At 38.9% G+C, this 288,358-nt stretch overlaps 12 protein-coding genes and 1 long non-coding RNA gene across 28 annotated transcripts; 5 read left to right on the forward strand and 8 right to left on the reverse strand.

Moving 5' to 3' along the window:
• Positions 1 to 7,700: 7,700 nt before the first annotated feature.
• Positions 7,701 to 8,479, reverse strand: LOC121629011 (mannose-specific lectin-like). The gene is made up of 3 exons (XM_041968477.1): positions 8,408 to 8,479; positions 8,194 to 8,287; positions 7,701 to 8,108 (listed from the first exon to the last, which is right to left on the reverse strand). Exons 2-3 carry the CDS (start codon positions 8,281 to 8,283, stop codon positions 7,845 to 7,847), a joined length of 354 nt encoding a protein of 117 aa, XP_041824411.1. The 5' UTR covers positions 8,284 to 8,287; positions 8,408 to 8,479; the 3' UTR covers positions 7,701 to 7,844.
• A 3,721-nt stretch (positions 8,480 to 12,200) lies between these two features.
• LOC121629008 (mannose-specific lectin-like) lies at positions 12,201 to 12,972 on the reverse strand. The gene is made up of 3 exons (XM_041968474.1): positions 12,912 to 12,972; positions 12,698 to 12,791; positions 12,201 to 12,612 (listed from the first exon to the last, which is right to left on the reverse strand). The coding sequence occupies exons 2-3, from the start codon at positions 12,785 to 12,787 to the stop codon at positions 12,349 to 12,351; spliced, it is 354 nt and encodes a 117-aa protein (XP_041824408.1). The 5' UTR covers positions 12,788 to 12,791; positions 12,912 to 12,972; the 3' UTR covers positions 12,201 to 12,348.
• Positions 12,973 to 18,556: 5,584 nt separating this feature from the next.
• On the reverse strand, positions 18,557 to 19,393 carry LOC121628940 (lectin-like). Its single transcript, XM_041968365.1, has 3 exons — positions 19,308 to 19,393; positions 19,005 to 19,098; positions 18,557 to 18,909 (listed from the first exon to the last, which is right to left on the reverse strand). Exons 2-3 carry the CDS (start codon positions 19,092 to 19,094, stop codon positions 18,667 to 18,669), a joined length of 333 nt encoding a protein of 110 aa, XP_041824299.1. The 5' UTR covers positions 19,095 to 19,098; positions 19,308 to 19,393; the 3' UTR covers positions 18,557 to 18,666.
• Positions 19,394 to 28,701: 9,308 nt separating this feature from the next.
• slc4a2b (solute carrier family 4 member 2b) lies at positions 28,702 to 72,487 on the reverse strand. 3 transcript variants are annotated; one of them, XM_041968707.1, is made up of 25 exons: positions 72,399 to 72,487; positions 59,247 to 59,313; positions 57,500 to 57,534; positions 54,870 to 55,042; positions 48,282 to 48,450; positions 47,953 to 48,173; positions 45,841 to 45,965; positions 44,943 to 45,163; positions 41,945 to 42,081; positions 40,343 to 40,523; positions 40,122 to 40,257; positions 38,737 to 38,938; positions 38,547 to 38,652; positions 38,279 to 38,463; positions 37,784 to 38,000; positions 37,500 to 37,706; positions 37,234 to 37,382; positions 36,947 to 37,141; positions 36,337 to 36,564; positions 35,246 to 35,335; positions 35,000 to 35,166; positions 33,743 to 33,996; positions 33,479 to 33,648; positions 33,186 to 33,359; positions 28,702 to 30,766 (listed from the first exon to the last, which is right to left on the reverse strand). In XM_041968707.1, exons 4-25 carry the CDS (start codon positions 54,927 to 54,929, stop codon positions 30,686 to 30,688), a joined length of 3,675 nt encoding a protein of 1,224 aa, XP_041824641.1. In that variant the 5' UTR covers positions 54,930 to 55,042; positions 57,500 to 57,534; positions 59,247 to 59,313; positions 72,399 to 72,487; the 3' UTR covers positions 28,702 to 30,685. The 3 variants fall into 3 exon arrangements, with proteins under 3 accessions (XP_041824641.1, XP_041824642.1, XP_041824643.1); XM_041968708.1 differs by lacking the exon at positions 72,399 to 72,487 and adding an exon at positions 59,459 to 59,518; XM_041968709.1 differs by lacking the exon at positions 57,500 to 57,534.
• On the forward strand, positions 41,698 to 43,677 carry LOC121629136. Its single transcript, XR_006008338.1, has 2 exons — positions 41,698 to 41,772; positions 42,732 to 43,677. It is a non-coding gene; the product is annotated as an uncharacterized LOC121629136 (long non-coding RNA).
• Positions 72,488 to 74,751: 2,264 nt separating the features above from the next.
• On the forward strand, positions 74,752 to 87,356 carry si:ch73-173p19.1. Its single transcript, XM_041968710.1, has 17 exons — positions 74,752 to 74,913; positions 78,903 to 79,009; positions 79,104 to 79,243; positions 79,317 to 79,477; positions 79,578 to 79,736; positions 79,823 to 80,270; positions 81,617 to 81,712; positions 82,364 to 82,454; positions 83,830 to 84,050; positions 84,155 to 84,397; positions 84,517 to 84,615; positions 84,705 to 84,898; positions 84,990 to 85,164; positions 85,261 to 85,417; positions 85,508 to 85,661; positions 85,897 to 86,008; positions 86,098 to 87,356. The coding sequence occupies exons 1-17, from the start codon at positions 74,893 to 74,895 to the stop codon at positions 86,271 to 86,273; spliced, it is 2,754 nt and encodes a 917-aa protein (XP_041824644.1). The 5' UTR covers positions 74,752 to 74,892; the 3' UTR covers positions 86,274 to 87,356.
• Positions 87,187 to 93,045, reverse strand: LOC121629135 (ATP-binding cassette sub-family F member 2). Of its 2 annotated transcripts, none has more exons than XM_041968711.1 (15): positions 92,939 to 93,045; positions 92,055 to 92,202; positions 91,738 to 91,950; positions 91,370 to 91,552; positions 91,025 to 91,196; positions 90,832 to 90,927; positions 90,636 to 90,738; positions 89,105 to 89,200; positions 88,874 to 88,993; positions 88,673 to 88,762; positions 88,473 to 88,583; positions 88,322 to 88,384; positions 88,110 to 88,238; positions 87,823 to 88,026; positions 87,187 to 87,736 (listed from the first exon to the last, which is right to left on the reverse strand). In XM_041968711.1, the coding sequence occupies exons 2-15, from the start codon at positions 92,188 to 92,190 to the stop codon at positions 87,617 to 87,619; spliced, it is 1,836 nt and encodes a 611-aa protein (XP_041824645.1). In that variant the 5' UTR covers positions 92,191 to 92,202; positions 92,939 to 93,045; the 3' UTR covers positions 87,187 to 87,616. The 2 variants fall into 2 exon arrangements, with proteins under 2 accessions (XP_041824645.1, XP_041824646.1); XM_041968712.1 differs by lacking the exon at positions 92,939 to 93,045 and adding an exon at positions 92,725 to 92,842.
• A 393-nt stretch (positions 93,046 to 93,438) lies between these two features.
• chpf2 (chondroitin polymerizing factor 2) lies at positions 93,439 to 98,114 on the forward strand. Of its 2 annotated transcripts, XM_041968696.1 has the most exons (5): positions 93,439 to 94,505; positions 94,545 to 94,639; positions 95,073 to 95,640; positions 95,761 to 95,943; positions 96,318 to 98,114. In XM_041968696.1, exons 1-5 carry the CDS (start codon positions 94,368 to 94,370, stop codon positions 97,587 to 97,589), a joined length of 2,256 nt encoding a protein of 751 aa, XP_041824630.1. In that variant the 5' UTR covers positions 93,439 to 94,367; the 3' UTR covers positions 97,590 to 98,114. The 2 variants fall into 2 exon arrangements, with proteins under 2 accessions (XP_041824630.1, XP_041824629.1); XM_041968695.1 differs by having other exon boundaries at positions 93,439 to 94,639.
• Positions 98,115 to 101,843: 3,729 nt separating this feature from the next.
• Positions 101,844 to 146,101, reverse strand: LOC121628925 (SWI/SNF-related matrix-associated actin-dependent regulator of chromatin subfamily D member 3). Of its 5 annotated transcripts, none has more exons than XM_041968343.1 (14): positions 145,845 to 146,101; positions 123,713 to 123,927; positions 117,837 to 117,926; positions 116,254 to 116,296; positions 114,422 to 114,544; positions 114,078 to 114,203; positions 113,296 to 113,391; positions 110,200 to 110,301; positions 109,758 to 109,919; positions 107,067 to 107,164; positions 106,631 to 106,766; positions 104,647 to 104,769; positions 104,140 to 104,241; positions 101,844 to 104,051 (listed from the first exon to the last, which is right to left on the reverse strand). In XM_041968343.1, exons 1-14 carry the CDS (start codon positions 145,854 to 145,856, stop codon positions 103,998 to 104,000), a joined length of 1,482 nt encoding a protein of 493 aa, XP_041824277.1. In that variant the 5' UTR covers positions 145,857 to 146,101; the 3' UTR covers positions 101,844 to 103,997. The 5 variants fall into 5 exon arrangements, with proteins under 5 accessions (XP_041824277.1, XP_041824276.1, XP_041824275.1 ...); XM_041968342.1 differs by lacking the exon at positions 145,845 to 146,101 and adding an exon at positions 133,784 to 134,118 and having other exon boundaries at positions 114,078 to 114,200; XM_041968341.1 differs by lacking the exon at positions 145,845 to 146,101 and adding an exon at positions 133,784 to 134,118.
• A 2,970-nt stretch (positions 146,102 to 149,071) lies between these two features.
• nfx1 (nuclear transcription factor, X-box binding 1) lies at positions 149,072 to 159,898 on the reverse strand. Its single transcript, XM_041968340.1, has 23 exons — positions 159,644 to 159,898; positions 157,786 to 158,715; positions 157,153 to 157,314; positions 156,796 to 156,873; positions 156,517 to 156,622; positions 155,886 to 155,957; positions 155,618 to 155,757; positions 155,415 to 155,514; positions 155,118 to 155,335; positions 154,420 to 154,517; positions 154,300 to 154,330; positions 154,119 to 154,201; positions 153,584 to 153,692; positions 153,274 to 153,393; positions 153,114 to 153,193; positions 152,804 to 153,034; positions 152,312 to 152,385; positions 152,128 to 152,229; positions 151,795 to 151,932; positions 151,647 to 151,713; positions 149,606 to 149,751; positions 149,408 to 149,512; positions 149,072 to 149,263 (listed from the first exon to the last, which is right to left on the reverse strand). Exons 1-23 carry the CDS (start codon positions 159,660 to 159,662, stop codon positions 149,188 to 149,190), a joined length of 3,285 nt encoding a protein of 1,094 aa, XP_041824274.1. The 5' UTR covers positions 159,663 to 159,898; the 3' UTR covers positions 149,072 to 149,187.
• A 3,610-nt stretch (positions 159,899 to 163,508) lies between these two features.
• asap1b (ArfGAP with SH3 domain, ankyrin repeat and PH domain 1b) lies at positions 163,509 to 232,991 on the forward strand. 8 transcript variants are annotated; one of them, XM_041968333.1, is made up of 31 exons: positions 163,509 to 163,973; positions 164,106 to 164,232; positions 190,375 to 190,447; positions 198,364 to 198,509; positions 201,322 to 201,396; positions 201,787 to 201,836; positions 202,015 to 202,144; positions 206,567 to 206,652; positions 208,080 to 208,155; positions 209,698 to 209,784; positions 210,372 to 210,380; positions 210,694 to 210,794; positions 210,906 to 210,975; positions 214,409 to 214,496; positions 214,750 to 214,798; positions 217,097 to 217,263; positions 218,790 to 218,923; positions 219,140 to 219,231; positions 219,312 to 219,498; positions 221,558 to 221,643; positions 222,292 to 222,407; positions 222,498 to 222,565; positions 223,141 to 223,248; positions 224,452 to 224,680; positions 226,920 to 226,988; positions 227,571 to 227,732; positions 229,619 to 229,697; positions 229,829 to 229,893; positions 229,977 to 230,512; positions 231,418 to 231,540; positions 231,649 to 232,991. In XM_041968333.1, the coding sequence occupies exons 2-31, from the start codon at positions 164,107 to 164,109 to the stop codon at positions 231,721 to 231,723; spliced, it is 3,462 nt and encodes a 1,153-aa protein (XP_041824267.1). In that variant the 5' UTR covers positions 163,509 to 163,973; position 164,106; the 3' UTR covers positions 231,724 to 232,991. The 8 variants fall into 8 exon arrangements, with proteins under 8 accessions (XP_041824267.1, XP_041824266.1, XP_041824271.1 ...); XM_041968332.1 differs by having other exon boundaries at positions 163,509 to 164,232; XM_041968337.1 differs by lacking the exon at positions 227,571 to 227,732 and having other exon boundaries at positions 163,509 to 164,232.
• A 1,250-nt stretch (positions 232,992 to 234,241) lies between these two features.
• si:dkey-37o8.1 (uncharacterized protein LOC407641 homolog) lies at positions 234,242 to 236,362 on the reverse strand. The gene is made up of 7 exons (XM_041968347.1): positions 236,103 to 236,362; positions 235,857 to 236,036; positions 235,468 to 235,764; positions 235,250 to 235,400; positions 234,921 to 235,177; positions 234,595 to 234,829; positions 234,242 to 234,521 (listed from the first exon to the last, which is right to left on the reverse strand). The coding sequence occupies exons 1-7, from the start codon at positions 236,244 to 236,246 to the stop codon at positions 234,412 to 234,414; spliced, it is 1,374 nt and encodes a 457-aa protein (XP_041824281.1). The 5' UTR covers positions 236,247 to 236,362; the 3' UTR covers positions 234,242 to 234,411.
• Positions 236,363 to 239,283: 2,921 nt separating this feature from the next.
• On the forward strand, positions 239,284 to 276,033 carry fam49bb (family with sequence similarity 49 member Bb). Its single transcript, XM_041968348.1, has 12 exons — positions 239,284 to 239,406; positions 249,484 to 249,575; positions 259,246 to 259,328; positions 260,344 to 260,465; positions 262,014 to 262,119; positions 267,436 to 267,575; positions 269,022 to 269,099; positions 272,692 to 272,808; positions 273,963 to 274,042; positions 274,117 to 274,243; positions 274,317 to 274,387; positions 275,234 to 276,033. The coding sequence occupies exons 3-12, from the start codon at positions 259,256 to 259,258 to the stop codon at positions 275,295 to 275,297; spliced, it is 978 nt and encodes a 325-aa protein (XP_041824282.1). The 5' UTR covers positions 239,284 to 239,406; positions 249,484 to 249,575; positions 259,246 to 259,255; the 3' UTR covers positions 275,298 to 276,033.
• The last annotated feature ends 12,325 nt before the right edge of the window (positions 276,034 to 288,358 follow it).

Here is a 288,358-nt window from a genome sequence, read left to right on the forward strand (position 1 = left end):
TTTTTTTTTTTTGATAATTTTAGTAAAATATCCATAGACTTGATGCTTTATAATAATAATAATAATAATAATAAAATAAGTAATAATAATTTCCAGTTCAGTCTTTGTACCTGACCATTTTCAGATGAATATTATTGTTTATTACTATTTTTATTATTACACTTTTACTTAACTCAGACCTATGCCTAAATCAAGCATAAATAAAGGCATTTAACTCACAGACAATTTAACAAAGAATCGGTTTTAAATTGTATTTTCTGGGACTTTGTTAATAACAGCATATTGCAATGACAAGTTTTCTATTATTATTATTATTATTATTTCATACCTTACGATTTATCCACGAAAAGTGCAAAAGCACATTATGATGGGTTCAAGATTTTTGGACCAGCAAGATAATTCACAGAAGCTAGTCCTCGCTGCATGTACAATGTGCTCCTAAAACATTTGAGGAAACTGGACAAGTGGGCTAAAAGGGTCAGGTCTAAAAATTCTCTAAAATAGATTAACAAAATCTTATCTTGGGGAATCCAGCTGACACAGGACCTGAGAGATGCATCCATACCTTCAAGTGATCTGTCTTTTGTTCACTCAAGCCTTATCAGAAATGGTCTCAGTGGAAGAGTGACTGTAAAGAAGCCAATTGTAAAGATGGAAACTGAGGGGGAAAAAGGTTGTGGTTTGCCAAATTGACACAAGAACAGGGTTGAAAATCAGTGGCAACAGGTTTTATGGAGAGATTAACCCTGCCTGGATCTAAACATTACTGAAGTAGTGTAGAATCATACTGACAGAAGAAAAGGCAGCGACATCCAAAGAAGAGCTTTAAAATGTCTTTCAAAATGTCTGAAGACTAATAACAGAAATTGAAAGAAACCTTGTCTAAGAAGTTTCAAAGTGTGTTGAAGAATAAGTGATTGTAACCAAATACTGCCTTTAAAACCTTCTACAATTGTAACTCTAACTTTGCCTTATCTTTATTTTTTCCATTTATAATGGCACATTTTAATAATCTGCACGGACTTCTTGTTTTGTCTGACAATGTATAGGGTGGCTCAAGACTTTTGCTCAGGATTATATAAAAGAGATTCTCAGTGAACTGCATGTTTCAATAAATTGCTGTTTTCATGGCAACATATAAAGGACCACGTTGACAAGATACTAAACAATGTCAGAGATTTATCAGCAGAAATTGTGTGTTTTTGTCTGTGTTTATGGTTATTCAGCATTTTTTCACCCTATGAAATAACAGTCTCTTTTATTCAGTGATTCTGTTTCAGAGGTGCTGGGCCTATTCATATTTGATGCCTTTCATCAATAAGTTTGGGATTTCCCTCTTTCACAGTACATTAAATGCAGCATTGTGACACAAACTCCCACCCCATTTCTTTTTCCTGTTTTAGCTTCACTGATTCACTGATTATTCCATCTAATTCAGCTTAGGGCACTTTATAGACAAATCAGTTTGAGCCAATTAATAATAAATAATAACATAGCTAAGGAAAAGTAACAGAAAGCATTGAATCTTGACTTTGATTCAATCCCCCATCCTGAGCATGCACAGGGCAGCGGGCGACAGTGGAAAGGAAAAACTCCCTTTTAACAGGAAGGAAAATCCTCCGGCAGAACCCATCTCAGGGAAACCATCAACCTCGACTGGTTGGGGTGGAGAGAACAGGAAAGAGAGACCAACAGACACTGCAACATTTAGCCAGGATAACCAGCTGAGAGAGGAGAAATACAAGTTAATGATGTCAATAAAGTCATATGTCTATAAATGGAAGATAAGGAGCAGAGAGATGAAAAGGAAGTGAACAATGCATCATTGGACGTCCTTCAGCAGTCTAAGCTTTTTCAGCATAACCAAGGGATGGGTAGACCACCCCTAACTATAAGATTTATCAAAAAGGAAGGTTTTAAGCCTAATCTTACAGATAAAGAGAGTGTCTGCCCCCCGAACCCAATCTGGGAGCTGGTTCCACTAGAGAGGGGCCTGCCTCCCAAATGGCCCTTTCCCACAAGTACCCAGTCCAACTCCACCCCTCTCGATTTGTAGATGTTCCCATTAGGATTTTCCCAGGGTGAGTGCATACATTTTTAGCAACTACTCCATCAGGGTTTTGAATGTGCGGAGCCGGGCTGAAAATTGTGACATGTTGAGATAGCAGGCCACTGTTGGCCAGAATTGGACGTCATGTTATGAGTCATGAGAGCGACTCCCGATCCCACCATCTTGAAAACACCAAAGCCTTGGCTATGGATAACAACACTGGCAGCAGCAGCAGTTGTCTGATTATGAACATTAACCCAAGCAGCACAAAAATCACAAGCTCAGCGTATTACATTTTTGTTTCATGTGTGTCGCAAACAAATGACTTCACGATACCTACTAGCCGCCTTGCTAAGACAACCCCACCCACACTGAGCACGGCCTCAACTGCCCTCTACTGTAATGGGAACAATAGAAACTGGGGTGGTGTGATGTTTGCAGAATTTAGGTAAGGCTAAGTGGGTACTCGCGGGAAAGGGCCATTATAGACTCTGGGAACCACAAGAAAATCTGCAGTCTGAAGGCAAAGTGTTCTTTAGGGGTATATGGAACTATGTGATCTTTGATATACAATGGAGTTTGGTCGTTGTCACACTCACCTGGTTCTGCCATGCACCACAGCAACCACTCTATAGATTGCTGATTGGACACAGCCTTGTACTGATCATCTGCACCTGTTGCCACTTGGCCCTTCCAGCTTTATATTCACCAGCTCCACACTCATTCCCAGTCGGACCTCTTTGCTTCATGGATGGACTACTCTTTCTTCCCTTTTTGCTCCAGTGGATCTGCTTACTCGTCCATGCTTGCCAGTCATAAGACCCCACTTCTGTTATCCATTTGTGTGTAATAAAGTTGTTAACTATCTCCTATCTCCAAGGGGTCCTTCCGTAACAGTCGAAAAGCTTTATGTGTGAGGAGAAGAATTTTAAATTCTATCCTAGATCTAACACGGAGCTGATGAAGAGAGGCTAAAATTGGAGAAATATTATCTTTTCTGCTTGTTCACACTACGTAGGTGGAAGAAGGCAGTTCTAGAAACCTGTTTTAAATGTGACCTAAATGACAAATCCTGGTCAAAAATAACTCCAAGGTTTCTCACTGTAGTACTGGAATCCAAATTTATGCAATCCAGATTGATTACATAGCTAGACAATTTTGTCTTGTGGTTTTAAAAACCACAACCTCAGTATTGTCTGAATTTAGAAAGAGAAAATTCAGAGTCCAGTCTAATGATATTACCCAAGGGAAGCATGTATAACATGAAAAGTATTGGTCCAAGTACAAAACCCTGAGGAACTCCATGACTTAATCTGGTGGGTGAGGAAGAATCACCATCTACATTAATAAACTAAAACTCTTCAAACAAATTTAAGTCATAAAGGGGAGGTTGGATATGGGTCTATAATATGCTAACACTCCTGGATCAAGGGCTTGATTACAGCAGTCTTATAAGATTGAGGTCCTATGCGGCGGCTGTCGGAAGAGCAGTCGTCTTTCGACCGGAAGGTAGGCGGATCGATTCCAGGCTTCCACTGACTACATGCCGAAGTGTCCTTGGGCAAGACACTTAACCCCATGTTGCCTCCCAATGTGCCTGTCGGGGTGTGAATGTGTGTGTGAATGGGTGAATGTGATAAGCAGTGTAAAGTGCTTTGAGTGGTCAAACTGACTGGAAAAGTGCTCTATAAGTACAAGTCCATTTATCATATCAACACAGATATGTTGATCAGAACAATACACATCCAATAATTAAGGGAAAAACTTCCTTAAGTTTATGGTTTCTTTACTTGTTTTTGAGTCAGGATGTCTTTGGTTTAAGTTTCTTATTTTTGGTTTTGTGAACGTTTGGATGTTGAGTGCAAGTTCTTTATAACAACATGAGCCACAAACCAATCCAATAACATCTGGATTCAACCTCAGAGCCTTCAGTTGCAAGGACTCGAAAACCTGAATCCCAACTAGATTAGTGGTTCCAAAGAGCTCCTGTGCTGTAAGATTAAAAACAAATGAAAGAGCTCTTTGTACCTTACAAAGAAGGGCCTCCATTCTAAAGCATGGCCGACCATCTGGATGAAGAGGGTCAAAGAGTCCAAACAACTCCAACCCAAAATCCAGGGCACAAGGTTAAATGTTGCCCAGAAACCAGATAATTCTATGAACTCATGTCAGAAAAGAATTTGTTTGGTAAGGCTGAGCTAAGTCGTCATTACCTGCTACAAAGTCTGCAACTATACTGAATAAAATCGGTAAGTTAAAAAGACTATGCTCCTTAATAAAAATGAATCATTACACATTTTTATTCCACCTGATTTAGAAAATTATCAGTATTGTAGATTAAACACTATACATTACTAGAAAAAAATGATGTCTCTCTGTAGTTTGTTTTTCATACATTGTTATAAATTTTATTTAATGTATTTCAGCTTTAAAAAATTATATAAAGTATTTTCTGCAATAAAAGGTCACTCAACAGCTATTACAGATCAGAGTATAAGTTTTTATTTTAACTCATTTACTTTACTTTCCTTTCCTGGCCCTGACTCAAAAGCAAAAATTTATCTTGTCAAAAATACTCTCACTCCTTTAAAAAGAAAAAACACAGGGCCACGGATCCAATAAAAAATAAATAAATATAAAGTGTCCTCTGTAATCTCCTGAGTAAACCACACCTGATATACAAACAGGTAGGGTCCTGACAGCAAATCAGAAGCAAAGTATTGTTATCGTTGCCAGTAAATAACCAAAATAATGAGGAATAACAGGAGCACAATGAATACGACAATCAAATAATAAGATTATCCCTAATGGATAATGTGTTTCTCCTCCTCTCAGAGCTCTGCTACCCAGTAATCAGCAACAGAGGAAGATAACATGAAATTAATTTAGTGATGACCAGGGGCATATCCAGGAAATCTTTAATGGAGCGGTCTAAATAAGAAAGAAGTTGGTGCGGTGGCCAATCAGTAGACATCACTAACTACAGTGTAATCATTGTTAAATTTGGTTAGAATCAGTGAGTAAAATACAAGGATTCTTGAGTGTCTGGAAACCCTTAAATAACAGCTTTGAGTCCATTTCAAAATAAAAACAAAACACATTTTTACAGATTTTAAAGAATATTAGACAAGATATGAACTTTGAACAAAGCTATTTGGTATCAATCACAAAAACCCTTTGTCTCGCAGAAGGAATAAAGCTTTAAACATTACTTAAATTGCAAACTAAACAAGTAGAAAGACACATGATCAACCAATTAATACAAGTTCACACAAGGTTAACAGCAGGTTACCTACCAAACTGCACTACTCTAGTCCCATTTCTGCCCATATTTCACACACTGGTATATAACACTGGATCTATATTATATAACATTTGTGTTCACTTTCTGTCATCAATTCAGAAAACACAGATATATATTTTATATATCTAATTTATAAAGCACTTTATGAAACGTGTAACAGCAACCCAGAGTGCTTTTACATAGCAAAAAAAAACAACATGAAAGAACACAACAGTTACAATTGAAACAAATCAATTAAAAAAATAAAGACTAAAAACAAATCATTATAAAAGCAAGTTGCAAATAATAAATAAATAAATAATAATACAAGAAGATAGGCTTTTATCTTGGTTCCCACATTAATAAACCTGAACAGCTATAGCAATCAGAACTGGTGTGGCCAATGAAATGTCAGGGGTGGCCTTGAAATTTACATTGGACTCAACTACTGAAGAGCATAAAGGAAACATTGCTGAAAGTTTTTCATTTAACTCAATAAGCCTGAATGTTTTTTCAGGGTCATTAAAATAAGGACCCCTCTTTTTTAGTCCTAAGGTTTTAACTATCAGGATATAGGAAATATAAAAAATATAGCATCTCGACATTAGCAGGTCTTTTAAGGAGCTGTGTGTAAAAAACAAAAAACAAAAGAAAAAACAAAAAGCAACCATCAATGATGTTTAATGATGTCTCCTTCCTTATTTAACGATGTTACAGGGAAGCTGTAGTAGATTTGAGCACTTTGAAAACCAAAGTAGAGTCAAATGTGATTTCCTCTGTCTGACAGCTAAAGCTTGACTAAAACTGGGTCATGCAGCAGAACAATTATTCTGGATACAAAAAATTTACGACAGAATGAAAGAAAACCAATAAGAAGAAGAAGAAGAAGAAGAAGAAGAAAAAAAAAGAAATCAATGTGTTGATTCAGTTTAGGCCTTAATCCCTTTTTTTGGCTTACTTAGTTTTTCCCACACTGCTTCGAAATTTCATCTTAGTTTTTATTGAAAAACAACTATGTAAAATCAACCTAATTTTCAGTAAAGACCAGATGATTTTTGTTATTTATCTCTAATAAATGAAATATTAGAATTAAAAGAAGTTTAGAAATGTAACAACAATCATGTCAAGTTTTTAAGAAAATCTGTGTTTTAGGAGATATATTTTAGTCCAGATTTTGATTTAGAAGACTTTTTTAGAGAATGCCTTATATCTGACTATGATTAGGTGTTTTTCTAAGCTAAAACCAGTCTTCCAAAATAAAACACACAACTTGGCTGCAGCTATATAGCCTTCATCCCTTTGAGTCTACTCAGAAAGAATACGGTACCAAGTCTTTATTTATGTATCAAGTTGTATTCATTATTTTAGCTGTTCAATATATACTGCTTGCCATCTGGTGGTTCTGGAGTGAAACACACCTGAATCAAGCACTGTGATATTAGTCATAGTGGAGAAATTTTAATTTTAATGGGTTTTTTAATTATAGCCCCATATCATTCTCCATCACTCGAATGCTGGTATCTACCTCATGACCCACAGTTTCACTATCAGTTCCTCAGTGGGAATGAAACATCACAGGTTAAAAGTTCAGATGTAATCACAGATCTAGTTTATAGTAATCACTCTCTTTCTCTATTTTTAGCCTTCGGTGCTCACAGTGAGCCCCTGTTCCACCAAAGCCTCTCACTCTTAATGAGATTTACTCTTGGCACAAGGAGCCAGGCTGAGCAAAGTAGACAATAGTGATGTCTAGACAATCCACATCTAGGACACCAGAAACGGGAATGAAAACAAGGAGGACCAGGACCAAAATACTCATGACCGATTTAACATTACAGTAGCTCAGCTTGTTCTTCAGGGACAGTTTAACACCAAGTGGGAAAATCAGTTTTAAATATAAACAGCTAAAAAGATGGTAAGGTTTGGTGTTCTTAGTGCTTTTATATTCACTTTTGAAATAATAAATTGATGACTGTATTTAACATGCAGATCTTACACAGATGATTGATTACTGTATATTTGAATTTGGCTAATATTTTCCCTCAAATAATAATAAGAAAATAACATTTTCTTAAAATCTACTACCATAGATTCACTTTGGAAGGAGCTCATGATTAGGCTGTAAAACAATAGACCACTGTGGGACAAGAGCGACATCTTGTGGTGTATTTTTTAAGATCTGGTTATTTGTGGTGTAAAGCCGTCGTTATTAAATAACTCATGCTTTCTCTTTGCGACATATACAGGTATAATACTCTAGTTAAGTTCTGGTTATTAACCCCAGTATGCTCTCCTGAGTGAGTAAATAACAATAAATAAAATATGTGTTACATTAAAGTAAAAAATAACTTGTACCATTTGACAGGAAGCCAAAAAGTTTTATTTATCTTCATTTTTGAGTTTGACAACATATTGAACTCTAATAAAAGCAGTGAGATAGTTAATCAGAAGGAGATCGAAAACATATTAAAGCATCGAGTTTAGACTCAATGATTACAGTTGAATAGGCCATCACTTCATTCCTCTGGATTTTGCAGAGCTCCAGATTTCTTCAGCTTCTCTGTACACCAGCAGTCTGCCATCATCAGTCAGTTGAAGGTGGCACATGTTACAGGAATTGGGTACGTAGGAGTTTGTGTGCCACCTGGGTGTGCTGCACTGGTTGTACATAACCAGGTTGCAGTCGGCCTGCATGCACAGACGGACAACATCTGATCCTGAAGTGTCTGAAGCCCACACAGGCTTCCAACCATAGATGACAAAGTTGCCATCATCCTGTAGACAGAGAAAGTCACATAGTGTCATAGCAACCTCATACATAAACTAGACTTAATTTGAAAACTTGTGCACTATTATTGACCTGGAAAATAGCTTTCCAGCCTCCATTGTTGGACAAGAGGCTGTCTCCTTTGCGGAGCTCGCTGTTTTTGGACAAGTAGTTGCTGCTCATTTTTCTAAAACAGAGAAAAGCTGTGAGGATATATCTGTCTATGATACAGAAAATGCATTTCACAGCATACAATAATAAAATGACTCTAGTCCAGTAAGGCATGGATCCATCAGAGAATACTTACATGTAGAATATTTACTTAGAGTCCTACTCCAGTCGATCTGCACGTCAAAGCGAAGGAAGTGGTGAAAGTCACACCTGAGCATCTTTATATAGTCCAAACAGGGGGTGGAGTTAATGTCAGACTCTTCCATTAAAGGAAACAGATTCAAATAGTTATCAGGACATAAGAGGAGGTTTCTATGTCTCATTTCCCCAGTAACTTATCAATTTAACTGTTATTTCACCATCATAAAATTGAACATATCTAAGATTGGCAAAAACTGCCAGGTATCCATAAAGCTACATAAAGATACAAGGTGCTGCAGCACAGTGTTGGTTTTGTTTAATTTTTATTCAAATGGATATCAACGTTATATTCCTCTCTCCAAAGTAACCCTTAAACGCATCTACAGTCAACATACTTATTCCAAGAGCACTGAATTTTATATTTGTAGGAACATAGTGGTTATAAGTTTGCATCTGATGTACAAGATATTACTGATATTTTCTATGTGGATCTATACTATTGGATTGTTTATCATTAAATGGAAGTTTTAATGAAGGCTAGTTTATTATTACACCTCTTGGATTTATCATTTCATCAAGCAAAGTAAGGCAGTTAATACTACAGGTTAATACTAAGAACAGATCACATATTTAAATGTGTTGAAGGGAGTTGAAATAAAAACTCATCAAACAAGGCAATGTTTTCCAACCCTCTATTGTCCAGTTCTGGTGCATCTATGTGACATGTAGCCTCAGTTTTGTTCTCAGCTGACAGGAGTGACACCTGGTGTGGTCTTTTGCTGCTTTTGTAGCACATCTGCTTCGATCTTCAAAACATTGTGCATCCAAAGATGGTATTCTGCATACCATGGATGGAATTAATAGTTCATTGATGTTCTGATGCCTTTCTATTGCCTCAAACCACCAACATGTCTGGCACCAACAACCATGTCACTTAAACCCTCTTTCTTCCTCATCCTGATGCTTGGTTTAAACTTCAGCAAGTCTTCTTGACCATGTCTACATGACTAAATGCGCTGAGTTGCTGCTGTGAATGGCTGATTAACTATTTGTGTAAAGAAGCAATTGAACAGGCATGGCATTGCAAAAGTCTTGACTGGTGTATGTGCTGCATTCAAGATTCAGAACAGTCAAACACCACTTCAGAACAGAACAAAATAACATTGCAATAGATCACACACACACACACACACACACACACACACACACACACACACACACACACACACATATATATATATATATATATATATATAAATCTCTTTAAATTGCAGTTCAGTCTGTTTCACTGTCAGCACGTTTATATGCACCTATCTATATTGATAGCACATAAACCACATATGCAGCCTATAAAACCCTGAATTTTATCTGGCTATTCAACCACAGAAACGTTTTACAGACTCAAAGATGGATACAGTCTCATTTGCATTGGTGATTATTATTGATGAAAGCTTTTATTCATATTCGCCATATCATTTCCTTATTACAGCCCAGGTTTGCGAAACATCCACCTGACATCAGCAGAGAGATCTTGTGTATATTGTTTACAAACATTAACTGTTGCTCTCATTTTTTTGTCATGTATGAAGATAATGCAGACATGCTTAGTCCATACAGAGGTTTGTGTGTTTTCCTTCGCTTAGCAATCCTATAAACACAGACAGCAAAATTACAATTCTTTTGCCTCCTTTGCACAGAGAAAACATTGTAAAAAATATTTCAAGCCAATTCACTTGCCAACATTGTGAAGGTTTGGTGTTTCTAAATTCCACACTCAAAATAAATAGTTATATTTTCTCATAAAACCAGGATTTCAACATTATGTCTTAAAGTCTCCACGAAATGGCAGATTTAATGTTATTTGCTTCTCCACAGTTACAGATTTATTGTTAAAACAGAAGTCAGTGAGGCCGGTTGGTCATCTCTGATGACTGTTCAGACTCTGTCCACCACTTTTAATCAGCTATGTTGAAATTTAAAATTCAAAGAATGCTTTGAAAATAATGTAAAGTTACTACTCGCCCCCAATGCACGATGAATACATGTCATTTTGTTTTCCAAGACTACTTCAGACATTTTCTAGTTGTACTGTCATTCAATTTGTTATTTAATATCCTAACTGAGGCATGTAAAATTTCTTGTCGTGTTATTGTTTTTGTTGTTTGTTTGCAAATTTTTCAGTTATTGCATGGTCAGTTATAAATTTCTGAGACAGTCCACTGCTGGGAAGACTGTCATCTGTGCTGAATGTTTCCTCTTTCACATGCACAATAATGGACTTTAAAATGTTTGAAAATTACCTTCTAACCCTTCGTATATTGATGAGCAGCAACAGCTACTTCTCTAAAAGGACGGATGACTTCTTTTCTCTCTGACATTTCTCTGCTATGACGGCGGGACGTGGAGAGGCACCATGTAAAAGATCAGCCAGCTGGTTCTATGGATGGCTTTGAGAATAAACACAGCATTAATGGAGGGACACATGGACATCATCTCCATGGAGAATGTGGGTATATTAACAAAAACTCTTTTCCCGGTGAGAGGGTTCCACACCCGCACTTTAGACCTTTTTTGGTGTAGATTTTATGAAATATTGAACTAATTATTATAACTAAAGTGACCATCTAATGAAAAAAAAAAAGGTGAAGAAAAAAATCCTAATGATGTATTTTATCAGCAGGTGTTTACTTTGGGTGATGCTGCTGTAGGACTTTTATCACTGCTGCACAGTGACACTTCAATGATAAAAGGAAAAACCTGTTTTTATCCAGATCACCAGTTTTATCAGAGTTTCTTCATTAATGTTGGCTGTTTAACTTCAGCCAAATCTGCTGGTTTATTTTTATAATTAATAAAAAAAAAGTTTTAATTCAGAATTATGATCTAGAACATGGTAGAGATGTTTTAGAACAGCATGTAGAAATACATTACATGCTGCATTTCCTGACTATTGGACATCTGAAGTTTACCCAAGTAAAGGTCAGTTAACAGTAAATATTTGTAAGCATTGGTTCTTTCTGTTGATACAATACAATAAAAACAGGCAAATGTCAGGCATAGTCACAAATGGTGATTAATGGTGATTAATTCATTTGAAAGCTGTGATTAATCTGATTAAAAATTTTAATTGTTTGACAGCCCTAGTATAAACTAAACAAAGTCACTTAACGTTACAAAAGTTTAATAAGCATTGAGTTTCAGTAGCATTGATATTTGCAGCCTGTCTGATATATAATGTTTCAGAGCATATTGTGCTACGAACTGGGTTTTAACCAGTAGACACAGTCAAACGTGTACATCAGTTTTTTGCAGTGCTCTATCCTTGTTGTCCTCATTTCCTGAACAAAAGGAGCACAAGTCAAGATGCCAGATCACATAAAATCACTTCACTAATATTTTAAGGAGTTTCTCTATATTCACTTTTGAAATAATAAATCGATATCTGTATTTAACGTGCAGATCTAACACAGATGACTTTGGTTGGTGTTTTCCCCCAAATAATAAGAAAATAACATTTTCTTAAAATCTACAACCACTTTGGAAAGAGCTCATAATTAGGCTGTAAAACAATAGACCACAGTGAGATAAGAGCGACATCTTGTGGTGTACTTTTGCAAATGCAAAGCTGTCTTTTTAAAAAAACTCATGCTTTCTCTTTGCGACATATACAGGTATAATACTCTAGTTAAGATCTGGTTATTAACCCCAGTCTGCTCTCCTGAGTGAGTAAATAACAATAAATAAAATATGTGTTACATTAAAGCCAAAAATAACTTGTACCATTTGACAGGAAGCCAAAAAGTTTTATTTATCTTCATTTTTGAGTTTCACAACATATTGAACTCCAATAAAAGCAGTGAGATAGTTAATCAGAAGGAGATCGAAAACATATTAAAGCATCGAGTTTAGACTCAATGATTACAGTAGAATAGGCCATCACTTCATTCCTCTGGATTTTGCAGAGCTCCAGATTTCTTCAGCCTCTCTGTACACCAGCAGTCTGCCATCATCAGTCAGTTGAAGGTGGCACATGTTACAGGAATTGGGTACGTAGGAGTTTGTGTGCCACCTGGGTGTGCTGCACTGGTTGTACATAACCAGGTTGCAGTCGGCCTGCATGCACAGACGGACAACATCTGATCCTGAAGTGTCTGAAGCCCACACAGGCTTCCAACCATAGATGACAAAGTTGCCATCATCCTGTAGACAGAGAAAGTCACATAGTGTCATAGCAACCACATACATAAACTAGACTTAATTTGAAAACTTGTGCACTATTATTGACCTGGAAAATAGCTTTCCAGCTTCCATTGTTGGACAAGAGGCTGTCTCCTTTGCGGAGCTCGCTGTTTTTGGACAAGTAGTTGCTGCTCATTTTTCTAAAACAGAGGAAAGCTGTGAGGATATATCTGTCTATGATACAGAAAATGCATTTCACAGCATACAATAATAAAATGACTCTAGCCCAGTAAGGCATGGATCCATCAGACAATACTTACATGTTGAATATTTACTTAGAGTCCTACTCCAGTCGATCTGCACGTCAAAGCGAAGGAAGTGGTGAAAGTCACACCTGAGCATCTTTATATAGTCCAAACAGGGGGTGGAGTTAATGTCAGACTCTTCCATTAAAGGAAACAGATTCAAATAGTTATCAGGACATAAGAGGAAGTTTCTATGTCTCATTTCCCCAGTAACTTATCAATTTAACTGTTATTTCACCATCATAAAATTGAACATATCTAAGATTGGCAAAACCTGCCAGGTATCCATAAAGCTACATAAAGATACAAGGTGCTGCAGCACAGTGTTGGTTTTGTTTAATTTTTATTCAAATGGATATCAAAGTTATATTCCTCTCTCCAAAGTAACCCTTAAACGCATCTACAGTCAACATACTTATTCCAAGAGCACTGAATTTTATATTTGTAGAAACATAGTGGTTATAAGTTTGCATCTGATGTACAAGATATTACTGATATTTTCTATGTGGATCTATACTATTGGATTATGTGTCATTAAATGGAAGTTTTAATGAAGGCCAATTTATTATTACACCTCTTGGATTTATCATTTCATCAAGCAAAGTAAGGCAGTTAATACTACAGGTTAATACTAAGAACAGATCACATATTTAAATGTGTTGAAGGGAGTTGAAATAAAAACTCATCAAACAAGGCAATGTTTTCCAACCCTCTATTGTCCAGTTCTGGTGCATCTATGTGACATGTAGCCTCGGTTTTGTTCCCAGCTGACAGGAGTGACACCTGGTGTGGTCTTTTGCTGCTTTTGTAGCTCATCTGCTTCAATGTTCAAAACATTGTGCATCCAAAGATGGTATTCTGCATACCATGGATGGAATTAATAGTTCATTGAGGTTCTGATGCCTTTCTATTGCCTCAAACCACCAACATGTCTGGCACCAACAACCATGTCACTTAAACCCTCTTTCTTTCTCATTCTGATGCTTGGTTTAAACTTCAGCAAGTCATCTTGACCATGTCTACATGACTAAATGCGTTGAGTTGCTGCTGTGAATGGCTGATTAACTATTTGTGTAAAGAAGCAATTGAACAGGTGTACCTAAAGTACACCTACCGAGTTGCTGGTGAGTTTACAGTACCTGTCAAAAGTTTGGATACATGTATTCATTCAAAATAAATGAATGAATCTGCATCCTCACAGGCCTTGACATGGCATTGCAAAAGTCTTTACTGGTGTATGTGCTGCATTCAAGATTCAAGATTCTTTCAATAGTCAAACACCACTCCAGAGCAGAACAAAATAACATTGCAATAGATCACACACACACACACACACACACACACACACACACACACACACACACACACACACACACACACACACACACACACACACACACAGACACACACACACACACATATATATATATATAAATCTCTTTAAATTGCAGTTCAGTCTGTTACACTGTCAGCACGTTTATATGCACCTATCTATATTGATAGCACATAAACCACATATGCAGCCTATAAAACCCTGAATTTTATCTGGCTATTCAACCACAGAAACGTTTTACAGACTCAAAGATGGATACAGTCTCATTTGCATTGGTGATTATTATTGATGAAAGCTTTTATTCATATTCGCCATATCATTCCCTTATTACAGCCCAGGTTTGCGAAACATCCACCTGACATCAGCAGAGAGATCTTGTGTATATTGTTTACAAACATTAACTGTTGCTCTCATTTTTTTTGTCATGTATGAAGATAATGCAGACATGCTTAGTCCATACGGAGGTTTGTGTGTTTTCATTCGTTTAGCAATCCTATAAACACAGACAGCAAAATTACAATTCTTTTGCCTCCTTTGCACAGAGAAAACATTGTAAAAAATATTTCAAGCCAATTCACTTGCCAACATTGTGAAGGTTTGCTGTTTCTAAATTCCACACTCAAAATAAATAGTTATATTTTCTCATGAAACCAGGATTTCAACATTATGTCTCTCCACGAAATGGCAGATTCAATGTTATTTGCTTCTCCACAGTTACAGATTTATTGTTAAAACAGAAGTCAGTGAGGCCGGTTGGTCATCTCTGATGACTGTTCAGACTCTGTCCACCACTTTTAATCAGCTATGTTGAAATTTAAAATTCAAAGAATGCTTTGAAAATAATGTAAAGTTACTACTCGCCCCCAATGCACGATGAATACATGTCATTTTGTTTCCCAAGACATTAGAAACTATAAAATACCTAGGAAAAAAAACAAGTTTAACTTCACATGGACTTCAAAACCCCCTTAAACAAAAAACATCCATTCAGACATTATCTCTATATTATCAAATTGCATTTTTATCCATTAAAAGAGAAGGTGACTGAACACCACCTGAAAAATAACAAAACAAAACAAAACAACTAACTGTTTTTTTCTACAGCAGTACCTTTATAACAATAAAAAAGATTACTGGACTTCTTGAATTATGTAATTTAATGAACAGCAAAAATCTGTTTTTGATAAATATGGGCTTTGCAAACAAATATATGTAAAGTTTGTGTCCAGTAATACAGCTGACTAGTAACTAAGTGCTCTTTGACTACTTTTAAAAGTACTGTAACTTATCTTTAATGCTAAATCTCTGTTTTCATTGAATAAAGAAGTTACTTTTTGTAAAAACATTTCTCAACAGTAGCATCCAGAGCTAGCATGTGATTGACCTGTTAGCTTACAATGCTATGTTGGTTAGCTAGCTTAAATGTTGAAGTTATGTCATCACCCTTAACCACAGTTGGTAAATTATTTGTTGCTGTTGTTTGTGGTGTTTTTTATTTTCATTTATTTATTTGTTTTCATTAAATTACACTGACGTTACTCTTACCTCTGTTTAGGACGTTGTAATTTAAAAAAGGACAAGTCCTTGAGCAAGTTTCAACTCAAACTGCAGACTAAATATAAAAAAGGATCTAATGAAAAGCTGTTAATGAGTGTTTCCTAAAAATTTAGCATTTTTTCCACACTGCAGAGCTCATCAGTTTGGCAAAGTTACTGAAAAACACATTTTTGCACTGTCAGTTAGAAAAGAATACTTTTGCTATGATTAGCAGTGAGCAGGCTATTTTTTCCAAATATGCATCTTTGCAAAGTGGATGCATGTTTATTTTCAGATGCCTAATTGTTTTAATTTTTTACGCAGGCTTTGTTTGTACAGCTCATAGTGAATTTGAAGTTTATTTCTCCACCATTTCCGCTCAGTTTTTCTGCATTCTCTTAATAGGCTGGTAACCACAGTGGTGTTTCTCCATGGTGTTTTCTGTTTGCTCAAAGTGCTCTTGATTCTTATCGGTGCAACAGCATCCATTACATTCAAGATTTTCAGACTGAAATGATCCAGGAGTCCATCAACTGACTCTGCACTGGTTGTTGGTAACATAGCTATGGCCTCCACAAATTTAGCACTTGTTCTTTCATTAATGTACCTCTTCCTAACCGAGGAGCAGGTTGGTTGGACATTCTGAGTGATCAGGAAATCAAACAAAATACAAAAATGGTCAGACAAGGCCAAGTCAGTGACCGCAACAGAAGAAATATCAACACCCTTTGAAATAACCAGGTCCAGAATGTGACCTCGAATGTGGGTCGGTTCTTTTACATGTTGCTACGAACCCAACATGTCCAGTATGGAAGAAAATTCCTTGACATTACCATCCGTCATGTTATCTATGTGAATGTTAAAATCCCCAGTTAAGATGAAATGGTTAAAATCAGTAGAGATAGCCAACAATAATTCAGAAAATTCATCAATAAAATTTGCAAAGTTACTGAAAAAACACATTTTTCTGTCAGTTAGAAAATAATACTTTTGATATGATTAACTGTGAGCAGGCTGTTTTTTTTCCAAACATGCATCTTTGCAAATAGGATGCATATTTAATATTCAGATATACAGTAAGTTATAGAAGAACTGAACTTACATTTATTGGGAATCAGAATAGCAGCTGCATATTATATTTAATTTTTGTTGTTTTTTTCATAAACATAAATGTGTCAGCATGTCAGCAAAAGTAAGGAAATTTACATGCATATAATCATCAGAGCCACAAAACTTTATATCTACAAAAATATAAACACACTCCCATATCCCCACATATAGATCTTAACAGCCCTTTATTAAAGGTTAAAATATTTACATTCCCTGCCCTGATGTTCCCACATAGCCTCCAGCAAGTTGACTACTTTTTATTTTTGGGTGCTAGAAAAATCTATCTGCTTCTATATGTATTTTGTTTGTAAAGTAATCTCTCAACTACAAGTATCTAAACCAAAATTTACTGTTAAGATCACACTTCCCTTCAAATCCTGAAAACTCATAAACTTTCCATCGCTTGAAGTTGCACTCATTGCTTTAATGTGTGCACTTGCTTCATAGTACCACAGGGAGTCACTGGTGTTATGTGGGTTGTGTGACCTCTGTGAATTAAAAAAGACTGTGTTAGTTTCAATGAATGCTTTCATGATTTTTTTTTTCATGGTAATGTTTGGTCAGACATCAGTTTAATTTAGTCCATAGGCATTGGATAACTTAATCAGCTGATAATCAAGTGCACAAAAAATCATACATCATAAAACCTGTGTTATTTAGCAACAGGTTTTCATACAGCAACAGGAGATATACAGATCTAACATCTGCATAGGGTATATATGTATTTTTTTACTTAGATTTGAAAGTTGAAAGTTCTGTCTCTGAACCAAATCCTCTTCTGCTGCAAAGCATTACTGCTGACACATCTAATCTTTACAGAAATAATTTTGTCTGTCTGGAAGGTAAATTGTGATGAGGAACAACACATGTGGAGGGCAAGATAAAGGTAAACACATCACTTTCTGTCCAGTCTGGTCTTTCACATGAACTCTCCAGTTCTTCTGAAGAAGAGGTTTTAATTATACCTAAAGTAAGAAGTAAAACCTGTGGGAAGCATCCTTTTCTTATTGTTGCCCATTGCATTCGCACTGCCTTTCACAAAGATCTGACAGCAGCAGAGAATATATACATCTGCTACTGCTACTAGTATTTCTTCTATTACTACTACTTCTACTACTACTACTACTAATGAAGACAAAAAAAATTCAGGTGTTTTTAATCATTTTTTTTAATTAATTTGACTTTTTTTTGGCATTTGCACTCTTTAAATCACTTCATGCTACACATTAGGTTTTGTATAATAGGTGTGATTTTATTCATTCAATACTTACATATTCAGATCTTCTTTTACTTTATATGCCATATCTTGTGATGTGTTTACAGTGAATTAGGGTGATTAATGGATGGATAAATGAAGTGTTTACAACACTTCATTTAACCATCTATTTCATTTTTCCAGCATACACTCAAGATTAATATAATCAATAAACACTGGATTTTTATGGATGTACTAATTTAAGATTTTTTAATGTAGGACTTTTATGTTTGTCAGTATTTTTATTTATTTATTTATTTATTTTTTGACAATACTACTTAATCAATTTATTTTAAACATCTCATACAAATACATGTTACAGTTTTATATTTTCATTATAATGTACCTACCACATAAAAAAAAATTCAAATTTATGAATTATATTCAGAGCTGTTAGAGGGAAAAACAAAAGCCAACATGTATGTATTGTCAAAAATGTATTTTAATTACCCATCAGCAATTAAAACTTGACATGGTTTCCAAAATTAATTTTCACATTTAATTAATTTCAGATGCATTAATCAATGTTTTTGGAATCAAGCAGAGGTCCAGATATCATCACCTTCTCTGTACACCACCAATTTGCCATTATTGGTCAATTGAAGACGACACATTTTGCACTGGCTTTTAGCAGAGTTTGTGTGCCACTTGGCTTCGTCAGCCTTGTTGTACATGACCAGGTTGCAGTCAGCCTGCATGCACAAGCGCATGGCATCTGTTCCTGCAGTGTTTGATGCCCACACAGGCTTCCAGCCATAGACGACAAAGTTCCCATCATCCTGCAAGCAGAAAAGAGGATGTTTAATCCTGTGTCAACCTATTATCAGAGTCTACATCTTCCGCTCACGTGTTATGCACCAAAGTTCTTGAGCACCTGAAAAACCGCCTTCCACTCCCTGTTGTTAGAGATCAGGTAGTCTCCCTTGTGGAGCTCATCATTTTTGGACAGGTAGTTTTTGCTCATGACTCTGCAACAAAGAACGAAGCTCATGAAATCTGCATTCGCATCTCAAACGGTGACAGTTCACCATGGAATGTTTTCCAAAGTTCTTTAGCCATTTTGTGCAAAAGAACAATATTTTTGATGCTAAATAGAAAACTATTCAGACGTCCTCGAATCAAAGAATTTTTTTTTAACAATACAGCATTAAATTAGTTTTAAAAAAAGAGTACTTACAGATTTGAATGTCACACCAGTGCGATCAAGCTGCAGCTAAAGAGACGAAGTGAAGCTCTATAGGAGAAACTTCATTTTTATTTTCTACGCCAGGGGGTGGAGAAAGAAGAGAGAGCAGATTGCCTCACCCCTTTTCTCTGTAAGAAGGAATTTGTGAGTTTTTATAAATTTTCCTGATTTCTTAAGCAGTACATTATGTTGCCTACAAAGAAAAGATCTGTCATCAAAACATTAGTTATTTTTTAAGATGTTGCAGAAGATTTACCCATCAGTGGTGCTCTGAAGATTCATTTTCATCTATATTCAAAAGGTCATTATGTCACTGAACCTGCTGTGACATTGTCATGAATCTTTCATGTTCTGTCAGGACAAGTTTACCAAACACTGAGCAACTTATTTGACATTAACATTTGAGCCATCAGTAAGCCATGTATGAATGGAGACAATGGGGGGGGGGGGACGATTATATTGGTGTAAGTACAATTTCCAGTTTGTTCTAGTAATTTAAAAATTACCCAGATCCTTTACACACAGTCATGTGAAAAAAGTCTCTTTCAGTTTTGTTTGTCAGGACATAATAAAAACCAGCTGATCCATACCAGGTGTCAAAATAAGTTAAATACAAACCCCAGATTAGAACAAATACATTACACATTACACTACGTCATTGTTTATTCAACAACAACTCAGCCAAAACGCAGAAGTATTTTTGGCTTTTGTGCATTATGGCCAAACATCACCACTTTAGCTTTTTCTGTCCAAAAGACTTTGTTCTGATAAAACTTTGCAAACCATGTAAAAGCTGTGCTGTATTGTTCTTTTTTATGTAGAAAAAGGCTGTCAGTAGCATACTCCTCTAAAAAGCCATACAGCTTCAGTCTTTTTCTGATTGTCATTAACTTTAATATTTAACATGCTAACTGAGACATGGAAAGCTTCTTGGTTTTTTTTTTGTTTGTTTGTTTGTTTTTTTTTATTTTTTTTTTATTTTTTTTATTTTTTTTTATTTGTTGTTGTTTTTTTTTTGGGGGGGGGGGGGGGGGGGGGTAAATTTTTCAGTTATGGCATGGTCAGACATAAATTACTGAGACGTCCACTGCTGGGAAGACCATCATCCTTGCTAAATGTTTTCTTTTTCACATGCACAATAATGAACTTTAAATTCTGAAAATGACCTTTTATCCCTTCATATTTTGATGAGCAGCAACAGCTACTTCTCTAAAAGGACGGATGATTTCTTTTCTCTCTGACATGATAACACACTATGAGAATCACACAAGGTCTATAAATGTGTCTTTAGCTCAAAGAGGGTCTTTATTCCTTACTATTTACTCTTGGCAATATTATTTTTGACACTACCAGGCTCCAAATTTCAAGTGAGATTTGCTGTGTGTGTTTTTTGTGCTGTCAGCAAACCAGTATTGGCGATGCAGATGTTGAGATGTGACTCAGAGTTTACTCAGGAGGACAGAATCAGTGTGGAGGAGTTCAGCCTGCATTGAACTCTGGATCCAAGCTTTCACATTAGGCATATTGAGGTCTTTTTAAAACAGTTTTGTGATAGAAAGAACCGCAATGTTGCAATGCAGATAAAATTTTAACAAAAGCAAATCTGACACTGCAGACTTTTTCTCTTTTTTTTATTATTCTCAGTTACATCTGGAATACAGTCATTTTAAAACAGAAGAAGGAACAAACAATTGCAGAGAGGAGTTGAACATGTTAACGCAGCATTTTTGTGGGAAATATTCTATAACAATCAAAGTGACAAAAGTTTAATAAGCATTGAGCTTAAGTAATATTGATATTTGCAAGCTGATATATAATGTTCCAAAGCATATTGTGCTATGAACTGGGTTTTAACCAGTAGACACAGCCAAAAGTGTAGGAGCTCCACTGTGGTACATCAGTTTTTTGCAGTGCTCCATCCTTGTCTTCTTCATTTCCTGAGTAAAGGGAACCCATGTCAAGATCACATAAAATCACTTCACTAAGACTTTAAACCAAGTATCAAAGATGGTAAAAAACAGTGAAAGAGGACATAAGTGACAATACCTCTGTGAGTCTCGGTTTCTGGATGCAGTGAACGTAGGGCTGGGGATTGGGTTCTATCTGGTCTGAAGCTGTTTTGTAGCAAATGGCGCAATCCATCAGTGGCTGTGGAGGGTTTGATAGAGATAGAGATCAGAAGGGTGCTGGTGATAAAATGAACACTTCTCATGTTGACATTTACTCACTCTGTCATTCCTGAAGGGGCAACTCTGAGGGTTGGACACAGTTGTTCCTTTGCCACACCTGGTGGGTTTCAGGTAAAAGTGATGATAGAGATATTTCACTCCAAACCCCCCCTAAAAAGAACAACGAGAGATTTTAATTATCTGCACCTTGCTGCTGCTTGATTTTAATGTAACTTTATGATCCATGTGCTTCTTTACATGCTGGGTTTATGTGATGTTTGAGCAAATGGGCTGTGATACATCCTGCTATTGAATCCATGTTGGCCAGTGTTGTAGAAAAATTACCAAGAGTCTGGAATGAGTGAAAGTATATAAGGTTTATTTACAGGAGAAGTATTGAAAAAAGAATGGTCGTCCCGATTCGCATGAAATCGGGAGAGACTCTGATGATTCATCAGAGAAAAACAGTTTTATTCAGCTGGTCCCCAGCTGAAGATCAAACAGCAAAATAATAATATGAGGAAAAGAAGACTTAGTGGCGCCACTTTCTTCCAGTTTTCAGACAAAGCCCACATACCACAACAAGCTGATATCCCAAACAACGACTGCTATCTAGCAGGTGCCATATCAGAGCTCTGGGAAGAAAGTACTCAGTATGACCTCACACACGTACACACAATGAAAAATATAACTTCAGTATTCTGTAAAATGAGAACACACAATATGAAAATGTAAAAGTGAATGGATTAACAATATTAAATTAATAAAGAAAACTGAATATACATGTGATTATTATTAGTATATGTGAGTCATTACCATATGCAGCTAAATTTCTTTCACACCAGCAGCTGTTCTTTGTGTATTTTCCTTTTGTCATTTTATTCTCTGTTTAATCAGTTAAACCATCTTAGTTGCATTTAACTAATTTGAGTCTTAACTGTAGAATCAAAGGTACATTAGACATGTAAAACACAAGATGCAACACATATGAAGTAGTTTGTTCCGACTATATGCTTATTTGCCTGAAGCAGCTGTTACATAACTCCTTAAAAACGTCTTTGTTTCTGATTACCTCTAATCTGTAACTTATTTGTTGTAAGTCCCTCAATAATCTGCCTGGTCACATATTTGTCATTGTTGAGTTAAGTCCTCCACATCTGCCTGCCTCCTGTTTGTGAGCCTGCATTTTGGGTACTTCGCTTCTTAACCACGTTTACAAAAGTCAGCACCTTCAGTTTAATAACTGATTTGAGCTGTGGTGTAAAGACCTGTTGATGATTTGATTTGTTTTCTTTTCAGTGGTACATATGCACAAAACAGCAAACTGAGACCAAACTGAAATCTCCTAATATAAATACTTCTAGTTGCCACTGATCCGTTCTATAATGTGGGTGGGAAAAGTGGCCTTCTAACAATGACACACCTTTTCAGAATTTTAATTTAGCTAAAACGAACAAACCAAAGCCAAACATCTGCTGACATGTGAAGTCAGTTGAACCAGAACAGATGGAAAACAAGAAACCAGATTCCCCTGAAGGCAGAAAGAAAGCAACAAGCCAAGACATAAAAAAAAACAATCTGAACCAGGAAGGTTATATATCCTTTTTAAAGATAATCTTTCTTTAGTTTTAATATAAAACTTTCTTTTTCTGAAGATATTTGAAAAAGTTCAGTCTGCCTTGTCAAAAGATCTTATAATATTTGCAGTTGTGTATTGATGATGACACTAATATATCTGAAATCTGAGACAACATTAAAAAAGAATTCATTCATGTTAAAAGTTTAAGATAAGAAGTTATCAAAACAGAAACTGATATTTACCTCAATCTCTGACTTTCCCACAGTTCTCAAGAAACGAAAATGATGGTGCACACCCTCATAGGAGTTAAGTTGTTCAAATGTCAAATCTACTCCTTTCTTGTAGGCCTCAGGCAGTTCATTGTAAGGCTCCTGAGCCTGAGCAAAATACAGTGCCGCTGAAGCACAAAGCACAAACAGCAACCCAGCAGCCATTTTCCTCCGACTGTGAGAAGAGATCTGCTTGACTCATGGGGTAAATACCCTCCTCTCTCAGCGGGTTCAATACACAGATCCAAAACAGCTCCTATTATGGCAGCAGTACCAACAACAGAAAACACACACACACATATACACACACACACTGGCCTGCTGCACTGACTGTTTACTTCACAAGCATCTGTTTCCTGCACTACCCCACGGGACACAGAATAAAACTTTTCCTAAGAAAACACACTGTCAGTGAAGAATTTTAACAGACGAGACCTGGTACCAAAGAAGAATAACATCACATCCTTACACATAATTAAACTGGAAGCTCGGTTAAATAATCCGTGTCTTGGAAAATAGCCCAACATGCCATAAAGCCTAAAAGTCAGCAGTGATTAGGGGGTGAATGAACCTTTCTGGTTCCTCTTCATGAGTTCACTCGCTGTTGCATTTACAAGACAAAGGTAATTAAAAAAAAAAAAAAACAACAAATAAAAAAAAATCTGTATTTAGAAAGGTTATTAATGAAACTTCTGTTAAATGCTTATCTTTAAGGAATCATGCACTATGATAGTGATTATGAAAACCAAGCCACTTTATTATGTATATTCACACACAAAGGAGAGAAGTAACATGAAACAAATGTAAAAGGTTTTACAGAGAAATGACCGTGCAGATGAGTTTGGTGGTAGAACTAGTTAAATTTTCATACAGTGGAATAATCTGTCATTTGTGAACTGATTTTTTCCTCCAAGCTGATCAGCATCCAAACTCCTAAATACATACATAATTAGACAAAGATGCTGCTTGACTGGAGGGATTAATGAGAGTGTCTGGCTTCCTCCGCACATGCCATCGCAACTTTGTTGAGGTGGTTTGATATTTCTCTCATGAGATTGGAAATTTTACTTTTAATAATCTGAACAATATTAAGGTGCCTTTTTGCAATTTTTTAACTAGCTACAATATTATGGGATGCCTCTCATCTGCCTGTCTTTAAAGGCCTAAAAAAGGCACATCAGTTGTTGTTCCTCTTTTAAATGTCTCCCATTTCCACCATAGATCTCTGAATCTTAAAGCCACATCTGGTTTTTGACGCCAGTTTAGGTGTCCAGATATAGAAAACCTGTTGGTGTCTTCTGGTGTTTGATGCTTTAGATGCTGCAGAAATGTTCTTGCATGTTCTATAATCTGTGCCTTAACACGAAGTGCACTGGACATGCAAGCATATCTGTGTTTTCAAAAAATGATTCCCTTACAAATGTAGTGAAGTGGAAGAGCACTGCTTTGGCCATTATTTTCCAATTTTATTTTTAAACAGCCCCTTGTTCACATGCTAATTCTGATGTATGGATTAATTGTTGTACAAAGAGGATCTATGACATCCTATTACCATGTACAACAAGACAGCAGCAAAACCTAAATTGAGCACAAGAAGGAAGGAAATTAGTGTTTGTTTAATTATTTCTTTGTTGTAACAATGCTTCTTGGCAATAAACCTGTTTATTTCCCTTTTAAATCGTGCCACATTTGTAAGGAAAATGCACTTGTAGGATGAGCATTAGAGTTGAGTATGTGGGTTGCCCTCACAACAAACCTTCTCTGCTAATGCCAAACAGTTTATCCTGCTCTTGGCTCTTGTTTGGTGTGGTTTAAGATGTTGAGGTCAGGACTGAAGAGAGGCCATTCATATTCTCCACTGCTAAATTATTGAAGTTATCTGTGATAAACTCTGTCCTGTGGGGGCGAAAGTTATCATCTTGGTAGCGTTTATGCCTGTTGTGGTTGTGGGTTCTTCTTCCACATGCTACTGAGGCTCTTGTTTGTTAAATTCATCAACTGTTAAATTACCAATATGTGTTGTTTCTTCAGATTTCAATCTAATCCAATAAACCACATCAAATAGGAGTCAGCATCAGAATATGCAGTTGGTAGAGAAGATTTGCAAAGTTTGTCATGAGCACAACCCACACACTCAATTCTCATTCTGCAAATATATTTTCATTGCAAATGCAAAATAATTTAAAAGTGAAATAAAGAGGCTTTCCAACCATATAAGATTTATTACCAAAAAGCATGGTTACAGCAAAGAAATACCTGACCAAACACTCATTTCCTTACTTTTTGTGTAATGTTTACATGAATGTTATCTGCATACTATGTCAGCATTGCTGAAAAATTACAAATTGGAAATTATTTTAGTAGCTGAAATGCAATAGGTGAGACTATATAAACAGTTTATAGGTCAGAAAAAGTTGTTGGACATGAACTGAGTGAAAATTAAATATCTGTTGTGTTTTAAGCTGCCTTGATGTAGCAGTAAGATTCCTTAATGAAGTCTTGTCTCCTCTATTCTATAATAATTCATCTTTCCAATCTAAGAATAGCTTCAGAGTAAGTGGATGAATTTCAAAGTTCATCACAGTCTGAGGAAATATTTTTGCATGTTCCAGGTATGACAGAAGCCAATGTTTAGATTAAAATGCACTAATTCAGTATTATTTCTTTTCAATGTGACTTCTAACAGCTCTTACAAACAGAAGGCAAAATTTGTAAATGATCTCACTGATGGATTACAATGTTTTAATATCTCAAAATAAAATATAACATTAACATAGTCATTTTAAATGTTTTTATATAGAAATGTTACATGTGATACCCTTAACTGATGAAAACAGGACAGTGATGAAAAAAAGTTAATGAGGAAAGTGACATTATAAACATTTCATGTGAGCTACAAATATTCATAAACATAGATGCACTTGTTCTCTTAAATGTGACCAAATGACCAGCTTGCGAGTTGAGGTGAAGGATAGATCTAATTAAAAAAGTAAAAGAAGCTAAATGAAGGTTTGCTTGACAACATTTTCACTTGGTTCCTGTTGATGCTAGAAGAGTTGGAGCCCCGCTGCTGTATCCCAGCGTATTGCAGTGCTGCACTCTGTTCGCCTTCATCTCCTGCCATTCAGAAATAAAAAGATGGAAAATCAAACCAAAAATTTACACGGGGAGATAATAATAAAAGTGTAAAGAGGAATAAAAGGGCTGACCTCTGTCAAATTCGGTTTGCGGATGCAGTGAACATACGGTGCAGGCTCTTGTTCAATCTCTCCCCTGAAGGTTTTGTAACAGACTGCACAGTCAATGAGCGGCTGCATCGGGGCACACAAACAAAACAAGACAAGTTACAGCAGGCGGTCACATTCCACATTTCTCAGCTCATGAAATCTGATAAAACTCACCCTGTCGTTTCTGAACTGACACGATGTGGAGTCAACCGTTCCTTTTGGGCATTTGGTGGCTTTAAGGTAGAAGTTGTGGTAGATGTAGCTCACACCAAAGCCAGGCTGAGGGGGAAAGAGACTTTTAATGACTTCAAGCAACCCAGAAAACCTTTTTGTGCATTCTTTAATAACTGGGGCTTTCCCCGGAGATTTTACTCACAATAACCTTAATTATTTTTTTTCAATAGCAGCAGCAAATAAATAGATGAAAACTGACTAATAAAATCAGGCATGGTGTACAGTACCTCAATATCTGACTGTGTGACACTTTTGAAAAAGAGAAAATGATGCTGGATGTTGGAGTGAGAGCTGAGGTTCTCCAGTGCTAAATCCACTCCCTTTTTGTAGGCTTCAGGAAGTTTATCGTAAGCCTCTTGTGCCGTAGAAAAAAATAACAAAACTCCAAAGTTGAGGAAGCACAGCAGCAAAGCAGCCATCTTTCTCTGTGAGTCTGTAACAGTGGGAGTGAAACAAAACAGCAGCAGCCCTCCCACTCCCTGCTGTTTTCCTGAACAGAGGGGAACATCCAGCCCTCCTTTTACAGGAAAACAGGTCACTACTGTTCAGATCAGACGAGTGGAGATCCGCAATTCCCACTTCTACAGATCTTTGGCAGCAAGAATAAAAGCAAATAACATAGTTTTCCATTTGAATGAAAGAATAAAAGTAAAATATGGTTCCATTTTTTGCTAAAAAAAGTAATTCTGTTTGAAATGATTAAATGTTATTCGCAATAATTTACTTGCAGATAAAGTCAGAGATCTGAAAATACAGAGTTAAAAATACCCTCCCACAGTTTAATTTATGTTTCAATTAATTTTACCCCTATTTTGAATTTTTTAAGAATTTATTTTCTACACAGATTATATCAATTATTAAAAAAATAAGGAATAATACTTGTTTGTAGACCCTTTGGTTACAGGAAGTCTTAGAAAGTGTCTTATAAGCATCTAAAAGTTTCTGACTCTTCCTTTGCTGTGGCTTTAAGCTGTTAAAGTTCTTTTTTTAAATGGTCATTTTCTGTTTTCGCCAATGTTTTTCAATCCAGTGTCAGACGGTCCCTTTCTGGCTTTTTATTATGTTTGCTGGAGTGTTGCTTTCTTAAACTGATTTTTAGAAAAGATACTTGATATATTTAAAGTCTTTGGCTCCAAATCATAATGTAACCACCATGTTTTATTGTATTTTTTATTTCCATCTTGGTTTTGTTCCTTAAACTATCCCCAAACTGATGCATTAAATTGCCAAATCTTTGCAAACAAAGTGTGGCCTTTGTGTTTTTAAGTTCAGTCCTTCTTAAACCTCCCCTTTAAAGCTCTCTCAGTTCAGTGAACAGTGTGTGAAATGAGCTAAAACCATCAGTCAAGACTGTTCCAGATCACCCCAAAGCTCTTTAACATGTCATATGCAATACGTCTTCCACAACAGCATACGTCAATCACTGAGCTTCTTCTTGGTGACAAATCTTAAAAGTGCATTTCCATTTCATGACTTTGAAACTTTAATGATCATCTTAGGACTTTAGCTGTCTGAGAGCTCTTCACAGTGATGAACTGTTTTACACTGTTTATTTTTTTTATCAAAGAGCAAAATTTAGAAATTAAATTAATCAAGACTGCCAAAGTGGTGTCCAAAGTTTTTTTTTTTTTAATTTCCATGATAGACTTACTTTTATTGCTGATTCAAACAATGTATGTTTGTTAGTTTAAAGCATGTCCAATGCAAACATGCTGAAAATGTTAACACAAAGCATCTGTATGGGATATAAATATTTTCATCTTTCTTTTGCTTGTCAGGTTGCTTTATGACCAACATGCACAAGGCATTTTTAACGGTTCATAATGTATTAACTGTGCTACACTAATACATCTGTCTTTACTTCTTCCAAGTAGCTGTACATGAAAAATATAACAAAACAAACAGGATAAATAGAAAATAACTTTTATTTTTCATCAATATCTGAGCCAGTAATGTGCATGGGAGCATCAGCAACAGCCTCGTGGACTTTGTATTGCTTCTGAAATGACTCTACGTACTTTAATCAGCATTTAATGACACTACATTGAGATACATAGGTTAACATCACTCATTCACAGGCACAATTATCAGAAACAAAACCCACACTGCACTGAACTGCCCACTACTCAAACTAATTTTCACTGTCATGATCAAAGTGCAGCTGAGTGTGTGAACATTTAACAAAAAAAAAACATCTGTTGTATTCTTCAAATACGTCATGACAAACAGCAGTGATGTCACATATTGCAACAGATAAATAAATCAGAGATGTTTGATTTATCAGGGTCAAAAGTGCTAACAACTGTAACATGTGCTATCCTAACACACACACAAGACACTTGTAGTGGATTCATTGCTTCGTGGTCCCACAGGCACTTGAAATTTTGTGCAGTTTTGACACCAAACAGGCACAAGATCACAACTTCAGTCAGGCTGAGACAGGTCAAAGGGAAAAGTAGTGTCTGAAAAACATTTTTGAGTGTAACAGTGGACAGAAAATTTCATTTTGACACAGTCAAAACTTGAACCAATCCATGTCACGCTGATGCAACATGATGCAAAACTAAAAAAAAACAAAACAAAACAAAAAAAAATATATATACTTTTAAAAGCTTTCCCTCTCAGCAATGCATTGAGATTGTCTAAACAATCTTTTTGGAAATTTGGTTGACCAAGTTGACATGATTGCAAGAGAAATGTTGCAACCACAGAAAGTGAAAGGTGGAATGTTGTATTATTAAAATATGTTCATCATCGCTTCTTCAAAAGCAGCTAAGACAAGAAAAGACGTGACTAAACTGCAGCTTATTGTTCTGACCACAATGTTATTTTTACAGGACATTTGGCACTTAGTCAAAGAAACTAACAAATTACAGCATTTCCCATAAACCAACCAACACCAAGTGAGGCCTACATTAGTACTGTAGTGCCAGAAACATGTGTGAGAGAACATTTAGGTGTATTTATTATGCCACTGTCTCATTTTCTACTTAAAGCAAGACAGCATGGGCAGAAAATAAAAATAATGATAATAATAAAGATGTCATGGCATTAGTGTACCAATAAAATTGCATTTGGTGCATTATCTTAACCTTTAAAAGTCTTCTCAAAACTCCCTCTGCTGGTAATCTTGCGTCACTGCAGGTTGAAGATCATTGAAACCATTGCATTACATATTACTATAAATACATGTATGATTAAGGAAGGGCAAGCTTAAAATCAATCAGTTCATTTAAGAATCTCATCTAAATGATTTGATTAAAAAAAAAGAGGTTCACAGGGACACTACAAGACTAAAACAATTACATATATTACAGTCATTGTTCAGATTTGGTGTTTTAAAAAAAAGTGTTATGAGCTACTGTTTAGATAAAGTGATCACCTGTCTAAAATAAGACAGGAGGAGAAAAAAAACAGCTCAGCATATCTGTTTCCTTCATAAGGCGCTTGGTGAGCATAAACAAAAGAAAAAGTAACAAATTCAACTACATGTTAATGTTGAGGAATGTATCCTATATGTTCTCCACATATTCAATGTGAATCATAGCAACATTTCAGGGCTAAAAACTAATTCTTGCAAGTCTGTCTACTGTTATGTTTAATTTTGAGCTCGAGATCGCATCATTTGATTTGGAATCTCTTGTCCCCTGAAATAAATGTTTTATTAAAAAAAATATTTCATGAATGAATAAATGCTAATCTCCTTGATTTATTCTTTGCAGCCACTAACAGCTGTTAACCAGCAGAAAAGCCATGTGAATATTTAGATGTTTGACCAGACCTCCAGCACTCTTTACTTTCATGTGTTCACCCAGATCTCATGGGTTTTAAAAGACAGATTTTGGTGTTTGCTGATAGGAGGTTCAGTGGTAACGAGAGGGTTTATTGTGGGTTACACAGGCATTTGCATCTCTGAGTACTCATCGTAGCCCTCGCGCTCGTCCAACTTCGGCTCTGCATCATCTGCATCCAGCTAAAAAGGACAGACAGATGTCAGTCAGCACCATATATAAACAGATTTAATACAAAACTGGAGGCAACTAACTATGGACTTCTACACTGACAGGGCCTCATCATGTTGAAGGGAATTTTGCTGGCATGGTTTGGGTTAAACTGGCCCCACAGAGGGAAGTATCACTGTTAGGAAAATGAAAAGTCCCAGTGCACAGAGCATGAGAGGTCATAATCTATGTTATGACCTTCAGAGTCACCAAATCCACTATTATCATTAAAATACAATAATAACTAGAAGCACTCAGAAAGTGCAGCCCTCCGCCAAGCTATTGTATTTTTTTGTTTTTTTTTTTGCCAATGATTGTGGTAATTATTATGGAGTTAGAAGCTTTATTGACAAAATTATCCCTATTGTCAAATTGTAAAGAATCCTGGATCTAAGATGATTTTTTAAACAAATTACATAATCCAACAATAGAAGCAAGTCAGAAGGCTAATCTGGAGGAGTCTTTTCTACCTGCTGATTTAATGGAAGCAATAAGACATATGCAAGGCTCCCAAAACCCCAGGCCCAGATGACTTTACCACAGAATTTTTTCAATTTTTTTAAAATTCATTTCACCCATGTTATTCGAAACCTTTGATGAGGCCTTTACTGCAAAAACTCTGCCTTCTGCCTTTTATCAGGCATCCATATCAGTATTGTTAAAGGAGGGAAAGGACCCTAAAGAACTGGGATCTTACCGACCCATTAGCCTTTTGAACATGGACAAATTATTAGCCAAGATGCTTGCCACTCGACTAGAATGAGTTCTCCTATCAGTGATATCGCCAGATCAGACTGGGTTGATTAAAGATTGCTTTTTGTTTTCTAATCTCTGCAGACTTTATAATGTCCTTTATTCCCCCAGCCCAGCCCCTCAGCATCCAGAGGTCCCTCTTTCTCTGGATGCTGACAAGGCCTTGGATTGGGTTGTACGGGATTTCCTTTTCGCTGTTCTCCCAAGGTTTGGGTTTGGTGACAAATTCATAACCTGAGTTGGGTTACTGTATCGGTCTCCCCTTGCTTCCATGTTAAACCAACTCTTTTAGGTCCTGCTACTAACCCCCTGCATCGGGGAAGAAGACAAGGTTGGTCCTTGTCCCCGCTTTTGTTTGCACTCTTTATCAAACCTTTAGCTTTGCTTTCTGTAGAGTTATAAAACAATATGGTTGGCATAATGGTTCCCTGCTCGCCAAGCCACCTTTTCTCCCCGTCTGTAATGGATGACTCTTTTGACATCAGGAGACTTAATGGCATAATCAATAAAAAGGCTCTATTAATTAATAAAATATTTCCCACATTTTTACAGTTGTGGGGGAAGTTTAATTTACCACAAGCACACCTTTTCAAATTCCTTCAGATTTGTAGTTATGTCTAAACAAACACACCCTCTTACCCCAATCTGCCTGAGGAGTCTCCTGTAGAATCTCTTTCCTTAAAGGGACCTCAGATGTAGTGGTTCTCTACAACTATGTACTGTATCCTTTTTCCTCTTAGCCCATCATAATCTATGAAAATAACCTTTTATTTCATGCATCTGCAACATGCAAATGTTTATTTTGTTGTCATGTCCATCATTGTACTTGCTCTTCCTATACTGCCTCTCTATGTTAAGCTGTTTATTTTTCTTGAAAATAAATAAAAATAATATTGGATAAAAAAAATAAATAAATAAAATGAAAAAAATCCTGGCTCTAGGTGGTGATCCAGATCACCTCAAAATCTAATCACTTGTTCCTTATTCTATTTCTGACATTTTCTGAAAATTAATCAAAATCTGTCCATAACTTTTTTAGGTATGTTGCTAACAGACAGACAGAAGGACGGACAGACATACTAACACCGCCGAAGACATTACCTCCACCTTGGTGGAGGTAATGATAAAATTAAAATAAATAGTTTAAATATATATATATATATATATATATATATATATAGACGAGTGAATATTTCTGAGTATGATGTTGCTCAATCATTCTAGTGAAATCCCACAGACTTGGAGGATAAATACCAAGGAATGTTGCAGCTGTTGTGGTTGATAGCTGTGGTCCACCAGAAGAGCTGCATCTCACATTTACTGCAGCATTCCTTGGTATTTATTCTCCAGGTCTGTAAAATTCCAGTGGAAGGATGCAGGAACAATATCTCTTAATGCTGTTGCATCCCTGCATTGATATTCTGACTTGGAGAATAAATGTCAAGAAATGCTGCAGCTGTTCTGGTGGATCAAGTGGGGTCAACACCTTGCTAAGACTGTTTTCACAAATTTTCTGTAGCCCTAAAAGTTTCCTGAGATTTAAAGGAGGACTTACATATAAAAAAGTATGAGGGAGATGGTGTCTGTGTTGGTGTAGCTGTATAAATGGCACATGGCGCCCTCCTGTGGTTAACTTACGCATGCCATCTCCCTGGCAGTGAAGATGCGTCGCAGCACAAACATCTTGATGGGGACTGTGAGGATAAGGACAAAGGGGAAAGCCAAAGACGCCTGGGTTGACATAACGGTCCACAGGACGGCCAAACACACAACCTGGATGGTGGTGAAGAGATGCATGCGCAGTGTACGAACCTGGAGGATGTAGAGGGGATTCATGAATATTTTTTCCCAATCTTACAGATGTAGTTGGGATTAGAAATGTGGGGAGATAACATGTGTCATGTGTGCCTGAATGATTCTATATTACTCACCTTGCGCACATAGGTATGGTCAGGGTGGTACTTTGGTGGCATGAGGAGCAACATCATTCGTTCTGTTAGCTGGATGCCATTGAGTGACATCACACCCATGTAGAGGAAGATGCCAAACAGCACTGCCAGGGGGATCTGACGCAGAAGGTCACCTATCACGATGGACAGGCCTAGAGACAACAAGGAACACCAGATCAATTTACCATGAAGAAAATATCGTTTGATTTAAACAAAAGGATTTAAATGTCAGCATTAGACACTCACCAACCATGACAGCGACAAGGAGCCCAGTTACCCTTTGTTCCTTCACTTCCTGGATGCGAGGTTTGTCTCCAGGGGCAACGGCCTTACTCATGACGGTGAGGGCGTTGACGTGGGTCACTGAACGAACGGTGGCAGCCGCCATCCATGGCAGGCCAAACAGCGCCATGCTGCCACCCACAACCACAATCAGAAGCAGGTCCAGGTGGAAACCCGAACCCTTGACCAACATCCGCTCCTTCTTACTGACTATGAGGCTGCAGGACATCAAACACAAATAGAAACAGAAGTTTTAGTTATTGAGCTCATGCAGCCAGAACAGACATCTATAAAACAGTCTGATTTTTTTTTATTCAATTTACTAAGAAAACAACGGCAGATGCATAAAAGCTATTAAAGACCGAGGCATCACAATTTTTTGCTGCGCCTTTGTCATAGATTTTCTTCACAGACTTTGTGGACAGTAGTTCTAGGCTCAGCCGAGAAAAAGACTGCATGTTTGCTTTTTACAGAAGTTGTGGTCTTTGTTGCCTCTCTGAAGACTGTGGCCCTCAGCTGGAAAAGGGTGGATTTCCCACTCCAGACTGGAATCGAGCTGCTATGTAATGAAGAGGATTTTATGTATTTCGGGGTCAGGATGGAGTGGGAAATTGACAGCTGGACTGGAGTAGGGTGATGTAGATGTTGTATGGTTTATTTTGTTAAAGAGCGCTAAGGCAAATAGCAAAGCTGTCAATTTACCAGCTGATCGATATTCTAACCCCCACACATTTCAGACATGTCCTACCTGGAGGAGGCCTCAAGGCAGAAACAGGACTCTTAGGAGAGATATTTCTAAGTTGGTTTGGGAAAAAAAAACCTTGGTGTCCCATTAGAAAAATAGGAGTAGGTGCCTGGAAAGAGTGTTCTGGACTATTGTCTCCGTATACCAATCTCAGATAAACAGCAGGAAAATGGATAAATGATTGATTGTGTCCCCTCTGGTGTGTACTTGATTTGTTCTTTTACATTCAGAGCGTTTTTTACACCTGTAGAACACCAAATTATCCTTTAAACTAACAAAGCATGAATCAAAAAGCATTTATTTATTTCTATAATGATGTTTTACAGTTTTTCTGCACTGAGACACTCAGAGGTACATGTGGTACATGACTGTTTCAGCATTTTAAGACCTTAACCTCATATCAGTATTTAGTCAATGATTCACTAACTTGGGTCAAAACAAATCCAAATGTGCTCTATGTTGACTGATTTACTCACGTTGTGATCTGAGTCTCCATGAAGATGAGGATGAAAACTAGCAGAGCTGGCAAACAACAGGCAAACATCATCCAGATGGGGAATTCTCCATCCGAACCCAGAGGATTGATAATCCAGCCACGTTTGTCTGGACTCGTCACAGAGAATCCTCTGGGAACACTCAGTTTCTGGACAGAAGACAAAGACGGTACTCAGCACGACTGTGTTTCAGATTACATGAGGGACATAAAATCCACTGGGACTCACCTGTGTGTATGTGTCTTCAATGCAGTAATCCACCAAAACCATAATAAGGATTGCAATAGGTACTCCAAAATCTCCAATAACCCTGCGTAACTAGACAATATGAGAAAGAAGTATTGAAACAATTTACAAAATTAGCACCTCAGCTAATTTGCCAGCTCACCATAAGGGTCATTGAGTAACTTGGTCACATAAAGACAGAAAAACTCCAGGATACCAAATGCTATGCATAAACTGGCATTAAGCAGAACACTACGTTTATGATCTGTTTATGTTTAATTTGTGTTAATTATTTGTCAAGGACCACGCATAAGAACACTGATCTCATCAGAGAAGAGATGCAATATACCAGATTTAGCAAGCAGCCAATTTCCATCATTCAATAAATATGAAGCAACAGTTAATTTGAGAAAAAACAGATGGTTTACTACGGTGGCTGGGATGTGTAAAACAATATAACATCGAGTGAAACAGTTTTAAAATTTCGCGATACAAATTTACATCTACTGCAACACTTTTATATTGTCATGATGCACATTTTCAGCATAGAAACCATATTTACATTTACAAAACAAAAGTACAATGCAAAAACACTTTTACAAGTTTACTGAAACACTATTACAATGATAGGTGTTTCACCAAAATCTGTGACCCATTAGAATCTGTGACCACAGGGGGCCAGAGAGTACATTTCTCTGCATGTACATAGAACACAAGCAAAGTCTTGAATGTGTTGCTTTACTGTACCTGTAATTATTATGAACTCCAACTTCAATAAAAGTGTTTTCAAGACTTTGCTCGTCCTCTAAGATGTAGTGAAGAGGGCTCCCCTGCAGTCACAGATTCTGAGGGGTCAAAGATTTTGGTGAAACACCTATCATTGTAATAGTGTTTCGGTAAACTTGTAAAAGTGTTTCACTTAAATGTAAAGTAGCTTTGTCTTTGAAAAAAGTGTTTCAGCAATATAAATGTGCATCGTGACAATGTATAAGTGTTCCAGTGGCTGTAAATTTGTGTCGCGATAATATAAAAGTGTTGCACTTCCCGGCCACCGTAGTTTACTGTAGTTTTTCAGACTGATTTTAGATCCTCACCCTTCCAGGGAAGAACGGGCTGTTCTTGAACTTGCGCAGGTAGTAAGCGATGAAAAATGTTCCGGTTGTGAGAACCAGAGAGAGTAGCGCAGTGTTGGGCTCCCCGGTGACACTCACTGCCACGGGCTCCGTGCTGTTGCTCAGCACTAGAGTGTTGTTGTCCATGGAGACGACATCTTCTGTGCTGCTGTTGAAGGAGCAGCGTTTCAGTGGGTGCTCCTTAAAAATCTGCACACAGAGCAATTCACTATTAAAAAGTACAATCAAATATACATAGTGGTGATAAATGGGCCTTTATACACCTTTATCTCAAACAAACTTGGAATTGAATTAGCCCGTAGCTTAAGAGCTTTCAAGTCTGTGCTCTAAAAATAACAAAATCTTCCAAAATTTTAAGCTTACATAGTAATTAAAAACTCAATCCATTAACTATCAAAGCAAATCAGTCACAAAAAAATGTAGGTGCTCCATTAGCAAAACATTTTATCCTTGATTTCTGAATACTGTCCAAAGATTAATCTGTTCAGATTAGCGTCAGCAACGCAAAGTTGCAGCATGCCAATGAAAACTTTTTGTAATCAGGACTGGTCATTTCAAGTCTCAGGCTTACCCTGCCAAGCTTGATAAAGGTCTCGCAGATGAAGATGAGGGAGATGAGGAAGGAGAAGATTTCCTGGGTAAATCGGGAGACAAAACGCACCAGGAAGCTGCCTTCAAAGGCAACCATGACCACCACGATGATGATAAGCCAAAACCCGATCCAGACCCGGCCTGTTAGGTACTCTATGCTGTTTGCTTTGCAGAACTGTGAGGACAAAGAGCCGTTAAATAAAGCTTGCACCAACATTAAAATGTATACAGCCAAATACTCAGGGAGTGCACTGAACATGAACTTACACTGAAGAAAGCTTCTTCAAAAACCAGTATGGGTCCAGAAAAGCCCACAACCAGGAGCGGCTGAGCTCCAAGCAAAGAGAAAAGGATACCCTGCACCGCTGTCGATATGATCAGCTCAGAGACGCCAATCAGACCGTCTGTCTTCTCGCCTAGTGACGGACACACACGGCTCATTGTTTTGCACAATCCAACACAATTAGGGGTTAACTTTACAAAAACCTGAATAGGATTTGATAATAAATGTGAAACCTCCTACAAAGACCCACCAAGCAACCCTCCAAATGTTATAGCTGGAGAGAGGGCAGCAAAGTAGATGAAGATAACCGCAGCCATGCACTGACTGTTCAGGGCGTCCTTGAAGTCGCTGAAGTATTTCGGGTAACGGCGTCGCGCATCTCGTATCAGCCCACCAAACGGGCGCCCAGTGCGCTGTAAGGGGTCATCTGACTTTTTCGAAGGTGTGAGGAGGGCCTCTGTGTGACAGACAGGACAGGTTGTCAGTAACAAGAAATCATTAAAGAAGCTAGAATTTCCTTAATGAGAAGCTCACCTTTTTCCTCAAAGCTTTTAGGCGTCTTGGCGAGCAGTTTGACCTCTTGTTCTTCTCTCTTTCGCAGCATCTCCCTCTGGAAGCGAGCAACGGAGCGCAGCAGCTCGTCATCTGCCATCTCGGAAGGTGGCAGCACGATGCTGCAATCCAAGAAGCTGTTGATGGCGTTCAGCAGGTCCTGCCTGTCATCTGCCAAGTAAGCTGCCTCGTGAAATTGCTGGATGGCAAAAGAGATATAAAATGGAACCAATAAAATAAACTCAACATGTAAAGTTTTTTCCTAATTGAAAGTTTTTGATGACTTCTTTGCAGGTCTGCTTGTTCAAGGGGATTTTTATTGACATCTGAGGACAACTTTAGGAGAAGAACAGGGACTTCAGAGTCTTGGTTATTATATTTTTTGTAATTCCTAGAATATATCTTAACATACCTTTTACATACTGTATGTAATTTTCTGTGCAACTGCCTAAAATCTACTAACTGATGCTTGCTTACCTTGTCAGACATGAGGGTAGAGATGGAACGTCCTATCTGATGGTAGTCCATGCTGCTGGTTGGAGGTCCAAGCAAAACAAAGAGGAACCTGACTGGCACAGGCACTTCCAGGACAGACTCCAGTTCCACCGCCTCCTGCAGCCTAACAAACGCCATGGTGGGCTGTTCCAGGAAGTCCACACTGCCTGGAGGACCGCAACACAAAGGCAGTGTCAGGTGTGATTTAAGTAGTAGCTGCTTCTCTTTCAGTAAAACATCAGGAACGTACCCACAAGGACCACCGTGGCCTCAGCATTCTCAGGAATCTTTTCCAGCAGTTTCAGCTCATGTTTGGACTTAGACCGATGCATGCCAGAGCCAAGCATCAGCTCCTTCTGCTCAAATAAGAAATGCACAATCAGGAGAACAAAGAATAGAACCACTGGGATTCTTGTAAAACACTTCAGACTCAAAGTTACCTGTAGATCATTCTTCTCCATGTCTATGTGTGTGTCACTGTCCCCTGTGGAGTTAGTGGTGCCCATGAGGGGGTCGGTCACCGAGGGTTCCTGCTGATGGATATGGTTGGTACTGTGGTGGTGTGCGAGCAGACTGCCGAGGCTGGCTGCAGAGATGTTTCTGGGGAAATGGCTACTGTGCTCCTTCTCATCGCTCGGGTGACTTGGGGAGGTAGGGAGATAGAGAGTGAGGGTGAGCAGAAGGAGGAGAGGCTGCGACAAAGCATAAAGCCATCTACTAGCAGGATGTTGGCAGCAGTGAAAGAAAAGACCATTTAAAAACTTAAAAGACCTTGTTATCATCATGGTTTGAGGTCAGAGTGTGTGCTGTTATCTTCTTTTTACACGTTAAAAGCAGTGGATAGTGTTGTTAACGTTGCTGAGAGGACATTTTACACATTTATACATAAATATGCAGTTAAAGAGATGACGAGGGAATGTCAGATGATCTCGTTGATATATAATCAGAGATGCAGCCTCAGGAGCTTACACTATTGTGGCTGTGTTTTGCATTTTCAAAGGACAGATGTTACTGAATCTATTCGGATCTATGGCATCTTTCAGTTGTTTATCAACATGTTAAAAAGAGCTGTTTAAACCAGACTGGGTTTGAGAATGAAGAAGTTTTCCAATTGAGTAGTCCCAAATGATGCCAAGTAGGATTAGATGGGGCTGTTTTTACTGCCTATACAAGTTTACCTTTGATGCCATTCTGTGACATGCGTAAGAATTCTGACATGTGAAAGATAATTAATAATTTAAATACGTGCTTCATCACAAATCACTGGAAAAAAAAAAGTTTTGCACAGTTCAACCACATACAGTGGCAAAATGTAACAGCTTGAAATCAAGTGGATTTTATTGATATGTCTTTTGATCCAAGTCAAATTTAATGAAAAGTTCAGCCTGACTGACTGATTAAACATTAACAGCTGCACTTTCCCACCTTATCAAAAACATTGATAATCACTTGCAAAACAGGCTGGAAAAAAGCATGAGAATAATTGAGCTAATGATATGTTCTAAATTTGGTGTTAAATGTTCCAGTTCACTGGGTGAGACTGTAAGTGTGGATAACAGAGAAACCCATCCTATTAAAACTAAAAGTATACTAAAAGGAACTCACAGGAACCAGATAGAAAAACACAATAGACGATAATGACTGGCCAAGGTAAAAAATTCTCTTATTCCTTTAAATATCTTGTAAAAGCTCATATTCATCTTCCGATGAAGGCGTTTAAGAACCAAAAGCTAAGTTGTGCATCAGTGTCAAAGAAATTATAAAATAGTGCTTCTGTAAATACAATCCTGGAGCTTGCTTGTTGCTATCAGCCATATCCCGTCACCTGTGTTTAAGCAGCAGAGCCCTCAGAACGTTGGCCCGGTCTTCAGCTTTAATCTGATCTGAAATTATCATCTTCTCCACCACTTGGTGGGCAATGCCAGGCAGTGTCTTCTGGTCCAGGTCCAGCAGCACCGCACCTATAAACACACACAGTTAGAGCTCAGTCATCTATGACATTCAAGAAATGCAGCAGCAATGTGCTTGTATTTTCCTTTCTTTTACCATGAGAGATTGTCTTTCTGAGCTCCAGCAAACTGCGGAAAGAGAGTGAAGCAACGTGAGGTTTCCCCCAACGATCTGTTTCCTCCTCTACATCTTCCTCAAACTTGATCCAACGGGCCGTCTCCTTCCACTGCATCTCCTGGTTCTTGTCCATAGTCAGCTCATTCAGCTCCACAAACACCTGAAGGCCACATCACACAGAAGCACACAGGTCCAGGTAAGGGACTGTAAACATCCATATGCTACTGTTTGCTTATCTACGGTATGCATGTGCTAAACAAGGAACCTCTTGGTGAGTTGGTCCAATCAAGCATTATTTAGTGGTGCTTTTTTTTGCTCAGAAACCAAGCTGCAAGAAAACAGACAGCATGCTTATAATTATATAACGTAAGCTTTTTAAAAATCACTAGAATAGCAAATAAATGTATATATAAATATATATTTTTTAGTTTTGTTTCTAAAGTTTGACTGCCCATTAACATTTTTAAAATAGTATATGAACATTGTATTACATGTATAATGCAGTTGTATTTGCCAACAATTGCATATATCAAGTTATGGTACAAGTCTCCATTCTGAGTCCAAATATAGTAAAATAGAGATGTAATAATATCAAACTATTTTATTTAGAGTCTATATCCATGTCCAAATATTCTTAAATCTATACACAACCACAACATTATGTGTAATGAACAAATAAACTCTGTGAATTGACTAAAAATTCTGCTGTGCCTCATCAGCCTTCCCTCAGCATCCATCATTTGTTAAAAGGATGTTAACTGAACACCATGCTGGTCAGTCACAGTCCTGTTTGCATCACAGCGAAAAACACAAGTCTTTAATCTGCCGTCCTGTGCTATTACACACCCTTTTGCAAGCCTGTGAAATCACACACACACAAGTCAAACCTCACTCTGGCTGGTAACCCAGCCTCACCTTCTGATACCGAGCCATTTGACCGCAGCCCATATTTAGCAGGATACCGTTTGGCCGTGAGGAAGAGCGGTACAGAACCACTGGTAATGGCTGGAGGAGCAAAACGGTGCAACAGAGAGCTTAAACACCAACTCAACCTACAGCACCACAAAGGATGAGACCCTCACTTTCACACACATACCCATGTAATTCTTCCTCATCACACACACCTGACAGGGGCTTGATGTGGACTGGACTGCATAAAAGTGTGAGTGTGTGTTAATAAAACATAGTTCCTCTCTTTCTCAGGAGCTCCCAGTGTCTGATTACCTCAGCTGCTCTCACCTCTGTTTTCCTTTCTGCATGTGAAAGGAAAGAACTCATTCATTCATTTTTAATTGTCTCCTTTTCTCCCCATCACATTAACAAAAGAGAAAGGATACGACTAGACTAGAGAGAGAGGAAGATGGGAAAACATTTTCAAGGATCTGTCATCATTCATAGCAACATTTGAGGTAAACAAGCACAACTCTAAAGCAAAGACCTGTAGAGAATATAGATTACAAGTGGAAGTCATTTCACAGAGAATTTTATACCTTAAAAACTTTTTTATGCAAATAAATGAAATTAGATTTTTCTTTTTAGGGTAGTGATAGATGATAGGTGAGTCTTGCTGTAGGGTCTCACCTCATGTGGGGTACGGTCCTGCTTTCGACTGCGAGTTGTCGGCTCTTTGTGGTCTTTGCCAGTGTGCACCACTTGTCCTTTAGTGCTCTTCCTGACGAGGTGTCTGCGTACGCCAGGAACATCCTCAAAACGATGGCCTGGGGGAGAAGACAAGGCAAGAGATTAGAGGAAATTTTAATCCTTCGAACAGTAACTCTGACAACAACCAAAAAGCGCACATGACTCTGTGAACATGATCCTGAAGTTGGAGAGATCCGAGTCAAATCTTAAAAAGTCACAGATTGCTCAATCCCAGACTTATTTTGTGCTTCTGTAGCCCAGGGCCTACACACACACTGACCTTACAACCCAGGTTCAAATCTCTGCCCACCTAGTCAGAAGCCTCTTTGCCTTTGTGTTTAAGGTCCCACAGCAGGGAGTAGTGTTACTCATGCTGGCAGTACACCAAGCATTGAAAATGATGTGGAGAAAGACACTGAATAGCACCGACACAACACCGAGTACATCTGTCAAGAGTTCAAAGATCAGTTTGCTAAAAAAAAACAAAAAACTTTACAGACGGAATGAACTTAATCAATGAAACAAACAACTTCCGTCTGATAACTAAAATGGAGAAAACTAAAAATAAAAATAAATTGCCTTACCATTAACAGAGCTTGGAAGTATGTAACAAAGACTAAGGCTTTTGAGGTTCTTCATCAAGACTTTAGATCCTTTCAAGGACAAAAAGAAATTTTGGCCGAATCTTTTATCTGCTGCCTTGTTTGAACTAATGTCACTTCCACAGGTTATACTGAGATGGAAAACTGGTGTCCATGGTGTCCGCCTGCCGGTGGGACAGACCTCCGAGGAAAAACAAAGGCCTGACAGGATCTTGAAGGAACAGGAGGGCTTGAGGTGAAGGCGGGGGGGTATGAGTTTGAGCTGGCACTGCCAGATGACTACGTGCCCCCCTCCTTATTCCCTTGTTGCTCAAACTGGAGTGCGCAACTTGTACTTCAGTTTTGACAAACTGGGAGAAGCTGCCGTTTCTGCCCGGGATCTGACCCGACATCATAATGCATCAGCGAGAAGTGGTGTTAACTGGCTCAGGTCAGACAAAAGTAGAGGAACAGTGATCTAATAATTCCGATTGTTGAGCAGCAGCCAGAGATGCAGACGCTTTCCCAGGATGATTTACAATGGCGGGAAGAAGATAAAAGAAGACAGCGAGAACAACGGGTGATGAACCTGTTCGCAAGCTCAACTCTTTGTCAGTAAGCCTTAGAATTACCAAATATCAATCCCACGCCTCCATCCTCATCATCCTTTATTAGGCCTTGAAGTCAGCTTCACTCTACCTCTTGTTTTACTCCTGCAGTGATTAAAAGGTTGAGAACTGGAGTCCAGGTTTCACAGTTGGTCACAAAGTTGACTTGGTCCTAAGTCCAGGGGCCTGAGCTGACAGCAGGAACTCCTAATTTAATAATGCAGGCCTGTCTGTCACACTTTCTAACAGTTGCTGCTCTCTGCTGAGGGGTCGACTTTTTGACATAAATCACCTCGGCCCCTGAACACGGGCCCACGATAACGTCACAGGACAGTAGGGCGCAAGCTGCAAGAAGCAGGGACTTGATAAGGTCCTGCCAAGCCTTAGTGCTCTTGGAGGAATCTGAGGACCTGTAAAGCTGAGACTTAATTACAACACTGATGAAGTGATAAAGGTGGATTAAAGTTGAAGTCTCAGACCACCAGCATGTGGTTGTTGGATCTTTTTTGTTGTTAAGAACTAAACTTTCCAGACTTAAAACTGAATACGTGGTGGTTATCATCAGCAGGTTTTCCACAACAAACAAATGTGATCTATTGTTACTGTCAATATACTAACAAAAACGTCATTATAAATTAATTAATTAGGTATAGTTTGGTGCAAAAGTCTTGATCCACCCATTATTTTTCTAAATTTTGTTTCCAAGCTATCAATATCAAAAGAGATCAATAGTCTCTCTGCTTTCTGAAAGTTTTCTTTTAAAAAATGTTTTCTTATAGCCAGCATTTTTACTTACTTTAAATCTAGTTCTTGTACCTGTACATTTTCAGGAGAATCTGCATTTGTTAAGCAACCTAACGTCGATCTATTAATCGATCATTCAACCATAAAAAAAACCACCAAACTGGTGTCATGTCTGCACATAACTTAGAACCCGTTTTAAATTGTATTTTGGATAACTTTGTTGTTGCGCGTCATTTGTTCCCATTTATTTAGCTGCATCTACGAACAGTGTCCGAGATTACACAGTTTGATGGGCACAAAGTCATATTTTTGCACCAACAAGGTGATTCCCAAAGAGCAGTTAGATGAAAACTTGGCATCAGAAATGGTTTCCATGGAAGAGAGGCTCTCAAGAAGCCATTCTTAAAGCGGGGATACCAAATAATACAAGAACTCTACTAAAAATAAGATTGTAATGATGAATCATCAGAGCTCAGACCTCAGTATTATTGAAGCAGTGTGGGATCATCTTGAAAGCAAGTAGAACTAAAGGCAGACAATATCCAAAGAAGACCTTTAAGAAGCCTAGAGAACTATTCCTAAAGACTATTTGAAGAAATGACAAGAAACCTTGATACTGTAAGTTCCTTTTGTGAAAAATTAGTAGCGCAGCTGAAGTAAGGCAAGAGATGGTGTTTCTGCTGGTTGTAGGTGTGGCAACAACATAAAAAGGCGTGGGAAAGGAGTATTATTATATGGCTATCAAGACAAGGTTAAGACTTCGTATTATGTTAAAATGTCATAACTACACTGTAAACTTTCAGTTTGCACAATTTGCATTATTACTATAAACTGTGCCCACAGTTAAGTTATCACATTCCCACACTGTGCACAGCCAATAGAAATAAAATTTGCTTTGCTGAATGGAAGATGTTCTGCACCATGAAAACATGCATGAACTGTAAAATGCTTTTTTATTATTTATTGTTGTGCAGTTAGATTTTGCAGGTCAGTTTAGGTACTCACTCTTGATGCCATCCAGGTCAGCAGAAGCCAGCGTCTGGGCTTCGCTCTCATCCGTGGGGATGCGCTGGTACTTTGCCTGTTCAGCACCCGTCATGTTGCCTGTGCGCCGGCGCTCTTGCAGGTCGTAGCTGCGGCCAGTGGAGGAGACCCGGGTCAGTGGTGGGTGTTCAGGTGGAGCTGACGGGGGAGCAGGGCTGGAAACGTCGGGTGAGTCTGGTTTACTGAAGAAAAGCAAGAAAGATTAGAAAAGACATAAGACTAAAAACATGGCTGTTCTCTTTTCTTCACAGACTAATCTCTACACTTGCTCTACTTATTACAGTCTTCAGCTGTAAAAATTCATGCAAAGTGGAAGTTAGATATGAAAATTCTCAGCCATAACAAATCCTCCCAAAACAGACTTAAGTGACTTACCGTCTCAAAGTCACACAGTATTTCAGGACTGTTGACTAACTCCTTCTTAACTCAGTCTTATATAAGGATGTTTCATAAAAGCTGCTCTCTGATCAACTAAAAAGAACCTAAAGATGTTACAGAGATTCATCCCAGCTCAGATTAAAACCTCATCAAGTAGAAACGTAAATGTCATAAGGAGGAGCCTGAGGCTGCTGAGGTCTATGGCTACAGGTGATATATAGCTTTGTGGGGAGAAGATTACTCTGGTTCATCAGATCAAGCCCAGCAGGGCTACTGGATGCCTGAGACATGGTTACGTACAGTGTGAACCTCACAGCTCAAACGGGAATGAACCTGAGCGCTTTCGTCCAGTCAAAACAACTGTGAGAGCATTCATGACAAATACATGCATTATGCAATCATCTCAGCAGGAAAGGCTCATTATAAACCAAACAATGTCCGGCATCCTTTTCTTCCTGTCAGAGGATTTGACAGCACTCACTCAGTGAAAGATGCTTCTTCAGTATCTGTCCCCTCAGCAGACTGTGGTACGATGTTCAGCTCTCGGGACGAGCGAAGGCTCTCTGTGCTACGTTTGGCCATTTGGTCTTCATCAGACAGGAAGAACTGTGGATGGAAAACAAAGTGCAAGGGCCCCATTTACAAGCAGGAAATCAGTGTTTAGACCTAGAAAATTCAGACAAAGGAACAACAAAGCTTGAAAAGCCTTGCAGAAAAACATCAGAGCCAATCAGATATCAAATATTAGTGAATATGAATAACACACCTTTAAATTCTGGAAAGCAATTAGAGGTGCTCTGTTCATACAAAGTACATATATGTACATATATGAGTAAATAAAAGACAGGTATCACAGGGTAATACCTGTCTTCTGTTTTCTGGCTTTTTAAAACAATTTCTCAAATAAATTAAAACGTTAGATGAACTAATGATAAAAGTAATAATTAGTCTAAATCCTAATTATGTCTAGACTTCATTTTCTCCTCAAGCGCTGGCCACTGTCATGGTGATCCTCAATCAAAAAGCAATCTTTTGCCAAAAATATTCTTAATGCATGTCTTGGTTATGTGAAAAAAGGACATACCTTTAGAGGACATATTTTTAACATTAAGATACTTTTTTCATTATAAGCTTTTTGAGTAAGTTGAGATTTTCTGTGTTTTCGCCAATGGATTTGTTAAATTAAAAAAAAATGGATTCTGGGGTTTGAAATTTACTTTCACATTTTTGTGTGGAAAAAAAGTGTATAAAAAAAGAAAACAAACAAGCCCTTGTACAAATAAATACAACTGCTAAATACATTATTTTGTACTAATTCTGCAGCAGTGAATTAAAATGAGGTCAGAACATGAACATCAACTCTGCTTAGATCAGATCCGGTTTTGCTTTGTTTACCATCATAACAGCAACCAAACATGAAACCAGCTAATAAATGATTGAGGCTGTACTTAAATATTCATAGAGGAAAATATGGTAATCCTACAATAGTGAGTGACCGTGTTGGGAATGAGAGCAGCATGGCCAATCAGCCATTTGTACTGCAACACTCATTAACCAAATCTATGGTTTTAGTCATTTAACCTGGATGGTTTAATAATTCTGACAATCCAAATGCTGAAGCAGCAAACACAGGATGGCTCCAGCTAAACTGATTTATTTATGTCTTCAGATAATTTAATTATGACTAATTTAGGAATATAGATTTAATTTGTGACAGAGCTTCAGTTGCTTTGAAATGCTCATTTCTCAAGGATACATAAAAAACCCCACATACAGAGGCTATAGCTCCTCTGGTTTGAGTCCCGACTCACTCTGACCTTCTTTCCTGTCAAGCTACTGATGAATAAAGGCTAATAGAGCCCAAAAATCCTAAAACAAAAAACTAAATCACAGCATAAAATAAAATAAAATAAAATAAAATAAAATAAAATAAAAATTTCTAACATCCTAATCACTTTCATTAACAAAGAATATGATCACAAACCTTTTAGCTAAATGATCAATTAAACAAATTGATAAGGAATATATATATATATATATATATATATATATATATAAGTATTTTTTTTGTTATTTATTAATATTTTTATTTTTTTTAACAAAATCCCACAACCTATTTTAATAATGCCATTTTGGGCTGAAGGACATTCCCAAGTTTTAAGATGTTTTACAGATCAAATAATGAATCAGTTAATCAACATGATACATTCAAGATTAATAAACAAAGAATCAGCAAAACAGCTACAGATTCTTTGACTTGTAAAAACAGTAAAAATTGAAAGCAATACTGTAATGAATTATAATTATGGAATTTGTCTGTCCAAACACATAAAGTATGGAATGATAGGTGCACCAATAACAAGAATAAATCTGTCAAATATATTTTGTATGCATCCTGTTGCCCATGTCAACATGTTCTTACATGGGAAATAATTTATATATATATATATATATATATATATATATATATATATATATATATACACATACATACATACATACATACATATACACACACACACACACACACACACACACACACACAGTGGCATCCTATCAGTCAACACCCAACAAGTCAAAGTCAAGTAATTACCTCCACATCTTTGACTTTTTCTGACTCAGATAGAGCTGAAGTTGTCCCCTCATCCTCCTCTTCCTCTTCATCCTCTCCCTCCTCAATGGTGCCACTGCAGGGAACATGGCTGCTTTTGTGATCTTTGTCCTTCCTCCGTTTCTTGTTACTCTTCTTTCTGCGGACGTCAGAGGGCAGTTTGGACAGAGGCCGGTGGATGTGGTGAGAGGAGTGACGGTGATCTACACAATCAGAACACATGGATGAGCCCATCTCAAAAGTTTTTAACATGTTGTCATGTTTGTACACTGAAGATGCACAAGACAATAGTGAGGCCTCCGTTTGCTTACATTCAATGTCTTCCTCATGGTAGGTGTGGTGCTGCTCATCAGGTACGGAGGCAGCAGGGCGGAGGATCTGCTGGAAGCGCTGGACACCCAAAGCTTTATTCAGGTCCCCATCGTCTTCCTCCTCTGGGTGTGGAACCCCAAGTGTAGAGGAGGAAGCAGGAGATTCTGGCTGCAAAAACCCCACCCCAAAAAAACCCACAAACAAAAATCAATCATACTAAAGTAAATATTCATTTATAAGTGTAATCTTACTAGTAAGCACACACAAGACCAGTTTAGCATCTTGTATGTGTGCTTGCATTTCACCCAAATTAATGCTAGAGGGAGCTCTGTTCCTGTGAATGCACCACAGCCCAGACATCATATGACCAGTCCTCACATGCATGAACTCCCACATATGAGATTTAAACTGGAAACAAAAGCCATGTACGTTGATCAGTTACACTTTTTCCATGCTGTAGTGTGACTTGGATCACGTGGGCGACAAAAGATCTGTTTTTTCGCAGCACCCTGCAGGGCCCAGCCCTGCTGGTGGGATATTGTGATAAGAATTGATCTACTCTGGTTGACAGCTTTGTTTTAAAGACACGTCATGGCAGGGTAAATGTTGCCATGGCTACCGTGCAGGTACGCACAGATCCTGCAGCGAACCCTTCCTGCGGCAAAACTCAGGGGTCAGAAACCATCTGATGCTCCAATGAAAGGTTCTCAGGACACCAAAAGGGAGTAACAGAGTGTGTGTGATAATATAAGATTACTCTTGTGCATATGAAGCTTCTTATTTTTTTAAGGCAAATTCATCTTTTTCTGTTTATGCTCATCCGACTGCTAGAAAAGTGCATTAAACTAACTAAATTTATATGCAAATTTCTTCACAGCTGTCTAGAAATAACTTGATTTGCCCATTTACCTGAATAAAAAAAATATCTAAGAGCAGAAACTGTACTGTAGAAAATACCATATTAGTTCAAAGCAACTCTTTCCACCTTATTAAATCAGCATATTAGATTAATTAGCACCCTGTTCTTGTTTTAAACATGCAGTACAAACCACATTTGAGTAGTCCACATTTTCAATGAATTCCAACGTGATGGGCTAAATACACATTTAGCTCATCACATCCATCTGTTTAAGTTTACATGTGTAATTTCCCCTGGAACACCAGAGCTCATATGTTCAGAGAAACATGTACAAGACAGTGTGAAAAAGGGATTCCCATGACCCATGTATATAGTCCCTGTTTCACTATAACCTGTTTTTACATGTCACACATAGGTGAGAGCAGCAGAAAGCCCTGTTCAACTCTGAAATTTGTATCTTTTAGCCACACATTCAATACTGACCCAGGTTCAAATCTTTGTTCTGTCTTTTCCTTCACATGACTCTTAAAATGAGGATTAAAGACCTACAACAACCTAACACAATTCAGTAATTGGGATTGAAGAAATCATTGAATCATTGAACAGTGGCTTACACTGGACTATTTTAAAATCCACGCTTCCTACAACCAAAATTTAAAAACAGAACAGATAATTCTCTGACTCAGGTTGGATTTATTTTACTTGTTAATCATTCAGTGCGTAAATATTTTGACAGAGCCCTCCGACATTGTGGTTTCACAGTGAATCCCAAGATCTGTGAGCGATGTGTTATAGATTCTCGAGGAGGTGGGAGAATTTAACAACCAATACCCTGTGCAAAAACAAGCCCCGGGGAGCTGAGGAAAAACAAAAATGACCAGATAATAAAGATCAACATTTTTTTTGTACTTTAGGTTAGTTTGCTCGTGACTATATGAGCTTAAAAAAAAGGTTCTTGTTGACAAGAAGCCTACAAGCTTCTGTAACAAACTGCAGGCAGGCGCCATCCAGCTTCCTTTGGGTATAAAAGCCTTGAAATTCAATAATCTGAGACTAACCTGCCATTTTCAGTCTACCTGATATACCAGGGCAGAGGAAAACAGACTTTTATTATGGTTTTGAGAACAAACTGAATGAAAGAACAAGCTGCATTTAAACAAACAACCTGAAGCCTCAATTTGGACCTGGATGCTTTTAGCCAATGTTAGGGGTAATGCAAAAGGAGAGGAGTTAACCACTATTACACTCATCTAAACACAGGCTTTGAGAAGCAAATATTGATAAAAGATGTATTATAAAAAAATATAAGGTAGGAAACTACCCTAAACATAAAGACAAAATTGTTAATCAAAAATGAAGAAGTTTTTAAAGATTTTAATGCCCTCTGCCAAGAACAAAAAAAAAATGCATTGGCTTAAACTTGTGAATCTGTCTCAGACTGTTGTGCTACCCTAATAAAAGAACTCATAAAACTTTCATTAAGGTAACATAATTTGATTTTATGCTAATTTATGGGAATTGGCAATCGAGATAGCTTAATGAATGTTTTTATCCAGATAATTTAACAAAAATGTAAGATCACTGGTTTAAAAAACATACTTAAACACAACGTATTCAGTAATCAAGTAAAGATTAAGTAAAAATTATTTAAGCTTGAACTTTTCCAATTTGTGTGAAACAAAAACTGAAGCCAGTTAATAAAAATACAGATGTGGTGGACGGTGTAGTACTTTGAGATGAACCTCTGTTGCAATTATAATGACGATGCCAACACAGTGACGTTGACCTTCTGTAATGTTTACCATGAATATTACCTTAGTTTAGCATTGTATATGCTGACATGCCAATTCTCAAAAAACACAACATTGCTGAAGCTAATGATTGTTGGTTTATCTGATTATTGATCAAATGAGCCTGAGAGATGATGCACAGGAAAAGGGCTCATATAAGTAATGAAAATTCAATTCATCTTGCAAAAAAAGGTAATTTCACATAATTTAGGAGCATTTTGTAAAAACTTTATGCTGTAATGCTCTGCAGATCTCTTACATAACTGCCAAACCCAAAAAGTATTACTCACACTCAAATTAAATCAGTTCAAATAAATACATACATACATGAAGGAAGTCCAGTGTTCTTGTCTTTCTTTATCTAATTGGAATAGAACTGATTCTGCAAAGCAACACAGTCTTTAAAAATTGCCGTTCGTGTGCAGTGACTTTGTTGTGTGCTGAAGCTGACACCCAGTGTATAGAAGCAACAAGAGATTATCTGTGTCCTGAGGTAGTCTCAAATCCCACTCAGTCAGCACTTTGAGGGTAGAGAGTGTGGATAGGCTGCAGATGCTGCTGTGATCATGTCATACCATAAGGCTGCTGTGTCACTGCATTTCTGCATATCTTAGCATGACTCTGCAAGGAAGCCAAAGCACATACACAGTATGCACGGGTTGAAATAGAAACTTCTATTATGCAAGTACTTATTTTTACTAACTTCCTATTGCATCATTATTGCCTGTGTTTGCTTTTAGAAGCCTCAACATCTATGACATTCACCAAATGAAGTTCCCTTAGTTCTTTTTTACTCTAACTAACCACAGTGAGTGGTGTCGCACATCAAATTTATATCCGTTGTTTCCTAAATTGTAAACCCTTAAAAGGGAATGTGAAACTGTTGTCCCTACAACAAACACGGATCTTAGATATCAGTGCAAGACGCAGAGGAGGTGAATGCTATTATTTATGGGAACAATGCACCTTTTCTCTCTTTAAATACAAAACAAAAGTTTATGTTGCCCAAATTCCCCAGTGAGGAAATCCATCTTCTGACATTAGGTAGGTGACTATCTGTAACTAGTGACATATTAAGGAAGCATTAAGTAGTAAATATTACCTTTGACTAATACCCAAGAGAAAATAAATCATAAATCTCTTGGCAAAGTAAAATTGCTTGTTAAGCACAAGAACTGTTAAACATTAACCACCTGCAGAGTTCGCAGAAATTTACCTGAAAATCCAAAGTCAAGCTACAAATTAGGCTCAGAAAGTTTGTATTTGCACTATTTAAAATGAAGAATGATAACCGACTAAAAACAATGAGAGCAAGACAAAATACCAGACTGACTAAAAAAGAGAAACCACGTTCGGAAGTCATGTGTGAACTCAAGTCCTCTCTGTCCAAAGTAAACACACTCACCTTTAATGCATACAAAAAGTCCATCAAGTTACATGCAGGTGTCTTTGTGCAGGCAATATATATATAAATTAAAATATTTTATATTTGTTCTTCCACTGTTGAAACGTAAAAGCAACAAACGGCAGGAAGTTTTATGAAGGACAGCCTGTTTCCTATTTCAGTTAGCCTTTGTCACATGACCAGGGTAGGTCCTTAGAGTAAGAAGAAGACATTTCTCAACCACTCAATGGCTCAAATCCAAACAGGTTTATATGAACTCTCCCTGGCCACACATGCTCAAAAAAAAAAAAAACACACATTGTGGAGGGGCTAATAATTAACTTGGAGGAGCTAGAACCAAGAGGACAGCCAATACCTGCTAACACACTGTCATAAAGCAAACGTTTTTATCTACAGGGAGTTTCTTGATCATTACGCTACATGCTGGCGTACCTTACTCAAGCCAAGCCAGATTCTGGTCATCGACAGCAATACGATCTCTGCCTGTGACCTGCCTTACTAACTACAAATAGCTGCAAAGATCACAGATAGCTGTCAAATCACAAGGAAAAATTAACATAAACAACGGCTAATGTTTATTTAAAGACATGTACTGTGAAGAAAGCTACAAAACTACATGTTTTATCAATTTTTATCTCAATAAAACCAAATTCCATAAAGAAACAGCCCGTCAGTGATACTGAAAAATGAAATGATAGATTTGTTAATTGAAGCTAAACTACTGTAAACTGCAGGCATGCTTGTAGTTCCAAAAGTCACTATTAGCACAGTGGGATGCAGACCTATCAGGCTGGTGTCCTGTGGAAACAGCACCCACTTTGTGTTTGGGAGGTAAGTGCAGCTCTTTGCTAAGACTGAGCTTATAATATTTTGAAAAAGCTTCTAGTTAGAACTGGGTTTATATTAATTAATTTATTTATTTCCTCTGTCCATTCTGCCACTATCTTAATTGGTCAAGTGCAATTCCCTTTAGGAGTTCCTGCTGTTATATGGGAGCTTTGTTGTCCTACTTCCCAGTTAATATTATGACTTGATGATGAGTCGGTTTAATAGAGAAATGTTTTGTGAAATGTCAAATTAATAAAAACTGAATCAGAAATAAGTTGCATTATAAATATAGGTTGGTTGCTAAATTGAGAGCACTTTACATTTTTTCTTCAATGTTTTATTTTAAACTGTCAGTGTTGTAGGTGGAAAGAGGGTCAAGTTGGGCGTTACTGAACAGATGGGTCCCCTTGTGTCATTTGGCTTTGCATCAAATTTTAGAACTAGTTAATCATAACGGATTTAGTTACATTTTTTAATACATTTTAAACAGCATTTGACATCTGGTGAGGAAACTCCAGAGTTTTTATACAAATAGTTGCAGGGATTGTCAGCAAAGTCACACAGTTATGCAACATTTGAGAGGAAGCAGCTCACAGAATGCTGACAAAAATGCAAAGCTAAGGGAAAGCAGGCATTTCCTACACTGGTGCTGTGGTGAAAAGAACAGAACCATTTTGGTTCTTAAATTAACACTGTTATGAAAAGAAATGACTTAACAAGAAAACTTCACCTGAAGAAAGGTGGGCTCTATGACTTGTCTATGACTTCACCTTTGGGAAAAACCTATGGGAAAAATCTTTAATTTGCTCCTGTTGTGTTCACCATTTCCACGCAACTACTTGTTGGTGAGCTATCAGAAATGCAGAAGCCTTTCTCAGAAATACAGGAAACCAGAAAGTAGAAGAACATGTTGTAAAACATGCTTTAATCAGAACTACTTTTACTACTTCTTTGAATGCAATCAAACAAGTAATCCAGGAATTCTCTATCCTTAGCAAACTGATGAAAGCAATATGAAATTTTAGAGCTGGATTTTCCCTTAGAGCTTCTTAGATTTACCTCTGCACCATCTTAATCATGAGAAGAGCTTGTTGAGAACCTCTTGAGAAAAGGAATGTTGCTTTCTTTGGCTGCTGACCAGCTGCTCCAGGGCTTTGACAGTCATACTTATCACATCAACCCATCCAGCAGCTATGCAATTAGCTTTTTTTATTATAGGACAATATCGTTTTACTGTTTCCAATGGTGGCAACTGTTCAATCTAAAAGGAGAAGGCAAGGGTTTTATTTGTGGACTTGGCTTTCTCTAGTATTCTAATAAGAGGGGTGTTTCTGCAGAAGCAGCTCAGTGTGCATATTTGAGCTATTCTGAGTATTTATTTTATTTCTTTTCAGTCAGAACTGCTGTATTTTGGCAGGGATCAAATGTGACTAGATTTGTACACATGCAGCAGTAGAAGCAACAGTACAGTCCAAAATACACACTTCAATGCCAAAGAGCGCAGATGAAGCTGATGCAGCATAAATTCTTCGCAGAATAGAAAGTGAACTGAAACAGTCTTTGGAGCTTCCCTGTCATGCATGACAGGACCATAAACCGTTAACTGCGAAATGCTTGAGCAACATTTAATGTGCTTTGTTACCAGGAAAAACTATCTCTGTTTTATCATTTGGCTGCTTCGCTGAATGGGGTCATGTAGACTTACAGCATGAATAACTGATGCCACAGCGTTTGTAACCTGGTTGGGTGTGCTGGGGTTGCTCATGGCTCTACAGGTGGAGTCGCTGTTGGACAGGAGCTGGAAAGCTGGTTTGGACTGGTGTGGCTTTAGCCCTTCTCTTTCTCACTGGGACTCAGACAGCTTTTGGGCAGCATAACCTGGAGGCAGATACAAATCAGAGTTAGTTCACATGAACATGGAGATTTTAAACTGCCGTGTGAACAGAAAACAGACAACATGCTAAGATTATTGCATTAAGCCAGAAATACAGTATGAGTACAGCAATGTGTTCAGATATATCTGGAATTAAAGTGAATTTTAAAAGTAATTTCTTACTTTATGGGTTTTCACTGTTTTATGAGATGTTATGCATGGAAAACGCACCTGAACTGTAAAGAACACCTCATTTTAATCAGGCCTTCTCTTCCTATACCTAAAAACAAATTACTTTTCTTATAAAACAAAATCATAGAAGCCGAAAAATTCTAGTAAGAGTGACTTAATCCTAAACACATAAAGAGAAATGATCACAAGATTCTCCTGGACAGTTACAAGACAACTTTCTGAAAGTGAATCTAAAGGCAAACATTAGACAAGCCAGAAATGAACATGGTTCTAATAAAAGTTTGGTAGGTCAAACATTAATAATATATAAATGTATAAACATTACACAATCAAGGCCTACAGGAAATTTGAAATGAAATCTTGAACATAGAGGCTTTACTTTCCAAATATGGTCCATTTTGGAAGCTGCTCAAGTACTTTTGAGTCCCTGGACCTCAGAAGCAACTTATCATGATGATAAAACTAACGATATAAATGAGTATATTGTACTTAATAGTAACAACTGCATAAAAGTGCATATCAAGTGGCTTAAACAAATATCTAAATTAAGTGATTCCTAAGTTCAAGCTCTGTAGCGCTTCTATAATACCTTGTAAGGTCATTAACCATTTAGTCTGATAAGAGGTAGATAACAGTGCTACTGTTCAGAGGATCCTCTGATAAGCAGGAACTCGTGCCTCAGCCATCCTCCACCTCAGTCCCTCCCGACTCTTTGTTAAAGTAGCTCACTGGCAACATTAACAAATTTTTTTTCCATTAAAACGGAAAGGAGTGCTGTTGCTCGTTTAATTTTTCAGTCTTTAACACTTTGAAATGATGCTCTGCCAGGACCAGCCTGGCCTCCTAACAGCAGCTATCAAAGAAGCGATAAGCGTCACTGATGCCAGAGCTTAATCATAACAACGACCTTGTTGACAGCGAAGGATTTAATGGAGGTGTTTCATTAAAGGGCAACTAGAGATTAAACACAAAGCAGGAATATGTAAGAACTGACCAAAGACATGGCCTGCCAGAAAATCTGAAAAACCATACACCACTATCTGCCAAACTACAAATCACTACAACAAATATTAGCTACATACATACTAAGACTCTCCAGTTTGTGTAGTATTAGTGAGTTTAGATTGATTTGGTGAGTTTAAAGGTAACTTTCTCAGTAAACCTAGAACCCACCTCATGGAAGAGGCAGGGCTGGCTACACAGGGATTAAGTTACCAAACCCTGGGATCCAGGGTAAAAACCATGGGAACCAGTTTATCTACCTCAGGGCATGTCTGTAATAATACCACTAGGATAACAATATGAATAAGAAAAATAACATAATACTAACTGCAACTGTCTGTTCATGTTGCTTGGGGAAAAAAAAAAAACAAAAGCAAAAAAACCCACTTGGACTTAAGCGATCAAAATGTTTTTGGCCAATCATTAGAGTCAATCAGTCCATCAAAAAGGAACTGGCGGTCGCTTGTGTAACAGCACAAGGACATGGATGAGCTGACAGTGCAAGAGGAAGTGAGGACAAGTTGTTCATCATATCTTTTCTGAGGAATGTGGAAGCTATGTACCTTGCCAAGTATTCCTGAAATGCAATATATAACTTTTCCAAGATGGATTTAGTGACTACTTAAAATGTGTACACACAAGGCTTTGGGGGAAAATATCTCTCTGGGAGGAAGAAGGTATGAAAACAGGAAGATGTTAACTGCAATGGACTGATGCCTTTCAGAGCTTTGAACTAGGGGTTAGTAATCTGGAGTTTTTTAAGCCTCCATAATGTTTGATCTTAAAGGAAAAAAAAAAAAAAAAAAGGTAAAGCTATTGTAAGCTATTTATGGTAAAGCTATTCTGGGTTAATGGGAAATGTCTAGTTGTACTTTGAGACATTATACGTTAACTCAGCTTGCCACAGCATAACAAGCTAATTTGTTCCGTCCCCCGTACTCAGCATGTAAACGCTAACGGCAAAGTATAAGGTCAGGTCATGTAGGTGATGACATATTTGCAGAAAAATTTAATCGAGTGGCTCTGTCATCACCTTAACATAAGCTTTATGAGCTGTACACTTTGTTGCATTACTAATGTACCACTTCAGATGTTTATTTATACAGCTTGAAACTGCCAGAGCCCTGAAGAATTAGATTAGGCAAAAAGAAGTACATGCAGTCCTGCAGCAGGTGGTACAGCTCCCTGAAGCTCCTAAACTCCGAATCATTGGGATTAAATTACAACACAGATTGGGGCAAGTTTTCTAGGATGCTGAAATAACCTACCTGCCAAATGCACGGAAAACTGCATGCAAGGATACCTGCAACAAAAAAAGTGGTGGTCTTTTAAAAGCAAAGGTGGTCTGGCCCAGTAGTTGTTCAGTTTAGGATGGATTTTCTATGAAGTTGATAACTCAGAGTTATTGGCTGCATCATGCATTGCAATGATTTCCTGGAGGACCATTTTGGGTTATAAATTATATTCCCTGGTGTTTAACCCCTGATTCCAGAGATGGAAAAGAAGAGCGCCACAGACAAGAACTTCAAAAAGTCCTTTGCCCCTGAGAAAGGTTACTGCAGCTGAAATGCAGCTTTTAACATTATTTTAGTGATGACTCATGTCCTCCAGAGATATGTGTACCTGTCAAAGTTTTGTATGCTATAAAATTTCTTCTGTGGGTGGAAAGACCCTACTCACTTCCAAAATGAAAGGAGCATTTCCCTTTCCCTTATAAGAATGTTAGCTACCTTGAAGTTAAAGGAGGACAGGAGGCATTAGACCTACTTATTTGATATTCAAGACCATGTGTAGAGGGGATGATTCAGCACAAACTTCAGTGGCTGTTTTAAATGAAAACAACCCCTTATCAATCACAGAGGTGTTTATTTTGGGACAAGAGCTTTAAAAAAATGCATGTTCTGCTCATAGAAAATCATCATTTTCATCTCATTTGACCCTTTTGTTAAAGAAAAACAAAAGCTAAAAAATTCTTTACTATGTCTCATCATAGTGATAAGAAGCAGAGGACAGTCAGATGGCAGGACAGAGGTCACAAGCCAGACTTGAACTCAAGGCATAAACCCACACGTGTCTTAAGCCAGTGTTCGGCCAAGACGCCCTGTCTGGGCACGGCTTAAGTCCAAAACATGGCTTGTGAGTCCTGACCGCAGAATGTATGCCCATCTACAAATTCTATCAAAGCTGCATAATTAAAGAACAGTTCAATAAAAAGTACAAAGTGCCAATAAAATGCCTTCGACCAGAAATAGAATCTCAATTGCAATGTCCAGACCTCAACCAATACACATAGCTATACTTATAAAAGCTGGACAATGACAGGGAAGAAAGGACAAAGCCTCATTAAAGCAGTAAATTGTTTTGTTTTTGTAAAGACATGGAAAATGTTTTCATTTGTTAGCAGACGGTGCATGTTTGAGGAGACAATGACAGATTTCTCTATTGCATTAACAGTTCCAAGTGACAAAAGATAATCTGCGTCCTTAATGCATTTTTCTTGTCAGATAAAATATTAACATTTTAGATACCGCTAAATAGTGACAGAATCAATGCTATTATCACCTTTTTAAGACAACACAAAAAAGCAATGTGAGTGATTAACAGGAGCAGAGAGTTTATCTTTAAAATAAATTGGGTCACAGTTAAAGAAAAAAACTTTGTTGAGTTGGTTCTTGCTTTCTAAATCTGATGAAACATTTCTCATCACTTCCCAAAAAATTGCCTTTAAAAGCCTCTTATTTAAGGTTTTTACTAGTTAAAGAGCACATCTCTGTTTATTTACAGTTGACTTTAAATCATCATGGCCACTGGGACATTAAAAATTAGTGATTATATCGCAAAAAGAATTAGGTTTCATTAGTCTTTAAACGATTAATCAACTGGCTCATTGTGAAAATGAATGAAGCAGATGATAGAATAACTTGAAACACATAAGCAGTAAAAGTTAACAAATAAGGCAGTATGAACACATGGCAACTGAAAGAAAAAATAAAGAGAGATATGATTGTACTATACCTTTGTGTGCTTACTGCAGAGAAGCCACCGCAGACATTGTAGTGCAATTCTGAACTCTGCTGTGGGGCTGGTCAGAGTGCAGGAAGAAAACAAACAGAGGTAGAAAAGAGAGAGAGAGAGACAGGAAAAAAATTACAAATGAAAGTTATGTTTCAGCTGATCATGTACCGTTGTGCCTCTCAGCGAACTAGTGCTCTCTCAGACCAACATACACCAACTGATAACAGCAGCCTTCCTCCTTAGGATTATGTTTCCTCCTCCAGCCTGCTGACAAGTAGCCATGTGACTCCAAAAAGCATTCAACACTGAGTCATTGGCTGCTGCCCAGTGTGTGACGGATCTGTGTCAGACACACACACACACACAGGAACACACACATGTACAAGCTGAAAGTGGAAATTTAACTCGAGTAATCAATATCTATCCTAACAAGTTATTTGAGTTTTAACCTTTGTTAAAGTCTCTTTCACTTAGTAATTTTAAATACCAAAAGGGAATAAAACAATCCACTGATTCACATATAAAAAAAAGAACTAGAGGCCTTCAAATGTTTGGACACCCTTACCTATTGAATTTAATGGGAAAGTGTGTCCAAACTTTTGACTGGTACTGTATGTAATGTGGGTATAATAACATGCTAACCTGAGCTGATGATACTTGTCAAAGCTCAACACAGTAACAGCTTTATTATGCATATGTCAGCATAATTAGCATTTAGCTAAAAGAATTCTAGGCCCAGGAGCATGTCAGACAGACTTGGACCCTGCCTAAAAAAAAAAGAAAAAAAAGAAAGCAATGCGGTTCATGGTAGGGCTGGGCGATATGGCCTAAAAATAAAATCTCCGATTTTTAATAACCAAATCCGATTTCTGATTTTAATCGATTTTTTTTCTTTTCTTTTACAAACATAAACTTATTAAAAACATTCACTTGTTTATATAGATGAATGCCAGCAAAAATAATGCATATAATGTCATAGCTTTTCCATCATATAAACGACTTCATATCTTACATAGAAATATGCGACACAATGCATCCGTGATCTCTTTCCATCTGGATCCTTATCATACAGGATCCACTGCAGAAATAATTCCCCTGATAAAAGGTCGTCTCTTAACTAGAGTTTGTGGGCTAAAGATGACTTCTGCATCTCGTAGAGAGCAGCATTTCTCACTGCAGTTATACGCACAGCTAAATCCCAGGAGTGAGTGAAGGGTCACTTTACTGAAAATCTGTCAGACAAACACCGTTCTGGTGTGGAGGGAGGGCTAAGTGGATCCTGTATGATAAGGATCCAGATGGAAAGAGATCACGGATGCATTGTGTTGCATATTTCAATGTAAGATATGAAGTCGTTTATATGGTGGAAGAGCTATGACATTATATGCTTTATTTTTGCTAACATTCATCTATATAAACAAATGAATGTTTTTAATAAGTTTGTTTATGTTTTGTAAAAGCAAAGGAAAACAAATCGATTAAAATCGGAAATCGGATTTGGTTATAAAAAATCGGAGATTTTATTTTTAGGCCATATCGCCCAGCCCTACTCAATTGTAATGAAAACTTTGAAAACCTGTTCTGGAGATTCTGAAAAAACAACCATAGATTGTAAATTAAATAAACAGCAGTTCACTTATAGACCCAAAAGAGGAGTGGACAATACCACGCTCACTTTGCTTGATTTGATTTTAAAACATCGTGAGGGGAGTGGGTGTTATGCTCGGCTTTTATTCATCAACTTTTTCGTTTTAGAACATTTTAATCTAAGCAGTAATTTAGTGGACTGGATCTCAGATTTTCTAACCAACATGACACATAGAGGCAGAGTTAATGAAGTTTAAATCAAAGTGTGCTCTACAGGTTCACCACAAGGATGTGTGCTTTCACCTTTGTTATTCATTTTACAGAAATATGACAAAGCAATCATGACCCCGTTGTTGACGCCTTCATCAAGCGGTGTGAGGATTCACAACTACAACTTCATACACAGAAAAACAAAGACATGTCCACTGATTTCAAGAAGAATGCCAATAAAAGCTCTTTTATTGAATCTTTTTTTTAGAGTTTTCTCTTGTGTCATGGTTTGGAAATCTGTCTCTCAAAGAAGGGAACTCACTCATCATATCATTAAATGGTACTGTTGCTTGATTGGTAAGTCTCAGCCGAGTCTGTAGTTGGTGTATACCAGACAGATGCAACGAAATTTTAAATGATGGCTCCCATACCCTGGAAAGTGGGTTCCAGCTCATGCCATTAGGTTGGATATTTACAGTCCCGAGGTCAAAGACCACACACTTCAGCTTTGATCCTGTAACTGGGTCCATTTTAAACAAGACACACTTTCCAATCTTTTATTTTTTACTAGTCAACCATTTATTACTGTTTTGTTTTTATTTATTACAGTTTGACTCCTTCTTTGTTCTTTTATCTTAGGTTTTTACCTATGGTGACCAGGATGTTTTATATTGGCGTGTTATTATTCTTATGGTTATTTATATCCAGGCCTTAGATGAGTACCCACTTTAATCAATACATAATTCATTATGCATTTTCCAAAAACGATTAAGATGTCACAGACTAATATTATTAATATGCTGTTAGTACTGTTAAGAAAATTATATTATATATATTAATAATTATATAGATATTAAATCTCAAAGAAGACCTGTCTAGGTATGACTGACAAAAATAGCTTATTTAATGTTGCCATTTTGACATGACAGGCATTTAGTCATCTAATAGTGCCCGCCTGCTTCCCATTTTTTGGAAGTCCCTACTGAAACTGGTAAACATGTCATAAACCTTGGATGGCCAGTTGCAGAGGTCATCATTTACTAGGACAGTACACAAGGACCTTGCAACTCGAGTTTCCAGTTGCAAACACAACCACATCTTTATAGACAAAGTTGGACCAGTAATAGGACGAAATATTAAAAAACGTTTTCCTGTTCCTTAACCTCACATGACAATTACACACAGCTTTTCCCATGAGGAAGTACCACATCTACTCCTAAAATATCTATGACTATCTTTTTCTCACTTGATAAGAGTGACATAAAGTTGTGTTGCAACACAAAGACAGCAGGTGTTATGCTGGAGTGAAGAGTTTACATGAATCAAAGGTAGCATGGAAAAAAAAGCCTGGTTTACCACACACAGATGAATGAATAAACATTCATCAGTGCAACAGAACCAAAATGTGTCCTAGGTGTCCCGACCACAAGTGAGCCACTCTAATGGCTCAAGCTACAGTCAGAGGGGGTCCAGGAGCAGCAGTCTGAACAAAATGGGTCTTGATGGACAGTGAGGCACCCCATGCTACTGAAGCAGCAGCATTTCCTGCCAGTCCTGAGAGTCACTTTTTAATGGGCCGCACCCCCAACAATCTCTGTTTACTGCATGACAGAAAAGTGCCAGCGGCCACAGGGTTTGGCAGCATCCAATACTTCAGCATTTATTAAATTACTTTCTTAAATAAACTGTTGTCATGTAAAAGTTTCAGGATTGATTTTAAGGTTCTTTTAATAGTTTATAAATGTCTTAATGGTCTTGGGCCCTCTTAATTATCGGACCTTCTTTTAAGTCATCAACCCTCGCAGACCCTCTGGTAGTGGTCTATTAGTTGTTCCAAGGGTGAGGACCAAGACATACGGTGAGGTCTCTTTCCATTGTTACGACCCTCATCTGTGGAACAGTCTGCCAGAGGACCTCGGAGCTGCAGAGACTGTTGATGCTTTTAAAAAGAGGCTTAAGACCTACCTTTTTAGCTTAGCTTTTAACTAAATTTTATTTGATCTTAATTTGTTACATCATTTTAATTCATGTTATTTTATCTTCATTTTACTCAACTGTACTACTACTTATTTATTTATTTATGCATTCTTAGCTGTTCTTATTGTTTCTTAAGGTTATTTAATCTTCATTTTAACTTGTGTTTTCCTTGTGGAGATCCTCCACGCCGCGGGTTCTGCCTGCTTGGTCTGGGGGCTGTTGCCACAGTGATTGCACTTATCGGGATGGCTGGGGCCCTGCACTGCAGCCTTATGGCTGTGGTGTGGGCCCCAGTCTGTCATGATGGGGGTGGTTGCTGCTGTTGGACATGGGTGGACTGGCCCCTGGTGTGGATGGATCCCCATGACAATAATATTGTTTCCTCACAGCAGCAGGCCAGATGTTTAGCACTTTTAGTATTTTATACCAATATTCAGTTCGGAAATACAAATTGGAGTGTCATGTTTGTACAGCATGAGGGGTGGGGGGTGGGGGGGGGGCTGCTTGGTTTGTGTGTATATGTGTGTGCGTGCGACTGTATGAAATATTTTAATGAGTGTTTTTATTGTTACGTAATTCTACTTTGATGTATGCAAAGGCTTGTTTTAATTCTAATATGCATAAGTGTTTTTAATCATGTAATGTGGAATGAAAAGTGCTTCATAAATAAAGTTTGATGTGATTTTGATTTGAAAAGTGTATTTGTTGTTTTATTGACAATTACAGGACCCATAATCAGTTTTAGGCAAGTAAAAACTACAATTCTAAGGCCTAATTCCACCTTAAGGCCTGGTACACATAAAGATTATCGGGCTGTTTTTGTCCTGATTTTGACCCTTTCCGACCAATGATGGCAAAACGCTCGATAATCTTAAGTCTTATAAGATTATCCTATAAAATTATCATTTGGTCTGAGGTGAGTTAAGAGCAAAGTCGTCCCGATAAGTGGCTAAGAAATGGGTCGTAGCTGGGCAATCAGAAATATTAAACATGTTCAATATTTACGACAAAATATCTTCACCTGTGTGGAAAGGCAACGACTCCTGAGTTGTGACTGTTTGGATTGTAAAGTGGAATAGAATGTAGCCAATCAGAGAGCGAGCTGACTGGGGAGCAAGGAAGGATATAAAGTCTGCGTTCACACCGTCTCCATTCTGTTATTGTTTTCAGTTCTGGCTTTTTCTGTTAACAATAGTCCCCAGACCTCCATCATTCCCTCCTCATATATATCCTCTTCAATGTTGGTTATTGTGTTTTCCGGTTGTTGCTATGGTTCTTCTTCTACAGATTTGTTAGATCACGTTTGGTCACGTGAGATTTCTGGCTTGAGGACTAGACTGTAGATCAGTTGCGGGACAGCATCGTTATGTGTGTATTGTTCTGTGGAAGTGGATGTTAGGTACTGGTTGGCCAGTAATGACTCTTGAATGAAATCCGGCCATTTAATAGTAGATTCAGCATTTTATTGACAAGAAACTTACAGCAATACAATTTTTTAAATAATTCGCAGTGATGACCATCAATCAAAATGAGACTTTTTTTTAGTAAATGAACACTTAAATCATATTATTAGAACTTTACACCCTAAATGCAAGCATAAGGCAAACACATATAGCTAAAGCAGTGAAGCAGCATTTGCCCGACTATAGTTTCTGATTACAGCACATCTCTTCGTCTGTAATTGTAATTAATCCATTACAGCATTAACGTGTCGCAAAAAAACATGCTTCCTCTGTTAACATGGACATGATGTCACGTGTATTTGCATGTTATGTTGGTTTTGAGCTGAGAGCGACCGCTGCAAACCGGAGACACAGACAGAAACTAAGCAACATGGCTGTAACAGGCTGCACTCGTTCCCGTGGCTATTTAATTTCTGGCAGATGAGCACTTTTTGGCACAACAGGTGGTTCCCCCAAAATGGCGGACAAAGCCACAGTGATGTCACATCCACAGTTTTATTCAACTTTTTCCATCGGGGACGTTTTGCTTTTCGCACTGCTTCACACGCTAGCAAGTGGAAAAAAACACATCAGCTGTTTGTGGCTGATTCAGCAAAGAAACAGAAGAAGACATTATCAATATAAGACAATAAGACAATAGTCAAGATAAGAATGTCTTTTACAGGGTGGAGAGAGCTCACAGTACAGGTAGGATGCAAGACGGATGCTGAATTAGCAGTCGATAGGGGGCGCATCTCAAAGGAAATTGCAAAATTTCTGTAGCACAGCTTTAAGTTAAAGCAAGATTTATATTAATTTGTGAACATGTGTGCATTAAATGAATGAAAAAAGCTATGAAATGCTGTCTCATAGATCTCTCATCGCCCACTGGTTATGTCTTAATCTTTGAAAAACTATGCATGTTCAATTAAAGATGTTTATCAGGCTGAAACATTCTCATTAAATTTAACCTGGCTTATATGTTTGTACAAATTAACCTTCTATGTAAAGATGAATTCCCTTCAGACACATTGTGTGGCACAGTATTAAAGCATATTTGGCAATGGAAAATTGAATGTCATGAAAGGATCAACACCATTACACAATCCCACCAAAAGTCATAAAAGCCACCAGATTAAAGGTGTTTTCAAGTGAACAAAGAACAACCCTGTGATCTAAACATGTTGCTTTCCAAATTGCCAAATAATCAAGCGCTGCATTCCACATGAGCTTATATGTGCCCAAGGGCTACAGAAATATCCAGCTTCAGTAGATGTGTGTGTATGTGCATGTCTGCATGTGAGACATAATAATTGTTTGTCCCCAGGGATGTAGGCTCACTGCAGAGTCACATGCGTGTCTTGCGGGGAAAAGAAACACAGTTAAAGCCGCAAGCAGCTAAAACTGAAGCCCACTTCAAAGTGTGGAGCTTTCCTCGTTCCCAACAGTGTGCTGATAATAGCATTATCCACTGTGGTCAAGCTATATAAAGAGGTGTGACTTTATACATGCAAGGACACTGGACAGTTTTTTTTTTCTTAACCCTGACCAACAGATGATATGTTTGCATCACAAAAATATTAACCTGTCAAGACTGGAAAGACCCTCCTCATTCATGCATCTTTGACATTTCATGTTGAGTTACATTGAAGGTTTGGCTCAAATTTTTTGGCTAAATGTGGTAAAATAAAGCAAACTGTATTTAATCAAGACCATTTCATATTCCTCCCCCCAAAAAACGATCAAATTACAAAAAATAACTTAAGAACACAGAAAAACATCCCACTTTAGGTTTTCTTTTCTTTTTTTTTTTTTTTTTTATCTGAAGTGTTAACATGTTTTGGAAGTTGTTCCTCTGGCTTCCTGCTATTCTTTTCCTCATTCAAATCTAAAACAAGCTCACTGGGCCACATCGATAGTCATAAAAACACTCTGAAGTGGTTCAGATGAGGATATACTGTGTAATTATGAGAGAATGCCATCATGTCTAAAGGTAAAAAAGCAATGCATAAAATAAAAAAAAGAAAAGAAAAATCATAACTCCAAAGCCACACACACACACACACAAGAAAAAGCAAAACTCACCCAAACACTGCTCTGTGCTCCCAAACAGTCAAATCTCCTTTCTGGAAAGATGCAGAGGCTGACCTTGATTTATCATATACCTGCCCTGCCTTTGAACCTCCACTGTGATATGGCCTTCCTGTTTGTTAATAGATGTGCCTCCAGTCTATTACCTCCGAGTGTTTAAGCCTGAAATAGCTCAACAGTTTAGAAGTCACCCAGCCACCTCCGTTCAACATGCAGGCGTCTCTACCTCCCAACTCTGCTCTTCACAGCCCAGTGGCCACATTAACTTCAGCAGCGTCCAGCATGACTGTGCTTGATATTTGCACACAGTCCCACACAGCCTGACAGCTGCACACAGTCAATCTAGACCCATCTTTATTTCCCGCTTTGTCCCATCAGAGGCTTTAGGCAGCAGCAGTGCTCATGGAAAAGACACCACCTGTCTTCGGGTTGAGAAGGGATTTAAGGGGCATCAGAGTTCTGTTTGTTAACCTAATGCCTGTCTATTGTCTTCTCACCCAGAGACGAAAAAGCAACGACTCCTCAAACATTTTCATACCATGAAGATGTTCATGGTGTATGACGTATCTGTTGGAGATTAACACTTACCCTAAAGAAATAATAATTGCTACATATGATCTTCTGCATACATGAAAAATAATTAACACCATGTTGATGTTCAAGATAGTCCGAATCTTACAGACATACTTTAAAACCGCAACAAACCCAATATTGTGCATGACTTCTTTGTGTTGATTAAATATTTGTAACAGAAAATATGTGGCACATGGCAGCCCTAAATAATCCCAATGGTGGGTGCTTTTGATGGTGGAAAGGCCTGCACATACAGCTGTGTTTCCTAACACCTGTCATACAAGTTTTTATGTTACAGTAGTTCTTCTGTGGGATCAGACCACATGCAGCAGTTCCCAACACACACCAAGTACCATTTCACTGTTATTATGCAATAGCTTTACTAAAATAATGTGAGAGAATCTTGATTATTTTGGCATTTTTATTTTTTAAGTATAGGTTAACAGGTATACAAATTACAAATAGTAAATATCCACAATATGAATTTTATTTGGCTCCTTTTTAATGTCTCCTGTGCCCCTTTAGTTTGCAGTTTAAGGCAGCTTAGTGGGGAATTAGCACTACCAGAGGTTCAAGGGTCTTAACTTTTCTGATTACGTTCAATAACATGAGCGTTAAAAGATTAAGTTGCAAAAACAAACACAGAACAACTATTGGCATGTTTTAGTTTAGTACTAAAAGTATGATAGAAAGGCTAAAAGGGGGAAATAGTACTAACCTAAACAACAGCTGCAACACCAGTCCGCTCTCTATGTGCATGATTAAATTATAGTAACATAAATGTGTCAAGCTGTTATCATTATTTGTAAAACAATTACAAACCAAATTTCCTGGTTGTAAAGTCAGTTTTACCAACCAATTCATCCTGCAAACACTCCACAAGATCTGCCATTTTGAAGTACCTTGACCCAGAAGTGGGTTCATTAAAATTTGGTTAAGTACAAAAAAAAAAAAAAATTGTTTTGCCCTTGCATCTAGCATATCAAAGAACTGTCCTCAAAATAAGAAGCACAGCAAGAGTTTCTGCAGAAAACTGATTGTTTGTGATTATCTATGCATCGTTTAAGCTTCACATCAATTACAGTATCAGGTTTAAACTCCTATTGTTATCTGAGCCATGTAGCGCACAAATTTCACAGTGGAATGAAATTGCAGTGAATAATAAGAATAATTGTTTAGGTATAAAACTGAGGCTCTACAATGTGAAGAGCACACAGCACCACAGTGACTGAAATGAGAAAGAAAGAGAGGAAAAAAACAAGTTTGTCATCACTAACCTCCACTGGACAATGTGACCTTTCATTACAGTCCCCTGAGACTGGCCTTATTGAGCTCTGATAGTGTTAGGGAGAGGCTTTTTTTCATAACTGCATCTAGTGATGCTCAGGTTGCTCCAGCTGCACAAAAAGTAAAGCTATGTTCTCACAGAAACACAGTAATTATGAATCTCTGACCTGGTGCAATTTGAATAACTGTATTTACTCTCCTGAGACTCTCACAGATGTGGGAATAAAATATCCCACAAATACAACAAAGGCCCAAAATCTCATACTCTGGTTAAATACAAATCAGTTCTTTATTCATTTCCTGGGAAACAATGATATGAGGTTATGTTTGTGTGGCATAAAGCACAACCTGTAAAGCCCTGGTAGAAAAGGAAAGCAAAGGCCATTTAAACAAACTACAAAACTCCAGTTTCAGATGGTAAACAAGACTAAAATTGTAGTGTTTAGCTTAAGATTGATATTTTCTTAGGTTTGATGTGTTATGGACAAAATAGTGGCCGTATTTATCTTCAGAGGGGAAGGTCAAATAAACACAAAAGACAAAAGCAAGTGTTTTTTTTTTTTAAAAAATGCTTGTTATCATCAGACTCTTTTCCTTCCTTCTCTTCTGCATGACCAAGCAATTCACAGCAGGAATGTGGAGACGCTCTGCTCAACTGTTTGGACTTGCACCTTTTTTTTCCCCTCCAAACAAAACAAAAAAACTGTCGTCACAGGTTGGTTTAATAAATCTGCTTGACATATTCCACCAAGACAAATAAAACAAATAATCACACAGATGAGACAGATTCACATGATGTGTTCAAGCGCTGCACGGTAACAAAAGGAAGCAAAACACTTTCAAATTCTTTTCCTAAGAGATTGAATAATGTCAGATTTACAAAGATAAACACTTAAAATTCCACTGTTTAAGGGGTTTTTGACTACTCTGGGTTTTGTAAGGTAAAAACCTTACAGTGGTTTGTTTATTTTACATTTAGTAACTTTTAGGAAGAGATAATTGCTTGATCGTATGTCTCTGCTTTTTATTTAAAAAAAAAATGTCCTCAAATAACCTAGAATGCACATTGAGATATTGATGAGTCAGCAGAAGAGGCATCCTTCCTTCATCCTGCCAGAGGCCACGTTCTAACATTTATCAGCGCTGCACCCAAATGTGGGACTGGAGGTCCCAAACAGGAATGTAGAGACTTGGAGGATCCTCGGGAGAGGACGGTTTCAAATGAAAGACTGGTAGTGATTCACAATTTATCCCAAGAACTCTAAATCTTAATGACAGATTTTATTGCAGATCGTGATGACTTTCTTGCCACACACTGCTGCAGAAAGAGAAAGAAGTAAATAAATAATCAACTTGTGTCAAAGCCTGAGGAATTTAGAAGCAGAAAATGTTTTTGCAATTTCTTTTTTACCCAGATTACCCAAGATTTTTCACAGTAAGAGTTAAAAAGCTAGATAAGATTTCAGTTATTTTGTTTTTATAACCATTAACATAGTTAAAGATAATGGGTGTTTTCAACAGTGTTTCTGGTAACAAATTAACAAATAAGATGAGTTGATGTCTTTCTATTTAACATGTTGATATACTGAATGCAGTTATGAGGCCATCTGTTACATAATGAGCAGCATTATGAATGAATGAAAAGAAACATTTAGACAACATCAATCCTCATTGTTTTCTTTTTTTAGCACAGAAACCTAAATGCTTAATTTAAAGTAAGGTAATTGGGGATTTTTGTTTGGTTATACAAACAAAAATAAAAACAAATAACTGAGCTGATTGGCAACAGGTCAGTATGATGACCAGTGTTGTTCCTGAATGAGCTCATTGAACGGTCGTTCATGAACTCGTTCATATTTGGGTGAACGTGAACTGAACGTACTGTATTTCTGCCTGATGAACGTTATTGTGAGCGTGCTCATTCTGGCGTTTGTGAACGGCGTTCTCTCACAGTTGAACTTTGTTCAAGAGAGTGCTAGATTTCCATGGAGCCTTCCAGGCAAAATCCCAACTAAAACACATCATAAACAGGCTTTTATAGGTGAAAAACACCAAATCTGGCAACACCAGCCACCACAGAGCCGCACCACGCATGCGTCATCAAATTGCAAAACATGGAGGCAAAATCCAATGAAGGCAGCAGTAACACGTCTGCCTCAATGATTACTACAACACCTACGTATGATCACTTAAAATAACGTTTTGAAAAGGTCAGTGATGATCCAGGAGGGAGAAATCTTGCCTTTTTGTGTAAACTTTGCCCACCGGGTGTCAAGAAGCACCCGGACCAAAGTTCAAGAACTTTTCTTTGGACAAACAAATCAGAAAAAATACATTCACAGAAAATTTGAAACCTAACCTAATGAAAATATAAATAATGTTTAAATGTTTTGCACTTAAAATATTGCACTTTGAGGAACATCCTTTGTTTCCTACCTCAGCCTGGTTCCTACCTACCTCAGATAGTTTAATAATTTCTCATTACAAAAACATTCAAGCAGGTTTTTCCTCATGTTTTTATACTGTAGGAGTGAAAGCTGCAGCTGGCTACGAGCATGGACTGAATGGGTGGCATCAACAGGAATATGCCAGTATTCTGAGGATAATAGCCCGCAGCAGCATATTGGGAAAAAAGAACTACGAACTAGTTCATTTATAGAACTGTGAAATTTTGAATTATGACCTATGAACTGAAGTAGTTCATTTTAAAATGTGTGAACTGAACTCTGAGCTAGTTCACGTAGAAATTGAACTTTTCCAACACTGATGATGACAGCATGTCAAAAGGACACCCAGGAGAATCAAAAAGTAGGTCTCTTAAGGTACAAGGAAGAATTTGGGATTTCATCATCGGCATTGTTAAAAAGAAAGAAATATCCATACATAAGGGACAGTGTTAAATTCAAAATTTGAATGGCCCTGATCTTTGGGCCCTCGGGCAGGAATGTGTTAAAAACAAACATGATCCTCTAATGGAAAGAATTGCATGAGGCCAGTTTGTTGATGTTTCCACAGAAGACAAGGTAAAACTATCATGCCAAGAAGAATATATAAACAAGCTGTAAAGATGCTTTTAATTTCTTTAAGACCAAGCCCATTTAATCAATTTAGACCTGACGAAACATAAAATTGTTTTAGCTTTGAGCCTTTTCAAGACACACACAAAAAAATCTACAAACATAAGCACAAAGTCAGTAAACAATGTAAGCTGAAGGTTTACCTACTTAATTTTTCAAGTTTTGAGTGACTGAATATAGGTTTTGCAGAAGATTCTTTTGAAACGTAAGTCTTACTGAAAAGCCCTGTTATAGAGTGGTTAATCTAGTTAATTAATTACATAAAGGGGAAGAACTACTCTTCTATTCGTCATAAACTGGCCAACTTTCCGGTGACAGATGTGTGTAAACATGTCACCTAATGACCGAGAACACAAAAGACGCAATACTTCTCTTGTTCGACTGAGACATGAATGAATGAATGAAGAATGAGTAATGCTGGACACATCCCTACACTCCAAAGTGCTTTTGGTGGGAACTTCGTCTAGTTACTTAAGAAATGAGCATGTAGCATTAATCGGCATTAACGCATCAACGTGACCACCGTGACTGCTGTCAGGAGGCGTTACTGCTAGCTGCCATGGAGAACTTATAGCATCATCGTTAATTTCACCCAACAGTCTGTGAAGAATATTTAACAAAGAGGAAAAGCCCCCAAAAATGTATGAATTTCTCAGACTTTCCCCTCTTGTATCACCAGGTTAGGAGACCGAGATACAACGCCAAGTCATCCACCGGTGATAGAGTACAGTTGTCTGCATGTGTGGCAGTAGTGTCAGTGCAGTGTTCACGGGGAAATGAGTCAACAGGTAAAACTACCAGACATGCGTACAAAATAACACCGGTCAGAAGTTTAAAAACCCCTTTTCATCAAGTGAAATCCTTTTGAGACTCAGTGTCACACAAATGATTATATCTTATTTACTCACCGGTGCCTGGTACTCAGCTCAAACTCACTCTCAGTCACCCGATGTCAACCGCCTAAAAATGACACCGCCACTTTTTCCGTTGAGAATGTCAAAATAAAATAATTTGAGCTGCCTGGAGACCATCCACGTCGGTTACATTGTGATGTACAGTACGTCTATCAATTACTTCAGCTGAAACATACCATCAAATGAGACTACGTAACATTGGGAAAGATTCTGTATTTTTGTGAACGTAATTCCATGTCTTCAATTAGAATATACGTGAAATAAATTCCGCTTTTGCTCTGGTAATTTCTGTCAATTTCTCATCTCGTTTGCTGGCTAGCTACTGCTGCGCATGCGTGCTATGTGATTTATAATGGGTTCGCATCATTTACTGCCCGTGTGACCCGTCGGGGAGCTGGGTGGGCATGATTTTTCATTTTACTTAAACAGGCGTTCAGCCGGGACATCAGCCGGCTGACCCGCTCAGATCCGACGGCTGGAAACAGGTCCGAGAACGCCCTTTTTAACCACATGCGTGGAACAAACAAATCAGAGTCCGCCTGCAGATAAACTCAGAAAACGTTCCAACTTGATAAATAATGTTGATATTTGCCCTTTAATTGTTCAGAAGATAACTTCGTATTAATATGATTCTTCTGCTGATATTATGATTTTTTTAGCTGCTCTAACTAAATTGTGTTCAAATCCAAGTAATTGTTCTTATATGTTAAGAGACCTCCAATGGATTCTGTTCCACTTTGCAGACTACAACATGAAAGAAATGCGTACAAAATAATAGCTCTATTATTAATTCTTTTTCTAATTAGTTTTGCCCTGAAAGATCCATGCCTCTTTTGTTTTGTTTAAGTCTCTCCATTTGCAGCAATTACTTTTATTGTAGTTATGTACTACAAAAAATGTATATCTTCACTCACTGAAGAGATTTTTGCAACTTCGTTCAATCAATTTTTCTTTTTTTTTTTTTTTTTGTTTTTTTTTTTTTTTTTTTTTTTTTTGTTTGTTTGTTTTTTTTTTTTTTTATTTGTTTTGTTTTGTTTTTTTAGGGGGAATTGTGTAAAAGTTGCATTTACCGTGGTGCAGTGTTTTCAAAATGTGAGGTGGGCCTCCTCAGGGAAGCTCCAACTAGTTTAGGGGGAGGTTCAGTAGATGGAGGTGAGGAGATGTTAGTTAATAAAGAATATATAACTTGTGTAATGTGTTTGATTTGGCTGATATGACAGTTTGCTACCAAGTCACAAACTAAGAGATGTATGTATGTGTTTTGGGTAGTTTTGGGTAGTGTGGATATGTCAAGGAGCAATGTGTGGTTGTGTTGACTCACTTGCTGAACATCTGTGGGATTAAACAGCATTACCAGGATCTTGAGCATCAAGTAATTAAATTAAACTAAGGTGGAGCAGTTTTTTTTCTCCAAACTTTATCTGAGGGCAGTTTTAGGCCCTTTGGCCCTTCCCCCCTATGTGTATACATACACTGATGGATGATATATCCATCCATCCATCTTCTATACTTGCTTAATCCACTACCTCTGTGTTTTGTTTTAGGGATTAATTTAGTGGTCATCTACCTGTAAAGCCAGAGCTTTGGTGACCATATGAATGACTAAATGACCACCATTTCCTAATCCTTGAAAAAGAGTAGGACGTAGAACTAAGCAGTAAGGCCATAAGTAGAACTAGGATTAAGCCTCATACTTTGAAAACAGGGTTTATGGTTCATAAAGTGACACTGACCCCTGCTGGAGGCTTGCTGCTAATCACATGAGCAAACTTTCTAAATGTAGGTTTTATGATATAGTTTTTCCATTGAAGATTGTTCATCTGATTGCATTTTTCTTTCTTTCTTTCTTTCTTTCTTTCTTTCTTTCTTTCTTTCTTTCTTTCTTTCTTTAACATTGACTTGTGACTTGTTAAATATAGGCATTTTTGAACTAGCTTCTGTCTATTTCTTTCTCTGGCATGATTCTAAAATAATTTATCTAAGTTATAAAACAGTTAATTGCCATTTAATTATCATTTATGCCGCTTGAGTCTTTTTTAAATAACTGTTATTTATTTTTATGTTTATGTTTTTTTGTCTATTTTGTTCCGATTAACTGTAAATGTTTCACTGCTGCAATGGTTAGGTCATTTTTGGTGTGTATTTTACGGCGCATTTCATGCGTAAACCTTGCTAGATTCCACTTTCTGACCGTAAATAAAAAAAAACCGTTGCTGATAACTCATTGGTTGATTGGAGTTTAAGCATGTCAATCATTAAGCAGCTAGTCGGGATTTGTGGACTACTAGCTGTTGAAGAGAAGCTGCGGTGTACGCAGTGTTGATAGGTCGCTTCTTAGTTGATGTTCTGTCAATCTGCAAATAAGAGGGGGAGAGGTCAGTGTGGCTAGCATAGCGGACTGCTTTCGAAACACAAACAGGAAGTCAACAAAGTTGATTATTATAGTAATTTACACTCCGAATATCTGCAGCAACCTCGAAACAACAGCATGAGTTTTGCTGCCTCTCCGGTAAGCTCCAAAGAACGTACCTGTCTGTGACCCAACACTGTACTCTACAAAAAGATATTAGCCTGCTAGCTGCTGTAGCCTGGCTGTCCCTCGGCTAACTGTTAGCTACTATGCTAGCGTTGTTTGTTGACAGCTCTCGTTGTTCCACTTAACTGTATAATTTACATTAGCTGTTCTTGGGATTTTTTTTTAGCTAAATTTAGATTATTAGCTTTTACTGTCAGTCAGTTAATTTAACCTCTAAGAGCTAACCAGCCACTAAAACTATATGAATTACTTTTGTTACAGCTGCCGAAGCGAACCTAAACATCAATCTGTTCTGAATATTTCAATATAGTTACTATTATATCTGTGTTCCTTTGTAATATGCTGAAAAAATGTGTTGCTATAATGTGTGAACATTACTAACACAAGTCTGTCTGTCTATCTATCTATCTATCTATCTATCTATCTATCTATCTATCTATCTATCTATACACACTGTAGCATTTATTGGTGTTTAAATCACTAGACGTAGAAATAGACACTGAATATTTTGTATAATTTGAATTTATTTGTATATCAATAAGTGTGAAATACACAAAGTGTATGATTATGGTCTAGTACAATACATTATATTTCTGAAAGATACCGTTATGCTTTATCTTCAGTTTTCTCCACACAAAGACTTGGTTCTTCCACACTGATTCCAACTTCCACACTGACTCAGGCAGCAGTTTTCTTCCACGCTGCTTCTCTCTCCTAAGCAGAAGCTTTGTTCCCTTCTTCACAAAATACCTCTTCATATTGCCCATATGCTTAAATAAGAACCGCTCGCTCTAATCGGGTAAAATAAGTGGCTTTTTGTCAGCGGTTGCTATGGTAAATTCAGGTATTGGAGCTCCATTGGTTATGGCTCCTAACTATGGGTAAAGATACTCATAGTTTATTGAATCAACTCACAGCAGTTGTTCTTGAACTCAGAGTCGTTCATCTCAAAATTAGGATAGAAATAGATAAGATGATATTGATATCAATGCCATTATCAATCCTGCCTATCTATCCCGTTCTTTATCGATTACCTTAAAGGGATGGGAATCGAAAACCGGTTCCACGAGTTCTTATTTTTCTAAAGCTCTGGAATTGTGCGCCACCGGGTTTATCAATCCCTATCTATTTGTGCTGGCCAGCTCAATAAACAATGTCAGACATGTGCATCTGTTGTTGCCAGTTGTGGCAGTCCAGACTATGGCTACATGGCTTTTACTAAGAAACATGACAATGGCAAAAGCTCTGATGTCTGTATTGGAAAGACGAACAATAGTTACAGATCATCCTTACGCGGAGGAGTTCGCAGCCTAATCACTACTCTGCCCGTAGTTCTTACCTGTCTGATGTGTGGCTTCTTTTAATTCAGTCGTCACATTAATGAAACAACGTCCTGCTTTCTGTGAATGTCAGAGAATTCATCACTGACCAAGTTTGAATTTATTTTCCCCTACTGGTGAAAATATTCCTGCTGTATCTCTGTCTGGAGGCTATTAGCAGCTCATTAAATTAGTAGTTAGCTCACCTGTAGCCACTGATGTGTGTGCTTCGAGGAGACTAAAGTAGGCTTTAGCTGGGCACATTATATAATCCATTCTGAGAATGAAGTGGTGAAACAGTTGTGGTGGGCGGGGCTTATTTTTCAAATTGCACATCAGGCCACGTGCGGGCAGAGGAGAAATGATGTGGAGTCATGTAAATAAAACAAATAACATCACACTGTTCAGTTGTTTAATAAAAGGAAAAAGTATAAATCTGTGCTAAAGAAAAGGTCTAAAGGCAGCCGTTCGGATATAACTGCAGGGAAACACTGTTATGAGAAATAAATGACTGTTTTGGCCATTCTTGTGTTAAATGTATCTAATGTATACAAAAGATTTATCACAAAGATATATTCATCTCTACAGATTTAAACTGAAGGTAAAGTCAACAGTGGCCATTTCTGTAAGGTGCAGTCAAAAGCCTTGGCTGAGTATGTGAGATGAAAATCAATAGGTCAGGTGATTAGATGTGGGAGGGGGAGGGGGGACTCCAGAAAAGGTTGAAAATCCCGGGAATTCTAGTAACAATACAGTGGTCAGGGTTTATTTTACTGCATTCTTGGTTGACCTCATGTAAACATCTACAGAGTTTTTATACTAAGTGATGTATTTTTTCTATTTCTCAGAGCAGATCTGCAGTTCTTTCCTCCATATCACGTTGAAGATGTTATTGATTTGATTAATTTTCTAAATAATTTCTTTAATTCTAAACTGAGAGTTTACTCTTTAGATATTAAATAGATTATTTTGTTGACATCTTAAACTTATGTTGTATACTTGTTTGTTCTTAGAAAAATGGGTCAGGAATTGATTAGAATTGATAAAGAACCAGATTGATAGCCAGAATTGATAATGACAGTGATATAAATAAAGTCTTATCAGTTCCCATCTCTATTCCCTTATCAATTCATTACCCAATTTTCTAAGAACAGGTGTACAACACCAATTTACAGTGTTAAAATGTGTCTTGCTATTTAATATCTAAAAAGAGCAAACTTTGGGTTTAGAATCTTTGTCAACATAAACGATATAAAGAAAATTATTTAGAGCAATAATATCTTCAAACTTATGCCCAAACTACAGATCTAGTCTGAAAAGGGGAAAATAATATGTGACTTAATATTAAAAACTCTGTAGATGGTGTTTTTTTTTAAACTTGACCTGTCCAGCATGGTGGCAAGCAGAATGATGATCTGGCTGCTGTGTTGTGCCAAACAAATTTGGTTAGCCAAGGGGAGCTTTATGGATATAAGGCTTCTCTGGATAATCTTTATTTATTTATTTAGAATTATGGAATTTATGTAATCTTGTTGGACCTGATCTGAGGGAACATAAAAAAGGAAAATAGATAAAGGGAAGATGAGAGAAAGACACAGTAGATTGAAGGCAACAGCGACCCTTCAATCCAACCTAAAACTAGACAACCAATTGCTATACCTGTATAGAAATACAACAGAGAATTTTCCTACAGCTTTTACAAGTAAACTAAGCTGACAATCATCAGGAGTTCCAAAAAAATAAAATAACCAAGACAGGAACAGCATGTATCATAAAAACAACCAAAGTACCAGAAATGCACACAAAAACCTAAACAAAAGTAGCTCTTAGTGTATAAACCCACTGGACAACTCGGTTACTGTGTCAGCATGCAGAGTACGAGGCATGAGGAGTGATCAAAGATGAGTGTTATCATGCATATGCGACCTCGCCTCTACGGAGGCTAGAGGCAGACCAGGGTGGCCCAGAGGCCGAGGCGATCAGCAGCAATACCGGAGCACGAACCCAAGCTACCCCACTATGAAGATGAACCTGGACCCACCCAGAGGATGGCAGAAGAAGGCCCCAGTCAGAGCCACCCGCTGACACGGGGCACAGGCCCCAGCGGCCCCAAAATCGGTAGCCGCCGACCGTGCCAGACACCGGCCATCCAGAGCGGCCAGAGCGAAGGGCCCAGGGCCGCAAGAGCCCAGAGCCACCCCCAGACAACCACCCGGTGCAGGCCAACACCCACCCAATGTTACAGCCGCACACCCGGGGAACCAGGGCACCGTCGACCGCTCACCCACCCTCCCCGCTTCCTCCTTCCCCTGAATATAAAAACCCTGTAGATATTTAAATGAAGTCAACCAAGAATGCAATAAAGTAAACACTGACCGCTGTATTTCTTTTATATCTTTATATTGGAAAAAAAAAGATAAAAATATTTTTTTTTGTTGTATATTAATAATAGGTCTGAGGATATTAGTGCAGGGATACACTAGAGGAAGAAAAAAACTAAACTGGAAGTACCCTGATGTCTGATCAGTTGAAGTAGTTTGAAGTAATTTTGAGCCAGACAAACTGAACCCAAGCTGTTTACATTTCTCTCTTGATTTTTTTTGACAACTGTCCTGTGAGCTGTGTTTTGATATTGTTCTGCAGACTATCGGGGAGTTATTCCTCACCCTCCGTGAGATGGGCTTCACAGAAGAACAGATCCAGGCAGCTGTGCAGGCAGGGCATTTTTCAGTGACGGAGGCGGCTGAATGGTGAACTGTCCCAGACCTCTTCTCAACCCAGTCATTAAAGGCTATAACATAAAACTCTGTTCATCACTTCTTTCCTTCTGTTATATGTCGACAGGCTCTTACAGGGTCAGTACCCACGGCACACATTGCTTAAACAGTCATCACAGTCGGCTGAGACGGCTTTTTCTGCTTTCAACCCTCCCAAAGAAGCAGCAAGCACCTCTGCTTCACACACATCATCCACTGACAGTCAAGGTAATACACATTCATGTGCACTTAGCATAATTTAAGGGCACAAAATAATGTCTTTTTTTTCCATCTGTAACAGCACACCCCTCTTTGGTCCTGAGGCCGTCACAATCATGCACCCAGTCCCCTGATCCACCTCCAGTTGAGTCGCGGATCAAACAAGACAAGAGTGACTTTGAAGAGAAAGAAAGACAACGCATAGCTCAGGAAGCCAGAGCAGAGAAGAAACAAAAGAAACAGGTCAGCAGTGTCATTCAAAAAGGAAAACCTTTTCAAGTCTGGTGTCTGATCTGTGGTTTTTAAAAAAGGACTTTTTGTCTTGTGCATTTTATGCTACAAGGAGCGTGATATGGTTTTAAAGCGGATTGCAGAGGATCGGAGGAGCTTGCAAGAGAAGATCCAGACTTGTGCTGGTACAGACTCATCTCCTCCCACTGGCCAAGGGCAGAAACTTAGTGGAAAGATTCAGACAAATGTAGACAACAACTGCACCCTCATGGTGAGGTTATGAAAAACCTTCATTTGAATCTGATAGAAATAACCATTTTACAGTAATCTAAACATCAGATTTCTTTGTTGCTTCAGATTCGGCTGCCGTCTGGTGAGTCCATGCGTGAGCGCTTCTCAGCTGATGCCCCACTACGCAGCGTTGTGGAGCACATCACCGGACGTCATCCCTCCCTACCCTCCTTTTCTCTCCTTCAGGGTTTTCCACGGAAACGATTTGGGGAGGCCGAGCTGGCGTGTTCACTGCGCTCTCTTGGCCTCACACCTAACGCTGCACTGTGTATTCAAACAACTCCCCCAGAAACACCTCAGGATCCAAGCCCAGCTGATCCCCCTTCAGCAGTCCAGAACGAGCCGCCTCCATGTGTTTTGCCTCTTCAGCCACATATACCTATCCAGGAAGGGGCACAAGGACAGGACCCTGTGGTACCACCTCTATTACCTAATGATCTGTGGGAGGAGGCAGTAAATTATGCTGGGATACCTGGAGCTGGTCCTGCCCTGTCTGGACCTTTTCACTTCTGGGGTAAATGCACGAATGCAATTTATTTCTACTGTACAATGTTATATGTTTGAATTCCCACATCAAACACTTTGGCTCTAGCTTTTACCCGTAAACCACTTGTCCCTCTTTGAACTATCCTCACACTTCTGCAAAATTTGAAGCTGGTCAATGACAGCAGGTACAGGGCAGACAGGCTGAGATTCAGATATGCTTTGACATCTAGTTTTAATAATTGTACATTATTTTAATAATAATGTATAAGGAGTTATATTTTTCTGGTTAATTGCCATAATGAGCAGCTCTGAATATTTAAGTGTGCTATAGCCTTTAATACTGTTTCCAAACAGAGCAAAGCAGTCAGCCATTTGAATGAGAACGTAGGGCTGGGCAATATATCGAGATTTTCAAATATATCGAGACTTTATCAGACGCAATCTAGAAGGAAGCAATATCATTTATATCGAGATAGCTTGTTCTGAGTTAAAAGCATCTTTTCTTTTGCATTTTGCACAGCTGTATTTTTGTTATGGTCACTGAAAAGTATTTTTAATTTATTTTGTTTTTAGGAGCATTTAATCTAATATCAATGTACTTTAATTTCAGTCAGCTGTTTTAATGCACATGTGCTGCTGATCCTTAATAAAAGTATATTTGGCACTAAAGGCTGTAAATTAGAACTCTTTTTGGTTACTTGACAAAAAAAAAAAATATCGAGATATATATCTTATATCGTGCTTCAGGTAAAAAATATTGAGCTATAAGATTTGGTTCATATCGCCCAGCCCTATGAGAACGACAGCCGATCGCTGACTTCATTTTCATTGCAGCTCCCATTTTAACAGAACAGAGTATCTGCAATGGCTGCACAACAGATGTAGCTTGAGCAATCCCGAAGCACCTAGAGTTTTGGCTAAATGACGATGAGTTAGTTAAGCACCTGAGAAGCGGTCCTTATTAAAATACACAGCTGAAAACTTTGCTGGTAATATTGACCTTGTGAGCAATTAAACACCTTTAGCTGCTGAAGCTCACGCGTCACGCTGTCAACATGAAGTCAGCCTTACTGTTTGGCTTTGTTCCAATACTGTTTGTGGACTTTTTAAGGTCTGAGGTTGGATTTTTCTTGCAGAAATACATTATTAGGCAGTAGCTCATCTTACATTTTTATGTAGACATGAATATATTTTAGATTTTTTTATCCTAAGACACAAAAAATCTTAGGTTGCACTCTTTCTTGCGAAGTCATTGTAACAATTCACCCCTCTAACATTCTTATAGGTTTGCAGTTTCTAGGTTCAGTTATTTAAACAATTGTCTGAGATACATTGTGGTAGAGACTCATGGATCACATTCTTGGATTTTGATAGGGCGTGGCCAGCGGCTGGTTCCTGGCAGTGCCGAGGATCCTGGTGCAGAGGGTGCTGAGGAACAAGAAGAGGAAGAGCTACCACCCATGTTTAACGGTACTACTCGATGTGTCTGCTGCAGAAACTTCATTTCTCCTTTGACCTACATTTTGATGGCTCCTCCTCCCCCTGCCTCCCATTTTACTATTTCCATGTGCCTCCATCCTTCATCCAGAAAACTTTTTCCTGCCTCATACTGTACAGTGTATGCTGCTGGAAGTGTTTTCCCTCTGTTTTATAGTCTCAGTTGCATAACTGTTCTTGGATAGAGAACGTCAGACCACTGCCCCAGAAATGTTTCATATTTAGGACAGATTAGGATTAGGAAAATGTGGGTGAATGTGCCCTTCTCTCAAACATATATTGTACACTGGATCAGCCCCACCTCTGTGAACTGAGTACCCTGACCTCATACAGATGGCCAGCCAATCATATTTAGTGTTTCAGAGCATGTGGTTGTTATACAGTATTCCTAATGTGTGTCAGCTTATGGAGAGAAAAGAGCGCTCTCAGTCGTGTTTTGGTCAAGAAGAATCAAAGATCTACGCTAAAAAATGTTAATCAGAGGTGTGGCTTTTTTTCTACAGTAATTTTAGTCAAAATGTTTTTATATAAATGGTCCTACTAATATTGATAATGTTGAGTTTCAGCTCTGTGGATTGGAGATATATGTTTGGATTATGGCAATGACTTGTGACATTTTCACAGGGATACAAAGGCTGCCTTTCTTTCCAGAGAACAGGATTCGAGGAGGATTCGAGCCCCAACACCACTGGCCAGAACAAGGCAATCGACTCAGGTGGGTGCCCAGACAGAATCCAATCCATCCAGTCATTTTAAGTACTTTTGGACCTTAGATGTCATGTAATAGTATTTATTCAACTCAATAAGCAGCAAGTTAGATTGTTTTCCATTGTGAAAAAACTGTTGTGTTTTTTGTTGTTTGTCTACTTATTAAAGGAAAAAATATTCCCACTATTTTTTGGGGGGTTTGTATTAAAGAGCTCCATTTATTTAAACAGTATGTCAAATATAAGATGCTCTGTACATACAATAATAATTAAAATATAGTTGATGCTTATTGAGGAATCATTTTACATTTCTAAATAGTGTTTAAAACATTTGATGGCTTCTATCTAAAGAATGACTCAATTAGTTTTGCAGCATTTGAATGAAAACTTATACTGGAGATACAGTATACTTTGATCAGCAATAACATTTAAACTACTCACAGATCAAATGAATGACACTGTTCGAGGCAGCTGCGACAGCTAGGACAGTGGTCATCTTCTGACCAGACAGTGGGTTTGATTCCCTCTGCGTCCACTGTTGGTGTTCTTAGGCAAAACAATAAACCTCATGCTGTCCAGAATATGTTAATGTGTGTGACGATAGTGAAAAAGTACATAAGTAAACTGTGCCGGATCTCTGGCGTTCAGAGTTTTTGTAGCGAAAAATAAAGAGAGACAATCCATTGCTTTTTGGGGTCCCAGACCACGTTAGACCAGGTCTTGCTGAAAAACTACCACTTAGGACAGGGGTCTGCAACCTTTACAGTCCAAAGAGCATTTTTTCCCTCAGCCCAGCTAAATACAACTTTAGAGCTACACATGTCAAGAGACCTTTTGAAAAAAGACAACTTATCATTTTTGATAAAAAATCTACCAAATGAAGTTTATTTTTGAAGAACCACGTTTTGTTTCTATTTTTAAGTTTTAAAATAAAGACATAAAACTTTTGCGAAAAGTGGATGAACAGACTTCTATGGGGTGTAGATAGTTGTGGAAAATAGTTTTTAGTCTTGTCATTAGTTTCCAACCTAATGATAAGATGTCGTCATGTTGTGGAAATTCAATGTAATTAATCCAATCCAATGCTAAAATTTATTATAACTATATTTAAAAACATTAGTTTGTTCTTTAGCATTTTTAGCAATGCGTTAAGAACCATTGTAAAAGGTCCAGAGAGCCACTCGGGCTAATTTTTTGCTCTGGCTATTTTGGTGCAAATATTGAAGGGTCTCAGTTTCCTTAAGATGTGAATCTTACCTGTCCCATCATGTAGATGGTCTCTGTGTTTTGTTTTCAGTCTAATCTGTTGTTTAGCCGAACAAATCTAATCAACATAAGACACAAGATGTGTGTGTCAATGATAGCTGTGTTTATTTGTTATAGAGAGGCCCCAGAGGAGGAAGTTGCAGCTCCTGAGGAGTCAGGAGGTCCAGTGGCACCAGTAGCTGCAGGACTGGCAGCAGTGGAGCGTCTTCAAAGAGCTGCACAAGAGGACCACAGTGCTTCCCAGGGGCAACCATCACCACCTAAAAGACCCTTTAGGACACCGAATGTGCCATCCCTGTGTGCCTTGGCCACCCGTGCAACTGTCCAACTCATGACTGGTAAGAAACCATGAGAGGAGAGCATTCTAGGACTTCCCAGTAAATGTATTGCATGCTTTATTTTACTTGTGGTCATTGTTGTCCCTGTGTCCGAACTTTCCCAGCTCCCAGTATGCAGTACAATAGCAGTCTGGCATGCCTGACCCCAGGGCTGGCAGAGCTTCTGCTCAATCATATGTCCAGAGAGAGGTTGCTACGTCCACGAACCCTTGAACTCTTTTTCGGCTGCCCACTGCAGAAGTTTGTCCTCAACTGTTACCCTTACTCCACTAATGAGCTCCTGCGACAGTTAAGGGTCTTCACAGCTCTGAAGCATCTGAGTTTAGTCAACTCACCTCTCATTACAGGTAAAACTTGTGTACTAGGATGTTGTTTGTAGTTTTTATTTTGTTGATTAGACTTTTGTCAAATCTTTGAGCAGTCAGCTGCTTCTCTTTATTTATCTGGACTGTTTTTTTCTGTCCAGACTCTGGCCTGATAATCTTGTCCAACTTGGTTAAACTGCAATATCTTAACTTGGCTTCCTGTAGTAAACTGACGGACTCCTGTCTGCAGTATATCACAGGTTCGGTTTTTGACACACTCACTGTCTTGTGAACAAGTTGCACATATTAGCAAACTATCAACCTACTTTATTCTTTCACTATCGTCAAGGTTTGAAGAGTCTGTGTTTCCTGTCCCTGGATCAGACCAAAGTGACGGATGCTGGGATGGTGCCATATCTTCAGTCCGCTCCATCCTGCCTCTCTCAGCTCAGTCTGAACCAGACAGCGGTGACTGAGGCCACATTGGTCGTTCTCCCTGCCTGTGTGCCACAGCTGCGTCTTCTCAGCATCAAACACACTAAGGTTTGCTTGTACTGTTTTTGGCTCAAGTTGGCTCACGAGCCTATTGCATGTACTTCTGTCATTTCACTGTCTCTGTGTGTTTGCATGCTAGGTTAAGGATGTGACTGCTTTGGCGGAGATGTTCAGTCTGCAGACTCTCAGTGTGGATGGGACAGGTGTGACAGACGTGTCTCTGCAAAACCTTGCTACCCACCCTGCTTTATCTTCTCTCAGTCTGGGGGGAATCCCTGTAGAAGATGGCAATCACACCCTTCAGATTATCTCAGGTTTGTAAATAGAAGGTTAAAAAATTAACAGGCAAGTCGAGGGAAATAAGACATTTAAAAACTGTTCTAAACCTGTAAAGTTTATTTTCTTTTCAGGTCTAAAGTTGACTCATCTCACCCTTCCTGGACGCCACACTGTGACAGACAGTGGCCTCTCATACCTCTGTAAGCTGTCTCTCCTGTTGGAACTGGACCTGACAGACTACACCCAAGTCACCGACCAGGGAGTCAGCCAGCTCTCTACCATGACCAGGTCATTGCCATGCTCCCTGAGGTCAGACCAACAGCTGTTTCTGGTTAAAACAAGGACACTGACTAGAGTTCTGTGTGCGCCCTTGTGCAGGTTGAAAAAGCTGTCGCTTAGCAACACTCAGGTGACAGATGCAGGGCTTCCCGCTCTGCGTTGCCTGCAGGAACTGCAGGATCTGTGTTTGGATCGAACAGCTGTCACCAGCCAAGGAGTTGCCGAACTAATCACCTGTCTGCCGCACCTTCAGGTGATCTAACTTTATTTTTGTATATTTGCTCACCTGCGAGTTACTTGGAGAAAAACTTCTGTATTATTACTGTATTCTTAAAAAGCTACACAGGTAAAGTTTAGTTTTTAAATTTCTCTTGCTGTTTATTAGCTTCTTACCATTATAGCTCACTGACTTAGCTGTTATCTCATTGGTAAAATGTTAAAATTGAAAATGTAGGCATTTGGATGCATTATAATATCCTGTCTTGTAGGTGTTGGGGCTAGCCAGCACACAGGTGGGAGACACGGTAGTAAGGAGGGGTCTGATCCGCTGTCATCAGCTTGTTAAACTTAACCTCAGCCGCACTCGGATCACAGACCATGGTACGGTTGTATTTTAACAAGTCTACCTTTCATTAATTCAGGCACAGCAAAATAACATGTTTTTGTGCATTTTCTTATTATCCCCTCAGGTCTGAAGTACCTGAAGCACATGCATCTTGCTCAGGTGAACCTGGACGGTACTGGTGTGAGTCTGATGGGTATTGCTAGCCTCCTATCTTTGACCAACATCAGCAGCATTCGGGCCAGTAACACTCGTGCTATTCCACCAGATGAAGTCTCAGATGAGGAATGGGAAGCTCAGTGAGCCTTAGTACCTTTGTTTGGTCTGGATATACCTATCTGAGTATGGTTTTGACTGCTGCTGGCTCCTTTAGTCCCTGAAAAATGCTGCTACCAGGATAACCTGGAAACAGTAACACTCCTACTTGCACTGTTTCAACTGCAGCTAATGCCACTAATCTGACAATCAAGCATGCTAAGATAAACCTTTAATCGTTACTCCCAGCTACTCAATCTAAAAAGTTTACAAGAAACTTGCAGAATTCATCAGTACCTTCCTGTATACACTGCAGTGAATTGTCTCTGCAACACTGACTTCACAGCTTTAACACTTTGTGCAGGCTTACAGGTTAGAGGACCCCATTTTTAATAGCTGGCATTTTAGGTTTGTGTATCACAGCATGTTTTTGCAAACTGTAACTAACAGACACTGACTATAAATTGAATGAAAACTTAAATTGTCAGTTTAACAAAAAAGGGTAAATGAGGTATGTGAGGGCAGATTATCTTCCAATGACAACCTGCCTTTGTTATACTGTAAATGTAGTCACTACATCTGGAAAACACTCTGCAAGTCAACTGAATATCAAGCAATGGTTTGATTTATTCAATTTAAAGCCTGCTTACATGTTTAAGTTACTAGTATTTTAATTGCATCCTGGTGATGCATGCCCTCAGCCGATGTTTTAAGTTGTCATACCTTCTAAAGTCTGTAAAGCCAAGAAAAGCCAGTAGTTGAGAGGTTGGCCGTGTGTGAGCAAATTATAATCCAGTGGCTGTTAATATGTATTGTAGGACCTATGCAGCCATGAGGCTCAGGAGACAGAACCCAAAGAAACTTTAATCACTTAGTTTTTCATCGTTTACAGAATTATTTTCCCTTAAAGCTTCTGACTTTTGAATAACATTGCTCCAGTTAATAAAGTTTTCTCAAAGTGTGCTGTTTTTATGTTCTGTTTATTCAAACTTTTATTGCATTACATTGTTAAATAAGGCAGAACTTTTATTTTTACACTGGGAGGGGGGGGGGAAAAAGTCAATTTTGAAATATCATAAAATGACCTAAAAGCTGCTGCATACATGTTGGAATTCAACAGAACATTTGGAGGGGAAAAAAAAAAAAAAAAAAAAATCTATGAAAACGGCACAATGGAATGCATTCCAAAATGCACTGAGATGCTTCAGGTGAATCAGCCAGAGTGCAGCCTGAGGTGAAGTGTGGGGTCAGGTTCAGCATGATGCAGCACTGTCAAACTGAGATGGAAATGAAGTACAACATGTACAGGAGACGAGTCCAATAAAATGCATAAGAGTGTTTCTGTTCTAGTTTCCTGGTAATCTGTCCAGACATGGCTCAGTGATGCAGCCTTAGATATCATGCGCTTGCTGCTTTTCAATCTTGGATTTCAAATGCTCCTTGTATGCCAGGATGTCTTTGCTCCACTTTGTGATGGTTTGATTCTCACACACCCAGATCTCTTGAGCTACCTGAAGTGAGAAAGGTGGATTGTGTTAGTGTCATCTCCAATCAACATATATAAAAAAAAATTAGCCTTTACAAAAATAGTACAAACCTGCTGAATTAGTCTAAAGTCGTGGCTAACCAGCATCATGCCACCCTCAAACTCATTGACAGCTTCTGCGAGTGCATCAATGGTCTCAATATCCAGGTGGTTGGTGGGCTCATCAAGAAACAGCATGTGAGGGTTTTGCCAAGCCAGCCAGGCAAAACATACCCGGCACTTCTGACCATCTGACAAGTTCCTGATTGGACTGACCTGGAAGGAGTTAAGAGCCATTTCAGACATACTGAATTTTGAAACCCAAAAGAAAAAAGTATCCCCTAGCATCACTTTCTTACCTGCTGTTTTCCTGTCAGGCCATAGCGACCGATGATCTTCCTCATCTCTTCCTTTTCTTTGATCTCAGGGAAACACTTCATCATGTACTCCAAAGGAGACAGGTCAAGCTCCAGCTGCTCTGTCAGATGCTATAACAAGTAGATTTAAAAAAATAAATAAAAATCTAACTATTTTAGAGAAGCTCAATCAAGAGAGTGGGGCTGAGCTCTACCTGGTGATATCTGCCAATCTTCACATGAGAATGTTTGCGGATCATGCCATCAGTAGGGAGGAGCTACCAAAAGGGGGAAAAAAAAAAATAAAAACATCAAACCTCAAGACAATGCAATGCTACAGCTTACAGGTCAATATACTGCACCTACCTCTCCCATAAGCAGCTTCAGCAGTGTGGATTTCCCTGCTCCATTGGGTCCCACAAGAGCTACCCGAGTATCCAAGTCAATACCAAACTCCAAATTTTTATATATGTGTGGCTTCGAAAGAGGAGATAAGAGATTAAGAAAAATTCTTTTATTAGAAAGAAAGAAAAAAAAAAAACATGGTGCATGGTAACTGTACTCACTGTGTTGTCACTGTACTTGAAGCTCACATTCTGAACCATGATAACAGGAGGAGGAATCTTCCCACAGGGAGGAAAATAAAATGACAGAGTCTGGAGGAAACAGGAGGCATTAATACATTAAACACTTTCATGTGTTTAAATGGGAACAAGTAGTGTAGTTGGTTTCCAGTTCATCAGTTACTAGCCAGGATAGCGTTGTACCTTGTCATTCACAACTCTTTCAGTCAAGCCTGATGCCACCATTTTCTGCAGCGTCTTCTCTTTGCTTTGTGCCTGCCGTGCCAACTTTGCAGAGCCGTGACCAAACCTGGCTATATAATTCTAGAGGAACAAATAAGAATAATGAAACTCTCCACCTTTATCAATGATAATGCACAGATTTTCCAAAGTTTTTGTGGGGTCAGCTCAGGTTTCATTGTGTCCTTTAGTTACCTTCATGTGTGCTATTTGGTCCTGCTCCCAGTTGAAGCGCTTCATCTGGTTCTCTTCCAGCTCCTCTCTGGTCTTCACATACTGGTCATAGTTACCCTAAACAAATTTAGATTTGCATGGTCATCCAACGGTACACAGACATAATTAGAAACAACCCAGCCCTAGTTTCCCTATTTAGCATTATGAAATTAAATATGGTAGAGTTCATTCAAGATATTCTACAAGGCCTTCCAGGATATGATAAGATTGCTTCCCTTTCTAGCAGTCTTCAGAACTCAAGGTGGTCTAAAGTGTAACTACACATCCTACTTTTTGCATAACTCTACCAGCAGGTTGTGGCAGCTGCAGGAAGTGCCGCTGTAAGTTGCCGCAACAACGATTTGAGCTGCTGTCCACCACCAAATAAGGCTCAGCAGGTAAAGAATAAAGTCTGGTGTTACTTTTACACCCCTCAGAAGCACAAATCCGTCCCACTGCAGGAATATTTAATCAGAAACTCTGTGAAAGACTAGAAGTCTGAAACTAGCAAATCTACACCATATAGGTGTGTGTCCCAATTCAGGGTCTGCACACTTCAAAGTGCGGATTTGTCGGCTGCATTCGTCATTGTGATGCTCGAAGCACTGTCCCAATTCACCGAATTTGAAGAAGCCTCCGAATCCATCCTTCAAATCCGCACTTCGTTTGGCCTCAAACGAAGGCTGCTGGTGATGCATCCTTCACGGCCTCTTTTCTCCCATAATTCATTGGGCACAAGACGGTGGCGAAACAGCAACCAAGCTCAGAAGAGTATGTTTTAAGTTTCAATAAAGTTTTGTTTGAAAAGAAACAAAAAAAATTTTTTTTTTTAACTACACTTTAGTAGAAACATTACAAAACCAAGTACATTTAAAAACATGTTTGTTAAATGGTGACATTAAAATTCTGTAATATTTGATATTTTTAAGTGGTTAATGAAGTGTGTACCAACTGTAAAACAACAGAGCCTCAGACCATGTTTTTTTTTTTTTTTGTTTTTTTATTACTGTTGGCGTTAACGTTCACTGAAGAGTCCTATGAATAATTTAAGAGGTTTAAGTGATTCAACATCCTATGTTGTTGCTATGGGAATTTCTTGTTGGCTAGGCAGGCTGTCCCATTTCACGAATGTTAAGCAGACTTCAGAGGACAAGCCGTAGCCTACGTAGGGACACACAGAATTGGGACACACTGTACAAGCTCACATCGCTTCATATGCATTGGTGGGTGTGGTTTTCTATGCCTGCTAGGTGAGGACCTGTCTATCTGCATTTGGAGGGAGGGGCTGTGGAGTTTTTAAAATTTTCTCATGACGTAGATTTTATCCTGTAGAGGGCCTTATGAGGCTTTTTTTTTTTTTTACACTCACAAAATCCTGTTTTAAAAAAAATAAATAAATAAAAAATACTAATTTTAACAGTTTTTGACTTTCATCAGAATTAAGTAATTCTGTGTTTACAGATCAGAAAACACCTTTCTGGGTGCACTACTCCTTCAAGCCCGTAGCTCTTACCGTGTAGTACTTCAGTTTTCTCTGATGCAGATGGATGATGTTGGTACACACACCATTCAGGAAGTCTTGAGAGTGCGAGATGAGCACAAGGATTCGCTTGAACCTGACAAGATCAGTTTAGGTATCAATACACATTCCTGTGCATAAGTAACAACTCTTTGGATTATTATACATCTGAGGTAAGGTGTGAACTTACGACTTGAGCTCCTCCTCCAGCCACACGCAAGCATCCAGGTCCAAGTGGTTTGTCGGTTCATCCAGCAACAGCATGAAGGGTTTGATGAACAGAGCTCTGCAAAGAAAAATAACAGCTGCAAAGTCAAACTAGAGTTTCAGCTAACTAGGACGTATTTTATTGAATGCTGCACAACTAAGCCCTTCATCTTTACCTGGCCAGAGCAACACGCATCCTCCATCCTCCACTAAAGTCCTTCAGTTTCTTATTCTGCATAGCAGCGCTGAAACCCAAACCGTGGAGGATCCGAGAGGCTCGCATCTCGGCCTTGTCTGCATCCAGCTCCTCCAGACGCTCATAAAGCTCCATAAGCTTCTCACACTCGGCTAAAATGTAGTGAGATAAAACAGTCTCTAGTCATCACAGCAGCAACACCACTCCATGCATTTGGTTTTAGATATTTGCTTCTGAACTCAAACTGCAGCTGCAGGATTTATGCATTTTGATGGTTTTGGAACATGCAGAAGCTGTTTAAGATGTTTGATTTAATATAACTCACAATCTTCATGGGCAAGTCTCTCTGCCTCCTTCTCCAGCATTATCCTTTGTTCATCAACTTCCATGACACACTGCAGAGCAGTCTTGTCGCTGGGGGCCATCTCCCGGGTCAAATGGTAAATGTCTATGTGCTCAGGAATGGGAACCTCACGATGCCCAATGGCTGACAACAGCATGGATTTTCCTAATAGAAGAAAAATACAATTAAACAATTATTTACCGTTTTGGAGACTAAAAGCTTCTTAAATGTGTGGGGGGGCAGGGGGTTAAAATGAGCTGCAGATTGTAGCTGATAGCAAGCATAATGGAAGTTTAGTTGCAGGATTTATTATTTTTTTAAAAAAGTGTACCTTATTAATAGTCAGTTACCTGTGCCGTTAAGGCCAATGAGGCCATAGCGTCTGCCTGAGTTGAGCTCCAGGCTGGTGTCTGCCAGCAGTTCCTGACCATGAAAGGTGAGTGATAGGCTGCTTATGTGAACATCAGTGCTGTTGGGATGGGAGGCGAGAACGCCAGTCACTGCGCGAGCCTCTGTCTTCCGCAGCTCAAACTCATCCAGTTCCTTTGTCAAACTGTCAACACCTGTTAAAAATATGATCTTCATTTGAGAGGTGATGCCCAGCTTCAAATAAAACTACAGTGCAAGTGATAGACTACAGATCTAGTATAACCAATTTTCCTCTCACCATTGCTGTCTGCTCCGTTAAGTTGGGTGTCTGGTTCACTTTCTCCATTTACTTCTTCAGGTTTCTTGGTGCGCTGGCGGGCTTTGGCGGCCTCCTTCTTCTTTGCTGCCTTCTTTTTAGCTAAGTCTGACGGCATGGTTACGCAAAACTATGTAACAGCAGAAAAAAAATCAAATCACTGAACCTTTATCATGTCAAGAAACGCATCATCATTTGAAGATTGTGGATTTCGAAACGCTAGGCCAACACAGTGTACCGATCCTATCAAAAAGTATGACTCAGAAATAACTAACCGCTTATATAAACTAGAGGAGAACCCTAAGCACGCATGCCGGCCGGCTTCCCATTGTGACCAATATTAAACTCACGTGTGACTGTTTTAAAAGGAAGACTTATGGTATATTAACACAAAATATGACAAACGATAGATCCTTATAGTGGCAATGCCTATAAAAACTGTATTTTGAGGGGGTTCTTTCCATTACCACTTGCCAGCACACTAGGTTCTTTGGAACATAACGCGTGATTTGCCAAGCCGCTAACATTACGGTGACACTTTATCACTTAACAGCGAATTAGCCGATGACACTACCCAAGTAGTTGTGTTCGCCAATTAACACACAATGTCACACACACGAGGTAAATCGTATCAATAAATTGAGAAACTTACAGTTTCGTACTTCAGCCCTTTACCTAAGCTAATAACGTTAGCTTCAACTGACGGGCCCAGATGGCTAAAGCTAACTTGACGCAAGGCCCGACTTTAAGACAAAGTCTCAGGGCGGCTAACAAGTGTCTCTCGAGCCGGTGTTTGTTTTAATAGCACCCTGTATAAGACAGCTGTAAAAGTGGTAGTTGTCAATCAACGACAGTGCCGCTCTTACCTATTTATTGAGCCACTTGTCTTCGGAGCACACCGAGGTCTCGTGTCCACCTTTTGCCGGGTGGATGTAGCCGCTCGCCAAACCGCCAGACGGACCATATATGGCCAAAAAGGGCGGTGAAAATATAAGTGCCCTCCTCTTCTCATGGACTGCAGTAAACGTTTTTTTACGCCTAGACTCATACTGTACATACATTTGTGCCAAATGTAAAATAGTAAGGATGTGTAATTAATTGCTATGAACAACACACAATATATATATATAAAACAGTTTTTAAATTAAAGACACAAGTGTGATAGATGAATGGCATACTTTGATTGAATCATATTCATAAGGTTACTAAATACACATTATTAGAAAGGTTTAAACATTAAAATAGGTGGAAAAGATAATTTGCTATATTAATATAATCTATGGCTTGGCCGGACCTTTAAAGTTCTGTATCGTTATCGCTGAGCAGCACAGGTCAGTTGAATGATCAGAGGTGATGCTGCAGCAGCAGCAGCAGCAGCAGCAGTTCATTCAGGAAGGGATGATGAAACAGAAAACGACGCGAGACGGACGCCGTTTCTACACTGTGTGTGTGTGGCAGTATTTTTTTGAGGAAGTGGAAGAAACTGTCGATAATGGACGACATATTTATTGTTGTGCTTGATGGGTTTTTACCTGTATAAACGACGAAAAATGGGATCTCTGCCTTACTGTCAGGGTTCGTGGAGGTGGATCGTCGTGTCTGCATTAAAACAAGGGACGAGATGCTAGCTCGCTAGCTTGCTCTTTGATGTTTGCTCCTCCGACACATTACAGAGGATATCATTTTAGATGTGGAGACCAAAACTTTGGAGCCGCTTTGCTTCGATTTTCATAGCGCTAATTAAATTAACGTTGACTCAAACTGCCAACTTTACAATGTTGCGTTTAGCACCCAGCTAACATAGTTAGCTGACTTTGAAAGTAGCTGTTAGCGTTAACGCTAGCCAAAATTAGTTCAGCTAATTAACATAAAGTTTGCTCCAAAAGTGCTGAATACTCCGAGTAACGTTACGCGGTGTATAATGATTAACCTAACCAGCTGAAGCTTTTGGAGAGCAGTTATTAATTATGTTAAGATAGTTCCACGTATGTATTCTTTTAATACAACTAAGTTGTTTAAATCGGTAGCTACATAGTTAATACATCTTAAGTAATGCTATAGATAAAAATACAGTTTTCATATTTTGAAATCTTCATGTATTAGTAAGCTGTATTATCGAATGGGCGGAGAAATTAACTAATAAAGACAACTTTCTTTGCGTTTAAGCAAACTTAATTTCTTCTTGCTATTTAGCTAAATTATGTTTAAAATGTATTAGGTCAGAGAAGACGTTTTGGCCCATCGAGCGCTGCTATTTCCCCCCTTCTTTTTAGGTGCAGCTCATAACTGCCAAACATGCGTCTCTCCTCGTTTCTGGCCCTGTTCAGGCCAGCTTTACCCCTGATCCTCGGGCTGTCTCTGGGATGTAGTCTCAGCCTTTTGATGGTGTCCTGGACACAAGGGGATACTGATGACCCATGTGGAGATGAGCTGAGCAAAGGTAGGCTCTTCCTGGGCAGAGGAGACGCCCTAAGAGACAGTAGAGATGGAGCAGGAGATGAAGACTTTCAGCCACGTATAGTGCCATATCACAAGGACCCAAACAAGCCACACAAGAAAGTCCTCAGGTAAGAAAGGTTGAAAAGTTTTTCACTGTTTTCAGGGTGTTAAAATGACCGTCTCTCTTATAAAAAAAAAAAGAACTTTCAGTTAAAAAAAATAAAAACACATTCAGCAACTGACTCTTCATTACATTTAATAACACTGATTAAAATTGCAACAGTATATCTGATCAGATTTTCTTTAAAACAAGAAATTCTGATGATTTACATTAAGCAGTCCTCTGTTTATAAGGTTGATATTTATTGATCCATTGCAACAATCTTTTTCTTTCATCTTTTTTTTTGTTAATCCATTGCTGAATAGAAAAAGACTGCCATTATTATTTTGTTTTAGCCTATTCAGATCACAAACAAGAATGCAGATGAAATTTGTACAGCTTGTAATTGAAATAAACTTTCTTGTCGGTCTCATTGTTTGCTTTGATTTTATGTCATCCAGAACTCGATATATCCACACTGAGCTGGGCATCAGAGATCGACTGCTGGTGGGCGTACTCACCTCTCGGGCCACCCTCAACACACTGGCTGTGGCTGTGAACCGCACAGTTGCTCACCACTTCCACCGTACCTTTTTCTTCACGGGCCTACGCAGCCCCAATAAGGTGCCTCATGGCATGACGGTGGTTGCCCATGGTGACGACCGGCCAGTGTGGCTTATGTACGAGACAGTGCGCCACCTACATCAGCATTATGGCTCAGACTACGACTGGTTCCTGTTAGCCCAGGATGACACCTATATGCAGGCAGATCGTCTTTCAGAACTGGTGGGTCACCTTAGTGCAGGTCAGGACCTTTACATGGGCAGGGCGGAGGAGTTCATTGGAGGGGAGGAGAAAGCTCGTTACTGCCACGGGGGCTACGGGTACCTGCTGTCCCGCAGTCTACTGGCCCGCCTACAGCCACATCTTGATACCTGTCGTAATGACATCCTCAGCGTGAGACCTGATGAATGGCTGGGCCGCTGCATTATTGACTACCTTGGTCTGAGTTGTGTGGAGACGCACCAGGTAACAACACAAAAAGATGCACCAAAAACTGGTTCAGTGTCTTTTTGTATTGGTTCATTTAGAAGAATATCCGCTTTTCTAATATTTAATTTAATTCTCGAAATATTCTTTGACCCACAGGAGATGACGTACCATTACTTTGAGCTTGGAAAAAATGCAGATCCAGAGCGTGAAGACAGTATTCAGTTTAAAAATGCCTTCACAGTCCATCCTGTATCAGAACCAAATCTTATGTACCGTTTACACAAACGCTTCAGCCACATTGAGCTTGAATGGACCTACCAGCAGATTCAGCAGCTACAGGTTTGAAACACTTCATATGTTTTTTTTTTCTTTACATCTCTCAGATACACATTTTATGCATGTTTAGTATATAATGGGACTGAAAGTAAGCAGTTTGTTTTCCCCTCGCCTTCACCCACTGATTTCCTGACAGATAGAATATTTATACAGGTGAAAAAGGCAAGATGAGGAGTTAAGTATTTTGTTTGGACATGAATATTCTAGAGTCATCTAGTTCTCAGTATGATCTGTCTGAGAAGCCTTAATTTGCATATGAATACTTGATCTGTTTGGCTTTAAACATAACACCATCAAACATCTTTATGCAGTTTTGATATGGCTCTTTTTTGGCTTTGATTTTATATTAACTAGTTTTGTTTGTGTGTGCTCATCAGATGCAGATCAGCAACCTGAGTGACCTGACACCAGAGGGTAAGGCTGGAGTAACATGGCCTGTAGGAATCAACCCTCCCTTCAAACCCAAAACCCGCTTTGAGGTCATCAACTGGGATTACTTCACAGAAGAGCATATTTACTCCTGCATCGACAGCTCACCCAAGTGTGAGATGAGAGGGGCAGATCGAGCTGATGTCAGCGCAATACTAGAGATTGCAGTGGGGCGCCTGAATGAGCGCTACCAGCCGCAGCTTCGCTTCCGCAAGCGGCGACTACTTAATGGCTACCGGCGGTTTGATCCTACACGTGGTATGGAGTATATACTGGACCTCGCCCTGGAGGCCTTCACCCAGAAAGGTCACAGTCAGGTCATTGCCAAGCGGGTCAACCTGTTACGACCTCTTAGTGCTGTTGAGATTATTCCGATGCCTTATGTGACAGAGGCAACACGGGTGCAGGTCATCCTGCCTGTCACTGCCCAAGACCAGGACTATGTTGGTAACTTCCTCGACATGTACGTGATGAACACCTTGGATACTCATGATAATGTTTTACTGACCTTCCTGTTCATCTATGATCCCTTTGATGCACAGCGAGTCAGTCAGACTGATGTGTTTGCCGGCATAAAGGCTATGATTGCGGAAGTGGAGAAACGCTATGGAGATGTTAAGATCCCATGGATTAGCGTGAAGACTGAGGTGCCCTCACAAGTTAAGCTGATGGACATCATCTCTAAGAAACACCCTGTAGACACTTTATTTTTCCTGGCAAGCATATGGACAGAGGTCAACTCAGACTTCCTGAACCGCTGCAGAATGAACTCCATTAGCAACTGGCAGGTTTTCTTTCCCATTCACTTCCAAGAGTACAACCCTGCTGTGATCTACCGTGACCAGCAGCCCTCTGCCTCCTCCTCGTTCGCTTCAGAGTCACTGCGAGACGGACACTTTGACCGGCATGTCTTTGATGAGGCCTGCTTTTACAACGCGGACTACATGAGTGCCCGGACCAAAATGGCCGCAGACATTTTAGACAACGAGGAGCTGCTGGAAAGCATGGACGTTTATGACATATTTGTCCGCTACTCAGGCCTGCATGTGTTCAGAGCCGTGGAGCCCGCGCTTATCCAGAAATACATGCGGCGAGCGTGCAACCCTAGGTTCAGCGAGGACATCTACCACCGGTGCATCCTCAGCAACCTGGAGAGTCTGGGGTCACGTTCACATCTAGCAATGGCTCTGTTTGAGCAGGAACAGGCTAACAGCACATAAGGGTAAGACTGTGCAGCTTTGAGAGCACTGAAACCTCAAAAACCACCTGGAATAAAATACACCTGGCTTCTTTTCATCCAGAAACTGAAATTCTCACCCTGGTAAAGGGTAGAAAGATGTCAGTACGGATTCCTCTGCTTCCTGCAGCTGAAAAATCCTGCTTGGTACGAGAACTTTTGACTTATGAATCTGTAACTTTAAATGTGTAATGTCTAGACAGCAATGAGCAATGAGTCATGGAGGTGTCACTCCCTGAACAGACATACTGAGGAGCTGTTACTTGTATTCCTGCCATTGATGTTTTCTCACAAAAGGTGAGTGACAGTATTTATATTTACTATTTTTAAGACTTGTCTGATGTAACATGAACAAAGGCCTTTATTGTTAATTAAATGTTAAAAATACTTGAGCCATAAGTCTTCCTTTGTGAAGATGTGAAAAATAATACTGAAACAAGCTGGAGCCATTGGCTGCCTTTTCTTTAAGATATGTTCTTTTTTAAGGGGTATTAAAGAGTGGTATTTATGCTCGGAGTTGTTTCTTTATTTATCATAAGAGTGAAGTTAAAGTGTTAAAGTTTCATTAGATTAACAGTAGCTTTTGTGTTTGTCTGTAGGGTGTCCTTCATCTTCTTAGCAGAGCTGTAGAACAGACAATATGGCAGAAACATTTTGTTCATCTTGATGGCATGCTTAGATTCAGAGTTTTGCATCTTGTACTCCTTTAAGTGTTGTACTGCAGCAACTGGAGGTAGTGGACAGTTTGTTCCCAAGCAGCCCACCCCGCCTCGTCTCCTTGCATTAAGTCAGAAAATCTCCTCCCCTGCCCAGGCCTCCCTGAGTTTTGGCAGCTTGTTCTGCACACGTCTGTGGGGAGAGAAGTGAACCCAGTGCTCAGAGGGAGGCCTGTGCCTACGTAGCCAAAGTGTGTCCCAGTGTAGGTGGTTAACGCTGACAGCGACACTGAATGCCTCTCTTCATTGATGGGGTGAAAAGATTGCACTGAGGCCCCTTTACCTTCCTCACCCCAACAACACCCCCATGTGAGGAGTTGGGGGGTGGCTCAGAAGAATAGGGCATCAGCAAAGTGAAAGAAACTCTTAAGGTGGGAGCGGGGCTGCAATCTGTGTTCCAGCACTTCTGCCGTTCACAGTGGAAAGGAAGGCCTCCACCTGCTTGGACTGAAACAATGAAATGCTTGTCTGCCTGCTCTGCAGAACGGCTAGCTCACGTAGAAAACATAACCCACTGACAAGTCGGAGCTCAAAATCAACACATGCTGATGCAAAGTGTAAGTACTCTTTTAGTGCAGGCCCAGGCAGCCATATTCATGATCATCCAGCCGAATTCCCGTAGCAGTAGAACTGTACCACCCTGCAGAATCTTTAGAAAAATGTAATTTATAAGCATTAGTCATGAAGCCCTTGTATAAAGAAACATGTCTCAGCTCACACGGTCTGCTTGGAAAATTTACTGCAGGCAGGTCTGTGACCACATTAAACCATTTTCTTTTTTCTGCATGTTGACCCAGAAACTACAGACAAGAAAAGAAATATCTGACCTCTTATTATCAACGTGCACTAGCGCATTCCTTTATTTAATAGTACAAGTGTAAATGTGATGTTTCAATTTTAACGTCTTTTTTTTCTACTGAATAGACATGTTAGAGAAGTAATTTAATTCTAAATCTCAACTTGACTGAGTGCAAATCTGCAGAAAGTCTCACATCTCATTACTCCAGAACATTTCAGGTCTGGTTCATATGCAAAAGCAGTTGATATAAAGATTTTTATCACAGGGTTTAAAAGAACTCTGCAGTTTCCCCTGTAGATGTGTGAGTTCTTTCCTTCATCTTCCTCCTACAGTCCAAAACCAGAGTGTTCGGTTGACGGGTGATAAACTAAACTGCCCTTAGGAATGAGTGTGAACATAAATAGCTGTTTGTCTCATTTATCTCATTGTAAGCCCTGTAATGGACCACGGACCTGACTGGGTTTGTATCCCACTTGAGAGCTCTTGGGATAGACTCTGCCCCCTTGTGACCATGAATTGAGTAAAGTATTTAAAAAAAAAAGAAAAAAAAACAAAAACAAATGGATAACCATTTTCATTCTTTTCAGTTAATCTTTTCCTGAAAAGTAAATATTTTAATCAAGACATTTCAAGGTGAAATTACTAGAGTATTTATGTGGAATACAACCATTAAAACTTTATTTTGGTGAACTAATTTTATTTTTTATTTTTTTATATTTATGTATATATTTATTGTTGATATAATGAAACCAAATTATTTTTAAGTTAAAGCTGGATCGTGCATTTTTCTAAATACATAGGAAAAGTTTTCTCATTTTAATCTCTAAAAACTATAAATAAAAATAAACAGTACTTCTTACTTATTTTAAGGTTCCAGTTTTTGACAAATTAGACAAATGGTTGTAATAATAGTTTATTCTCACCTTTTACATTAAGAAAGAGTCGGAAAAAATGAGAACTGGTTTTGAATTAAATACTGAACTGTTAAATGACATTTAAACCCAGATTAAAATTATACTATAAACAATGAAATGTTTTTGTTTTAGAGAAGTGCAGAATTCACTGGGCTTCTTGAAACAATTTATTTCACTTATTGTTAAAAGGAATTTCGTGTAAAACATTTAAAAGTTAAGCAACTTTTTACACTCCACACTTTATTAGGTACATGTTGCTAGTACTGGGTGGACCCTTTTGTCTTCAAAGCTGACTTATTTTTTGGTGGTATGAATTCAACAAGGTGTTGGAAACGTTTCTCAGAGATTTTGCTCCATATTGACATGATGGCATCACAAAGTTGCTGCAAATTTGTCGGTTGCACATCCATGATGATCCACTACACCCCAAAAGTGCTCTATTGGACGGAGATCTGGTGACTGTGGTAGCCTTTCAAGTACAAATAACTCTTACATTACCTGCAGGAAGTAGCATCAGAAGATGCTACACTGTCGTCATAAAGGGATGGACATGGGCAGCAACAATACTCAGGTAGGTTGTGGTGTTTAAACAATTAATACTAAAGGGACTAATTGGATATTTTATCTTTTAGAACATTCTCTGTAAACCCAAACGATGGTTGTGTGTGAAAATCTCAGTAGATCAGCAATTTCTTAAATACTCAGATGACAACCATGCCATGTTTAAAATGACCTAAATCAAATTTTTTTCTCATTCTGCTGCTCTCATTTGAACTTTAGCAAGTCGTCTTAACCATGACTAAATTTATTGAGTGGCTGCCATATGACTGGCTGATTAGCTATTTGTGTTACCAAATAATTGAACAGATGTACCTAATAAAGTGTATTTATTTTAAGGTTCTTTTAGTGGTTTATAAATGTCTTAATGGTCTTGGGCCTTCTTATTTATCCGACTTGCTTTTTAAATTATGAACCCTTACGGACCCTGAGATCCTCTGGTAGCGGTTTTTTCATTGTTCCAAGGGTGAGGACCAAGACATACGGCGAGGCCTCTTCCCATTGTTACAGCCCCTCGTCTGTGGGACAGTCTGCCAGAAAGCCTCAGGGCTGCAGAGACTGTTGGATGTTTTTAAAAAGAGGCTTAAGACCTACCTTTTTAGCTTAGCTTTTAACAAATTTTTTTTTTGATCGTAAGCTATTTTTAATTTTATCTTACTAACCCTGATCAGGGTGGTTGCCATGATGGCAGCCGCTGTAGGACATGGGTGGACTGACTCCTGGTGTGGATGGATCCCCATGATATTGTTTCCTCACAGCAGCATCAAGCCAGATGTTACTACTTTTAGCACAGAGACAGAAATCAAGGAGTCATGCTCAGAATGGGGGTCGGGGGTGTATCTGCTTTGTGTGTATATATGCACGTTTGTGCGTGCAACTATATGAAAGACTGACTTTTTTTTTGTTTTTGTTATGTAGTCTCTTTTGATTTGTGAAAAGGCTTGTTTTTTATAACATGCATAAATAGATTTTTCATATAAAGCACTTTGTTTTGCCCCAGCATGAAAAGTGCTTTATAAATAAAGTTTGATTTGATATTGTGAGTTTAATATGTAATTATTTTTTGCAGCGTAGGACATTACATCATGGATCATGAAGTAAAATTAGTCTTGAGCACACAGTCGTTACACTTAGAGATGAAAAAAGACACATCAGATGTCATGGCATATACAAACTTTGGCAAGCGCTTCTTTATTTACATCCAGACTGTCTTGCAGTGTCACAGCTGTTTTCCCTTTTCTTTTTGTGTGTGTGTTTTTTTTTTTGTTTTTTATTTTTGTAGGGCATAATCACCAAACCCTTTACAGATATACAGTATTATTGTGTATACTATAATCTCCATGTTGGTGACCCTCAGTGTAAACAGAGGGAAAGAGCAGCTCCCACTCTTCAGAAACACATGCAGGGGTTTAGACAAACATGTCAACAATATGTGAGTAACAGAAGACACAGTAGTAATGAAAGACTCTGATTACCAAGCTGCTCAAAGCTGAGGAGTCACAACTCTTGTTTCCTCCAGATGAGGGGGCTGACGATTCAGTGACAACAATAAGAATGCCCTGGCCGTACAAAGAAAAACCACTCCAGCTCAGACACAGGACCAAGACACGACCTATGACTACTGTTTCTCCTCTAGAGTGCAGTTAATATAATTTAGTAACAAAAACACAGCTCAGAAAATAAATCACACCTACAGTTAGTTGCTGGTTGGGCAAGTCATTTTTGGCAAACAGAGTTTCCAGAAGGCATTTCAACAAATGTGCTGAGTCCGCGCTCATCATGCACACTGCTATGCCGGCTTTTTATATTTACAGATACTGTCTCATCGGATGTATCAATGTCCATGGAGCATGCATAGGTTATCGTGAAATCACTTTTCATGGACACTGGGATAATAAAAAGGGGGCTCACCCTTGACAGAGAGAGTCCCGACAGAGTTACAGCACAGTGCAAAGAAACCCCCAAAAGGTTCCGATCTAGAAACTGCTGGGAAAAAAATTTCCATCTGACAGTACAACATATACATAAAAGTCAAGTGTCATTTAAAAAAGGGTGTAAAATGAGATTGGTGCAGATTATATTTTGTGTTACAGCTACTGAGAACGCAAGTGAAGGAGGTCGATTTTGTTGCAGCTCCCACGACAGATAAGGGATGGACCTAAAATAAACCACCCCAAAGCCAAGACAGCACACAGAGGAACACTAACATTCCTGCTCTACTAATTCAAAATTCATGGAGCTCTCATACTGCAACATGTAACTCCTCCCAAAAACAAAACAAACCAAAAAAAACATGGATTCCGTTGTATAATGTACAACTGGCCCTTTAAAGGACACAAATACATATTTACATTCACATCTCTACATAAAAAAAAAATCTTTTTTTTATGAGAAAAACATGAAAAAATGTAGAAATGGACAAAAAGCCCAAAAACACAGAGCTTAAGTGGTTAAAGGTTATTGGGAAAAATGACTGATCAGATGTATTTAAGCCCAGTTCTGTGTTCTTGTCCACTTCTACTTCAGTGATCATGTTCTTCTTCTTGTTGCAGCCTTTGGTAACACCTTCTGAGCATAAAAAAAGGAGGCAATGAGTAACAAATCAGTCAACAGGGCCTGACACATAGAGCCATGTTTTTTCTTTTTTTTCTTTTTAGTCATTAAGTTAAGACAATTATGATCTTCAACACTTGTAATCTCCTTCATTTAACACCACTATGAACAGACACAGAGCGGATAACGTGGTAATACTTCAGTTCAGAAGTCTCTTCGTCTGGTGAAAGACATATTGGGGATTTTGTTACTGATTTAAACTGAAAATGAATGAAATCTACACCTCTGCAGCCACTCAATGTGCCACACCGTAATCTCAGCTTTGCTGGTGTTGTTAATTAACCTTGCAGAAACACTCAAAATAGATAAAATGCACAGTCACACTTCAAATCACACAATAAAATAAAATCTATGATGACTTGGACAACGTAAAAAGGACTTACTCAGAGCAATGTGAGAACTGACAGTAACTGTTTCACTTCATGAAATGTTTGAGTCTAGAAACGCAGCAGTGTGTGAGCAGCTGGTTGAAGATTTGTCCTTTCCTTGTGATATATTTACAAAGCATTGCCACAGAGGGACAACAGCTGATGATTTTAAGTCTTTGTGGTCCAAAAGGGGACAAAAGAAGTGGACACATTGAGTTCTGGCTCTCATACATGCACATGGTGGCTGTTAAAGTCAAAAACACTGATCAGAAACTGAACGATGAACATTTCTTTTAGTTTAGTTAATACTTTTAAAGATTTAACATTTCACTAGACTTCAGTGATGGCCTCACACACACACACACACACATACAGACACACACAGCTCTGAAGTCATATGCAGAAATTCAGAGGGGCCTCTGCTTAGGTGTTGCGAACCGCTAAGGCCTGTTCCAGCTCCTGTCTCCTCTGCTGAATCTGTCATGGGGGACACAAGAAGTAAAACAATGAATACTGCGTAGCTGTAAAGAAGTTTGTAAAAGACACAGAGGTGCTGCTTCTTCACCTTGCAGTAGAAATAACGGCTGACGGCCTCCTGGGACCAGGGTTCATGGTAAAACGCCGCCCTCCTCTCCTCCTCAGGGTTCCCCACTACGTCTGTCATTAACTGCCAACAACAAAAAGCACAAACAGCATTTTCTAGGATTTTTTAAAACAGCATCAGAAATGTTTTTAACATGATTTGTTTGCTTGATAAGCAGGGTTTTACATGTGATTTACACCAGGTACTGAAAATATGAGCTAATCAAAAATTGACAAACTGCAGCCTCTAGAGGGCGCTAGCAGAACTTTGAGGGTTTTATTTGATCTGTTTTAAAATGTGTTTTCAAGCAGTAAGTATAATGTACAATTTATAGAAGCACCAAGTAGTAACTTGTGTCATCTTCACTGGTATAAATCCATGACTGAGTTTTCAGCCTTTACCTCACACTCACGCATGCAAAAGACTTAACTTTCTGCTGTCAGAGGAATGAAAACAATGTGTGTGAATGCAGAAATAGAACAACTGAACCTTAAGGTCTCTGCTTTGGGATTTGAGCCAGTCCTGAATGTAGCCCTTGGGATCTCTGGAGAAGCTGAGCATAAAGTCCCTCTGGATCTTCAGTTGGTTGATGGACTCAATGGTCTCATGGATCTGGAAAAAAAAATAAAATGTTAACATCAATAAACAAGAAGCTCTTCTCTGGAAGGTGGTGACCTTGAGTGTGACGGTTGCAGAAATCTAAGGCAGGAAAGTTGAGCAGATATTAACAGTCTGTCTGCTTCTGATTGGCTAATACTCTGGAATCAGGTTTAAAGGACCTAGTTTCTCATATGTCACTGTTTATATTCTGGCATTTATATTTTATCCATCAAAAAGACTGAATCTAGAAGAAATTAGGAGTACAGCCATTTTTAGGACCTACTACACAAATGAGAATTCACTTCTTATTTGAAATGTCTTAAATATACCAGTTCATCATTTTTCTGCCATATAAATGGCTCCAGGTCATATTAGGTGATTAATTATATCACTAAGAGCTCTTATTCAGTCATGTGCTTTATAAATAGCTATAAAACTTACTGTAACTTCTAGTTTTTCATCATTCTGTGAAGCTCAAACAATAAAAATAAATGTAGCGTCAAAACATTTTCAATTTAATTGTGAGAAAGCTAAAGAAATCCTGTAAATGTAAGCAGTATTTACACTCAGGAAGGTGATGAAAGGGATTTTTTTTTTTCTTGCAACATTATTACTGTGTCCATGATGAGCTAGTATAAACAACGTCATGTCCAGAAGTATTTGGACAAAGAAACATTTTGACCAAGTATCCAGTACTTTGCCCACAAGCTTTTTCCAAGAACCTAAAAGGTTCTTTCACACCAAGGTTTTCTGCAGTTACACCAACGCCTTTAATGTAGGGAATTTTAAGTAAAGTAAGTCAACTGATTAGTAAAAAAGTCCAGACACTGCTGTGCTGGTGCTGCAGGGCACACTGCAGAACATAAACACAGCAGTGAAACCAGCTGAATTCATTCAAAATCTGCTTATGTCACACATTTCTACAGTTTATTTACACATATCTGCTGTGAAATAATCAGAGATAAACATTTATTGCTTTGTTTTGCTGTTATTTTCTACTAAGTCATTTCAAATGCAGTAGAACTGGGTGAATGGTCAAGTTTGAACATTGTGGAAGCAAAAAGTGATGACTCTCCTTGTGGTAAAAATTCAAGTTGGATCTTTTGTTGCTATGATGGAGATTAAAAGTTAGATGACAGGGACAAAAAGGTAGAAATACTCAACTAATTAGAAATGCTCAGCGCTGCAAGCCTTGGTGTTATCAGAAGTAAAACCTTTAGACAAGGGACATTTTAGGAATAAATCTGCTCCCTCAGTACTTTGAGAAGGTCAGGGAAAACACCTCCCAAAAGTCCTCCATTCATAGGAAGTGTCTTTTCAATTAAAATGCAACAGATGACATCATTTATTACAATTTTGCCTTCATACACCACATCAGTGGCTGCTCAATATAACAACCAAGATGTGACTAAAATGCAGACTTTTTGCTTTGGTTCAAGGTGCTTAATAAAAGAAAAACTACTTTAACTGTTTAAGGGCTGTTTATAGGACCAAAAGTAATTGGACAGGTACACCCCTGCCATTGTGCAAATGTAACCTGGTGAAAAACATCAAATAATAAAAGCTGTACTGCAGTATTAAGTTATTTGTCCTTTGCTTCCTGCTCATTCACTGCAGCAACTTCAGCTAAAAGGTTCAAATGCATCAGTAAGACATGAATCTTTGTCAAACATGAACAGCTCCAACATTTAACACAATCAGGTGTGAAATTCACTGCAAGCAAACTACTGCTATAAAGCAGTTCCCACATTGAATTATATCCAATAAAATATGTTCCTCCCATGTTTCATCACCTCAGTGTGACATTGAACGAGCCGTGGGGTGCGCAGCATCAAAGACTGAATTCAGAGGGCATACTCAGAGACAAGTTCACCTTGTTGTCAAGTGAGGCGATTTCCTGCTGGTTTGCAGTGGAGAGAAGGAAGCTGCTCATCTGGCCCTTTAGGGGGTCTTCCACCTCCACGTCGATGTCGTAGCATGCCGTCTTCTTCTGGTCGTTGGGGTCCACACTGAGAGGGATGAAAACGAGAGATGTAGTCAAAAGGATGTAGGGGAGTAAAATGTAAATTTATAGAGGAGCAGCAAGAGAGATGTGCTTTCCGAATCGAGAAGGAGAGATTTCAATAAATCCTTAGGTGAAATCTCTTCCACCTTCTAAGAATACAAAGGACAACAGGATAAAGGTTTTTGAATCAAATCTTTTTCTACAAATACAAAGACATACACACAAAGGTATTTGGTCTTTACTTTTTTTGCCACTTTGCTTTGACGTCTGCTGCCTGATTTTATGGTAAAGAGAGATTATGTACCTGATGACATGGTTGATGACGATGGGGTCGGGGGGCAGAAGGAGGTTGGTGAGGCGCTGAGGTATCTCAGAGAACTTCAGCCGAGGGCAGTCAAAAATCTGCAGCAGAAGGAAAATACAGTCATTTAGAAGATAAGCTCTACAGAGAAGTACATGGTGAACATATGTTGAAACAGAAAAATTATGTTTTTTTAAAAAGTTTATACGTCTTGTTACATCTTATAACGTCTCATTAATACAGTTTGAATAGAAGTTGTTTTCTTCTTCCCTCTTTTTTTCTTGATTTATGATTTTGCACCTTTTTTCATGTTTTTTTTTTTGTCACGATGCAACAGACATGCTCATTAAAGACAGGCCAGTTTAACACCTTGTTTTACAACGTAGATTCTGGTTTGGAGCCGTCTTGCTAATATAAACAAGACAACTCCCTGAAAAAAACATCATCTGGATGGTAACATATGGTGCTCAAAAACCAGGTTGTGCCATCATAGGTGTTGTGTTTTTTTAATTTAGCGTGGAGGGTGCAGCATTTGTGATTACCCAAAACAATCCAGTTTTGATCTGTCAGACCTCTGGACACATTCCCATTTCACTTCAGTCCACCTTAAATTAGCTTAACCCCAGAGTTTTTTTTGTAAGATAGAAGTTTAATTTGCATCTGTGGATGAAGTGATGAATGACGTTGAATGACAACTGTTTTTAGAAGAAAGTCTTCCTGAGGTTTTGCACTGGTTTCCATTATTAAACATGTCTGTTTGCTGTGCAGTCCTGCCTGAAGGATGGAAGAGCACGGTCAAGTCAGCAAAATTCACTGAATCATTAAATGCTATCATGAACCCAAGGTGATCACGTCTCAGAATTCTGACATTTCTGAATGTATGGAAAGGATCCATTGGCCATGATTTGAATGTCCAATGATGACCAGAATTAGTCAACTCACACTAAGATTACATGTCCAGACAAGTCAACCCATGGTTATCCTTACATATGGAACTGGGAAAGAAAATATGTCCTAATTGATCCACATCTAGTTGTTAAATGATAGCCTAAATTAGTAAGGAAAAAATGATTTCACCTATCAAGTATGACAAATTACACAGAAAAAATAAAAAACAAAACATCACCAACTTTGGTCATGGCCATATAAACTAAGTTAAGTAAGATCTGATCTGTCTGAATTCATTGAGATGTGCTTTGTGCTGCATTTTCTTTTCAATCTAACCTTGACTGGTGATTTGTTTTGGGTCATCTCTGTTTTTCTGAAAGAATTCTGCAGGTTTTATGCTGTTGTTTCATCTTTATTGATTTTGTTGTTGTGCCTCAATGAATGCCAAGAATTCTTATGAGATGAAGAAAGTGTCTATTAAACAAAAGGTCAACAGATATGAGACCAGCAGTCAGAGATCTATGTCTAGAAGGAGCTCTGTCCTAAGAACAGATATGTCAGGGCCTTTTTACTTTTTATTTCTCTTTTACTTTTTGTCATTATAGCTGTTGTTATGACGTCGTATCACTTGTCAGGAGAGGCCAAAATCACAAGTGCAGCTGCAGACCTACCCAAGGAGAGTCAGGGAGATGCTGATCAAATTTAAACTTCTATGCTCAATAAACTGCCTACAAATACTTTGTGGTTCTGCTTGAAGTATTTTTCATTTGTATCCAAGACTGGACATTATTACATTTTATATAAGTACATAGAGTCACCTGTTCAATTGCTTGTAAACAGACATAGCTAATCAGCCAAGGCATGTAAACATGGTCAAGATGGTCTGAAAAAGAGAAAATATCCAGCGAGCAGCCAGTTGTCTGGACTAAAATGCATGTTGATGTCAGAAGTCAGAGAATGGGCAGACTGGTTGGCGATTACAGAAAGACAGCAGATGACTCAAACAACCACTGGTTCCAACCAGAACACCATCTCTGAATGCAGAACACATCCATGAAGCAGATGGACATCAGCAGAAGACCACTCCAGGTGCCACTCCTGTTAGCTAAGAACAGGAAACTGAGACTACAAATAACACAAGATCACCAAAACTGGACAGTAGAAAATGGAAAAATGCCTGGACTGATGATTCAAAAATTCAACGGTAACATTCAGATGGCAGCGTCAGATTAGGCATAAAAAAAGTTCAACTAACTAGTTTCTTGAACAGGACAATGAGTTCACTGTACTCTAATGGCCCTCATGGTACTATAGTCCAATAGAGCACCTTTGGGATGTGGGGTAACAGGATATTCTCATGATGGATGCGCAGCTGACAAATCTGCAACCATGTGATGCCATTATGTCGATATGGAGCAAAATCTCTGAGGAATATTTCAAACACCTTGTTAAATTTATGCCACAAAGAATTAAGTAAGTTCTGAAGGTCAAAGGCATTTTAGACTAGAAATGGATGGTAAATGCTTCATGACTGTTCTCCCTGCTAATGAATTAGCTCAGACTTTATTGCACTGCTAATGTTTAAAATGTTACCTATGTGTCTCGCTTATGTGAGCAACAAGTCAGGTTGTTATTACAATTATATTCATAAGAATTAACCCCAAAATGTTAAGCTTTTAAAGTCACACTTGCCCTGTAAATTTAGTGTTTGTCACTTATATTTGTCACATTTTTAATTACACAGTGAGTTTCTCTGGAAAAATCATATTGTCTGTGACATTTTGCAGTTGATGGAGAGTCTTGCACCTGTTGGAAGTACTTGTCACAGTTGATGTACTCCTTGTCATGTGAGTCCTGCAGCTTATTAGTCTTCACGTACTGCCAGAGTGCCTGGATGATGCAGGAGCGAGTCTGAGTGTGAATGCCAAGAAGGCGAGCCAGTCGAGGGTCCAGCTTGAACTGAGGAGGCTGTGAAGACAGCGAAATAGAATTACAGCACTTTTGTACGACTGCCTACATCTTAGCTTTTACGTCAGCTCTGACATCATGATCAACTTAAACCAGCCTGAGAACTGATTTCCGGTTTGAAACAGTCTGAAATGCTCTGGAGATTTTCTGCAAGCCAACAGTTAAAGGCGACATGAGGCCTGCAGGTTGTCACCACAGCAGCTGATTTCATGCTAAGACTTGGCCCCACATTTCTAACTTATGATTCAACTTGTGTGCAGTGATAGCTTGATGCCCTCACCTGGTAGTCCAGCATCAGCAGCAGAGTGCAGCGCACGCTCACGTCTCCTGGCCGCTTCACCTGGAAGCCATCTGTCTCCTGTGTAGTGGGCGTGCGGTGCCACTGCAAGATCAGAAGGAAACTTCAAAGTGTGAAGTCACATTTAGACACATAAATTAAAAGGTTTGCTTCCTTTAGGATATAAAGTTTAGTTAATGAATGGATATAAAAATAAAAACATTATGAATATTAGGTTGGATTTCTGCTAAATGTTACACACCAAACTTTTAAAAGGTCTTTGCTTGTTCATGCATGGGGAACCATTAAAACAGATTTCTATTAATTATGTACAAACATTTGTGAACATTGAAGGAATCGGACAGTAAGGTGTTCCTCTGACTTTTTGTATGCCAGTACTATGTGGCTGAAATTGGCAGGTTTACTCAATGATTAGACACATTTTTCGTTTTATTGTCAGACTTTTAGCCTCAGCTTTACGGTACTGCAGAGAAGAAACACTCTTTCCTTTATGTCCATACCTTTTACTTTTATTATTGTAAAAAAAAAAAAGGAAACTTGGGAATCTCAAGAGTTTTCTTCTTTTTGTGTGGATTTACTCAAAAGATTGAGTAAATCATTTCAGAATCCAGCATATTTTTACCTTGACAGCGCTGTAAGTAAGGTAAGGTGTTCAATATCAACACAACAGCTCTGCTCGGCATGCCACAACAACAAAGACAACAGAAGTTTAACCGCGAGGCTGAATGTTGAAGACACACAATCAGCAAAGTTTGAGAGAAATAACAGAAACATGTTAAGCCTGCACGTCACAACCATACAGAAATGGGGAGAAAAACCCCTCCCTTCATCACAGTGAACTGGCAAGTAGTAAAGAGTTACGCTTTCCTTCAACCAACGTCTGCCTCGTGCAGAATAGTTTAAGCGGTGATTGCACCTCAAGGTAGAATGAAATTCTTTTGATTAAAAAGCATTCAAAGAGAAGCACCAGAGTGCCAGGATAAAATACCCTCTTAAAAAGAGGAACCTTGAGAAGTCATAATTTTCATGCTGAAACTCGTGAAGTGGATTTTTTAATGTCAGTACATTTTTGTGGAGGTGCACAGTGAAGGGCAACTGCAGGTTGTTTGTAAGTAGCCATTTTCTCCATCTACATGTTTAAACAACCTTGTATGCGGGAAATTTAAAAGGCTCCTCCTGTTATATAAAACAGTTTATTAAAGAAGAGAAAGGGCAGTCCACTTTCTCAATCTGTTGTATTTTGCATTTATTCAACAGGGACAAAACAAGGAACTAACGAGGCCAATTTAGATGAATAAACTTCGAGGCTTAGCCATACAAAACTGAATAAGAAGTTTCATTGAAAGAGGTTGCCATTGACCCTGACTAACTGACTGGAAAGTCTAATTCACTGGTTTATGCGGCTTAGAAAAGCTCTTTATTGATATGGAATAAAGTGTTACGAAAGCATGCTGTTCAGCGAACGTCGTCCAGATGGGGTGAAGAGTGAGTTTACATCTACAGTACAATTTGTTTATGGAAAAGTTTGACATTTTGAGAAAATAGGTTTTTAGCCAAGAGGTTAAATGATTATTATGTGGTTACTGGTCAATGGTTCATGACAAACTGTGACTCTAGCACAGCAGAATAATTGTTAATGCAGGTGATGAACTGGCTCCATCTTAAACGGGGGGCACTACAAATAAAAAAAAAAAAAACCTGCTATGCAGCAAGAATGTCACTAAGATTAGTAATGCAGGAAGTAGCTAATGAACATAACTACACAGTTTCAATTCCCTTGTTTTTTTTTTTATTATTATTTAGTATTTGATGATTTCTAACATTTGCTATATTTGCACCATCTTTGGTTCTGATGAATTGTACAGAAGCCTTTAAATATTGGCCCTGCTCATGTACTCTTTTCACCAGTTCTTTACCAGATCTTAAAATTTTCCCTGTTTTTCTAATATCTGTCTGGAAATGGAAAGTATTTAGTTCAATCCAATGTTTGTAAAATGATCTGTTTCTAGGTTTACATGTGAACAGCAAAATGGATTTTTGTGCATCGTTCATATTTACAAAAGTCAGAATCAGTTAAGTCGGGCAGCACAAAACAGTTTTCTTCCTCCAGACTGATGCTACAACCAGAAGCATTTTTTTTTTCGTTCTTACAAACACTGATATGAATAATAGTCTGTGGTTTTAGGGGACTTTTTTTTCTTACCACACTATTTTTTGACTTCCTTGAGTCTCTGTTGGCAACGTCACTGTCAGACTGACCACCTTTTCTCTGTGTTTTGTTATTTAAAGAACAGGCATTCAAGTTGTGTCAATTTTCCCACTAATGACAGTTTTCTCCTTTGATTGTGATTAAATTTTTAAAATAAAACAGCGTTCATTACCACAGTAGACATTTTGGCTCGTCTTAACATGAGTGTCCATAATGTTAAAGTCAGCAGTGAAGTGCAGCCAAACTCGTAATTAAATACATGTGTGCTTCTCTTGCTATGACATATCGAAATGTCTTCCATGGGAAATGACTTAAGTTTCAGTTTGACAGTCCAGAAAAGGCCCAGATAAGATCTTTTTTCAAAGGTGTGAGCAGACAGGATGAACATGTTAGCATCTTGTTTGTTGCTCAACTACAGGGAACAAGGACACAAATAGAAGGTAATAATGGTAAAGTGTTTAATAAGAAGCTACATGGTGCAGTTCATTCAACATGAAAATTCACTGCTTGCACTTTTTGAGTCTCTTTTCAAGGCTACAAGGTTGAGTATCTGACAACCAAAAGACACTTTTTTTGAGGATGAGTCATTTACTAAATGGGTAGATCTATTTTTTTATTAACATCTTCAATTCTTAGTAAAACCATTTTGTTAAGAGCTGCTAAAACCGTAAAAAGCAAGTCATGATGATAATATTCGAAGGTGCTGTTCTTCCTGTTAATCTCAAAAGCTCTTCACATTGCTGAAAAACGTGACTTTTCTGTAATCATTTTGTGCATGTAGAAAAAGCGATGATCAGATGGTGCATGTGTGGTTCTAACATGAGCCTCTTCCTCTGTGCAAGGGGCATAGAAGCTGTATTTGTGCTGACCTCAACCAGGTGGTTGTCAGGACCGTACAGGTCTTTGTCCAGCTCGATCACAAGGCTCTTAAAAAACGAAGAGAACTTCTTCTTCTGCTTCCCTGGCTGGAAAACATACAAACAAGAGGTGGTCAAGTAATGACCAGGGTCAAATGTGTGTACATCAAACACTCATAAGCAGAAAATGTCTTATTTTACAGCATTGTTACTCATTAGAAACCCACAAGAGACTGAGTGAGATCAAAAGTAAAATGAGACAACAGGTATTCTTGGGTCCATTTCCTCCGTGCTTCACCTGAAATTTTTTGTGGTTTGTGTAACTTTAAAGCTTCACACTGCTGTGAAATGACAGCCTTCCTGAATATATCAGAGCTGCACAAAGCAAATCATTTAGCCTTTTATCTTTAAGCACTTTTCTCCTCATCAGCCATTTATTTTATATCTTAAACCAGCCAAACCTTTTCTGTCCAAAGTTGTTTGAGCAAATCATTACAGAGCATGACTGTGGGCCAAAAACGGCCCAGAGTGGCTCCGAGATCAAAGAGCAGCACACTTTCATATAAATAGGAAGATTAAAACCTCAGTTATTTTTTTATAGGACAAGCAGTCATTTGACACACATTTTCATCTGCCAAACATTAAATAAAACTACATCCCAGCAGTGGATCACTATCAAAGAAAGTCCATTTTTATTCATTAGATGGCCACTTACTGCGCAATATCTTTTCAGTGTGTTTAAAAAAAAAAGAAAAAGAAAAAAAGGCACGAATACAGCAGATAACACAACTTACATCATCCAGCAACTTCCCCTCTACCCGCAGCTCCCATGATGCAATGCTGCCATCTGAGTCATCAGCATCAGGTCTAGCTGGGTTGAAGGTGTTTGAAATGTAGAGCCTCAGTTTACGCTTTTGCTGCTGACACAAGGGCACAACAAACACCAGAGTTTAATAGAAAATTTCACAAAATCACAAACTAAGGTAAAGACGCAACAGCTAGCCAGAAAGTAAGAAATACTGAAGTGGAAAACTGAGGTAAACAACACTGCTGGCCTTCTAGCACTCAGTGATGTTTTAGACTGACACATGGAAATCAGCAGGGGGGTTCCCGAGGAGGGATTATTTCTTAGTATTACCTTCATTGGTCTCTTCAGTGCCTCCTGGATGTCCACTCGCTTACGCATGATTGTCTGGTCCAGCTTGCGCTCAAAAGCCAGCAGATCCATGTAGGCCTGAGACTCTGGGACCAGCTCACGGATCTGGTCAAAGTAAATAGAAACTTAATGTTGAGAAACAGAGTTTACACCGGACATGTTAGCACCTTTTCCTGTAGTTTTTTTCCTTTTATTTGCTGTGAAGTGTGAGTGCTGCTGATGGGAGCAAAAAAGGCCATTAATGTGCCTTAGGAATCTAGGTAGCTTGCTAATGCAATGTAGCTAACTGCTAATAAGGTGATGTTAGCAACCTAAATGGATCAAAGATTAAGCTAAAATAGTTATATTAAAATATTAGCCAACAATATGGCCTTGATTACATAAGTTGCCAACATTAACATACAATTCTTACATAGTTAGCTTAAAGGTAAAGGTAGTGCTAGTTAGATAAAGCTAGCATTAGTTAATTTTATGGACCCTGTATATTGCATTACATTACAGTCATTAAGCAGATGCTTTTATCCAAAGCGACTTACAGTGGTTGGGCATTAAGGGTCTAACATAAGGACCCAACTGGAGGTGTTAATATTCGTCCTGGCTTCTCGTATGGGAGATGAATGCTCTGTCAACTGAGCTATCCATATTGCAGGTCTTGGGTATATTTCCTGCTCTATGTTTTATTATTTATATTTTTGGGACACCACTAAATAGTTTTTCCACATTTAATAGAAATATAGACTAATCTAAAAAAAACAAAACAACAAAAAAAAAAAAAAAAAAAAAAAACCGCATCAACATTTCCACTGCTGGGTCAGTGGATTCATTAGGTTAAAATCTTTCATTCTTTTGTTGTATGCCATGCCCCATCTGGCCCACTGCTCTTACTTCCAGTTACTTCTCTACTGTCAGCATTATTAAAGTTATAGCGCAACCTAGAAAACATAATTCCTTTTTCGTACTTTTGAGCAAAAACTGAACCCCCAGTGTCATCAAAGAGTACACTTTGGTCAAAACTGTAGGCTGCCCCATCCGTCATTATTTGCTGGTCCACACCATGCTCGGGACACTGGGGGATAAAAATGAGATGCAGACTGTGCAGCCAACCAGCCAGGGCTCAAACATTACCATATGGATGAAAGTCTGCACACACACTCCTCCAGTTCACTCCTTACCCTCCCTCCTGCTTTCATTGTTCCTTCCCATTCCTTCTCTATCTGCATCTCTCTGCTTTTCACCGGGCAGAGGTGCTGAGCTGACAGAAGAGTGTGGCAGACATTCCCCCTGCTTGACTCATTGTTGTATAGTGGCCATGCCTGCTGCTATCTCCCTGTCTGGGTAATGTCAGAGGATAAGACATGAGCTCACAGTCTCCAGACCTCAATAGTCTCGTGTGTGCCGGTCAGGATGGGTGAGGTGATGGGGTGACACACAGCTAAAAACTGAGCCTAGAAAATGCAAATCACAACCCCAGTCTGTACAGACTCACCTGTGGCAACATGGTGAGTCTTCTGTCTCTTTCAGTTCTGTTTGTGGTTGCATCTCTGCCGTATCCCGCTGACTGAATTTAAATCAATGAGCTGCCATCCAAATAACAGAATGAAACCCTAAATAAACCTCTAAAATCTTCTGATTGCTCTCCTCAATCTCTCTCTTCTCATGTGGAAATAACAAATAATCATCTGGCCCTCAGCGCCTTCCAAGAACCCCGAAAACATAAAAACAACAACAAAAAAAAAAACAGCCAGGATTTTTCTGCTCTGCACACAAAAGGTAAAAACACACAGAACAACAAAGGTAAAAATATGCAGCCTCACCCTTTGCGGAAGAATCTTGTCTGCCATTTTCCTTCTCTTAGCACTAGAGACAGGGAGAGAAAGACAGAGAGAAAGAGGAAAAAGGGAGCATGTTACTATGGTGACTGATAGCGTAGCACCCAGGCCATCTGCTAAAATGCTGGGCCATATCCAGCACCCCAGCATCCCAGCTGTGCTTGTGTGTGTGTGTGTGTAAGTGTGTGTATGCACGCCTATGCACTCCTGTGTTTGTGTGTCCTCTGAAATGCAGCGGTCCAGCTGGAGAGCGTGAGCCTCTATCAGCCAAAAAAGTGACACATCGCACATCTTTTGCATGACATATATACATCATACTCATGCACACACACACACACACACACACACACACACACACAGCAGAATCTCTGCTATATGACTTGGAGGATAACAAGACGTGTTTAAAGGCTTTACAGGAATGCAGAGTCTTCAAGATTTTCATCAAGTAAGGTGCATTTGATTCATAAATTCCAGGCATGTACTGACGTTATCATGTTTTTCTCTTTGTTTTTACCTTATACCTACCTCAGAGGGACTTGACATACAAATATATGTTACCTTGGTGCCATTGTCAGAAATGTCTTTTTTGATTAACATCTGTGGACACCTGTCACATATGCAGCATCCCATGTCAGTTCATGCAAGTAGTTTTATCCTGCAGAAAGACACTGCCTTAAAACAGGTGGCACTACACTGCAAAAACAGAAGGATAGAAAAGCTCATTTCATGGTGATTTAAACTTATTTATGCCTTATAAGATATAGAAACTTTCCTTTACTGAACTGACCTGAATTATACAACTAATTCTTAGTTATGTAAGCCTTTAAATAGGTTATCTGATAAATAAAAACCTGCAGCTGTAGTGAAATAACTGGATTTACTCTAAGAGTTTTATGCAAACATGAACACCACTCTTATGTCAAAAGCCAGGGAATTATTATTTGATTTAAATAAATGGATATTAACAAATTTTTATCTGAATTTAAGAAAAATGAACCTGCACCTACATCTATTTTTTGTCTTAAATGCAATGCATGTAACTTTATAATGTACAGTCTACTGTACACTCTACAGTGGAGATATGACATATCACCCAACCTCACTACAGAAAGGACTACAGAAAATATTTCATGCTTCTGAATTGTGTTTTTGTTCTTTTTTCTTTTGTTTTTTGCAGTGTAGAGGAAATATTTTGTCACAGAGCACGGCAATGCTCTATGAAGCAGTATGTTACATCAGCATGCCAAATAGTGAAACAAGCCCGCTGCAAGGCCAACAGAAGGATCCAGGATTGCATTGAAAAGAAAAACATAAACTATTTTGTACTGTGCCTTAAAACCAAATTTTGCTATATTTTCTGCTCTAGTTGCACTAACTGGTTCCCACCATGCCATGCTCCATCCCAAAGCATGCACCACTACAGTGTTTAGTAGGTTGGTTGGCCTGCATTTATGTTTGGGCCAAAAAAAAACGTTCATTCACGGGGATGCTGGGCTCAAGTGAAAGGCTAAATAGGCCAGAGTCATCAAACGAAAGAAAAATGGACATGCAGCAGAATAAACTCCTACTTTGATCCGAGCGTGGGATCTGATTGGGGCTCTCTCATGTCCATCTGCCTCGTCGGCATCTCATTGGCTCCGGGGAATCCAACTGGCTTCCTAAGAATTAGTGAGGATTCGAAGGTTGTCCGATTAGAGTTGTGGCGAGACACACACTCACTGGCAGCAAGTATGATGTCAGAGGGGAAACACCTGGTGGTCTTGGCTGCTTGTGTGTGTTGGATGTGTGTTAAGTTCAAGGGTCTGTTAGAAGGTGCAAACTCTACAACTCAGACAAGGCCAGGCACTGTGATGGGTGTGTAGCTATGTAAATGCATGCACACAAGTGCAGCAGAGGACCTGGGAGGTATCCTGCTCGTCTGAGGGACACACTTAGTCAACAATGTTTCTCAGCTAACCAAAACAATCATGCTTCACACACAGAGACAGACAATACACTGATAAAGGACACACTGAACTTGAGAATCACATGGAAAGATGTAGACAGGCTGATGTTACATCTCAGGTTTAGCTTAGGATGGCTCTGTGTTGCATATTTTGATGTTGGTTTGATGCAGTAATGGTGTAGATCAACACACCATGCATTCTTTAACAACATCAAACTTCTAGCATTATCACTTCATAAAATAAGATACTCATGACCAGACAAGTCAGCACAATGGTCTCTAAGAAACTTGTTTAAAACATTAAAGGGACAATAAGCTGAAATTCCTCATTTCTAGATTGAAGAAATTAGAAATGGCTATGTGAAGAACTAGAGGTTTAATTTAATCTGGATTATAGCATGACGTCCCACACCATCTTTCTGTGTTGATCTCCAGCCCCGTGTTTACCAGCCGGTCCGGCTTAGCATTCACGTATGTTCATGTGAATCGCCGCCTCCTCTCTCCTCTCAGAGTCCTTCCTCCCTGTAAAAAGCTTCAGCCAGCGAGCAATGGCAGCCCGTATTTTTGAAGCGAAATGGTGGAGAGCGGAACAAAACATTTACCAGAAGGAAACCAGAATCCGACATTACCTCGAAAAAAAACAATAGTCATTAGCAAAGACGCTATCGGATAAAGACATGGACATAACCCAGATTAACATTAGCTCTAGCGACAGCTAATGTGGTTACAATTTAATTCGGAGCTAGCTCTTAACAACATAACATTATAAGTTACTTCGACATGTTCCACAAACTGGTGATATGGTTTTGATTAATGTGTTTGCACATTTATTCGCAGACGAGGCAAGTTGTGGGGGGTAAAGGGAGGTGTGGCTCATAGTACACTTTGTTTTGATCTACAGGCATCTCACAATATCAAACCTTGCAGTTAAACGTTTTCGCTTTTTTCCCCTTTAAGTGTCCTAAAGTAACCAGATGTGATAAATATTAGAATTTATATAAATAAATGCTCAAGGTTTTACAGGACAAAGAATGAAATCACTGGCATGAACTGCATTTTAGATTTTTATGAGTGATGAAAATACTCAAAGAACATTCAGAAAAATGTGTCCTCTGTAGATCACAGAGGGTAACTAAAACACTGGTTCAGGACAACTGCAGGCAAAAAAATAAATAAAATGGTGTGCATAATTTATTAGAGGAAACTTAGATATGCAGTCAGACTGAAGCAGTAAAATCATGAGAAAACCTTAATATTTTGTTAATGAAAACAAGTTAATTTACATCAGAATACATACATATTTAATCTTAGATAGAAGTTACTTATTTATGTTTAAAAAAAGTTTAAAGTAATCAAATTAATTTAAAAACCTTGTTACTCTGTGAGAGTTAAGTAGTATACACCATATATTTAAAAGGAAACACCTAGACTTTCTCTACAAATAAAGGAATATATTTTATTACAAACAACATTTTAGTTTTGTGTGACTAAACTTGTATTTAGCAGGAAAAATTAATTTTCTCTGAGAATTACGTGGTACAATTAAAAAAAAAAAAAGGTTTATTTTCTGTTAGATCTAAATATTGATTTGAGGTTTATTATTTATTAAGGTAAACCATTTAGGAAAAATAATGTTTCACTGTGTTTAGTTCAGAATTACCATATTATCATAGTCATCTGTATTTATAAAAACATTACTGTATCTTGGAGTACTTTTGAGGAAAACAAAAGGCTAATTTAGTATAAGTTGATAATGCAAGGACGTTCTTTCACCTCATTAACCTCACGTGACATGACTTTTTTATTCAGAGCATCTGTAATGTGCTCAATTGCTTTTAAACAACTATTTAAATGCATCATTCTCAACCTTTCTGAGACAAAGGTACATACCAGTATGCGACAAGTAAGTAATTGTTTAAGTTTAATCAAACAAAAATGAGAAAAACTTCCATGAGGACAGTCATTTCTGCTGTACATAAGCTTTGCAAATGACTAGATTTCTAATGACCATTTAGTTTATAGTCTTTTCCTTAACACAAGGCACAATTGTCACACATTAAACTTCAATAGAAATATTATTATGTTTTCCAAAAAGCTTATTAAAGACTTTCTAGGACACCAGGTTAAATATTCGTGGCACTTTATGCAAAGCAAACTGGAATGATTTGCTATTTTTAGCAGTTGCTTGCGTATAGGACAGCGGTAGCTCTGCAGAAAGTAGCTGGGACCATAAGGTCTCAATGACACTGCAAACACAGGTGGCCTGCCCTCAGCTGGCAGCAGCGTGGGGTCTGAGCTGGATGGAGGAGCTGGAGCACCAACCTGTTTGCCAGAGGACACACAGTCTCACAAAGAGACAGAGAGCAAACGAGTCAGACACCTGGATGGGTCACCCTGGATCATCGATCAGAGCCGCCGCAGCCAGACGGACTGCTCTGGGGGTTGAGCCCCCGACGCAAGACAACATTTCCTCTGACCTGTTCGACAAGCCTGCTTAATTGTAAGTGGATCAATTGTGCTGCAGATAGTAAGAGAATGAAACAGAGAAGTCCACTGAGTGTGCATATCGATCGCCTCTCTAATGACCATACCTGCCACACACTTGTCTCCTTATGGACATTCAGCTACTCCCTGCCTGTGTGTGTTTATGTGCCTGGGTTACAGATAGTGTAGCAATGAGCTAGAGCATGGACATTTGCAGACAGCTGTGTAGAGGCCACATGTCTCCAATGGTGGAAATAAAGGCTGAAATCACACAGAAGACAGAGTTCAAACAGAGAACAAACACTCCGGCATGGCAGCGATGGTAGTAGATGAGCAGTGAGCAAGCAAAAGATGCAAGAAGTGGGAGAGAGGTGATGTGTAAGCATGAAGGTGGAAAGAAAACTAGAAATGACAGCTGAAAAGAGACACACAAAGGTTATGGTTTCACTTCTCATCAGTGCGATTTTTGTGATCTGATTTAGGAGGCTGTGAAAAAGGCTCAAACTGCAGATACACCCACTGTCCATGTCTATTCTTTCTTTTTCCCTGCATTTATCACATTTAAGTTATTTCAAACCAAAATGAGACTATTGTGTCATCAAAATAAAAAAATGTTCAAATTATTATAACATAAAAGAAAAAGGCAGCTATTACTTCCATTTTAAAAGCATCCAACAGTGAACATGTGGTGTTTTCTTTATAGACACTGGTGCTAAATATTACCCCAGTTCTATTTTACTGCTAATTAGCAATAACTACTAAAAGAGATTACAATAGAGAATTTTCTTAAAATGCTACCTCCCAGATGGAGAGGCATTCTGCTTTATTGTTGGTTATTTCGAAAGCCCTATCTTACTAAAAACTCATCTAACTGGCAGACAGAGGCAAAGGCCTTAAAAACATAATGATAAATTATTAATGACTAAAGATGATTCAGTAACAACCTATTAATAATTATATTCATATGGTGTTCAAACAAACTATTAAAGCTACTATTCATTTCAGAATAATTGTAAATAATCTTTTTGCCTTATAAGAAGGATTTTGTATGGTTTGACTTATACTATATAGCAAATGTGTGACAAGTTTCCTCAAACACCAATACAGAGGAGTTACAGCCCCAGACTGTTATGTTAGTTTGTTTTAGATTCAGATTTTGGATATTCAACAAGTGATTTGCTGGATGGAGCAGCTGTGCGGTTCCTCATCTGTTATTGGCAGGATGGTCTGGAAAACTTGACTGAAACCTGATGGTTCTCCTTGTTTTGTAAAGAACTGTAAAGTTTACCTTACATTAAAGCTCAAGGGATACTGGCAAGTGCCCTTTAACTGAACAAGCTTCACAAATTTCCATATTTGTTAGTCCAGATCAGTTCTTACAGCATGGTCTATTGCCTATATCTCCTTATAAGAAAAACATCTGGCAGTCCTCAAACACGTGTCCACATGACTTGCCGATGTGTCACTTATTTTAGATCTATCCAGGTGTGACTTTGGAAAGGTTATTGTCACAGGTAGCTCAGAGAAAGATGCCCCCCAGTGAAGCAAAGGTTGCTGCCATCACTGCTTTCCCCTTCCTTCAACCAGAAAGGCCCTGCCCTACTTTCTTTGGATGGCTAGCTATGATAGATCTTTTTACCACTGTTTTTCCACTAACAAGCTTTCTCAATGCAAAGCCAGATTTCTTGTGGACTCCTGATATTCAACATCCCTTTGAAAATGTAAAGTCATGGTTGAGTCATGTGTCTGTCCTTCTTGCTCTCCACCTGACTGGGACTTTCAAACTGAGGCTTGATGGCAGTGCTGTGGGAGATGGTATTGTCCTGCTACAGGAAAGAAATGATGGAGCTAAATATCATGTATTACTTCTACCAGAAGTTTAACCAACATCATCTTATCTCCTCCACCATTGAGACAGAAACTCTAGCTTTGTTCTTGGAACTCTAACACTGTGTACACAGACCATAACCTCCCTGTGTTTTTGGCTCACATGTATAATCATAACCATGTGCCGGGGATTTACTGTGCAAAAGTACCATCTTGAGATTTAAAAAAAAAAAAAGAGTGGTCAACTTTTTTGCCTGTGCCTTGTTCTTGGGCTCAGTTCGCCAGATGTGAGTATCTGTACATCCCCTCTAATTTATTTCTTTTGTTTATGCTTCATGAACCTTCTAGTGTATGTCTTGAGGACGTTTTTAAGGCACTGTGTCTTGGCATGTTCATTTTAAGGTGCATTCACACCAAGATAACCTGGCATGTAGAGAATTCCAAAAAAGATTTTGTGCCTTGGTTTGCTTTCACACTGCACTTTTCTCAAGTTGACCAAAACGCCTGGACAACATCACGCAGTTACAACTGCTTGCTAGGGGTGATATTCTCCAAAACAACCACTGACCAATAAGAAAGAAGAAAACCTGGCACAACGACTGGCCAGGACTGAAAGTGACTCGTTCACCGCAAGTAAACTGTAGAGCAACACCGCTACAATAAGTTTCTGCAGTTGGGTTTCTGTGGAAGTGGACCAGGGTTTGTTTAACATGGACCAAGCAGTATCAGAGTAATTCTGCTCTTAATTATTTATACTTTGTGTGGTTGCAAACAGGAGATTGGCTGGATGGACTGGCTGTGCAGCAGCAGTTCCTCATCTGTGATTGGCTAGATGGAGAACCACACAGCCGACCACTTTAAGGTAAATTTTTACTAATTTGCCTTATTAGTTCATTGTAATCTCAATATTTTTACCCCCTATTCCTTAGCTGATTTGGGGTTGTAACAAGCAGCTTATTGTTAGAAATGTTTTTTTCTTCTTGATATGTACTGTATATTATGGTTAAAAACTCTGACAATCAGAAACCAGCAGGTTTGAATGGATGAATTCCACAGTGACAGCGCAATCACCATCATTGTTCCCTTTTTGCTCTCGTACATCACACAAACCAGACACGTAAAGGAATGTAGGGGGTAAACCATGCAGTGTTTTGGTTAGAGCTGAACGTGGACGGGATTCAGACTCACTTCCTGGCGCGGTTCTGCACGGCCTGCTGCTGCTGTTGTTGCTGCTGCTGCTGCTGCTGGACCTGTTGGGAGGGGGCAGGCCTTTTACGACTGGGCTCCATCACCGGGGAGGGCAGTCCGGGCCGAACCGCTGGGCTCCCGCCGTAGGGGGGACCAGGGGGGCCCATGGGAGCTCCCTGGTGGGGCATCCTCGCTCCAGATGGCATGCCAGGACGCTGGTGGTAAAGCAGAAAAAGAAGGGTCGTGTGTATTTAAAAAAAACAAAAAACAAACTGTTTCTGTGTTTTTTCTGGTTTATTATAACCACAACTCAGTGTTTCTAAAAATAACACCAAGGAAACGTTTGATCATTTGTACCTTTTATTGAGCACTAAAACAAAAAGCTTCATTTCAGCTTCTACAGCTGAGATCACAGATTTGACCAAAACATCACAATTTCCATCTTTACCCTGTTTCTGTCAGCCTTTTGTAACCTTTTAGTAGTCAAACTGCGGCTTTGCACAATTTAGTGACGTCAGTTTACACGATTTCTGATTCAAAATATTTACATCCTGGGTCACAAGCATGAAGATAAAACTGGAGTTTGTGCTTGTTAGAGTGACATGGAAAGGGCAACTCTTCAGTGGTGTGAGGCATATTGTTGCAGTCACACACACACACAAGGCATTTAGAGAAGTGATCTGTCATGTTTGAATACTTTCCAAGAAACAAAAACTGCATGGAGAACAATCACAGATGCCTTGCTCTCGTTTGAACTCTAAACAAAACTCAGGTTTGCAAACAGAATTCAAACTTTGTCAAACACAGATTCAAACACACATACACACACCCTTCTCTTAATAATGCAAACACTGCCAGGGCACTGGCACTACACTCCCTTCCTGATGCCTGGGAACAACTGGTGAGAATCTCACCTGTGCTTGTCACTCACATGCCAACAGCTGCCTGCCGCCTTGGTTTATTGTCTAAAAGCAAGCACTGGTTCGCCTGACTCCATCTAAAACATCCCACAGTTTCTGAAGGACTACAGCAAAACACACTCAGGATCTTCTAATTAAAATGGCTCTAATTCAAAGAATGGAATAAATTAGATCCTCTATTTGGCTGTGACCAAAAGTTCTGCTTTTAAAATGCTTTTAGCAACATTTTTATCTAATATCTTCAGTAAAAGCAGGTATATCTAAGAGCATTTTAAGAGAATTAAAATATTACCGCTGTGTTACATCAGGTCTTCTGCTGTGAACTTTGAGGAACGAAGAAGTCCAGCTGCTACAGATGTGGAGGGGACATGTTTCCCCATTTCTGTTTCACAAACTTCCTTAATTCCTTTGCCATGTTTCTTTAATCCATAATGCTTTTTAGTAGTCAGTTGCTGAGTTTTTCCAGTCTTTTGTTGCCCCTGTCAAAAATTGTATTTGACATTTTTTTTTGTATGTTTGTACATTTAATGGCAGTGCCACTGCAGCTGCATCCCAAAACTGCTCCTTATTAATACCAAATTTACTGCATGACATTTATGTTTGAGTGAGTAAATTTATGCACTATGCAAAGCCTAGAAAAATCACAATGGAAGGAAAAAGAGCAGACTGTATCTAAAGCCACCACCTGCTGTTCTCATTGACTTCCTTTATAAGGGACGCTCAGTAGTTTACTGAACAATGGACAGCGATTCAAAATTTATCACCACTGTGGATGACCAGAGACAGCTGTTAAGAAGCAAAAAGATAAGTTTAGAATTTGTAAAATGTTGGGTGGGTGGGGGGGAGTGCCTGCAGAGAGTTATGTGCATGCTGCGTACATGACCTTTTTTTTCTGGACAGGACTGCTGTGACTCATTCATAGTCCAATGACAAAAACAGCTGCTTTGTGTGTTTTTTAATCCTTTGTAAATTGACTAAACTACTTTTGAATCTACCTTTTTAAATTTTGTTTTATCTAATTCAGTTATTGTCTTTTTTTATTTTTATCAGCAATCCTTTATTTATTTTTTAATCTTATTCATTTATTTATTTTAATAACTTATTTAACATTTAATTATATTTTATTGCAGACTTTTTCTATTTTTACTTGCTTATTTCTTACGGTATTGTTTTTTTTTTTTATGTAATCGCAAATACATTCATTTGTTAGGGGGTTAATAACTAAATTTTTACTATACAAGAAGAACATTTTAATTAAAGACACAGCACCTTTCTTATTTAAAATCAAACTCACATGATGTATTTTCTGCTATAATTTTCCATTAAATGTATTTACCAGCAAAAGGACATTGAAAAATGTTAATTTATAGTTACATGGTCTAATTTAGATATATTTATCCAATTTATGTGTTGAATGTCTAAATGTGCGAAGGACTGCTACAGACAGCAAAACACATTACTTATATATTAAACCATTTACTTTTGGCTTCTGCTGTGTTTCAATTTTATCTTTTATGTTCATTTTAAGGTTGCATGACATATTTTTTTCTGATTTCATCAAAGGTTTCGCTTCCAACTAGCAAATAAGAATTTAATAGAGGAGGAAATTGTACGATATTCGATAAAAAGAGTTTAAATTATCAGTAAGAATTAAATAGAAATGTGAAGCACAGTGAACCTATTTCTAATATGAGTTTAGAAATTATAGGAAGTTATGTTTTTTTAAAATTTAAACTATTTCTTTTCATGTAATAAAATTTCCTGTAAGTAAAATCACCCTGCCTTGGGTAAAACTGCCTGCAATGTGGGCATGAACTGAACTAAAAATATGAAAACTCCTGTCATACATGCTGTGACTCTACTCATCTACCCAGTCATTTATTTAAAATACCCAACACAACAATATGTGTAATCCACACTCTATGTTCAATGGGGCATTTTGGGTGAAATGAGAAGCTAAGAAAAATAACAAAATTGTACAAATGTATATTTATTAGGCACCAAATTGTTTCTTGTTACTAAGATTTTTGCAATAATGATAATGTTAACAAATTGGAGTTATATACCTTTATTTAAACATTCATTACTTGTAATGTGAATTACTGCACGTACATAGACATATCCAAAGTGATCTTTAGACTGTCCACAAACACACTGAAAACAAACAAAATCATTGGTAGAAAACTTTTTAGAAAACATCTTTAACTGTGCCTATATCCACATGTATATATTCACGTGAATTTTCAATCACTTAAAACAGATCATGACAGCATAAGATAAACTTAAGACAAACATGTTGTTTAAACGGACTTAGCAGCAATCAAGTGACAAGAGGCCCGAGCAGGCGTCGCTGTCACTCTGGCTGGAAGTTTGGTCGATGAGGGGGATGGGATTTTAAGAGAGGGGGGGTCACAGCAACTGAGAGGGTCTCAAAAACAGGAGAGGATAAAACAACATATGGTCAGTGCCTCCTCCTGCTCCAATGTTGTCACCTTGTAGAGTCTTAAAAGACCTCGTTGCTTTTCTGTTTCCTACCTAAGCTAGACAGTAACAGACATCAGACCAGTCTGGACAGTTACTGCTGCAGTCTGGAGAATTTGAGCCCTCCTGATAACAGATACAGAAAAACCATAGCTGGATCATGTAAATACACACACACACACACACAATGAGCTGTACTCTATAATCTGACCTGCTGAACTGGCTCCAACACTCTGCCCAGAGCTCTGCCAGCCAGCCAGTCAGGCAGCAATCGAATCTGCCATGTGGATGGATATCTGAGAAGTGTGTTGGCATCTTTGGGAAAGCTGGAGGGATTTGAAGAGGCCAAACTTAACCCACACAGTAACAGTACTAAACATACTGGATGAATCTGTATGTTGTTACATGGTCCCACAAAGGCTGCGATAAGAGCCCTGAATTGTGAGAGCGAGGTTCCCTCAGTGTACCGGGACTTGTTTCAGAAGATCTTCAAATCACAGTAAAATACAAAATAAACAACCTTGCTTGTTTTTTAACATGTTGTCATTCAGTATGTTTGCTTTAGAATTAAAATAAATTCAGTTTATTCAAGAAATTGAGCCTTACTATCCTCAGTCATCTTTTAATTTAAATATTTCTTCCAGATTGTCATCCTATGTGTGTTCATATTGAAGTTATTGTACCAGTAACTGTATTGTATGTTGACCCCCTTTCATTTTTTTAATGAACCATTTTGTCCATAATATGATATTAAATTGTTAAATTAATGTCTGCACATGTGATATGTCTGATTAGAAGGTATATGGGGAAAAAAAAGTCACATTAGACATTTTTCTGATGAAATATTCCACCAGGCATTACATCTCTAGTCGAAGGCAATCTTCAAATAAGGTAAGTGGAGGTAAAAGCTATTGATCTGTTATTCAGTGTAAACCAGCATTTTTGCTTCTTTAATACATTTGAAGAAGTCTAAGAACAGCTGGAAGGAGTTGTTTGTCTGGTATAGAATTAGAGGGATAACAGACTTTTGATTAATTTGTTCCCATACATATAAATCTCTGCTTTAAAAAAGGGGGGCCCAAATATTACTTAATGTTTTTTATTAGGGCTGTGCGTCTTTACTGGTCTCCCAATTAGGCCTGTCGTGATAAATTTTGCTGTGCGATCAATTTTCTCAGAAAAGATCGCGATAAACGATAACATTGTGCAAAGAGATAATGTCATTTTGAGACCATTTTCAACTAATATAATAACAATGCCATAATAATGCAAGTACACCCTTTCAAAGATCAAATTAACTTTAAATTTTTAAAAGAACATTTCACACTGGAACTGGAAGAAATATTAAATAAAACAAAAACAATAAATAAAATGGACTCAGTCTCATTAACAATGAATGAAAGCCAAACACAACCAAAAACAATAAGTAACAAATGAAAATGATCACGGCCAGCAAACTCATCACACTCATTTTTTCTTACCGTGCAATTAACTGACTTATTGTTTATCGTTACAAGCCTACTCCCAATTTGATCCGATTACTTTCATCTTGTCAACAGTTCGATTCAGTTACATTCTGAGCTGCAGCACGGTGCATCGCTATGTGTTGCATCCTCAGTTTTCTTCATTACTGCACATTGTATTTATTGATGAAGAAAGTAGCAAACAGTCAGATAATTATGAACTCCCTGAGTGTTTATGATTGTTTCAGAAAAATCTGATATTGACAAACATCATAAACATGTAAACAATTATGTTATTTTCTTTCATTATTAAACTTTATTCTTCCATTGCCGGAAAATCAAGAAACATTGCTATAAAGTGACATTGTTATTAAAATGTCTTCCAGTAAAGCAGTGTGTTTTGTCCCTTCTGTCTTTCCATAGTAAGTTTAGACAGAATATAGACGTTAAGATGTTTTTCATGTTCTCCTTTATGGCCAGAAAACATTTGACTTTAAGTATTCTAGTAAATTTTTAATAGAACACAGATGATATTACCTAGCTAACCGCTAGCTTACCAATTGTATTTTCCATAGACGTTAGCCTTAAGCTAACTTATCGATTTTTGTACATTTTCATGTGTGATCTTGCTTGATTACGCAGAGACAATGAAAGTATTTCCAGTGGGGCACTGATGTGTTTTCTGTATGTTTGCCTAGTTTTATAGTTTTCCCACGTGAAGGTTTCAAAACAGATTCAGCCTCAGATCTGCTGAGCTGTTGCATCAGGCTAGATCACGCCACATGGCAGAATATATACATTATAAATCGATTATGTTCTGTTGCTGCACCGATGCAGAATCCGTCCACGTTTGGCTCACGATGCATCGTAGAAATGATTAAATTCAACACCTCTAGTTTTTATATAGTATTACTTACACTATCACCTGTCAAGGCAGTAACTGGGCCATAATAGTTAATATAAAAAAGACACATCAACCTTTCGTGGAGAACTATTTCCCAGTTTAATGTTTATTACTTTTACTGTCACTGTTTGTTCATTTTAAATCAGATATTAGGAGAAAGTTAGGAAGCTGATTCAAAACTGATACCATAGAAACTTATTAGTCACAAGGACGTCTGCCATAAAGCATCATCTTCCTCATCTATTTTACACTATTTTAACACATATCACTCTCTATTTAAAGTTTGAATCAAGGGACAAACTAATTAGGAAATGTTTAAGAACATAATTAAGTTTAAAGTTTTGTATTTTTTCTCATTAATTGTACAATACTTCTGTTTTTGTGTTTTTCTTCTTTTTCTGGTACATTTACACACAAATTTTAAACATTTTATTCATAATGTTTTCAGGGTTTTTATAAACCTATTTCATGTACTTATGTAATTTTTTAATATTCTTAATTCCTATTTTGTTGACTTTCTTTATTCGATCTAACCCTTTATTACAGCAGACGAGGGGTATTTCCCTCTTCTAATAAATTATTATTTCTGTCTATTGTAAATTACCAGATGCAGCTTAAGTTAAGATTTGTCAGCTTTTCAGCACACTTGTTCTTACATAATGACGTTCACTTTTCACACTTTGATAGAGTTCATCTGGACACAAAGATATAAGAAAAGGAAGAAGGGGATGGTGGAAATCCTAATAAATGGATCTTCTTTTGACAGATCAATAGACAATATTTCCAAAGTCATGCTTTTCTTCTCCTCCAATTGGCCATTCCTTATTTTCCTACTTCAGTCTCATCCATGAAGGACTGGGGGTAGGAGTTAAATGCGCCTGGTTATTGTTGGAAATAATGTCAGTGTCTACATGTTACAAAAGGCATGGTTACAGAGTTACAAATAGCTGAAGGGTTTTAGTATGGGTCACGATACCCGTCATGTCACTTGAACATTGCCCAACAACAACTTGGGGAATCTCATGTTGACTATTACATGACTTCTGGTGAGACTACATCCATCTAAACAAGAGAATTAATACCACCTTTATATACTGGTAATATTTCTTATATTTAAAAAATGATTAAAAAAAAATTCATAGATTCTTTTGAGCAAAAAAATAAATAAATGTGGATTCTTCCTGCTGTGGATGTATAAATTCAGCATCCAATAACATATTTTCTCAAATTACTTGTCACCCTTTTATGAAAAAACATAAAGCTGGTGGTGAATAGTGGGTGGAGCCTGCTCAGGCCTGTGTAACTGACCAATCAGAGAGCTCTTTGCTAATCATCACATGGGAGCTTCTGGTTAAATGATCATTTGTTAAAATCAAATTTTCCTTTCCTCTTCCCACTATTTCTGAATAAGAGTATTTTGTTTTATTGCTACTTTTTGGTTTAATGTCTATGTTTTTCATATTTTCTTGTTTACCTTTGCATTTATGTAATTATGCATATGGTTTTTATATACGATTAATCCATTCCAGTGTTCACAGCATCAAAGAATAATAATCGAAATGGAAACAGCAGCATTATTCACATGTTACACACTGTTTCATATAGTTTCATATATTTCTGTAGAATAAAGTCATTTCTATGAAGACTGATTATTACAAGGTTATCTAATGTAGCGGACACACTGTGTTTAAAGAGTCAAGTGGATGTTCTTTTATTCTACCTTTCAATGCTACAACCCCTGGATCAGATTTTATTTCACAACCACTGAGCTCATGTGAAGTCAGACATCTCAGAAACTAAAAGCCAAAACTATCTGCATGGCCACAGGTAAATCAGATTAAATATTTCATGCTGTGTTTGGGTGAACTAACTATTTAACTTAAGTAAGTTACATTCACTCTTGTACTTAAACATGCTCACAATGTTTCAGGTGATACGTCTACATTGCCATTTTATGTTTTGGCTTATCAGGGTTTCCCACGGAGAGTGCTGGAAGGCTTTTCCCTTCACTGTTGCCTTCACCGACCTCCACACACACAAGCAAGAGGGAGTTGGGGGGAGGTAAGGCAGATAATGAGAAAGACGAAGGAAGAAACCTCAGCCTACCCATCAGTCCTCGAGCCAGAGCTCGGCCAAGTGCTGCTGCTGGGAGGCTGGAACACTACGACCTTCAGAAGCTGGAACTATGTGCTCTGTGTTTCTATGTGTTTTATGTATGTGAATCCATCGAAACGCATGCGTTTCTACATCAAAAAATATTTTTCTTGCTCGGCTTGCCCATGAAAGGAAAAAAAACATCACTGCTTGGCAGAAGCTAACAAACTGCCAAATCACCCCCATATCCCATAGTATAAATATTTCTCCTTTCTGCAGCACACACACCAAAAACCTGCCACAACTATTACAGCAAGACTTTTCCATCTTCAAATGTGGGGGAGAGAGGGAGGAAAGAAAAGATGGAGGGGAAAGGCAGGCATGAGAGGGAAAATAAGCAGAGGGAAATATTTGGCTTGGAGCAACCAGAGCCTCATCAAGGTTAATTGGTCTGTTGAGAGGACACACTCATCTGGCTCATCAATCACCTAGGCCATTGTTTCCTAAAGTGTGTCTCTGAGCGCAGGGATTCGGCACTGAAGCCCCTGTAATGACCGCTCCTGTCATATAGACAACACCTCATCTTGTTTCAGTGTATAAATCTATCTGGTGTCACTACGCCCTACATAAACAATGATTAAAATAGAGTTTAATCTAAAACCAGAACCCAGTCAGACAAGTTGTGTGATTTTATGATTTGACAAGCTCGATCTATCTAGTCTTTTTGACCTGAAGTTTTGGGATTAATGCAGAGGTAGCATTAAGAAGAAAACCACAGTTATTTAAAACTAGAAACTAGAAATATTTAGTGATGTATAATTAAAAAAGTAGCAACTGAGGAGCTAGAACTAGACTTTTACTAATAATGATAAGATATTCATATATTCAAAATTATGCATAACTAATCAAGTATTTTTCTTAATATTGTTTCATTCCCTTTCAATATCAATGTCATGAATGAGAGTTTAGGGTTGTCAAACCCAGGAATCCAGTGAGAGCTTCTTCAATGTTACTCAAATTATTACTGAACTGGACAAAAATGATCAAATACTATGTCTTTCACCTTCTTATATAGGAAATGATGCTCTGTTTCTGTAATCAAGAACAGCGTTAAAACTTAAATGGAGAGTCCAAACTACCTGCGGATGACATCAAATGTGTGCTATAATATATTTTGAAAAATGTTGCCTTTTTTCTGAATAAATCAAGACATTTGAAAGTGTCACCTTGAACTTTTGTATGGCACAGACTAATCAATTTATCAACTGACAGATATAGTAATAATGAAACTATACTTGTATCCCTAAAAATACATCTGATTTTTCTAAGAAACATCAAACTAACAGGAATAAATGAAAGGTCACGGGCATGCGGCTTCATCTAAAGGCTCAAATGCTTAGAAAGGCTGGCAAACACTGCCATAAACGACCTGTTTGTTCACACACGTCAATCAAATCCGCTGAAGTTCTAACAGTGAAGAGACACATGAAGATTTTTTACATCATCCACATGTTCTTCACCAAAACAAACCACTCTCTACTCCATGTGCTGCCATTACAGAGCTGCTGTGAGGGTTATGGTAATAGTTGCCTAACCTCTAACCACCAGCAACACTTGACTTGACATTTTGTGCTAGCTTCACATGAATGAGCCGATTGTTCTGCATGTTTTCCAAGACTGGCAGTCTGCCGCGGCTCCATGCTCCATCTACGATACTACATCCTCTTGTCTCTTGATCTTACAGGTTCAAACCCTTCCATCAACCAAAAGCATGCAGCCTGCAAAGGCTACTCTGACTTGTTTTGAGTGGACTCCTCATTTCCCCCCTCTAACTGTGACTCTCAAGAAAGCAGTGTGCTCCTCTGTTAGCCAAAGGGGGAGCTGGCTGCTTTTTTGCTGCTGAGCTTCTCTTTCTACAATTATCCATCTTTCTGTATGTGTTAGAAAATCCTGTGCTCCACATCCTTCTCCCGCCCAGCCCTATCCATCCACGCTGCTCCACTTCTTGCTCTCTCAAGCCATCTCCTGGCAGGCTGGGGATCCAGGGGGCTGGAAATAACCTTCACATGGCCAGCTTTACCCAGCTATCTCTAACACACAGACCACTGCTGCTGCTGCGCCGACTCTTGCACACAAACACAGACACGCACACACAGATGCATGCCAGAGCCCAGCTCCCTTCACGGGAATGACGGACAGTGCCACTCACCACTCCATGGACCAGGAACTCAAATAGTTTGCTCTTGGTGGCTTTCCTGGCTCCCCCCGCCGTCTCCTCCGTAGCCATTTGCTCAGTCCCCTCCGTTCACCCTGCTATGTCTCCCCTCTCCTTCTTTTGTCTTTCCCTCTCCCTTCACCCAGCCTCCTGTTCCCCTCCCCTGCTCCACTTTCCTTCTCTTTGTGCTCTCCTTTTCAGCTCTGTCTGTCCCTCACTCTCCTTCTCTCTCTTCCCTCCCTCTCCCTCTATTTTGAATGTGCAGCAGCCCTGCCGAGTCTCTCACTGTGTCTAGCTCACTTTTTAGTTGAGCTGCCTTTCATGAGCCGGGCACGTCGCTTGCTTGCTTGGAGGTGGAGGGGAGGTAAGGGAGGGAGGGAGAAACCGTGCGGGGGTCTAGCAAGGGGGTTTCAGCCAGCCCACCCTGTAGTCCCCCCCACGCAGCTGTTGCATTCCATTGGTTGATAAGGGCATGCATCGCGGCGAGGCTGCCGCTTGCTCTAAACGGGGGCTGGGGAGGTTATAGTCTGTTAGCCATTCCTACGCTGCAGCTTCCCCCTGATGACCAACCCAGAGGCCACAGTCAGCACACACAGAGCCCCAGCGCTGGGCTCATTCTCAAAAAAGGAAATAAGGTTCTTAAAGGGGCCACACTACATATCATTAACACATCTGGACACACATAAATCACCAAATATGATGGCGCTATGATGTGGGGATGATGGTAAGAAAGCCTCTTGAGTCAGCGAATTTTTAATTGTCTTGTAGGTCACAACAGGCAAGTAAAATGTGCCTAATCCACTTAACAAAAGGAAAAGGCCGCGTCTAGAGCGCCTTCATTTCCTGTGTTTCTCTTGTAGGGGTCCATTCGTAGGTTACAAGCATTTCCTCTGTTTGAATCATTAGCTTTTACCTTTAACCCAGTTGTTGGCCAAGAGGCAACATTCAGGCTTTGGCTACAGTGTAATGGCTGGCCAGCACAGCAAGGTGACTGTGTAACTTGACACAAGTAATTAATTTCTACTGTCATTTCTTGCAGGCTGCTTTTTTAAGTTATCCATAAAATGCAGAAAAACTAAGGCCTTCTCACAAAAAAAAAACCAAAACAAAAAAACAATCTTCTCAAGGACAGAAGGAATAATGAAAACACAGAAAATTTTCACACACCAACTGTTTCTTTGTGCTGTGATCTCTAAATTGTGCCCTGCTTCAATGTCACAAGCACAGGCTTCAACCGTCCGCACACAGGTCATTACACTGAGTAAAAACACACCCCACAGAAGATTATCACTCTTTCAAGTCTGATCCTACTCCAGCCCCTCACTCTCATCCAGCCGTCAGATCGGAGGAGTGAAATATTCATGAGGTTATTTGAATGACAAAGGAGGTGAAGTGGGGCGGATTCAAAGGGAACTCGGCTTTTTGACACATGATGGCAAATTGTCACAGTTAATTGCTGGTGTGAAAAGAGAAAAACAAAGTCTTGAACCAGAAAGAGGAAAGATCTGAATCGATCATTAGATTCAGAAATATTTCATTAATATCCCCACGGAGAAGTTCTTTTTCATGAAATGTAATGCAAATGTTGAAAGGCTTCAGCTACCTCAGAAAATAGAGGAGCATGGGCTTTTCCTTTGGATGACATTGATGGTCCTTGTCCAGTTCAGTTAAATATCAGTGTGTACACCTAGACATTTTATCTAGATACACAGGTACCAGATGACAAAGTTGTCTACTACATCCCTGTTTCACATCCTCATCACCCTCTCTGATAAGTACTACAGAGTCATCAGAAAACTTCTAAAATTGGCAGTATTTGAAGTCCGTGGTGTAGTAGGTGAAAATGAAGGGAGAGAGTACAGTTTCCTGTAGAGCCCCAGTACTACTGATCATCCTGTCTCACACATACTGTGCTTGGCCTGTCAGGTAATCCACAATCCAGGACACAAGGGGACCCACAACCTGCTTCGCCGTCAGTTTCTCACACAGGAGGTCCAGCTGGATGATGGTGAATGCACTGGAAAAGTACAAAAATATGACCCTTGCAGTGCTTACCGGCTGTTCATCAGGAAGATAATGGTGTCCTCAACTCCAAGACTGGGTCAGTAGGTAAACTGAATAGGATACAGAAGTGGTCTGACTATGAATCTGTTCCAGGATGAGTTTCTTCAGGGTCTTCATGATGTGTGAAGTCAGTACCATAAGTCTGTAGTGCTTCAAGCCCCCGGGATGCGGTTTCTTTGGCACAGGAACAAGGTAAGATGTCCTGTGCTAAAGAAAAGTGTGTGATTCTCAAGGCAGGTCTCTGTGCAGTTTGTGAAGTCCGTAGTGTAGAAGGTGAAAAAAAGAAGAGGATGGTCCACTATGACTGGCACATAGTGAACTACCTTGGTAGTTCAAAGATCCTTTAAAAGTAATTTTAACAGAACTCAAGCTTGTTTTATTTGATGAAATACTTAATTCTCACAGTGCAAAATTAAAATTACTAAAAGTGGGAAGTTAAAAAGGAGAAGCAGTAGAAAAGTCAAAATATTTGCCCATCAAACTACCTTTAGAGCTCTCAATTTATTTACTGGCCCTTCCCTGTAGCTTAATTTGCTTGGTGGTGACACCTGCTGTCAAGATGAATGTACTGCTGCCTGCAGTTATGGCTTTGAACACCCCTTACTTCACTGCAAAATTGATTCAAAACCTCATTAAAACATCTGTACTCTCCACGCTGTCAAAAATCAGTAGAAAATCAGTTCTGCCTGGTGTTAGATTAACCTTGTATTACATAACCTGTGGCATTGGCTGTAAATATATTAATCATACAGATACACAAGGTGCTTAATTTCTTGCAAGGTCAAAGGCTCAACCCGCCAAGTTTATCTATACAGATCCAGAGATTGTGCCAATCTCCCATTTCTCCAGCAACGACACGTGGGCGTTCAGTGATAACAAAGAGATCCAGCAGCCCAGGCAATTCTAAAAGGGACCGTCAAGCTGAGGAGTACCCCCTACTGGACCCCCATCATCTCCTTCACCAAAGCCAGTCAGTCTCACCAAATGGTAATGTCCCAGAGAGAAGCAGACAGGGGGGTAGAGGGGGGCTTACAGGGGGTAATGGAGCTGCAGCAGTATCAATAATGACCAGCAGGGGGAGCAGGCAGGGAAGTGTTGACTGATCCATATTCAGTCTGGTTGCACTGAGAATGAATACAAACAAACACAATCAAGGCCCACAAAGCACAGCAATGTAATGACTGAAAATTTAATACCAAGGTTACTTAGCTTGAGATTAAAATCTAATGAATGATTTTATTTACTGGACATCTTCAAGATATTTCCAGGATTTCATTTCTGTCTCTGGCCAAATGAGGGGGACAAAGAGCCCATCATCCACAGTGCAGCAGTTTAGAAAGAGAATAATATGTTTTTTAATCTTATAAAATGAACTGATAAACTATTTACACTTTTTTTTTTAAATTAATTAACACTGTGTCTTGTGCAATAAAATAAGATACTACTGTGAATCTTTTCTGGCTGCTCCAGGATAATAATGGAATATTTCTCATTATAGTAGTGTAGAAGCATGCAGGCTTCCTAACCTTTGTAACACATTCCAAGTCTCCACTATGAAGACTCTTTCTGGACCATCTTAGTTATCCTGACCAGATCTGTTGTCTGAGGCGCTATCCATGATGTTTACAGTAAGAACTGGAGAGTATCTGGTGAGTTATGTATCAGTTGGTGCCTTTTACAACTGGGATTTCTTTCTGTAAATCTAAAATCTCTGTTTACCCTCTTTTTAATCACATACAGTGCAGCTAAAAAGCAACAAAACATACCTGTTTTTTCAATGATATAATTTGCTAAGGTATTAGTGGGAAATTAGACAACTAGATTTTACTGTAATTGTCTGAAGATGGTAAAATGTGGTTTACAAGAAACACAATTTCAATGCATTTAATTTTTAATCTACATCGTGGTGTCAAGCAGAAATTGTGATGGGCGCGGTTTTCTAATTAAATCAGAAACTGGACAAACTGCTTGACCGAGTATGAGAAATTATTTAGTGGTTCTGCCTTGACTACTCCAAAGTCTGTTTCTGTTATTTTTAACTTTAACTCCAAAGTTTGCTTCTGTTATTTTTTAGCTTTGATATTTAGTGCCGTTTTAGTTTCTGTTATCAAGCTGAACAGCGAGCAAAAAAAAACAAAAAAACAACAGGGTTTTGTTTTTTTTCCTGAAATCCCAATTAAAAATAGTCTAAATTGAATAAGCTTTTTCTAAAAATTCTTGATAAAAACTTTTCTTTTAAACAAAATTAGATCACATCTTTACTTTTTATTTACAAGGTGGGAAAGAAACGAAGCTGAAGATTGAACAACATTGCTGCTGTTTATTATGAGCTGAATGCTTAAAACCGGAGGATAATCTGCCTCGTCAGGTTGTGTAGGCCTAACTTAAGCTCATTAAAATTTTAGCACTGGTCACATGAGAAAAAAAACTGTCATCAAACTAACTTTGATAATAATTTGGAGTCAGTTTGACTGGCACTGAAAGAAAAACAGAAGAGAAATATAACACTGTGGTGTGGTTTGGCCCTGTTATTTGCAATAATTCCTAAATTTACAGAGAGAAAAAAGCAGGATGAGAGGACACAGAAAGAGTACGATTTTATGTGAGTGCTGACGAATAACGTGCAGTTCCCAGTGGCAACGTTTACATACCAGAAACCATGAACCTGCCCTCGTCAACATTATTGTCACAGACAAATGGGGTGCACTAAGGGGAATATGGACTGTACTGACGGCATGAAGAAAATCTGATTCTTTCCCACCGCTGGGCCCCTCATTTCTCTCTCCACAGTTTAAGAGCTGCAAACAAAACTCTGCTCAAGCTGCTTAAAGGCCAGAGTTCTTGCAGAGCAACTCAATAGCCATCAAACCCCTTCAAAGGGACTCTACAAAAGCACGACCTGCACCTTCACAGAAGGGGGGATTAAGGAGAGGACAAGTACATTTCAGTACTGATTTTTTCCAGCCGGCCCTATGCAGTGAAGAGGAACCTGCATGGAAAGAGAGAAAAGTCTCCCATGACGGCTGACAATAAAAGGGCATCTGCTGATATTCTGTGATGAAAGTGATTGGGTATAATATGCTTTAAAGAAACAGGTGAAAAAAGGTTTAACAAAGCAGCACTGTTTCCTTGGATGTTTTTGTTGTGGAGGCATTTTAAACAGCTAACCCAAGAAGTCGCAGATAAGGCTTTGGGGTGGACCTTGGATTTTAGGGGCTGTTCTGGACAAAGCACCTTTATCCAGACAACGTTTATAGCTCAGCTCCTTGGCTGTTCCTGTCGCTCTATAAAGAGGCGCCATTGTAGGAGCAGATGGAAAGATGAGGTAACAATAAAGAGCCAAGTTTTCCCCGCGAGCGACAAATAGCACACTGGAACAAGCCTAAAGCATTACCTGCCTTGGGGCATTTCCTGTTTGCTGTAGCCAAGGCAACGAGATAATCTGCTCTGCGTTGAAAGCCTGCAGCCAATCAAGTGAAAGCAATGCCGACTTTAGCAACTTGAGAAGTGGAGCAGCAGCTGGTGAAATGAGACATGAACGACTCAGTTAAATCTATGAAACTGAAAGGAAGTTTTAGAGAGAAAATGGTTTGTGTTAGTCGGCTCCTGATGTGAGGTCATCAGGATTAGATTGGACTAAAATATACAAAAAAAGGGAAAAAAAACAACTATGAATAAAATCCCACAGAATGAAAAATAAATCTGGCAGGATGCTCTGAATAATTACTTCAGTGCTAAATCCTTCTGGTTCCACACAGTCTCCCTTCACCTCGTTTCCTTCTCCCCTTTCTTTTTCAACTCTGCATCAAGGTTTAGTATTAGCCCTGATCTTTCAGCACCACTCTGGCCAAGCTGGATTGGACACAGAGACGACAGAACGAGGGCAGGGTTGTTATGAGCAAGGCCGAGATAGAAGACAAGATGGAAATTGTGACGAAAACAGTAATATAGAGAGCTTCTATGTCTGCCCATGCCAATTTCTTTAAAAATGTTTTGTGTATAACTAAATGTCTGAAGCCTCTGTATTTGTAAGGGCCTAAATGTAGGATAAGAGGTACTTCTTGTCTTGTAAAAGTCTTTGCAGCTCTAAAGATATCCCAAACTCCCAAAGAAAATGTGAAATATTTTAAACTAACAAACAGAAATGTTGACATAAGTGATAACATGAATTAGCTTTTTGTTTACCTTCTTCTAGCTCTGGAAGAATGTGTTCAAATGCAGCTAACCTCTTTGGGTTGGAAGAAACAAAACAAAAAGAGGAAAAAAAAGGATAAAATGTTCTATTATTTATTTGGTTGCTCGGATGGATATAAAGGAATTCTGAAACCATCTCATAGCAAGTGACCTTCTGAGTCTGTGCTGACTGATGGGTATTTATTTTAAGAAAAATCAGTCTAAGCCTCTGTGGCTTTAAATGAAGTGAAACACAAAATACACACAATAGAAATAAACTGCTGTATGTTCACATTAACAAATGTTTTAGCAGTAACCATAAAAGAGTAAGTGAAACAGCAACTGAAACATTCGTATTATGTTACTGTAACTCAGATGTGAGGTATAAAAAAAAATTTGTGGCGTCTTTGGTGAACCACACATAGGTCCAGGATTTGGACAAAAACTGTCAGATAATGAGTTTTTATCTTACTGTGAGTATTACAGGTGCTGCTTTATATTTAAAACAGGATAATTTAAGATGATACCCATGGAAGAAATAATTATATTGCAAAAAAAAACTTTAAATATTCACCCCAACTGGAGGACTAAAATGGCATTTTAGACCTCATCTGAACTATCTGCACTAAAAACGCACTTATTCTTTACAGCTCAAGGATTTTATTTATCACTGAGTTGCTAATTTGATTAGTTTAATCACTTTTTAAATACGCATGCTGAACATAACCTAGTTTTAGTTTTTCAACATAATAAATTGATGCTATTATGAGATATTATATTTTCTTGGGATACACCGATAGCTGGTATTTTCACTGCTCTCTTTTGCTTCTGAGGACAAAACTGAAGATTAATGCATTAATGACCAAATAACAAGCAGGCTTAATTATTGAGTAAGTAGCCATTAAATGCAGACTGCCATTTAAAATTCCACACGAATATTTCTATTTTAGGTAAAACCAACACAACATGTTTCTTCACTTATTTCTAAAACCTTTTTTTGTGGTTTCTGCACCACTGATAAATAATTAAATCCACTGTCATTAATATGCACACATATATTGGAGCCAGTTTAAAATGTTTGGCTCCACCAAACTCTACGACAGAGCACAGCACAGTATTGAATAGTATCTTTTTAAATGGGTCACCCAGCTGCTTTTTAGACTATGGGACCATTAGGACCCAGACTGTTTGTCTCAAAACACAAATGTCATTATCTACATAATAAATGGGAGCAAAACAAGTTACATACAACCAAAAAGAAAACACAGGTAAGACACAGTGAGGCTGTAGGTGACATTAATGTGATTAAAAACACTGCTTTAATCTGTTGGTGCTGTAGGCAGCAGGCTGGCATCTAAAATTAGGTTAGGAAGCGCTCCATTTAAAATGATAAATATCCATAATCTTACCATAAAAATGACAGGGTAGGTTTACAGAGCTATGAGCAAATGCTGTTTACAACTTGTATGTTGTATAAAATTAATCTTCACAGTCGGGGCTGCAGACAGCTCATGTTTATGTGTAACGCTGCATTGCAGAACTGCAATTTAACAGATATTATGAAAGTGACAATTGAAACTCAAGGTAAACTGTTCAAATCAGAGCAGATAAAGATGCATGTTAGAGTTAAATTACTGATTAGTCTGTAGATTATTTAACAAATCTGTAAATTATTTTTATAAAGATGTAAAAAGCATTTTATCTGAGTTTTACTGTGTTTCTGCAGCAACAAACTTGCATTGAGGCGACACATTCCTCGCTGGCCAAAAAAGGAAGTGCTCCATTGTCTATTTATCCCTGAAAATAACACAAAACACAAAGCCAGGGAACATTTAATTGGGTGCCCAACTATTTAGGAAACAAAGCTAAAATGTGTTCAATTTCCAGTCTGTCTAATCAGTCTCGCCGCTGGCGGAAGCACAGTGTGAAATGCAAGTTACACGAACTTATGAGAAACCATGGAGGTGAAACCATGTGCTGAATGAAACACTGAGTGACCCTGATGAGTCTCCCAAATTGAATTTCAAACATGACTGAACAAAGTGACTGGTGTGTTTCTGTGTGTGTGTGTGTCTTTCCTTAAAAAGCCAGGTCAAGCGTTCAGCAGACTGTAAAAGGAGCTGATCCTCTGATCCTCTATCAGACCTCAGAAGCTGTGATGGCACATTGCATGCTAATAGGACTGTTCTCCTTTCTTTATACTGAGGGGAATATCTGTGCCAGCATCTAGGTTAGGGAAGACTGCAGTTTGAAACAGCTCTTTTAGTCCGACATTTTTATAGAGAGAAGCCTGAGAAGGGCCAAATACTCAAATGTAGAGTCAAATCTCCTTCTAAAAGATAGACAGGACATTCCAGCAGCTCTACAAAATGTGTATGGAAAATTTGAATGGAATCACATCTGAGGGACCAAATCTTTGGGTAACTCTGCATACAACCTGGAGTTCTCTAAAATGTCTGTGGTGATGCATCATATTCTGTTGACTAACTGCATTCAAAAGCCTGTATTTTCACACTGAGCATGAAAATAAAGCGGCCTGATATCGCTCTTTGAAATCAGCAAGCTGCTGAGTCACCAAGTTTCCTATAGCCCACCAATGCTGCACATGAAACAAGAGCAAGGAGAAGAGATACAGTAGAGAGGCATGGATTTACAGGTTCACAGTGAACAGCTTAAGCTTTAAAGACAGAGTTGCACAAGCATCAGTCACTAAACCTATGTGTAATTCATCAGAATGTAAAAAAATAGCATATCAATGATCATTATTGAGCCTGTTTTTAAAGGAATAGTTATTTTCCTGTATTCACAGCAAACCCAGGAGTATTGCTACTAGCTCCACAGTACAGGTTAATAAATTACCACTTGTTATTTCGCTGTATGTGTAGCTACAACTAGCAGGCGCTTAGTTTAGATGCAATATGATTGCTGTATCTCCATGTTTGGTATGGATATAAGGTAGCTAAGCTTTTGGCTTGAAGGCAAACTAATGGCATACACCTTAAATTCAAGGCCTGGACATTTAAGGCCTGTAAATTTTTCAAGATAGGGGGGAGAGAACAAATGTCTGTTCTTGTAGAGTATGTACAAGCCAGGCTGGGCACTCTATAGTTGCGGTGGTAACACTAATACAGGCTAACAGGATGCAAGGTGTAGCTTCATAATTATTCATTTTAATAGCAGTATTGTGTTTTATTGAAGGTGTAGCTGCAGAATATATCCTGGTCTCTCTTGTGTTTACACTTCTTTAATTCTGTATGAGCAGATCAAGACAATAAAGTTAGCAGAAATCTAAAAGGAGGAGGTCTTGAAGTGCTTTTTAACTTGGAAATGGTATGCTAAAGAAAAAGATGTGCAAATGGGACACTGAACTCAGTTTTCATCCATATTTAAGTGATTTAGAGAGCTGGCTCTGTTCTGGGAACTGATCTGGAGCTGACTGTTCACAGAACAATGCTACAAAAGCTGCTGAACATAACGGGCAATTCTTCACACCAGAGTGTGTTCAGTCAGAGGCTTCTTCGGATAGCTACAAGACAGAAAAGTACAGGAGGTCATTCCTGCCAGTAGTCATTGCTCTCCAGAACAATATGATTGATTATTAATTATTTCTGAGAAAAAACAAACAAACAAAAAAACTACAACATTATAACTTCCCTCGGGTGATTTAAAGAGTAATTTTCATTGAATTTAATTCAGACAGCCTAGCTTAGCCAAAAACCAAAGAGCAGGTAGAGTTGGATTGTATTTGGTTTGTTCAAACATTCACCATAACTCAAGCATACAGTCCACTATGAGTCAGCCATTTTCTACTACTGATTAAAATTTCATCTGAATTTTTTCTTTCACTGTAGAGTGCACAAAAAAATGTGGTAATGCAGATAACCCCAGTGCTTGCAGCTGTAACTGGCCTTAAAATAACTGGTGAGTATACATGTCAAGTCCCCAGCAGTTCTTTTGACATATTTGATCTTTTTTCATGTGTGATATTATTTCAATGTTAGTATATTTAAGACTATCATAGCTGCGAGTGTTTCTACAGGTGAATACAGGACAACTTAAAACATTTGCACAGATTTGCATCATTAAGTTGTTAAAAACCTGAGGTCCCCCCAATTAAGAACAGATGATGCCAAACTGTTCCAAAATTACCATTTTAGAGAATTTACCTATACTTCACATGGCCTTTACAGAGATAATTTTCACATATTGTACTATGATTTGAAAGAGGTTTAAAGCTACAGCTCTAAAGAATAATGGTAACTTAAAAAAAAAAAAACTCTATTTATCCCAGAGGAAAATTGCATTGATATGGATATGAAGTGGATATACATCACTCCAACAGTATTTGACAGACCTTATGGTTGCACCTGTGCAATGAGTATGCAATTTTCAGAAATTTAAAATAGGCATAGGGCTCAAAGAGTTAATATAGTGTTGTGAAATGGAGAGAGATATGTTAATTGCATGTTTTTAATCAAAAGTAGCAAAATCCTGCTGTCCATCATCTCAGATTTAGCATGCACTTATCCAGCTGAAAGCATAATTGTAAAAATTTGGCATTCAAGTTGTGCCAAAATGCATCTGGAACTTTCTGAGTCCTCGATGCAGGGAATATATAATAGATGCATGACTGAATGAGGGGACAATTCAAAATACAGTCTTTGTACAATTAATATGGCAGTGATATTGCGGTTAGCAAGGTTGGCTACTCAAGCAATCATGGCCTAGCATAGCAACGAATGCTAAACCAACAGGCTTTTTGGTTGTAGCTTTATGTGTAGCATAAAATATAGTTAGCTTAGGCTAAAGACAGTATCAGAATGAGTAGCTTCTTTTTAAAAAAGCAAAACTACACCACTGGGATTTTTTTCCCCTCCTTATAGGCGTATAGAAATCTCTTATGACGGGAAAACAGGTTTAGTGAGAGCTGATGTGGATAAGTTGCTGACTCCAGCTTAAACATAAAAATGTGAGTTTCCTTTGAATCAGCAGAAGTAGATCTGGCTTCGGCTGTATACCCCCAAATTCCTCGCCTGCTGCTGAGTGCAGCACAGTCTGCCAGCAGATCAGCATTGAAAGCGAAACTTTTCCTGCAAGATCTAAAACTCACTTGTGGGGCACCAACAGCCCTGCCTCGACATCTTTTTTTTTTGTGCACCCTGAGTAAAGCGAAGCAGAGCGGAGGAGCGAGCTGTGGTTTACAAATAAGAGGCATGAGTAAAGAAGTGAGAGGGTGGTCGGCTCTCTCGACAGGGATTCGCCGTGCGGTGCATCCCGTCGATTGCTCCTCAAGTGTCTGTTTCCCACACCAGTCAAGGTTAACCAGCCGCGCTGGTGTCTGCGTCGGCTGCAAAACGGGGAGGGGTGGGAGGTGGAGGGGTGAGGTGCTGCAACTATACACTGTGTTGTGTGTGATGATGCAGACAGGCTGAGAGGGAGCTACAGAAGCCTACAGCCCCCCTATAATTTTCACATTTTACTCTTTGTTCACAGTCTCTGCAACATTGTGCACTATGCAAACATACGCCTTGGCATAATCCTAAATTCAGCACGAAGTGGACATCAATCCCGGCCGTTTTTTTTTTTTTTTTTTTTTCTTTTTTCTTAGACGCACAATAAATTACAGCTAGACGAGAGGAAAAAACTCCAGTGCGCACTAATCCGGCTGGCAACGCGCCTACAGGGTGGACAGAAAATATATAAAGAATAGTTTTAATGGTGGATGCGGCTACACGAGAAGAAGAGACTCAGCGAGGCAAAGTGGTGTGGAATAAAACAAATTTGCTAATGTATCACAAGGTAGCATAAGCATCCATACCTTTCTCTCCATCACTATGCTCTTTTTAGGCTATTCAACAGCAGCAACTGTAGGATGTGTCTGTCTCTGTGGAGCGGTCCGGTCCGGCGCGGCGTGGAGCTTCCACTCAACTTCCTTACGGCTTTCACACAGCAGCGTCTGCCTATCACTTCCCCATTACTGGACAGCTAAGCGACTTATTAGCGCTGGCCTGTGGGACGCCGAGCCGGGGATGGAGCCAGAGCCAGGATTGGTGAAGGCTTGTTCGGAAGAGAGCAGGAGCGCAGGCGCGGTCTCTGCTGGAGAGTCGATATAATGAAAAATTACCAGTGGCAGGGAGTGTCATCAAATTATCCTCATGAACGTTTTTTTGGGGGAGGGTGGGTGTGAAGCGGCTGGCTGTTCAAATGTAAGATTTTAACAAAGCAGAGTGAGGTGCTGACTTCAGGTTATCCTCCATCTACTGCAAATGTTTTAAAAACAGCGAGTGAAAGAACAAAGAGACAATGTTCACTTCAGCAACAAAGGAGAGCAGCAGCTCCAAACTGAACAAGAATTTTCTAATAAGGACCCTTGATAAAAGGTTTATAAGTTTTTTCTTATTGCCATTATAACACATAGTTTAACGCTTTAGCGACCATGTGTGTGTTGTTTTTGGCAAACTGAAATATTTAATTGGAAATATGACTGTTAAAAAACAAAATAACTAAAACAAATTCCATTTTGATCACGTGACTAAACATGTATTAAATTTATAATACTGTAAATAATTTGTTGTCCACCTCTGACCTGCATATAACAACATTATACTTAATCTAAGATTCTCATACTTTATCAAAGCTATTTTAACAGCCTATTAAAACTTGTAGGTGACATACATCATACGTAAAAAAACATTACTTGAACTTGCAGTGGTTTGAAAATAATTATTTTAAAGGGGCATCACTGTAGAACTACATGCCAGAGTTCAGTAGAAACAAGCTAATACTAATACCACTGTAGAACCATTAATGTTACAAAACATAAACATACTTTTCCTTCATTAGCTTTAAAAATAGTTCAGCCCAAAATAAATAATACACACTGAAAAAAATTCAAGTTATTTGAAAGTTTTATTTGAAAATTAACAAGTGACAACACTGTGTATTACTGAATGACACATGCCACGGAAAAAATAAATACTAAAAAGAATTAGACAAAATATGAGAAATTCAAAGAGAAACAATAAAATTTTGAGCATGAGGCTTTATGTTTTATTCATATTCACATCATATATTTATAGAAGAATGTTATAATTGCTAAGAAGGTTTTGTCATGTCATGTTTTTAGTACCATGCTTCTTCAGTGACAATTTTCATATTTTTGAGATTGAAGGCTTCATTTTTTAATAAATAAAATAAGGCCTGGACTCTGACCCCTATGAAAATGTTGCTTTTCTTCTCTTTAGGCCATTTCTGGACCGGTTTAGCTGTAGGTTTTGGTTCATCATTTAGTTGGAAAGTCTACTTCTCTGCAAGGACACATCTCTTTGAAGACTGTCTTTTCTCCTCCAGAACAAAGACGTAGATATTTTTTTTAAATATCCTGGTTCATTTCACTTTAACAATTATGCCTGATTCATTTAAAGAAGATTGGAGGGAGAGGGGAAAAAGAAAAAGGCTTTATTATCATTTTTCTACTAGGCTGGTGTTCTCTGGCTTCTCCTGTATTTAATTAAACTTAAAAATAGTGGTCATTGTAAAACTGCAGCTGTATTGAATGAACTGAATTTCTGTCTCAAACCACATCATATTCTTTGTTCAGGTGAGCTTTTTTGTTCTTGTCTTAGAGAAACGAGTCTTCCTTGGTCAGTATCCGTGGAAGGAGTCGTGTTAAGCCCCTGCTGGAGTGCCCGCTGTGAGATGCTGGTATTACTGAGACTCATCTGCTCAGCCTTTCTGGTAATCCTTGAACTTTGGATGATCTTTGAAAGAGAGGACTACATTATGAGTCAGGAGGAAAATTTAGGCAGCAGAAAATTTTGGCTGTGGGCAACACTGGCTTTTTCAATGAAGTAGCGAACTGAAATATAAAGTTAACACAGTCAGGAAATGGTTAATGGGATCAATATTAACATGGAGTTACATGACCAGGTCCAGCCTTGAATGTTAGAATCTGTGGAGTAGAGCACAGACCAGAATGAGGGTAAGGAAGTCGTACATCCTCAAAACCTTTGAGGATGACTCTTAATTAGTCCCCTTCATGGACTCTGATCTAAAATGTTTGATCAAACATTTTACATAATACAAAACCAGAAGTCACTTTGAGGGATCATTAACATCTCTAACACCGTGTCGTTAGTTGTTTATGCCATTCCCAGCAAAGAAACACATAATGTGACCATTAAAAGCAAAACACGTTTCTTTTGAGTCTCCTGGGATCCATTTTACATGTACTGGAGGGTTGTGTTTGGTTGTTTAACAGGAAAGGTGAATACAAGCCTTTGTGCTAGCTGGGAATCAGACCTGATCACCTGCGAGTGTCCGAATAGTGTTTCAGGCGGGGGTGGGGGGGTGTCTCATGTCAGCATGTTAGTGACACTTATCTGACTCCACATCTAAACTCTCAACTCTGCAGGTTGAAGAATGAGCATCAAAATGGTGCCTTAGCTGGACAATGGCATTCAGTGTGGACGGCAAAGTAAGATTTTCATTGTTCAGGGAAACTTGTTTCCTTACCTTAGTGGGCAAATGACAATAAACACTTTAAATCTTGAATCTTAAATGGGATCCAACATCCCTGCTGAAGTGTCCTTGAGCAAGTGAGTATTCAGGCCAACCTGACCTAAAAATACTTTCCTGTTTTTTCTGTTACAGAGGAAGAGTTTTCATAAAGTGCACTACATCTGGGTCATGGAAGAGTTTGAAACAAAGCTTTCTTTCCTCAGTGCAGCCCTCCTGCCCACCCACTACCCACCCACCCACTCAGTTGGCTCAGCACCAGCAGAAACAACAGATATCCAATGCCTGAAAACTGCACGGCATACTTTTTAAAGAACCTTAAATCAAAGAGAGCTGCTGTCTGTAGTGACTGCATTTATATGTAAAATTCATCACGGCGCATAAATAAATAATTATATTTGTAGTAAACTGCATACACGGGAAGCAAAGTAAACACAAGCGTCTGAATGAACTTGAATATAAATTCAATCTGACACAATTCCTCTTCCATATATGAAAAGCTGATGTACCCAGAAGACAACATTTTTATCATGTTTCCAAACAATTTTATTTTATTATGAAGCCAGACAAATTTGATGAATACCACAGAAAAAAGCAGACTTAGGTCTTTATGCAGATCCTGTGGTGTCTTCTCGTTTTAGCCTTCAGTCCTGAACATCAAAATAATCTATCACAGGCTCCTCTTTAACCATCTTTGACCAGGAGCTTCCACTCGCAGCCCTGAGACGAATCAAAAGGGGAAAAAAACAAGATACTTAATAACTAGATTACAATAAATTTACTCTCTTCTTACAACTTAAGTCTTTGTGAAATTAATAAAACCAAGACAGAGAACCGTGTCTAGAACCACAGAAGAAGTCCTACTTGCTACTGTGCTGTTTGACATGAGCGATGGGAGGAGGGGCCCTTGTAGTCGTCTCTCGTTCTATCAGTGAAGTCAGGGTTGAGTTTGGGCAGGCCGACTTCCCTCTGTGAACAAGATACACAGACACATCCTCAAACCCACAACCAGTACTTTCATTTGTGATACAAGTGTTTCTATAACTGGAAACAGTTAAATACTTGTGGGCAGTGATGACCACGTTGCGTTTGGGCTCGCTATCGTAGCTCATGCTTTCCACGCCGTAGACCTCGGCCAGCTCGTGGATGATCTTTCGATGTTCTCTGTTCATAGGCGGGAAACAGTGGCTCCTTTTTGGCTGCTTTCCCTACACACATATATGTCCATTAGGAAACTTATTTCAGTAGGAATCCCTGCAGATAGGTCTCACAATCATGTGGAAGGTCTTAATGGAAGTGTGGATGCATGAGTATAATGTCAGGTTATCTATACATTTTTGAGCTTATAGTGAACGTGTGGCCTGTTTTTGACAATATGGTCAGCGGGTGAACTTGACCATACAGCATGAGAGGACAGATGAAAGAGAATAAAACTGGTTGACTTTTTAGGCTAAGGAGGAGTTAGAAAAGGCCACAGAGACAGAGGAAGATTTACTGACATCCTTTTTAGGACAGAAAAAAACCCACACAAAACAGACCAAGGATCAAAACTGAAACTAGAAGAAGTCAGGCCAACGCAGGAGCAAATTTAAGACTTGAGAAAATTACTGAACCTTTCCATACTGCCAAGAAAAACAAACCATGATTAGGGATTCATTCCTCTAAATAAACTGAGTTAAGGGTATCACAGAAGTCACAGAAAACCTCAACAGTCTCACTCATCATTACTTAAAAAAATAAATAAATAAATAAAATATATATATATATATATACACACACACCCACACACAAGGACAACAACAACTATAAAGATATGCGCGTTAACGCTGCTGAGGGGTAATATTCTGTGAACAATTACACCAAGTGCACGCTGTGCACTCCAGATGCATCCAGGCCCCACCACTGCTACTGCTGCATGTTGCACCAAAGGGGAAAGAAAATCCAGAAGGATTAGCAGCCTGTCTTTATTTTTTATTTATTTACATGTTACTGGAACCCTTAATAAGTGACTAACAATAATTAAGCCCAAAGGGGTTTAAAAGAGTGTTTCCAACACCTTCATATAGCTCACATTACAAAAAGGTAGCCTGAAACGGTAAACTAAATATTAATAAAACACATGAGCTTTTGTCTTTACAGACCATAAAGGACATGAATGATAGGAACAAAGTTACAGTTACAACCATCTTCTATGAGTTAGCATTGATGTTATTATTCTTGGTGTGTGTGGCCTTTTGAAACAGCAACTAGAGAGGTCTAGCAACCACAACTGGTTCCAGTTCAAATACAGCTGAATGTTCAGTAACTGAGTCAAAAAGTACCCTGAAGACTATGTAAGCTGTGGGTACAGATGCAAAAGTTGTTTTTTTATCTGTTGTTTCACTTTAGAAAAACAAAACAATACAAAAATAAATTAAAACAACTCAAAATAGCACATGGACAAATAAGGTGAAATGAATAAAAAAATAAAATGTGCTGCAACAATGTGAATGCAACTCTACTCAGAAATGCAACAGAATGCTAAGTAATGAGGAATATATAGTAAATATATTTAATGAGGAAGAGAAAGAAAAGGGAAAAGAATAAATCTAAAATTGGAAGATGCTAAAGTTAAAGTCACAGCTGAAAACGAGCAGTATAAACTAAAATGGACACTTTTTTTTTTCTCAAAGCTAATTTGATGCAAGTTTTCCTAGCGGTGACAAACAATTTACCATCATTTAAAATAAGTTCAAATACAAAAGTCATGAAACATCTGAAACATTTTAGCTTAAGTAGAGGTTAAGACTGTTATATAAGCTAAATAAGACAAGAATAATGTCCTCAAAAATGAAAGAAATACTTATAAATGCCAGTTGTAAAGACTCAGACTGAGTGTACGGCTCAGCTGGTTGAGTTTACTGCAAGATTACTGTGTATACATGGTATATACTGTGGACATAGTTTCATTTTTTGAAGTTACTGCTGTACTTCAAACCTTGGTTATGAAATGTAGTCCAAGGGTAGTGAGTTCCAAATACAACCATTAGAGGGAGCGGCACACATGGCAGCCAACATCCCAACTGTGTTGACCAAAAAGCTGGAAAAAATATATTCATCATACCTTACTGACAAGCTCGACGAGATTCTTGATCTCCTTTTCAACTTCTGTGACAAACTTCAGGTCTTTTCTGAAAGACAAGCAGATTAAAGTTTAATCTGAATGAACTGTGGGACGTCTTGGAAGATGTAAAGAGGAATAAGAGTCAGACCTGGCATCCTCTTTAAGGCTGTCACTGTACACAGAGGTTGAGCGAACGTTGAAAGGGTCAGAAGACGAGTCTATCTGCAACGCCTCAGCCAAACGCCTGTTTCTCTCCAAAGTTGCACACTCTTGATCACATTCAAGCCTGAGAAATACAACAGCCTAGTTACATAATATGATCTTCTTATTCATCATGAGAATGGCCGAACCTGTATTATGGCCAGACTTGAATCATTATGAAATGGTGAAGCATTAAAACCTTTAAGCAAACATTAACATCATGATTCTGATTATTTTGGCTCAGACTCTGAATCACTCATTCCCTACTTTTCTTCTCTACCTTGTCTGTTTCAGCTCTTTCTTGGTGAGGAGCGGGCCGATGTCCATGGAGTCACCGAGCTGCATGTCGGAGAGTTTACTGGCCATGGCGATGGCTGCATGTCTGCAGAGAGAAAACAGAAGGATATCGTAACCAAAACACACTCAGAATTTAAAAAGCTAAAGACGCGGAGAGCAGAGCTAACCTCTGATATGAACTGGCTGCTTCTGTGCAGGCGACAGTTTCTTTTCTTCGACCACAGTCACACTGCAGCGCTACCTGTTAACGACATTCAAACATGTTTCTTCTTTTGAACGTTTGAACGTGATCTTATGAGCGACTGCTGCAGGTGTGAAAGGTCTCATTGTCTGTTAAACTTGAGTTTGGAGAGTTGCTACTGACATGTTATTTCATTCAAGTTAAACATTTACAGATACAGTGTTACAACAGATGTCATGAACTTCTGGCAGCCTCCACAGAACAAGGAACACAAGGAACACCCAGCTGGCCTCAAATGGAGAAATGAAAGACTGAAAATATTGATCATCAGGGAAATCAATGAGGTGGGACTTTTGATGGTGGGAAAATATGCAAAGCTAATTCCCTTTGAATCCATGAAGAGACCATCTGCACAAATTTTGTAGCCTGTTTTTCAGCTACTGGACATCCAGATGTTTTCTGTGGCAGTGTGTTGTACCTTGGCTGTGCAGGTGGTGCGTGGGCAGCTGCTGCCTTTATGACAGGGAGCGGAGCACGGGTGGCCACAGTCTGGTCGAAGCAGGGTGCAGGACTGCTGGCAGATGCCTTCTGGCAGGCACGCTCCACGGTGGCAGAGCCGTTTACAGCGGTGCAATTCACAGGGCAGCATCTTGTTACATGTCAAGCCACAAGAAATGTCTTGCAGATGGCAGGGGATGTTGCTACGTTGCTGAGTCAAAGAAAGAAAGAAAGAATTTCAGTGTGGGGATAAAAAAAAAAAAGTGTATTTATGAGCTTTGGGGCATTACCTCATGTTTTCCCATGCACCATTTCTGTGTGAGGTATGTGCAGGGTGGACACTTTTCTTCACTGTGGCAGTTGTGAAACACTAAATCAGAAGAAAATAAAATAAGCACATTCAAGGTTACTGTGAATGGCAGCAATGTGAATGGTTATCACACACCCTACCTTGGTGGTCGCACTCATGTCTTCTTGTACACAGGTTTTTGCACTCTGGTGGTTTGGTTCCACAGGCGATGGGTGGGTACAACACACTTACCCCACAGTGACACGTCAGCTCGTCAAAACCTGGCAAGTAGAGAGGCGACACACTGAATTTAAGCTGCTTAGTAACTCCGTGCCAAACATAATACCACAACGGCATAAAAATGAAACCAAAGGTGACGCATAAACCTTAAATTAGATCTTTTTCAAGGACACTACAACTATGGAGTGCCTTAGAGATTTGGCTCATGAATAAAATGGCTGCAGGACTCACTGGATTGCCAGCAAGGTTGACAGTTTCCACGGTGACAAGGCTCCTGGCAGCGGTGAAGGCCGCAGTTGAGCTTGTAGCCGCAGATCAGAGGGCATTTGTGCTCCATATTCTGGATGGATGGAGACAAAAAAAAAACCCAAAAAAACAAACAGTAATGTTACCATAAATGGTCCTCCATATAAGATTTAAGGTAAAATTTGAATTCAGTGTCGCTGCCAGATGGGACTACATTATTTTATTTAAAAAGGAAGAGCTAAAGTGTAGCTGATGGAGGATAAAATGAAATATACAACTGACCATCTTATAAGTTATCACTATTACACAAAATAGCCACCCATATGAGGCTGGAGTGTCAAGCAGCATGTCAGAGCAGTCAACCACAGCAAAGTAAAGTGTTAGAGTGTATATTACATGTCTGAGAGAAAATCAAACTAAGGAATGTATTTCAGAGATATTAAATTTAGTCTAAGCTTACCTCTGAATATCATAGATAGACTAATGACCCATCATTGAGTCAGATTTCATTAATACTCACCACACAGCAAAGCTCGCCACACTTGTGTCGGCCACAGGATCGTTTCTTGCTGCAACGTTTCTCACATGTGAACACAAGCTCATCTGAGTGGGAAAAGTCACAGGTGTTAAACAAGGCAACAGGTCGGGTAAGTGGGGATGTCAGATTTGGCTAATTTAATCTAAGAGTGTTGAAAACTTACCTTCTTTTTGGATTTCTGCACATGGAACCTCCTGAAAAACACACAAAAAAACACATCCAAATGTTTGGTATTTTAAAAAACAGACTGAAATGTAAATGTTATGATAATATTTTTGCCCACCTTAGTGTTGGAGCTGCATCTGCACCTGATCATCGAGGTCAGAGAGCAGGGCCCGCAGCTTCCCTCATGGCATAAATTCTCACACAAATGGATGGTGTCTAAAAACAGCAAATGATCATGATGTCTTGAAAAACTTAGAATGATGCCAGTGGGTTCAAGATAATTCACATCCTGTTTGTGCACACATACAAAGGACCAAAAGGAAGACATCAAAATTAGTTATTTTATAAACAAAATCCAAAGAAGTGAAAGAAAACCAACAGGTTGTTACAAATGATAAAGAAGCTGCTGATGTTTTGCATTTTTGGAGAAATTTTCAACATCATGAAGTCTTTAAATATGGACAAATAAAAACTGATATCATGGCATTTGCTGATTTTAATTCCTATTGCCTGGCTTTCTTCATGATTGACTAAACAAACCGTCACTATTACCCAAGTCAAACTCTTGAACTAGAAACTTCCTCCTGACAACACTCTCTTATTTACTGCTGAAATGCTTCAGATATATTACATGTTTCACATCCTTTTCGGACATCTTTGAGGCTAGAATCAGTTCCCATTCCTAACCAGTCATACAATGTTGGGAGAATTTAGCATTATTAAGTTTCCAAGAATCAGTATCAGTGACAGAGCCAGTACACAAAACACAAAGCATCTCATGAAGAATTGGAGAGAAAATCTGTGCTTCGTTCTTACCACTGGAGCCACAAGGCAGAGGTTTGTTGCACGTCTTCCCACAGGATGGGATGGGATCAGAGCAGCTTTGTCTTTCAGAGTATCCCAGCTCCAGGAGTTTGGTCAGTGGGGTCTGACTACAGGGGCAGGTCTTCACCAGGCTCGTTGAGCGTGGGCACGGTTGGCACGGCCCGCGATGGCACACCTCCTGGCACTGGTGAGCTTCACAATTCAACACCCTGAACAGAGATAAATCAGGTTGCCAAAGGTGTTGCCTAAATGAAATAGTCTGTGTATTCTTGTTGTGTGATGACTCACTTTCCACAAATTTTTTGACAGGAGAAATGTCCCGACCCATCAAATCCCTCTTTATCCGTGCCACACAGAACTTTACGAGTGGTTACACCACAATAGCAAACTACAAACAGACATAGAAAACAAAGGGATGAGTTTAAATACCTCATAAACATTAACTCATCCTTAACATTTTTACAGCGTGCTTCGGCCATCGTGAGACTCACCCTGTTGAACCTCCAACTGGCAGGGCTGACATGCCCCACTGTGGCACACCTGCAAGCAGGTGTGTTCAGCACAGTTGAGTAGAGCACCACACATTTTATCACATTGGAGCACCGTAGCCTGGCCGCAGCGCATTGGCTGACTAAAACGAAATGATTCAACCAATATAAAAAATTAAAAAAAAGGAAAGGGAAAAGGAGATTGATAAAGTGGCCAAACAGTATGAAAGTGGCAGCAATAAATGCATGATGCAGATGGCATGATCAGCACCTTGTCCTCCCACAGATGCAGGATTTTGTTACAAAGGCAGGACACTGAGGACAAGGTCCAGGGTGACATAAGCTGAGGAGAAAAACAGAAAGTTTAAGTCTCTGAAACCAAATTCAAAGTTCTTGTGTTGTGTTGGAGGCATCTGGCTCTGGACTCTAAATGGACTGCACTTTTCTAGCCACACGTTGACAACTCAAAGCACTTTTACACTACATGTCACATTCACACACAGAGACGGTGTGTGACGTCATGCTAAGCTCCAGATGAAATTACACCTCTAGTTCTTACCATAGCCATTTTTTTATTTCTTCAACCTAGAAGTGTTGAAATTCTACTTATTGTCTCTTTAATGTCTATATTTTCTTTAAAAAAAATTAAATATATTAAAAAAAAAAAAAAAAAAAAGGTTTTGAAAAAAAACCCTTAGGTTTAAATGGGTTGATCATTACTTCAAAGTAAACCAGCAGCTTTCCAGGTGTTTGACTGGCAACATAATCCTCCTTTCTGTATCTAACAAGCTGAAAATAATTCACCAGTGGATTTTTGAATGCTCTTTGAGCAGTCTAACATTCACTCCTAAAGCACCGTAATACAAAACCACAGCCTGGTTTCCTGCACAGTCATAGCTCACATGTTACAGGGGTGTTTGCAGTCCACTCCACTTCTCTTCTTCCCACACATATCACCACAGCTGTGGGGAATCTCACTGCGCTGCCACTCAGGGTTTGTCACTTTACCTGGAAATAAAAAGAGCGACAATCCTGAATCATAAAAAGCACTGAGAGGAGTCACAAGGAAATAACTTGATTTAATTCTCACCCAACAGCAGAGAGATTACCATTTAAAAAAAGTAATGAGGATATAAAAGGTGTGAGCTGTGTTTATGTGCATGACTGTACCAAACACTCACCACAGAAGCAGGTGTAGGTCGTCGGGTGTTTCACTGCAACATTCTGGCAGGCTGGACAACGCCAGCCTTCAACTGAATCTAAAAACAGGTTCAATATAACATCTGATTTTTCTAAGCATATATAAGAATGCATTATATTTGTAGTTTATATCAAGTGATCACAAATCCACTTAGCGGCAGTCTATTCAAAACACACACAAAACACACAGCTGAATCAGCTGAAGTTATGAAAAGACTGTCTCTGTGTAGCATGGACACCAGGCATTATATAGCTGGTTTTGCTTCAGGGTCTATTGTGCTGAAACTGTACAACAGACACCGAGTAGCACACAGTAAATTTGTGTTTCGCTGCTGTACCGTCGGCCTGTGAAGCCGGGGATCGAGCCCATTTCTTGATGCAGTTCAGGTGAAAAACATGGAAGCAGCTTTGGCAGCCCCACACCGGGGCCATGACCCGAATGACATCACAGCACACCATGCACTCATACTTCTCTTCAGACAGCTGTTCAATCAGACACCCTGTGGAAAGAAGAGACCAAAGAGACAATCATTCTGGTTGCAGAATAAGTATGTGCTGCTTAACTCTTCACATCCACACTTTTATTTCAACATTCCCATTTTCTTGTTATGGAAACGTACATCTTTAGGTTTTAGCCTCTCAAGTGGAAGCACTTGCTGCTTTTCTCTACAGTAGGTGATAGTAAACTAGTATGCTGGGTTAGAAATGTAGTCAGACAAAACAAACAATCTAAAGATGACAGACTAGGCATTATGAAAGCGTGATGGATGTTTTTTTTTTTACAGTTACCTTATTGTTTTTAACAAAATCTAAAGCAGAAAATATATAATCATGTTCAGCTGACTGAAAATTTACCAACAAATCTGATTGAAGTCAATATAAAAGTTAAGTAAATATAAAAACATCTTGTTTTATCTAATAAAGATTCACTAACATAATAATATGGCAAAATAACAGAAACAGTCAATCACCTGTCTGCGTCTCTTTACTCTTGGGCATCTTGTCCCAGCTCCTCTGGCCCGGCTTGTGGTTTTGATGGTTAGTTCTTTTCCCTCCTTTTCCCTGAAACTGTGTAGGCAGTCCTGAGCCTCTTCCAGCTTTAGACACAAGATCCTGAGATGATCTGCCCTGGTCAGAGTCATCCTGGCTAGTCGTACACCTCTCAGAGCCCATTTCTTTTTGAGATGGAGGTTTCAGCGGTTTGATTGGTCCTTGTCGTCGCTTCACATCAGTGTGTTTTCTCTGGTGATCATGTTGAGATCTAACACCCATCTTGCCTTGGTGAGTTTTTTCTGTTGTCTCCCAAGAAGGATTTTCTCTTTTAATACCATGTGGCTTGTGATCTGCGACTGGTTGGTTGCTCTCCTTTAAATGACCACTTTTCTCACTTAGCTCTCCTCCCATCTGATTAAAGTTTCTAGATTTTTTAACCTGTGCATCCAGCTCTTCACCTGTCTGTTCCAAATCCCTGTTCATATTTTCTCTCCGCCAGCTGGGTCCATCAGGCCCATCCAAAGGTTGTGGACCTGGCTGGTAACCACTTGAATATCTGTTGCTTGCACCATACTGGCCAAAGTCACCAGTTGGTCTCTGCCTCCAGGGGCCTGAACTTCCAAGTCTTCCATTCAAACCTCTATTCCCTTCCCTCCTTTCTCTACCTCTGCCTCTCCTTCTTGAAACATCCTCACCTTGGGGGAAAGGATGGTGATACTCTGCATAATTTGAATTATAATGATCAAATGAGTGTTTAAAGCCCTGATGGAAGTTTTCATATTGTTGAGATGTATCATAGCTATTATTACTCAGGTTTCTGTCATTGTTTTGCCTGGGCCATCCTCTTTTAGATTTGTGCTGATGTGGTTTCTGTTTTGAGGTCCCATCTGGATCAAGGTCAGGTGGTTCTGCAAAAAGTAAAGGGGACAGAGTTACTATCCCACAACAACAGCAAAACTACAGCACAGCAGTACTGCATTTTGGTGCATCTTATTTGTGGAGCTCAATGTTCGAGCTGGACTATAGAAATAATTAAAAAAATTAGAATGTAGAAGTTTCTAAATACACAGACCTTTACCCACATACAATAAATTACAATTAAGTAGAAATGAGGGCATGAATAACTGCAGTAACAGTAAATAACAGTAAATATACAGCACTTCACTGTAGATACAAACAAGTATTGTTTTGCATGATCTCATTCATTTTATTGGTGATTCAATACTTGTGATTTGGTCACATCAGGTATGGCAACACTAATAAAATGTCTGAAAGCTTAAACAGTATATTTACACGTTTTTTGTGACTAAAAGCAGCAAACGTTAAAAATATACTTAGGTTTGCTTTATTAAAAGTGACATTTGATGAAAGATGGGAGAAACACGTTGACAAAAGCTAAACATATTTTTATTATTGAATTGTTCAAAAACATAAACCTATAAACACAAGTTACATCTAGATAATCACTTAATCACATGTAAAAACTTATGAGAGCAGCACTTTAGCTCCTGCTACATAATCATTGGTCAGGCGTGTGGTTAGATTTCAAAGTTCATTGTCACATGATGCAACGTAAGCTACAGTCTGATCTTTCTATGCTATGCTAACGTTAGCAATCTTTATCATAAATGAATAATCTTGATAGCTAAAAGTTGGTTTTATAGTTGGCTAATGTTAGCTGGCTAACACAACTAGCATCAGAATATGGGACGTTAAGCTAGGTTATAGGCAACTATGTTTAGCTTGCTAACTTAATAAATAATTTCATTACACAACTTAGAGGCGATGTGGGGAACTTCTAAGTCCGTAAAATTATTTAAGCAGCAAAATATTTACCTGAGGGGCCCTCAGCCATTCACTTTAAACTGTGGTTGTTGCTTCTCCTACAGAGCAAGTTTAACGATAGCACGTTGTTTTGGGAGCGATGACAGGTGTACTCAGGCACTCAGTGACAGTGTCCACCTATCCACCTGTGTCCTGATTGTACGAATTGATAAGAATTCCGAGACGATCAACAATAATTTCCTCCTGCCTTCAACACCACTTCCAACACGAGCTAGCTGACAGCTAGCAATGTTATGAAGCTAGTCTGAACCAAAACCGGAACTTCCGGTAAGTATCATTAAAATAAAATGCTCACAGGCGTATATTTATTTACGTTATCAAAGATTTCATTGATTTGTGAACCTTTGTAATTTTAAATAAACCAATAAATCAATCAACCAATAATTAAAAAAGCAGAAATCTCGCAAGTAATTATTTTAGTAATTTACCTGCCTTTTTTTTACTATTTGGTAGAGTTTTCTTTGACTATTATTAATCTAATTTAAGATTTATGGAAGTAAATCTGTCTGAGTCACCACGACCACTTGTGGGTATGCAGCGCCATAAGTAAATGTAATCCCATTTCTCTCAGTTTTGACCATTTCACTGTTGTTACTAAGTTAATAAATGTCATCTCCACCATATAGTAAAATGGCAGGGCAAGTTTATTTGAATAGCACATTTCATGCACAAGGCAATTCTGTGTTTTACATAAAACATTAAAAGCATTACAGCAGGGTGCAGAAGAAGCATTAAAACGCACATGAAAGAATTAAAAAAAGAACCAAACTTATAGTAATATGTAATTTAAAGAATATGCAAATCATAATAAAATCATATAAAATAACTAAATTAAAACTTTTAAAAACAAGCTACACTCTATATAAGTTAAAGATACCGTGCAAATTTCATACAATGCGGCAAAGGAGAAGATACATTTTTAATCTGGATTTAAAAGCGTTTGCATTTACATTTAACAACAAAACAATGACTCTTATTATTAATTTCCTAAGGAAAAGAAAACAAATGCAAAGAAGCATAATGCAAATTTTTAACAGGCTAATGAAAAGATGGAATAAAGGTCTGTAACAAAAAAAGAAAAAAAATCTAAGAAGTTGGTTTTACTAAAAATAATTGAGCAAACTTGTTATGTCAAAAATATAACATTTTTAACTTCAGTAACAATTAGCTGGAATGATTTGAGTTTATAGAACTTGATAAATATGAGTTTAATCGATTGATACTAGTGCGATAACATTGATACTTCAATGTAAGCCTTAAAAACTATCAGAAACTTTGTAGATATGGAGGATAAAGTGTTTTTTGGTGGAATCGGTTCACCTCAGTGACAAGGCACCTGCATGCCCAAAATCAGAGTCTCTCGTCAGTTTTATAGTGTGAGTAATAACTTTGTTGTCTATGTGTTAATGCTTTAAAGAAAATAATGAATTCCGCAGATCATTCTCTTTGCAATAACACATTAATGTTGACAGCTCTATTTAAAAGTATTGGTATCATATACATGGTATCAGATCATACCAAATATTGCAGTATTGTGTACCTCTAGTAAGTACACGAGGTTGTGGAAAAAAATGTGGAAAAAGTAATTAGTATTATGAACAACTACATTAAAATTAAGTTATGTCCACTAAATTTGTTCCGTTAAAACCAATGTTACATTTTACAGTAGATGGGCAAATATTTCAACAAATTATATTTGTTGTATTTGGGGTATATATATCTTGGTGCATTAGTGTACATGGCATTATGTATCTTGTCTACATCTTAAGGTAAGATTAATGGTGCGCCATACATACAGATTTTCTTCCAGCATATGCTGCCATGCACACAATAACTTTGTTAGGGAACGTCTAACTTTTTACCACATTCTGCATGTACTGCGGCAGTATCGCTCTGCAAAAATAGCCTGGGTGCTAAAGTACACTGTCTGCAAGCCTGTCACTTACTGAAAATATTTGGTGAATGATTAAATGAACAATATAAAAAAAAGGACAGCCCTAAACTGTTGAACAAGTAACCAAATAAAATGGGGAAAAAAATAATTTTAAAAGCATCAGAAACTAATTTTTTAGTCACCAAACACTTGCAGAGTGCTGTTAAAAGTAATGATTTGGCAAGTCATAAACATGTCCCTGCTCCAACTTTCTTTGAAACATAGTGCTGACATTACAAGAAAAATAAATGTATATCTTTTAAAATATAGTGTTTTCCAGGTTCAATTCATGAAATGTTGCCATACACATTTCCATTGTATCCCAACTTTTTAAAAACCGTTTTAATAGTATTCTGGAAAATATTTATACATTTATTTTACGTTTTCTGTGCATTTTTAATTAAAAAATTATGTTCCTCTTTTATATGAGAGAGACGCAGTTCTCTGATCTGTTTTAGTACAGCCAACTAAAAAAGAAAGGCCACAAGGTGGCGCTTTATGTTTGAATTTATGCAACATTGAACGCAGAAGGTTTTCCTGATTCAAAAAAAAAAAAAAAAAGTAACGCAACATCCTCAGTATTTCTGTATATTTACCACAAATCCCAGTGTGGTATGATGTGGTCTGTTAAAAGATTGCATTCTTGCAGTTTTGAAGAGGAAGTGAAATTGGCTGGCAGTGAATAAAAACTGTACTTAAGCTACTTTTTGACTATGTCTAGTTGAGTGTAATTCAATCAAATTATTTAATAAACTAAAAAATGAACACCACGGTCCTGTCTTAGCTGTGCGTCATGAATAAGACTCAAAGCTTTCATGGAGGGCACTGAGACAGACAGCTGTGAAAAAGAATTACGTTTGCCAAGCTCTGAATGTGCATTTATATTATAAATACACATATTGTATTACATACATTGTACATATTTTTCGTGTGTAGCTGCCTGATTGTAAATTCGTGGAAAATAAAGTGTTAAACAAGACTGAACTTAATTATTCAAGCGGTCAGTGAGCTTTAATATTTTCTCAAAGCCAGAAATAAGAGATCAAGAGTATAATTCAGATAGCCCCAAATACAACCAGCTGACACCTACAGCCTTTGACATAGGTAGTTAATGTTACGCTCTAAAATATTAAAGGTAAACCGACGATTTTCAGCTATATGTACTAGAAATGACATCTCCATTATAATAATAAAAAAAATGAAGTCCAAATGTGAGTAGCTATATGTCTTGATATTCTTTAAACAGCACCTATGACTTTAACTAAGCTGCAAACTCCCTCTGTAACAAAACTGTAATTTAGCTGCAAACTCCCTCTTAAACTGAAAAATTACAGCGTTATTTTTATTTTTAATACATCATTGCTTTCTGTTGCGGGCCTACAGTCAAACGGATTACTCTGCAGTCACCGAATCCAGATCACGCATGCGTACAGGAGATCCTTGTCCCCGTCAACCAGGCGAGGTGGGTGGGAGAGAATTGCGTAAAGATGGCGTGAGGCGACAGTTAATGTAGGAAATACTGGATTTAATTTTCAAAATAAAAAGACAACATGATTGCATTGATTTATGATCAAAAGAAATATTTATATTTTAGCAGTCGTCTAGCAAATATTAATCTAAGTGATAAGAACGGGATCGTTTTTGTCTAAAGCAAAACAGTTTATAATATTTGATGTGACAAGAGAGGAGGAACAAGGTTCAACTAAATCTTTTCTTACACACACACACACACACACACAACCAAAAACCACAAAAAAATCAAGCTTTTTGTTCCAGAAAGATATTCTACGTGGTAACCTGGTAAATAATTTGTAAATAGAAAAACCGTTTGTAGCATAGCGTTCATGCTGTTTTATGCTGAAAGTCTTTACCGGATACCACACCTCTTCTTACGGCTAACTTGACTCTACCTCTCCACAGCTCTGAGCGCGGCCGAGCAGGAGAGAGTGGCAGTGAATGTCTGCGGCAGCGTTTAGCTTTTTTAAAAACCACAAACTACCGCTGAAGACAAAAGGACCGAACCTGACTGCAATTCCAGACAACCTCGGCAGACCCTGGACTATGATAAATTTCCAACGGGGGCTGGTAACGGTGCGCTGTTTTGACGACAAGCGGCTTATTGCACATCTGTAGAGCATAATGAGGGCATCCGCTATTCTTCACGGCGGTTTTTCCTCCAAGGTTTAGTTAAACGCGGAGTGACACTATTTATAAATGTGTCTCTTTTAGACATAATCTGAAGGAAAACACTCGCCGAGGGGACGCAGCCTGTAGATAATAAGGTAAATTCTTCCTCCCGTGGCCTCCGGAGAACATTGAAGTCATTTGAGAAGTCACCGGAGAAGAAGAAGACACGTCTTAATCATCCTGATAGTTTTACCCAGTTCAGTAAGGAAAATCGGCTCTGCCTTCCAACGACTCGCACCAGACTCCCCCCTGCTTTCTATTTCTAAATCTTACATGGTTTTGTCTTTTTGAACATTAATCGCCAACCCTTCTGTGGGCATTTTCCCGTTAAAGGATGCCGGATCAAATATCGGTGTCCGAGTTTCTCTCGGAGACAACAGAGGATTACAATTCCCCGACAACATCCAGCTTCACCACCCGACTGCAGAGCTGCAGGAACACAGTGAATGTGCTGGAGGAGGTAAGGCTATGGCGTGAGTCCTCAAAGGAAGAATGGATAGATGGTTGATAACACCTTATTTGAGAAATGAAAGAAAATAAATAAAAAAAAAAAAATCACTCATAAAGACAGCCCAGTCTGGTTAGATAGGGATGCATCACACTGTATGTAAATCGAAGGCTGCATTAAATTAATCTGGTGATGGGTGACAGCATTTCAGAATCCCCTAGAGGGTCAAAATGCATTTTTATATTGCACAGCAGCCACTCAGAGAAAAACGATAATTGCACCTGTTGCTTTAAGTGCATGTTTAATGATGCATACACCTTTTTTTGTCCAAAATATGATTAAAAAAAAAAAAAAATAGCAATTCATAAGAAGAATTGGGACTCAGATCCAGTGTTGGTAAGGGTGAACACTATTATAGTGTGCTATCAGAGGGAATCTTGCTGCTCTTTCTAGATATGTGGTGTAATAATAGTGGGGGTGGATGGCTTTGTTGGAAGAGTGCAGGGAATAGAAGGATGTGCACTCAGGCCTGCAGCTCTCTGTGTTCACTATTACATAACTCAGGGCTTGAGAGTATGGTGCCAGACTGTAAGCAGTTTATGTGTGTGCAACAGAAACAGAAAAGACCTCTTTTTGGTCACTGGTAGACATATGGATTTAACCTTCACACAGGCCTTAGAGCATAAAACAGATTTGATTATTCTAAAATAACTTAAAAAGAAAATCACACAGGGGACAGTGTAATCAGGTCAGGTAGGCGAGCTTCAGTGGTTCCCACCTTTCCTGCTGCTGGCATCTCTTCAGCCATGATTAAATGGAGCATCAAACCAGGGGAGTGCACACCTTCACTTCACTGCTAATGCCAAAATGTGACCTCATTTCCCAATTTGAAACACATTCAGCTGCAGACATGAATGACTTCAGGCTTGCAGTATTTAATGTAATCTGTCATGTAAAGTAGGAGCTTTGAATTTGACACCGATCTTTCCATTTCTGCTGCTTCAGAATGACTTAATCGAGTTTATTTGAATAAGCAACTGTACTGAATGCCATGAAAGCCTTTAAATGAGCAGGATGGTAACCAGAGATGGGTTGTGTAAGGGAGAAAATGCAGACCCAGTCCTCCCATTAACACAGAAACAAACTAAACATGCATTTCTTCTAAGTTTAGTCCTTTACAAGTTTGTTATATCATAACAACAGAAAATCTACCAAAGCAGAGCCAGGGCTGGGTTTTTTCTCAACATGGAGCACACTTTGTGTCTGCTGACTGTAACAAGAAAAAGGCTCGCATCATGAATCACCTCTCTGGCTCTGTGCCCCTGATCTGAGAGACTGCTGCAGCACAAACGAAAAACATCTGTTGGAGAGGGCCGCCATGTGCGCTGGGCTTCAGTAGCCACTCTGGAATTTTTTGCAGAGATCACATGACGAGGAAGACTATTATTCAGGCACCAAAGAGTGAGCAACATCCTCTTCAGTGTTTAAACACAAGCAAGATGCTCTTGAAATTTTCTGAAGAGAATTAGTCTATCGGGTTGCTCAGACGGGGATACACCCATGGCTTTAGACAGCCAGCCTAACATTACAAATGCTGTTAGATTAGAGTCTCTTTTATGAAATTAGCAGTCTTATTTGACTCATGCTTAGACACATAAGGGCTCAACTTGCCCTTGGTGGTGCTTTGCCTGGAGAGGAATTGTTTAAAATGTCCCGAGGTTCTGCTGTGCACTTAGTTTTTTGCCCTCAAATTTGAAGCATCCAACATTATTTTCTCCAGCTCACTTCCTTGGTATGTTGACAAGGTAAATTATGCAAAGGAACACTGAATATTTAATACTGTAACCTGAGGGGGAGATCTGACCCTGCAGGAGAGTTGTCATTCTCAGTGTGATTCCACTGAGTCATCAGGAGGCGCAGTGAGGGGAAAAAAATAGATGTTGCAGCATCATATAATCTTAATTCAGCACCGCACATTAATTATTGATGCAAATAATGACACAGTGGCATTCACAACTTGAAAGGCTCCGCCTCTAAAATCTTTTCTCCAGAACACTCAAAGATGTTGACTGTTTATACTTGGATCATTGCAGAAATGTGCAAAACAAAGAGCAGCCAGATGGAGAGATAAAGTTTTAAAAATAACCTTCCTGCGTTGCTGCTTGAGACAAAGGAATTGGGGGCATTGTGTGTGTGCGTGTGTGTTTGCTGTGTGGGTGGCAGACCGGAAGCTGGCTGATGTGTCTGGCTTTTATTTAAGCTGTCATCTTTGGTGGAAAGTGTGTATTGCCGTGCTATTGATCACACTCCGTTTCCCAGAGAGCACTTGGCAGTCGAACTGTGTGTGGAGCTCCAATGTTCTGGCGGTGAGGTTTGAGGTTTCTTTGTCCAATACTGGAGATTAGGGCTGCAAGTATTGCTTTCATCTGCATTTAGTTTCTCAAATTAATGAGTGACATGCTTTCCCAATTTTTAATAAAGCTGGGTATGTTGTTGACTGATCAATAGTTTTAGTTGGTTCCTTTCTTGTCATAAATTAAATTAAATTAGATGGTTTTGTATTTCAAAGGCTGGGAAAGTTTTCCTTAAATCAATAATTTTCCAGAACATTTAGATATAAAGTAAATGACACAATTATTATTGAGTTTTTTGTGGGGGTTGAGATAAAATCTGCTATATCAGGAGTAGTTATTATTTTCTATCTTTGTTCAAATGGGAAATTAATAGGCATTGAAGGGATTCATTAGTCGCAGCCTTAGAAGAAATGTAAATGTGAAGCTTTTCTCCTGCTCTGCACAATCTGCACATGTAAAATTCATCAGTGCTGTTAAAGTTACACCAAAGAGCAAGAATAATAACTAAACTGTCAAAAAGCTGCCGCTGATCAGATTATGTTTTATTTATTTAACAGCTGAAACATCAAATCTTAAGACTGGTTTTACAAAAAATAGAGTGGCAGGTTGTTATTCTGAGGCTCTCCTGCTTTTTTTTCCCCCAGATAATGTAAGTTAATATTAGCAGCAGGCTCTTGTAATTCCCCTGAGGGGCATGTATTGTCTGTCCCTCTACCCCACAGATGGCACTTTGCGTCACTGGGTTTGTTTTCCTGAACCACAAAGAGCCAAAGCAGCAATAGAAGGGAAACCCTCACTGCATTGGCATTCCTTTGAGCATGCCTCTCACACCACATCTCATTGGCCGGACCAGAAAAATGTTGACTTTTCACAGTCACTCCATTCAAGCACGGCCGGGTTTGACCTGAAAGGCAGCAGCCTTTTATATATTTTTTTACTTTTATGTAAAAGCCTTTATTATTTTTAGCACTTTAAGACTTTGATGCTATCATGTGTTTGGAAAAAAAAATGAATGGGGGATTTTTATTCCAAACCACTGCGTATTTACATTGGAATGAAAATCATTGCCTCAAGTCGTCACCCTGTGTCCCGTATGACATTCCTACATTTATAATGTTTTCAAAGCTTCATTTTATGTCATCTTGTAAAGGTTTGTTGTCCATTTGATCGTGTAGAAAGATGGTCACTCTTGTTTTTCTATCACATGTGGGTAATGGAGATAAACGGCGAGGGGAGTAAAGCCCCATAAAATGTGGTCAAACTCAAAGGAGAGAGGAATTCAAGAAGAACTGAGACTGAAAAGAGTTTTAAATAATTAATGCTACAGAATGGCATTTAGGCCGAGAGAGTGTTCACTTCTTGTGGCATAAGCATCAGTGACATTTAATTTTTCCTGTAGTGCATTGCAGGAGTTTGGAAAAGTCAGTTTCAAGTCTTTTAGTCTGTGACACACAGGAGGTCGGTTGTAAGTGTAAGCCTGCCAGTAGCTGCTTATTTCCAGCGTAATCTTCTTCTTCTCTGTGTTTTGTTACATTTTTAACATCTAAAAAACCTCCAGCAGGGCTTCTTGGTAAGGCGGTCCTGCCTGGTTCTGCTGGTGAATCACTGTAAGGATCTACAAAGAAAGTCCTCACAGCATGTGTTGTCTGAGAGCTTGGATGTGGCTGTGCATCCTTTCTATGTTGAAGATTCACAAACACATGTCTACATGTCTACACGATACTAAAATTCAAACTTGATACCGATACTAAGGATGGTGCTCGATACTCAAAACTGTTTTTGATGCTATAGAGGGGAAACATGTATGTAAAGTCAAAACGCCACAAATATAACAATACAATCCAAACAATACAACAAATAAATTAATTATTTTAAAGCTTTATTAGTTTGTGCAGAGATAGTCTTCATACGGTCTCAGTGTTCTCAGACTGTTTGCTCACTGTGGTGCAGAAAATAAAAAGCTAAAAAAAAACTTCAACCAGGAGTTAGTATACTTATTTACACAAGTGCCCTTTTCTTGAAATGAGATAAAATAAACAGTAGAACAAACTAACTCGTTAAGTTTATCTACTTTTACAAACTGTATGCTGTAGATGCGGGCTGCCCGCTGCAGTGCCGTTTCAAATGGGTGGAGACTGGCGGTTAAGTGGCATTTAAGTATCGATACGCGTGCTAATTAATATCTAATGAGATAAACTCATAAATACACTAAAATCTTTGAAATAAACTAATAAATTTTAGAATAGATTTTGCATCTGAGAATCAATGATTTTTTTTTTTTTTTTTTTTTACAACCTTATCGGGATGTTTTTCTGCCTCTTGTTGGCATGTTGGTCTTTTATCTTTGCTCTGCTGTGGAAACACAGAAGTCATAATGGACAAAGAGCCGATACTTTGACATTTTCTTAAGTGTTGTTTTTTGACCTTGCTTATTCGTTCTTTGTCATGCATGATAAACGAGTTGTTTCCTGTCTGTCCGGGCCTGAGCTAATGCTCAACAAATCAGTATTTGACCTTTGTGATGCTTATTCTTCAAAAGCTGCAAGCTGTTGTGATTTTGAAGGGCTGCACAGAAACCCATTGCCATTGGTTGGGTACCCAAATCCTTCACTCTGCACGGGCTGAGATGAGCACAGAGGAATATCTACATGCTACCATTAATGAGACCTAACAGGAATGTAGAACACCAATGTATGTTGTCTTGGGGTTGCGGCTCAGAAAGTTTGGGGAACCACTAGCTCAGATAATAGATTTTCATGAGGTTTACAAGCACACTTAGAAGAAAATCCATCTCCTGTTCACTGACTGGCTTGAATTGTCATGGAATTGGCTTGAAATCAGATTTCCTGCATCTCACTTGTCACCTTTGACAGATGGTATGAGATTGCTGGATTTAAATTTGAACATGATTTATCCCTCTAGTTGTTCAGAGCCGGTGTTCAGACTGGAGTATCTGGTAATATGACTTCTTTTTAAATGAAGTCTTAAACCTTCTAAACTTCAAAGGTCCACCCTGATAATATAAAACATGCCTCATATTTATGAGATTAGAACTGGGTGCATACAATTGTAAGCAGTTGAGTGAAGTGGCTACACAGTAACTTTAACTGTACTGGTCCTCCAGGTTAATGTTAGCCAGTCAGCCAATGGTTTAAATCTCCCCTCCACTTCTTAATGCCAAAGAGGCAATCTTTGTTTATGTCTCCCCAGCCAGTTTCTTATTTAGATGTGTTTAACCTTCTGGTTTTCTGTTTTCTTACTGGAAGGGCTGGTAACACTACAGCAGGTGGTTGTGCAACAGTCTTTATACATGTACATCTGTTTCCCATCACATGAGGTGGTGCTCAACTCCCTGATTGTTCCCTCTGGTTCAGTAATCTGTAGTATTATTAAATCCTACAGTGAATGCATCTTTGATATTGGAGTGAAGGTCTTCCATTAAAAATTCTCCAAATGTTTTTGATGCAAGGTGATTTTAAAACAACTGTCTGGTCCTGGTACATAACTAGAAATCATTGTGTACATTGTCAAAAATAAACCCCCTTTTCAGGTCTTATCAGTAGGAATGAGGATGAAGATCATTGTTTGAAAGAGGTGAGCAAAGAACTGTAAAGCTGAAGTTTGATATCAGTGTTGTAAAACCTTTGCCTTCATCTATCAGAAGGAACCCCCCCCCCCCCTCCTCTTTTTGAACCACAAGTTGACAAGATGAGATAAGAATTGCCTTCTACATTACAATACTTTTTGGATTCACACTTTGGTTTGGTAAATAAACAACAAAGCTGTATTTGTTTACAATGAAACATCCGTAGGGTACTTATACATAAATCTGCCTCGTGCTGATGTTCACAAAAGTGTTGTTTTCTGCTCTTCAGTCTGGAGGCAGAGAAGGGAGTAAAGCACTCTCCATTTATCCTAATAGCCGTAAGTCTTCGTCTGAAAATCCAGCAGCACCTGAGGCCATGTCCTCGATGATACACTGTCATGTGAGACGTCAGCCCTGTCACATGTGACATCCAGTCCAACAGCAGGGAGTCGGCTGCAACAATGGCAGCACACATACTGGATAATTACTGCTTTCGTCTCATGTATTGAATCTTTTAGCTTTAGAGGGTGTGTTTGTAGCTTTCATTGACCATTCTTTGTTTGGAAAGTACCCGAATTTAGTGTCATAACCAGGAATTTTGGGTGCATCACATCCACGGCTGTTGATTAAATGTTGAGCTTTTTTTTAAGGATTAGAAATCTTATGTTTAGTCTAATCTTTATCTAACAATAATTTAGTTTTAAAATATTTCCTTAGTGTCCTCATTTGGTTTGGTCCTATATTTTCCCCACCAGGAAGAAGCCAGAGGGCGGTTAATAATTCAGAAGGACAGGTCGAGTTTTTATCATTCTTGGCTTTACATAACAAATTTGAGTGCCGTCTATTTAAGGCTGCTTTCTGCAACATTTGCAGCTGAAGAGCACAGCTGTGCCAGATTCAATTATTAATGAAGTTATGGCTTTTTATTCATCATCTGTCCCTCGTGTCTCCAGATTCAGTGAATCACTGAGAATAGGAGCATTTTTGATGCAAAGGTGTTTTCTACCAGTAATCAGAAACTACTTCCATGCTGATGAATACTCTTTTCCATCTTCCAGAGGCTGAATGGTGAATCTAACGTATGGAATTGATTCAGATGATGATTTATTGATTCATGTTTAAGATACAATCTCAAACATGTATTTATGGTACTTTATTAATTAAATTAGTTGCCACAAAGCTCTCATGTTATCCTTTGAATACTTATACTTCCAGTGTCACTCTTTGTTAGCCTCTTCAGGTAAAATGACAGAAATAATAACGTTAACAGTGCAAGTTAAAGTGCTTCTTTTAGCTAATATGAGCTGGGCTAATTTCTCTACCACAGTACCTCATGTTTAATTCTAATTGACAACTTGTCAAGGATGGATATTTGAGAAAAGATGTTGTGGCTGACTTAATCAAAGTCTGTTTTAGTGGCAGAGAGAACATGAATGAAAAAGGGGAAAACGTAGCTGATGTAATCAGACTGCCACCAGTTTTATTTGATTGTGTGGAACACACTGTGGCAAGAAAAAAAACAAAACAAAAAACAGCCACACACAGTTGTTGATGAGAAAGTTTTACATCCAGTTTAAGATTTAAAATCTTTGAACTGAATCAATAATCAGTTTAAAGTGAAAATCAATCATGAATTGAAATTAGGAAGTAAGAATCAGAATTAATCTTGTTTTTTTTATTTTTAATAGGACTTAGGCTACATTCACACTGCAGATCTTAATGTTCAAATCCAAATTTTTCTTTTTATTGAAATCCGATTTTCTGCATGGTTGTACACCTTATAATTTCAGTGCAACCTCCGTCATGTTGAGGTGTCTCTCTGAAGTGACACGCATGCGGAGGATAGCACGACGTCACATAGTGCATAGCATTTACGGATGTAATGGATGTTTATCAATTTGGAAGTACTACACTCTAAACTGATAAAATTATGCCCAACTGATAATTGAAAGAAGGAGACTGAAAAAAGGAGGGCACAAATGTCAACAATGGCCTTCAGTTTGTGGAGCAGTGGCTCCACAAATTGGTTTTTAACCCTTATTTAAAACTGCTGAGAGTTTCAGCAGACCTGCAGTTTTCTGGGAGTTTGTTCCACATGTGAGGAGCATAAAAGCTGAATTCTGCCTCCACGTTTAGTTCTGGCTCTGGAAACAAAAAGTAGACCTGACCCTGATGACCTGAGCGATCTGGTTGGGTCATAATGAACCAAGTATCCTGAATGTATCCTGAATGGCCCTAAACCATTCAGTGCTTTGTAAACAGCAGGTTTTTAAAGTCAGTTCTTTGGCAGACAGGAAGCCAGTGTAAAGATCTGAGGACTGGAGATATATGATCCACTTTCCTGGTCTTAGTGGGGATTTGAACGGCAGCATTCTGGACTAACTGCAGCTGTGTGATGAACTTTTAGGGAGACCTGTGAGGACAGCATTACAGTCTACTAAAGATGAATGCATGGGCATAGTTTTCTAAATCTTGCTGAGTCATCAGTCCTTTAATCCTCAGTATGTTTTTTAAGTGATAACAGGCCAACTTCACAACTGTCTTAATATAATTGTTAAAAATCAGGTCTGAGTCCATGACTACTCCCATATTTCTGGCTTGGTTGTTAGTTTTGAACTTTGTTGTTTGAAGCTGAGTATTAATCATTCTTCCTTGGCTTCAAAAACGAATATTTCAGTTTTGTCTTAATGTAACTGAAGGATGTTCTGGCACATCCAATCTTTAAATTGATCAATGCAGTTGATCAGAGTTTGGATCAGGTTGTAGTCTCCTGGTGAGATGGTTATAAAGATGTGTGTATCATCAGTATAGTTATGGTAACATATTTATTTTTTATTTTATTTTATTTATTTTTATTATTATTATTATTTATCATAATTTGAGTGAGTGGCAGCATGTAGATGTTGAACAGCAATGGTCCCAGGATGGAGCCTTGGGGAACCCCACAGGTTATTTTGGTCCCCTCAGATTTATAGTTACCTATGAACACAAAGTAGTCCCTTTAAAGAGGACTCAGACTAATTAATTGCAGTGCTACAAAGTCTTACCCAGTTTTTCAGTCGGTCTAGTACAGGGCTACTCAATTCGGTCCTACGAGGGCCACAATCCAGCAGGTTTTCCATGTATCCCTGCACCAACACACCTGAGTCAAATTAGGTGGCTCTAACAGCCAATCAGGTTCTACACAATGACTCATTAATTTGACTCAAGTGTGTTGGTGCAGGGATACATGGAAAACCTGCTTGATTGCGGCCCTCCTAGGACCGAATTGAGTAGCCCTGGTCTAGGAAGATGTTCTGGTCAACTGTGTCAAATGCAGCACTGAGATCTGGCATTACTAGATCTGAAATGTTTCTGTTATCTGTCAACAAACGGATGTCATTAAAGACCTCAACTAGCAAAGTCTCAGTGCTGTGGTGTGGCCGAAAACCTGACTGGTTGACATCAAACAGTTTTTTAGTGTCAGGAAGTTGTGTAGCTTTTAAAAGACAGCTTGTTCTATCATCTTAAGGGGAAGTTTGATATGGGCCTGTAGCTGTTCATGAGAGACCAGTCTTTCTTTTTCTTTTTCAGTAGTGGCTTGATGATGGCTGTTTTTAGGGTGTGAGGAAAGACACCTGAAAGCAGAGATGTGTTTAGAATCTGTAAGATATCTAAGGCCATGCATCCTGAAACATTCTTTAAAAACCCAGTTGGCAGGGTGTCAAGACAGCAAGTGGTGGTTTTCAGATGGCCAATGATCTTATCCATGTTTTAGGACTGATTAGAGAAAAGTCTGTCATTGTGTTCATGTCTCTGAGTGGACACAGTGATGACACATATCCTGCCCCTAACATGAAAGCACTGAGTGACCGCCTGATTTTTTAAAAATTTTTCATAAAGAAGGAAGCAAACAGGCCCGGTTGGATAGAAGTTCCGGGGTTACTAACACAGGAGGATTAGTTTTTCTTGTCAACAGTAACGAACAAGGCACAAGCATTATTGCATGTACAGACAATGAAGCTGAGTTTGTGCACAGTCTTGCACGGGTCCAATTTTACCAACCCGCACCTGCCCGAACCCGTTAGAAGGATTACTAATACCGACCCGTGGATATCCTCCAAGGAAATCTGGATCTAATCCAATGATGTAGGATATAAAACGCTACCCCACTCGCACGTTAACACATTCTAATTGTAATTACACCCCGTCCCATCCTTCATCGCATTACTTCTCTTAATTTGTTTATATTTAAAGTGATAGTGTTGGTTCATTGAGCTGCAGTGTGAACAGAACCTCAGTCCAGTTAAAGAATAGAAAATTTTATTGTTATTGAAGTTAATGATGTTTAAATTATCCTTAATAGGAAATTAGATTGTTGCTGCAGTATAATAATTGGATAAAACAAAACTACTAATAATAAAAGTGAAGAAAGTTGAGCAAATAATTATTATTAAGGCTTTTACACCAGCAGAGCCAATTTTACAACGGCCGGCTCATTCACACTGAAAAGAAGTTGGTTTGGGATCCGAAGTGTTGGTTCCCAATGGGAACCAAAACATAGTTGTTCTCAATTGTGAACTGTGACGTCATCGGAGATTCCAATCATAACTTCCTTGCTTTTCCAGTTTAGTCTGTCGTTCAGGTAAACATCCAGGAATCTCGTATCTACCTCTTCTTCGAGGATGGAAAGTGTTCCCATCTTTTTTTTTTTTTTTTCCACAAAAGAGGTGAATGTTCCCACAACATGCCACAAAGTGATCGACCAGTTCTCTGTACTCTTGTCCACCACTGACACACCCCACAACTGCCGTCATCTAAGTATTTCTGTAGATGACATGACTTCATGTTGTACTGGGATTAAGTTGAAATTATTCCACCTTGTAAACATTTGCAGCTTATGTCAAAATAGTTACCTGTACCTTTAACCAGATCACCCGAGTAAAACCTGTTAAACATATTTTTGTGGTTGGCATTTTGTGCAGCTAACATGGCAGTCATGCTCAAATATTATATGTACTTCCAATGAGATAACACTACTATGTGAAAACACACTGTTTTTGTATGCTTGTGTGCTGCAGACAGAACAACTCATGAGGAACAACAGTGCTGCTCAAAAGCGCTGACTTTTAGTTTTCAGCAGGCTTCCAGAAACTGGCCAATCATAAATAATCTCCTTCCTGAAAAGCCTACTTCTAGGGAGGAGTACCTTAAAGAGAAGGAAACTAAAAATGGCTTGTTACAGACAGGAGATGATAAACTGAGTTACTGCATAGAGGCCTAGTACAGATTTTTTTCTTCAATGTTTAAACTTTGCAACATCTACTTTAATGGATTCCTCGAGTGAAAAATGCATCATCCACTTTTGTAATTGTGCATTTTTATGATGCTTGTAATAATATTTGAATATATACACAGCCTATTAATTATCATAAAATTGAGTTATGGTTTGATAAACTGGATGTTCCCGTTATATGTGTTTGGAAGAATTATAAAGATATGTAACTGGATCACAGAATAACTCAAGGAATTTGTTGAACCTTATAAAATTGTATTGCAGTAAATAAAAGAATGTCCAAAGAAGGCAGTGTTCCTCTAAAGTGTTAATCTACAAACCTTCAGGCCATTTTATGAATGTGTTTTGTCTCCCACAGCAGGAGGTGAGACTGTTGTGTAGCTTGTTTGTTGGCTTGTTTGCTGTCTGTTGCTGAAATCTGATAATCGGTCTGTGGGCCGCAGCTGTTGGCCTACCTTCCTCCCACAGCTGCACTGCGTATATCATCAAGGGCTATTAGCTGGCAGCGGATTAGCTGTGGACCAGACTCTGCTCTGGCGTCCTGATCCTCTTCTGTTCCCCTAGATTTAGATGAGGAAGAGTGGGTCAGTGTCCACATCTGTCTGCAGCTGGATTGATGGTGTTAAAGTTTCTCTCCATTAATCTCTGCCGGAGAATAACATGGCATGATTAGAGCTAACAAATTGTGTTATCTTTATAATACTCCTTTTTGTATGTCAAATCAAGGCTTTTGCCAGTTTCAAAACAGTTTTATTGGTTGAAATATGCCAGGCTGTTAATTAAATGCCTTTTGCTTTGCATCTGCATATTCATAGATTTATGCAATTTTTAGCCAGGCTAGCCTGGTCTACCACTTTGATTCAGACTGAAATAACACAAAGTATAAAAACAACATAAAATGTTGGATGATTTGGCACATGCTTTAATTTCCTTCTGTATAAATTTAAATATCTTTGGTTTTGCTTTCATTTTTGTTCTGTTGTAAACAGGACTGTTTTTGTGTAATTCATCTATTTCTTTGGGCAGCTGTTGACATTCCCATTAGCCTCAGTGTTAAAGGGAAAACAGGCTTATTCTCAAAGTTGTAATTATCAAAACCTCAGAACATAGGAAAGTGTAACTCCATCACTTCACAATGTGACAGACCTATAATCCCCTTGCAGGTGGAGTTACATTGGTCTTTAGAGCACTGATGGTAAACCTGCTACTTGGCTTGTTTTACCGTGTGATACCGTGTTGAAGAAACCTGTTAAAACATTCTACTTTTGAGATCAAAACAATCAATAATAACAGTCAACTTAAGATCAACAGCAATCATAATAGCTATAATAGCCCACTCCAGAATAATGCAGTTATACAGTAAAGACTAAAATGCCGTATCATTGCTGTTTTCCAAACTAATTTACAGTTTAATGCAGAGACACACGACTTACATGATGATGTAGAGCTTTAACATGCACTCAAGTTGTTACTGCATAAATATGTTTAATTGCCACATGCAATGCTAAAGCAACACTGCATAAGTTTCCGATCTTAAACTCTGCAATTCTCAATAGTTTTGATGGTGCACCGACATTCATTTTGTACATTCCTGGATCCGTCATTGCCCTGCAGCTTCCCGAGACTGATGAAGATGCTATTGGTGGAATTAAGAAAAAGAAAAGAAAGTGACGGAGCAAGATGAGTCGACATCAGACTGCCTTTTACTAACTGGAAAGAGCTCAGAGAAGAGACAGGATGCAGGATGCCAAATTAGTCTATTAGTTGATGCCAAAGTTAGAAAAACTCGCTCCTGGTTTTAGGTTAGAACTATTAGGTTCATATGTTACTTATTACTTATTTAGGAAAAAATATAAAAGGTTGGGACTTACATGTTTGAATTGTCATGCATCACTATAATGGTAATCGATGTGGATGCGCAACAGCCAGCATTTATGTTATAATCTCACCATAAGTTGTGACACGCCATCATCTTGTAAAAGGTACATTTATCCATTTGTATATGTTTTATTTTAAGACTGGACCTGCTGGGTAAAATGTTGTCCTTGATCAAATTTTAAAGCCTTGATGGACTATTATGTAGTGGCCAGTTTTTCCTATTTTTGGTATGTGTGCGCCTGCATCTTACTGGCAACATAACACCCACAGATCCTTTTTCTCCTTCTGACTCCTTGTTTTTCTTCCTTCACGGTTACATCAGAGCTAACATTGTTGTTCTCAAGGACTAGCTCACAGAGCCAGGAGACAGGGTTGTCCTGTGACGACTGGCTGTCTTGTTGTGGCTTCAGGGGTAAACAGTGCATCTTTGTATGTGAGCTTTGATGGTGTTTGACCCTGCACTGTGTGTGTGTGTGTTAAACTCCAGCTAAACAGTTGATACAGATGTTAAGTGTGGGGTTGGAGCGCTACCTTTCTGAGAATGGCCACATGCCTGCTTGGGTCAGTCAAACCCTCAGACCAGACATCAGTCCCTTAAGACAAGTACAACTCTTGTTAATGTAAATGGTTACGTCATTTCTTTTTTCAGACCATGACTTCAACTGTCAAAAACAGTCTTTTGTCATGTGTGAAATCTGAATGAAAGTATGCATTTAACAGTAGAGATTGTGTTGAACATCATGACATGAACATATTCCTGTTCTTCAGTATGTCCAGTCACAGAAATGTCTGATTATCCAAATGGTCGGTGGGAGTGGATACACCTGTGATTTTGAAAAGGCTTGTGTCTCATCCAGTGGAGTCCCATAAAGTGTGAAATTTGAGACCGTTCTGCTGAAAAACTTAAAAAAAAAATCCTGTTACGAAACCTGAAGAATCTGTGCCTGTGATTTTTTTATTTTGGTAATGAACTGATATCTGTTGCGTAGGAACCTTATTTACAGGCTGGAAAAATGTTGCATCTAATAACTTGGAGTTGATCAAAGCAGTACATTCTTTGCATGCCTAACAGATTTACAAGGGTAGCAGCTTAGGTAGGACGAAGAGCTGTTCAACTTATCAGCTGATAATGATGAGTCAACCATTAAAGATTTGAGTAGTATATTATCATTTTTCTTTGATTGACCTACACATTGCTGGACTGTTAACAAAAACAAGTTTGGGGCTTTTGCCTCTTTTCTAGTCTATAGTATTATTTCTTCTTAACAGTGTTATAAATTATTTTATTATAATTAGTTAATCATTAAATCACAACAATAACAGAACAGTGAGTACTCATGTAGCTAACATTTTGGATTTATTACTGCTAATGCAACACTACAAAGTCTGTTTTTGCACACAACCTGAACCCCCATGAGTCTTTCTGGTTACATTCTCTCAGAGTATTACATTATAATATGATTTAATTCTTCATAAGGCTCCATTACTAGATGTTGCTCACTTGGGGTGGAGTAAAATGAAATTAAGAATACTTTTTTAATCCACTAACTTGAAATGATAAAGACCTCATGGTCTTTTGAAGACAGCCGTGAACGTGTACTCAGTAGGATTATGTATTCACAGCTTGACTTGGGCTATGTCCACACGGCCCCGAAGCCAGTTCAGGTGTGAAAATGGTGGCAAAAACTAGGAGTAAGGCTTCAACATCCCCACGAAACCGCTGTAGTACATACTGCAAGTCTTTGGGGGGGGCTAGGATGATTAAAGAGTAACACTCCAGAGCTAGAACAAGACATAGCGTATGTGCAGATAATAACATATCTGCTTGTTCCCGCTGTTGGTGGTACAGTAGCACAATATTGTTTAGTAAAATCCGTGCATTTTGGTGCTAAAGCTGTACACAAGACAGGACTGTCTGGAGCAGCACCACAGCACAGCTGGTCACGGATGCCATTATTGTTGTTGTGTTTGGTGTATATTCATCACACTGCTGTCATATCCTCTAGTGGTGTGGTTACGCTGTCCTCACATTTCCACAGACAGTAGAGGTCTCGCATCTTTCCACCTTGGTACCTGGTCTCAGACATGGTCGGTTTCATGGAGGCTGATCCCTGGTTTTGTGGGGATGAAAGGGTGGATTGCTAAAATACTTTTGGGGTTTTACTGCAGTTCGGCATCATGGGGATGGCCCCTTAGTCACTCCTTCTTGTCCTGGTTTGGGATTTGTTATACCAGTTAAGCTATCACATTTCCTGTCACTCAGTCTTCAGCAAATAAAGATGTCACATTCTGATGTGGAAACTGTTTATTCAAAAACCTGCTGAGGAGGAATATGTTGGTGCTCCTGAACAGCTGTTTCAGTTTCCATGTTTAAGTGTGAACTTTTAGTTTCAGTTCAGTCCATGTCAGGCAGTCAGATTAAAGCTGAAACCATAGAGGTGTTATTTGGCAGCGGTTTGCTATCTTGAGTGCCATCATTGATTGGTTTGTTCATGTGGAGTTGTTTCACATTTTTGAGGTTTGTGGGGAACAAGTTTTCTTTCTGTTCTCTTGAACTGGAAGTTAAAAGCCTGTAAATCCTTTCGATAACAGCAGAGTGACAGGAGACGATGAACACAGCTTTAGGTGCATTTTCCAAAGTTGCCAATGAGCTGTTTGTTTTTCTCACCTGTTGACTAAGTGAAGATTCAAGTCTTTGTGAGTGACTGTTCTAGAGATGTAAAACATGTTGTGTTCATTTGTATAAATGGAAAATTAAGGTCTGTTACCTTGAACTACTGTAGACCAATTAAATGTGTTGTGATCTGAAAGATGGATTTTTAGTGGAAATAATAATCTCTTGCCCTCTCATGTGGTGATAACAAGCATTTCATGGACTCAATTACTAAACAAAACCATAACCAGAGGAATAATTGGTGAGAATTTGCTGCAGCCCTGAATAAATGGTGGTTTTCTGGCTCTAGAGATTCAGATTTACCTACAGGCAAACAACCTCTTTGCTCAGTTGCTGTTGTTTTCTTCCAAAAGAACAAAGGTGCAAGCTGTTATTGTTTTTAATCATCTGCTCCAAGTATCTCACAACAGTTGTTATTATAGTAGAATAATCCAACTTCACATGAGTAAAGACTTGACAATGTAGATAAAGATGCACTTTCCTTCACAGTAAGTGAGTTTAATGCAGCAGTGTGTGGGTGTGATTGTGAAAACATGTGCATCAATCGAAACAAGCGGTGGGCTGAGTGAGAGTGAACATAGCAGAAGGAAGTCGCCAAATGATGTGTGAATGTAATACTGCTGCACACAGTTTGACTTTCCTCTGGCCGCACACATGCGTGCTAGTTCCTGCGCAGTCTCTGGAGATCAGCAGCATCTTCGCAGCTCAGGAAGTTGGCTTGATCCACCGTGCAGAGTAGCTTACAGCTGAGCAACTCATTTCTCTGTCCCAGAGTGTAGCGGAGGATGCAAACAGCAGGACTAATGGCAGCAGCAGAATGGAGTAATCACTGACTGATGCTGCCTTCTCTTTGTGATATTTGTTGGTCAAGTGTGTTTGTTCGTAGACTAACGCAGACATCCAGAATAAAGTGGACTTTACATGGCACTTCTGCATGTTGTGAGCCATAAACAGCATTCCATGCAAATTTTCCATCACCACAAACAATTAACCGGAGCTTTGCAATTTTTTCTTATTATATTTCAGTTCAAAGCTTAAATTTGTCACATTATTTTTAATTCAAAACAGAATTCACTTTATTCTTTGCCAAGGAACAATATGATTGCATTGCAAAGCAGCCGAAAGCAGAGATTTCAGAGAGTTCATTGTGGTGTGGGCTTCAATGTGGGACATTCAAGTGCTAATGGGAGGTTTCCACAAATGGGAACTGAGAGTTGGCCACAAAAAGGTGACGCATCAATGCATTGTTGCTGGAAAACCTACTTTAATAGAAGACAGAGAGGGCTTAGTGTTGGAGGCAAACATTTTGCTCTGGGATTTTTCTTGTTTGCAGGGAAATCAGTTGGGTAATAGTACACAAGTCAAAAGATGCAACACACCCAGCTGTATAATGATTTCTGTGAGATGATCAGTTGCAGTTTAGCAACTTGAGGAGGAGAAAACTAATCATTGATTCTCACTGACTTCAACACTGAAAAAAACAAAGTCTAACTTTATCCTGTTGCTATGTCAAGACACTACATCAGTCATGCGGCCCTATTGATACACCTCTTTACAAAAACCAAAACCACTGGCAGTGGATCACTGTTTCTGTCTGTGTGGAAGAAACAGGCTGTCTGACCTCAGCTGCTTTTTGAACATCCTCTCATTTTTCCCATTCCACTTGGAAAGCTGAAAGCCTCTTCGGCTGCAGGCCCAGAGAAAGGGATGTGCATTTGTTTCCTGCCAATGAAAACGGCTCCCCACCCTTCCTGCTTGAGTCATGCCACATAGACGCGACCAACAGAGAGACAAACTCAGTTGTCTTATGTGACTTCATTATTCTTAACAAATGAGACAAACAAGACTGGATTTATTGTTGTGATATACTTTAACATATACACTTCCTCTTTGTGTGCGTAATGTATGGTAGTTTTTATTTCTTTTATATTCAGGCCAGAAAGAAAATGTATAGATTTTAGAGAAGGAAGGAGAAATAAACCTTAAGATTTTTTTAGGAGATTTTTGTTTTAATAAAAATTATCTACTTTGTCATTGTTACAGTAGAAGTGCTCCTGCAGATGCTTTGGGTCTTGTGTCTGAACCCTGGAGAAGTCCTTTGATAATTGGGCCCTTTCCTGTTTGCTTCTTCTAGGAAATAATTTGCATTTTAGCTATTCTGAGAAATTGACTGCCCGCTCTGCTAGTTTGAAGAGTAAAATTTGCCACAGTGGCACTTCTGAGTTCCAGACAGCTTCCTGTAATCTCCATGGTGAAGAATGTCGAGCTGTCACACGAAGCGGTTAGATCACATCGCTGCGGTAACCGTGTTGCCTTCCACCAAAGTGATGACAAATGTCATGGAGAGAGGAAAGTGGTTCAAAGAGCAATTTGAGAAAAGACAGCCAGAAAATGTGTTGTTTTTGCTCCTCAGCTGTCAGCAGAGAGCTGTTAGTGTCATTTGCAGAGTGCTGGTGACCCAGGACAGGACACTGACAAGCCTGGGCGCTTCCTGCTTCCCGTCAAAGGACGGCTGCAGGGGAAGCGGCAGGGCTGCTGAAGGAGGATAAGGCCTTGGGCAGGAAGCGTGAAGCTGAGACAGCCTCTAGTCTGTCATGCCCAGTCACTGTAGCCACCAGTTCCCCCTGAAGCTTTGACCTTCTGAGCATAACTGTGTGTGTTTGTGTGGTCTTTGGGAGCCAGGAAGTCTGATCCATTAACCTCTTTGGCCACTTTGGTCACATTTTGACTTTCATGGGGGTAGTTTCTTGTTTTTGTTGGTTCTTTTTATTTGAACTAAACAATAATAAAGACAGCTGCATTCACTAAGACATTCCACGTAATATGAATCATCAGTCTCTACCAAGTCTTAAAATTAGGTACTTAAAAATCCTCAGATGAACAACATACACACCATGTGTTTATTTGTAGTCATTGTTGATTTCAAAGCTTCAGTCTGTGAGAGGTTACAGCTGAAAAGAAGTGAATTGTACCCACTATTGCAACCCTGAGTGCAGCATTGTCAAAGAAAATTGTGTACAGCTGGATGTTGTACTGATTAATACTTGTGATTGCCAATAGTAATGTGACATATCTGAATATGGTTGAAACCTTTACAGCTACAGGAGAAAAGCTGGTCCCTGTTTGTTTTTTTTGTTTTGTTTTGTTTTTTTGTTTTGTTCTGTTTTTTTTGTCAAGTTGGAAAGCAGCTTTATGTTGCTACATACTTGTAGGAAATGTGATGATTGATATCTTTTCTTTTTTAAAGAGAATATTTCTCTGAAATGTTTTCTTGTCATCTCTTTGATATTTTATGAACTTTAAAGGACATTCCCTCTGACCGTGGAGCTCCTACTGCTTATAAAATCTGTTCATGCAGTGGCACCACCATCCTTCATTCCCTTTAAATTTGCCCTTGACCTCTTTGGCTCCATCTCTGACAAACTTCCCTTTAACAGCATTCACATGCTGACTTTCACTGCACAGATGGCTCTTCAAGATAGATATATGTTTTAGTGTAATAGCATACTGGCTGAGTGAAATGTCCTGGCTTTCTCACCTAACATATATTCAGTATATGCATCACTTGTTGTAGGGGTGGAAAGACAAGTTACCGCAGATGTTTTGGCATTGTAGCAGTTGGCAATTCCCTGAGCTTTGTGGGGGTGGAGGGGGGGTTGCTGGTTGCTGGCAGATGAAAACAATCTTTTGATTGTATTCAGTAGTTGTCGGCTTTTTGGAGTGTGGAGTTTAGATTCATTCTTGCCTGTTGCCAAGGGTTTACAAAGAGTGTGTGCCAAGAGGCGCCTAGTGACCCCCCCCAAAAAAAACTTAAAGAGAAACCCGATTTAACAAACTGTTTATCTAATTTAACTTGTATAACTCTGAAAGAGTGTGAAGATTTTCAATGAATGCGTTCAGTTTGGTTGTTTAATTTAAGTACTGTCAAGTAGGGAAAAAAAATACAGAAAAAGAGGGTTAAATAAAGTATGTTAAAGTGTGTGTTTGTGTGTGTGTGTGTGTGCACGAAGGCTGAATATTAAATTAGGAGCACATACAGAGTGGATTATGAGCAACCCATGAGAGGCGGTGCCAGCTGCTCTCAACATGAGCACCCTAAAGGTCAATCTGCCTGCTCAGCCTCTGTTTTGTGCTCTTCATCCTAATCAGCACCACAACCCCTGAACAATCACAGATCCTCTGACCATAACCGAGGCACTGGGTGGGGTTTGGCTTGTCGTAGGGGCAGTTTCAGAGGAAACGCAGCTTGCTACTCAATGCCTCAGCTGTTATGGGGATCTAATCTGTTGCAATATTACATGTCATGTCTAGGAGCTGAGCCTTATTGGAGTCAACTTGGAATGACTGTTGTGTATGTATTTACTATTTTGCAGTGGGTTTGTGACACACAATACCACTTTAATCTATAAAATGAATGTGATCTGAGGGGTATTATAATAATAATGATTATTATTGTTATTATTTAATAATTTTGCAACAATATTGTTATAATTAATGCTTTTGGCCACAATAACAATACACTACAAATCAGATCTTGTGACTGTCCTGCCTGGAAATCTGTGCCTTTCTCTAGAAATTTGTGTGTAGCTGATGTGCTAAATGTATAACAAATTCCACTGGAGTGAATGAAAAGCAACTTTTCCTTTGATTCTGCCCCTCATGCCAGTTAATTTAAGGCTGCGGGATATTAGGAAAACATACGCAATATCATATATATTAGCCAAATATTGCGAGTGACACCGTAAAATGAAATACTTAAACGTACGTTGCTTATCTCAGATGTATTAATGAGACCTGCACTCCACTTCTGCACATGTGCATGCAGGTTAGCTGTAGAAACACGTACCAGGGCTCCAGACTAACTTTTTTCATGAGGAGCACAGTAGCCCCTAACTTAAATTTTTAGGAGCGCAAGCAGAAAATTTAGGGGTGCACACTAAAATCGCCTTGCATAGAAAATATTCACATTTCCTCTTATTTTCACTGTATTAGTGATAAATACTTGAATATTTTTTTTGCAGTTGACATAAAACAAAACAAAAAACAAAAACACACATCTTACTGGTCACATGAACACAAAACAAGTAGACATAGAACTTGTCAAATCAAATCAGATTTGATGATTTGATTTGATTTTCACTTTGTAGTCGAAGCAGAACGGCAACTTTGTCACCATCATCCCCCAACGGGCATGGTTTGATTGGTCCATGTAGTTCCTGGCAATAAACAGTTTCAGGGACTGATACTCCTCTCCAGCCACTATTCCCGACTCCTCAGTAAGAACAGTAGATATTGGCTGTCCTAAATGTTGCTAATTAGCATAATTAGCCTAGTACATATAGTTGTAATGGATGTTGCCATAAAGACGGATGTAGTAGAAAAGGAAAAAATTGAAAAAAAGACAACCTAAAAAGGTTTAGAACAGCAAATAAATATAGATGAAATCAAATAAAATACATAATAAATAAAATAATAATTCTGTCAATATTTTCTTTATTTTTTTAGTTCAGTTCAGTTTTTTTTTTTTTTTTTTTTTGTATTTTTTTTTAAATTTGGAGTCTGGAGCATGTCACAACACTTTTAACTTTTTAAATATTTTTGTCCACACTCTTCATTAATAGACATTACTCTGACAGTAAGTCAGCGCAGGATCCTCCAGCAGCAGCTTTGTACGTTTCATTTTCAGACTGGTCATGAAACAGAGGTGAACGTCGTTTGCTCTGAATGCAGCAGCTGCTGCTGCAAGAAGACCAAGCCTCGTATGAGAGGGTCTGCACAGCACCGCTCCTCATTGGGAAGAGCAAACTATGTTCATTCACGTCAGTCTCCAAAAGTCTCTAATAATACCAGAAAAAGTCGCTAGATTTGTCGTTAGTCGCTTAAAAACAATAGCTAGAGGGGTCAGAGAAGTTTCCCCCAAGACCCGCCTCTTTCCACACATAAGCCAATCACAGTGGTCGTTCGTCCCCACTCATACACACATTGGCTGTCGTCTTCTTCGTTGGTGTTTGCCTCCTTTTCTCGTATTAAGCTAGTTTGAGTCGACAAACCAGCAGCTAATTTGCGCATTGCTGCAAACTACTGGGCGGAAGAGCTGAGCAGAAGTTAGTTAGGGACAAAATAAATTCAGTTATAACTACTACAAGAATTACGCGAGTGGATGAAATATTCACTCGCACTTTCTCACATTTTAGTTGCAAAATGCGGCACTTTGGTCGCAGTCTGGAGCCCTGCGTACAAACACAGAATAAATGTAATGTAACCTTTATCAATACATTTTACATGTGTATATTGAAATAATGATACATTTTCAATATACTGTGTAACCCTAGTGAATTAACATTAAGTGTGAGTTTTATTGAAAATTGATTGGAGTCTCCTTGTAGTTCCACACATAGGCAAGTTCAACTATGGTTCTCGAGGGCAGGTATCTTGCAGGTATCGGATGTGTCCTTGCAGCAACACACCTGATTCAAATGACTGGGTCATTAACAGACTTGTGCAGAACTTGACAACAAGGATAATCATTTTATTTGAATTAGGTGTAGCCGCAGGAAAAAATTTGAACACCTGCAGGACACCAGCCCTCGAGGACCAGAGCTGGTGATCCCTGTCATAGAGTCTCATGGTGAAAGGAACAAATATTTCCTGAGGAGCTCTTTTTGACAGCAAATGTGAATGAGTCTCTTGAAGAATGAGCTCTGCTGTCTGTGTGTAGAGTTGAGAAGCTGGTGGGATGGATTGACAAAGAGCAGTTTGGTCAGCAATTTCCCCTTCCTCACTGACTTTTATCTCCACGTCTTGATAAAACTCTGGTTCTGGCTTTGTAAATAAGTATATTGATCCACCTGGTGACCCTTGCAGTGATTTGAGCTTCTATAGAAAATCATTTACCTGTTCCTTCTTGTATACAGTGCTAGTGTTTCCAGTTTGCCATCAGGCTGAGGACTTGAGAACTTTCAGGGATTTAAAACCTCTAATGGGATTAGGTTCCGAAACTCAACCACCAGCACGACAATCACCGCCACCTATGTCTTCTTGACAGAAGTAAATAATTCCTGCAGGAATATTCCATGAACAGTGCAACAGCAAATGCACTGTTTGCACATACACAGTGTTGTTGCTCAGATGACGGCTATGCATTATGAGGAGGTTTAGGTGTTGCTCACAAGCAAAGGCTTCTGCAAAGGCTGCCAGTCAGACAAAGTGGGCTAAAATAACTTGTTTCAGGGAGAAGGTGGGCTGAAGGAAGAACCAGTATAAAAAAAACAACAACAAAAAAAAAAAAACCATAAGTGTGACTCATACTAGGTTTTTCTAGTGAACTCACAGGAAAGTAAAAATATATATAGAGGGAGATGAAAATGAGCCTAATGCGTCCACTTCATGTTAGAAGCATCTGTTTCCAGGTTTAGTGCCAAGCGAACTGGCCTCTGGCTGTAAATTTAACAGATGGACATTAGACTGGCTTTGATTGTGCCATCTATAAAACAAGTAAGGGCGTTTCCCAAAATATGAAATCTGTGCTTTAAACAAGTCTGACATCTTTTCTTCTTCTTCTTCTTCTCTGTGAAGATTGAGCACGTGGTGGTGCTTTACAGAGATTCCTACTTGGGCTACCTGGTTTGGTAACTATTACAAATACTTAACACTCTTGTTTTGTGGCGTTTAAAAGCAGTCAAAGCTGTACACACGCATGAAGTTTTCTCTGTAGTAAAGTAGGTTAAGTCACTGATAAACACCATATGGTAGCATCTGGTGAAAGGTATGTAATGAGGGGTTACAGGATATGTAGCCCCTTCATCTTTTAAGTAGTTATATATATATATCTTTTGGATGATCATTGTCATTTTAGGACAATGTCATCAGTAATGGTGATAGTGCAAGGTAAGTTTATATTCATCTTGGCTCAAGCCTGTTTAAGCTTAGGTTTGGACCATGGAGCTGAGTAACGAGGCAATGTAGGGTGGTATGTTGCGACAGTCTGTTCCCATATGCATGGGGATCAAAGGGCTCGGCCTCGGCAGAAAGGGCCCTGCGGCGGCAAACTACGTTGTCATAATTGGGGAAGAGCCATGTAAAACTGTCCAAGGGAGGCCAAGGACAGCTTAATTATGTTGTGAAATTTAATTAGGTCATTGTTGTGTATGTGAGCCTCTGTTTTTCACTGGCTGACCTTGATGTAATGTTGTATTTTTTCACGTGTTTATCATTAAATGTGAGCGTAGCAGAGTTATGGTTTCATCTACTGTCATTAAAGTTAGTAGATATTTGCACTGACAGAATAAATTATTCTGAAAGCCATCAATACACACGGACATTTATAATAATTTAGCAGAAACATGTAATAAAGACGTGTACTTGTGTTGCTTATCCATTAAGAGGCTTTCAATTACCTCAGCTTTTCCTGCAGTAAACGAACCATTAATAAAAGCCGACCAGATTGATGGCATTGGCTGTGATTGGCTGTTTTTCAGCATCTCCAGGTTGTTAAGCTAACTGTAGGGAAAAATGGGGATAAATAAATGACCTCAGCATTGTTGGCATCAAGTTTTCTCCATGCATGCAGGACTAAACTCCCACGCTCTCTCATCAAATAAAAATCAGCTTTTTATTTTACAACACTGCCTTAAAAGATCAGCTGGGGACTTGTAAATAAATAAATAATAAACTATGAAATTAATTACGGATGCAGTGCTGTTTTAGAACACTCAGGGACTTTTTACGGGATTAAACATAAATATTGGATAGATATGAGAGGGATACGTATATATGCAAGTAAAAAGACTGTTTTGCTCAGTGTGAGGACACTGTTCCAAATCGCTGAAGGGTTGTTTCTATAAAGTTTGACCGGTTAATTTTTGTTTTTTTATTTGAAATACAAACAAAAGGCAGTGTAAAATTTAAAACCACCAGAATGCCCACAAACCCACCAAAAAGAAATAACATTTTAAGGGTTTTATTAGCAAGAAAAAGAGTAAGAATTACAAATATTGTAAACAGTTTACACCTCCTTAAGTTTAGATCTGGGTGGTTAAAATCATGTAATTGAGTGTTTATACGTTTTCTCTCATAGCTCTTTATTTTAATACAAACAATACAATTCATGCTGAATATTTTCTCTTTAAATGCTTTAAAAGTAATCACCAGCATAAGGATATAAAACTGATTTCTTAGTCTCAATTTGATGTAAACAACTGCAGTCTCAACGAGACCTTGGACCTTTTTTCAGAGATATGTCTGCTCATTGCAAATCATTCTCTTTTCATATATTATTGAAAAAGAATCACTGTGAATATCTGTGCAGGGTTGCACTTATCATAGCGTTTCTTTTAAAACATTAAAAGAAGAACCAAAAATGAGATCAAATCTAAAAAAGTGAGCAGCACAAATAAGCTACGACAGGAAAAACTACAACAGTTTTCAAATATTTAAAAGGAACTTAAAACTAACAGAAAACCTTACTGGCATGTAATAAACTGTTTTAATGTTCTTTCTTTTTCCTTTCTCTTGTTTTTAAATATTTTAAATAGATTAAATTCAGGTTTATTCCAACATTTCAACAAAACTCCACAATGCTTAGACTTGAGTTTAGATTTAATCAGTGCTCAGCATTCGGTCAGTCGTATGATTTCTAACTGACACGTGTGAGTTATGAGGTGTGTTAAAATGTGATGTAACTTTAGATGTAGTGGGTATTTTCTCTGGCAGGGTGTGAACTGTGTGATTCAGCCACACAATGAGTTTTTCCTGCATGTGGATGATTCTGATTTTGATGAAGTTTCCTGGTGTGAAGCCACATTTTGTGGGTTCATCTGTAACTCGGTTCAAGGGTCACGTTCAGATTTGTCTTGATTAGTTTATTTGATATATATATTCTTTTTTTAAGTGGGCACTAGCTATGCATTAATAATTACACGAGCAAACAAATTGAAAGGATCTATACAATCTTTTATTATTATTTTTTTTGTATTGTTGCTTTTTTGTACTCCTTATCTCATTGCAAAGCTTTGTGCATTAGTCCCTACAATTGCAAAAAAAGTGAGACACGTTGGGTGCTGTAACCAAGGTCAGCAGCCATGAATACTTTGCAACAATAAAGAGCTTAATGCTGATAAAATTGCTTATTTACTTCGCTCATGTGGCAACATAAAGACTCTGTTCTATCAGTCAGCAGTGTTAAAGTAATGATTTATGCTTAGTCAGGTCAATTACTTCTTTGAGATCTCTTTAGCTTTAAGGAGTATGCATGCTTTGAATTACTGAGTAAATGTTTGTTTTCTGTGCCCTAACTTGGATTTGCATCCTTTTGGTTTGAATGTGTAAATCATGCTCTTACACGTGAACATGTTCAGATCAATGCTTTAATAAAATCCTCCTTTCCCAGGCGCTGGACCAGGATCGAACCTCCCTGCAGAAGGTGAAGAAGTCAGTGAAGGCCATCTACAGTTCAGGTCAAGGTGAGATGCCATGTTTCTAAATTCATCTCATCTGATTGTCTTATGTCTTGTCTTGGTGTCCACTTAAAGGTCCCATATTATACACTTTATTCCCAATCTGAAACCATTCATTAATATCTAAATGAAATATTTCCGCCATGGTATGGACAAATCGACCCTCAGTTTGAGTGCAGCGGCTTCTCTTCACCTCCCTCTTTTTAGCAGCTTCAGAAATGTGCCGTTTATGGTGGGCGGAACCCTGGTGGAGCAGCTCAGCTGTTGGCTCCGCCCATCGCATCGCCCGTCATGAGGTGATTGACAGGTTAATATATTTTCAAGCTATCAGACTAATAAGGCCGAAACGATAAAATAACTGCCAGCTCTTACCTCTCCAGCTGTGTCACGGACAGTTGGTATTGAACCTGGCTTCAGCTTCAAACGGTTGGCGAAGCCTGCTTTCCATGCCCCCATGTTGTGGAAACAGTCCTCTTTGAAATGCTGGCCACAGACATGCAAAACCTTTGGAAGTTTTCCGGGTACATTTCCTCCAAAAATAAAATGAATCCACTCAGTCCTCGTGGGTTCAGTGGATGGAAGTAAAAAAACGTTTTCGTGTTCATTTATGCAGCCACAAACAGAACAGTGCTTCTGTCGCTTAGCCATGTCCGCTAACGAGGGTTGCCGAAAAGGATAAACACTGGGCGCTAGGTGATTTTTAGAGGGCGGGCTTTGAGAGCCGGTTGGCGGGTCCATCGCTCTGTGGGGAGTGGTTATTGTCCCTTATGACGTCATAACGTACACGCTTTCAAACAAGCTCATTTCAGCGCTTACTTCCCTAGAGGTGGAGCAGGGGGGAGAGAGAGCGCCTGAAAGAGTTTCACACTTACGGGTCTCCTACACATGCGGGGGGACCAGTATGACTGTTCCAAAACCATTAAAAAGTGAATTTTGCATAATATGGGACCTTTAAAAAACTCCAATAAAGCATCTCAAGAGGAAAGCCAAGGATATCTTAAGTGTGTGAAATAATGAGGATTCCTTTCAGTTTGTTTGTTCTTTGAATACGGTTTTTTGTGGGACAGATGGTGTAGTGAATGTGTGTATCCAATCCCAGAAACCATCACCTGACTTGCTTGTTTTGCTGGTTGCTGAGACATGGATTCTCAGTAATTTTCCACTGAATACTTCTGAGGGTAGCCTCCTCCCTGTAAATTGACAGTTTAAGATGTTTGTGTGTTCCCCATAGAAAAGAGATAGTTTACTATTGTCTCACTTTAACTCTTTAAGATGAAACAATGTACAACCCTTCATAAAAACAGCTGGAGCATCTGGAAATTACTTGTTTAATAAGATCTAGTAAAGAATAAAGAAAGTACTTCCTCTTTCAGTTATAATGTTTGCATTTTAGGACATAATAAATAGTCGTCAGCTCTTTGCCAGGTCTTAAGATTAGTGCACCCTTACTGCTTCTGTAGGAAAGTAGCAGCCAGGTAGTGCTAATCAAATGTACTTAGTTAACTGAGCATCTGAAATTTTGTCAGTTTGCTGGTTTGAAGCATTCAGGTGTGTGTTAACACAACACCAAGGAGGAAATGCATCAGCAATATATCAAGAGAAGCAACAGGCTGCACCTCCATCTGGAAGGGTTAAAAGGTCACTTCCAAACAAGTGGAGTTCTACAGTGAGAAAAATTACTCACAAGTGGGAAGGGTTCAGACAGCTGCCAATCCTCCTGGGAGATCCCAGGAGTGGATTTACCAGTGTTGTTCACCCCAATGCACGACTACAGTGATCAGAGAAACTTAATGCATGTGTGTGGCATAACCAGAGGAGAAAATCTGAACAGTGTGTCTTGTTTGGAAAAGTCTTTTCTTTTTAAAATAAACATTGCAGTACAGCTAGGCCTGTCACGATAACAAATTTAGCTGTACGATAAATTTTCTCAGAAATTATCGCGATAAACGATAATATTGCGCAGAGCGCTAATGTGTCATTTTGAGACCATTCTCAACTAATATAGTGACATATGCCGTAATAATGCAAGTACACATTTTCAAAGGTCAATAAACTAAATAAATAAAAGCGCCTTTTTCACTGTTGCATCTTCAAATAAACTCCAGACAAGTAGACAAGCATGCCGGTTTTAATGACGAACCAAACTTCAGCACTTTACATCGAACAAAAACCCGTGTTCTTCTTCTGCTCTTCAAAATCTACTGCTTGTGAAACAAAGTCATTCTGCCCTCTGTTGGCCTTATAAGTAACTACAACCCAGCAGTTAGCTGGGATACCACATTCACATACGCCGGGACACCGGCCCAAAAGTTATGCGGCCCACTGGGAATCCTCCCAAACCTCTCGATTAGCCGGCATTGCTCTTAATGTGTATTTTGTCATATACGGTAGTATATAGGCTGATTCTATTTGCGTAATGTGCCTGCTGATTACAGGGGTTATTACGGTAGACCAGGAAGTGGGGGCTTTGTACTGACGTCGTAAGCTAGAATGTGTGTGTTCTGCTTACATGTGGGAAGCAGCGAAACAATAAAAGAGGAGATGCTTGCATCTATTATTTACATATTTCAGCATGAGAATCGGAGGTTTAGCGCGAGAGCGTGAGAAGCCACTTAAATATGCAAGTCTCACTGCCATTGCGTGTTGGCAGCCGTGCAAAACAAATGCGGCTTACCGGCTCGTGCTGCAACATGCTGCAGTCAAGTGTGACACTAGAGAGATCACTCCGCAAGAAACCAGAGCGTTTAGTCGAAATACTCCATAGTGAAACCTATTGTCATACACAGTCTATGGTAAAGGGGGGACGAAAAAAAATTATCGCGGCCGGCAAACTTATCGTGCTCTTATTTTCTTATCGTTCAATTAATTGACTTATTGCTTATCGCGACAGGCCTAAGTACAGCTTAAGTTTGTTTAAGGTAAGTCTAAAACAAAACTTAAGACTTATGGATCAGTGTCCTTTGGATAGATGAGATCAAAAAGAAAACCAAACAGAGCATAACAGCATAAACATCCCATGCCAGTTGTCAAGCACAGTGGTGGAGGGGTGATGATATGGTCTTGTTTTGCCACAACAGGACTCAGAAACCTTGCAGTCATGAGATTGAGCATGCATACCAAATGTGAGGCCATCTGTCTGACAGCTAAAGCTTTGCAGAAAGTGGTTCATGCAGCAGGATAAACAGAATAACTAAAAAAAATAAACGAATCAAGATATTGCAATGATTCAAAGTCTGGACCTCCACCTTATATGAAATGCTTTGGTGCGGCACCATAGTAGAGCTGTGAATTGATGAATTCCCACAAACTTCAATAAACTGAGGCAATGTCGTAAAGAAGGGTGGGCCGAAATTCCTTTTCAACGATGAGAGAGACTGATAACGTTATACAGAAAAATCATTTAAAGCTATTGTGGTGCTGCTGGATCATGGGATGTACAGTACTTAACTTTTTACAGATTTCATAATATATGTGGTATTATTAATCTTGAGGATAAGTGTTTTAAGCAGTTGGTATATTTAGGTGCATCTCATTAAAGTGATACAGTGATTTATGTAAGTTCAAGATGGAAACAAGAGTGGGATCTTTGTGTAAGCTAAAGTAATGCACAGATGAACTTCAGACAGAACCTCTGTTGTCCCCCGGTGGTGGAAAGATCTACCAAACTCCGTCCGATCCGCAGAGTCCTTATCCACTTTTAAGAGCAAGCTAAAGACTCAGTTGTTTAAGGAGCATTTCCACTCTTAGCTTAACTCTTCTACTCAACAGAATGAGTTAGAAAGATTTGTCCAGCTCTTTGGCTCAACTCAGCTGCGTGCACTTATGCCCAAGTTGATATTGTGTGATGAAATCATGAAATTGTATTCAAACAAAATGACTTAAAAAAAAAAAAAATATATATATATGTATATATATATATATATATATACATATATATATATATATATATATATATATATATATATATATATATTATATGCACTGCCTCTACAACTACGTGACAGCACCTGGGTCCATCTGGACTCAGAGCAGTCTGACTATCACTTAATTATGACGTCTCATCTTGTTTGAATTCATGCTTGTGTTGTTCTTACTCTCAAATGTAAGTCGCTTTGGATAAAAGCGTCTGCTAAATGACTGTAGAATAGAATAGAATAGAATGTAGAATAGAAAAGCAGGAGTCCTTCTAACATGCAGATATACACCCCTCCAGACATAAACACTGTCAGAAGGGCAGATAGTAATTATCTTTTTCCAGTGCAAATAAACAAACTCACATTGTTTTAAAGAAAACACTGGTTACTGACTGGACTTTTATCATCATCCTTGAGAAGCTGCAGTCTAATTTCATGTCATATGATACCAGTAGTTTTCCACAGCAGGGTACAGGACTGTAGAAATGTTAGCAGATCATAGGTTTGTATCATACAACACTTAAGCTATAGTAATTAAACTTACTTTTTTAACATAAAAATGTGCTGTTTTTATTTTAAAATAAAAAAAAGCTGTTTATAATTGTAAATGGTGATAATCGTATACAACTGTCCAATCTGCCAAAAAGCAAAATGAAAGTAGATGGTGGCAAAGCATTTGTTCCGGTTGCCTTCACCCACTGAAGTAAAACAATTCTCAACAACAGGTGTTTAACAAATATGTAACGTCATATAAAATTCATCACTCAACAGGAACCCTCTTGTTTGATTTAATCCCTCGCTACAAATAATTGAGGGATAAACTTTGAACTTTTTTTTTCTTTTGCAAAAGTAAAGAAATCGTGAGGGTTTGCAAAGTTGACGTTATGGTTTAGGCTAAATTGATGCTAAGTTGATTCTAGTTGTAGTCCTGGGTGGTTTGAAAAGTACATATTAGGGTACTTTTCAAAATGATAAAAGCTTCATGGTATTTTTATTTATTTTTTCCATGCATGACTTGGTGTTAACTGCATTTTCCACTGATTGTGTGAAGAATTACTGCAGTAGATTGGCCAGGAATATCTTTCATGTGATTCATATTGTCATGTGATGTGTACATTATACAAAAAACCAAACCAATAACATTTTAATGTCCACAATATCTTGATCACAGGTCTGAATCCATCTGTATCTACTGTACTTAGTGGAACCATGTCTCTGGCTATATGGATTGCAATAGTGTTGTTTATGTTGATCTGTGGTATCCACCGCTATGGACAGTACCTCTCACAAATACTAGATGTGACATCTGACTTGATCATCCTCCAGCTTTTTGCATTACCTGATAACGTGGAAGGAGCCAGTCATTATTTAATACATTCTTGGTACTCCAAAGAATGTTTGCAGCTAAGCTAGTACAGCTCATGTTGCTATGTTGCCATGGCAACAACTTCTGCTCGACAGCACTTGCAGTAAATATCTGTTTGGTGCATAGCCAATCTTTTTAAACCAAATTATTTCCAGACAACCAATATGGGTTCTTTTTTCTGTGGTATCTTATGTTACTGCATCATCTGCTACAGCTTCATTTTCAGAACATCTCCTATAACAGCTGCTCTGCTGCATGCCCGTTTAGTGGTGCAGCAATCAAAAAGGTCCCCCCTCAAACCGTTTTCCTGCTCTGCCATGTGTTAGATGTTGTTCATGCCATTTGAAAGACATTTGTGGTATTAGACAAATTCATATAGCAAAACCTACGTGAATCTTTGTACTTCAAGCATTAGCTAGTGGGTAAAGTCATTATTAAAGCTCACTGGAATAAGAGGATCAGATTTCGGCATCTGTTCTGCACAGTCTGCAGTACTGACACTGCACTACTAATCAAGAATCAGTACAGGACAATTAGGCAGAACAATGTTTATTTACATTAAAGTTTCCTATATGTTATTTTACAATATTTATTAATTAATGAGAGAGACGCACTAGGTCACTGAATATTTTTACGGTTGCAATAGTAACATGATGTTAATACCTAAGTTTCTTAGCTGTTGGCAAGGCTAAAAACATGTTTTTATTATTTCATTAATCTTTTCTAAATAAGAAAAAAGATTATCTGAAAATAAAGTGCTTAAAGTAGCTGATTATACAGACCAAAGCAGATGAATGTTGTTAAACAGGATGGGCAAGTCAGGTGGTTAATCTCCTTTTATTCAATGCCCAACAGGCTATAATCAAGATTTTGGAAAGCTCTCTCCAATAGAGGTTGAGAGTGTAAAGTTATAATCATCCTAAGAGCCACAAAAGCCACATTAATGGGAATGTGAAAACAAGCTAATCAAATTTACATACATGCAAACAAAACAAATTGAACACACAACATATATATATATATATATATATATATATATATATATATATATATATATATATATATATATATATAGCGGAAATATCAGAGTAGTTTGAAGCTCTGCAGGGTGTTTGTCTCACCTGATGTCCCTCTAAGGTCCCTTTTCTACAATTTCCTACAATGGTTCAGTCTGAACACCTTCCCCCCCACGCCTCCTCGCCATCAGAAACTTAACAACAAGTACAGATGGCTACAGCTCCTGCAGGGTTTAACTCACCGGGAGAACCAGACATCCTGTTATCTGACATTAACTGTTATAAAGATGACTCATTATAGTCAAAATTCTTAAAACAATTGCCTGTCTAGATAAGCTCGGGTGGGAAATCGCAAGCCGAGGACTCAGTGCTGTTGCTTAATTCCTTGAATTGCTGCTCAGGTGAATCATTTGAGCATTTTTTTGGCACATCTCTGTTTTTGTGAACCTCATTCCAACAAACCCTTTTGAATTCTCAAAACAGACAGGAACATACTAGAAATGTCTTTACTATCCCTAGCCCATTTTCCCATTTTCTCTTGTAGATGTATATAGTATAAAGTATATTTTGTTTTCAACAAAAAAATATAAAATTCACAGTGCATGTGACAATTCTAAGGCATCCTATCAGCGTGGAAGTAAGATAGAAGAATGAGCACGTGCAAAAATTTGAAATGAATTAGGCTAGAAGAGGCGTGGCAAAATCTGGCCTGGGGTAGTGATTGATCAGTCCTGCTCTAACACCAGTCGCTGCTGAAGTGCCCTCAAGCATGCCACCAGAAATCCTCCCCCATAGCCTGTGCATTCACTTCCTCTAATGTGTGTGTTAGGGTTACAGTGCTCATACCCCTTTATCAGGGGGGATTATCATAAGTGTACAATGATTAAATGATAGTTTAAATGTAAGAATACAACATTACAAGCAAACAAAATGCATTAATTTGATTATTTTGATTTCCTACAACCTGCCAGCTGCACATTATTTTAAGTGTTCCTATCTGTGGTGCAAATATAAACAAAAAGGTCTGAATGCACCTAATAATTCTTCTTTTTTTATTTTCTTTGGACCATTATGCCACACTTCAATAGAAACTGACATGAACAGGAAGTTAAAATCACTACATCGGCCTTGAATACACTTCAGATTGTGGCTGCAGCTCCAAGTCCAGGTTAAAACTCTGCCATCCAAAACTCTTTCCGGGAAGGTTTTGAGCAAGGCCATGTCAAGCAACATTACAAATGTATTACAGTAGTACGGCTCAATCATAAGAGTACAGACTTGTCACCCACTGAAAACGTTTGATCAATTACTAAATTACAAAAGAAAATATTTTCTTACTTATTTTATTACTTCAGCAAGTCTTCAAAAGTTCTCATGTTTATGAAGTGTTAATGAAAGGAGACGTGTAGTTGTACAACTTTTTTTTGTAAGCCTTGTTAAATACTTTATTAATGTAATCTTCCTTATTCTTGATGGAGCACTTAAGTTGCACATCTTAAGTCTTTGCTAAAACAACAGGCCCACTACAGTCCTTGCAGATAAGCTAAGCTAGTCATGCTAATCATCAGCCAGAGTTCAGGGCAGATAAACTGACTGTTTTCCCACTTTTCTCTCTTTCCAACACAGACCATGTCCAGAATGAAGAAAACTACGCTCAGGCTCTGGACAAATTTGGTAGCAACTTCATCAGTCGGGACAACCCTGATCTGGGAACAGCTTTTGTCAAGTTCTCCTCCCTCACTAAGGAACTGTCTGCCTTGCTCAAGAACCTGGTGAGTCCTGCCTGCCAGCATTAGTAAAATCAATATCTTGGAGACAGAGAGCCCTCCCTGCTGAATGTTTCTGTTTTCAAGGTTACTGTCATCATCACAAGGATAGTAAGAGGTAAATTTCCATTACACAGCTTCTTTTTCTTGTCTTCACCAGTGTAAGAGGTTTAGGATTTGGGCTTAAGTTTGAGATTAAGTTTACAGGTGAAGGGTCGACGGTAGAGCTGAGTGAGATTTCCTCATCAATCTACATTTGTACAAAGTTGTACAAAAGTCGCCTACATAGTCAAACTGTCATCACAGTTGGACAGTATAGCTGACTGCAGCTAAATCTGCCTTTGAGCCTTGAATTGTTTTTTTTTTTCCCTTTTCCCCCAGACAGGCTCTTATCAGCATGCAGTGGATTTCCCCTGACGTTTCTGTTGAATAATATGTCCTGTTTGAATCCTCTGTGAGTGATTGTTGTTAGAAGAAGAGCCAGAGCCCACTCTTTTCGTTTCTTCTCGTAGCTGACAATGAGATTAGACTCCATAAATTCACTTGGCAGCAACATGAACAACTCCATGCAGTGTGTCCACGCTGAAACCTGCACAAATCCCTCACCTGTCTGCACTACCAGCATATTGTGGGGAAGTGACATTATCTCTTTTCATTTCTCACACTTTTTTATGCTTGTTTTTTTTTTTATTTTGAGTTCATTGAGTTTTTACACTTTAGTAGCTGCACCCTTAGGGCAGCTGGTATATGCATGTGCAACAAATGAATATTGATGAGTAGAGCGTGTCCTGGGTGTCCTACATTACTGATCAGCTGAAACACAAGAATTGGACTAGCAGATTTGACCTTGCTTTCCTGCATTTTCTTCACTGTTTATTCATTTCGGGGAATCATGCGGTCAGTGAAAGCAAGGTGAGACCACGGCAGTTTCCAGGATGGGCTGTTAGAGCACGCCGGCCGCCGGCCAGTGAAGGATTGATTCTGATGGTAGCCATATGCAAGACAGGCACTTAGTAGCACATTAGTGCCCATTAAGCATTGTTTACTTCCTTGACTGCTGCTGTGTGGCCATGTGGACTTGGCTATCACCAACATGGGCTTAAATGCTTAGTACTGTTGTGAACGACTTTGCTGATCCTAATGGTTAGAGCTGCTGAGCAAAGCTGTGGCAACTAGAGCTGCAGGACATGTCAAGCTTTTGCTAATTCTTCCATAGACTTGTCAGGAATAACCTTTTGATTTGTTCAGTCAGCGGCAAGAATGTGTTAAAGCAAAGGAAGATGAAGCTGTTTTTTTTTTTTTACTTTTTATTTTTAACTACCAAAACTCATAATGTTTCTTTTTAACAGAGAGAACTCAGAGAAAAGAATAGGATGAGACAGATTTAGAGTTAGCTTTGTTGTTGCTTGGTTAGTATTAAATGATTTATTTCTTGTTTTGTGTCAAGTCTGCTTTGCTTAACTCTGTCAGTAAGGATGCTGATGTGCGTGTTTAATCATAAAAAGAATAAAATAATGATCCTTTTCCCTCTGTAGCTGTAAATCAGAAGGATTTTCTAGATTAAAACTATTGAAGCATGTTTATGTACTCTGCTCCGCATTACTGCTTCAAATAACAAAATATTATATTAGCAGATATTACATTATAGTTATCGTCTCTACCTCACAGATGGAGCATCAGTTTGCCACTTCAGTCCCACCCGAAGGTGTGGTTAGCTTGAAACTACTGATAACGCTAATCTAAAACACTTGTAATAGTGTAGAATAACTACTGATGATTTCCAGCCAACCAGCTTTAATGATCTCGGAGCTCCTTCCTTGACTAAATAACGTTAACTCTTCTCATACGTCTGCCAAGTGTTCCCACTTTCAGAAACACATCTGGGTAGTTATTTCAGGCTAACTAGTTTAGCTCCTTACATGAACGGGGAGAGTGAAAAAACTTTGATTACCTGTTGATGAAAATGAAATTTTTGTTGGTACATTCAGAGCACTGTCATGACCGACATTATAAAGTGTTTATTATTGAATGCTCAACTTTTTGTGCATGATATTTTCCTTTCCTGGTTATTCATCGCCTGTCATGCATCGTACATCCACCATCTTTGGCACCATTTTTTTTATTTTTTTGTTTGGGATTCTTTAAGCGGCAGCAATATGCCTTTCATTGTCCCTACTCGTGCTCGGCAGAGGTTTCTAGCTAAAAAGGAGAATAAAAATTGCACTTAGACTCATCAAATGGCCAAAAATATATCTCAGCTTTTTTTGTTTCAAAAAAAGTAATTTAATGCTTATTTACTCCTCAAATAGACTCCTAAATATTTTGCTGTGCTTGAATAATGACAATAAAGATCTTTAATTTATAGTTTAATTTTCTGTAGTTTGTCTTTTTTAAATTAAGATAAAGAGGAAATAGTTATTGGGGATTATTTTACGATGTGAATTAATACATATTTAGTGCTGTTTATATAGAGTGTTGTTTTTGTCTTAGCAGCAGAATTTATGTATAACCGCTATTTTTTTTAAATATTTGAATCAAAGTTTTTTTGGATAGCAATGAAGGGACCATGTCAAATGGTCATGCTCAGAAGCACATTACTCTCTGAAACACAACTCCAGCAACTCTAAGACAAAACTCCATTAGGCTTTTTCCCACACAGCCATGTTTTTATAAGATCGATTTATTGATGGATGTTGTCTCCTTATGGTTTTATTTGACAGTTCCTCAAACATTTGCCTCTGATGGTGTGTTTTGACATATCAGTGATGTTTCCTTTCCTTATTAACACTATATGTTCCCCCTCTGTATCTTCTTTCAGCTCCAGAGCCTCAGCCACAATGTGATCTTCACCCTGGACTCGCTGCTGAAGGGGGATTTGAAAGGCGTAAAAGGGGTAAGAGTGAAATGGTGTTTCTCTCTCTGGAATCTTCTGGGAGCAGATACCTTGTCAGCATGTCTCTAAGCTTCTGTGCCTGCGATTTAAAGAGCTACAAATGAGTTGGGAGTGTTAGGGGGATTCTCTTTTTTAAAACTATAAATCTGGCAGATGTAAACACTGCTTTTGTGTTGTGCTTGAGCCGAGTGGCAACTAACCGGGTCATGAACCCTTGATGTTAGAGGTACAAGAAGGGGTGTGGTCGTTGGCTGGGCATCCAGGCTGTGAATCATGAGTGAAATTAAGCATTTTCTGGGCCTCCACTCGTGCTCGAATGCTACAAATAACTCTGTCCTCACAGTGACCTCTTTGTAGTTTGCTGAATCTTGTTCCTCTGTGTCTCTGCAGGACATAAAGAAGCCCTTTGACAAAGCATGGAAAGACTATGAGGCCAAGTTGTAAGTGCATGGTTGCATAATACACCAGCTAGCTTATTATAGAGTACTGAAAAGTGGATGATGTGCTGCAATATTGTGTGAACCCTTCAGGTGCATCACAGAAGTTACAGCTCCCAATGCAGAACACATACAATGTGAAACCAAGCACAGAGGTGACTTTTCTTCTTTTCTATGTCAGTACAAAGATAGAAAAGGAGAAGCGGGAGCATGCTAAGCAGCATGGGATGATACGCACTGAGATCACGGGGGCTGAGATTGCAGAGGAGATGGAGAAGGAGCGGCGCTTATTTCAACTTCAGATGTGTGAGGTGAGGAATTGTACACCTGGTTTTAACATCTGGTTAAAGAAAAGCATGTTAGGATGCATCCAGATCACTGAATTCTCCTTCGGTCCTGCTTCAGTTGTCATCTGATGTGACAGTTCACAATGAAAGCTATATTTCCAGCATCTTGCTTTATTGTGAATGCAAACTGCCACTGAAAGGGTGAACATATATTAAATCACACAACAATTCTGAAGTAGAAGTCTAGGCTACGCCTATTATTAGTATTATTATTATTATTATCACTATTATTATTAGTATTAGCATTATTACTATCATTACTACTATCGTCACTATTATTATTATTGACATTGTTATTATTATTATCTTTGTTGTTATCGATATTGTTATTTTTATTTATTATTATTACAGACACCTTTATTATTTCACTACTATCGCTCATAACTGTCATTACAAATAAGATGGCTGTAATCATTATTATTATCCATCTCCCTTTTTTTCTCTCTCTCGCTCTCCCCTCTTGAATAAGTAACTCTTGGGGCGGCGTGGCTCAGTGGGTAGAGTGGTCGTCTTGTAGCCTGAGGGTTGCAGGTTTGATTGTCGGCCTTTCGAGCTACTGTCAAGGTGTCCATGATCAAGACACAGAACCCCAAATTGCTCCTGGGTTGTGGTTGAGTGCCTTGCATGGCAGCTTTCACCATCAGTGTGTGAATGGGTGAATGTGATGTATATTGTAAAGCGCTTTGGGTAATAGTGCTATATAGGTACAGACCATGTACCATTTAATAATAGCATGCATAATTATGCACCCACTCCTTGTTTGTTTTTGTCACATTTGTGTTCTATTATGTCTGTTCAGCTTTTTACGTTATTATCACAATTAAATTAATAATAATAATAATAATAATAATGCCTGGCTTTTTGAGATCCAGCAACACTGAAGAAAATCCAAAGAAAACAGTTTATAATTAAGATATAAATGTTGATAAATGGATTTGGTTTCATCATCCAGATACAGATGATATGTGCCATGATGAGATTGTAACCAGATCAGTGGGGCATTTTTATTAGTGATTAGCACACAGAGATAAAGTGAGCTTTTGCATGAAGCATTGAAGTTTTTGTCTGTGTGCTAATGCTAATCTGCTTGAATCTCTGGTTTATAAATTATAGTTTCACATTTCTGCTGTGTCAAGTCATTGTCACAGCAGACCATTTTAAGCTTGACCATTTTTTTCTCTTAAATGATTTGAATGATTTATATAAAAACTTAAAGTTAACATAACATTATGTTGAGACTGCACTTGTGTTAAATGATGCAGCTCTACCCTTGATTCATGAGAAAAGCATGTTTTTCAGTGCTTGACCTGAACTGGTTTTTAACCAGATTTTATGTAAGTGGATAAAAGTTCAACCCAAAAAGCTTGATGGCAAAAATCCAATATTTTGTCTTCTGCAAAATACCTGCATTCTGAAGTGTTTTCAGATGTTCCTCTGACTCCATAAAGCTTTTTATCGTGGGCACTAAGTCCGAGCTTTAAGAAATCTGACAGTGAGAATTAAGTGTAAAACAAATGTGAGCTCTCTGTGTGCCCATGAGAATCAGAACAAACTGTTAGAGCTCACTCTGCTTTGCCAAAATCCTCTGGTTGTGGGTGGTGACGCCTACGCCTCGTTCAGTTTTATCCTGGTAGGGTTGTCTTTTTTTCCCCAAATTACATACCAATGGCTGGCACATTTTAGTTTTCTAAATTATTCACTACAAAACTAGATGTTGTCATTTTTTATGTGTGATTCTCCAGTTTTTCCACCTGTGTGCAGATGCCAGTTTCAGAATAAAGTTAGTTTCAAAAACCACTAAAGATTGATTAGTGTTACATTAGCAGAGTAAAAATGATGGAAACAAAAATCTGGCAATGTTAGCATCATGAATGAATTCTTACCTTGTTAACCAACTCAGTTTAACATCTTAGCATGTAAAATGTGCAATATCAGTACTTTTCTTAATAGATCACAAAACTAGTAGGACTTTATATGACTTTACCACAAATTAATATTGATTTGGCATGTCCCCTCTAAGAATATTTTTACCTCTCCTTGTGATTGCTGGAAGGGTTAAAAGCTAACTTGTGTGGTATGTTTGACCCGACAAGTTTTGTCACTTGATGGAAAACAAAGTTGGGATGGATAGTTAAATGTGTCTTCTGCAAATTAGCTTAATACGTCAGCACATAGCTTTTGTCAGTATTTCACACCTGTTTCACACCTGTAGAGAATCTTTCTTTAATTGACCTCTTTTTGCTGTGATTGTGGTCTCTACTAAATTCTGAGGTGTGTCTTTACTTGTTGAAATCTACACAATTTTTCTCAGCTTTTTCTGTTGTGCAGTTTGCAGGATTTAGAGCTTTTTCAATACAAACAGCTGCTTGCTTCAGTAGTAAGTGCTAAAAGCATTAAGAATGAATAATTACAGTGAAATTAATTTCATTATTAGGCTCAGAATCTCAGAATTTATCTGCTGAATCAATATACTCCTCTTCATTGTTTTCATTATGTCAAAACATGTCTGAACCAGGTCTTGCAACAGATTTCTTTTTGCATAATTTCAGAAAATCTTCTCATCAGTTAATGCATCATCCAGTTTTGCAGCCCACCTCCGGTTGCTGCTTACGCCAAGAACGACTTATATCTCCCAGATCATGTTAGCACTGGCTTCCTCTTTCATCGACTTCCTCAGTTCCAGATTTGGTTTTAAATTTCTATTTCGTGTTTTTACTATTACCTCACAGTAGAGCACAAGCACCTCGGAGCAGCGTAAAAATGCCCTGCTGGTTTTGGCTACTTGTTCTTACAGTTTGATGCCAGTGTAGTTATAAGAATATATTTGCCTCGATAACTTTAAAAGATGGTAAAACTAGAGGTTAACTTGCTTGTTTGTTTATATGTATGCTCTGTTTCTGACAGAATAAGGTTCAATTTAGATAAAGAATAAATAAGGATGATTGAAAGTCAGATATATGATTAGCTTACTTGCTTGAAATGTGCATTTAAAAGAAGAAGGAAGGAAACTTTGCACCTGATCTTAAACTGATCTTCCAGTAGATTAATTACTATTGGCTATGTTGGCAGAAATAATAATAATTATAGCATTACTACAGAATTTTATTTCACTGAAAAATATTTTTACTGGTCAAATAAATAATTTCCTTGGTTAGCCTAATTTGTGCATTGCTGTTTTTGTTTTCATTTCCTTTCATTTTGTAATTTTATTTAATTAAATTGACTTAGACTAGAAGATTTGTGTTATTTGTCTGTATTCAAAAATAAACACAAACACAGACAGTTCCTAAATCAACAGTCATTAATGCTGGGAATACGCGGCTGCTGCTGTTGTTGTGTGCCGCAGTCAGTGGTACAATCTGTTCATCCCACTTAACCTCGTTTCTCTCTGCTGTGTGCACTCTGGTGCTCTCACACTCTCCCCATGTTGCTCAATCACCAGATTACAGGATGCTCTCACTCTCTCACCCTTTTCATCCTACGCTGCCAGCGGAGGAGTGTGGAAAGGCAGGGCTCTGCAGGCTGCATTATATTCTACACAGACGTGGCAGCAGTGCAAACGTCGCTGCTCATTCACACGAAAGGGTTCAAATGCGCACAACACTGAACCCACATGAGCCTCAGACAAAATGTGGATAATCTCCCGTCCAAAAAAACGCTGTGGGGGAGACAAAGGAACAAACATGTGTACACACACATACGTGCCCGCACAGACAGGCACTCGTGCATCCTAACTAGCATGTATCCACACATGATCTAAGTAGCAAATGGAAGCTAGATGTTGCTGTCAGAAGCTTTAGAGAATAGATTAAATTCGACTGCAGAGCTTAAAGTGGTCTTTAACTGTACTTCTTTGTAAATCTGTGTGGACTTGCTCGCTGTGGGATTTGTTTAAGATTATCTTTTATTCATTTGTTTGGTGGGAGTGCTGTCTGAATACACTTGTTTTGAATCCTCAGACACCCAGACTGAGCATGCAAAAAAAAACTCCTGCTCTAAAAGCCTACTCTCTTTTTTTTTTAAATAATGATAGCAATAATGTTAACATAATATATTTCCCATCACCCCTTTGAAACTTTATTTAGATCAAATCAGAAGTAGGGTACTCTCTTGCTCTACAAGGCATGCTCAGTAATGTTTATCATTCTGGTCCCCTGCTTGCACAGTGTTGGCTTGCACTTCAAAGGCTTCGTGAAGCATATGTGCACTAAGATGCGATTATCATAATGCAAAGGCCTTTTATTGCGAGTGTCTATGGCAAAGTAGAAGCCTTTTCTATCTGTAACTGCAATGCCTACTTATACCTTATTAAACCCAAAAAAATCCTTTTAATATAGCCTGAATTTCAACCCATGGCTGAACTCTGATTTTCTCCTCTTCTTACAGTATCTGATCAAAGTAAATGAGATCAAAACCAAGAAAGGAGTGGACCTCCTGCAGAACCTGATTAAGTATTACCATGCACAGTGCAAGTAAGTAACCGCCATTATTCCCTGAACTCAAATGTGCAACTCTCTCCTACTGAATTCTTCACAGCCACTCAGAATTATTTCACAAAAACTTCTTTCCAGTACTTGACGTCGCTTTTCTCCTATACGATTGTGGTTGCTCGGTTGCGTAGCTCTCATAAATCTGCGCAGGTTATCATACAGATTCGTTCTGACAGCCGTGGGGTTTGGTGGGTAAATAACGCGGGTGCTCTCTTTTCCAGAACTGCAGCTAAGAGCCGACCGTGACAGGATGACAGATTTTTCTCTAAGCGTTGCTATGTCCTGTCATAACACTGGGACAAAACAATACACTTCCCTGCTAATCTGTTCAACCTGGGCCTTGATGGATAGAAAAGCTGCAGCGGTGATGGATTAGAAGTATTAGAAAACCGGATGGAGAGCTAAGGAAAGTGTATGAAGAAGGAAACAATTTGTGTTCAGCCTGAACCGCTTCAATTAAGAAAACTTACAGCTGCAAAACATCTTCGTGTTTGCTGTTACTGTAGGTCTGTTGTGGTTTGTGGCTGTATGAAGGCTGAACAGAATAGTTTTAAGCAGTTACAGGTATGCCGGTTTTCTCACTGCACACGTATTAAATAATTATGTTCAGTTTGTTTTCAGAACTTTTAGAAGCTGTTTATTCTTCCTTTCAAATGATCTCACTCATGAAGGAGTCTATTCCTCCCTAATGTCTGCAGCAAAAGTGGTAAATTGAAGGCTGCCCTGACCAATAGTCATGGTGTCAAGTATTGGATTTCCTATTAACAAGTCAGAAAAGAAAATGTGTTGCAAAGTGTGCAAAAAGTCAAGGGAGGTGAATCCTTTTCTGTAACTGCATTACATAAACACTTAAACTGTGTCGTCTGACACTTTGCAAGGTCAGCAGTTCTTTACGGGAGGGGATCTGAGTGGAGTGGGAGGAGAGATGTAGGATCCTCAAAGCAGTGATTGAAAGAAAACGAGCAGAGTGAGATGTGGCAGAGAAAGTAATGAGAAGAGGAAGAAAGATGTATATTCTAAGAAGAGGAGAGTGCCTGGCAAGGGGCAGAGAAAGAGAGGAAGGTCATTAGTTGTGATTTGCGGCCGCAGGGCTTCATTGAGGCGTGTACACTGCTGACAGATTTGTAATGGATTTCAGGATGTGCTAAACATCTCTGCAAATCTGTGAAGGGCTTGGCCAGATACAACTTCAGTGCCAAGAGTGAACGGTGCCAAAGGTACTCGAAGGAGCTGAGCTGTACATTAAAGATAAAACTACACACATTTCTATCTGTGTGTGACCTTCATAAAGACCAAAAGGAGTTAAATGCAGAACGTGACATTTCTTAGGCAGTCCTTCCCATTAATGGCTGATCTGTGGTTCAGTGAATGATAAACCAGTGTATTCATTATGCATCTCTGTTCTCCAGTTTCTTCCAAGATGGCTTGAAGACGGCGGATAAGCTGAAGCAGTACATTGAGAAGCTGGCAGCTGATCTCTACAATGTAAACAGTCCCATTTGTTTATCTCATTTTGGTCATTTACAAGTTTTAGCTTTTCAGCAGAATAACAGAGGCTCAAAATATTTAACTATTTTTGCAGACTTCATATTGTGTTAATAATATTTTGAAGTTTTTTCCATTCTTCAGTCTTTTGATAGCTTGTCATATAGGTAAAATAAATACTGTGTTATATCAAAGCTGTTTTATGCGAACCGATGGAGTCGAAATGAGCCAACATTTAGATAAACAAATATCATTGCATCAGTAAATTCCAACAATTACTATTTCATCCTTCAAAACTATCATTGCTAAATGTTCTACTTATTTTCTGCTATTACGTCCACTAAATAATTATGACATGAATACTATTATAGATGAATGGAACCGGGATCCTTTTGATTGACACCTTGCTTGAGCCAATAGGAGCTTCCTTGTCTTATCCACAGGCTACAACCACAAATGACAGTCCAATATGAATTACAGAGTCTGCCTCTCTGCTTCCATGTAAAGACTAAACCAGTTGCAAAATCTTTTAATGATGACTGACATATACCTGAAGAAATAAATAGCCATTTAAAGACTTTAACAACACACTGTTCAATTTAAGTGCATTGCATGAACTTAAAACATAATTTTTATAAAGTGAGTAAAGAGTTGTTCTGATTTTAGTGACAAGAGCTTAACTTATGACATCACAGTGATCCTTATTTGCTTAATGTGGCTCATGTTTTGGTAAACCTATAAAAAAAAATGAACAGTACTCTTACTATAGACACTGAACATTGGTTTGCAGTGTTTCCAGGAGATCCCCAGACTACCTTACATGAGCATGACATGTCATTTTCTCTTAAGTATATTCTAAAAGAGTAAACGTCATGACAGTTTTCTTGATTCTATTATAAGTATTTTATAACAATAATCCAATGTTTGCATGCTCAGTTATTAGAAATGACAAGTAAAGCAAACTGAGCACCGTCACAGGCGAACTGTTTCAAACCTACACTGACTGAGAGAGGTGAATCAGAGTCTCTCATATCCAGCAAAGCAGCACCTTGGAAAGAACAAGTCAGAGAAAATTGACTTATACTGTTGTAACTGCTCCTGACAAATGTATTTTAGCAGATTTATTTTTTTATCCACCTAGCACCCCACCAGGTGCTATATTAAATTAGATGTATAACATGTATTTATCACTGCATTTGTAAGGCCTTCTGTCTTTAACTTTTTAAATTTTAACCCCGCAGATATAAAACACTGTTGATTTATTCTGTCAAACACTAACAAATTCTTTGAATCTCAGACTTTTAACAAATAAAATGAGTTTAGAAACTTCATCCACATTTAGTCTGTGGCCAAATCACATTTGTTTTCTAAAATCAGATCTTTGAGACAGACGGTTCCCGATGTTATAAGTGTTCTGTGTTTTTTCTTTTTGGGGGGGGGCAATTCAGCAAGAGCAGTAAAGCAAAAGGTCATTTTATGAATATGTTAAACTGTGTTAAACTGTAATTGCATGCAGACACAGCTTGCATCTTCTCTCTGCAGATCAAACAAACTCAGGATGAGGAGAAGAAGCAGCTGACTGCCTTGCGAGATCTGATCAAGTCCTCCCTCCAGCTGGACCAGAAGGAGGTATGTAGGTCACATCCAGCCAAGCAAAGCCAAAGTTTGAAACAAAAAGAGAGAGAAGAGCTGCATCAGGTTAAAACAGCTACAAGAGATTTGATTCACTTTCTTTTCATTAATACTTCCTCTCGCTCTGGCCACTACCAAGTTGGAGCTTGTCTCCTGCAGCACGGAGCGAGTGCCCAGTGCTGTACCATGCTGGTAGCCAGTGTGTGGTAGGCTTTGCTGGTGACCAGTGTTGTGCCTCACTGGCTGCTCAGTGGAGAACCACTCACTGCCTGACCCTCTGTCACACAAACGCACGCACACACATACAAACACACCCACCCACCCTTAAAACAGAACTTGCTCTACTTGTGAGTTCATTTTCACCCCCTCGGTTCACATGTTCACACGCTCAAGTCTCCTTATTTGCATGAAGTCAGTTCTATAGTCTTTCTGTAGCTTTTCATGTAAGTACAGTAAGCGCTACTTTCTGATAGCACACAGCCAGGCAACACACTCTTTCACACTCACTGCCTGAACCTGAGCCAGATCTTTCACACCTCTTCCCTCTATCTCCCCTTTCTGCCTTCTGCTTGTCTGGAATCAAGTCTAGAAGAGTAAGTGCTGCTGCATGTTGAGCATGCTGTGGTTGAAAGTAGAGTGGTTTGACCCTGTAGAGGTGTTGCAGAGCATGCCTTGTATAGGGTTTTTTTTTTTCTTTTCTTTTTTCTTTGCCTGTTAGCATTCTCGCTTTGCTTTTTTTTTTTTTTTTTTTTTTTTAACAAAAATCCCTTCACATTGGTGTTGAAGAATAAGTTTGTAGAGTGTATGTGTCCCTGTTGCATGTCTTTACCATGCTGTTTTTTTGCAAGCGCTCAGTGTTTAAAGTTTTTTTTTTTTTTTGTTTGTGTGGCGCGTGGGCTTGGACAGGACTCACAGAGTAAGCAGGGAGGCTACAGCATGCATCAGCTGCAGGGAAACAAGGAGTTTGGAAGTGAGAAGAAGGGCTACCTACTGAAGAAGAGCGATGGGTAAGCTATTATTTTGAAAAAGCTGGTGTTGTGTGTGGCTTTAAAATATAAAGAACAGAGAAGGAAGATGTGACAACCTGTTCATTAATCTGTGGGCCCCTCCCTTAATAGGCTGAGGAAGGTGTGGCAGAGGAGACAGTGTTCAGTGAAGGGGGGCATCCTCACCATATCTCATGCTACAGTGAGTATACCACACAAAAACACACACAGAATCATATGAACTAGATGACCTTCAGGAGTGAATATGGATCAAAGGGAGGACATTGTGTGTGGATGTTGTGCTGGGCTTTTCCAATCTGCAGGCTAGCAGAGTGTAATTGACATAGATATGGTTGCCATGGCAACGTCCCCCTTCCTTCCATGCCTCCCAATCCCCACCCCCTTGCTGCCTGGTGTGCTGCGATGACTCATCTCAGATAGAGAGTGTGTGTGTAGCGTGTAAGATGGCACGTTTTTGGCCTTGTCCTCAGCCTTGTGCTGCAGCTGAAGTTCAGTGACGTTTTCTCTCCTCTGCGGGCTGCAGGAGTCCACTGCTGGATACAGGTCTTGATTTATACTGTCACACTGTCGGTCATTGAGTGGTAACCTTCTGCAAAGACTCAAACAAAGAGAGCAACTGGACTGAGTGGCTTAGTACAATCAGTAAATCCAATTGGTGACTTAGTAACCAGGAAACATAGGGGTTGAGTGGTAGTTTTAGAGATTTAGGAAAATCAAGTCTAACAAATTTTGTATTGTATTTAATTGTTGTATTTACGCAAGACAATTATAAGATCAATATTACAACAGATGTCCTAATAATGTTGTTCAGATATATTACTGCAGGAAAAATGGATGATTCTTAGTTTATTAAAAAATTATTAATACTAAGATGAACAATTAATCAATTTCTTGAAGTTAAATCAACTTTTTAATCAATAGCACCCTTTAAAAGGACAAATAAAGTGTTTTTGAAAAAAAAAATTTTTTGGGCTTAAATGTGTTTATTATTCTTAAAGTAAAACTACATGCAAAGAGTTAAAGAACGTCAGGAAATTGTAGCTTCATCACCAACCATCACAAGCAAATTCTGAACATGTGGGAAATGGTGAACACAGTCACAGAAGGAATCACTACTAAAGAGTTAGTTCCCTACAGTTGTATCTGACAAAAGACCTTTTTATTATCAAGCAGCAGCGGGATTAGTGTTGGTTCTGTTCCTCTGGATCATTTTACGTATTCTGCATTCTGTATTTCTGCATGTCGTTTGGTTGTCTTTGTTTTCAAACCAAATCTCCTCATACATAGCAAGCATTTAGCGGATGCTTGTGAAATGTAACACATGGCTGTGGTCTACATGTGAAATGTTTAGGGGTCATTGGTAATATCTATCGGCAGAAAATTTCCTTGTTTTTACTTTTACTGAACAGTTTTCGCAGAAGTTTTTAAAATATCTTTTAAATGTAGCAAAACAATATGTAGCCTAGCGTGTTTCTGGTTGGTAAATCTTTAAAAAGCAATACAATGTTTTCTTTACTTGTCATATTTAAGAAAAAAATGCACATCCATATTTGTATGTTTCTCTAATTTTGAATTGAGGGCCAGGGAGCTTTTATTAGCAGGAGAGATCTAGTTTGCTGTCATGCTAACATCATGACTCCAGTCATAGCTGCAGAATGAGGTTATCATCCTGGTCCACAAATTAACTAAGGACATTTGCATCAAACTCAGCTGTACATCGGTTTAGTGATGAGTAGCAGATGTTAGCATGCTAACATGCGGAGCTCAGTTAGTGAGCATGATAAATATCAGCTGATCATTAGCATGCCATCACGGCAAGTGTTTCAAATTGCAGCTGAGTGCTGATGTACAGCCTCCGAGACCTGCTAGACAGTATAATCATTAAGTAGTATGTGTGTGATTTTAGATGTATTAGCTTATTGGCTTATGTGTTAGCTTTGTATAATTTCTTTGAGAGGTAATACAAGTTAGGTCTTTTTATGGTTATATACTAGCTGTGGGTGCAAATGTTTTTTAATGTGTGTTGCTTTTCTTATACTCATTGTAAATGTTTAAATTTAACGTTACTCACTTATACTGTTAAGGATTGGCAGTGAGTTGTTGTGCTGAACGAGCTGGTGGAGTTGCCAGCTGGAACACAGCAGGGAGGAGAAGCTCATGTATAATGATTATGACTGATGTAAACTAAAGCCTGTCCAGTTTTTTTATTGCTCATGTTTTTGATTGTCATGATAAGTGAGCATGATGTAAACCTTCTCATAGCTGCTGCCGCTTGCATCATGATTTAGCTCAGAGGAAGTGGTTGTCTTAGAAAATAAGGCAAAACATTTTTGTTTTCTTGTGGTGAGTAGTAAGCTGGTGACTCAGGCCGACTTTGGGCTAATCAGGCTGGAGCTTATGATAATTTTTGTCTTGTGTAATAACAATCTTTTTAGTGCGTTTGTTTTTCTTTTGTTCAGCCTTCGTGGCAGCTGAACTCTAGGTGACTCTAGTTGACATGGCATGCTGCCAGGAGGCCAACCCAGCTCCAAGGCTCATCTCAGCCTGTTAGCATTTCATTAGCACATGCTCGGTCCCTCTTCTGCCCGGACGCTGGCACGAGACAATACTCAGTCTGCAAGTGCCAACTGGGTCCATTATTACAGTGCGCAGTCCAGCCAGTTTTTTCTTAATGGGTGTGTCTCCACATTGAGCTCATAAAAGTTGTAACAATAACTACAAAAAGATGGTTTTAAATATCCTTTAAGTGGATTTAAAAGACCAAACCACAGCTGTAATGACCGTGTTGTCAATGAGAGACACTGTCATTGGAATCACTTTATGAATGATTTGTTGAAAAATCAAAAAAGAAGAAATTGTACTATATTTTATTGTGTTAGTTTTAAGTGTATATTTTTCATTATATTAGTATTACGTAACTAATTTTTTGTCTGTATCAGCCTTGTGTGCGTTCCTTGGTTACTGCCTGTCTCTTTAAGGCCTCTTTGCCTTCTTCTGATTGGCCAGTTTCTGGAAGCCTGCTGGGGGGCAGCATCAAGTGCTTGTTAGCTACATTATACTGTCTTTGTAATTTTGCTATACCTTTGGGAGGTGATCATATCAAGAAATAATTAATAAGCTGACATTAACTAGTGGACAGTAATGTTAGAATCCACATAACTGATGCGGTCTGAAACTGAAGCTCTACTTCTACATATGTTGGCTAGATTATTTTAAATTTAGGATATACATTTATGTGGCGTAGTTATTAGTATTTGTTAATTATATGGCAGAGGATAAAAAGCAACATAATAACTAGAGGGTAAAAAGAACAGATACATATAATTTTATCTGTTTTTATTTCTTTATGATTAAATACATTTGCATTTAAGGTTGGAGATGAGCTGTTTTAAAATAGCACTTTGGCTTTTGAGTTTATATATATCTATATATATCTATATATATATATAGATATATATATATATATATATATATATCTATATATATATATATATATATATATATATATACTTGATGGATAAATGTAGAAAGAACAGTGACCAATTTATTGAAATTCTGTGTGTAATATTTTGCATTGTTGTGTTCACTACAACCTTTTGTCTCTTTGTTTCCAGTCCAACAGGCAGCCAGTCAAACTTAACCTGCTCACCTGTCAGGTGAAACCGAGCTCTGAGGACAGGAAATGCTTTGATCTAATTTCTCGTAAGTTTTACAGACATATGTATCATACATGTTTGTACGTTTACTTACATGTTAGCATGATGAATACTTTTAGAAAGCCTGAGGGAAACCCCATCCGTTGCAGAGCAACATGCTTTATTGTATGACAGACTGTTTTATCTCAGACACATGACATACCTGAATAGTTTACTGTCTAACAGTTTCTGCACCTTCTATTATGAAATGCAAAATTAGAGATTTGCATGCTGAACTTCTGACTCTCCGTTTTCCACAGATAACCGGACATATCACTTTCAAGCCGAAGATGAGCAAGAGTTTGTCATGTGAGTATTTCTGAGAACCTTTGCTAAAAGAAAAAGAAAAAACACATTCTGCTTCTTTTCAATTCACTGTAATACAGATGTATCATCATTTTCAAAGGTAAATTACAACCAACACATCTGGAAATTATCTATATATCTGTCTTCTTTCATCAGTTGTAAATATTTGAGCTTTCACCTGGCTGTTTTTATTAATGAGGTCTTAGTTAGTGACTGTTTTCGTGCTCCAGCATCATGCGACAAGCAGAGTGGGTGTTGAGAGATGCACACTTGAATCAGATGTCATCTGCATGTCATTCAGCTCGGCAGAGGCCTGGTAACGAGCCAGTCATTTGTTTCAAGTGTGTTGGAGAAGGGTTGCATCTAAAAGTTGCAGGATGGTAGATCTCGAGGACTGGACTTGGGCACCCCTGATTTAGAGCATTCCCCTTTAACAGCCTTGTCAGTGCATTAGTTTTACTAAATTAACAGTCCTCATCGCACAAAAAGATTAATTCACAATGACAATTAAAACCTCACCCTTGTGATGTGATTTATGTGTTTATTACCTCACTTTATAGGTTTTTTATATAGTTTTTGTTTAAACTATAGCTCTTCCTAATAAGGAAGTTTCATGATTTTTATTTAACCACATTAACATCGTATCTTTATCTTTTATATCTTATCTTATTTGCTGTGGTAAGTGGGTTGTAGCTCATTGATCTTTTGAATATGACTGTATCAAATAAACAGAAACAGTTTGAGCTGAAGCTGAAGAAAAACAAAAAACAGTATTAGTCAGTGCAAAACCCCCGTTTTGTACAATAACCAGATGTCTCACCCCCCCCCCCCCCCCCCCCCCCACACACACACACACACACACACACACACTGACTGCAAGAGCTAAAATCCTGTATTTGATCTATGAAAATTGGAATCACGAACAAATCAGCTTGAATCAAACAAACCTCAGCTGGGATATTTTCAGGTTATCTGGACTAAAACCCTCCAGAAACCTACTGGTTTGTGACAGTTCTGTTCTTTGTCAGATGATGGAAACTTTTTCCCAGCGTTGTCAGGGTTGTGTCACTGCTGCGTGCTTGAACGCTCTGCTTCCCGGTGTACATGTACTCCTCTGAGATCCAACTTGCTTCTGCATCTGTCACGCTATTCCAACTCCAGCAGCAACTTTTCATTTAATTAAATTCCTGTTGAAATATTTAGTAGTCTGTGGAGCTCCATCTTTGTGCAATCATGCTCCCCTTCAATTAAACTGGGAGCATATTATGATGCATAATCCAAGTAAACACAAAAAATTATTTTGCTTGGTGTCTGGACACCTATGAAGAAGTGGATTAAAATATCTTTTTTCACACCTATGTACAGATAAACAGATAATCTAACACATCATTTATGTGCCCACTCTTTGCCCTTACATGGGCGGTTGAGTGACGGTAACAGAAAATGCTGACATCAGTCTCGTGAAGCCCAATTTGTTTGTGTGTGTGTGCATTTGTGCATGTGTTAAGAGTGTGAGTAGTTTGAGTAGATTGCAGGAGCAGATTGTGCTGTGTAGTGAACTGCTGGAAGCCATGTTTAAAAGGAAACCATAGTGCTTCCTGTCTGTGTGATTGTTTTTAATGACCACAGACCTGTGTGGATGTTGGTGTGTTAACATGTTCAACCTTCTTATTGAAAATAAACCAGCAAACTTCAGTAAACTGTCAATCAGTGCATGCAGAAATTTGGATTAATCACAGTTAATACTTTATTTATTTGCTATATTGATATGTTCATATTGGTAAACTATATAGATTTGATTGATTGTGTAGCTCTAATGTGTGTATATGTATATTGTGTGTAGCTATGAACTGTAATTTCCAGTTATTTAGGCCTTTGATTCAATGTTAAAACATGTTTTACTCCTGCGTCCGTTCTAAAGATTAGCAGTCTATTTTTATTGTGATTTTGATTAATTTTTGAACTGTTGCATAAATAAAATGAGCAATTTTAAGATGTCTTCAAAAGGCTTTTGTGCCCAGTGTCATGAAAATTTTCAGCCTTTTCTTTTCAGGTTTAGCATGATGCTCATTGAGAATTTTTTTTAATCAGTGTCAAAGGATCTGAGAAAGACCAATCTGATTACCTTCTTAGTCTAGTGAATCGGGTTTATACATTAAAGTGAGATAAACTGTGCTATTGTTTGAAGAATGAAGTTTAAAATGCTTAGTAAAAGCATAAATGACAGTCACACTTTATCATCAAATTATGTTTATTTGTTGCCATATGTTTTTAATTTTATCATGTTTTCCTGTTTTGCAGTTGGATCTCAGTTCTGACCAACAGTAAAGAGGAGGCGTTAAACATGGCGTTTCGCGGCGAGCAGAGCAGCGGAGGGGAAGACGGGTTAGAGGACCTGACTAAAGCCATCATAGAAGATGTGCTGCGCATACCAGGCAACGAACTCTGCTGTGACTGCGGAGCTGCAGGTGTGTGTATTGCTGCTGTCCACAGAAACTCTATGCACAGCATACAGTATTTATATTCTGCTTAGTCATCTCTCACCTTGTCGCAGAAAAAAAAAAACAACAGCCACCTTCACCTCAGCACTATGGGGTTTAACAGTGGAAAAATGTTTTATTTAAAGCAGTCTTGATGTCTTTGCAGTATCACAGATGCCTTGAACTCTTTGTCCCTCGCTTGGACGCATACTGCACAAGCTGCACCGCAAATCCCCCAGCAGCCTTGAATAAACAAGTGCGAATGTGTGTGCGTTAGCGCTGTTAGCATTCAGCTCGGTCCTGATCCTCCCCCATGTTAGGAAGCAAAGAGTCAGCACTCAGGAGTGCTATAGACATTCAAGCCTTCTGACACTTACACACAAATATATACACACACAAAAACACGCACACAAGAAATATATACACACACTCTCTTTAGTCAGTCTACATAAACACACACAGCAGCTTGCCGACTGACCGAAGGGAGGATTTTATGCTCTAAGGGAAAAAAAACATTTCTAGGGTTGGAGAAACAACATCATTACATCACTTTGTTACATAAGTCACACACGCTTCGCCGACCCCTGCAATCTACAGGGAGGGAGGTAATTTGTCACATCTATAATCTTGTTGCTGCATCCCTCCATGTAAAAGGTTTCAGGTTTCAACCCATGTTCCAGGTGTGGAATGTTTTATTCTTGAAATCTCTGCTAAATATTTTCTCAGGTGATGACACCCAGCTTTGATATGTTTCCTTTTACTTGGCGCATATAATTGGTTGTGACTTTCAAAGGTCACCTTCTTTCTTCTTGTCTGAGAAGAAGGTCTCCATCTCATCTATTCCCCAGGGAACACCCTGTGTAGGATTTTGCAGATGTGGAAGTCACCCTACATTAACTCAACATGCTTAACATGCACTTTGTGACCTATTAGCAGCTTGCATCTGGTCATTGTGGTGTTTAAATTTGTGTGTACAAGCCCAAGCTGTCTTCACAATGTCTAACTCCAGCCACTTGCTTCATCAGGGATTTGATGCCAGAACAACCCAGTATAAGGCTCTCACAGTTTGTAATGTTAGGCAGTGATGCTGGTTCACCTCTGTGGTTTGAAGGGCGCAGTGTTTTGTCGCCTCATATTTCTGGTACATGTCAGAGTGATTGTGCCCTTTGCTTTGCAGCAGGTTATTCAAATCGACTCCATCGTGTAGTGCAAGTTTGTGTCCTCTAGTGAGTTTATGCATCAGATCAATAAATCTAATGGTAAAGAATAAGCCTTGTTTTCAACGTACACTTCATTTTTAAATCTAGATTCATGTGTTGGACAAGAGAGCCTTGAATAAGAGTTTACAGTTTGCATCCCTTTTCATGATTTCTAGAGATTGAAATGACTACTTACTGTTCGTCTAATAAGGCCTGGCAGCTCTCAGTGTTACTCGACTAAATCCAACTTGCTCAATCAGATTAAAGCTCAGTCTGCTGTATGCATAACAAAATGGATTTTCTCATTGTTTGCAGATCCGAAGTGGCTATCCACCAACCTGGGCATCCTTACCTGCATCGAGTGCTCTGGCATCCACCGAGAGATGGGGGTGCACGTGTCTCGTATCCAGTCCATGGAGCTCGACAAGTTAGGAACATCAGAACTCTTGGTGGGTCACACACTTGGTCTGCAGTGTCTTCATCTCTAATGAAGTATTAGAAATGATGAAAGAGTAATGAGAACACAGGATGAAGCAGTTTGACTGCTGAACCAGCAGGAGTGCACCTTAAAGAGCAGATGTGGTTTCCTCTGCACACACATGAATGCCACTCTGCCTGTTAACATGACACTGTCTGATGCTCATGTTTCTTTCTTTTTCCCCCAGCTGGCCAAGAATGTAGGGAACAGTAGTTTCAATGAGATCATGGAGGGAAACCTCCCCTGTCCTTCACCAAAGCCGACCCCCTCCAGCGACATGTAAGTGCTCTCTGAGTTTCACACCCAAACATCCACATTCTCTAAAAACACACTTTGAAATCTAAACTTTCTGCCCTCAGGACGGTGAGGAAGGAGTTTATTAACGCTAAGTATGTGGACCACAAGTATGCTAGGAAGACATGCACATCGGCGGCAGCTAAGATGATTGAGCTGTTTGAAGCAGTTCAGTCCCGGGATTTGCTGGCTCTCGTTCAGGTGTACGCGGAGGGGGTGGAGCTTATGGAGCCACTCCCAGAGACAGGACCGGTAAGTCTGATCCCCGAGTTTAAGAGTGTTCACAGAGATTTAGGGACCTGATTAAACCAGATCTACACTTATGTGTCATCACATGATAATGCATTTTCAATAAGTTTATTACTAAGAATTATATAAGACTTAGTTTGTGGATCATCTAATTAAAGCTCAAACTAATTTTTTTTGTCAAGAAAGTAGTCAGCTCTTTCAGGTGCAAATATATTTAGGATTATAGGATATTTAGGTACAGGATTCTGCCTCGGTCATTACTTTCCAACATTAAAACCCCGTGGCTCTGACTTGTTCTGACAGTATACTGTCATTTGTTATGTAAACTGCAGGAGGTGTTGTTGCCTTCCAGCATCCCAGAGCTGAGAAACCACACTTCACAGGTTAATTTTTTTATCCCAGAACATCACTTAACAGCAGCATTTCGCATTACGGTGCCACGTCTCATGCCAGCAACTGGATATCAACAAACTGGCTGTTTTAAATGTGTGACATAGCTAAGTCAGCAAAGAAAAAAACACAAGAAGATATTATCAGAGGAAGTGAGGAAAAGAAAGGAGGACAGACCAAGAGAGAAGATGAGTCAGCATAGGACTGGACTTTTACTGGCTGAAGAGAGCTCAGAGAAGAGACAGAATGTAAGATGGATGATAAAACAATCTTCGTTGGGGGTTCAGGGATGTAAAAAGGTTAGTAGTGCTGTTTTAAATTGTGAGACAAGTATGGAATTTGTTTTTTAAACAACAGAGTATATAGAAATATTAGTGTTTCCCGACTGTGAATCGATTAAATACGTGTTGTGCTTGTCACCTGGCTTATATTATAAAAGATGGACACAGAGCCACCACTGTCACCTCAAAAAAACAAGACTGAACAACAATTAAAAAGAAAAATTGTATAACTTATTTTCAGTTCTTGTATACAGAAGACACTAAAACTAAAATATTATACTTCAATTATTTTTTTAAGAGAACTTGTAAAACCAATAAGTATTTCTTCTTCAGGAAGAAATGTTGGTTTTTCATAATGTTCCAACATCTAGCTTGAATATTCTGCGCATTGTGCTTCTCCTACTAGATCATAGATCCCAGAAAGATCCTGTCCAATGCCTCTGCAGTGCTTCCATCAGAGCAACACTGACACATTTCTGCCAGTTGCAGGATAGAAATGGGTGTTGCTGTTGGAAAATTGAGTCATCCAAATAGCATCACCAGTAGGTGGTGATAGCCAGCAAACCTCTGCCATATTGTGGGCCGTCATCTGTGTTAAATCCACGTCTATTTGGATGGAAACATGTGTGGTGGTTTAGTTCATGTGCCTGGTTTGGATTTTGTGGCGTTGCTTGTTTATCATTTTGTTCCTGTGCCTTTTGTGGCACCACTTTGGGCATAAATGAAAGCTAAATAACAAAGCAGTAGATGGTGAAAACCGTACCGTCAACAACATGCACGATCAAACTTAATCTGACGTAAATAGGTCAAGCTTTTATAACATGAACATGGTTGTTCTCTGATGAAAAATTAAGTGTACAATGCTGCAGCAAAATAAAGGGATAAAAGAGGATGTCGTTTGGTGGCAGAGGGAGCTGCTGTAGCTGCAGCTGTCTGCACTATGAAGTCTGACTCACCGATATCTGATCTACTGCTGTCAGTGCCTGTGAAGGACTGCAAAGTGACATCCGAACCCCCTCGATCCAAGATGTAAAGGCCTGATAAAATAAAGCCTATTCTTTCCCCCATAGATGAGGTTCAGTGGAATATACAGTAAATGTGATAGTTTGTCATATTTTTAATCTCATTGTCCTTCATGTGTTTTCAATCCAACAGAATTACATGTAAATTCAGTTTTGCAACACCCATTCACCCAAAAATGGCCAAAACTCAGCGTCATCCTTGCAGAAATGTTATTTTTAGGAGCCATTTTGTTTGCTGCTGCTTGTTTAAATGCTGAAAGACACAGACACAGTCACACATACACACACACACACACACACACTAGAATACAGAATGGATGCTACTCAGTACCTCACTATGGCTTTGCTGTGTTTGATGGCCCCCTGCAGGAAGCCGGAGAGACAGCACTGCACTACTCAGTACGGACAGCTGACCATACCTCACTGCATTTGGTGGACTTCCTTGTGCAGAACAGGTACTGTTTCAAGAGCCATCTTGTTTTTTTTTTCCTTTTTTTTTGCTGTTGTTTTTTTAAAGAGGAAAATGTGTGTTAAGCAGCACAGTTTTATGGAAGTACGCTGCATCAAATTTGATCTGTCTGCTGTGAGACATTCTTGTTCTGTGCACAAGTCTGCAATAAAGCAAAGGAAAGCTTAACGCTGCACCGCTCAGATTCCCACAAGGCAAACAGAAATGGGTCAAGCACTTGCTTTCTGCCTTTATTTATTCCTCTCTTTTCAATTGTTTACCCACCACTGCTCAAACTGCACACAGCCTCCACAGAAGAAGTGCAGCCCTTTTATTAATTAATAGCCATGCTCATACAATGTTCTGCTTCGTTATTTAAAATGATCATTCATCTGCTTGTAACTGATTTTAAAAGAATGTCTTCCTTGCTTTTTTATTTATTACTATGTCAGACAGCTTGACAAGAATGAGTCACCTCAGATCACTGTTTGAAAAAAATTCTTTCCATCCTTATTTTTCAAGCTAAATCTTAATCTCCTGGTTAATAACACATTAACCTGAAGCTGTAGGAAAAGGAAAACCTCCTCGGGCATTCAAGGTGTGTCCTGGCCATTAGTGATTTTTTTTTTTCCTCTTGTTTTTTTTCACATCACAGTGGTAACCTGGATAAGCAGACGGAATGGGGGAACACCGCCCTCCATTACTGCTGCATGTACGAAAAACCGGAGTGCCTCAAGTTACTCCTGAGGGGAAAGCCAGCCACTGACATCAGTGAGTCACATGTCAGGTTTCATCCACTCTTTAATGTCGGCTGCACGCACATCACCCTGTAACTGTTGATTATCCTTCCTCGCCCCTCAGCCAATCAGAATGGAGAGACGGCCTTGGATGTTGCCAGGCGACTGAGGAACACTCAGTGTGAAGAAGCAGTAAGTGCAGGACCACTCACTAGGAGCTGCTTGACATCACAACAAATAATCAGTATTTCAAAAATAATAACACAAACTAAGAAAATACATAAAAGTTAGACGCATTAAATTAAAGGTTCTGGAGCTTGGACTATGTTTGAATTTAGCTTGTGTTGAGCAGTTATTGGGTAGCTTTGCCAGAACACTAGATGGCAGTCAAAGGTCTTACTCCAGCCTCAGGCGACAGGAGCAGCAGAGTGGAAGTAATCGTTCATGTGTTTGTTATTCACACAAATATGAACAAGCAGACAAAAGGGCTCAAACAAATGCATTGGAGGATTTAATATATAAATGGATTCACACACATATTTTTACCTGCGGCTACTCTGTAAAGTGGATAATTACTGAAATTCAAAAGAGAAATATGACTAATGTGTAACTGATAATATTTCTGTAACATTTATTTTCCCTTTCTTGTTCAGGCAGTTTTGGTTTGTCTTTATTTATTCAGCCAGAATTTATTTGTCATTTGTTTGTCTTGTTAACATTTTCCATCAATTTAAATAGATGGTAAAACACATTTCTTTGTATGTCAGCTTGTGCAGGCTGCAGAGGGGAAGTTCAACCCTCACATCCACGTGGAGTACGAGTGGAGCCTCAGACTGGAGGAGATGGATGAGAGTGATGATGACCTGGATGATAAGGTGTGAACACAACACTAATAACTTTAGTACTTGCAGAATTCTTGTACAGCACAGTGTTTGGATTATATGTATTTTTCTTTTTCTAGCATTTTTTGCTACATGTAAATGAGATGATGGAGTAAATTGTTTCTCAGCATCAAAAAGGCTTCCCCACTGACTCACAGCTACTGACAGAACGTCATAAATAAAAGGCAGAAATAAGGGAGTAGATGCAGATCTAGCTTTATCATACCACAGAATAATGCAGTCAGACTCGTTGAAAAGATCCCTGCAGCAGACAAGGGACCATTTACTGTCAAGTTAATGTTCTGTAGCAGGTTTAAGGAAAACGGTGAAGGCCGAATTAGCACAGCTTCTGTGGTTCTCTGATGATAAGAGGAGTAGACATTGGACTTTGTTATGGAAAGTTTATTTTTTTTACCTTTTGTTTCACTCTGTGATGCTTATTTTTCATGGTGACATTTCTGCTTGTTAAAAAACAACAACAAAACAAACATGCTTCTGTAGCCAGGTTTCCACTGCTGTTATTGATTTACAACAGTGGTTCCGAAACATTATGAGCCACAACCCCCAAGATAACACGCTGGTGTTCATGACCCCCTCGATTATTGTGTGAAATATTTAATGGGTCTTCCTGCGACCATTCTCTAAATGTAAGGCTTAAAAACTCTCAGAATCTTCATAAATAAGGAGGATAAAGTGGTTTTTGGTGGATTTGGTTTCACCGCGGTAACAAAGCACCTACAGTACATGCCAAAAATCAGCTTGTCTCACTGAGATAATGACAAATTCGGATTTTTAATATGACATAAGTGATAACTTGTTGTTGTTTATGCATTAATATGTTAAAAAATTAACACGTTTATATACACAGATCAGTCTCTTTGAAATAATGCGTTCATTTTTGACTTTCATAATAAAAATCACATATTTTTTTTTATATATGTGGGCTATATTTTTTTATATTTTTATACATTCTTAGTACCCCTTTGGAACCCTAGTTTGGGAAAGGCTGAATACATGGAAACTTTTTCTCCAAATTTTATGTTTTGCAGTAATATTTAATGAATACATTTTTATGCAAAACATCTAAGATGTTTTTCATCTTTAAGTGAAAGGCTTAAAGGTATGTCATGTTACAGTGTCAGCTCTCCATATCCGTCTGTATCAGATCATTCTCATCCTTCACATGTCCCTCTCCAGCCCAGTCCCATCAAAAAGGACCGCTCCCCGAGGCCTCAGAGCTTCTGTCACTCCTCCAGCCTCTCCCCCCACGACAAGCTCTCCTTGCCGGGCTTCATCAGCCAGAGGGACAAGCAGCAGCGTCTCTCCTACAGCGCCTTCACCAACCAGATGTACAGCGCCTCCACTGACCTCAGCTCCTCCCCTGTGGCCGACGGGCCGCCGTTGCCGCCCAGGAACCAGGGCAAAGGTCAGACATAGCTGCTCCAAGAGCCTTTACATTCACTTTCAGGCATCATTCAACTTTAAAAGCTTATAACCGTGACAGTCAATAAATTCAGGAGAACACGCTCTGCTAATGTTGTTTTTGCAAATGTGAGCCGGTAATGCAAAATAGACTAAAGATTGTGTGTCTGCTCTACTGTGTGAGAGAAGATAAGCTGTGAAATTGACGTTATTAATGGTTGTTAATGTTTGATTATATCCAGGACAGAATTAGGTGTAGAGGAATGCTTTGTAATCACTTTTCTGGAAAGTTTCTTCGCTGTGCTGTCAGTCAGTGTTTCTATGGACACACACACACACACACACATTTACACGCCCTGCAGTGGTATGCAATTTGTCAGCACACAGATAGAGCAGGTGTCATTAAGATTGCTTACAAAGTAAACCTTAAAGAAAGCATGGCCGCAGGAGAGGGCATGGTCAGGCGTGTGAAAGGGAAGCTGGATACACACTTCATCATTAGTTTTAGCACAGTGTAGACACACAGAGGAAACTGTGGGTGTGCTGTCTCTGCAGTATTGCAATTATAAATAACACTCCTCCCTCTGCTGATCTGTAACAACTTCAGCGATCTAACAAACATGAGATGATTGAAAACACCTCAATAGCTAACGCTGCAACATCCATGTCAACAAGTCATTGCATCCATTATTTAAACATTAAGATCTTATTTTTCATTCAGCAAGAGATCTGAAATTTCACTTGTTTCCAATGTAAGAGAGCATGCAACAAGTAAACGTTAGTTAAACCCAAGTGCTAAAATTACCCACAAGTCTTTGCTTCTAAATAGAAGATGTCATTGTGAAACAACTTGGTTGGATTATTTGGGAATTATGGAGGGAGAAAAAAACACTGAGGCACTTCTGCAGTTTGCAGCATTCCTGAGATGGTGTCCGATGTCCACATGAGATAAATGGTGAAATGCTGTATTAGGAGGAAAGTGCAACACAGAAAATTTAGTCCTGCTCAGAAACATGGTGGAAGGAGCATGACCTGGAGCTGCTTTTCTACTTCTGGACCTCAGCACCTTCTAATCATTGAAGGAACAATGAAACGTTAATTCTGTTCAAACATTTTGCTGAAGGCTGTCAGGGCAGAAGTCCATGATTTCAATGATCCAAAGCTCACAAGTAGATTAGCAACAGAATGGTTAAAAAAGAAATTAATTTAATTTTTTGGGTTGCCAGATCAGGACTTCTAGCCTAAGGGGTTTAGTGAGTACAATAAGTACAGTTTTTGTTTTTATTTCTTTGGTTTTGTCTAATAATTGTGTCAAAAATGAAGATCAGACCACATTTTTTGAGTTATCAAATTAGAAATCCTGGTTCCTCCTAATTGTTCACAAACTTCATTTTAGTCTGTCGGTAAGTTGCGTTCGGGTTGCTTGGGCGTGAATGTGCAAAAATCAAATAAAGAGCAGGACTTTGCTGCTAATGTTAGCTTTAAATTTAATCTGACTCTGTCAGGGTCTAGACTTCCTCACAGAAGACGTTCCAGCCTTGAACAAACCTATTTGTAAGACAGAAAACAAAATCATGGAGTTGACAAATCCTGTTATACTTGGCTCCAAAAAAATGGCCATGTTACAGCTGTAGGAAGCTAACATTTGAAGCATACGTTACAGCAGGTGGACACAATGTTTCATCCACTTCTTTAAGGTTATGTTCATGTTTCCATCTTTGGAAAGTAGGTAGGAAGGCAATAAAGTATTTGGATATGAAGTGTCTCTCTCACTACATACATTGTTCTGTGTGGATAAAGCTGGTCAAATAATAGCTCAGAGGCTCAGTTAAAGCCCTCTGGTACCTTAGAATTGAAGCTAATATTTATTAGTTATTAATCTGTTGTTGCATGCGCCTTTTAGTTTGATTATACTGTTATAAACAAGAAGATTGTTTAGTGTGATTTTTGCAAAAATAAGATTTAGTGTCAGAATAAGAGGATGCATTTCAGATGACATGCTTACCCTTCAGATGCTCCACAGCGACTCTTCTTCTCAGCAGGTACTGAGGAGCTTGCTCCCCAGGGCCAGTTCACACTGTTTCGCTCTTTTTCCTTTGCTCTTCACTGATAAGATTTCATCTTGTTATTTTTCCAGTGTGTGGGAGCAGCTCTTTATGAGACTGACATGCTTATAGATTCTCTCCCACACTCCTCATCTCGCTCTGTTTTCTTTCTCTTTTTTTGTTTCTCTATTCTTTCAGCTCCACACTTGGCATTCCTTGGCTCTCATACGCACTACGCCACACTGGCTGGCACTCGACCATACATCAGTGAATATCTTGTTTTATGTTCTCCCCCCCTTTTCCCTCAGTTGTTTCCTCCTTTACAGCTCAGATGTGCAGGTTGGTGGCGCTATTTTCGCTTAATAACAGGACCACGTAGGCAAGCTGTTTCTCCTGTGAATTATTTGTTGCCTACGAGATTTTTTTTCAATCTTTCTGGAAATATGTCCTGCCATCCCTGAGCTGTAAACTTTTAACCACAGCTGATTTCTCTCTGGCTGAGCTCTCTTTTTAGCTGATTTCATCCTATTTTTTTCTGCGTTTGTAAGTAGTCAGTAAACACAGTTAGATATATACCAAAATTAAACTTCCAGCAAACATGTCTGCACCCCAAACCAGAGTTCAACTTTTCATTATTTTACATTTCCATCCACACACATATTTCATATTTGTTCAGTCATTTCTCTTCTCACTTTTGTGCTCTGTCCACACCCGCTCCGCCTCCTGTCCATGTCCTTTATTGTCTCTTTATGGCACCCTGCTCTGAGTTTCAACAGAATAATTTTTGTTTGTTTACTCTCTTTTGGATGGACCTCATCACCTCATGTGTCTTATGTATCGCTCCTCCAGCTCCTACCCCATCTGGCCCTCTCTCCACACTCACACCAGGAGGCAGCTCCACCCTGTCCAAGAAGAGACCTCCGCCCCCCCCTCCTGGACACAAACGCACCCTGTCTGACCCACCCAGCCCGCTCTCTCACAGTCCACACAGTAAAGGGGGCTTAACCGGGGGTGAGAAGCAAGCACACCACTGCAGTAGGGCTGGTTTCCCTCAGGCTTATCAGGATTTTCCAAAAATGACTAAATATTATCAATTCAAAGTCCACATCTGTCTTTTTTTTTTCCAAGAACTTCATCAATTAGTCATGTGAAAACTCCATCAGCAAACTTTATTTTTTAATAAAGACCATGAGATTTGGTTTAAAGCTTCAAAAAGCTTAGAAGTGGATTTTAGTTATTTTTGTCAAACATTTATCTGATGAGATATGAAAATTAAAAAAATATAAAAAAAAGTTTAGTTCAATTTGACAGTTTTTATACAAATTCTGTTCCTCTTTTTTCTTCTTGCAGTTTGAAGATTTATCTGACTTTAACATATTGTGAACATGTGTAAGGCCACATGTAATGATATTTTTATTATTAATGATTTATGAAAATTCATGAAAATTAACACATGATTTTTTAAATCAGTTTATCAGTAATAGAGCTCAATAGTTCCTGAAAACTGAGCGATCTGTCATTAACTGAGTCAGTTCAGCTTAAGGTGCTGTGCAACAGTTGTGAGTGGTCTTCAGGAATAGTTCTCCAGGTTTCTTTAATGGCATTTAAAAGCTCTTCTTTGGATGTTTTCTGAATTTCTTCTTGTTCTCATTCAAGATGGTCCCACATTACTTAAAAAATGTTGAGATCTGATCTCTGGAGATGGTTAATCTTTCCACAGGACCTATTACAACTGATTTTCCATCCGGTTCTTGCGTCTTTGGGCTTTTCTACAGCCATTGAAACCATTTCCGATTAGGCTTCAGTGAACAGTAGATGGATCAACTGAAGGTCCAGATGCATCTCTCAGGTCGTGTATCAGGGCTTTTTAGTTGATTTATTTCTATTTCTGAAGACGTCACTTTCAGATAGTGTTCATCTACTGCTGATAATTGTAGGCCTGGTGCTTCCTCCTTTGTCCTCCACTTGTCGATGTTTGCTCAAATTTTAAGGACCCACAGCACACACACAACGTGCCAAGTTTTCAGCTAGAAGCTCTTTGAGAACCTTGATGGTCCAAAAGCACTATTTTTAGGTTGTAGCTGCAACAGAAGAGAGAGAAACAAACTATGTGTAAGAGGTTGCTACTAACAAAATTCCTGAAGAAACAATTTAATTGGTTCTTTCCCAAGTTGTCTGGTATGAATAGACATAATACTGGTTTATTCCCTGAGATCTGTAGCTTTTTAGTGTTCAAATGATTGATAGGTCAGTGTTTAGAGGTTTAACAAACAGAAATACATCCTTTAAAATGTTCAGGTACAAGGACTGGGCTGACAAGGCAGCGGATGTCCAAACAAAACTTTATGATACCTTCAGAAGCCTGAAGAACTGTTGATGGAGACCACTTCAAAAGTTTTTTTTTAAAAGTTTGGCTGCTTGGAGCAAAATAAGACATGAGGGAGGGATCATGACTACTATGCTGTTGACATAAATAAAGGATGGATTTCTATTTTTAGTGACAATTTTTTTCCACAAATTCCACACATTTGTGAAGGTGACCAATCAGCTTACTCTCAAACTATCTACTTGCAGTTAGTTATTAGTCAAATACATAGAAAATCAAACCTTAAATGATTCATTTTACTTCCACTAATTATCATTTGTCCTCTGCTGTGTTTGTGCAATGTGTCAAGCATTCCCGAACACCCGACCACTAATTAAATGCCAGCACTTTATAAGAATTCTTAAATATCACATGTATGGAGAGCTCAGCCAGATTACACTTCCCTCATTGTTTTATTTAACCATCACAGCATGTTGATTTATTTCCACATTTATATTAAATTATTTCTTGATTGGCGCTTTGAATATGGTGTCAAGTAATCTGTTTGTCGTCGTTAATGTTAATATTTCAGGAAGTGATTCCACCCCTCCTCCGGTCAGTAAGATGTCTCCAGTTTCCAACAAGTTTGAAGGCATTCCTCAACAGCAAAGGTATCACAGACAGGAACCCTGTGAGCCTACTGAGGCCTGTTCTGGCTGTATCATGTTTGCCCATCATCATAAACTGTCTAAATGAGGAGAGCGTGTTTTTGTTTGACTTTATATAAAAAATCTTTTTACAGCACTACTTCAAGCAACACAAAATCTACACTTGGTCCAAGGGTTCTTCCCAAACTACCTCAGAAAGGTACGGTGCTTGTCACATTTTTACTCGAAGGTGTTGTGTATAGGATGTTATTTACACGTTTTTTTTCCCGGTTATCTCTCCAGTGGCATTGCGTAAGATCGACACCATACACCATCCATCTATGGATAAGCCCAGCCTTCCTCCAGAGGTCTTCCAGAAGTCCCCGCCAGCAACTGAAACCACACAGAAGGGTCCTCTGGCAGACAGGCCTCAGCTGGGCGACCTGCCCCCAAAACCACAGGTGTCTGAACTTCCCCCAAAACCTGGAGAACTTCCCCCAAAGCCGCAGCTCTCCGATCTCCCTCCTAAACCTCAGCTGGGAGACCTGCCGCCCAAACCCCAGCTTAAAGACCTCCCTCCCAAGCCTCATCTCGCAGACATCCCCCCGAAACCTGGGACAGCCGATTCCGGGAGTCCGAGGCCGCCTCCAGGAGAGTCGACAAGGCCACAAACGCAGCCTCCGCCTCCACCTCAAACTCAACCGCAGCCTCAAGACTCGCCGTCGCCTAACCAGCAGCCAAGTATCGCGACCACATCTCAACAACCTGCCGAGGATACAAATGGGACCCCAGCGGGGACTGCAGAGACACCTGTGCCCCTCCCGAGGAAGATCAACACGGTATGGACATGCTTGTTCTTTTTCTGAAAGATTTCCTTTTAATATTTTAACAATTTTTATTTAACTAGTGTTAAAAAAAGACCTGACAAATACAACGTACACTGTGATTTGCAACTCTTATTACTTCTTCACAGACACAAATGTATCTATGAGTTTATTTATATAACAAAACTTTAATTATAACATTTTAATCTACTTCATGAGATTTTAGCAGCTGTATAGCCTTTGAATAATTACATATTAAATTGAATATTCTTCTAATGCTATTGTCCCAATGGGACTTTCTAATTTATTCAGGGGTTTGCAACTTTTTTTTTTTTTTTTTTTTTAGAAACATTTACAAAGTGAATAGGGATTTTTGTTTTATTAAATGGCGGCTTTGTGTAGTTCTTTTGCGCTGCTGGTGTCCTACCTGTAATATACAGTGATCCAAGCACTCGCAGTCTGGAGAATTGGGGAGGAATTGTTTTTGTACGCGCTAAGCTAGTGAGACCATGAGAATAGCTAGCATTTAAAGAAAAAAAAAAAAGCTCACAGAGCAGTTTCATGTAAATCGGGCCATCTTACTCAGTTACCAAACTGACTGATGCAGAAGTCACATCAGCATAAATGTCCACAGTAAGGCTTTTGCTCAACTTAAACTGAACAATTCTTTAGGTTAAAGTTTTACATTTAAAAAAAAAGCTTTGTTTTCCAGACCCCCTTCTTCTGAGTAGTTCTTAGGTTGTCTTTTTTTCTGTTTTTGTAAATGCTTCACCAGTCTGCAGCTGAGATGCTAACTACTCATAAGAACTACACAAATGCATAAAAAAAAGAAAAAAAACCAAACAAAACAGAATGTCCCTTTAACTTTTAGACTAAGAGAATTTAGGCTGATCTGACAGTTTTTCTTCCTGTGTGTCCAGGGGAAGAATAAAGCGCGTCGAGTGAAGACGATCTACGACTGCCAGGCTGACAACGATGACGAACTTACATTTGTTGAAGGAGAGGTGATCATAGTTACAGGAGAGGAGGACCAGGAGTGGTGGGTGAGTCCAATTTAAATATCTCTACCACTGGCTGGACATCTCAAAATAAACACTTCCACCAAAAACAGTTTTTCTTAAACGCTTTGTTTCCTTTTTTTTTACCCCCAGATCGGGCACATTGAAGGAGAGCCGGAAAGAAAAGGGGTATTCCCCATGTCTTTTGTGCACATCCTGAGTGACTGACAGCCAGACAAACTTGCACTACGTCTCTCCCTAAATCGGGAGTTTCTATAAATACCTACCATACAGTAACACCCCTTGTCACACGACAAGTGTCCTAAAGGAAAAAAAAAAGCAACAACGAAGTAAACCCAGACGGCTCATCTAGACATGGAAGCCACATCCATGCTGTACAAAGAATGTGTGTATTCTTCCTCTACCAGTATTATCTTAACCCTATAGCATGGCTGAGATGAAGCCACTCTCAAAACCCTAGCACTTACCTAAAAGTCTATGTTTATGCTGTTCCTGTGTATATATGTATGTAAATATATATATTTGTGTGAGTGTATATACATGTTTTATTGTACAAAACATGTACCATTGCTCTCTGCCTGTCAGATAAAGCATCAGGGTGGTAGAGTTTGAATTTTATCTGTATTAATTTTACTGGCCCTCGAGTAATTATCAGCTTATATTTCTGGAAAAAGGACAAATATGGAATGTGAAATAGGTCATGTCATTATTTGTGTCTTGCATCCCTGTTTACCGCCATAGCTGACTGAAGAGGTGAGAGTCTCCCCCTGATCTTCCCGAGACGAAAAGAGTTTTCATTAAATGTACTCCTTGTTCTTTGCTTGCTTTGTGTGTACACGTATTATGGTTGTTTTACCGTATAGAAACCTGCTGCTACTGTGTGGTGGAAAATCAAAGCCTGTGGTTCACTGTAGGTCACTAATTTACTCCTTGTTACACTGTTCACTGTATGTGTGCTCTGTGTGCAAACTCAATGCCATCTCCACAATCCTTTGACCTTTTTCTGTGCATGGTGTAACAATGACTGGAAATGAGTGGAGTGTTGCGTTCAAACACGCTCAGCTCAGGGTTTGAAGAGCCACTATTAATATTAAGCAGGACTCCACACAAAGGTATCCTGTTGTTGAAGCCACTATCAGCCACAATTATGGGGACACTCAAGAGGACATTTTAGCAATAACTTGATTCTCTGACAGGCTAGAAGTTTCACAACAACCTGTGTTCACAATTCAGTGTCTTGTAAAACCTCATAGGCTTGAATCTTTTTTACTTTTTTTTTTTTTTAGTTTGAGTCATGTAATATCATTCCATGTTACTGAATTCAGTACATTTCCAGGTTTGCCTGTGAACCAGAAATGGAGTTTGTAAAAGGTTGGAGAGCCTCTGTAATTTTTGCCTGGTCCTCACTGACTTGCAGTTTCCCATGTTAAACAAACCCATCAACCCATTGTATCATTAAAAGTGCTGTACTTAAATTTTGAGCCTCTTTTTTAACTGTGTAGTTTCAAGGAATTCCAGTGGCACCTCCCTTTGGAATTTTAAACCCTCTCCATTAAAGGCTAAAGACATTCCTGAAAAGTTTGAAGTTAACCAGGAGGCATTTTTAGAAGTTTTACATCAAGTGCAACTGAACAGTGAATTCAAGTGTTCCACTTTACAGGTGGTCATTTATGCTACTTGGTTCGAAACAATTTTATAGTTTAACTGATAAACCAGTGCATCATCAAAATCAATTGTATTTGATCAGCAGTTTTTTTATGCAACAGTTGACATGACATTTGAAATCCAGATATGTCAGATGAGTCAATGATCCTTTAATGCTTAAAAGAACTTTCAACTAGTCTGAACTGAAGCAGCATTCTGGACAAGGTGAAACTGGTCCAGTTGGCTTCATTTTAAGCTCTGGAGATTTTCAAGAAGCTACATTTTTAAACTTGACTCCAATACTAGCAATAAATTGAAATGTTAAAATATAGGGGAGTGGAAAAATGAATGTACCACCTTGGGGCAATGTGTACATAAAAATTCCCATCAGTTGTCACTAGTTAAATCAAAATGCAAAATTTCATAAATTTTACAACTCCTATGGATAACCATAAAGAGTTTATTAAAACTTAGTTATTGTATGCATTAGGCTCCAGTTTCAAACTTGGTCTTAGCTCAGGATTCAACTCAGGTCCTCAAGGGCTGCTCCATGCAAGTTTTAGTCAGATTCCTGCTCCACACCAGATTCAAATTATGCCGTCCACCTTGTTTCGGGGTTCTGAACAAGTCGAGCCATTAATTTGGACCGAGTGCAACCAGGGAAACGTCCAAAACCTGCAGGACACTGGCCCTCAATGACCAGAGTTGAGGGATTCTGAACTAGCCTAATGCACTCTTCCATGAACAGCTGGAATCAAAAAGGACATTGCTACCCTTTCCTTGTAACACCATATTACCATTTGAAGATAATGTTAAAAATTACATATATTGATTGCAGACCCATGTAGTTCAGAGCTTGCCAATTACAAATTTCACCCAGCTGCACAAACTGCTCTTCAAACCAGAAATGTCAAAGTCTTGCTCATTTCAGGATTAAGACTCAAGTTATTAAACCTAGCCTCCAACTTTGGAGTCACTTTGAAGTGACTCAAACCATTTAATTTGATACCTTTGCATTTAAAAAAAAACTTTTCCAGACCTGAGGCATTTATGATAACAAAATAACTCAATTCTCTTTTCAAAATTTATTTAACTTCAACCAAAAGAATACATAGAGTTCCACACCTCTTCCAAAATATTAACACAGGAATATTATACACCTTAAAGACAACATAAGGATTTTGTGTCACACAAAAACTCACTCTTACTAAATAAACTTTATATGCATTACCAGAATACTGCAAACCAAACTCATTTACACGCTTGGGCTTTGTGTGGAGCCTTTGACCCCTGGTCCTTCTCCACAGACTTGATAACCCCCACAGCAACCGTCTGCTTGAGGTCTCTTGCTGCAAAACGACCTGCAGACACAAGATACTGCTTACAAAAATGTACACCTTTATGGAGGAAAACGTGTTCAAGTCTGTACTCTACCTAAAGGAGGGTATGTGAAGAAGCTCTCCACACACATGGGCTTAATGGGAACCAGCTTGACTGTAGCAGCATCTCCAGACATGAGTATCTGTGGGTGGTCCTCCAGTTTCTTGCCAGTTCTGCGGTCAAGCTTCTCCTTCAGCTCAGCAAAGCGGCAGGTGACATGGGTGGTGTGGCAGTCCAGGACAGGAGAGTAGCCTGCTTTAACCTTCCCAGGATGGTTCAGGATGATTACCTGAAGATCAGAAATTAGTTTTTTTTTTTTTTTTTTTAAAAAAAAGAAAAAAAAAAAAAAAATTTAAAATAAAAAAATTAGTTGAACAAACCTGAGCTTCAAAGCTGCGGACATCTGAGGGAGGATCTTGCTGGGCATTGCCAGCCACATCCCCACGACGTAGGTTCTTCACAGAGACATTTTTTATGTTGAAGCCAACGTTGTGTCCTGGCAGAGCTGTCTGCAGCCCCTGGTGGTGCATCTCAATGGACTTTACCTCTGCAGTCAGCTTAGCAGGGGAAAACATCAGGGTCATGCCAGGTTTGAGGACACCAGTTTCAATCTTGCCCACTGGTACTGTCCCAACTCCTTCAAGACAAAACCATTAACATTTCTTGGACATCTGAGTAAAGCCAATTTAAGCTACTGAACACAACCTGCCTCCAATTTTGTACACATCCTGCAGAGGTAATCGTAGTGGCTTGTTGATGGTGCGGATAGGTGGGTGAATTGAGTCCAGGACTTCAAGTAGAGTCTTCCCACTTAGAATCCTTTCCCTTTGTCTCACCTTCCAGCCTTGGTACCAGGGCATCTGCAGAGACATTGCAGTTAACATTCTGCAACATGTGTTATTAAAAGCTTAATTAAAAACTCTTTACCCTTTGAGTGGCAGTGATCATGTTCTCCCCAGTCCAGCCAGAAATTGGAACAAATGCCACAGCTGTAGGGTCATAGCCAATCTTCTTGAGGAAACCGCTCACACCTCGCACCACTTCTTCATAGCGTTTCTGGCTGTAAGGCGGCTCAGTCAGATCCATCTTGTTCACACAGACAATGATTTGTTTGACACCCAGAGTGTAAGCCAGTAAAGCATGCTCTCTGGTCTGACCACTTCTGGATACACCAGCTTCGTACTCTCCTTTAGCCGCAGAGACCACCAAGAGAGCAACATCAGCCTAAAAGAACATACACTGTAAAATACAAGATTAATACTAAAAAAAAACAAAAAACAAAAAAAAACAAAAAACAACTTATCTATGCTTTTTACCTGTGATGTCCCAGTAATCATGTTCTTGATGAAGTCACGGTGTCCTGGCGCATCAATTATTGTCATTGAGTATTTTTGGGTGTTAAATTTCAGCAGAGATATATCAATGGTGATCCCCCTTTCCCTTTCAGCCTTCAGCTTGTCCAGGACCCAGGCAAACTTGAAGGAACTCTTGCCCATCTGCAACACAAATAACGAGTTTAGCTATAGTATAACCACTGTTTTCTTCACAAGTGTCCTCCTTACTTGAGCTGCGGCCTTCTCAAACTTCTCCAGTTTTCTCTGGTCAACGCCACCACACTTGTAGACGAGATGTCCAGTGGTGGTGGACTTGCCGCTGTCAACATGGCCAATAATAACCATATTAACATGAATCTTCTCTTTCCCCATAGCTATAGGTGGATAAGTTGGGTAACAAGTTTTGAGTTGCAATCTAACACTTATTCCTCAAAATGTGTTTGTCAAATGGATCTGCACTGTCACTTTGGAGTGTCTTTATAGGCTGTGTGACAGATAACTGAAGACAGGTGTGCAGCTTCATTAAGCTTAATTGCCATCAGTCGGTCATTGATTAAAAATGAACATACTGTTAAACACTGTTAAACAGCAAAATTATGTAAAAACCAGAAGAAATAACTGAAAGGTTTTTAGAATTCCCCACAACTGCTCTTTTATGTTGTGAGCAAAACAAAGAAGCAAAAAAGTTTCAGGCTGACCTTTGATCAACAAGAAGCAGTTATACTGTTAGTTTTCCACCATGGATCGGTTTATGATGTCAAATTACAACCAGCTGTGCCATCTGAAGCCTTTGAACCCATCCTAATGAGCAGGCTGTATGTGCTCATCAAACAAACACTAATCAGTCACAAAGCATCTGTTTTTGTTTTATAGATCAATTCATTTTATTCATCTTTATTGTTATGACTGAGAAATAGGGAGACCTCATAGAGTTGTGTTGTTGCAATTAAGACCTCTGGTAAGGACGTTCATTTAGCAGTATCATTTTGTTGGAGGGAAAAATATAAGGCACGAAACCTAGAAAATATTTTGTAAAATATACTTGCTGTAATTAATCCATTTTTTTCTGTGTTCTTGGAGATCTTTTAGAGGTGACTGGCAAAAAAAACATGGCCCCAACAAGAGAGCTGTAGATAGAAACGATGGAACAGATGTTAAAAATCACTTCCAAAAGGTAATTAATCTCCAGATTGTGGGGGGAGAAACATGCTGGTATTTCCCTGTCAGCAAGTACAAATAGGAAGCTTTTAGAAGGGCAACAGGTTGGTCAAGAAAGATTTCTCAGAAACAAAAACTGAAAACAATATTCCTTAAAAAATTAAATAAAAGAAAAAAAAGAAACAGGACTTGTTGTTTGTGACACTAAAATCACAAATCATCTGAAGCAAGCAGGATTTACATAAAAAAAAAAACCCCACATAAATCATTAACACTTAAAAAAGAGAAAATAAAACAAGGTTGGGTTAAACAGAAGAAGCCATGAACTGTGGAAACTTCAGTGATGAATCACAAATCTGCATTTTGCGTGGAAATGATGCTAGGTCTTCTGTTTTCTTCTTCTGCCTGAAGACAAACATATTCTTTCAATTGTTGGTGATATGTGATTGATTTCAGGTGAAGGATCAACAAAGACATAACCTCTATATCAGGGTTTCTCAATCCAAGTCCCCAGGACCTTCTGCCCTGCATATTTTAGAGTTAAATCTACTTTAACACACCTGAATTAAATGAATGGCTCCTTTACAGGCTCGCAAAGAACTTGATGATCATGCAGGGAGGTGGGTCCTGAGAAACTGGGTCGATAAAATACTGCTCTTTAGAAAGTGTAAAAATAAGTTAAGTGTGTAAGCAGTGGTCACCAACTTCAGACCCTGAGATCTATCATCCTGCAGGTTTTAGTGTTCCACTGGTACAACACAGCTGATTCAAATAAAAAAGTTTCTCCAACAACTTGTTGTCAACTTCTGCACCATCCTGTTAATGAGCCATTGATTTGAGCCAGGTGTGTTGCACTAAAACCTGCAGGATGGTATATCATCTCGGTGACCACTGGTGTAAGCAAATGTAAATGAATGATGTTATTATGGACACTTATTCCATCAATAAAAAGATGTGAAGCTGAGGTCCTTTTTCAGGATTATAATGACTCTTCCACACAGAAAACATTAATTCGATAACAGTAACTTAATTTATACTCATGCATTAAAGTTTATTTGTCAAAACCACTAATATCAGGGGTATAGTAGGGAATGATTTGAGTACTGACATGCATTTAAGTAGTCATTCCTATGTCCTATCTCCTCTCACACCAGATTACAGCCTATTCTTCCCTGCAGCATGAAAACATCAACGTTTTCACAGAGGAAACACCCTCCTATTTGTTTTCAAACATCTGTTATTGCAAGGCAATGAGAAGTCATTTGTGACACGCAGCTAATTGAAATATATGCTAAATTTACTTTATGGGGTTATTACTGATGTCAGACTGAATAGCAGGAAACAGCCTTGAGAAAAAAAGATAAAAAGTAGGAATGTTTCCTAAATGTTAACTTTTAAATATTTCAACTTTTAAACAGCAAAAAGACATAAAAGGGGGACTAGAATGATGAATGACTATATTAATACATAATACTCATAAATCTCTAAAGGTTATTATTTTTTGGAAGGTTCAGCTTTGTTTGAAACATTATGTGAGAGTTCCTGTTTTAATCTTAAATTTTATGTAGCACTAATAACCAGTCTGGTCTTAGGAGACATAAGTTGATGAAACAAAACTATGTGCCAGTAAATTTGCAGCTCTGCCACTTTTAAGTGAATTATTTACTAATTTACTACATGCCTGTGATTTGACAAAAGAAAAAGGAAATATTTTATATCACATCAGGACACACGTACCTCCATTCAACTACATAGTTTGTTAACAACAGCTAACATTAGTATTTATAACAGTGATCCCAGATTTTTGCATAAAATGGATCTAGTAATAATGATCACCTATGTTTATTAATCAGTATTGTCATAACGATGCATTTTTGTAAATGAGAACAATATAAATTCATAATAAAAGTGCAGACATTGATTTAAATGTCAATTAACACAACAGTGCCCCCTCAAACCTCTAATTTTGGCCTTTTACTCAATAGCATTTTGGTAGACTGAATTTACTTTTTAATATCTGGTTCAAGGGCGAAGTATTTGAACTAGTTTTAATGTATATAAGTCCTAATCAAAGCAGCAATGGGATTTATTTATAGCCTCATTCGGTAGTAATCCGATGGAAGTGCTTGTTGGAACAATGCAGCGGCTGCCCTTTGCTCGGGTGGAAACATTTTCCAGACAGCAATGAGGTTATACCCGCTTCCTATGTGCTCTGAGGTGACCCAAAACGAGCCCACCTCCCTCCCGCAATGACGCTAGATAACTAACCCGGAAACAGCAGCAGCAAATCGCTTTTCTTCTCCTCTGACTCAATACCGCTGTTTCCAGCGTGGTATCCGGACATAGACTCCCGTGTTTCCCAGCGAGCATCAAGGTAAAAATATTATTAATAATAAGCTAAATGGACCACTTTCTTTTGCTTTTATCGCGCTCCTCAGCTAGCCGCCTTTACTATCCACCGGTTGCCATTCACCGAAGCTTGCTTTGACTGTTACATTTTGGTCCTCGCTGGGTAAATTAATGAGTCATAAACGCGTTCAGGTGAAACTAAACCCATTTATCTTTTAACTTGCTGCAAAATTAAAATAGTGAAAAATATTAGCATTGTAACTGTAACATGTACCGTTAACTTCCTCTTTTTAGACCAGCGGTTGATTTCTCAAAGGAGACGCGGGGCTACACTGCTAGCCTGGTTTTTTCCTTTATTTGCCCAGAGGCATTGAATGTAACATGCTTTTACGCAAAACGTGTTTTTGCAGCCGAGCCATCATCTGTGTTTGGACTCGTGTGTCGGAGAGCCGCATTATGTACACAGTTTTAAATCAAGTGTATGGCTTGGATTCAGTCTACTCGCTTACAGGCACCAAATGATGCATCACTAAAGGAAATGCACACACTGACAGCTGTAGTTTGTTTGGAGCTGGTTCATATTCACTCTGATCAGTGTAAATGAAAAGATTGGACCAGTTTTTTTTTTTTTTTTTTTTTTAAGTATACACTAATTTAGTTCATGTTTACAGGTAAGAAATATCAGCACCACAGTATAGAGATCATTTTACCATGTATGGTGTTAATATAAATATATAAATAGTTTCTTTTAAGGTTATTGATTGTTGCTCTTAGATTAGTTATTAGTTAGTCTTAAATTAGTTATAATTTACTTCATCCCGAATGGGAAAGACGATTACGATTTTACATCAGTTACAATTCAAGCCAGGGATATCCATTGGCTTTTATTTTAATTAAAAAAAGGGAAAAAAGCTGTAGTGTGCTGCATCTTTGCATCTACTGCCTGTCTGACCCAATGCACAAAATTGCATGTTATTTCCTTTCTGCGGAGTCTCTGCAGAAGGCGTTGAAAGTGGAAGTGAAACTTCCATACAGACAGATTTGTTCATTGTATACTGTGAAAGTGCAGCATCTACATTAAACTTGTCTCAAGGAACTAGTGGTGTGTCCTTAGTTAAAATTAGACCAGCCAGCAAATAGATATATCCAATAATTCTTAGATATTTATTGTGAAATTTAACACGTTATATTGCTAAAATAAAGAAGTATATTCAACGTGGCTGCAAAAAGGAGCACCAGCAAGGTTGCTGTAGGTTACTGAGGGTCTCCACATCTTTTTGTGACCGGCAGCCCTGCTTAACAGCTAGCTTCTGTAAATTAGGCCAGATCTAGGAAAGTATTTGTAGAAAAAACCTAAAGAGATAATCAAAGACCCACCCCTCCAGGTCTTTTGAGTTTTCCTCTTTTTCATTTTTCCATCTGCTGACTGTGTGTTTTGGAAGAAGTTAGAACACTCGCTCTATAGATTTTTGCTCTTGTGTTTTTGTTTAGTTCAGACCTTCAAGATTGGCTGGAAACATGACAGTACCTGGCTGGTACCAACTTGTTGCGTGCTGTCATACCAACGCGAACAAAGCGGATAATAACTGGGTTGACTTTTTCAAGAAAGCTTTTTCCTGGTTTTGATTTAGCTGTCACAAAAAAAAGACAAAATTGAGACTTCTATGGACAAGAAAGTGAAATCTACTGTTGGTCATTTCATGGCTCCAGAGTGTAATCTGTGTATGTTAGGTCTCAGTTGCAGAAACAACTTTGAAATAAGAAAAAAGGGTTCACTTGGCAGACCGTGTTCTCATAAATCCCAATCAAGTGCAAGTGCTGACGTGCATATGCAGCTAGGCATGATTTTAAAAAAAAAACAAAAAAACCCTCTGTTGTATGCAGCTACGCCATCATGCCAAACAATCGTTTTTAAGTCAAGGGAAAAACACCTGACAGGTTCTTTTTAGAAGTGTGTTGAAAGAAAACACACAAAAAAACAGTTAAAAATCTCTCATCTGATCCACTGAACTCATCCACCCCACAGAAATCCCAAGAGGGGAGATTTTCCACATACTTTCTCCAGCAAATTCTTTTTTTTTTTTTTTTTTTTTTTTTTAACTTTTTGGTTCAGGCAGTTGTAGATACTACAGGTAGTGCGATGCCGCTAGGCTAGGAGTGAGTGTTAATGTTGGTAAATTTAAATTATTAATCATGTTTCCAGTACTCTGCCCCCAGGACTTCCTTGTCCAGTGCTGCTCTGAAGTTTTCAAACCACAAACCTGCAAACAAAACCCACAACAGCATTTTAAATGCTGTTATTTGCTCTGCTTAATCCTTATTTAGTAAGAAAGTGGCTCTGAAGATGGTTTCAGTACACACATTGCTGACTTTACAGGAATGTTTTTTTTTATAGACATCCCATCGAGGGGGTCTGGGTCTCTCTTTGCAGCACATACAGCTCAGTGATGCTGGGTGTGTGCTTCAGGTTGGGTTACTGCAGATATTCTCACTATGAGAATACCAAGCCTTTGCTTTAGACTCCTGCTGACAGACTATATTATATACCCCATTACCAGCAGCACACACACACATAGCACATCAAATGTCTTGTCTGGTAGAATCATTGTTGTAACGTGTTTTTTTTTGTGACATTTCGGGCAGCCAAAATGTGTTTATTACTTATGATTATTTTCTTAGAGACATTTCTCAGAATATTGGTTTGTGTGTGTGGATGCTTAATTAAACCACACAAGAAATTAGTTTAGCATTTCTTAAGCTTTAAGCTTCTTAGTCACGCTGAAGTTAGAGGTTTTGTTATTGTCATAGTAGGTGGACACACTAACACATGCAACAGTATTACACCATGCAACCGAGAGCAACCTTATAAAACAACCACAGGATTAAGCCAGCAGCTCTCCTGCACAGACCCCAAATAAATTATATGGTGAAATGTTTGCAGGTCTGTTGGTGTTCACCTCATTGCATCCACCCTAATGTGACCATCTTTCTGCTGTCATTAGTCGGTATAGAAAAGAGTTGTCTTGATCCATTTCTCTCTAATAATGCTGTTTGTGCAGTTATTTGGATTAACACCCTCTATCTGATCTGTTGTGTTCAGCACTTTACTCTAACACCATTATCATGACATGGCTTAATCCAACAGAGATGGAGACTCATGCACTTTCAGGGATGTTTTTTTTCTCCAGTTTACAGTTTGCTTTTAAAGACACTTGACGTACTGCTCCAGCATTTCTTCACCGTCTTGTCAACTCCTAGTTTTAGGATTCTGGAAATTCTCAAGCTTTCATTGCGTTTGCATGTCTGCGCTTGTCCAGCAGATCGGAGATGAATTGAAGACATACTTTAGTCACTCAGTGGGAAAAGCTCTTTGTGTTCTCTGCTTGTCAAAATTTTTCTGCATACGGCTGAATTATTAGAAAGCAGAATGTTTTAAAGACCCCCATCCAACTGTTAATGTGTGCACATTGTTTTTTTTTTCTTTTTAAACAAGTTACATAAGCATTAAAGCAAACACTAGGTAGTCTGTGAGCTTCTCTCTCTAAAAAGGGATTCAGGCAGATGCATAACTTTAGTTGGGTAATGGTCTTGTAAACCAGGAGGTGAGATTATCTAGAACTATGATAAAGATAAAGGTTTGTATAAGGTTAGTAACACAATGTTTATTGATGTAGTCAAGTTAAGAGTATTTTTTTCAGTCTGCAAGAATTATCTAGATAGCTTAACAACAGTAGATTTAAAATGAGCATCTTTTAAACAATTTTATATTGTTTATATTTATATTATTATATTTTATATTTTCCCTGATATTTTCCCAGATTTAATAGTTTAAATAGTTTAATACATACTGACTGTTTTACCATTAAATGATTACCAACTTGTGATCTGGTGTTTTTTTTGGAGGTCTTAGCAGGGGTTTGTATGTGTTTGTGGTCTTTGGCCAAGATGAGCAACACATTCTTGAATTATACCTCTGTGTATGAGTCAGTGTGTGCCAGTTTCTGACCTGCAGCTCTGGCTGTGCTGGTAGACTCAAGCATTCTTCTCAAGCTTCTCACATCCGTCTTGTGATGTTTGCTTATCTGAAGCCCTAAGTATAGTCATAATGAGAAGTCCCTGTAGTCTGTTCTCCTCCTGCAGGCCGGCCATCTCAAGACCTTCAACAAGATACTTTTGCTCCTCATTTGCTGCAGCATCTTTAGAGTGAATTTAAAAACAAAGCAGAAGGCACTTTGCATTCAGTCTGCAAAGATGAAGCTATAATTATTGTGGCCTTCTCAAAAGGGGCGAAAAAACCACACAAAAAACAAAAACCCACACCTGCACAGAAAACCCCTTCCGGCTATCATGTAAGAAAACCTGCCGAAGAGACGTTTTGATTTTCTCCTCAAACAGACATTTACAGATTCGGCAGAGTTTAAGTTCTCTGCTGCGTTGCAACAAATGGAAAAACATTCAAATACAAAAAGCAAGTGTGGACAGTGATTTCTTTTAATATGTTAAACCAGACATGACATACTCATGTTGCCACCTACATGTCAGTAGAAACAGAGCAGGCTTGTTGCTGCAGATGGCATATCAGCATGGCATAAATTCAGCCTTTGCATGAGACTGTTGCTGCGCTGCCCCCGCACCAAACCTCCATCCACGCATTGTGTTAAAACACTCGCATTCTTCAATCTCAGATCTGAGGTGCAATTTTGTTTCATTTCTGTCTTTACTTTTTTTTTGGTTTTAAATCTGGTCAAGATATTTTGCAAAAATTTATCATGATACAGGCTATTTTTCCCGAAACATAAGTGCCTCAGTGTCATGAAACCTGCACTATATTTTGGGTTTACTTTGTATTTCTGTTATTCCTGAAGTTGTAGTGACTAAACACACTTTATTTTTCCACAAATCTGAAGATGAGCAGCTATATATATATATATATATATATATATTATAGTGCACAGTGTACTTTAATTGCTAATGTCTATATTGAACTGGATTATAAAACAAGTTGCTAAGCAAGTGTCCTGTAGTTTGCAGTTTATTTTGCACGGAAAGCCATGAATATTTCCCAGTCAAGAAAATTAAAATTAGATTTTAGACATATACCATGAGTGAAAGCTTAAAGCGAATACAGTGATGAAGTGTTTGCAGTATTGTTAATGATTTCTACACACCAGGATCTGGTTGCATGACTGACGGTAACTGCCTGGCACGGTGTGATTCCTGTTTTTGACTCCAGTGCAGAAGATCAAGCCCTTAACGAGTCATTTCAGTCCAAGCATCTACAAACCAGTGTAACTGATCTGTGGGAGTTTTTCTTAATGAAATGATTTTCCACAGAGGCTTCGCTGTGCTCTGTGGGCTCCAGTGACACAGTCGAAGGCCCTCTTCAACTCACAGCTCTTGTTTGTAAGGGAGAGCACAAGTTGTCAAGGCAACCCAAGCTTTAATGAAAGTTTTATTCAGTGGTGTGGTAACAAACATCACAAGGACCTTTTTCACTTTTTTTGGGTGAGCTTAAATAATTAAATAACTGACATGGGTTTAAAATAGCATAAGCAACTTGTGACAGTATCATTTTTGCTATTTTCTTTTAATGTTGGTGTTGTAATGTTCTGGAATGAGTTCTAAAATTTTTGACGGGATTTTTGACTCTTATTGACGGGAGTGGGCGCCAGAGATTCCTTGTGTTTTTGTCTGATGTGTGGATGAAGCTTTAAAGGGCTGATATACTGTGTGTGTGTGTGTGTGTGGGGGGAAAAGGGTGGGGAGTTTAATCAAAGTTGCACATAGCTCCACAATAGAACATTTCATTGCTTGGGACTGTAAAAAATGAAAATGAATGGGGATATATTTGGGCAGCTGTTAATAGACTTGGGTGGGCCAACCAAGTATTAACATTATGTGGGAAACCCTGCTTTGACGCATTACTCTGGTCATACTGGAAGGATTTGCCATTTCAAAACTCATCACAAGATCTCTGCATAAGCTGTTTTGTAGTGCTTGACTGGATTGAGCAGGTCTGTGCTACTGAGTTCCTACCATGTAAGTATAAATGTTTAGTGATTTATGGATTTAAGCTGTTAAGATATTTCATTACAGTTCTGGCTACAGGTAGTTTTGGACTAAATGGATGTAGGGGTTTATTGAAGGTAATTTCCAGCCTTTTGAGACTAAAAAACATTAGTCATAAAATGAATAAAAAAATGAATTTAGATATGTTCAACTGAAATCACAAGAAATGGAAGCTTATAACCTAATTGCATGTATATGTACAACTAGACTTAAATGGGCCTTGGTACACATGCTTTCCATGTCTTTTATTGTATTTTTTTATTTTTAAAGCAGAAATCTATATAAATAAAGCCAAAATTTTTAACAAATTGCCTTAAGTATATGTCACAGAATGATCTCCACATGTTCAGAGACTAGCCAACACAAGCTAGGAGCTAGAAAACACAATAATTGGAGATTTTGATTAGCTACACTTTTTGTTGTACAGACAAAAACAAAGGGTCACTTCAAAATTAGAGCTATGCAAAGTTCCTGCAGTCCGAAAGCACCTAAAATCAAAATGAAGACCTTTATCACTTTCAAATTTTGCAAAAAGATGATATAAAAACCTGAAATGGGTCACACGTGGGAATGTCTGCCTCTACATTTCTTTTGCAACTTGTTTACTTTTTACTCTGCAGATTTTTGTGATAAAATTTTAAATATTTACACAAATTGTTCCCAGAATTTTAGAAAATGGCACAATTAAATTGTGGAAAAAACACGTAAGTTTATTTATTTATTTTTTAGCATGGCAGTTGCACACGCGCTGCATTTTATGAATGACCTTCTGTCCTTTGCCCGCAGTCAGATTCAGCATTGGTTTTACTGTTTGTAGGGTTTGCAGTGTGCTGCAGGGCCCACGTGGATTTCACCTCTTTATGTAGTGGCGTAAATGAAAACCAAACAAGTGTTCATGGTGCATCAGTTAATCGCTCCCTCAAAGAGAATATGCATTCATTCAGTACATTCATTTTTTGAATTCGCAATACCTTTAGCCTTCATACGGACTGTTTTTTTTAGACAGACAGAACGTATAGATTTAACTTTAATGTCAATAATTGTGGCTTTTATTTCCGTCATGCCAATACTCATCACCCATCTGATTTGGTCTTTATTGAAATGACTTAATTCATGCTTTTTGTTTGATGAGAGAGCTTCTGACGTGATGTGTAGTTTGCCTCCGAGGTCACTAAAATGCCAAACTCTAAACCCCCACAGCTAGTGCCGACACTGGTTAACTGTGCTGTTTTTTTGTGTCATAGACAGGATTTAATCGTTGCTCGGAGGGATGAACAAAACAGAATTTTACACCCAGTTACATGGATGTTTGAATGATCTCAGCAGCACTGAAGTGAATGACGACAGTCTTGAAAAAATATTATGTGCCTGAAACCTTTAAAAATCATAATAGTGGAGATGTCAGCCAATTAACATAGTCTAGTTGACAATTACACCAAAAATTTTACAGTTTAGGACTGGATATCACCGCTAATTTCCTGAATCGATTCACAATGGCCTTACATCCATTTTTTTTTAAATTTTTTTTTAATATGATTAGTCCAGTTCAGGGTCGCGGGGAGGCTGGAGCCTATCTCAGCAATTAACAGGTCACCAGTTCATCACAGGGGGGCCACCATAGAGAGACAAACAACCACTCACACTCACTCCTTGGGAGAATTTAGAGTGACCAATTAATCTGCATGTTTTTGGACGGTGGGAGGAAGCCAGACTACCTGGAGTGAACCCACGAATACGCAGGGAGAACATACAAACTTCACACAGAAAGGCCAATGTTTGAACCTCCCCCCAGCCGAGGCTCGAACCAGCGACCTTGCTGTGAGGCCGCAGTTCTAACCTCCACACCACCGTGCAGCTCAACACACCAATTTCTCTCTTATAACTATTTTATAAAACACTGAGCCCGTGTAAATACATGACTATTAAAATCAGATATCTGAAAGTAATCGGATAATTGTAATAATCTGAAATGATGCGACTACATGGATTTCTAAAATACAATATTCGAAAGATTGTCTACATTTACCAGGCCCTTATCAGATTTATTTAGAATTACGTTATGTGTATGGTGATGTCACTTAATGTTTTTTTTCTAAACATTCGGTGGAGCCGTCGGTCTTGGCTTTAGCATAAGATGTGTCATTGCACCACATACACCAAATAGGTCAAATTTAATCAGGTTTTGTGCTGTATATCGGCTGAATGTCAGGGTTTGACCTAATGACGACAAAAGAAAATCAAAAGGTGATTCATCTCGCATTCTGGATATATGAAATATTTTCCCATCTTTTCTCTGATGCATCTCAATCATTAGAAATTGAAGTAAAATTATCAGCAAGGCTGATGTAGGAAGCAAAAAATAGATTAGTTACCATCAGCTTTTTATAAGAAGTGGGTGTAGCTAGTGTGATGTCACTTTGTGACTGAAAAACCTGACCAGAGAAAAATATTGATTTTAAATACTTAATATGAACTCTTTTTTTAAATGGGAGTATTTTAGAAAGGACCGATAGTATACTGATCAGGATGAGTTAAGTAAGCAAATAGCTTACTAATAAGATCCAGTCTGCTTTCAGATGACCCTAATGAATTGACCAACAGCTGCTAGCTGTGTTTTTAGCTGAGAAAATGCAAAATGTAAGTCGTTTTGGATAAAAGCGTCTGCTAAATGACAATAGAGTAGAATAAAAAATGTGTTGTGTATTGCCTGAACAATCTGATTTTGATAATTCTGTATGTTTTGTTGAGCTAATTTCTTTAATAAACCAATTAAAGCTCCAGGTTCTCGTTGACGAACTGTCCTGATGGTGGCCTGAAATACTAACATACTGCTCCACATACTGTAGGCTTAACCTCTGTAACTTCGTGTGCTTAGTCAGACTCTTGCCGTATGCTGTTATTCTCAGCTGAAGGCATGATGCATAGCTGACTTCCATTATGCCCTGCTCCAGATATCACCTGTGTCATGCCAGTTCTGTTGGATTAGAGGCAAATTATGGTCCGTTTGCATGGAAAAGTGTTAAAGAAGGGAGGCTTCATTGCTCTCATTGTTTTTCCTATTTCAGCATCTAGTCAACCTTTTGGCTTTTGTGTTAGTTTCCTACTCTTATTCCACCACGTGTGCCTCCCCAGCCAACTCCCCCCATAGCTCTCACGATGCTTGTGGTTTAGTAGTTTCAGGGTTTGAAGTGTGATCGCGTTCATGCATGACCAACACTGCTGCTGGTGCATTTGTATGCAGGCTGGCGTAGAGAAAAGTACCTTGGTCGTAATGCTCTCACAGTCTACTGAGCTTGTACTCTCAATTATAGCTGCGCAACTTGCGAGACGAGCCTGTGGTTCGCAGAGACTGTGTTTGAATCTTAAAACTGAGTGTGCCCTAGTCTCACAACTAAGAGAAAGTAGTACTTCTTGACAATACTTTTGATCTATTCTGGTGTTTTATATGTTGCCTTTTTTCCCTTTGGCTGCAGCAACTGAAAGAGGAAGCAGGGAACCTTGTAGAAAAACTAAAATGAATCATAGGAAGTGTTACTCAAAAGGAAGTGCTTAGCGTTTTTATGTAAGTCTGTTTTCTGAATGCCGTTTTTAAAAAGAAAAAAAAAAGAAAACGGGTGTTAGTCTATAATTTCTAAGGCAGAGAAATGGAACAATTGTCATTTTCTACTTATTGTGGTAGTTGTAGCTGCTCTGGCTGTTGGCTGATTTAAGTGGATTTGTGAGAGTTTAAAAGGAAAGCAAGATGACCTCCAGTCTTTTGTAACTGGGTGTAACCAGTATGTGTGAAGTGTTTCACATACGTTCCACATTGTTAAGGTGTTATTTGCAACTTGGAAGAGTAGTTTCTGAAGTCTTGTTATAATCTTGAATAAATTTAGCTATATTTTACAAAAGGAAGGAATGCAGGTTCTGTTTTGGTTTTGCTGTATTTTTATATCCTAAATCGTATTTTTGTTGTGCTTTTGGTTGTTAAGCTTTTGTTAGAGGTTGAGTTTCATTTTATTTATTTCTTTATTTTTCTCTTGTGTTTCAGAGGCTGACTTCTTCTGGAGGACTGTGACCTGGGGCCACCTGCCAGGCCGGGCTTCCTTGCTCCTGACCACCAGTCTTGCAGCTCCATTGCTGGTAGGTCCTCACACCAAGCTGCACCTTATCTATTAAATATACCATTGTTCTAACTCTAATGTGAATTTGATGCTGTAATTGTCCCCTTTTTTTTATTCTTGCTTAAAAAAAAAAAAAAAAAACCTTCATGAAATTCCAGTGTCCTCTATGACAGTGGTTCCCAACCTATCTTCCCCAGGATCCCCCTTCATGCACATACTTAAAAAGCCATGGACCCCCGCTCCACCCGGGTTGACACCATGCTTAGTTTTATGCTTTTAAAAGTGAGATTCTCACCATAAATAATGTATTCTGGCTGAGTCCTATCCTTCGATAAAGCTGAAGTAACATTAACAACATATAGCCTTACTTTTAACTTTTTTTCCTTAACATATGGACAATGTGTGGACATTAATCACAGTGGCTCTGAAAATCCAAAGCCTCGTGTGCCCAGGGGCCCAGACCTGAGGTTGGGAACCACTGCTCTATGGGACAGGTTAGTGTGTACAGGTTCTCATTTAGTTTGAAAAATGCATTTGAGAGCGTGATGAAAATATCACATATCAGTATGCACATGTGAACTATTTATAGACAAACTTGGTCCACAGTTTGCATGTCTGAATTATATCTGTCGAAGCAAATTTAACTAGAAGGCTATTTTTACCATGCATTTTTTTTCCCCCTACAGCCTTATCTGCTTTTATTTGTTTACATCTCTATTTCTATCTATTCAAAAACAGGACTCACATCTGTCCTAATTTGAATTGACCTCAAATTCTGAATTTTTAAATGCTGTATGTCATTCATATTTGCATGCACAGTATCGTTAGTCAAACTGCATATTTTACACTGTCATTTTGTTAAATCCAAGTTGGAGCCTATCTCAGCTGCCACTAGGCGAGAGGTAGGATACGTCCTGGAAAGGTCGCCAGTGTAACAGTGTAATTTTGTTTTAGAAGTTGGAAAATGCAACTATTTGTAGTTGTCAAATCTGTTAAGAAAAAAATGTGATTTTTAAGAGGTAGTTAATTATAGCTGAGTCATGATTACCATTACATTACTCTTCATGGACATTGTACCCTAGGATGTGTGTCCTTTTTAACTCGTATTGTCTTGGTTTAACAAAGGCAGAGGCAGCTTTATTACTGTTTTGAGTCTTGACCACCTTTCTGTGTAATTTAGTCTCAGACTTTTGTCAGGTGGAAACAGAACACTTGCAAAGATAACCAATCGCATAACGGCTTGTGTTAAATTACAACCTGTTGTATCAACCACCACCTTATCTTGAGGTTTTAACATGATCAGACCCTCAGGTTTAGAAGTGTTAGTGCGCTGATACGGACATGTTATTATGTAAGGCCGCTTTTGTTTCACCTTTGCTTATTATTGTCTTAATATGCTATGCTGTGGGCGTCTGTGTAACACTTGCTCAGGAAATGAAGTGCATTGTGGGTCATAAAAAAGAGTTGAGTAATATAGGTGCTCCCAGCTTCCTGTTCCCTCTCAAGGCCAGTGTGTTACGTAACTACAGGATACAGGGTCACTGCTTACACGACAAGCAGGCAGCTCTGGCAAGAGATTTACTAGTTGTATTTGGGAGTGTGTTTTTTTTTTTTTTTTTTTGTAAAATGGTTGTTTATATCTTACAGCTGATTGTAAGGATGGATTTATACACGCATAAAATGCATCCTTTTCATTTTATACCATAGTATTTTAATGTTGTGTAGTTTTAATGCATGGTTTTTCCCCCTTCAGATTGTCTTTTCTTCATCTCATCCTATTAAGCATCCCATCATTTCTCCCTGGTTGCATGTTCCCCCATCCTTGTATTTTCCTCTGTGTCTCCTTGGAGATTGTTACCGTGACATGCAGCTATCACTGGATTGGCTAAGCTCTGGTGCTGGAATGCTGCACCGTTATGACAACTAAGCCTCAGGTGGTGCATGTAGGGAGCACTAAGTCAGTGTCTCCCCATGAGAGACCAATGATGTGAGTGCATGTGTTTATAGGGTAATGCCATGCTGCCATAGTGGCTATGGTGAGGCTTGAATCCATTCACTAAAAAAGCTTGAATGAATGGCGTGCTATTTTAGCAGGCACACAGAACACATCCCTGTGGCGATGCATGGGAACAGTATATGTGTTGCATTATACATGGAGTGTGAAGCTTAGTTAATGCGGCAGCCTGAGCTCTGTGTGAATAGATACAGGGTGGATTAGCTTTGCTAAGCCAGGGGGAGGTGTCCTCTGTTATCCTAAGGTGAAGCTTTCCTTGAATCTCATATCTGGGCCAATACTGCCCCCAGCTGGTGAAGTCTTGTAGTTCATATGAGAAAATGATATCAACACTTGAAGAAGAAAAAAAAGAGAGGTTATTAGCTCAGAAATTAAACTTTATTTGTAAAACTCATGTTTAAGGATGGCACAGATGTATTACTTATAACAGATTAAATTATCACAAGTTTTGCTCTGTTCTTGACTCAGCATGTGGAAAATGCATTGGTCTCCCTCTGTCAACCCCACCCACAGAATCTGTAATTTGAGATGATACATCTGAGTGGATGTAATGTGTATAGAGGTCTTGTTATGTCAGCTAAAAGCTCCCAACTTCTCTTTGCTTATCTATTATTTATACCCATGATGGTTTGACACTGTCTAACTTCCTGTCCCGGTGTCTGAGGAGCTTTCAGACTGCTGGCCATTCCTCTGCAAATATACATGGTAGAAAAACTGAGTCTGATGGACGAGTTCAACATTGGAGTGAAATTTTAATCATCATACTTGCCTTGAGTGCACAGCTGTTTTTATCCTCCAGATGGCGCTCATCTCCTATGGAATGAAAATGCTGGCACTCTTCATTCTGACACTCATCTCTCCTAAACCTCCTCTGTGCCCCACCCAAAATCCAGTTAGGATAACACAGTATTGGGGAAATATGTTAATCCATGTTTCTTAAGTATAAATCTGGCTTAATTTAGCCTTCCAGCTACAAACGAAAACTCCCCAATTCTCCTCACATTCACGAGTTCTGATATGAACAAGTGAGATTTAAAGATGCGCTGACATTGGTGAGTCACATTTACTCAGAAGGTCAGTCAAGTAATGATGGCTCAGGGCTGTTTCTGTAGAAGAATGGAAGATCTGTGTGAATGGATTCAAGAGGCGGCTGCCCCCTGAGGGAGGTGCTGCTAAGACCGGCGACATGGAGTTGATGTGCCCTCCTTAACGATTTCCTAACACATCCCAGGAAGGACACAGAGGACTCTCAAGGGCAGGGTGGAGAGGATTTCTCTTTGAAGCAGACACTGGGGTTAAAAATGGTCAAATAAGCAAGAAAGTTAATGCAAACACAGTGCTTTTTAAACCTCTTCAAATTCCTTTGACATAAATTTACCATATTTTCATTCACTTTTTTCATTTGAGCTGCAATGATCATCCATACACATGTAGAGTTGAGACACAAATCTTCTCTTCCCTTTTTATCTGTTAAATCCATCAACTTGCTTTTAAAACAATCCAAGCTGTCAACATCTGTGAGTTTTGATGGGATAAAGTGTTGGTGTAACTGAAGAGAATCGCTAAGAGCCTCTTCATAGAGCGCAATTTCAATGAAGCCAGCATTTTAGCAGACTTGTGTATGTGCCTGTTGCCATGGTTTCCAACTTTCATCAGCTGCTGTCCAAAAAGAGGAGCTTAGCTGAGGATGAGGCGCTCCTTCTTTCATCCTTCTCTCTGATGCTCCTTTATGGAAAACCATCAGTTTCATGTGCTCATTTACTTTCACAGTGTTTGGGTTCATCGCAGCGCCGCTGATGGGAAGCTTTGCAGGAGCTGTTTTTATGGAGGGAGTATTTTTAGCCCCCTGTGTAGTTGCAGGAGTAAGATGAGACAGCCGATACCGGATGTCACCTCAAGTACTGCCGTCAGTTGTCATGATTCAGTCTTCCTCTAGGGTTTGTTTTGATTTGCTTGAATCTGGGTGAGGGGGGTATTAGTTGATGTTTACTCGGGTGCAAGGGGGCAGAGGCGTGGCCATGAGGAAATCAAGTTCACCCCCTGTAAACAAGCAAATAGCTGCCTCCCCCTTTTCCTTGTGCCTCCCGCCATGTGCCCTCTGAGCCATTTTTGGTCAGATGGGTAGGATTGGCAGGAGAGGGTGAGGAGTTGAGGGGTGGGGCGGGGGCTAGGAGATGCACTGTAGCCCCATTTGGTAAGTGCTCCCCCCATTTTTCTGCCTGTCAAATCAGGACAGTATCAGTGAGCTCCGGCGGGTCCAGGTCTGGCCGAATGGGCTAATGCGATGTGGCGTGTCAACGGGGGGAATCTAGGTCAAGTTTAAAGCTGCCTAGCTCTACCCGCCTCTGCCGCAGTGTGACGCCCCCAAATCCCTCCCCTTCCACACACAGTTATATTCACCACACATCCTTACCTGTACTACTCTTAATCTAAATGTTTTATTCAGGCAGAAATGAGCAATGTATACCTCCTCTCGGACTCATATTATTTCAGTCACTGAAACACACATGCACACAGACGGCTGCCTTGGCCCATCCCCCCTTTCTCCACACCTCAGGCAAGCTCTCAGCCTGAGCACGGTGGAGCCCACGTGACACTTTGCGCTGAGGCTGAGGAAGAGAGGGCGTTGTTTTTCCTTCATAGTAAAGCAGCAGGGCACGTGGATCCACATGCTGCAGCCGAGTAGTGGAATGTCAGCACTATCCCAGCCTCACATTAGCCAGCCCCTTGGCCCCCGGAGCAGTTTCTGTTGCCGCAGTGCCCGGTTTCAGCTGTGGCCTGCTTTTTGGTGTTCTATTTACAGGGGATGCAGAAGGTTTGGCAATGTAAAAGGGAGTGCCATGCAGAGGTCAGGCTGCTGCATGGGCGTGGTGCTGTTTTGGTGTCCTCAACATGTAGATTTGAACCTCTGCACCACCAACAATCTGGAAATATGTGGGATTTTGGCTATTTTGTATCCACTGTTTTGATATTTTATTGATATTTTGCCTTGGTGACCAATTGCATCGTAATCTTCATCTTTATTTGTAAGGCAACAATTAGCTTTAATTCACTATAATTTTTTTTTTATCATAAAAATATGACAATTGAGCTGCACAGAAAATCAAAACTCATCAAATCACAAAGTGCTCACTGGTAGAATTAATTATATCCCACCATCTGCAGTTGACTTTACTCCCCTACTAATCCGCTGTTTTTGGCACATTACCTCATCTGTATTAATGTATTCATGTGCTTTCAATTCCTACTACTACTGTACTTGCTCCTTACCCGGTGCTCACTCCTGATTGGCTGCTGCAATGTTTTTCAATGGCTCCAAATTTTTTTTTGACTCCATGGATACAGCGAGCTGTTGGGTAGATTGGCTCAGCCAATGAGAGGGCTGCGCGGGCTCAGCTTGTCAGATTCTGTCCCTGGCCTTAGGAGCAACCCTCCCTCCTCACAGCGAGCACGCGATGGCTCAGTGGGGGGGTTCAAAACAACAACAAGGCTGTCGTTGGGCTTGCTGTGGTGCCCAGGACATGCCAGCACTGTCGGGCAGTAATCCAGCCACAGAGAGTTCCTCAATATCTCTCTGATATATCCCCTGCCGCTGCTGCCCCTGACTTACTACGCTATCCCTAAGCAACCAGTTACTCAGTTTGGCTTAATTATCAAAAATGCCTTTTTGAAGTGAAGGCTGTCATCATCAGAAGTTTGTTTAAGCTGCAAAGTCTGTGTTTATGTAATGTCTGAACGACTCAAGGATAATTTTGAGCGGAGTGAAATCTAAAAAGCTTTTTTTTCCTTTTTTCCCCCTCCCTCACTGCACTTCAGGATTCTCTTTTCGACTTTGAAACACTGCCACACAAATCCCTGTCCTTAAAATGACCTCATTTCAGACAGCACAAGGGACCAGTGCTGGGCTCTACAAGGCTGTCGGCATCTTCGTCACTTAGGCTGCTCCTGCCAACCGACTACAGTCAGTGAACGGCTGAGAGGTGGCAGCAGAGGACCAGAGGAGGTCTAGTGGTGATGGGCAGTGCCCACATCATCCAGCAGGGTGAGGCCAGTGACAGGGCTCAGCCCTTCTGACAGCGAGTGAGGTGCCAGCGTTGGCACAGTCAGATATTCAGGTCACATTAGTGAAGGCTAATAGGACGAGGTTGGACAAGGCAGGTGGGTCCGTGCAGGTGGTCAGTGGGTTTGACGAGTGACAAAATTAAAAAAATAAAGTAAAATAAAAAAATTTACGCATACATTTAAGACAGTCCTGCTGATGCCTAGTGAACAGAGCAGAAAAGGAAAAATAAATACAAAAATTGTAATAAACCAGATAAAAATAAAAACAAATATTACTCCAACTACATTTATTCAGACTTTAAAATATATACAATATATTCAAAAACGTTAATAAACATTTATTATATGATGCAGAAATGAGAGAATGTAACTTCCTTGTCTTAATGATGCTCAGTAATTCCCCCAGTCTCAGTGCCTGGTTAGTCATTTTTAACTTGCTTTCAACTCTCTTGTTTTTAAAATTGTCTACTCATCACAAATATTTTCCTATATTGAAAAGCTGGGGGGCAGGAAGGGACATGAACCCCTTGTCAGGTTGTCAAGAATCCATATAACCCCCCCTCCCTCTCTCAACATCAAGCATTCATGCATTTTAAAGCCCACCCCATCTAACTACCCGCTGCTGACTGCTGAGTGTGTTCTTTGCTGTGTCGCAGCACCTCCCTGTCTCCCGGCATTACCTGTGCTGGCATGATCGATCACGTCACCACCAGCCCACATTCAGTCACTTTGGCTTTTCCCCTGTCACTCATCTTAGGTGAGCGCAGCAGTGACCCTCCTTTTGCCCTTTCGGAATACATCCTGACCATCTCTGCTCTGTCACCAGGGGTTAAATCTGTCTCCGCTGGTGGAGCCTGACACAGTTTCTCTGTACAAACTGCTGCAGATTTTTGACTTGTCATACATTCTGTTGACCCGTGCTTCTGACAACGAGTTGCTCACTGCTTTCTAGGAGTCACAGGATCGACGGAGCAGAGAGCAGAGCTAGGCTGTTACTTGTCAAGACACAGCTGAAGGCTGAGATGTAAGCTAAGAGGTTACAGTAGACAGGGTGTGTAGCGTACAGCAGGGATATGGATGTAGAAGAATTTAGTTTTCCATTAGTTTCAGTTATAGTGTTTAAATCTGCAGGACATCTAAACATAATTTGTATATCTCATGTCTACGTTATGTACTCCATGCACAGTATTGATGCTGTGTGGCAGGTGTTCGATACTCAATCATTATTTCCTTAGGCATTTAAAGAAGCAAAAAGCTCTATACTGGATAGTTTTTTAATATTGTATTAAAGTGCACAATAAAAACTAGAAACTGGAGATTTAACACGTCATTACTTAAAGATCCTGAGTTTATCAGCTACTTTAAAAGAGAAAGACCTTATCATATTGTAGAAAGTTGGTGCCAGTGTTGTCCAGAATTCTTTGCAGAATTCTGCTGGATAACCATCTGGACCCGGGGCTTTATTGTTGGGCATATGCTGGAGAACGTCATGGAGTTCATTGACTGTAAGAGGTGAATCCAAGGCCATTTTATTTTCATGTTGAATGCATATCACTTATGGGGAGGGTTGCCACAATTAAAATGATGGCTCTACCTAAAGTCAACTACCTGTTTTTGAATGATACCCACTAAACCATCCTCAGCTGGTTAAAGTCTGAACTTGCATATATTCAAAGCTCTATGGAAAAACAAGCCATCACGTATCAGTCTAAAACTTTACAACAGACTAAAGACAGAGGTGCCTTGTGGTCCTGCACACCTGTCCGCAGGTTCTGGCTTCAGGTATGTGAAGACATGTCAACATGGTTTAAATGTAAAATTCCTGCAAACCCCACACTGTGCCTACTAGGTGACTTGGGTGAAATGAACATTTTAACCAAAGATAAAAGGTGATAATGAAAATAATTCCAGGCGTGGTAAAGGGTCCGTATTTATATAGCGCTTTACTGTACCTGGAATGGTACCCAATTTGCTTTACATCATACATCACATTCACCCATTCACACACACACACGCATGCACTGATGGCAGATGCTGCCATACAAGGTGCTCAACTACAACTCATCAGGAGCAATTAAGGGTTCAGTGCCTTGCCCAAGGACATCAAAGTGTGTGTTGTGTAGCATGAATGAAGTTTTTTTTTTTTCTCCAGTTTTGGGTCTAATTTTGGTTTTGACATGCAGGGGAAACAAACATTTCCAACGTTTCTTCGTTTTTAGTATCACCTGTTTTCATTGGGGACCCCTTTCATGCAAATACTAAAAAGCCATGGACCCCCTGCCCCACCCTGTGCTGATATCATGCTTGGTTTTATGCTTTCAAAAGTGAGATTCTCACCATAAATAATGTATTCTGGCTGAGTCCTGTCCTTCGATAAAGTCAAAGTTACATTAACAACAGATAGACCTACTTTTCTTTCTTAAAATAGGGACAATGTGTGGACATTAATGGCTCTGAATGTTCAAAGCCTTGGCTGTGCTCTTTGGAGGAGCCCCTTGGAGGGTCCCGATCCCAGGTTGGGAACCACTGAATTAGAGCAGGAGGGTGAACTCTTAGAGGTTCTATAATGTTTTTATTAGGGAGTGACAAATATTAAAGCATCAATCTACATTATGAGGAAAATATTATATTTTTAAACTAAAGGATGTGCCCTGCGATAGGCTGGTGACACGTTGTACCTGCCTCTGGCCTGCTAAATGCTGGGATAGGCTCCAGTCCCTGAATTGGACTTGGTGGTATAGAAAATGAATGGACTAAATGATGTAAAGTCTTATTAAACCTTACAGCAAACATAATATGGCCTCGTTTAATGAGGATGTTTATAAGCATTTTTATAAGTATATGTTATTGTAACAAACTGCATTTTTTTTTAATGATAAGCTGCTGTGTACTGCAGCCATCTGTATAGGGTTGCTGCAGTCTGACACTGTGCTCTTGTAGAAAATGAGGTGTTGTTGCTGCACCTTGTTCTCGCTGAGTATTTGGATTGCTAAAGTATGTTAAAATATTGATGTCATGTTTCTGCTATTATGACCAAAACACTGCTTTGCACTACACAGTCATTATGATTCTGCAGGGATGAACAAGTGATTTTTACAGCCCCTCTACAACTTTAGTTCTGAGTCATAAACAACTAACTTTACCGAACAGACTGTTAGATGATTTCCTTTTTTAAAAGCTTAATTGTATGTGTTGTTTTGGAGCTATCAGCTAACTACTTAATGTGTGAACACAGATTAGCAGAGAGATCCCTGTGGAGGTTAGTGGCTTTGCATATAACTGCCTGTAAAGACTTTTTGAATGCTGGGAACAGGGTTAGCAAAGCAAAAAAAGTCAAGCTTGTGTTTTTTTTTTTTTTTTTTTTTTATTTTTGGGACTTTTTGGTTTGACATCTGGCTGGTAAGAGGATGAGCGCAGGAAGCGCATACTAAGGTGGTCCAAGGGGAGTGCTGGTGCTCATGAGCGGTGGGCACATGGCTGAGTTCATACATGCATCAGAGCAGTGAAGCAAAGCAGGAGCGAGGTGCCTCAGATACAGCAGCATATTGACACCTGCTCCCTTTACCGCTGTGCCGTTCCTCTTTTATTGATTTCTCCCTCTTTTCTTCAACAGGTATCATAACATGGGGAACCTACTGAAAGTTCTGACATGCACAGATCTAGAACAGGAGCCCAATTTTTTCCTTGATTTTGAAAGTAAGTTTCAAGTAACTGCTCCCACTACTGATATTGATCACATGAATATCTTTCCATAACATTATCAACTCTGAGCTTTCGTGTCTTTTCATCCTAATTTAGCATTTACACTAGTTTCTCACAGCAGACAATAAAAAGGAAAAAAAAAAAAAAAAAATCAATGCACTTTTCCATCAACCTGCCTTTTCCACAGCAGAGTGTGTGCAGAATAACAATCAGACCAGAGCTGTAACATAGCCCCCCCACCTCCTCAAAAATAAAGCATCGAAGTTCAGCTGCTTTGTAGCCTAAGGCCCCTCAACACAGCTTGAACCTGCGCTGTACTATTCTCACACTTGGCAAACCCAGAGACTCAGAGATACCTTAGGAGAAAACAGTTTCTGGTATGGCTCAGACTGTTTCTAGGTGGATTTTATATTAAAAGAACATCACATTTTTACATCCAGTAGATGCCTTGATGCACCGTTACTGAGGAAAGCATTTGTTATCAGAATACCCACCCAGATGTGTTCATAAATTAGCTTTTAATATACTGACAGTAGCGTTCATTTATTTAATTATTTAATTAATTAATTAATATTATGAGCAGGGAAGTAGGCGTTTGTCACACTTAACATGTTCTTTCTTCAAGTAGTGAAAAAAGTTTCATAGTGTCGCTATTCTGCATTGCCCCTTCCTCTCAAGTCCTAAGTAAAGTTTCTGAAATCAACACCAGCTTACACCCTAGTGCCGCAGGGGTGTTAAAAAAAATCTCCATTTCTTATCTTACTTCAATGTGTTTTCTCTCAACCTGGAAAGTTGGTGGTTTCACAATGTAATAAGCATTTGGGAGATGAAATTATTTCCCTGAACTTTCATTAAAATAACTAAAAGTTGTTTATTAAACTTAATATGATATGAAAGAATTTGAGGGATTTCCCAGAGCTGTATTTTACTCTATATTGAGTCAGTGTAAATATGGACCAGATACCGGTGGGATACGCTTTGGTGATTGTTTTCCTGTTGTCCCATGCAGATGCACAGCCCACAGAAGCCGAGCGAGAGGTGTGGGAGGAGGTGGACATAGTGTTGAAAGATGCAAAAGGGATCTTGGACGAGCTTCAGGCCTACAAGGGAGCAGGGCAGGAGATCAGAGAGGTACACCTGATTCAGTTTTCCACCTCATTTGCAGCAGGAGAGTCTGCCTCTTCCTGCTGCAGAAAAGCACATTTAGGTTGTGTAACATTGCTGGGTTTATAAGCACATGAGGAGTGTAGGTGTTGCCGGTAGCTGGGTCTGACGCTGTGTTACAATTCTTTTATACAACCTCTTCAGCAGTCCCCCCTTTAAATAAAAAAAATGAATAAGATCAGGCCTTTTTATGGAATAAATTTGAAAATACTCAAATGAATAGCCTTTACATAAGTAAAATATATGAGCTATTAAAGCAGGTATCATGTCTTGCCTCACGGTGTTTAGTTTCTGTGGGTTTTTTCCAGCCCTCACCTGCAAATTAAACCATAAAACAAATTTGATACTCACCTCAAGAGGGTCTTTCCTATGATCTTGGCTTTCAGTGTTTACTAATTCAACTGAACAGTGAAATTCAGTTAATCGTTATTCACCAAATCCTAGCAAATAAGGAGCACATTGACTTTTTACTTCTATCCAGTGGAAAGTATACTTGTACTCCACCAATTTAGCCACTAGCTCCTAAAAATGTATCAGACTTGGTGAAAGACATAACAATTAGGGCTGTCAAATGATTAAAATTTTTAATCATATTAATCACAGCTTACAAATTAATTAATCATAATTAATCACCATTAGTGACTAAGGCTGACATTTGCCTGTTTTTACTGCAAGCTAATTCATACAAATGTTTAGTGTTAACTGACCTTCCCTTGGGTAAACATCAGGTGACCAAGGGTTGTAGATCATAATGCAGAATTCATGCAGCATCATCTCACCAACCATCTATCACATGGTGATAATATCTGTCATAAAACCACCAGATGTTGACAAATGAAGTTAAACAGCCAATATTGATGGAGAAAGCCTGATAAAACTGATTATCTGGCTAAAAACACAAAGTTCTCATTTGTGCCCCCCTTTTCCTGGCCAGTGCTCCTGCCTGGCCCCCCATCAAAACTTTTCTAGACCCGCCCCTGCATAGCTGAATTAAAAACCCTTTCTACCACCTGTCAGTAACTGTGTTTGACAAGGGTTCTGCCAGAACATTGCTTTTGGGTAAATATGTGCTGGTAAGAGCCATGAACCGTTAGTTTCCTCCTTCTCAACTGAGCAATAAATAAACGCTAGAAGAGAGACGGTACTAGCGACAGAAAAGCCGATTAGCTGATCACGACAGTCACAATGATTTACGGAACAACAGGAGACGGAGAGGAGGAGCAGACACAGGACCAGAGAGCCACTAGACCAGCCACGTTTGTTCACAACAGGAGCATAAAGTTCTTACAGTTAGTACAACTATAAACACATCCATATGGAGCAACAAAAGACTTATTTATAGGCTGCACAGCACTATAAATCTGTGTGAAATGGGTCCCCCTTTAACAACATGCATTGCTACCCAGAATAAGAAGTGCCTTTTACCTTTTTAAACTGTTAAAATTTTCTAAATCTCCCAAAGCAGCATGTATCGCATCATTTTACATTTAATGTTTGACATTTTTTCATTTCCAGGCCATCCAAAATCCAAACGATGAGGCACTGCAGGAGCAGGCATGGGCGGCTGTAGTTCCTTTGGTGGGGAAACTGAAGAAGTTCTACGAGTTCTCCCAAAGATTAGGTATGTAACGGCCTGCTCCGTCTCTACAGTAGGGGTGCTAAGATTAGTCAATTAATCATGACTATGTTGACTATCAAAATAGTCTGCGACAAATTTAATAATCAACGTCATTATTTTTTTTTTTAAGTGTTGTTTTTCTCTCAAAACTGCTGTTGGACCTTCCACTGCCTTGTCTGCTTTTCTGTCCTTGACGCACATGCACAGTAGTAACAATAGGTGTCAGCCGTGACGTCACTGGAAAAGTTATGCCCAAACAACAGCATCATGGCGAGGCGGCAACAGAGCTTGAGAGAAGCATGTGCAGTCAAAATCTGCAAGGTAGAACTTGCCTTCCATGGCAGTACAACAGCATGATGCACGAGCATCTTAAAAGGAAGCACGTGACTGATTCAATTTCTAACAAAGAGGGACAGTCGTCTCTGTAAGCTAATTGGCTAGTTAGCTGCTAGCATTAACGTCAACACTGAGCTACTTGTACTGATAGCTGTAATGTTAACAGTAGTGATGGCAACCCTTAGCACACATGTTATGTGTTTGCTGTAACAAATGTTTGAATAGGAAATTTGATAACGCTAATGTTTTATTTTGCAACGCTACGTTACAGTGTTTAAAAAAAATAGCATTCCTCTTCAGTGGACGACTTTGTTGAGAATTTACATATAATCCGATAAGTCGACTAATCGCCAAAATAATTAGTTACTTGTCGATTATCCAAATAATCGTTTGTGACAGCCCTGCTGTAAAGTAGCTTCATTATGTAGGCCAGGAAACATTACATCACTGGCTCTCATACTGAGGCTGCTGCAGGCAACGTTTCAAGTGGCTCAAACTCAGGGGTCCTGAGAAACAGAGATTTTCCTCCAACTCCAAGTGATGTTACATATGACACTGTTGCTCTGAAGTTTGCAATTATATGAGACATCCCATTGATGTTTGTAATGTGAAACACTGTTGGTTTCAAGCTCCATATATAAAGGTGAATATAAAGGTCTCTTTAAGTGGCTCCGCACAGACACTACCTCCATACATGACCTTAATTGTTTGTGTGTGCATCTGAATTATTGACTGCTGAGCCGGATATGTCAACAGACATGCAATGCATTCACATAAATTGCAACCCAGCCTCTTGTAGCATGCTTAGAACCCCCATACAGCCTTGTGTTCATCAACATGGTGCTTGCGTTGCACAGTGCACTGACCCCTGTGTAGGATGGGGCTATAGCTTATTTAATTAGCATAGAGAAGATGGGGGTGGGGACGTAAGCTCACTGCTCCCTTCTCCCTGATCTTCTTATGACCCTGAAGCTGAAGAAGGGGGTGGAGCTCTTCATGCCTCAGTGCCCTCAACCGTGTGATTTCAGTGGCGGCAGAGAAGGTAGTCAATGGGAGCAGTGGGCGGCGGCAGCCTGACGACTGCTGTTATGTAACAAAGTAGGTCATCTCTCAGCTTCGGCTGCTGCTCCAATTCACTGCCTTGACTTTTGGCTTCAGGGGCCATGTTGGCCTCCACAGTGTGCCATTCTGACTTACACGCATGAAGCTGAAAGTCTACTACAGGCTGGTGAAGCGACATGTAGAGCAGGACGACCAAGGAAAGTAGCTTATGTAATTATTGGCTCCGCAGTTGAAACAGGGACTGTTTTCTCCACTGAAATAAACTCAAAACATTCTTGAACAGCAGATATTTAACTTAAAGGAAAATAATGTTTTTTTTCAGACTAGGTCATGTTTTCCTTTTTATGTGTGGCGAGAATATAAAAAATCTTTGCAGTTAGACGTTTATTAAGTGAGACTTCCATGATGGGCAACCACTAAACAGCTGGAGAGTAATAACATGGTTCATAGAAATGATTTCCGCTGAGTGAAAAGTGTCAGTCCCAGACATCTGTCAATCAGGCATGATATGGATCCAGGGAAGAGTGGACCTTCACAGTTGGAGTACATAAAAACACTACTACTTCCATTCTTTTTCCAGTTTTACAAACTGTGGCAGCCAAATATCATGCAGCAGCATTAACAGACAACCTTTGGGGCTGAGGCTTTTTGGCAATTCAAATATGATTATAGCTATCAAACAAGTAATGGGTCTAATTAGAATCAGTGTGACTCTTTTTACAAACTCAATTCTCCCTTAAATTCTTATACCAAACACTTAAAGAGATAATACAGCTGAAACCAGACAAAACCACATATGTCGCTGTAGAGATTCTTTCCATGAAGTTGTCAGAATATTGCAGTAATACAAAGGTACCTCTATTTATTACATATAATTTGCACTATATTATTACATTAGCAGCAGCAATGGATTCAGACTGCTAAACTCAAGTAGAGATTAGGAGTGGACCATAAATGTATTCGTTTTTATTTTTTGTTTTTTTTTCGTGAAGCAATTGGGACTCTTAAGACATGTCAACATTGAGGCCCAAAACAAGGCCCACTTTGCAGCAATAAAGTACCCCTTTTCTTAATAGAATAAATGAGCAATGGTCACCAAGTCCTTCATCCGAGGCTTTGGAACTATCTAGATCAGGGCTACTCAATTCGGTCCTACGAGGGCCGCAATCCAGCAGGTTTTCCATGTATCCCTGCACCAACACACCTGAGTCAAATTAGGTGGCTCTAACAGCCAATCAGGTTCTACACAATGACTCATTAATTTGACTCAGGTGTGTTGGTGCAGGGATACATGGAAAACCTGCTGGATTGCGGCCCTCGTAGGACCGAATTGAGTAGCTCTGATCTAGATCATCATTACTTTGTGATTCCTGAGTAAAAAGACAAAATGGAGGGAGAGACCCGAGGGTGAGACTAGGGCTAGGTCAGCTGTACCAACACTTTGTCATCCACACCTCTAAAACATAGCCTAGACTGTGATTCTCCTTTATTTACTTATTCATTTAAATCTGGGGACATGCCTACTTGATGAACTCAGTCAGCACAGTTACATGTTTGTTTTGAATAAACAAATAAATTCTCTCAGTTAAGAATCCAGGTTGGTAACTGAATATTATAGATGTTTTTTACCCTAAAATATTCATTTTTCTCAGACAAGCAGTAAAAATCTTACATCTGAAGAGACAGAAACAGCAAGGATTTAATATTCTTATTTGATAATTGAAAAAAAAAATGACAAATCATGTGCAATTTTAATTTGGTAGAGCTGAGATCTACAGAGCTATACAGAATCTTTGAGTTAATTTCAGACCTGCTTCTTTCAATAATGGCAAAAACTTTTCAGCCCTCATCAGAGACTGTAGCGTCAAAACCAAGCTGAAGTCCCGCCATCCTCTAACCCGCCTTTCTCTGCATGCACATGCCCAAAATTCTGCTCGCCTGCTATGGCATGATCTGATGAGATTGGACATCTCCCCTGCACCCCGCCCCTCTCTGACTTCCCGACATACTAGAGTGGCTCATTTCTGACCGCCTAAAAGCAGCTCCATCTTAACTTCTGTTTTGACTAGGATGTAGACAGGGGGGGAAATACTGCACCACTAAGGCCATTTTTAATCAGCTGCTTTGCTGCATTTGCTGGCCCAAGCAGATGGAAGTCATTACTGGACAGCAGACATGCTCAATTTACCTCACTGCCAGCTCTTTGTCCATCTCCTGGAAGTCGTCTTACGATTATCTTCAGTAGACCCCTGTCTGAAATCTGCACATTTCTGGGTTTTTTTGTTGACATGTGCATCGTCATTTATAATCAGCAAGAACTGCACAATACTGTTGGAAAAAAACTATTTAAATTGAATTTGCTACCACAAAGCTTATAAATGCTTAGTTTGTCTGGGGTTATATCATTGTTGAAGCTTCCCCTCATGCGTCGAGACTGAACTCAAAGCACCGTCTGCATCTAAAAATAAAATTCCCTCTGGGCCGTCAAGGTTTTGAAGTTCCTCATTGCTAAATAAATAAATAAAATAAACTGTGTTTGAACAAGACTTGTTTGTTGAATATTACTTCTTAACATTTCATTAGATCATCATCATGTCTCCTTAATTATTGGTCCATGGGCATCTTATGTTAAGGCATGGCACAGGCTTTGTATTTACTGACTGTCAAAACAATGAGCGTAATCCTGCTTGAATGAAATCATGCCGCCGCCCCCCCTTCCCATTTCCATGTCAGTAAGATAATTAGTCCCATGTCTCATCTGCATCTGAGCAGGATAGCCCCTCAAGCCCCCACCACTCCCTCAAAATACTACCCCCCTCTACCCTAGCCCTCCTGAGACTGGCATTGGGCCCTGGGCAGTTTGGGCACCACCGCTGCCCCATTATCTGTCTCTCTCCTAATCAGGATGCTTCAGCTGGCTGACACACTGCACTGCTCATGATCCACTTTGACAGTTGTTCCTTGACCTCACACACAGTCGATGAGAAGAAGGAGTTCTGTTTTTCTTTCTTTTCTCTCCACTGATGTTATGTGCTGTACAAATTTGAAATCCTTTGAGGCAAATTTTGCATTATTGAAACAATGTGGAGTATTCATGCACATGAACTTTTAAACGGCAGTAACAGCAGTTTTAATCCTTTGGTGTCTTCTTCTTCATTTTTTTATTATTTTTATTTATTTATTTTTTACAGTGTTTACACATGCCGTGAACATTTTAGCTCCAGCTTGGGATTTTTTGTGATGTCATTTGTATTGTCCAAATCTGTCATTTTGTTGCGTATCTGTAATTAGTTGCAATTACAAACTCTGTTAGTTACACACTGGTAACTGTAACTGGACCAATCCTTAGTTTTCACATCCAAGGAGCTCCCCTGGTTTTAGCTAAATCTCTGGTGTGTTGTTGGTACTGGAATTAGGGCTTATTCACAGCTCAAGACTTGTTTTGTTCAAGGTGTGAATAGTGCTGTCTGCAAATGGCTATCAGGCTGTTGCTTTTGGAGAAGCTGTCATAAGTCACATGGCCTTCTGCTTTTCTGTTCGTCCTAGATGAGCCACACATAAAAAATTGTTAGATAAATCAAAAATGAAAATAACTGGTTGTTGTAGGATTGATTTTATTTTATTATTAGTTTCTGCACCATTCTGCATTTTCTGCCTGAATATCACTACCCTGCTACCAGCAGCCATTCCCCTTTTTTCTGACCTTTGCATTAAGGCTGAAGCTGTTAACTGGCTGCCCGAATGACAAAAAACTAAATGTTCAGCAGTGCTGATTGATGATCAGAAAGACTACAGGCATCAGCTGAAGTGTCTCTCTTCAATGCCTTCTTCATGGTCTTTATGTCATGACTAAAAGCCCAGTAGATGTATATATTCTAAAAGTGCTGCACTTCCATCTTCAAATCTGTCTTTTTCTAACAGAGGCAGCATTGCACAGCCTCCTGGGAGCTCTGACCAGCGAGACCTACAAAGACCCAACTCAACACCTGGAGCGTGAGCAGGCGCTGGCCAAGGAGTTTGCAGAGATCCTCCACTTCACTCTGCGCTTTGATGAGCTTAAAGTAAGACTGTCTGTCTGTTTCTCTAACATATCCCTACTCTTTTTAGCCAGCACTGTAAACTCTGCTCTTGTCTTCTGTGATGCAAACTGGACCTATTAGTCACCCAACAAGCTGCTGATGCCTCTGAATTGATTTTAGTGTGTGCAGACTTAAACTGTGAGGGCTTGATTAGCATTTTATTTGGAATCCCGATGCTGCTCGACTGTTTGTAATACACTGGATGTCACTTGAATGGCTAATAAGGGTAACAGCAGGGAAAGAGGTCTGCAAATTGTTGTCATCCTAAGCCAAGTTCTGCAGTGTGGGAGTAAACTTTAAGCACTCTGATCTGGCCTGAATTCAAACAAAAATTGCTGATGAAATGCTTCTGAAAACATCACATATCAAGTGAAAAAAAAAGCATAACATAATTCTGTGAGCACTTACAGACTTGTGGATGAACTGAATCCTCCTGAAGTCTGAGATACAAATACTTAAAAAAACAAACAAACAAAAAAAAAAAGCAAAAAACAAAACGGCTCTTTGACCCCCCGAGGCGATTTGCTGTGGCGGCCCAATTAGTACCCACTACCCATCCTGGCAAGATAAAACATGAAGGTAGGGAGTTTAAGGTGGCATGCCAGGCCTATTCATCAATCTTTTACACCCATGCATGGGCTTCTGACCTAGTTAGCGTGTCTGTGTGGCGTGCAGCCCCTCCCTGGCAGAGCAGCCTGTCTCTCCTGGTGGGCACAGTGGACACAGACTGAGTACCAGTCTATTGTAGCAGGATTAGCATGCTGCCAGTAAAGCTTTGACTGTGACAGGCTCATACAGCAATGGTGATAATGAGCTCTCACTGGTGGTGCTGGTTTGAAAGAAGCTCTCTGATTGGCTAGCTTCTTTTCTTAATGTATATTTATTTATTTAATGTGTGTACAGACAGTTACTATGGCACGTTTCACCTATTCTGTTCTATTTTATTCTAATATATTTTTATGACAAAAAGTCAAAACTAGAAGTTTTTTTTTTTTTTATTATTATTATTTGGAGGACATCCTAACAAATTCTTGTCTTTATCTAAAGCTGCAAGTGTAAATAAATGTCAGAATAAGGTCACGTTTGTCCTCGCCTCTCCTTAATGGGACCCTTTGGTAGCTCAACTTTCTTTTCATCTCAAAACGGTAATATATCCAAACATTTCCTGACAGGAGAAACGAGGATGTGGATGTAAGGGAGAGAATGAGTGTCAGACAGTTCATATCCAGATCAGCAAATAAAACTGTAATTGTATTAGTGTTCTTTTTATGTCATTCCCCCCCGAAAGCTTAACTTCTGCCTTGTTGGCTAAAATGTTCCGTCATAAAGATGGGCGTGTTTGATCCAGCACCGAATGTCCAACTCCCAACTGTGCCAAATACGGAAAAGTATGCCTCATTTTTTTTTTATTTATTAATTTATTTACAGATGACAAATCCTGCCATTCAGAATGACTTCAGCTACTACAGAAGAACCCTAAGTCGAATGCGGATCAACAACATACCGGTGAGAACATTTTATCCCTTTGCCTTTGGTTCGTGAAAAGAGTTGAGAGACAGACTCATGGTCTCTTTTTACTTCATCTCTCAGCTCTTTAAATGTTTTGGCATCTTTCAGATCAGATTTTTCATTTTAAGTATTAGTGACAGCAGTGACAGAAGCACCACTGATGTAAGTGAGTGAATGACGTGCATTTTAAAGGACTTTTTAAAGTTTAAAAATATGGATCATTTACCTTTTAAAGATAAATGCATAGGTCCAGATCTGACTGGGGATACGCACACACACACACGGTCTACACCCTGTCTAAATGGGTCAAAACTGTTTTGGCTTTCTAAACATACTTTATTCACATGACCTACAGTATGTGGAAACCTGTGTGTTATAGCATTGTGTGTACAATCAAAGTAACCACACAGAAATAATTCCTCCTCTAATTAACCTTTCTTTAACGCAGACATTGTCAGAGCAGAAAGCTTTTAAATAATGAATTAATGCGTGTAGGTGAACCAGTTTCAGGGCTTCTGTGTTGGACGTGCTGCCTCTGTGTCGTGTCTTACTGGAGTTCTTAAAGAGACTTTGCTGCCATTAATGGGACAAAATGTCTCCTTCTAAAACCCTCTTATGTGTCCCATTTCTGTCTATTCATCTCTGATACGTAAGGTATGAGGTAGAGATTTGAGATAAAGACACCTGAGCACCAATGTGACAGCTTCGTGGTTTATTCTTAATGTCTGTTAGTAGTCCAGAAGGTCTGCCTAAGATGAGAACTGTACATAGTTCCTTTATACCAGTGGTTCTCAAACGTTTTCTGCAGGGCTCCCTATTCATCAACAACAATAATGTCAACCCCCCCTGATCCCACTACCACATGCACCCTAATTCTTGCAAAGAAACATGAAGAAATGTGCCATGAAATAGTCTTTAGTTTATTGGCAGCTTCTTCATTAACTATAATTAAAACCAGGAATTATCAACTCCTCTTCTATAGTGAGGCATTTAAACCAGGAAAGTCAACAAACTGCTTCAGGTCAGTTGAGCTTTCAATCAGACGGATGCTGCTTTAGTTAAAACAACTCTATATAGTTGAGTAGTTTATTTCTAAAGTAATCAACAGGCTTTTCTTTGTGTTCAGGATGAGACGTCCCCAAGTAGCGTTATAACTTGTTTGGCTTCATATTGTCAGATGCTGATATTATAAGATATTGTCCATATTTTGCTAGCAGTACAAAAACTATAAATTTTATTTAGCCTTGCTGCGCCCCCTCCCGTCTTAACTCTTGGCCCCACCCCCCAGTTCGGGCTTCATATTTAACGTTTCTGTGACAGCCATACTTTGCACTTCTTATGCTGGGCTTACATCAGAAGACTTTCAAAAGATTTGGAAAAAGACTAGAAAACTATCAGCTCACACCTGCTCACATCCAACGACAAGTGCCTATTTTCGGACTGAGATTTCACAAAGACTGAATCTTGTGGGGTCACTATTTACAAGACTAAAACTAGATTCTTGCAGCATTTTCTGTGATATGTTGGACAGTTGATATCAAACGGGCAGGGTTGATCTGCCACAAGCTCCACCATCTACTTGTCTTTTTGGACGGTCCACCTACAATGTTTCATCACCGGTTTTTGTTTTTTTATTTTTTTCCGTCCATTTTTATTGTTGTTCTGACTATATATATCTATGATAAAGGCTTCATTATACATGTCTATGGCTCTGAAGAGCAGGATTCCTGTTTCTGCTTTTGTTAGAGTTAATCTATTGGTTGTTGTTTGTGCTATATCACTGTGACTTGTGACAATATCAAACACGTTGAAATTGTCGCAGATCCAAGACTAGGAAGAGATTGACATGAAACAGCGCAGATTACCACCTTAAACCTAATGATCTAGATGACGGGAGCATGCTGTGACTCCAGTAAGACTCTTAGATTTACTAAAGACTTTAAAGATTTTTGGTCTGCGACTGTGACGATCGTTTGGTGTAAGCCCAGCATTATTTGAAGCAATAACTACATGCAATAATCACTTATATGGTTATGAAAAGCCCCAAGGCTGTTAGGTGATCTGAGGTTGTTGGATGCTGGCTTACATCACAATATTCTCACAGGTGTTACAGAGATATAGCAATTTTATGTGATAGATTAAGATCTCCAACAATACAGGGATATTAGCATTACAATGAAAAAAGACATAGACATTTTTATGTAGGGACTGTTGGCTCTATGAGGACCCACAGTGCACAAATATTATTTTTCCATCACAGTTCCAGATACACATTCAGTTAATTTATGAGAAAATTATTTTCTGATTTTGTTTTTATTTTTTTCCCTCGTCTTTCGCATGATCCATCCGAAAGTTCAATGCTTGTTTCTGGTTTCAGTTTAAATCTCTTAAAAATGTAACTATGGATCATCTTTTTACTTTAGATCAGAACAAAGTAAGTGTCCTAAAACTTGAGGAAAGATTTACTTTAAGGGCCATTAGAAAAGAAAGCTGCTGTCCTTTACGATGTCCCTTTTACTGACCGTCAATGAAGTCGTTTCAAATATGAAATTGAAGAAGCTTTTCATGCTCATAGATCATTTATGCTGTACTTCAGCTGATCTTTGCGCAGCTGATTCAAGGATGTCTGAAAGCTACCTGGAGCAGGAGATGGTTAGACTTCATGTTTGGAGACTGCTATCTGTTGTGACCTGTTTGACAAAAGTTTTCTTTTGACCACAATATTCCATTAGGAAAATGGGCCCAGACAAGTTGTTCAGACCTGTCAGTACTGAACGATGCTCAGGCTGCAGTCGCAGCGGTTTAGTCACCACTCAGACAACTGACTCATTCAGACATCTGAGATGAAACACATCTGTCCCGCACAAGCAGGCTTTGAGCTCGTCTGTCGTTGTTTGTTAGAACCTGAATTGGTTTGAAAGTTTAGGACGATTTATTCATATTCTGTCAGGGATCTCATGATGGCAGGAAATGTTCTTTTTGTTTTAAATATGCAGACAAATTTAGAACAGGCTCTTCAAGAGACGCCTTGTTCTTTGTTATCCACCAGGTGTTTTTATTCTTTGAAAGTGGAAAGCAGCAGGGCGTGTTAGTCAGCTGGGAAGCTGGGGCGGTGATGTGGTTCATATCAGTGTTTTCCTGTCAGGATTTTATTTGATGAGATAGCCTTTCATGTACACAAACGCAATCCACTGAAGCTGCTTGAATGTATCTAGATAACATTATATTGTTTTTGCCTATTTCTTTAATTCAGAAATTTTAAACAAATCAAAGAGAGTTGGTCCTATGGAGCAAAATGGGCTTTAGATTCCTGCAAATCTGTTAGTCCAAACATTGTGATTCAGTACATCCTTTTTGTTTTAGTACTTTGACATTTTCTTTCCATTATCACTTGAGAAAATGTCATTTCCCATGGCAGCTGTCCTGAAAAAACTTTTTCTACTTTTGATATCAGAGGGCAGCTAAAGGTCTTCATATGAACTTCAGAATAGTGAATGAAAAGTCTGCAGGTTAAGTTGCCGGAATAGGCCTGATTTAGACAGAAAATCTAAAGAATTCCAGGAAAAACTTATTTTTCAATGATTTCCAGGCAGAAGGTGAGAACGAGGTCAACAATGAGCTGGCCAATCGGATATCTCTGTTCTACGCCGATGCCACGCCCATGCTGAAGACATTAAGCGACGGCACAACGAAGTTTGTATCCGAGGTGAGACATCCAGAATCTGCATGTGTCGTGCAGAAATATTAAAGTGAATATTGAAGTGAGTAAAAGATAAAGTTAAAAACTGAGCATCTTTTATGTGCAAGGTGAGCCTAAAGAAACCTTTTAAAGATGAATAAATACTCCAAATCCTCAAACCTTTTTACCCCCCTATGTTAAGCATTCATGGGCTTCTCTCAGCATCTCTAAATCAAATGGACATCAACTATTTTTAAGTATTTCTTTCCACAATTCATGTAAGTACATTATAGTTAAAAGGAGTAAAAGAGGTCAAGTTAAGATGTAAAAGACTCAGAAAAGAAAAGGAAAAAAATAGAGAGCTGTTAAATAAAAATTAATCATCTGCAAATGACCCTCAGGAATATTAAATGGATTCTGGACTGCCTTTAAGACCTTCACAAATACTACTTTCTAGCATAAGTCATCAGAAGAAAACTGTTCTTGTATCTTCACTTTAAAATTCAGCATCACAAGTTTGCAAATTAACATCTAATTGAACCTGATGCACACAGACTGATCATTGTATTAATAAATACTGGTCTCAATAAGCAAAAGTGTGTTTGGAGACAGAAGGGGTGATTAATTTCTTGAACACAGCTGTGGATTTATTATGTTTGTGCTCATGCCGCCAAAGGCAAGTAAAACATTTTACTTGTAGAAGGAGCAAAACCTTGGAGGCAACTACTGAAGCATTTGTGGAAAACAAAAAACTGGAGAAAGATGGTGTCTAAAAATTGAGTAGGGGTCCTGCACAGCAGCCTGCAGCTGTGCTGTGGACTGTGGCCTGCCCTTGTCTGGGTGGTTGCAGTGTGTATATATATATATATATATATATATATATATATATATATATATATATATATATATATATATATATATATATATGGTGTGGATGTCTGTGTGACTACGTGTAAGAGAGAGAACAATTTTAAAATGGTTTTTATACTATTTTGATGTGTGAAGGCTTGTTTTATTTATTATGCATAAACTGTTTTTATCATGTAAAGCACTTCGTGTTGCTGTTGGTAGGACAAGTGATTTCTAAATAAATTTGATAAAACAACTTTTGAGTTTTGACATGTTAGACATTTTTTTAGTGCCACTTATTATCGCCTCAATTTTCTTTCCACTTGATACAGAACAAGAACCTGCCCATCGAGAACACGACAGACTGCTTAAGCACAATGGCGAGTGTGTGTAAAGTCATGTTGGAAACTCCGTAAGTGACTTCCTGCAGCTGCTTCATGCCTTGTTCAGGACTGTGCTGTGTCTAATCAATCCTCATCCTCTCAGGGAATATCGCAGCCGTTTCACCAGCGAGGAAACGGTGTCTTTCTGCCTCAGGGTGATGGTCGGGGTAATCATCTTGTACGACTACGTCCATCCTGTAGGAGCATTTGCCAAGTCATCTAAAATCGATGTGAGTACGCCCATGTTTACGTTATAATCCTGCTTACCCCTTCTTAAGCTAATGTTTTGCTTCTGGTCTACAGATGAAGGGCTGCATCAAAGTCCTCAAAGATCAGCCTCCAAACAGCGTAGAAGGCCTTCTTAACGCTCTCAGGTCAGCTCATGTTCAAATAAGCTTGTGATCGTAGCAACAGACAAGGAAGGAATCCTTGCTTGTGGTGCTCATTGGTATCTGTTCACCAGCAGCAGAAAGCCCTCGTTGTTTATGTAACTCGCCTTCAGCACAGTGACTCATTTTCCAGTCAGCTTGATTCTAGTTGGATGTCGAAGCCTCTACAGTAAATACCGATTACATCTGACACCTTGTCCCTCAGTTATAAAAGTACACCCGCATTGCCCCACACTTGCAGCCGCTCGAGCTGACGGATGTGTTTCAGACCTCACATCTCTCTCTCCCTGCGCTCAGCCGGAGGCAGGCTGGCACTTCCAGGCTGCATTAAGTTGTTTTCATGCAGAAGCTGGCACATTTTGTTACTGATCACAACTTTGATCTGGCAGATGATGATAAAATATGGTAGATGCATGCAGTGGGGGAAAGTAACTGAGTTTTCTTGATGTGTAATAGGTTTTAAGTAATGTGTTGGAGGCCCTTCATCACAGTCCAGACATTAGTAGATTCATTAAAGCTGGAAAATAATTTTTATTGATCATTAATCTACAGATTTTTTTGTAAACGTGACCCTAAGTGCTGACTATGTTGTTTTTACTTACTTGATAAAGCTCACAAAACTCAAAAATCTCACCATAATTTACCTAAATTATGCTAATGATGGCACCTAATCTGCTTTTCATCGAGGATTTTTTTATGTGATTATGGACTAAAGTGATTATGGGTTAAATTGTAGACAGGCTGACCTGAGATCTTAAACCATATGGTAGGTGTGAAAACATCATCAATCTAAAATACAGATGTTTGTTTTCCTCCCTCTGTCACTTTCAGGTACACAACCAAACATCTGAATGATGAGTCAACAAACAAGACCATCAAAAGCATGCTGCAGTAGGACTGAGCTGCTACTACTTCTGGGGGGGGGGGAGACACCACTCGCTGTCCTGAATGATGTTGCTGCACAGAATGTTTTGTTTTTGTTGTTTTTGTTTCTTATTTAATGTTCTTTTTAAAATGGAAATAGAGCTCAGCTCCGCCCTCTCTTGTAATGCAAAATGCTACTGCCATTACGAACGTCTTTTTCTGTGCCATACATGTTGCTCAGATGTGATGTTTTGGGTGGAAGGCCTCACAATGATGGCAGCTAATGAAAGCTTTGCAGATCTTCTTGTGTTTTTAAACATGTCTTGTTTTTTTTTCCCCCTTTTTTTTTGTAATTCCCTGTTTAAGGGACAAGAGTGCTTTGACTTGAAAATTTAGAGTTATATAGAGAAGTATATATTTTTGTTTGATTTGGTTATTTAATTACATTTTCTGAAATATGAACATGTCTTTTCCTTCTATTTAAAAAAAGCAAATGATTTCATTTGTCTGCTCTGTTGTGCATTATCAAATGTTATTGAAATGGTACTTGTCGACATGAAATTTAAGAGTACTGTTTTTATATTTTTTATAGATTTTAATTTCTGCATGTCCTTTTTTTTCATGGTTGTGTTGTATTTTTCTTTTTGAAAACTTTAAACTGTGACGTGTGCAGAATCAAATTAAAATCTGGAGTCTGTACTGTAAATGTACAGTATGTTGTGGCTGGAGACATTAAAAGGAGAACTCTTGTTTTCTACAAAAAAAAATCAGCCTCATCGGGTTTGATGTCCTTATTTTACATCATTATTTCTGAGCAAATGATGGGAAGTTATCTCCCACCATGTGAGAAGCATCACTTTCTCATTTTTGACCACGAAGGAGGTGGTGAGAAAAACATTTCGGATCGGTTCCCCTGATAAAAGTGAACACAGACAGTTACTTTTCTCTGAAATGAGCAGTTTTACCTAAAATGTGTGAAAAGAATAACTTTGACATGACTGTGAAAACTTATGAGGTGAGTTTGACTTATCACAGATGGAAAAAAACCAACTGAAACTGGTTTCACTAAAGAGTAGACACTTTAATTTTTAAATAACATCTAAAACTACACCAGTGCTAATTATACACTTTAATATGATTGAAGTTGCTTATTTACATTTTATGCTGTTTTATAATTTCACTTCATTGTAAATATTTTTTCCTTTCCAGGTAAGTTGGTAATTGCAGATTCAGGTTAGAGCCCAATGTAACCAACACTTGGGCTGCGATGCATTTTTACTCTAGTTCAAGATAAGATTTTAGTTATTTCTTGATGATGGTCTTCATTGCAGTACATACACTCACTGCCACTGTATCAGGTGGACCTTGCTAGTACAGAGTTGGACCCCCTCAGTTCTTGGTGACAGGGTTAGTTAGATTCAACAAGGTGTTGGAAACATTTCTGAGATTTTGCTCCATAGTGACATGACTGCATCACACAGTTGCTGCAGATTTGTTGGCTGCACATCCATGATGAGAATCTCCTGTTCCACCACACCCCATAGTTGCTCTGTTCTAGACTGAGATCTGGTGACTGTGGAGGTCATTGGAGTACAACATTGTGTTAAAAAAAAACAGTTGGAAATTATTTGAGCTTTGTGACATGGTGCATTAGCCCAGTGGAAGTAGCCATCAGAAGATTGTACACTGTTGTCATAATGTGCTTGGTCAGCAACAATACTCGGATAGACTGTAGTGTTTAAATGATACTCAGCTGGTACTAAGGGACCCAAAATGGGCCCAGAAAATATCCCCCACACCATTACAACACTACCACAAGACTGAACTATTAGACGGGATGGATACATGCTTTTGTTCAATGATATTTTGTCCCTATCATCTCATGTTGCAGCTGAAATCTAGACTGGCCAGACCCAGCAACGGTTTTCTAATCTGCTGTTATCCAGCTTTGGTGAGCCTGTGTAAATTGTAGCCCCAGTTTCCCGTCTGGCAGGAGTGGGATCTAGTGTGGTCTTTGCTTATTCAGAGATGGTATTCTGGATATCTCAGTTGTAACCAGTGAATATTTGAGTTACTGTTGACTTTTAATCATCTCCAGCCAGTCTGCCCATTCTCTTCTAACATCAACAAGGCCTTTTGGTCCAGACAACTGCTGCTCATGGGATGTGAAAATGAAAATCCCAGTAGATCAGCAGCTTTTGAAATACTCTGATCAGTCCGTCTGGTACCAACAATCATGCTATGTTAAAAGTCAATTAAATCCTCTTTCTTCCCAAAGTCCTTTTAATTTGATAGTACTTGAATCCAAACTCAGCAAAGGGATTCCAACTCTTTAATACCTGCAGCAGCAGGTAAAATGTCTGTAGTTAAATCATACTCAGTCTGCAGGAACACAAATAAGTGACCAAAATAAGTTTGGTGCATTCAGCAAATAAAAACAAAACACAAATGAGCATGACAACATGAAAAGGTATGGATTTTCTTATGAGACAGCAGCAGATGACTAGATCCAGGAGAAATGAAGGACACTCTCTGTCAGGCACCACAAATACTTAATCTGAAATGATTCCTATCTACATTTAAAACAGAATGGCTGCATCTGATCGATTAATATTTAATGTAAATGCATGGAAGTAGTAGAACAGGGGGTCAGTTATTCCACATTCACTTGACCAAGTAAGTTTTAGTCTTAAAAGATATTCCTTTAAGCTGCAATAAATCCACATTAAAGAAGCTGCTGCTAAAGACAAGAAATCTAAAATGTGAAAACACAACAAAAAATCAAGACATTTATTATATTAATTAAAAAAAAAAATTCCACATTCACACAATGTTCTTTTTCATTTGTGCTATCTACGTTTTTCCTTTATGTCCACTCAGATTCTAACATAGTTAATGACTCATTAAGAAAAAAAAGCCTTTTCAGCTTCCCATAATCCATTTTCACATATTTCTTAATTTTATTCATTCATTCGTTTGTTCATTCATTTATTTGTGTCCTTTTGAACGTTTCCACAGCTCTAACTTTTTTTTTTCTCCTCTTTCAAGTTGTCCTTTAGCAAAAGAAGGAGACTGCGACTGCAGCACCATCATCTGCACAACCTCTCAGGGTCAAAGACACACAGCAGAGTGTGTATGGGTGTGTCCTCTGCAGCATCACTGCACTAACAGACATGGAGGAGGATAGAAGCCAGAGGAGATGAAGTGGGTTGATCTTGGGTGGGGTTTTTAAGTCACTGAAGGGAGGGGGAAGGAGCAGTTGTAGAGCATGCAGCACTCACAGAGGAGCAGCTTGTCCCTCGCTGGGAGCTGACTTGCATTTGCGACCTCGTTTTGCACCGGCTGATGTCCCAGCGTGACCCTCATTGCAGAAGCTCTCACTCAGCCAGCATCATCCGCTGCTTCAGGCGGAAATGCCAGCGCTGCTGTCCGCATGAATGAACCCTCTTTGTGGAAGCAGGAGAGCTGCTGTACTTAATCTAACACCAACCTTTCCTCTGATTTTTTTTATTCATCACACCTGAACATGATGAACAGTGTAATTTTTGGAGGAGCTCTTGGAGCCAAAAACAAACTGATGATGTTTACAAAAATATATTAATGCTAATAGCTGCTCCTTAATCCTTAAATCTCTTTTTTACTTACTGTTATCTTTAATATGTGGATTGGTAACAAATATAGTCAATGCTTCACTTCATAGATGAAGATGGAGCTTTAACTTTTTTCCTGGAGGCCTCTGCATATGAGGGAACAAGATCACTCATGTGGAGGGCCTTTCACCTTTGAGAGGATCAAGACATCAGATGGAAAGAGGCAAAATGTTGTACTTTTAATTTACACAAGTGTAATGTAATTTGTTTAGCATCTCTTTGTAACTCATTCATTTTAAGTGGGTTATTGTTATACAATATATCAATAATAACAGGTCAAACTAACCTGCAAAAACCAGGCTAAAAAGGGTTGAAGCATCAGAGACAAAGAAAACCTGCATGTCTGTGAAGGCAACATTAATGTTGAACAATATGCAGGCATTTATATCTGTATCTGTATTATATCAGTATGATTGTATATTTATACAAACTGAATGTTTGATGGTGCTGGAAACCATGTAAGGAGTTTTTACTTCTAATCAAAGGTGCAGGACATTTCTTATCCTTTGTTTTTTTAGATGACTTACTGGGTTTGTTCATAACATTCACATGTTTATTTTTCTTCATTGTGTTTGGAGCTGGCCACTCAGTGGAAGTGAGTTTTTATTTAATGCCAAGAAGAGAGAGAGAGAGAAAAAAAAAACATTTCAGTGCTTGGTTACAGACACCAAGGGGCTGAGAGCCAGAAACAAAATGCGATACACTTCTGATCTCAGTGGGTGTTTTTCTTTTCTCTCTTTCACCTGTTTGTGAAAAAAAAATCTATTGAAAATACTATTCTGCACTAATCCAGTTGGAAAGCTTCTTCTTTCACTGTTGATCTGTTTGAATTTTAATCTCCATGGGTTTTTTTCACTTCATGCTGGTTTTTACTGTAGCTGTTATTATTATTTTTCTATTTCTGTTTGTCTAGACACAGTTTAAAATATTCATGGTACAACATGAGGACAGTTTCATATCTATAAAACTGCACTTTCTTCCAAAGGAGATTCCTTCATTGGATGTTTTGATGTTGGGTTAAAGTATTTTCTCATCCAGTCTCTTATAATAACAACTCTGGTCAGTTAATTCATCTCAATCAAAAAAAGAACAAAATTAAAATAATTTATGTCCTTGTGAGTGGCAGCATAATAAGTGGGCCCCAAAGCAAAATGGTTAAAGTTCACCCTGCCCTTCACAGTGCATCATATTATTGTGCTTACTGTCTTACAGTCTACTGTCGGCCTTCTCATTGTCTCTTTTCCAACAAGATGCCACTCATCATCAAGCACATATTGAAACATATCAGTCAGCAATCACAACACCAAACTTCAGCTGCTGGTGAAAGAATGTAATGTAAATAAAACAATCAGTACAAACCTAATTTACTGCAAGTCAGACTCAAAAAAGAAAAGAAGAAGAAGAAGAAGAAGAAAAAAAGCACCTCACAGCTATTACTGACAAAATTTGGTGTGGGAGCACCATATTAAAGTCATTTAACAATAGTATTTGCAATAAGGTTGTACCCTACTATACAAACAGTTTCAACTTATATCACAGGTTTCTGCATTAATGTTCCCCTCACAGGTATAAAAACGAACTTCACCAAGAGCACTGATACCATAACATGCCATTTTGAAAATTTATAACATTTATCACAGTCTGGATGGTCCCTTTCATCTTTGGTCTGGAAGACATGATGACTGTTTCTTCCAAAAAAGATCTGAAATAATAATTTGTCCTAAGTCATTACACATTTCCACTGAGTGATGGTCCATTCAAGGTGCTTCAAAGCCTTGAAAAATCAATGCCACCCCTGCACAAGGTTAACACAAAGTTTCTTTATAATACATAAAGTTTTGAAAGTTTTGTAACATCAATCAGTTTTGCAGATGTGGACAAATGTTCCTTTTACACAATATCTGGTGAGACTGAGGTGCCACAGAACCAAGTTAACACTTGGCCCCTTAACACAGGAACATACAAAAGCAACCAGAGGAAGTGATCATGATGTGATCTCAGAGAGGACACCTCCTGCTCTCCACTCTAATCGATCAGAGGGCCTCATTACAGTTGTCAATACAGTGAACACTTACAGCTTGTACCTGCTATATGTATTTTAGGATGAATGACTATGTAAAACAAGGATTATTTAATAGCAAAACATTGAGGACAAGTCTGTCTCCTTCTCTACAGACATCTGTAGTGATGCTTGATATTTGGGCCAATATGTGCCTCTGTGAACTGGCACAACTGTCAGTTATTTCCAAGTAAAGTGTTTCTTCTTTTATTCCAGTGAAAACCCCACCAGCCTGAGAACTGTGCTCTGTCCGTAAACCACAAGACCCTCACACGTTGTTCATCTGTCTCTTGGGTGAGACAAGTTCACTTTTCTGAGAAAGACAACGGCTATCCACTGAGACCACCCCCACCACCCTCTCAACCACCCCTTCCACACACAAACACTGTCACAGATGCAGAATCCCACTTCCTCCTGCACGTTGCTTTAATCCGGGGAGTCTTAGTTAATCAGTCATGCCAAAACATCAACGGCTCATTGAGGATCATGTTTCATGCCAGTAAAACTCAACCAGGGGTGCTGTAATCTCGGCCCGTTGGGCCAATAGGACAACTCGCTTGGGCAAAGCTTCAGTGCTTTATCAGGAACTAAGACACTGAGTGAAAGTATTGCTACACTTGAGTGAGAGGGCACAGGCGAAGTTCCTCTATAACACTCTCAGAGAAAGTGGACGTTTTACACCAAGAAACTTGACTTCACCCCTGTAATAAACAGTTAGCAATGAACGTTTATAGACCACAAGCCACATGGAGAACATATGGTTACATAACTGATTTTCATTTTAGATGAAAATGAAAAAAACTTTTCATTTTCATTTGTTTGTGAATGTGAATTTTAGAGCTTAGACAATTACTAAATAATCAGGAATAATTTTGAGAACTGATCATTGAATTAATTGAATTAATTGATTAATTTATTTAACCGTTACGTTGCATCTTACCGATCTTATTGTTATTGCATCAAGTGATTATTTAATTGGATTATAAAATAATTTTCTACAATTTTTTGTGTGGCTGAGTCTATTTTCTAATGACAAATGACCAATTTGTCAGTCAAATGTTAATCTCTGAAGTACGAATGTTTGATGAACTGACTGATGACACATCAGCTTTATGTAAAGCTCTATTAACAGCTACTGGAGTTTTCAATTATATCATATATCTTCAACAGAAATTGATTTCCAATGGTTACCAACATGGTAGGGGCTTCTTATCCATGTTCACTTAAAGAAAAAGAGTTTTAACATTCATTAGTATCTAATGATCAGATCAGTGGATCCATCAGTATCAGCAGGTCCATCACTTAGCTCTGAGCTTATATCAGCAGTTCCCAGATGGGCTACCATTAACTGTAACTTAAATATTTATTATCCTTCAAGGATGAGTCCTGATGACTTCTATGAACTTATGACTTTTGTCACTCAGGCACAGAATAATATGATTTCATATTTTACAAATTAGCAACATTTCCTTGTAACAGCAAGTAAATAAAACTGGCATCAGTTGTGCTTTTTGTTTAGAGATAATGATCAATTATTACTTATGTAAAACTGAAAGAGCAGAAACCGTTGCATCAAATCTTTTTAAAAGTATTCAGGCTTCTCCAGTTTCCGAATGTCATTACATTGCATCTCATTTAAGAGATCTGGTAATCAACTGCACTGAGAAATGCATTATTAATCACACCTGTTTGTTTGTATTTACACAAATGATGTACAAGTGTGAAATACAACTATTTAATTCTTGTCTTTCTGTTGTTTAAAATATTAAACCTTGCTGATTACCTGCTTGTGGTCACTAGTATTTTGCACAAATCACAGCTTGCTGGAATGCTTGTCGCACAAATTTTATCTAAAAATTAGGTATTGTGCACCCAACTTTGAAAAGCTCTGGTATGTATTTGATAATTTACCTTCTATTGTACATAACAAATATATATCTTTAAATGTATTTGTTACACATAATGGAGGAATAACCCCTTAGCATTTCCAAATAAATGCTAGGATGTCACTTTCATGCAGATGGTCACTTCCACTTGCAGTTTTGATACATCCTGCATATTGCAATTTCCTCAGATTGAGGTCCTGCAGGGAAGTTAACCGTTTTCTGTCTAGCTGTCACACAATAAATCATGGCACATGAATCATAGAGTCCTGATGACGGTGCAACTGTGGCCACTGTTCCCTCTCTTTGAGGTTTGACTTAAGCCATCCTGGAACAATGAGTGAAATTTGGAAAATATTTCTCTTCACTCATTGAGTGAAACGAGCTTGTTAAAACAACTCTTAAAAGCTTAGCTAGAAATAAAACTGGAAACACGGTAAACTGTTAGCCTAGCTCTGTCCAAAGTTATGCCAAACACCAACACTAAAGTTCATTAATCAATATTTGATATTTAAAAATAAAATATATTATTGGCTGAAGGATTTGGTGGGGTGGTTATGTAAATAAGACAACTGGTTGTGCTTCCAGTTTAGCAGTTGTAAATAGGGTTGTAAAAACAAATGCTTACTTCATATTTTAACCATATTATACAACCAACCTGACAGTTACTCTATAACTAAATGATCTGTGGTGAGAAAATGTAAATATGTTGGTTTATTTAAGATATTCCAAAACATTCTGTATGTGTTTGATAGACACAGAAAGCAGCCAATAGGAAGAGGATAAAAACCCCAAAACAAAACAAAAAACAAATGACTAAGAGAAAAGCCTGGAGCAGAGAGACGGGTTGCGTGAACCCACATTGGATTCATGTAAAACCTAATGTTGTCAGTTTACAGCTGGATGGATATTAGCTGTAAACTGACAACACACACACACACACACAAAATGACCTTATTAGAAAACAAGACTTTCATAGTTTACTAAAAATGGTAACCTTTTGTAAAATTGTCAAAGTATCTTTCCACACAAGTTCACAGAAATAAGAAGCAAATGATCTTGTATCAGTTTGGCAACTAAATAATTGCTGTATATGAGATTTTTTTATGGAGTTATGCCTCCTTGGTGAGGCGTTCCGCGTATGTTCCACTGGGATGAGGGTCCGGGGAAGACCCCGGACATGCTGGAGGGACTGTTTCTCAGCCAGTATGGGAACACCATGGGAAGCCCTCGGACGAGCTGTAAAAAATGGCTGGGGAATTTTCTGTTTTGGACGACTCCTGGTAAGTGGAAGAAAATGGATGCTGGATGGATATTAGCTGTAAACTGACAAACACACACACACACACACAAAATGACCTTATTAGAAAGCAAGACTTTCATACTTTACTAAGAATGGTAACTTTCCCCCCATAACCTTCCTCAAGTGAAGCAAACCATCCATGCTGTGGCTGAAATTTTTCTGACTAAATCATAGACAAGATGAATGAATACGCAGGCTGCACAGGCGCATTGATCTCCTGTGTTGCTGAAAATATGTAGCAAATGCACGAAAAGCTGTGCATAACTTTCCGTACGACATTCTACGAACAGGTAAATACATTTGGAGTGATTATACAGTATATCCCTTTTATCACATAAGGGATCACTGAATTGCTACCCATGTAAAGATAAACAGTGTCCTGCTTTCATGTTCTCAGAATAAAGAAACATTGACGCCTTGTCCTTTCTTAAGCTACCTGTTCATTTGCATTAAGTCTGTAGTCAGAGTAGATAAAGACTGATAGATTTTAAGATGTTTCAATAAACACTAATAATCTCTTCCAAAACAAAAAAGAAACAAAAAAAGTGTCTTTGACTTTGTAGTGTTGCACCCACAATCTGAAGTAGTAGTAGTGTCTGAAGTAGTATTTTTCCTGAGTTTGAAACCAGGCAGCATGTGCATAGAGTTATGTGTGTGGAGAGGGAGGGGTGTATCAGCCGGTGCAGTGTGCTGCTGGCTTTATCCGGGAAGCTCCAGCTGCTACTGAGCGTTCACATTACTGTAATCAAGCCCTGCTGGCACCAGTTACGCTGTTCCCCTCCACATCCTAACAGCAGAGTAATCTTACACTACTAAAAAGGAAAAAAATTAAACATGTCCTGTTTAAATAAAGACTCATGGCTAAGCAGATTTTTGCATAAGAGTTTTGAGAGCTGCTCTTGTTTTAAGTGCAGTTTTAGTTTTATTTGACCAGTTTGTTAATTAACAAAGTATATTTCCACACATGTTCACAGACATTAGAAGCAAATGAGCTTGTGTCAGTTTGGCAACTAAATAACTGCTGTATATGAGATTTTTATAAAGTCATAGTAAATATGTTGATGAATTTAATCATATTTCATATTCAATTGCTCACTTATTAAAAATATAATAGTTACAGCTCTGCTGGCCTCATTTTAACCCAGAACAATACATGCTGATGCACATTTGTTGCAATGCAGAGCCTTCACCAGCAGCACGCTCATCTCTGACCTCCTACTCTGCAGGGTGTGTCACAGGGAAAATGGATGGACACGAACTGCAGCTGCTGTCCCCTCTGCAATGTTTGTGTCCAAAAAAAAAAAAAAAAAAAAAAAAGCCATCCTAGCATTCAGAGTCCAGATTAAGGTTGCACTCAGAATGAGAAAAATTCAGCAAACATTTTTATTTCAATCTGGTATAATATGACTGACAGTGCATTTGTCAGGGAACGTCCCAATGTTGAGAATTGGCTTATTCACACCCACTGCATAACACACACACACACACACACTAACACACACACACACACACACACACACACACACACACACACACACACACACACACACACACACACACACACACACACACACACACACACACTTTATGTGTCTGCAAGCCTGCAGGTGGTGCAGTAACATCAGCTTTGGCTTGCAGCTCTGTCTGTTGGCCTCTCTCTGACTGGGAGAAGAGCTGCTGACTGGAACACATTTCCACTGCTCTGCTTTACGCTGCAGGAGGAAAACACTGATTCAGCTCTTATGGGAGAACCCGTCTCTGGGGTTAGTGAGGTTGGGATAACATCAGCGCTGCTAAAAACTGCCATCCATCCAATCCTCATCCGTCACAAGAGCACATGTGAGGACTTTTAATAGGTATTGATTTGCTGTTAAATGTGGCAGCACATAAGCACAGTCGACTTCTTTAACTCCCTTTAACTTCTGCTAAATATATATGCTTTGTCATAACCATAGATTGATGTTCATAGTTTCTATTTCAGCCTGCAGCATTATGGATGGAGATCACTGTCAGCAAGTGAAAGCAGCCTCAGGGTGATGATATCTGTATGTGGCCAGTTGCAGGACAGACGACCTTCTCCAGTCTTTACAGCCCGGCAACAGCCTTACTCTTTCACACTGCACCCCTCCTTCTACCTCCTCCTTCCACTCTCCTTCGTCTTTTTACAACCTCAGCCACCGCCCCCCAACCAACCACTTTCAGCCTCCTCATCCTCACCTGCTACTCTACATGAATAATGCAGAGGCTTCCTCGATCGTCGCTACCAACATGCCACAGCATGTTTTATTCACACTACAGTCAGACAGATCTCCCCTTGTGGCTGCCCAGATCCACTGTCCTCAAAGGCATCAGCATCAGATCAGTGCACCTTCTCGCAAGGTCTCCTTGACCTGCGCAGCCCCGCAGGCAAGTGACCCCTGTTTCTAGTGGAAGAGCAGGGGTGGAAGTAAATATTTGCCTTTAATTCCTGATGCTCTGTCACACCCTGCTGAAAATAAATGCTTCTGATTCAGCTGGTCCTTTTCCATTCCATTTAACTAATATCTTTTTTGTGCTATTTGTACCTTTTCAAGGTGGCATCACTTTGGCGTAAATACAAGTTTATATCCGGTGTCCTTCAAGCAATTCTGTTCTGTTCAATTCTCCAGCTCTCATTTTGTACGTCTGTTCTCAAGAATTTATTCTGCAGTCTGGGTTGCCTATGAACCGCTTCATTGGTGTCATCTTCTTGGCTGTAATTGTCAGGCCATTAATTAGAGCAGATTTTTGGGTTGCCAGGCTGTGAAAAATCCCTTTGATTAATGTGGACAATGTGAACTCTGAACTGCTGCAGAAGAAGGAAAAAAAGAAAGTAATGGGAACTTATCAAAATGGTTTGCGAGACGAAAAGCAGTAGATAGACATGTAATAAAGCAAGTAACTAGTAAAGCAGATTGGTTTGTGTGTGTGTGTGTGTGTGTGTGTGTGTGTTTTTATATCAAAATAACTAAGAGATTTCACTTTTTTCTCCCCTGCTTCCTCATCCACCCACACCAAGTCCAGTTTACTCACAGATAGTTCACTAACTTTTTCTAATATTCAAGAAATCTAGTCATATCCTTTGGCTTGCTTATACAAAAACTTATGTTGTGTTATATAGAAGTTAGATAAGGCCTATTTGTTGTCATTTCAGGAGCCCCTTTAACAAACATCCTGAAGGTGAGGCATTGCCCACATTGAACAGTTGACTATATCATATGAACAAGCATACAGACATGAGTCAGTAACCACCCGTGTTCCTGTTTTGAAAACAACACGCTTCCCTTACTTCAACATAAGTTGTTGCCACATCAGAGTTTTGGCGCTTATCTTACAACCTGAGCTCACCTCAGCTCCTCTCTTTTTCTGGTGAAATGGTCCCAACAGGCGCTGCCAGTCATACCTTACAGACGTTCCCATGGGTATGTCAACAAGGATGACTGACTTTAGCTACGGCACTCATGTACCTTCTCAGGAATAGCTGACTTTAGCGATGATTCATTTGTGTTGCTGTTTGGTCATTACACAGAAGGTGCCAGATCTGATCCCATTTCATCCTCCACAGATACTTATCTCAGATGAACTTGAGACTGTTTTGAGCAAAAACAGCACCGTTAAATTTCTCTCCTGCTGAGGATAAACAATAAACTGTTAGCCCAAAGGTGCAATGACATCCAGAGTTGTTTCCACCAACAATATGTTGCAGTCCCTTTTTAGTATGCATCCCCTAAAATTGATCCATGACCCCTGACTGGGCAGAGTCTAGTTTGCAGATGGCTCACAATGGCAGCCTGTTTATTCTGGGAAGCAACATTAAGTGGCAGACTGGCTGTTACCATGTTAAGAAATCCATATATATATATATATATATATATATATATATATATATATATATATATATATATATAATTTTTTTGAGAAAATAAAAACTGCAGTTCTAGACTGTGCAAGTATTTAATTTGCAACTTTAATATACTTAATAATTCAATAAGACTTACTATACTCTCATTAATGCAGTTTGCTATGTGATTTCAACTTTTTTTTTAAATTTTTTTATTAAGACAGCCTCCGTGACCCACATCCGGATAACACTGTTTTGTTTTGCAACAAATACTTTCATTACACTATATTCATGATAAGGAATGATCTTAAACACATTTTCAGCATAAACTCTATATC

Source organism: Melanotaenia boesemani, chromosome 18 (assembly GCF_017639745.1).
Source record: "Melanotaenia boesemani isolate fMelBoe1 chromosome 18, fMelBoe1.pri, whole genome shotgun sequence".
In the NCBI taxonomy this organism is placed as follows: Eukaryota; Metazoa; Chordata; class Actinopteri; order Atheriniformes; family Melanotaeniidae; genus Melanotaenia; species Melanotaenia boesemani.

Excerpts from the sequence above, each read along its gene's own strand:
- LOC121629011 (XM_041968477.1), bottom strand. The coding sequence starts at position 8,283 with ATGAGCAGCAACTACTTGTCCAAAAACAGCGAGCTCCGCAAAGGAGAC. Across the intron at positions 8,109-8,193 it reads GCTGGAAAGCTATTTTCCAG|GATGATGGCAACTTTGTCAT; the intron begins GTCAATAATAGT and ends CTCTGTCTACAG.
- LOC121629008 (XM_041968474.1), bottom strand. The coding sequence starts at position 12,787 with ATGAGCAGCAACTACTTGTCCAAAAACAGCGAGCTCCGCAAAGGAGAC. Across the intron at positions 12,613-12,697 it reads GCTGGAAAGCTATTTTCCAG|GATGATGGCAACTTTGTCAT; the intron begins GTCAATAATAGT and ends CTCTGTCTACAG.
- LOC121628940 (XM_041968365.1), bottom strand. The coding sequence starts at position 19,094 with ATGAGCAAAAACTACCTGTCCAAAAATGATGAGCTCCACAAGGGAGAC. Across the intron at positions 18,910-19,004 it reads AGTGGAAGGCGGTTTTTCAG|GATGATGGGAACTTTGTCGT; the intron begins GTGCTCAAGAAC and ends TTCTGCTTGCAG.
- slc4a2b (XM_041968709.1), bottom strand. The coding sequence starts at position 54,929 with ATGAGCAACCCCAGCACACCCAACCAGGTTACAAACGCTGTGGCATCA. Across the intron at positions 35,336-36,336 it reads GCCCGTTCTTCCCTGGAAGG|TTACGCAGGGTTATTGGAGA; the intron begins GTGAGGATCTAA and ends CATATTGTCTAG. Across the intron at positions 30,767-33,185 it reads CTGCCAGGGAGATGGCATGC|CTGGATGCAGATGATGCAGA; the intron begins GTAAGTTAACCA and ends TGTCCTTTTTAG.
- si:ch73-173p19.1 (XM_041968710.1), top strand. The coding sequence starts at position 74,893 with ATGAGTTTTGCTGCCTCTCCG. Across the intron at positions 80,271-81,616 it reads TGGACCTTTTCACTTCTGGG|GGCGTGGCCAGCGGCTGGTT; the intron begins GTAAATGCACGA and ends GGATTTTGATAG. Across the intron at positions 85,662-85,896 it reads CCTGTCTGCCGCACCTTCAG|GTGTTGGGGCTAGCCAGCAC; the intron begins GTGATCTAACTT and ends CCTGTCTTGTAG.
- LOC121629135 (XM_041968711.1), bottom strand. The coding sequence starts at position 92,190 with ATGCCGTCAGACTTAGCTAAAAAGAAGGCAGCAAAGAAGAAGGAGGCC. Across the intron at positions 91,197-91,369 it reads GAGACTTGCCCATGAAGATT|CCGAGTGTGAGAAGCTTATG; the intron begins GTGAGTTATATT and ends ACTACATTTTAG. Across the intron at positions 88,994-89,104 it reads ACCAAATAGCACACATGAAG|AATTATATAGCCAGGTTTGG; the intron begins GTAACTAAAGGA and ends TTGTTCCTCTAG.
- chpf2 (XM_041968695.1), top strand. The coding sequence starts at position 94,368 with ATGCGTCTCTCCTCGTTTCTGGCCCTGTTCAGGCCAGCTTTACCCCTG. Across the intron at positions 94,640-95,072 it reads CCACACAAGAAAGTCCTCAG|AACTCGATATATCCACACTG; the intron begins GTAAGAAAGGTT and ends TATGTCATCCAG. Across the intron at positions 95,641-95,760 it reads GTTGTGTGGAGACGCACCAG|GAGATGACGTACCATTACTT; the intron begins GTAACAACACAA and ends TTTGACCCACAG.
- LOC121628925 (XM_041968341.1), bottom strand. The coding sequence starts at position 133,861 with ATGGCTACGGAGGAGACGGCGGGGGGAGCCAGGAAAGCCACCAAGAGC. Across the intron at positions 123,928-133,783 it reads AGTTCCTGGTCCATGGAGTG|CGTCCTGGCATGCCATCTGG; the intron begins GTGAGTGGCACT and ends CTTTACCACCAG. Across the intron at positions 114,204-114,421 it reads CACTGAAGAGACCAATGAAG|CAGCAAAAGCGTAAACTGAG; the intron begins GTAATACTAAGA and ends CCCTTGTGTCAG.
- nfx1 (XM_041968340.1), bottom strand. Across the intron at positions 156,623-156,795 it reads GACCTACACCTGCTTCTGTG|GTAAAGTGACAAACCCTGAG; the intron begins GTGAGTGTTTGG and ends TTTTATTTCCAG. Across the intron at positions 154,202-154,299 it reads TGCAGAAATCCAAAAAGAAG|ATGAGCTTGTGTTCACATGT; the intron begins GTAAGTTTTCAA and ends TTTCCCACTCAG.
- asap1b (XM_041968332.1), top strand. The coding sequence starts at position 164,107 with ATGCCGGATCAAATATCGGTGTCCGAGTTTCTCTCGGAGACAACAGAG. Across the intron at positions 206,653-208,079 it reads TATTACCATGCACAGTGCAA|TTTCTTCCAAGATGGCTTGA; the intron begins GTAAGTAACCGC and ends TCTGTTCTCCAG. Across the intron at positions 221,644-222,291 it reads GACTTCCTTGTGCAGAACAG|TGGTAACCTGGATAAGCAGA; the intron begins GTACTGTTTCAA and ends TTCACATCACAG.
- si:dkey-37o8.1 (XM_041968347.1), bottom strand. The coding sequence starts at position 236,246 with ATGGGGAAAGAGAAGATTCATGTTAATATGGTTATTATTGGCCATGTT. Across the intron at positions 236,037-236,102 it reads TTGAGAAGGCCGCAGCTCAA|ATGGGCAAGAGTTCCTTCAA; the intron begins GTAAGGAGGACA and ends TTTGTGTTGCAG. Across the intron at positions 234,830-234,920 it reads TCCGCAGCTTTGAAGCTCAG|GTAATCATCCTGAACCATCC; the intron begins GTTTGTTCAACT and ends TCTGATCTTCAG.
- fam49bb (XM_041968348.1), top strand. The coding sequence starts at position 259,256 with ATGGGGAACCTACTGAAAGTTCTGACATGCACAGATCTAGAACAGGAG. Across the intron at positions 269,100-272,691 it reads TGCGGATCAACAACATACCG|GCAGAAGGTGAGAACGAGGT; the intron begins GTGAGAACATTT and ends AATGATTTCCAG. Across the intron at positions 274,388-275,233 it reads GGCCTTCTTAACGCTCTCAG|GTACACAACCAAACATCTGA; the intron begins GTCAGCTCATGT and ends TGTCACTTTCAG.